The sequence below is a fragment of the Peromyscus eremicus genome, chromosome X, assembly GCF_949786415.1.
Source record: "Peromyscus eremicus chromosome X, PerEre_H2_v1, whole genome shotgun sequence".
Taxonomy (NCBI): domain Eukaryota; kingdom Metazoa; phylum Chordata; class Mammalia; order Rodentia; family Cricetidae; genus Peromyscus; species Peromyscus eremicus.
The window spans coordinates 24,175,378-24,463,735 of record NC_081439.1 but is presented as its reverse complement, the minus strand read 5'-3'; the positions used below and the strand labels follow the sequence as shown (position 1 = coordinate 24,463,735).

Sequence of the window (288,358 nt, the reverse complement as noted above, 5' to 3'; positions counted from 1 at the left end):
CTAAATAACACAGTATTAATTATTTATGGTGAAAACATTTAAAGTATACTCTTTGGCAGCTTCAAAATATGTTGTATGTTACCTGTTGTCACCATTTTATGCAACGGATCAGTTCATCTTATTCTTCCTGACAAGCTGAAACATTGGACCATTTGCTCATTGTCTTATTTTTCTCCTGACCCCTCTTCATCTCCCTCTTCTTGGTAACCACTATCCTCTCCGTTTCTGAGTCTGACTTATTTAGAGTTCATACAACCTCATCAGTGTGGCACTTGTCTTTCTTTGCTTGGCTTATTTCACTTATTTGTATCTTTTTCTGTTTCAGTGTGTTTTAAACGTCTTTTCATAGACATGACAAGCACAGAATGAGGCTTTAAGATCACTAATGAGAAAAGACTTTACATTCTGAGGAAAATGGAGGTCTCCCCACTTATTATATCTATTCATCTGGGTTCTCTAATGGCTTGTTCTCCAAAGACAGGAACAAAACTTGACTTTCCTCAAAGTCCTGATCTCTATTTTGCCTTTGACCCATTTTCTTCACTGGCACACTTTTGTGTGCTGATAGCTCACATCATTTGACTTACTGGACTCTGATTCAGTGGCCTATTAAATATGTTATTAGATTTTTGACAAATCCATCCAGTTAAAAGCCAGGAGAACTTGGCACTGTGGCTGTGGCAGCAAGGACAAAGCTGACACTACAGTGTCTTCTGGTTGAAATGAACTTCAAAATAGCAAAGGAGACCATTTAGAAATTTTGTTGCTGCTATTGTTTAGAGCATTTTAGTCCAACCTACCTTTTGCCTACTCATCAGTGACACAGAAAGCTTCCTTTTAGGTAGTTTTCTTCACCTTCTTTACCTGTCAGAACAAAAGAAAGACTAAGTAGAATATGCAATAGCACAAATAGGGGTTTAAAAATAGCATGTGCCTGCACTAGGTGGGGTCCTAGGGATGTAAGAAGTGGACACATGTCCCCATTCCTAATCCAGGAATTTCTAAGTGTGTAAATGAGTGGGTCTCTGTGTTTATGTTTCATGTGCCTTTTGTTGGGCTCTTTTCCTTTTGTTTGCTTTGTCCTATTTTGACACATTAAGTTTTGGTTTATCATATCATATCATATCATTTCATATCATATCATATCATTATCACTTAGAAGCCTGTTTGCTTTCTAGTGAGAGAAAGGGGGTGGATCTGGATAGGGGTGGAGGCAGGTTAAGAAGAAACTAGGAAAGAGTAGAGGGAGAGGAAACCATAATCAGGATATATTATGTGAGGGAAAAAAGCTATTTTCAGTAAAACAAAAAAATTGTTATTTCCTTTTCAGAAGTTTTTTTTCATTTGTCACATTCTATTCTTGGTCATAGATGGTAAGAAGAAGGGCCAGACCTCACCACCTTTAGGTAAGGATCCAAGATGTCATACACCAAAATGGAGATCAGGAAAAGGCTACACATCCAAAGTGCTGGAGCAAGGTACTTCTTCATGGTATTTCCATCATGTTAGTTGTAAATTCTGCTGTATGGGTCATGAAGGTTTCTCTTCCAGATTGAAACACCAGCCTCTCCATCAACTTTGTGCTAGCAGCTGGAAGCTCTTGGCAAGTTTTTATTTGTTTGTTTGTTTTCTTTTTGTTTTTGAAACTACTCTTGGCTGACACGGTATGTCACATCCCTATATCATTTACACTTATATCACTTAAGTTGTTGTATATGAAGACCTCAGCCCCTTTGGCTCAATATAAGACAACTTAGAGTGCAATGTGAGTTTCAGAGCTCTCTACCTCGGCTCAGCTGAAGCCATTGCTTTAAGACTGTTGCAGTGAACTTCTTATTGTTTCCAGACATGGATTCCTTACATATTTCTCTAAGAGTACTCCCACAACCAAGAGGTTGTATGCCAGGAGTGCTGTGGAGAAACATGTCCTAAAATGGGATAATCTACCACATCTGTAACTTTTCTCAAAGTTGTGACCAAATAATGGGCAAGTGATACCTCAAGGGAGGAAGGGTTAGTTCAGGGCATAGGAGGTGTGGTGGAAAGAACAGGTCTCTGCTGTAGAGGAAGCAGCAGAAGGCTTCTTGCCAAGATTTGGGCAGAATAGGAAGCAGAATTAGGACAAGAATTTGGGCTGGACTATAAACTTCAATACCAACTCATAGTGACCAAATTCCTCCAGTGAGACTCCACCTCCTAAAGTTTCCACAGTCTCCTAGAACAATATCACCAGATGGAGATCAAGTATTCAAACACATGATCTTGTGGAGGACATTTCACATACAAATAACCACACCCACCATCTTGTTGCCAATCAGGACCTCTTCACTAGGAAGGTAGAGGTCAAATAGTCTATGACATGATGTAGCCACAGGTTTATCCAAACTGTAATGGTGCACTGTTATCTCCTGTAGCAGACAAAGCCTGCCAGAGAAACAGTGGCTTTCCAAGGGAAAAGCAGGATATGTCTCAAAGAGAATCATGTCTCAAAGCTGCTGCCATATCTAGCCAAGAAATTCTGTCAGACTCTAGAAGAGATCTGTGCTTTTGGATTTAGGGTACTGGATAGACAAAGGTGGTAAAAACCAAAAGATCGCATCAAGAGGAATATATTGATTTAGGAGTATTGGTTTTATGATGAAAGCTTTAAACCCTTGGTAAAGATCCAAGAATAAAATGCCAATATAGCTGGGATGGTTTACAAAAGAAATTGATGACGTTCCCTATGTCTAGGAAAATGGCAGAATTTCTATAGCAGATGTTGTAAGTAGAGGTCAAAAATTTCAGAGAAAAGAGTAATCTATTCTTGATAGACTGTGTAAGGTCAGAAACCTCAACAGTTAATTATAATCTTAATCTCCGGGATCCGTGATTATGATGCTGACTTACATGGAAAAAGGGACTTTGATGATGTGATTAAATTAAGGATTGTGAGATTATCTTGGATTATTTTTTGGGACCCACAGTCATCACCAGGATCTTAATAAGGAGGTTGGAGAGTTGGAGATGTGAGTACAGAAAAACATGCTAGAGTGATATGAATGCTGATTTTAAGGATGGGGAAAGGGGCAAGAACTGAGGAAATCGGGGGGGGGGGAGGGCAGGGAAGCAAGGGAGTCTCTTGAAGCATCACAGTCCTGCCTCTGCCTCCATTCCAGTTCAGTGAAATCTATTGCAGCCTTCTGGCTTTCCGCAATGCTAGAGCATAGGGTCACATTGTTTTTATAGAGCCACAGGGTTTTTGTAACTTGTTGCAGTAACAGTGGAAAACTAATACTGATACAGACATGTTTGCCAGCTCAGCATGTTTGTGTCGCCTGCCATTATAGCTGTGGAATTCATGGTAATACCGACAAGTGTGACAGTGCTCTAGGATGTATTTTCCTATAGTTATGCTCAAACATTCCTAGAATACATGTTTTTTTTTGTAATTTTTTCTTATCTTCTTTTATATAGTAATCCTTTTGTGTTAGCTTGTTCACTCTTTCCCCAAAAGTATACACTTAGCATTTGCCCACATAATTTAATGAATTCTGATAGTTCTTCTTTTGTATGAGCCTTCAGTGCCCTAGTTTGATTTCTTATTCAGTCTTTTCCCATAGTAAACTAGGCTCTGATTATGGCAATTAGCCTAGTGGTAATAATTGGTAGGATATGAATCACTAACTTTGCTCTACACCAAGGCACAACAGGAAATAATTTCCTTAAAGCAAAGAAAGGACATCTACTTTGCAGTGCCACGGAATTCCATGGGAGGTGCTTTCAAACGGATCTGGAAACTTATAGGAACAGTAAGAATGCTTCAAATATTGTGATTGCACTCTGTCAGGGTCACCTGCCTTCCCTCATGTCAAACACCTGGAAAGTGCCATGAATTCAGCTGATAGTGTAATTCTGCAAGCAAATTCAGGTTTGATCAGACTCAAAGCCCGAATTAGAGTTTTGATACACCATTCATGTTGCTATAGGAGAGAAGCATTTTTTAAAAGGCATGATTACAGAAAAATCTTTGATTTTGATCTGTGCCTTGAGGTGAAACATTTAAGCATATGAGGTTTTTTTTTTTTTTTTCATCATACCTAAGTTTTTCATTGCCACCAGGAGCAGACATACACACAACACAGTGATTGGAGCTCTGCCCAGTTTCAACTACAGGGTGCTTATATACTAGACAGGGATCATGAAGTTTACTGCATTTTCCTTCCTTTCTTTCTTTCCTTCATACTTTAAGTATGACCCCCAATTAGCCGTATGGATAATCCCCAGGAGCTTGCTAGAAATGCAAATAAGGCTTCATTCTCACTGCTTCCTGCAGTGGCCTCTTAGTACTTCCTGTCTCCTTGAGGCCATTATGCCAGGACGCCCCAGCACACACTGTGTGGCCTCAGTGGCTTTCTTAAACCATGGAGGAAGAATCCATGACCCCTTGGCTCTTGTATCCTCCATGCCTCTAAAGCGAGGGCTACATGGAAGACACTGCCAGATTCACCTGCCAAATTGGGATGGATCCTGCCCCACCTTGAATCATAGGAACAGCAGCTTTTTTATTCAGTTGCTTTGTAGGGACAGATAACTCTTTAGGTTCCCTTTTCACAGGTTGGAAGTTAAGCTGTGTAGGGTCTTATATTGAGGGCACCCTTCCCCTGTTCCAGTGCAGAGCAGGAGGCCTCTCATTAACTAACCTTTTTAACATGTACAGCCTGTCTTGAAGCACAGACCTTGGCTGCAGCGTTAAATTTCCTAGTGCTCCTTTTTTCTCCAAACCATACATTTTAGGTTTCTCAGCTTCTTTTCAGTGTAAACTTGCATAAGCATTATCAATAATAACCTTACCACAGGGTCCATGTTATGCTGACTTGAAATTTCCTCCATAAAGAAGGTAGTGTATTACCTTTTCATTTAACCTCAGTCCAGTCCAGTTCTTGGGGCATGAATGAGAAGCAGCCTTTTTTTTTTTTTTTTTTTTTTGGTCAAAATATACCAAGAGTGGCCTATAACCCAGTTACTAGTATTGTTTCCCTCTGAGACTGCTACTTTCCACATTGCTGTCAGCGCTGTCACCTTCCAGACTCCTACTATAATAGCCCTTCATGCTCTGCTTACAGTGTTCAACTGTTTTTAATCCAAAGTTCCCAAGTCTTCCACATTCCTTCAAAATCAGCGTGGTCGGCTTCTTCACAGCCAATACCCCACTCCCTGGTATCAGTTTTGGTATTATTTACTTTTCTGTTGTGGTGATAAAACGTAATAGCCCAGGGAAATTAGAGAATCGAGTGCTTATTTGGGTTTAGGATTCCAGAAGGACATCTTGGTGAGGAGGCATAGCAGCAGCCATAGTGACCAGAGCAGGAAGCTGACTTCAACCTCAACCACAAACATGATACAAAGAGAAAGCAAGTTGGGAGTAGGCCAAGACTATACAATCTCAAAGCTTGCCCCCAGTGATGTCCTCCCTCCAGCAAGGTCACACCTCATAAGCTTCCCCAAACATTGCACCACCAACTGGGAACCAAGTGTTCAAATACGTGAGCCTATGGGGAACAGTCCTCATTCAAACCACCATACCACTGAACCAGTCCAGGGCCCAAAAATTTACTTATACTGACCATAGTTTAAGAGACTCCAGTGTCATTTCAAGGGCTAAAATCCAGTCAGAAATAGCCATTGGTTCAAGATTTCTCTTTGATGGAATGTCTCAAGAGTATATCTAAAGGTTTGATGAGTGCTGTTTTACTATAAAAGTTAATAAGCATGGGCAAAAAATTAGCAGTCATTCACTGTTCATTTCCTACTGCTTTGTTTGTGATATCTCCTATTGAGGAAGAGTTCTCTTTCTTCAGTAAGATCTCATTTGGTAATCTCACTTTAAAACCATACTCATTTATACTTAGTAACTTCTCAAGAGCATTCTGTATTGGTCCACTCAGACTGGTAGGTGCAAGTTTTGATTTTAGGGGTTTGTTTTTTGATTCATGACCAACATTTTCTTCCTGATATGTGGCCAGTTGGTTAAAGCCCCTTAGGATATTGGCTTTCTCCTGAATGTTTAGACTGTAAGCAACACAGTTTTCAAAATATGAATCCCCTCACATTTGTGAGTTTAGACTCCCAGGAAATAGAATATCATAAACTGAGGATTATTGTCAGCTATGCCATCCATTCTTTGTTCCCTGTAGTACATTGCCTTGGTCTGTCTGTGCTTGTTAAGGGCTCTTTTGTGGAAAGTCCCCAGGCTGACCAGCAGCATTCCATCTTGAGGTTTTGTACTTCTTCCTTAGCTAGTGTTCTATCGCTGTGAAGAGACACTAAGACCATGACAACTTATAAAAAGAAAGAATTTAATTTAATTAGGGCTTGCTTACAATTTCAGAAGTTTAGTCCATTATTGTCATGGTGAGGAGGTTGGCAGCACACAGGCAGACATGGTCCTGGAGAAACTGAGAGTTCTACATTAGGATGTAGAGGAAGAAGGTAGCAGGAAGAGAGAGACACTGGCCTGGTTTGGGCTTTTGAAACCCCAAAGGCTATCCCCAGTGACATATTTCCACTAACAAGGCCACACCTGGTAATCCATGTCGAGTAGTTCCACTCCTTAATGACCAAATATTGACATATATGAGCATATGGAGGTCATTCCTATTCAAACTGTGACAACTACGTTTCACTTTTATGCTTTAGTGTTTTCTCAATATATATGGAGTTTTAATTACTTATAGGTAGGTATGATAGCTATTCTTGGTTGTCAATTTGACTACATTTGGAATTAACTAAAACCCAAGCAGCTGAGTACATCTGTGAGCTGAGTACATCTGTGAGAGATTTTTCTTTTCTTTTTTTTTCCCCGAGACAGGGTTTCTCTGTGTAGTTTTGGTGCCTGTCCTAGATCTCGCTCTGTAGACCAGGCTGGCTGTGAACTCACAAAGATCTGCCTGGCTCTGCCTCCAAGGGATTTTTCTTGATGGAATAATTGGAAGTAAGAAGATCCACTCTAAGTCCAGATCTGTTTAAATGGGAAGATCCATCTTTAATCTGGGCCACACCTTCTGGTGGCAGCCTATATAAAGGACATGGAAGAAGGAAGGTCTTTGCTTTTCACCTGCTTTGCCTCACCATGGCTGGCAAGTTCATTTCTTCACTGGTATAACAGCCTACTTTTTCAGGATTCCACCATATATTGAAGACAAGCTGAAACATCCAGCCTTGTGGACTGAACAACTACTGGATTCTTGGACTTTACATTGGGATACAGCCATTGTTGGACTAGTCAGATTGTGATCTGTAAGCAACTCTAGGGACACCTGAAGGAAGGGGACTATACTTGATATGTAATGACACTAGCCTCTCATCCTTCAGAAGCACATCTCAGAGACCATGCTACTAGTTTCTCCTACTCAAGTAACGTACTAGTTAGTGTCTTTTCCCTGTACTCTCCCTTTTCCTCTTTCTCTTTCTCTTCTGTTATCTCTTCTCTATACACCATGCCTTCCTCTATCTCAGGCTTCTTTACTTTCTCCTCCTTCCTTGTTCCACTTCTCAAATAAATTATTTGCATCCATAAACTATGATTTAGCCCTTTTAGACACCAGATTCTCAAGTCATATGCTTCTTGCTATCTGTTTTGTATGCTATATGTGTGACATAAGAACTCTTTTTATTCTTGTAAACAATTTTAGAAATAAAAAATAATTAGTGTTGAGTAATAATCCGATGAAAACCAGACATTAGTGTCCATAAAGTTTGATTTGGACATAGCATACTCATTAGTTTATATACTATCTATGATTGCTTTTGTATAGAAAGTCAATACATTGATGAATAATTTCAATGATTCCTTTGGCCTGAAAAGTAAAATTATTATATAGCTCTTTAAAATAAAAATGTATTGACAGTTTAAAGTTGAATTACAATAGTATCCATTAAATATAGACCAAACCTTCTATGTTCTTTTTTAAGATAATTTCTTTTGGAACACTTTAAACAATTAAAAAAATCAACAGAATTTCTAATTGACTGTCATTAATAACTTGCTTTTTAGGGCTTAAACTATGATTTAACATTGTAGGAAACTCCTTTCTAATTACATATACATATATAATGGAGGCAAAAACCATAAAACTGTTTTGGTGTTTCTGATGATTACATTTTAGTATCACCTAGGAACAGAGTTTCAATTTGATACTGCTTAGATCAGGTTGTCCTGTGTGCATGTCTGTGGGAGATTGTTTTGATTATCTTAATTGTTGTGGGAAGAAACAGCCTATTGTGGGATGTACCATTCCTTAGGCAGGGGATCCTCGTTTAGTTGTGAAACTATAGACAGGATGCTGAGAACAAGGAGTTCTGCATCTGTTTATTCTCACTTTGTGCTCTGAATGTGACTAGCTCCTAATAACTTGACTTGTCCATAATGATGGACTGCAACCTCTAGTTGTGAGCTAAAATAAGCCCTTCTTTTTCTAAGTTGCTTTTGTCGGGGTATTTTACCAAAACAACTAGAGAAGAAACTTAGGACAATATTTAAGTTTACTATAAACTTTTAAACAATTTATTTAGTTGTCAGTACATGGTGTGGTGGTTTGAAAGAAAATGTCCCCCAAAGAGAGTGGCACTAATGGGAGGTGTAGCCTTGTTGGAGTAGATGTGGTTTTGTTGGAGGAAGCATGTCACTGTTGGAGAGGGCTTTGAGGTCTCCTTTGCTCAAGTTTGACTCAGTGTGAACACTCAGTTCACTTCCTACTGCCTGCAAGATGTAGGACTCTCAGGTACCTCTCCAGCACCATGTCTGCCTGCATGCCACCATGTTCCACCATGATGATAACGGACTAAAACCTCTGAACTGTAAGCCATCTCAATTAAATGTTTTCCTTGATAAGAGTTGCCAGGGTCATGATGTCTCTTCGCAGCAATAGAAATCCTAACTAAGATACATGCTAAGAAGTCATAGAAAATATTTAATAATAAAGCAAAAGATATTTTTTCTGAGATATTAAGTAGTTTTGTTTCATGCTTAAAAATTAGCTTGTTACAGAAACAAATTTTTTTTTTATAAAATAAGTGGCCCTAGCCACCAGGAAGCAAGAATCCTTTTTATGGTTGACTGTAATCTCAGTTCACAGTCATTTGATCTATTCTTGTATTTCTAAAGCACAAAAACTCTTTTGTATGCAGAAAGTAATCAACACCTAAGAATTTTTCATTTTCTTCTATTACACTGTGCTGTACTTGCAAGTCCCCCATTACTAAGTAATGGACTTGGAAAATGTCCAATAAATTATGTTTAATATCAGGTAAGGTTTATTAATGTAATGCAGCTGATTCAACTTCATGAAGAATGTTCTCCTTTACTGAAAAAATCATTAATAATTCTTATTGCTCATAGAATATATCAACACTCCTTAGTTAGGCTTACCCTGAGTACACCCTATTTCTCTGACCTTACTTGTCACTGTCATTGATGCCCCTCTTCCTTCTAAATCTTTCCAAGTCTTCCCAATCAATTGATTTAGTTTGTTTTGTGCTGGTGTAACAAAATACACAAGACTGAGACATATATAAATAACAGAAATTTATTTTCTCACAGGCCTGAAGGCTGGGAAGTTCATGATCAAGGTACTAGGATTTTGTTTCTAGTGGAGGTCTTCATAATTAACCCTCATATAGCAGAAAGTTGAAGGACAAGCTAGCTGATACTGTGTGGCACCATTATAAGACCCTCATTCCTACTAGCAAGAGAAAAGCCCCTAGCTCCACAGCTGGGCAGGCTAGTATGTTCTTGTAATCCCATTTCTCAAGAAGCTGAAGCAGGAGGATTTCAAGTACATGGAAAGACTGGAATAATAATAATAATAATAATAATAATAATAATAATAATAATAATATATATTTGCACAGAGAGATGCAGGGAGAGAGGATCAATGTGGAGGTTTGAATGAGAATGGTCCCCACAGGCTCATATGTTTGTATATGTTTTGTTCCTAGTTGGTGGAACTGTTTGCAAAGGATTAGGAGGTGTAGCTTTGTCAGAGGAGGTATGTCACTTGGAGTGTCATGCTAGTTGGCTTTCTTTCTGTCTCATGGTTGTTATCTGAACATGTAAGCTCTCAGCTACTGTTCCAGCACTATGCCTGCCTGCTTGCTACCATGCTCCTTGACATAATGGTCATGGACTCAGACCCTGAAACTGTAAGCAACCCCCCCCAAAACTCTTCTATAAGTTGCCTTGGTCATAATATCTCTTTATAGCAAAAATAAAGTAGCCAAGACACACACACACACACACAAGAGAGAGAGAGAGAGAGAGAGAGAGAGAGAGAGAGAGAGAGAGAGAGAGAGAGAGAGAGAGAGACTCGGGTTCCAACCATTATCTTAAAGGCCAACTTCTTAGTTCTATCACTTTGTTTACATCCTAATTTTGAAGATTTATTCATTCAATAGCTTCTTCCAAAGTCCAATTAAATGCCCTTTTCTTCTGTTAATCATCCTAACATCTTGGTTCCCAAATGTATTAATTACTTGTCTCATTTGTATGACTGAGGGAGACCGTCCCTCTCTTTTTCCACCCCAGCATCCTCTTGAGCAGGGAGAAATGAGGAATATGTAGATAGAAATATAGAGGAGAGAGACAGATAGAAAATACAGGATAGCCTCAGGAGGGACTGGGTCAAAACCCACCAGCCCCTTCTGTCTCTACTAAAGGGCTTTTAAAGGAATGCCAAGGGATGGAACAAAAGACCTCCCCCCAGCACAGCCAAGTACAGACTATCCCAGACACCTGGTGACCATGCACGTGGTTAAGCCATCCCCTAATGCAGTCCTTCTGTGTAAAGCAAGCTCCGATCTCACTAGAGAACCTTCATGGACTCCCACATATGACAAAATATCTGGCAAAATCAATTTCAGGAAGGAAGGGTTTGCTTTGGCTTACAGTTTCAGGTCACACACAGGGAAGGTATGATGTCATGGCCATAACGACACTGCTCGCATTGCATCCATACTCAGGAAGCAAAGAGTGATAAATGCTAGTACTTGGCTCACTTTCTCCTTTTTATTCAGTCTGACAATTAACCTAGTCTTTAAAAATGCCTCCCAGACATTCCCAGAGATTTGTTTCCAGGGTGATTTCTAGACCCTCTCAAACTGGCCATCAGTATAAACCACCAAACTAAGTCAAAGTTATCTATTGGATTGGAATGCCTCGAAGCTGACCCAGAAAGGATTTGTGTATATGTCATTTCTTAAGGAAATGCACTCAAGGGAAGATGGTGAGGGACTTGGGGAAGTAGGACAAGTCAGAGTGTCATTTCAAGTGATGCTTCAGAGAGTACTTCAAACTGACCCTAAAGGAGAACTGAGGAGTAAGTTATTTCTCAACTATTCTTGTGCCTTGAACAATAGACCTTCATCCTTTTAGAACCTGGAGTTGTTGGCTGATCATGTTTGAGAAGGATCCTGGGCATTATCTGCTTTCCTTCCATGAAGGCAAAGTGGTGTTAGGTGCCTTAGGGGCATCTTCTGAACAAAGACAATATACAAACTATTATATACAAAAGCACACTGAAAGCAGGTATGGTGGTTTATACTCATAAACTCAATACTTGGGAAGCTAAGGCAATAAGATTGTAAGGTAGAGGTTGAGTTTTCTATATAGAAAGTTCCAGGCCAGCCTGGCTTACATAATAAGACCCCAGTCTCAAACAAGCAAGCAAGCAAACAAACAAACAAATATTTTTTGCCAAGGGAGAAAACACAAAATTGGTAAGTAGAATCTTAATTCCAGGTTTGTCATTTCCTTTTGTGTGTGATGGCCATGAGTCATATACCACCTTATGTTTTTCAAATGTCATTGGATGGAAAGAGTTCTGGTAATAAACACCAGTTTGTTACTTACTCATCTGGAAAAACATGGTCATATGGCTATATTGGTCTCAGGTTGTGCTTCTTTAAACGAACAGAGTTCTAACAGATTATCGTTCTTCAAATTAAAGAGGTTTCCTGGGGAGTTAGTATATAACAGCTCTTCCATTAAGGTTAAATCTAAAGTTGCCCTACTTTACCAGCCTCTGCTAACCTTTTGCTCTTCTATCATGCTGTAGTTTTAGATTCAACTATGTAACACAAAGAAATGAATTATGGGCTTCTATATTTAGTGCGGCTAAATATCATTGACAAATGATGTATCAAACCTGAATTGGGTTAGGTGGGACTCCTTAACTTTAACACTAATGGCATTTTGGACTGGATTATTCTTTGTCATGGTGGCCATATGGTACACTGACTGTACCATGCTTAACAGCATCCTTAGCCTCTATGTATGTACTACATTTTTATAGCATTCCCAAGTTTTAAAAACAAAAAATAACTCCAAAGATTGGAAAATGTGTCCCTTAAGAGCAAAATTATTCCTGATTGAGAAAAATTGGATCCTAGAAATGCTCAGAACCTTGTCAGAGTTGATTGCAACCCTGGAAGCCATGTGGGTCTGTAAACAGAGATACTCTACTAATGCTGAAAATATAACTTTCTTTTCCTCTTTAAATAATATGGTTTTTCCTGCATTGGGGGAGTTTTTCCTTTTATTGTTTGAGAGGGGGTGGGGTTTTTTTTGGACATTGTAAAAAATGGATGGAGAACTTTACATATTTCACATGGAAGCATTTTAGGAAGAGCATACTGTGAGCAAGAGGTGGGTCTTGGAGACCTAGAGAATGCACATGTTTTTTCTCTGAATCTTGAAAGAAGCTGGAGTTTGAATTGGGATTGCATTATCCAATCTATCATCTTGGAAGCAGCTATTGAAACACTATTATATTGGATAATGATCAATTGTTTCTTACATAGCATTTTGTTGGAAATTAGAAGAATACAATGAATGTTATTGACTGAGACAAGATGTGCCAACCTCCTTTCTATAAGGAAAGATTGGCAGTACTTTGTGGCTGTGATTCTAATGAGGCATATTTGGGACTGAATATTTCCATCTAAAATGCTGTCCAATAATCTTACCTCTACATGACCTATCAGTTCCAATTTCAATTTGTTTCAGTCATCCTTGTCAAAGAGAAAGTCAAAGTAATTGAAATCATTAAATTACTATAATTGCAACTTAATACTAATCCAGTAATTATCCTCTGAATTCAGTTTTCAGCACCGAGTATTTATGTCTCTATTAGAAGCAGACAGAATTGAAAAATAATATTGAACAAAGCAAATGGTATCTCAGGAATCTGAACTGATAAACAGATGTTACTTTCTCATACTAGAAAAATATTTTGCCAATTTTCAAATTCTCCTCACATGATGATAGCTAACTCTAACTAGAGACAACATTCTACAGGGACCTTAGTGTGTGGACCCCTGTGAAAAATGAGTTTGTTATGTGACAAATAGACTTTCATTTAAGAGAGGCCTTTGACTCTTTGGGAGTTGTTTGCAAACTTTTAAGTATTTTAGCACTATAATGATTATAATGACGGATTTTATATTTGTAAATCTGCTTTCAGACCTAGGAATGAATGTTCAGGTTACAGAAACAAGACATTCTTCCATGGAGGGGAGGAAGCAGATGGGTTGGTGCTGTGCCAGTTATGTATCACATACTTGCCTTCAGCCTACCTCAGACATCTAGTAGTCTTCTTCCATTGATTCCTTTCACTACCTCCTCTGCCACCTCATCTCCCTAGCTTCACCTCCCTGTTGCCCACACAGCCCAAAATGACTTGGTTATGAGACAACTCTTTACTTCTTTCATGAGTACCCTTTTGTGTGGATTCTCACACAGTTCAGAGTGGAACAGCTAACAGATCATTACCCTTCTGTCTTGCTGACATGGTTCAGCCGGTACAGCTTAAGCATAATGTTCTCTTGTTAATTCCTACTTTAGTTTAGTTAAGTGATTGTACAACATTATGTAGCTGAAAGTTTTCCTGTGCCCACCCGGCTCCCACAGCCTTGTGGTCCTGCAGCTGCTCAGACCCAAATGAATACATAGAGGCTTATATTAATTATGAACTATATGACCTATTGGCTCGAGCTTCTTGCTAGATCTTACATCTTAAATTAACCAATTTCTATGAATCTATACTTTGCCACATGGCTCGTGGCTTACTGGTATCTTTACATCTTGCTTCTCATGGTAACAGCTGGCAGCATCTTCCCTGTTCTGCCTTTCTCCTTCCTCCTTTCTAGTTAGAATGTCCCAGCTAACCCTATTCTGCCTTACCGTTGGCCAAACAGCTTTATTTATCAACCAACCAGAGCAACATATTTTCACAGCATACAAAAAGACATTCCCCATCACTTCCCCTTTTCTTTCTAAACAAAAGGAAGGTTTTAACTTTAACCTAGTAAAATTACGTCTATCAAGCCAAGAATTATAGTTACAATATCTAGTCTATTTATATTTTGTAAAATTAAGAAAAATATTTCATCTATCCTATATTTGTGAGTCTAAAGTTTTATATCTAATTATCTTTTATCATAACCAATGAAAATTATAACTATCTAGTCTTCAACTACATTAAAGACACCAGAAGGATATAATATTACGTAAGTAAACAGGAAATGCATTGTAAGCAACTTCCAAAATTCTGGAAATGACAGAGACAGCTGCCTGCCTGGATAATCATCCAAAGTTCTTCTGTAATGTTGGGGCATCCATCTTCAGCCAGTAGGCCTAGAGTCTTTTAGATGCTTCTTCCTGTGTCCTGTAGAATATTTGGCAGTTTCCTCTGTGAAGCAAGAACCTGAAGGACCATCTCACCTTGCAAAGTTCAGTGGTCACCTTCCTATGGGTCCTGCATGTCCAGTTTATATAACATTTTGTCAAGCAGTCCAGGCAAGAACAGATTCTTGCCCAAATGGCTAACTTTTGCCATGAAGAAGATAAACTCCATATAGAGTGTCTTCGGTGCCCATTATCTTCCTTGAAGTATTTGATGTTGGATCATCTGGGCCATGGTGTCATCAGAGACCTTTCAGGGAGTCTTGGCTGGTCAAACCATATTAGCCTGAAGCAATCTACGGATTCTCATCTTCCATGGAAACAAAAGCAGAACCTCTTTTCCAAAGCAACACATTCTTAGATATAAATTTTGAAATCGAGATACCTTTAAAATATACATATTGATTTAACTCAGCAGCTTTTACAAGCAAATGTCTCTCTGTAGCTAAAAATCCCAAAAATAATATAATTCAGAATCTCTGTGTGATTTCTATCTTTAGATGGCTTATTTTTATACTGCTTTTACTGTCTCTTTACAGACTTTATTTTTTAAAACTTTCCATTTCTTTATATAATTGTCTATGTTCATTTTCTTCTTTCTTTCAAGCTTACATACATTTTTACATACACTATAAACCATTTAGAGTCTTATTCCATCTGAATCTGCCTTATTGTGAATCTATTGCTTTAAACTGCAGTGGCTAGTACTGAAGCAGCAGCTTTGGCTGCTGACACTCCATCCATCTCAGCTTTTCAATATGGTGGAGATAATTCACTGTCAGCTCTGGGAACCATGCTTTCCACTTACTCTGGGAGACAGTGGGTCTATACTTCTACCAAAGCATCTTGTAACCCAGAAACCTTTTTTTTTTTTTTTTTTTTTGGTCTGTACTAGCAAAGGCTAAACCCACCATTTAGTGTAATGTGATGCTTGGAGATGCCTCTGTATACTGCAGCAGAAACCTCCCATGCTGCAGGTCAAGCCCACATGCCATGAACCTGCCATAGAGTATCTCAAGCCTGCAGGCTGAGGCTGGCCTGAGAGAGACAACTAGGAAGCTGTTTTTTCACTTCATTTTAGAATCTTTTTTTTTTTAAAGCTTTCTCAGGTTTTAGATGTAAACTCTTGCCCCATGTTTTGGCACCAATTGTAGTTCAAGTTTTTCTGGTTATGTAGTTGGATGTTTTCCTGTGTCATGCCTGGGTCCACAGCCACTCAGACCCAAGTAAACACACACAGGCTTATATTAATTAAAAATGCTCACCCATTAGCTCACACTTTCTTCTGACTAGCTCTTACACTTAAACTCAACCCATTTCTGTTAATCTACATGTTGCCATGTGTTCTGTGGCTATACCTGTGTGCCATTACATGCTGTTCCCTGGCAGCTGGCAGTATCTCCTCAGCTCTCTTTTCTTCTCCTCTATCTCTCCAGTTAGAATGTCCCACCTAACCTTATTCTGCCTTACCGTTGGCCAAACAGCTTTATTTATCAACCAATCAGAGCAATACATATTCACAGCATACAGATTGACACCACTCACCAACATTATTTCGCTGCTAAAAATATCCTTCAAAGAAAACTAGTGAAGTAGCTCCCATAAATATAGAAGAGCAGACTTATTGCTGTGGAAGAGGTGGGAGGTGGTGTTCCAGGGCCATGAGACCCTTCTGGGCTCAGGTACTCCATAGGGTTGAATGTTCCATGTGATACTACAGGAATTCATCTTTATTTGAAGTTTCCTTTCTGGAATTTCAGTTATTTACTGCTAATCAGAGTCAAAAATAACTAAATGGAAAATCTCAGAAACAGATAGTTTATGTTTTAAATCCCATACCATTCTGAGTAATGTGAAGAAAGTCTAGCACTTTTCCATGAAAGACATGTGTCATTCCTTTGTGCAGCATATCCATACTCTACAATCTGCTTGCCCATTAGTCATGGCTATTACATCAACTGCCATGGAATATCAGTGTTCATGTTCAAGTAACATTTATTTTACTTAATTATATCCTAGAAGCACAAGTATAGTGATAATAGCAATCTTAAAATATCAAAGAGAAGTTATAAAGGTCTTCATTTAAATGAAAGGGTAAGAAAGTTTCAGATTTAATAAGGAAAGTAAAAAAACATGTTGATGTTGCTGAGATCTAGAGTATAATATATTTGAAGAGCCTGCCCCACACCACCCAGCTTGCTTCTCCTGAATCCATCAATCTGATAGGAAGCACTGCCAGTATGTCTGATAAACTGCCTTACAAAGTCAAAGAGACCATTCTGCTTGCCTGGGAGTGAAAGGTCCTGGACATTGCCAAGAATGTCATGCCAGATTAGATGTGCATAAGGGAGACATACTCAACCTCCAAGCCACTGCTGCACTATTAGCGACCTGCAAATGATTGTGGAAAGCGTTGTCATCACTGAGACACTGGTGGCCCTGATTTCTGAGTTGTGGTGGTCCAGATGCAACATCTTCTCTACTCAGGATCATGATAGCCAAGGCTGACATTCCAGTGTATGACTATAAAGGAGAAGCAGGTAAAGAGAACCTGTGGTACATTGAGCAGATACTACATTTTAAAGGACAGACTCTCCAACATGATTCTGGATGATGGTGGTGACCTTACCAACCTCAGTCACATCAAGTACCCACAGCTTCTGTTAGGCATCCAAGTCATCTCTGAGAAGACAAGAATCAGGGTTACAGCCTCTACAAGATGATGGCCAAAATTGTCTGCCATCAATGTCAATGATTTCATTACCAATAGCAAGTTTTCCAACCTCTGTGGATGCCTGGAGTCCCTCATAGATGGCATTAAGCAGGCCATAGATTTTTGATAAAAGGAAAGATAGTGGTGGTTTCAGGGTATGGCAATGTGGGCAAGGTCTGGGTACAGGTCTTGAAAGGCTTTGAGACTCAAGTCATCATTAATGAGATTGATCCTATCAATGTACTACAGGAGGGCTTCAACGGAAGACAATGATGTGACCACCACGAATGAAGCTTGCAAGGAGAAAAACATTTGTCCCCACCCTAGGCTGTCTTGATATCATACTAGGACAGGACTTTGTGTTTTTTGAGGCAGGACCTCACTCTGTAACCCCAGCTGTCCTGGAACTCACTGTGGACAGCGCTTTGGACAGATGAAGGATGATGTCATTGTGTGAAATACTGGACACTTGGATTTGGAAATTGATATGAAATGTCTCAACAAGGATACTGTTGAACATTTGTTGAATAATGTTGAAGGTGAACATCAAGCCAGAGATGGTCCACTGATGCCTAAAGAATAAACACTAGATCATCCACCTGACTGAGGGCTGGATGGTCAAACTGGTTTGTGCCATGGGCCACACTAAGTTATGGCACAGATTGAGAGCTGTGGAACCATTCATACAAATAACTTGTTGGGGTTCACTTCCTGCCTAGGAAGCTCAATGAGGCCGTGGCTAAAGCTTGCCTGGGTAGGATGAATGTGAAGCTAATCAAGTGGACTGAGAAGCAAGCCCAGTACTTCAGTATGTCTGTAATGGCCTCTTCAAGCCTGATCACTACTGCCTACTGAGATCCAGAACTAACCTTCACCTTCTAGCTTCCATTCTATACCAGGCTCTACCTTACTTCTCCAAGAGTAAATAGCACCAACTTTGCAATTGCTTTGTCAATATCTCTCCCTGAGAATGGTCACTCAGTTGCTGGCCTCTGTGATAGCCTGCATAATGTTCCAAGTGTGGCAAGAGGAACTGAAAGGCCCCAGTCAAGGTGGAGGTACAAGGGAGTCAGCCACAGTGACTATGAGCTCAGGGGCCTTGGAGATCTATAGAGTGGCAGTGGTTAATGATGTTCACAGGCCCCTGCACTAGTCTATTCAGACCATTAATTGGTCTTTAGACCAAAGAGTTGATTTACAGATTCACTGGTTTCTCATCTTATGACCTGAGAAAGAGCTCTGTCAAAGGGAAAAGAGCTATTGGAGTTTGAATGTTTCAGAGAGCTTGGTTACTTTGTGCTGAGTCTTCTCTTAATTTTCAGAATACTGGGATTGATACTTTTAGTCCCTATTACACAGAGGTTAAAATAACCAAAAAAGGGCAAGAGAAGTGACAGCCAGAGGTTGGAAGAGGTGAGCTAAACAGAAATAGGCAAAGATCTGCTACTATTTTGTAATCTGACAGTTCCTATCACCTCTATGTCACAAAGAGAATACTTTATTTGCTTGTTTATTTACTTAATTTACAGTGTTTAGAATGATAAATTGGTATAGGAAGGTACATAAATAAAATGTATGCTTCCAAAACCAGATATTGTTAAGAAATAGATCACATTCAAATAAATTTTATTAAGATTTATTGCTATACTTGTTCTATTTATTATTAATTTTGTTATTAACTTTTTACTATGTCTAATTTATATTTTACACTTTATCATACATACATATGTATAAGAAAAACCAGTGTAGGTAGGACTTTTGTATTACCTGCAGTTCTAAACACCCATTAGGAATTTTAGAAGGAAGAGAATAGTATTTGAAAATTACTGACTTAGTACATTTTCCTTGTTTCACAAATGAGGAAGAGAAGTTCAGACACAGCTTTCCAGTCTCATTGTTCATTTCTGATAATGCCAAGATTTCAGTTGGCCCAGTGCTTTTCCCCCACAGCCATCCTAACTACCTTGGTCAGGTTTTTAGCAGGCAGGTTTTTTACAACCTGAAGCAGGTAGGCATTTTCCCTGTGATCAGTGACCTAAATCAGTCCAAATTACTTGCTTTATAATTGCTGATGGACCAAAGAGTACTTTGAAAAAAAAATACTACATTCCAGTTGAAGTGTAGCTTCTTAGTTGAAGCCTCCGTATTTCTATCATTTCTCAAATTCCAGGACTCCCGTTCTCCTTAAAACCTCACATCAGTGATTTTGAAGAACTATCGAGGCATATATAATGTGCCAATAAACAAATCTTTTCTAGTATTTTCTTTCCTTTTTTGAGATTAGGTCTCACTGTATGGATTACAGTGGTCTGAAATTTACTATGTTGCCCGGGCAAGCCTTGAATACTAGGTCCTAAACCCCTTGCAAGTAACAGGGATTGTAGGCATATACTTCCACACCACACTCAAATATCCAGCTTCCTTCATGTTCTGATGCTCATTAGTTCTGCAGGGTTCAGGCTCTGACTTCTCTCAGTGATGTTGTGGGTGTTGAAGACATATTCACTACAATTCTTGTTCTTATTTGGAGACATGGTATAAAGTGGAGAATCTCTCTCTTGTCCTCTTCATAACATCTGATTATGCTCTAATGCCTTGTGGAGTTTCTATGATTATGACCAGGGAATTTTTTATAAGTTACGGGTCTTTATCTAGTAGTGGGTGCTGGACAGGACTGACACCATACAGTTGTCAAATTAATCCAACTTTCCAATTGTTTTAACTGGGGACTAGATCAAGCTTAGAGTACAGAATTTTGTTCTGTTTCATTTTATTATGCCTCAATAGATTATGTAATTGTGCAAACAAAATTGAGTTTTGGCTGGGCTGTTCACCAGAGCCCACAGACCTAAAGAGATAAGTTTTCCTCATTGGTGACCCAGTGTAAGCTCAAAGTGAGACTCTACTATGAAATGAAAAGTAATTTTCTGAGCTTGGGGTTTGGCTACAACTTAGAGCCTTGTAGTGATATATTGTGTCTTACAAAATATTGTGCACCCTAACAAAGCTTATCTGAGGATCAGAGGGAAAAGCCAGCCACTATATTAAACATAGAAGTCAGGCAATGGTAGCACATGCCTTTAATCCTATCACTCGGGAGGCAGAGATCCATTTGGATCTCTGTGAGTTCAAGGTCACACTGGGAACAGAGCCAGGCATAGTGGTACATGCCTTTAACCCCAGCATTAACCATAGAGGTCTTGAGGTTTGTACAGACAGACAGGAAGTGTTATAGCTGGGCAGAGAGAGGAAGTGAGTTGGCAGAACAGAAAGGCACATAGGCATTGGTATACAGGAAGTACGTCTCTTTGGAGACTGAGGTGTCTGTGAGGTAAGGTTGTCTGTGGCTTGTCCTATTCCTCTGATCTCTCAGTTTTAACTCCAATATCTGGCTCTGGGTTTTTATTAATAAGACCATTTAGTAATTTGTCTTACAGAGTTTTTTCTTTCCTATCAAGCAGTCTCCTTTCTATTTCCCTTCACAAATAATATAAAATATCTTGGGGTAACTATGACCAAGCAAGTGAAAGACCTCTATGATAAGAACTTCAAGTCCTTGAAGAAAGACATTGGAGAAGATATTGGAAGATGGAAAGATTGCCCATGCTCATGGATTGGTAGGATTAACATAGTAAAAATGGCCATCTTATCAAAAGCAATCTACAGAGTCAAGGTAATCCCCATCAAAATCCCAACACAATTCTTTACAGACATGGAAAGAACAATACTCAACTTCATATGAAAAAAAAGAAGTGCTTAAAAAATCCTGTACAATAAAGGAACTTCTGAAGTTCAAACTGTACTACATAGTTTTAGTAATAAGAACTGCATGGTGTTGGCATAAAAATAGACAGTTTGAATCAAATTGGGGACCCAGAGGTTAATCCACATACCTATAGACATTTGATTTTTGATAAAGAAGCCAGAAATATACAATGGAAAATGAGAGCATCTTCAACAAATGGTGCTGGCATAACTGGATATCAGCATGCAGAAGATTGCAAATAGATCCATATCTGTCACCATGCACAAACTCAAGTCCAAGTGGATCAAAGACCTCAACATACATCCAGTTACACTGAATCTTGTAGAAGAGAAAGTGGGAAGTAGCCTCAAACGCATTGGCATAGAAGAAAACTTCCTGAATAGAACACTAGTAGCACAGACACTGAGCTTGATAATTAATAAAAGGGACCTCATGAAACTGAAAAGGTTCTGTAAGGCAGAGGACACTGTCAATAAGACAAAATGGCAGACTACAGAATGGGAAAAGATCTTCACCAATCTCACATCTGACAGAAGGCTGATCTCCAAAATATATAAAGAAATCAAGAAACTAGACATCAAAATACTAAAGAATCCAATTAAAAAATGGAGTACAGAGCTAAACAGAGAATTCTCAACAGAAGAATCTCAAATGGCCAAAAGACATTTAAGAATTGTTCAACATCATTAGCCATCAGGGAAATGCAAATCAAAATAACTCTGAGATTCTTACACCTGTCATAATAGCTAAAATCAAAACACTAATGGCAACTTGTGCTGGAGATGACGTTGAGTAAGGGGAACACTCATCCATTGCTGGTGGGAGTGCAAACTTGTACAACCACTTGATAAAGCAATATGGCTTTTACAGAAAATTGGGAATCTATCTACCTCAAGACCCAGCTATGCCAATCTTAGGTATATACCTAAAGGATGCTCAATCACACCACAAGGACACTTGCTCAACTATGTTCATAGCAGCATTATTCGTAATAGCCAGAACCTGGAAACAACCTAGATGGCCCTCAACAGAAGAATGAATAAAGAAAATGTGGTATATATACACAATGGAGTACTACTTAGCAGTAAAAAACAATGACGTCATGAAATTTGCAGGCAAATGAATGAAACTAGAAAACATCATTCTGAGTGAGGTAACTCAGATTCAGAAAGACAAACACAATATGTACTCAATCATAAGTGGATATTAGCTGTAAAGTAAAAGATAACCATGCTATAATCTGCAGCCCCAGAGAGGTTAGGTAACAAGGAGGGCCCACAAAAGGAAGGAATTTTGGGCTTCTCTTTAGCATATCCAAGCTCTAAGCATCTGTACTGTGCTTTGGGGTCATTATCAAGTAAAAGAGTTAGTTGAACACAGCACTGTGACACTTTAATTGTTATTGTCAGAGCCAAGGCTCCTGAGGGAGTAATATGTGGATATGTTAGATAAGGGGATGTATAATGTGCATTCTGGAATGGAGTTAGACAGTGCTAGATGTCATCACACTACCCAGAATGACATGCAACTTAAACCTTATTAGTTGTTTATTTTTGGACTTTCTATTTAAATTATTTGACCCATGGTTGGTCCATGTTTAGCTGAAAGTGTGATAAGAGAAAGCATATAGCAGAGGGCACTGCCATATACAAAGGTAGAGAAACAGCTGAGAAGTAACATGATTGACTCTCCCAAAGTGAAAGAGAAAAAATGTTATCAAAACGAAGGGACTGGGTTAGGTGAATGAAATAAGAGAAAGGAAATAGAGAAAAGAGCCTAAAGCAGAATGTTCTTATTTACAAACAAAATGGAGAGATAATGAGAGATTTCTGAATATTACGTTTAAGAGTGTGAAAAATATGTTAGAACATTTGTACTTTTCTTTCCATAAATCATGGGAAAGTTGTTTCTCCTCCCAGAGAATAAAGACATTGTCTATATTTTCTCTCTAGATTTTTTTATTTTTCTATTTTCATATTTTGAGAGAAGGTCTTATACTGTAGTCCAGGCTGGCCTGGAACTCATGATAGTGGTCCAGGTTGGCCTCAAACTTGTGGAAGTTCTTTTGCTTCAGCCTCCCAAGTAATGATATTATAGGCCTGAGTCTCCATGCCTGGTTCTGTCTTCTATGACATATAAGAATTCAGAGTTTTAAATCACTGATCCATTTGGAGTTAATTTCAATGCACACTATGAAGTACAGAGCCAATTTCACTTTTTAACCTGGTTGTCCCTATTCTATTTAAAACAGGCTCAACCTCATCCAATAGGCTTCAGATGCTGGTTGGTGGTTCTGTCAAATGATAAATCACTATGCGTGCTTTTACACCATATCTTGGGACTGTTCAATTACATTTGTATTTCTGGTTATGGACCAGTTCTATATTTCTAAATTATTGTGCCATTATAAATATGTTTCAATAATAGTTGCACTTGTCATTCTTGGTTGCTTTTATTATTTTTCAGGCTTTGCTGAGTTATTCTTATCTATTTTCTAATTTAACTCTACAGTCAGCTTGCCTAGTTCCAGACAAAATATATTGGCATTTATTGCGATCTTATTAAATTTATAGAACATAATTTAAATTTTAATGGCTACTTATTATTATCACATACTGGTATTCCCTAAGATATCGAATATTACTCTATTTTTGGACAGTTAGTTTATAGACACATTACTTTTTATTCAAATTTTTATTTGCTGTCCCTTTTAAAAGTAGTTGCTCCTTTCTCACTCTATAATAGTATGAGTTAGGAGTTACCAGGGGGCCATGAAAAACAATCTTACAGTATCCTGGGAGTTGGTTCAACAGATGGCTCTTAATCGAGCCGGGCAGCTTCCTCACTTGGGATCTCTAAATTGGGAGCATCATATTGAGTATAAAGTTATGACATTGTGAGGTCAAAGTTATAAGAATGTTTTTACTTGCTGGGGAACACAGAAGAAAAAGAGAAAGCATATATCTACAGAGTACTCTAGAGATATGTTTTAAGGTACCTCTACTAGAATCTCACTCTTGCTGGTTATGGCAGTGAAGAAACCCAATTTGTCAAAATTGACTTTAATCAAAGGAATACTGAGCACTCATCCTTTTATTTCCCTCCTTCCCGGCCTTTGCCCAAATGTAAGAATCACATTGGGCAGTTCAAATGATCTAAAGTGTGATTGTGTCCTGTTTTTTCTTTTCATAATATTTTAGTGATTATTTGGGAATTTCACATCATGAATCCTGATTACACTCACTTCCCAGTCCTCCCAGGTCCATCCTCCACCCTTGTGGCCTACCTGGAAGAAGAGAAGGATGAGGATGAGGATGAGGATGAGGATGAGGAGGAGGAGGAAGAGGAGGAGGAGGAGGAGGAGGAGGAGGAGGAGGAGAAGGAGAAGAAGAAGAAGAAGAAGAAGAAGAAGAAGAAGAAGAAGAAGAAGAAGAAGAAGAAGAAGAAGAAGAAAACAAGTACAATTTGTGTTGCTCATATACTCACTGGAAGATGATCAAATTACTGGTGTCCAGCCCCTTAAAGAAAATTGAGTCTGGGACTGATCAGGGCTCTGAGGGGGAAGCATGATCCTACCCAGTGCCATAATGGACAGAGAGGGACAAGGAGACCCACGTGCAGGCCAGGGACAATCTGCCCCAGGCTCTGAGGAGAAAACATGGGCCTGCATGGGCCTGCTTGGCACCTCAATGGCAGTTGGGCACTATTATGGTGAGCAAATGTATGGTGTGGTATGGGAGAGAGAGCTATAATGGTTCATATCCTGTGGACAGGGGCATATCTGAAGAGGTGAAAGTGGTGAGGAGCAGGCTGAGGTGGGTGGCCTGACTGCCACCCAGGGCCATGGTGATGTTTCAGCCTGGGCTGCTGTTTGGGCCCATGTCTAGGTTCATGGCCCTGATGTAGCCAAGGTCTCTGTTGATGTCCATGGCTCCTGATACCACCAAAGACTGAGAGGATAGGGCTGTACAGAGTTAACCCCAACCCCTCACTGGCTACAACACTAGGGAGAACTGATCCTGTCCCTCATAGGCTGAAGTACTCAGGAGGATTCTATACCTCACCTGGGCAGCACAATAGAGCTGACCCTGTTCACAGGGGCATGGGAAAGCTGGCCCTGAGGGCATGAGAATGGGAAAGCAGGTATGCCCCTCTCATCTGCCATGTGGTAGTATGGATGAGGGAAGGAGGCCTTCCTCCCTTTGACCCTGACCAACTGCAGCAGGTGAGGACCTGGCCCAACCCCTCACCAGCTGTAGCACATAGGAGAATGGGCCGTGCCCTTCACCAGGGCAGCACAGTAGAGTTAACAATGTAGACAGGGGCACAGGTGAGCTAGCCCTGAGGACATGAGAAGGGCATAGATGGTACTGCCTCCCTCCTCTGTGGTGTGGTGGGGGTCAGGGAAAGATGCCCTCCCCCTACCCCCTCCTTTCTTCAGCTGGAGAGGGAGCTGAGCCTTCCCTTTACTAGCTGCAACACTCAGGAAGGAAAGCAGGCTTTCCACCTCATCTGAGCAACACAGCAGAAGTGATCCTGTTGATGGGGGCACAGGTGAATTGGCTCTGAGAATGTTAGTGTGAGAGATCTGGCCATCTCCACATTTGCCTATGGTGGCATGGGTGGGGGAGAGATGCCCCCATGGTGGCATAGGTGGGGGAGTGATGCCCCCACCCCTCTCTGCCTAAAGAGGGTGGGAGAGCTTGTTCTGAGGTCATAAGTGCAAGAGAGCTGCTCCTGTCCCTCACCAGGGGCAGCACTCATTAGAACAGGCCCTGCATCCTGCCTGGGTAGCACAGTAGAGCCAACCCTGTTGGCAGAGGTGTGGGTGAGCCAACCCTGAAGTTGTGAGCATGGGAGAGCTGTTCCCACTACTTGTCTGCCATGCCTCGATGTGGAAGGGAAAGAGATGCCTCCCCTTACCCCTTGCCACCTGTGACAGACAAGGGATCTAATCTTCCCCCTTACCAACTGAAGCATTCAGGAAACAGGTCCTGTTCCTTGCCTGGGCAGCACAGTAGAGCTGAACTTGTTGATGGAGGGTTGGGTGAACTGGCCCCGAGTGTGTGAGAGTGGGATAGCTTGCTGTAGCTCCCTGGTCTGCCATGTGGTGGTGAGAGTGAGGGAAAGATTCCCTCCCTCCCCTTGACTTGTCACCTGAGGTGGGCAAGGGTGCTGACCCTCCCCCTACTAGCTTCAGCACTCCAGAAAGTGGGCCCTGTACCTCGCCTGGGCATCACATTAGAGGGGAGCAGGTGAACTGCCCCAGAATTTGAACATGGGAGAAATAGCCACACCCCTCATTTGCCATATGATGGTGTGGATAGGGGAGAGATGCCCTTTCTCCCTGCCCCTCACCACCTGTGACAGATAGGAGAGCTGGTTTTGATGTCATAAGAGAAAGAGAGCTGTCCCTGCCTTTTATCAACTGCAGTACTCAAGAGAGTGGACCCTGAACCTTGCCTGGGCAACACAGTAGAGCTGGCCCTGATGGTGTAAGTGTGGGAGAGCCTACTCTGATGGTGTGAAAGTTGGAGAACTGGCTCTGCCCCTTGCACATTGCTGCAAGGGATAAACTAGCTAGGGCAATACTGTCTTTTAAAGAGACAGTAAAAGTAATATAAAAAATAAGCCATGTAAAGATGGAAATCACACTGAGAGTCTGGATTGTATTGTCTTTGGGATTTTTAACTGTAGAGAGACATTTGATTATAAGGGCTGCTAAGTTAAATCAATATATGTATTTTAAAGGTATCTTGACCTCAAAATTTGGATCTAAGGATATGTTGCTTTAGAAAGGAGGCTCTGCTTTTGTTTCCACAGGAAGCAAGAGGCTATAGATTTGTTCCAGGTTAAGATGGATCAGATTTGATCAAGCCAGACCTCCTGAACCTTAAAAGATATTACCTATCAACAAACATTATAGCTCATCTTCCCAGGATTTGACCAGTGTTCCCTAGCAGCAGGAAGTAGCCTAGAACACTACACCCACATTTCCAAAAAATGAATTATAAATGTTTGTCTTTGTTTAGGTTGTTGGTTACAAATTGTTATTGGTCATAGTCAATCGCTTTCTAAAAGAAGAAAGGGGGATATGATATAGAAATATAGGATATAGATATGATAGGATAAAAGGGTAGATTATTGAATCTTCTTTTAAAGAGCAACAACTTGTTTAAAATGCTTTACATTGCTATGGATTTTAGTTTATTGATACAAATTTAAAGTTAATTTTGTTATACTGTATGTATACTTCTACTCTTGTTTAAAGTATTTTGTTTGTGGAACTCATTTGAAATTGTAGTGTATAGTTGAGAAACACAGATTAATAATTAGTTATCTATAATCAAACTTATAGTCATATTAGTTAAGTTTTCTAGGTATATGTAGATATACTTCAATTAGGCAATCTTCAAACACTTAAAAAAACCTACAGAATATGGCATTTAAAATGTTTTAAAAACTTAGACTTTCTGGAACAATGAGACATGTCTGCTCCTGGCAGCACCGATTTACTTCAAAGGGGAAGATGGGCATCAAAGACACTCCATATGGAGTTTATCTTCTTCTTGGCAATAACAGCCATTTGGGCAAGAAACTGTTCTTGCCTGGACTGCTTGACAAAATGTTGTATAAACTGGACCCATAGGAAGGTGACCACTGAACTTTTCAAGGCGAGACGGTCCTTCAGGTTCCTCCTTCACAGAAGAAACTGCTAGATATTCTATAGGACACAGAGAGAAGCAACTGAGAGACACTAGGCCTATAGACTGAAGATGGGTGTCCCAATGTTGCAAAGGAACTTTGGATGACTGTCCAGGCTGGCAGCTGTCTCTGTCATTTCCAGAATTTTTGGAAGTTGCTTACAATTCACTTCCTGTTTAGTTAGGTAATATTATATCCTTCTGGGGTCTTTGATGTAGTTGAAGACTAAATAGTTATAATTATAAGTTTCCTTAGTTATGATAAAAGATTAAGTTACATATGAAACATTAGACTCACAAATATAGGATAAATATAATATTTTCTTTTAATTTGCCAAATATAGACTAGATATTGTAACTGTAATTCTTGCTTAATAACTGTTTTGTTATATGTAATTTTACTATATTAAAGTTAAAACCTTCCTTTTTGATTAGAAAGAAAAGGGGAAGTGCTGTGGAATGTCATTCTGTATGCTGTGAATGTGTGTTGCACTGATTGGTTGATAAATAAAATGCTGATTGGCCAGTAGCCAGGCAGGAAGTATAGACAGGATAAGCAGACAAGGAAAATTCTGGGAAGAGGAAAGCTGAGTCAGGAGTCACCAGCCAGACACGGAGGAAGCAAGATGTCAAGGCAGAACTGAGAAAAGGTACCAAGCCATGTGGCTAAACATAATTAAGAATTATGAGTTAATTTAAGTGTAAGAGCTAGTCAGTAATAAGCCTGACCTAATGGTTCTGAGCAGCTGTGGGACTAGGCAGGACACTGTAAAACTTCCAACTACATCTTTACACCCTGGTGTGAGGATGGAAGAAAGCTGGCAGGCTGACCAATCCTGCAACTACTCAGGCCCAGAACCAGGGTTATAAGTTGGCCCACTTCAATATCCACCCCATCTGTGATCTGCTAGTGCACATGAAGGGGCCAATCCTGCAGACCCAAAGTTGCAGGATCTCCAAAACACAGGGCAACATCAGGAGTCCCAGTGAAAGTCCAACATCCAGAGGCCTCAAACCAGACCAATGACTCTTTGCAATGAACACTTGCAAGTAAAGATAAACGGATAAACATATCTGTGTGACTCACTGTGTCACACTACAGCTTCCATGATGAGATTTTTTTCCTTTAATTTTCTTTTTTCTCTTAAATTTTATTTTGGGGGAGGTTGCAAGAGCAGAGGGTGAATATGAAGGAACAGGGAAATGAATGGGATCGAGATGCATGATGTATAAGACAGGAAGAATAAATAGAAAGTTAAAAATAAAGAAAACTGAGTCCTTCCCCATCCATGCCCCACAAGAAGCCATAAATTGTAGAGAACTACACTTCAGCATCCTTATCACGATTTTTAAGAGTTCTTTTCAATGGCTTTCTGTCTAGGCTGTTACTTTTTTGAGGGGTGGGGGTAGGGGTTGTCATATAGGCCTTCTATCTCCCCCTTTCTCAACTATGAGTCTGCAGTCATCAATACCATAGCAAAGGTAGCTTCCTTGTCCTTTATTGTTAGCAGGAGCATGGATCATGGTCTTCCACATAGTCTCTGGCATCAGAATGTGCCACGGACTTGTATGGCAGTACAAACCACAGATTTCAACATGGCTTCGGGTGGCAGCACAGAGCACAGACATCTACATGGTTTTCAGTGGTAACATTGATCACAGACATGAACACAAACCCCAGCTACAGCAGGATCACAAACCCAGATATCACTCTCAGAGGCAGCATGGACCACAGACATCAACATGGCCCCTGGTAGCAGCACAGCCCACAGTGTCTGTCCCTTTAATTTTCCTTCCTTTTAAAATTTTATGTCGCTTTTGTTATAAGGAGTGAACCCAGAGGCATGCACATGCTGAGCAAGTGGTCTATTGCTGATCTACACTCCACCGCCCCCAGTCATGGTTCTTTTCATCTGTCTCTGCTCACTCTCTTCTCTTCTCTCTCCATTTTCCTCTTCTAACATCCCACATACCAGCCAGACTGTTCTTTTATTACACCTTCCCTTTGCTTGCCTGTGACACCTCTCTTGAAATTGCCAGATATGTCCATTTTCTGATGGAAATCTGTTTCTTTTTTTGACAGAAACAGCATTGGAACTCCTACAAGGTATGTTCAGAACCCTCACAGACCCTTGCCATTACTTACTTGAAATGCTTCTTCAGTCTTTCTTCCAAGGTTCATTTTTTGTGAAAGGCATTCATGCCTCCTAAAAACAGTTCTGGACTCACCATTATAGTTTTATCTATCATTCTATCCGTGTTTTTCACAAACTTTTTTACTCTTTTCACAAATTACTATATGTTGTACTAGAAGAAAGATAAATGAAAGTAAATTAATGAAAACACATGTTCACATAGTTTTACACATTGTCTAGCCTACAGTGTTGTGCCAACTGTTATTCAAATGTTTGCTTTAAGAAAATTACCCATTGTTACAATTTTATCGAGCTTTACTTATTAAGTTTAAAAAGTTAATACGTTCATACTCTCATATCCAGGCTTGGCAAGACAATGCAGTAGGAGGAAAAGGGTCCCAAAAGCAGGCAAAGAGTCAGAGACAGCCATGGGTCTCTGTTATGAGTGAACAAGAACACCAAGCTACACAACCATAACATATATGTCAAAGACTTAGGTCAGACTCATATGAGGGTGTGTACCTAGTCTTATTGTAACTTCTTATGCCATGTTTGGTTGATATCCTTGGGAGGCTTACTCTTTTCTGAAGGGAAATAGAGGAGGAGTGGTTCTGGGGGAAAGGGGAGATGGGGACAGGGACTTGGAGGAGAGGAGAGAGGGAAAAGTGCAGTTCAGATGTAACACATAAGAGAAAAATACAGCACATATTTGACTCATTTCCCATATGAGTTGCAGGTGCATACTAATTTCTTTAATAGCAGAATAAATTTCTTATACATGTTAGTTTTTTCCCAAATACCTGTCACTTTGAAGAGCTCAAAATAATTTTATTGAATGAAAAAATAATTGTAGGGATATATAAATGAATATACTAGTGCAGACTGGATCAATGAACTAAATGTTCTCAGAGTAGAAATAGCCTGAATACCAGAGGATTGAAGTAAGATGATTTGCCAGTATAACAGATAGTCATTTATGCCTCTCTGGATCAGGGCGTCTCAACCTTGACTGTGATGACTCTTTTTAATGGGGGCTGTCATGTACATCAGAAGATATTTAGTAGTTGCCCCAGTGAGCATCCACTAGATTTCAAATAGCTACCATGCTCAGTTGTGACAACCGTATTTTTCTAGATTTTTCACAAATACCCTAAGTGGGAGTTGAACAGCCCTTGGTGGAGACTCACTACTTCTTAAGTTCTAGGGTTTCCCATTTCCTCTTTTTTTTCTAGGTATACTTTTAAGAATTTATAAACAGTTTTTTTAAATTTTTATTACATTTTATTTATTGGTGTATGCATTCTTGAATGTGCACACATGCAGTGGTGCATATGAAAGTCAGGGGACAGTTTGTGAGAGCCAATTCTCTCCTTCTACCACGTGGGTCCCTGGGATCAAACTCAGGTCATCAGGCTTGGGGGCAAAATGCTTTTAGCCCTCAGCTATCTTGCCACTTCATAAATCCTCTTAAACATCTCTTTATTCCTCCAGAAGAAGCATGGATACTACCGAATCTCTTAGTTTGGTAGTGTGTATTTGCCATTTCTGTGAGACCTTCTAATTATAATACACATCACTTGCCTGTCAGCAGCATTTTCAGACTAAACCAAGCTGTCAGTCCTTGTTATGTTGAAGCTGCTGTTGCTAACCTTAGTAAGCATGGACAACAAAGGAAAATGCCATGAGTTCTGTAGCCATAAATTTCTCAGGACCACCCAACCACCCCTACCCCTGCGGTCCCGACGAATCTCTCACTCATGGTCCTGCAACTGCTTGTACACAAGTAAACACACAGAGGCTTATATTATTTACAAACTGTATGGCCTGTGGCAGGATTCTTGCTAGCTAGCTCTTATAACTTAATCCATTTCTATTTATCTATAAGTTGCCATGTGGCCATGGCTTACCGGTACTTTCACATCTTGCTTCTCCTGGGCGTACTAGCATCTCTCTAGACTCTGCCTTTCTCCTTTCTTTCTCTCTCCTTGGATTTCCTGCCTGCCTCTAAGCTGCCTTGCCATAGACTAATGCAGCTTTATTTATTAACCAATCAGAGCAACAGATATTCACAGCATACAGAAAGATATCCCCCAGCAGAGTTCTTTAAAAAGGAGTCCTGTTTGACTTTAATTCCATCAAACAATTATGAAGGCATTTCATTAATAAATGACAATTTATTAATGGATTTTATTAATGGATTTATTTATGGATTTTTAAACAATAATGTTTTCTATTAATTCCTTGAGAATTTTATACAATGTATTTTGATCAAATTCACCCCTCCTCACAGATCCTCTCTAACCCACCCAACTTCATGTTTCTCCTTCTGTCTCTTTCACTCTTCCTAAAACTATCCAGTCCAGTTTGTTAGCCAACGAACACTTGGGCATTTGTCTGTGGCCTGCACTAGACTGTGTTTGACATAGCAGGTAACACACCCTCGAAGAAAGCTGACTTTTCTTCTCCTTGCAGCAATCAATTGCCAGTAGTCTGGAAGATGTCCAATAGCATTGGCAATGACCTGAAGTGTTTGCAAGATTCAGTGGGACCCATTGTCAACATTCCAAGTACTCAGGGTTTTGCTTGGTAATGTATGGTGTCTAGTTAGGGGTATTGTCCCCCAATTATATGGTAGCTCCATTTGAACTTTTTATATATGTATATGTTTTAGATGGCTTCTATAGTAATTTAACTGATTTTTATCACTTATTTTTTTCAAATTTTAGTATAATTGCACCATATCCCCATTCCCTTTCCTCCCTTCGAATGCTCCCATATAACCCTTCCTTGTTTTCTTTCAAATCCATTGCTACTTTATTCCTTTTTGTTGTTACATATACAGTAGTGGCACACATAACTAGGCAATTACCAACAGTTCTCTAGTTGAACTTAAGACCCATTCAACAATGGGGAAATCACACCTGCTACTGGAAATTTAGCCAGCTACCTAAGGCTAGTGAGATCATAGATCTTGAAAGAGCACCTACAGCTACCACTTTACTAAACAGTATAATCTGTAATGGCATCCTAAATATTTGTCCTTAACTGATGTTTTTGAGCTATCATCTCACTCCTCAACTAGAGAAGAGAATTTGCTTCTCAAATTTTAGAACCATCCTAGACTATTGCATTTCATAAAAGAAACAGGCAAGCCAGCCAAGATAATGGGTAGCAGTTACCTTTTGAGTTAATCCCTCTAACCACATAATGGATTACTGTACTCCTCAAATTTATTATCTTTAGGTGGCAAACATAAGTTGTCTGAATTTTCAGAGACAGACGTCTGGGAGCCACTGGCCCCAGGAAGTTATAGCTTAGGGTCTCACATAAAGTTACAGTTAATATGTCAGTTACAGTTGTAGTGAGATGATCAAACTGAGGAATCTGGTCACTTTTGTAGCTGGTGACACATAAGGTTACTATATTTAGGAGAAAAAAATGCAAAAACAAAATTTAAGATGGCAAGTTTCACTTGAATTTTAGATTAATAATAATTTAGCAGTGTATCTCATACTTACACTGAACAATTCTTCATTGTTTATCTGAAATCTGAACTGTACTAGCATCATGGATTTTATCTTGCAGTCTAATTGGCAGTAAATCTCAGAGTTCCTTGGCACATGAACCTAAAGGACTGTTTGAATGTCCTTATGGCATGGAAGCAGCTTCCCTGAGAATGAAAAACAGGTAAATGGGATCTGCATTGATTTTTTAAACATAATTTAGCCTCAGAAGTCACAACACCACTTCTGCCATATTCCATAGGTTACACACAAAAAAGCCCAATACAAAGTGTAATAGTATTATACACAAGTACTGGGTTCCACCTTAAAGACTAGCTCCTACATCTATGTCATGACACTGAAGTGTTTCTGGGAAAATTTACCTTGTCTCCAAATAGTTCTATTTTGTGGTAGACAGAATTCAAAGATAACTGCTAATATGTTATGTTTTTTTTAATATGTCTCAGTTCCCTTTTATATTGGAAGAGCCTGTGACTTGCTTCTATTCAGTAGACTATGACAAAGGTAATGAGACACATTTATAATGTATCTAAACATTTCAAAGTGTTGATTAGCTTATGTTGTAAGACAAAGGTAATAAGGTATCATTTCCTTAATTCCATTACTTTCTATGAGTTCCTCTTAGGTGACTATGGCAAAAGAGTCTTGCTTTCTGACTTTAAAGAAATTGCCATGTTGAAAGACCCATGAAGGAGCCTGCTTCCAGGAATGTGGGCAGACTCTAGGGACATAGAATAGCTGTCAGCTGACAGCAAGAATGCAGGAATTTCAGTCCAAGAGGGACAAAGAACTAAATTTGATTCATAGCCTCAACCATGTGAGATAGAGAGAGAGTTCTGGGAGTATAGCCCTAGTGCCACTGTGACTGTGTAAGATCCAGCTGATGCATGCTGACTTGGACTTTTGATGCACAAAGACTGGGGGAGAATAAATGAATGTTGTTTTAAATTAATAAGTTTAGAGTAATTTGTGATATCGTAATTGATAAGTAGTTTTGCCCTTTCTTTGGCACAGCAGGATATCAGGGTTGATATGGAATATTATTGTCTTCATTCACATGCTCTATGTTAAAGTTTATGTATGCACTGTCACATGTATCTTAAAAGTTCTTATTAATAAAAAAAACCTCGAGAGCCACGTATTGGGGTGAATTCTGAAAGATCAGAGAGACAGAACAAGCTATAGCCAACCTCACCTCCAGAACTTCTTAGCCAATCCTGTTTCCTCAAACTGGAAGTCTCTGAGTCCCCATCTGAATGCATCTCAGCTGAACTGCTGCTAAAGTCCTAAAAGCTTAAAAACCTCTACTTCCTGGTTTTCATACCTTATATACCTTTCTGCTTCCTATCATCACTTCCTGGGACTAAAGGTGTATGTCACCATGCCTGGTTGTTTCCAGTGTGGCCTTGAACTCACAGAGATCTGGATGGATCTCTGCCTCCAGAATGCTAGGATTAAAGGTAGTGCTACCATTGCCTAACCTCTATGTGTAATATAGTGGCTGTTCGGTTCTCTGACCCCCAGATAAGTTTATTGGGGTGTACAATATATCAACCACAATACACTTTCACAGCGAGCTTGAAAGGATATGTAGAGCCAGTCTGAAAAGCTTGATTTAAAAGTAGTTATATTTAAATGCAAAGAATTGTTAAGATAGGTGAACAACAGGGGACTTTGAGCACATAGAATGATGAACTAAAGTAGTCTAAGAACCCAGGAGCACACTTCTTGAACACATGATATTGAAAATTGGAATAATGATAATTAGCTTGGCAAAGGTGAGAGTATAAAGACAGAGAATTGAGAAAGTTTGAGCTGTTGTGGTATAACACCCAGGAAAGTGCACAAATCCTAAGTATTTAGCATGACAAATTTTCACAAAATAAACATCATATTTATATTCTCAGATCAAATCAGCCTAGAGGACCATCAATGAAGACTGTATGTATGTATAATGAAATGCATAATGAATATATAATGAAAATGTGGTATATAATATGCAAAATGGAATTTTATTCAGCTTTAAAGAAAAATTGAACTATGAAAATTTCAGGAAAATGGTGGATCTGGAAAATTTGTGAGTGGGATATCCTAGATCCAGAAAAGCATATACAACATGTTCTTTCTCTTATGTGTATCCTAGTTTCAGAATGTTATATTTGTATGCTTAATTTGGAATGTTTGTAGAAGTCAGGAAGCTAGAAAGGGCCTATGAAATCAGGCAGTAGAAGAGGCCTTAAGGAGGGTAAGGGAGAGCAGAATACATGTGATGAGAAGAGATGGAGGAATAATTGAGGTAGAAAAGGTTTAAATGGGGATGAGGATATGGGGTAGGGGAATGGAATGGGTGGAGGATAGAGTTAAACAAAACCAAGGATCTATAAAACAGTGTTGGGGCTGGAGAGATGGCTCAGTGGTTAAGAGCACTGACTGCTCTTGCAAAGGACCTGGGTTTGGTTCCCATTAAGCACATGGTGGCTTAAAACAGCCTGTAACTCCACTTCTAGGGAATCAAATGCCCTCTTCTGGCACATGCATCCACATGCGCCAGGAGTACTGTAGTGTATATACATATGTGTAAGCTAACAGAGAATAAAAATAAACAAATCTTTAGGGAAAATTAACGATTAAAAAGTCTCATAGAAACACCACTTTGTAAGCCAATTAAAATGCAATTAAAAACAGAGTTTGAATGGACCTTCATGGGTGGATAATGCTGGTCCCAGAAGTCATATATTAGTAAATGGAAATCCCAGTGCTGAGCATGAGGTATCTCCCTATGAGTTGTCGTAAGTGAAGCTCCAGAGGTCCCCAAGACAATACAGCCTATTGCTGTTACTCTTGGTTGCCCATCACAATTGTATGAATAAGTTTTATAATTCTGTAATAATTGTATGAATATATTTATATCCCTAAAGATACTACTCACCTCGCTTGAATGATATAGAGACATCAAGCTGGAACTGAGCTGGGAGCTGCCTTCCTATCCGCTAGCTTTCATAATCATGGAAGGTGCTGTGCAGGCTACTGGAGGAGAAAAGACATCAACAGTATAACCAGCTGTAACCTCCTAATACTACTTATTCAGATAAGATGTGCCCACTAGTACAATAGTAATATGACTGTAATTGGGCTTTTTGATTGGATTCAAGGCTCGCTCCATAGGAGAGAATTCATATGTAGTACTGTAAATCTGGTTAAAAAATCCATGACTGGAGAGGCCATGGGTATAAGTGAAGGAAATCTACTACCACTGTTTTGCTAAATGGATGTATTTCCAAAAATGCTTTCTAAATATTTATGTTTATATCCATAGATTAGTGCTGTTCTCCTTGGTCAGGGAAGCTTCTACAGTGGGCAATGGTTAATGTTCAAAGTACTGAGAATAAGTGGCTATTGAATGGTCAGCTTTAAAGAGTGTATGGACTTTCCCTTCCTTTCTCCTCCAGAATTTAATAGCGTTTTAGAAGAGGTGGTAGAAAGAATTTAAGTGCTGGAGGATGTGAAATACTGTCTTCTGAAGATGACAAGGCACGTTGTTAATAACAACAACTGAGGTCTCCTGCACAAAACTTGCAAAAGACTGAGCCTATTAAAATTCCAGAATGGATAAAAGAAAAGCTCAGAGGCTCCACTCCTGAGGAGCTACTGGGAGTTAACGGCTGTGGGATGATGGGGAGTTATTTTTCTTCACTGGCAAGTTGCCATGTGTTAGTAAATAACCCCACATTCGTGTTCATGCAAGCAACCCTAATTAATCTCAGTGGGTAATTTATAAAATAAAGATATGGAAATAGGAAAGAAACTTATTGAGAAGAAAGGGTCTAGAGAGAGTGAAAAGGGGATAAGTAAAGGGGAATGAATATGATCAAAACATATTATATACTTGTGTGATATTGTCAAGAACAAAAAAGAAAATTTAATCAAGAGGTACTGCATTTCCAATCAATAGAAAAGCAATACCAAAGCTCCCATAGTCAACAAACATGCTCTGCATAGGCTATGGTTACTTATATAATAAAAAATCTAAAAATTGAATATTTATGGAAGCAAAATAGCAGTTGACTCCTACAAACTCTCTGCATCACATTCCAGACAGAATATACCCTCAGTCTTTGCAAGAATAAGCCTGTCCTGATCTGAAAGATCACAGTTTCAGTGTTTTTATTAATTCTGTAAATTAGAGTGTACTCTTCTGTACTGATATTACCAGTGTTTGTTATATCCATTCATGTTGTTACATGAATAGTTATAGTTGTTTATCTTGTGCTTGTATAGTGCTACTTTTTAGAATATAATTTATTCATACTATTATGTATGATCTGGGTTGGGTTCCATTTGTGACTGTACCATACACACACACACACAAACACACACACACACACACACACACACATATACATACACACACACATATATATGTGTATATATATATATATATATATATATATATATATATATATATATATATATCAGCAGCAATGAACCAACCACCTTGTGTTGGAATTTTTGTGGCTGCAATATAAAGTAGATATCAAAGACTAGAATTGGATCATAGGATGAAGATACTGGTCTCTAAATCAGGGAGAGAACCCTCTGACACAGTTATAGAGAGCTCAACAATTTTCATTGTCCTACTTGTATAAGCTCAATTTAGATCACTCTCTGAAGTACAAATACACAGAGAAGATAGTGGTCTAAATACAGAAAGGTAGGCCGATGCTAGATTGCTCACTATACTGTATGCCATGCTGACATTCAGACTTTATGTTTTGGAACGATTAAAGATTTAACGTAAGTGAATGAAATGAAAGATCAAATTTCTTTTTCAATACATCTTTCCATCGAAAATTTACAGATTGAATTGAAAGGAAGAAAGCCTGACACATAGAAAGAAACTATTAAAATAATAGAAAATAGCACAAAGATTTGATTAGTTTTTAGTAGGGTCTCATTACGTAGCCCAGACTGGTCTTGAACTGGTGGTGTTCTGCCTCAGCCTCCCAAGTGTGAGATTATAGACAGGAATCACCACTCCTGGCCAACATTTGACTGAAGAGTTTATTTAGAGTGGTGTTGACATTGTTTTTTGAACTAAGGAGTCTTCATGGTTATATTATGTTATCCAGGAATAGTTAGGATTTACTTTTGAGTTTTCACAGAAGTGTGGCTGTTGGCCAACTTGCTGGTTTGCATTTGATGGCTGTCCTGAATACCTGTTGTAGTGTGTCATCTTCAGACACTGCTGTAAGGAAAATAGAAGAATGAAGACTGTTGTCTAAATGGCAGCCTTAGCTCACAGCAGCAGTATTATTAGCTGTGGAGATCTTGATCTCAGCACTTCAATTAAAATTGTAAATGGAGATTCAGTCTTTCATAAAACAAGCACTTTTGATTCTTTCTGGTTAGACATATAGTTAACATACCCTACCCCATACAATAAGGTAGTTCCATCCAGTAACCTATTCCCCATGTTCTAGTAAGGCTTTCCCCATGAGTCCCTGCTTCCAAACTGTCTCATCATGCCTTCTTTATTCATCTTTGTGTCAGTTTATCCATCATGTCTAGATAATGTATATATTCATAGCACTCTCTTCTTCATTCTTATTAGAGAAATCTAGATCTCTATAAAGTTAGTCAGATCTTAATATCCACAGAGAATTGATTCCAGTACCCCCTATAGATATAAAAATCTATAGATTCTCAAGTTTACAGTATAAAGTAGCACAGATTTGCATATAAACCATGCACATCTTCCTATATACTCTATATCATCTCTAGATTATGTATGATACCAAATACAACATAAGTGCTGTATGAACATTTGCCATATTGTAGTGTTTAATGAATGACAAGAGGAAAATGTCATTATGTGTTCAGTGCAGATACAATTTTTTTCAGGTTCTACTCTGTAGTTGTTTAAATCTGAAGATGTGGAATGCATAAATATGGAAGGCTGATTATATGTGCTTTTCTTCCCCAACAAATTCCATGAATTTATCACCTATCCTTAACTCTCCAATCATTTTTCCCAGCCTGGTTACCTTCTTACCCATTGATGGCAATCTACCAAATCCCAAATATTCTGAGAAACTCTCTCATGGCCAGCATTTCCTTTCCACAGTTTCAATTGACTTGCTACTCTGATACTTTAGGCTCTCTTCATTTCTTGAATTACCCCAAGTAAATGACCTTCATATGGTCTCAGTTTATCTCCCTGAATTAATATGTTGAAAGGCAAACACCAGTGTATTAAGAGTTGAGGACCTTAAAAAGGAAATTAAATAATGATGGAAGAGCCTTCATGGATGTTTTATGGCCCTTCTAAAAGAGACTAGGAGAATGGGTTCATCCCTTTCCACTTCTTCCTTCATGTGAAGACACGTTGTTAATCCCATTTTTCCCATTTTCATTCCATCTTCATTCAAGATTAAATCTCATTCTTAGAGCTTTGGAGACTTCTGTGTTCTTTTCTCTTAAATTCATGGCCTGATGATACCCATAGTCCCTTAGGATGAATATTTGGGTTCTCAAGATGTAAAAGCCACTGCTCCCCCAAAGTCATGATCCAAGACATTACTGCTTTACCAAGCATATTCCTGGTTTTAGAAAAAGAGGTGCATTGCTTCCCTTTACCTCAGGGCCACAGGGAAAGCCTCAGTTGATTTGCCCCCCCCCCAATCTACACTAAGTGCGCTTGCCTCTAGGATGGTGGAAAAAGGAGGAAGTCAGCTAAGCTTCACAGACATTCATTTCTCCTTGTTTCTCAACTGGACATGAAACAAGCTCAGCTTCTGCAACTGGAACTCTCTTACCATCGTGAATTGTACCTTTGACCTGTGAGGCAAAATAAACCCCTTCTTGTGTTGCTTTCATTGGGTATTTTATCACAGCATTAGTTACAAGACAAGTAACTAATATAGCATCCTATGATGACATGAAGAAATATCCCCTCGTCGCTTTAACATGGATTTCTCTAATAGTAAAGGATTCGGAGTATCTTTTCATGTGCATGCTGGTTAATCACATATGTATTTTTGGAGACACGTATTGTAAGTCCTTTAGTAATTCTTTAATTAGAACATTTTTCTTTTATGTTGTTGTGTTGTACAGTTTTCCTATATATTCTAAGTATGAGACATTTACCAGATAAATGACTTTTAAAACTTTGTCCATTCGCCTTTCTTGTAAGTTTTGCCTTTCACTTTTTATACTGTTTGGTGTACATTTTTATTTCGAAGAATTTCAATTTACAATTTTTTAGTTTTGCTATTTTTAAGTGATATATCTAAGAATCAATTATTACCTCTAACACCGGACCTATTTTTTTTAATTTTGGTACCCCACCATGAACCTTCATCTTGTGGTTTACTCAAAGGAACCATATAATGAATTTCCTTTATGTGATAAAACTTTTCCTTCCTGATGGCATTCCCACATTATCTTGATGTGTCTTTTCAGTACTCATAGAGTTTTGAATGTTGTGTTCCGGGCATAAAGTGGTGATTTTACCTGCATAAGACCTACACTAGATAGACTCCTCAACACTCTATTGTTCTGTTATGGGACTGGGAGGGGCTCCTGAAGCCGTACCCCCCTCTGAGAATTTATAGACAGTTAACAGTTGCTTAGGGTGGGGACTCAGAAGGCCCCATCTCTCCCTGACAATTTATATGAAGTTAATAGTTGCTGGCAGAGGGAGACATTATTTTTTAACTTTTATTGATTCTTTGTGGATATCACATCATGCCTTCCAATCCCACTCATCTCCCTGGCCCCTCACATTCTCCGTCTGCTCTTGTAACCTCCCCCAAAACAAAGCCAAATTGAAAAGAAAAACCAAAAACTGAACAAAACAAGAAACAAAACAAAAAAAAAACCCAAACCAAAAATAAACAACAACCAAAAGAGAAGAATCTCATCATGGAAGCTGTAGTGTGACCTGTTGAGTCACACACTTTACACTTTAGTCTGTTCATCTTTACTTGCAAGCATTCCTTGCCATACATCATTGGTCTGCCTTGAGGCCTCTAGTTTCGACTACATCACCAATAATGGGCTCTCACTGGGGTTTCTTTTGGATATTCTGTTGTTGGTATGTGTTGTGGAGATCCTGCTGTTTTGGATCTGTAGGTTTGTTCCCTTCACATGCTCCAGCAGTTCACAGATGGGGTGGATGTTGGGGTGGGCCAACTCATAGCCCTGGTTCTGGGCCTGGGTGGTAGCTGGGTTGGTCAGCCTGCCAGCTCTCCCTCATCTTCACTGCCTGGGAGAGCTCTCCAGCACTGCCTCAGCCAGCCCGCCATCGCAGCCTGCAGCAAGGAGCAGGGCCTGTTCTGCTGCTCTCAGGTCCTCAGATCACACCCACACTCACATTACCAAGGCCAGCTCTACTGTTTTGCCCAGGTGAGGTGCAGAACCTTCTCTCCCAATTACTGTAGGTGGCATACAAGGGGTGGAGTGAGGTCAGCTCTCCTGCTTTCACACCCTTAGGGCTGGGTCACCTGCACCCCAGACAAGTGTCAGCTCTAGTGTGAGGTGGGGTGCAGAGCCTGTTCTCCTGTATGATGTAGCTGGTGAGGGGCAGGGCTATTTCTCTCACTCTTGTGATCCCTGGACCAGCTCTCTTACCTGCCACAGGTAGCAAGGGGTGGAGGCAGGAGGGCATCTTTCCCTCACCCATGACACAACATGGCAGAAGAGGAGGGGATGGGGTTAGCTCTGTTGCTCTCACACCCTCAGGGCTGGATCACCTGCATCCTGACCACAGGGTCAGCTCTAGTGTGCTGCCCAGGTGAGTTGCATACCTGTGGTGAGGGGTGGGACCATCTTTCCCAAGTGCAGGATTGGAGGTAGGGTGAGTTGAGTGGGGGGAGCTCTCCTGAGGTTCAGGACCAGCTCTCCTGCTGCAGTATTCAGCAAGGGGCAGTGCCAGCCATCCCAGGGCCAGTGAAGGGCAGGGCTGGCTCAGCACAGCATGCTTCCGATAACCCCCTATGCTAACAGGGACCATGGACATAATCACAGACTCAAGATGCAGCAGGACCATGGACCCAGACATGGTTCTTGGCAGCAGCTTGGGCCGGGACAGGGAGGCGTTTTCTTTAGTGGTACAGTCAGTGATGAGTTGCCCGTGCTCTTGTATGTAAATGTAATTCAGTGTAAATGTAGCCAACGGTTTTATCAGACAGAAAACACAGAGCCGATTCAGAGAAGAAAGCCAAAAGGTCAGAGCCAAGAGGCTCACCCTTCCTGATTCAGGGATCCTCCTCAGCCAAGAGAGCTCTCTGAAAGAGGGGCCCTCCTTCCTGTGTGTCTGTCTCTATAGTCTCTCTAGTCTCTCTGTTCTGGCTTCTGATTGGTTGTCAACCCAATCATGTGACTGCCTCGTCACTGCCTGTATGTACCGCCCTCCAGGTCCTTAAAGGCGTACACCACCACTGCCACGCACTTGCTATGGCTCTAATAGCTCTGACCCCAGGCAACTTTATTTATTAACATACCACCACACTTGTATATAGTCTTTCACTCATGCTCCTTTAAGCAGTCCTAATTAAACTCATTTGGTCATCAAAAAGAAAAAAGGGCATGAAAGTGGAAAGAGGAGGAGTTGGGAAGAGGAAGGGGATCAGTGGGAGTGGGAGGACAACAAGAGAGGCTAATGATGGGGTGAATATTATCAAAACCACATTATGTACATGTATAGAAAGGTCATAATGAAACACATTATTATGTGTTTCATTATTACATGCTAATAAAAAGAAGAAAACAGGAAATTTTTGCTTACTCATATACCTCCTTCTGTCTGGACAAATCCTGTCTATAATAAATTGATAGGCACATTTATTTTGTGTATATTTCTCCTCTTAAGATTGCAATGATTTGAACACAAAGAAGAATTTTGTTTTCCTCTGAAACCCATTTCTTTACTAAATGCTCAGTGTGTTTGTAAAGTCAGTGTATGAATGAGCAATTATAAGAAACAACACATTCTCTTGTCAGATAGCTTAAAAGCCTTTCCTTGCATCCTATGGGTTTTGTGGGAAGAGGAGATAGCTTTCTCAATACAAGACTCAGATAAATGTAAAATCAATTGAAATGCATGCTACTGTCATTTGGCATTGAACACCAAGAACAGTTCTCATCTTTACCTACTCCCTGTGAATCATTTTTGGAGACTTTCCAGTTTTCTCAGGGCTGCCTACAACTCGTTTTACATATATGAGGAGAGAGAATTTCACAAAATGTCTAACATGCTATTCCCATTTCTAGAGAAATGTTCTCTATCTTATTTTATTTAAAGCTAAGAAGTTACTATTAATGTTGGAGGTTAGTCTTAGGAGTCAAGAGCTCTTTTATGGGGTTGTAGAGATGGTGCAGTGGTTCATAGCACTTATTGCTCTTGCAGAGGACCTAATTTTGCTTCCTAGCACACACATAGTGACTCAACCAATCTGTGGCTCCAGTTCTAGGGGATATGATGCCTGTGGTGCATAGACATACATGCAGGCAGAACACATAAACAAAATAAATAAATTTTAGAAATCTTTAAAATAACTCTTTTATAGGAGCATAGAAACAATGCATATTATCTAGCTTCCTGAATTTTAATCAGGTCTGTGATTACATATATAGTTATTTTAAGATACAAGATTCTACATACTTTCTTTTTTTCCTTTTCCTCTGTTGTTCTTTTCCAATATAGCACATTTTCTCTTAGTCTCCTCTTTTGCCTAAGGTCATTCATATACCTGAAGCTATTGAGGAAGTACCATTTTTTAAGCTTGTAGTTGTAGTTCAAGAAGGATGGAACATCACCTTTCAGAAGAGCAAGAATGACCAAGCTTCACATGAAACTTTCCTTAGGTTGAGATGAGAAATGACTGACTTTATGCTTGGGCATCAGTGACTTCATGGAAGAGCCACTTCCCACAGTTGTTAATGAGCTCAAAGTGCATTAAAAATAATGATTGCAGTGGCTCCCATCTGCAGTTTGTATTGCTCTGAAGAGACTCTCACATCTATTTATGTTTTTCTATATTCTTGAGAATGTCAGAGAGGTATACAATGAAAAATGATCATATTTGCCTCTGCTTTCTCCCTCAAACTTCCCCCATATCCCTCCCAACATGTCCCTCTTCCAAACTCATGTCTTTTTTTGATAGACTACTATTTAAAAAATAAAGATTTTTTCATATATAACATTCATATTTGTTGTATGTATTTTGTATTCATGCGTAAGTACATAGATGTGAATCTAGTGTTTATGTAATACATACATATAGGTATATATACATACTTATATGCTTGCATATACATGTCCATATACAAGCTAAATGTGTACATATTATATGCATGTTATGTATGTATATATGTATGCATTGCACATACACATAACATCCCGTAGATGTACCCTGTGATTCTGATGATTGGGCTCATATTTTATTTTTATCATTATTTTTATCTTTTATTGAAAACAGATTTTTTTCCTCATGTAATATATTCTGATTATAGTTCCCCTCCCTCTACCCCTCTCAGTTCCTCCTCACTCTCCCTCTCATCCTGATCCACTTGCTTTCTATCTCTCATTAGGAAACAAACAGACTTATAAGGGATAATAATAAAATAAAAATCAGATAGAACAAAAAGTAACACATAGGAATTGGACAAACAAGCAAATGGAAGGAAAAGAGCCCAAGAGAAGGCCCAAGAATCAGAGACCCACTCATTTGCATACTTGGGAATCACATAAAATCTAAACTAAATTAGAAGCGTGTGTGTGTGTGTGTGTGTGTGTGTGTGTGTGTGTGTGTGTGTGTATGTATGTATGTAGAGGACCTGGTAACCACGCAAACTCTGTACATGTTGCTTCAGTCTCTGTTAGTTCATATGAGCTTTGTTCATGTTGCTTTAGAGGGTTTTGTTTTCTTGGTGCCCTCCTTTTCCTCTGGCTCTTATACTCTTTGTACTTCCTCTTCTGTTGGGTTCCCGGAGCTTGGAGGGGAGAGATTTGATGGAAACATCCCATTTAGAGCTGTGTTTTTCAAGGTCTCTCACTCTCTGCATGATGTCTCACTGTGAGTCTCCGTATTTGCTCCCATCTGCTGTAGTAGGAAGCTTCTCTGATGATGGCTGAGCAAGGCACTGATCTAGGAGTATAGCAGAATGCCATTAGGAGTTATGTTATTGCTACTGGTTTTGTTTATTTCTTTAGAACAGTTATATTTGTGTTTTACCCTAGGTCACTGGGCTATCAACTCTCAGGTTCTTGATCATCTAAGGAGTGTCGGGTTATGGGTTCAATCTCATGGAGTGAGCCTTAAGTCAAATCAGATATTGGTTGATTAGTTTCATAAGCTTTGTGCCACCATTGCCTTAGCATATTTTTCCAGGCAGGACAGCATTATAGATCAAAGGGTTTGTGGCAGACACTGTATTTATGTTTTTCTTTTGATATCATGCAGAGTACCTACCTGAACCAAAGACACTAGAACATAGGGGGTGAAGGCTCCATTATGTGGGTATCAACTCAAATTCTCTATGTTAAATGAATTCTATAGGTGTTGTCTTCAGCAATGGGGCCTTGCTGTCACTTTGAGGAGAGCAATGTATAGTCTTAACAACAGCCTGGGATGTTAGGTAATTCCCATGGGACCTTTTTGGCCAGCAACTCAATTAAAACAGAAATACAAGTTTTTAATTTCTAAAATTGGGTGATGTTGGGCTGGAGAGTATAGCTTGGTAGTAGACTGTGTATATAATATATAAAAGACATATATAATATATAAAAGACACAATATAGCATTCTTATATTGTGTTATTTTCATAACCTCTTGAGTATCTGTATATGTCATTATTATGAATTCCAAATCTGTAAAATATATGATACACATAATGCTAAATTTAAAGGTGTACTTTAAATAATCACAAGTTAGGAAGATTTTGGTGTCTCAAACTGGATTGGACGGACATTTCAATTAATCAACTTTAAATGCCTTTTGTTCTTGTAACCTGTTTTTAATTTTAAATGAGACAAGTTGAGTTTTCAAATTCATGGTCATTAGGCTCAATTCAGCTTGTGAATGTTCTCTTCAAAATGCTTAGGTCAACATTTAGAAGTCTGCAAGTTTTACACTTAAGGTTAAGTTGCCATGTATTTTGATAAAATAGCATCCTGAATTCTCCATTGCTGTATCACAGCACTGACCAGTAATGAAAGAGTTGTTACTACTGTCTTTAAAGACAATGTAAGCTGTCTCCATTAACACTGTATCAAAATTTCCAATGTTTTCCCAACAGGGAGACAGATCTTCTAGTTCCCTCTAGAAACATCCTCTCCCTATTGTTTTTCTTATAATAGGAACTTGTTCAAAATTATCTATCATCTAGTTGCTTATGTTAATTATAAGTTAATCATAATTATATTTAGAAGGATTGTAGTATAGAGGATCATTAGAGTTTATTTGGTTCTTAAATTTAACCCCTTTACCAACAAAGAAATAGTAGATTGGAAAACCCTTCAGTAATTAGCTAATATGAAAGGACTATTTCCTCTCATTGGTGTGAAATCTTGAATTCTGGTTCTTCCAAGGCTATAGATTAAAGTTGTAATGACCTCATTTTGGGGGGAAGCTTTGCTCCTCATTCTTTCATTACTAGCATATTATTTGCCCCATGATAAACATTTTATCACAGGTCTTTAGATGCTATGGCAGAATATAAAATGTCTCCAAATAATTCAATTGTGGTCTATGTTTTACAGCATTGTTCTTTTGCAGATTCTAGGCCGGCCTTGTGATTTTCTTTGGTCAATCAGACATTAATATGATTTAAAGATATAAAAAGTGTTTGTGTATTTGGGATTATTCTTGCTGAGCATAGGAACTCTGTACATAACACTATTATTGAATTCAGGTTGGTCTAAGGCATGACAAGAGACAGAGAACACTCTTAGCATCACATCTGTTACTCAGGCGACTGCCAGGCATGGGAGTAAGTTCATCTGCCAATGGTGTCCAATATTCAAACACTATAATATGAAATCTTCATGTAAGAACATTTTAGAATGCATTCACATCTATCTTAGAATGTATGCAGTTTTCAGGCCACAGGTTGGACATTGCTGATAGATTATTCTACTTCAGCCAAGCTTGGCTAAATGAAACAGAACTATCAAACTGTCTAACTGAATAGTGAGAAATGGAAATATTTTTATTGTAATATTTTTATTGCTATTTTAAGTCACTCACTTTGGGGGTGATTTACTATGTATCAGAAGCCAACCAATACAACCTAAGTTTTAAAAGCTGTATTGTATCAAAATGCTTTGTTTTTCAGTAACATCAATGGTATGAACAAAAGAAAGACCAAAGAATTGTTTCATGTTGTAGGAGACTAAAGAAGGGTGAAAATCAAGTATAAATGTCATGCTGCATTGGATATTAGACTGAATGGGTGAAATTCTTCAAAGGACATTGTTCAAATAATTGACAAAATTATAATATGCATTTTAGTGTATGCGAAAGTATTATGGTAACATCAATTTCCTTGAATTTGAGAACTTGATTGTGAGAATTTATTATAAAGGAAAATATTCTGTTCCTAGAAAATACACATTGAGGGCTGGGGAGATGGCTCAGTAGTCAAAATGTTTGTTGTGTAATTGTGAAGACCAGAGTTTGGGTGGCCAGAACCTAACTGACGGTGTAGTGGTTTAACTCTAGTCTCAGTGCTTTGTTGGTAGAAGTAGAATTCCCAGGGCAAGTTGGTTATCTAAAGTAGTCATACTGAAGAGCTCTGGGTTCATGTGAGACATACTGCTTCAGTGAACATGGCAGAGGCAATAGAGGAAGATTCCTGATATCAACCTTGGTACTACACACACACACACACACACACACACACACACACACACACACGCACACGTACACACACGCTAATACACATTTGAACAAGCATACATGTATACATTCCACAAACATAAAAATAAATAAAATACACACTGAAATATCTCAAAGAACACTGGTGGTGTTAACGATAAATGCAATGTATTATTGAGAAAGCTTACTTATGAATGTGAGAGAAAAAGAAAGAGGTGGGGTAGGGGGAGAGAGCACAAGAACATACACAACTATGGCAAAATGTTAAAAGCATCATCAGTTTGGATAAAGTTGTATAGGAGTTCTTTTTACTGTTCTTTATCGTTCAAGTTTTAAATATTCAAAATAAAGTGAAAAGAAACCTTAGTAACCAAAGAAATATGAAACATATTGCTTAATGATATTGTTTCAACATATTTGTTTTAAGTAAAAACCAAATTATTTGCTCCTGTGGACATTAGAGCTGGAAGCTTTTGATTACAGTAGTAAGTGAACAATGTTGGAATTATGTTCATTTGATGCTAACTACATGTGGTAAGAAGTAAAAACCTTTCAAAAGTATGAGGCACTGGAAAAGATGCTAGAGAGGGGATCAGAAAAGCTTGCACTTTCATTTGCATTTGCTACAACTTTATTTAAACATAAAGCAAATTATTCAATTCTCTAGTGTAGTGGGTAACCATTCCAGCTTTGATCTGGAAGTTCCAACCCCCATTGAGACTTCGGCAACTGTCACGCCTACAAGGCGGGGCCAAGGAAGGCGCCTGGGGACCCGAGATCTGGATCGTTGGGTGCTCGCTCCGTTCTGGGACCCTGGATGGTGGAGGTGGACCAAGCAGAGCTCCAGAGAACACCGCTGGACTGTGATACACCTTCCCCAGACCCCGCGACCTACCTATCCCTTAATTTGTAAGTTACACCATTAAATAAATCTCCTGTTAACTACGTGGAGTGGCCTTAATAATTTCACCAATACTCTAGGCCTCAATTTTGTTCTAAATTTACTTGAGAAGGTAATTCCTTATAATTCCTATTGATGATAATATTTATAAAATCATTAAAAATAAATAAAATGTGATGATTAATAATTTTATAGTTTTAATTGTAGTGATAATTTGCTATTATGTAATAACTGCAAATGAGGTTTTATAGGTGTTTTGTTTAATAAGGAGAAACACAGTGGTTATAGGCTGGAGTTATGTTATCATTCTTGAAGAAGCTGGATTATCTGGGAATGATATTAGCAGAGAATGAATTTTACATTATAATTTTGGAACCCCCGTTCCTAATCAAAGCAAATGATGTAAAATTACAAGGATTTGGATAAGTAAGGATCATTTCTACCAGTGTGCATGCATGTACACACACACACACACACACACACACACACACACACACACACAACCCCAGCATACCAAAATGACCAAAGAAAGAATAATGACATTGACAGAAATGACAGGATGGCATTTAGAACAGAAGACACATTATAATCTGGAAGTCATACCCATAGCCATAGAGAAGATGTACATGTTAAGCAGTATTAAAACTTAGTCAAAATAAGAATGCCACTGTCATTGTAGAAAAAGTGTTCTGGACCCTTTTGTAACTATCAGGATTTTGAAGTGTCTAGCAGAGGCATAGTTTGGAAGAGTGGTAGCTATCTCAGGCCCTAGTATCCAATAACTTTCTCTATGTTCTTGCCATCGTTTCTCTTTTTATGGCTTACTTTTATGTTTCTTCCCTCTTTTCCTGACCCTTCTTTTTTCCCTTCTAAAATGTGGTATTATTTGGGAGATTAAGTACTTTAGAGGTCTTTTAGGGTTCACCATTTTAGAAAGATTTTATTGATGTAAATTTACAGTATAATGAATTCTTATAATCAGATTGCACCTGTAAGTAGCACCCCCATCTAAAAAGATACTATTTCCTGCACCCCACAAACTAGTCTAATATCTATTCCCATTCATCAGGTCCTTCCAAGGGTAATGATACTTCTGACTTCTAACAGCATCTATTCATTTTATGTGTTTGGGTCTTTAAATAAAGGGAACCACAAAATAGGTATTCCATTATATTTTTGCTTAGTATGTACTTGTAAGATTCACCTATGTTGTTAAACAAAGGTGTAATTTTCATTTTCACCTCTTTGTAGTAATATGCACAAAATAAACCACAAAGTACTTTTCCATTTTAGTGGGCATTAATATAGTTTCTGATTTTTAGCCGTTGTGGTGGCTTGAATAAGAATGTGCTCCATAGGCTTATGTATTTGAATGTTTAGTCATCAGGGAATGGCACTATTTTAGAGAGATTAGGTGTGGCCTTTTTGGAGTAGGTGTGGCCTTGCTGGGGGAAGTGTGTTACTGGGGGTGGCTTTGAGGTCTCAGATGCTCAAGCCAGGACAGTGTCTCTATCTTCCTGCTGCCTGTTGATCCAGATGTAGAACTCCCAGTTACTTCTCCAGCATCATGGATGACCGTGTGCCGCCATGCTTCCCACCGTGGCGATGATGAATTAAACCTCTGAAACTGTGAGCTAGCCCCAATTAAATGCTTTTTCTTTTTTAAAGAAGAGTTGCTGTGGTCATGGTATCTCTTTATAGCAATAGAACACTGACTATGACAGTCACTGTGCATAGTGCTATTCCAAACTTTCTGATACTTAAGTGTGGGCAATGATGTATACTTATTGTTTGTATATTTCAGAGAAGAGTTGCTGTGCCATAGGAGAAATATATTAAACTTCAGAAGATACCATGAGGACATTGTTTTACATGGTTCTTATTTGCCATTCATTTATTTGTTTCTTTCTTTGTTTGGAGATGGGGTGTTTCTATGTTGGCCAGGCTGGCACTGAATCCACAATCCTTTTGCTTTGACTAAGTGAAAGGATTATAGGCATTCACCAGTCAGTGTACCTGCATAATCCTTGAGTTTTTCATGCTTTCCAACTGGCTTCTAAACTCTCTTGCAGAACCATTTCCATATGATTTAAGGTGATGTCAGTGGCTTGTTAAGCAATCTTGCCTCTTTTATTGGTAATGTTTCCAGGTATAAATCCTCCTCTATGTGTATTGCTTAGAAATGCCAGCATAAGTAAAGTGTACAAAAGTATAGACACACGCTTGCTCTGTCTCCAGTGATACAGAAATGGCTGCCTGTCCTCCAAATATGTGGGCTCCTCTTTAAATATTGAGTTGTTGCCTGACAATCTGGAACCTTATTTCCCTTATATCATGAAGGACAATATAACATTGAAATTCTATATGTAAAAAACAAACTGTCATATGACCATATTATTACTTAAAACATTGTTTCCTTAACATCATATAAATACTTAAACAACATTGTTTTCTTTTTTTTTGTTTTTGTTTTTGTTTTTGTTTTTCGAGACAGGGTTTCTCTGTGTAGCTTTGCTCCTTTCCTGGAACTCGCTTTCGAGACCAGGCTGGCCTTGAACTCACAGAGATCCGCCTGCCTCTGCCTCCCGAGTGCTGGGATTAAAGGCGTGTGCCACCACCGCCTGGCAAAACATTGTTTTCTTAACGCCAAACAACACAGTTTTCAGTAAGTAGTAATATCTTTCTAAGTGCCAGCAACCTCCAGCACAGATCCTCTCTGACAATAAAATGTCTATGTGAACTGCTTATCTATCTAAATTACTTCACTCTAAATGCTAAGTGGATTTGGGATGCAACTTGAGAAGTTTCACACACACTCATTTGATTGTGTTGACTTCCAGGCATAAATGTATTTTTTTTAATATAACATCTAATCCACTGAAAAGTACTTGGTTGAAGTTTGGGTATTAAAAAGCAAGGAAAATTATACCATGAAATAATTAACCAAGAATGTCTGCATGGTGGATCTGTGTCCTTTTATCATAAAAAAGCATAAGTGTTGAAAATAAAATCCACATGTGCAGGCTAGTAGCCTCTAAAAATCTGTTCTCTAGAGTTAGCAAGGCCTTTCTGTTGAGTTGTAAATCATACTAGAGAATCTTAGCCTTTCTCTTTTCTCCATAGAAAACACCCCTATTGTGTGGATTATTATGCAAAACAAGGCATAGAATAACATTTTGGAGGATGTTTCCCAAAAGGGAGAAAAAAGGGTACAGAAAAAAATCTTGAAATTCCTTAGGTTCCTTCAGCCTTTCTGGAGAGGGTCTAGGAGAGACCAAAACAGATGCTCTGGGGAGCTCTTCACCAAATTGAGGCTTGACTCCAACCACAGATCCTACTGTAGAGATTCCAATGCTGGTACTGTGTGGAACTCACAGCAACATTGTAAATTTAGTGCTTCTGTCTTTGTTGCCATTGAAATGGGAGAATTGAGAATCTGAGGTGGTAAGCAACGTGTCAAAGGAATAGGAGCAAGACTGAAGAGAATGTGTCACATTTGTAACTGGAACCTAAGTCAACCTGGTGCCAGAGCCTGCACTCTTAACTACAATGCAATACTACTGCATTACCAATTCTCAGATGTAACTAAAAGGACAAGTTACCGAATTTCTAAGGAGAGGTGTGGTAAATCTTCCCAGATTTTTCAACTGCTGGGATGTTTTATCCAAGCTTCTAGAATGCATTTTATTTGTCTTTATCTAGACAAGACGTTCTCCTTTGTTCAAATGATTGATGTTAAGTAGTAGATGGATTTTGTCAAGCTTCAGAAGGAATATTTAATTTCAAACATTAGAGCTCACCCCTCTTTTATTCCACTCTGATAACCTCCATGCTGTATAGAGAGTTATATGCATAAATAAAAAACCAATCATATTTTTCCTGCATAGAATCTTATATAACAGTATCCTTTTATTTACTAAACAAACCCAAGATCCTTAAACAAGCACGTGACTTTCTATTTCCATCGCTGCTTTATCTTCATCTTTGTTTCTCATTCCCATTCTGGAGTAAGAAAATCCAACCATTTTAGATTATCTGTAGCTGTTATAGTGTCTCTAAAAAAAGGACACAAAATGCTAAATATTTTGACATACAGATTTAATATAAATCTTATATAAAATAACAGGTTCCCCCAAAGACTTTAAGCATAAAATCCAGCTATACCACTCAGGCGTGTGTGTGTGTGTGTGTGTGTGTGTGTGTGTGTGTGTGTGTGTGATATACATATATATATATATATATATATATATCCATATCCAAAGGACACTTCATCCTGCCACAGGGATGCTTGGTCAATGATGGTCATTGCTGATCTAGTCATAATAGTGAGAAATTGGAAACAACCAAGCCAGGTGGTGGTGGTGCATGCCTTTGGTCCCAGTACTTGGGAGGCAGAGGCAGGTAGATCTCTGTGTTAGAAGCTAGTCTGGTCTATAGAGCGAGTTCCAATACAGCTGGTGATACACAGAGAAACCTTGTCTTGAAATAACCAAAAAGAGAGAAAGAAAGAAATTAGAGACAATCTAGATGTCCCTCAACAGAAGAATGGATAAAGAAAATATGGTACATTTACACAATGGAGTACTACTTAGTCATTAACAAAAATGAAATCATGAAATTCACAGATAAATGAATGGAACTAAAGAATGAGTGAGGTAACTCATACACAGAAAGATAAATATGGTATGTATTTACTGAGGTGTGGATATTAACTGTTAAGTCTTTGATAACCAAGCTACAATCTGTAGAATCACAGAGGGTAGGCATAGAGTAAGAGACTAGGAAAGACAGATAGGTCTCCTTAGAAAAGGGAAGCAGAATTGTTATGGAAGGATGGGGGCCTATAATAGGAGGATCAAGTGGAAATGGGGAAGGAAGGGAGGGGACAAGGGAAGGAATATAGGGAGAGAGAGGTAAAATTAAAGGCCATTTGAGGGAGTAGCAAAGAAACCTTATACAGTAAAGCTTTCTAAAAATATACATATATGAAGGTGATCTAAATGTAATTGCCAAATAATGAGGGAGACAGAGCCCCAACTGGCCATCTCTTGTCCCCAAATGAAGCTTCCAGTTCTGGGATCGGGTTGCATCCAATTGAGCTGTTGGCTAAAGGGATCCCAAGAGAATCCCCAAACAGCCTAGGCTATTGCCAAGACTATAGGTTGCTCTTCGCAAACTGACAGTAAGGCCCCATTGCTGAAGACAACACCCACACAACTCACTGAAATGGATAAGTCAAGCTGATATATATATATATATATTATATAAATATATATTTTCACCCTATGTTCTAGCATCTGTGGCACAGGAAGATACTCTGTATGCTAGCAAAAAAGAAATGTAAACACAAACCCTTGAATTGACAGTGGTGTCCTGCTTGCAAGACATGCTGGTGCAATGGTGGCACAAAGCTTGTGGGAATAACCAATATCTGATTTGACATATACCCAACACTGCTTGTATGACCAAGAACCTGAGACTAGATAACCCAGGGACCTAGGGCAAAATCAAATGATACTAGTCTAAACAAACAAACAAACAAACAAAACCCGTAGCAATAAAATGACCCCCTAATGACATTTAGGTATAACCATAGATCAGTGCTTTGCTCAGTTATAATCAGAGAAGCATCCTACTACAGCAGATTGGAACAAATACAGAGACTCCAAGCCAGACACCATGGAGGGAATGAAAGACCTTGGAACACTCAGCCTTGAAGAAGAGGAGGCAGAAAGGTTGTAAGAGCTAAAGGGGATGGAGGACACCAGGAGAACAAGACCCTCTGAATCGACATGATCAAAGCTCATATGAACTCAAAGAGATTCAAGCAGCATGTGCAGGGCCTTTGCAGATTATGGCTTCCAGTTTAGTGTTTCGATGGAATTCCTGAGTGTGCAAACAAGTGTGTCTCTGATTTTTGTGCCTTCACTTGGGTGCTTTTCCTTCAGTTTGTTTGTTTTGTCCAATTCTGATGTGTTAGTTTTTGCTTTATCTTATATTTTCATACCACCCCTTAGAAACCTGTTAGTTTTCTAATGAGAGACAGAAAATGAGTGGATTGGGATGGAGGGGAGGTGGGGAGGAATTAGGAGAAGTAGAGGAAGAGGAATCTGTAATCAGGATATATTGTGTGAGGGAAAAAAATCTATTTTCAATAAAAGGAAAATAAAGACCAAAACAAAGCGTCAACTTGTTCTCTGCCACCTACCCCAAAGGGCTCCTAATACATTTAGGATGAGCCATGACTAAGGCATTTCCTTAACATCCAGCATCTCAAGTCATTAATCTCTCTCTTTCATTGGACTTGGAGGCCATCAGAAATCCTAAAGCACTGGACTGTGTATTTGCCCAGCCAAATGTGAAAGATAGTGGGTGGGAAATTCTCAGCTGATTGGAAGGGACAGAAACAAAAAAGTTACAGTTACCAAGTGAGAGGTCATTCGATTTTGATGGTTCCAACACCCTGGGCATACGCAAAAGGAAAGCAAACTCCTTTGCCTCCCCGCTTTCAGCAGAATCCAAATGACTTGTGGTTTCCTATGGCCTATTTGTGAGTACCTGTCCACTCAAAGAAACTTTATAACTTAAATGACCTCAGTTATCTTTTCACAGGAGGTACAATTTGAACTTGAAAAAAAGGTCACCTCCTCAGAAGGGCCGGAAGAAAGCTGTAAAATATTCTTTAAACTCATTTTCAATCCTGTTCTTTCATTCTCCCCACAGGATGGATGGAGATAGGACACAGGACCTTTAGGTTGATTTGCCACCTAAGGTTGCCTTGCCACTTAACAGCTTGTTAAATCAGTTCCTAAAGCCATTAGGAGAATTGCCTGATGAGAGGGAGTCATGCTGGCGTGCTATGGATGTTACCTTGAGAGATACCTTTGGGAACTGATTAACAGGGTGCTTTGGCCTGCCTTGATGTATGCAGTTCAGACACTTCACAGTCTGTGGATCCTGACATGTTAGCCCATTTTAATGATATCAGAGAGCAAAAAAATAAAGAAAAAAAATAGCTAGACCCACCCAAGGTTTTTCTGAGATCAATACCATAATTACATTTTAGACCCTCCAGGTATTAATCTTCTACTTTCTGAAAAGCAATTCCATTTTCCTAGCATGGTCTCTTAGAAATAATACTGCTTCTCCATGGCTTTTTTTTCCTTCTTTGCCCCAAGGGGGAAGGGAAGGAAAGCATTTTCCTTTTACCTTTCTTGCTCTTATAGCCCTTTCCTCTTTTAAATTGAATGTTCATTGATGCACAGAGAAAGAGCTGATGGGAAAATATTTTATAATATTAACAGCATGAATATTGGCTCCTTTTGGTGCTTTCTGGCACTGCTTGCTTTCATTAGTTTATTTAGCAAATTTGTATTTGTCATTTAAAAACAATGTTAATAATCTTTGTTGATTATTATTGTTATGAGCTAGTTACTGTTCTAAACACTTGACTTGAATGAACTAATTTAAATCTCGCTAGCACCCTGAGAAATTGGGATCATTTTAAGCATCAAGACTCTGAGGTATAAAGATTTGAGGACTATTGCCTAAAAGCTCACAGCTGTTGGAGGCAGAAGGACCATTTCATTCCAGGCAATCTTACTCCAGTGCCTGCATGTTTATCCACTAAAGCTATATATAGCTGAAGATGTATGTATCTTACATTGGGCTAGGTACCAGAAAGAAACAGTTGGTGTCTGTACTGGTACTAGGTTGAATAGATTCTTTACTGAAATTAATATCCACTCAGAACTTCAGAATGTATCCTGATTTGGAAAAGAGATTTTGCAAGCACAAGGATTAAGATGGCATCACACTAGATTAGGACAGGCACTTCAAAGTGTTCTTATCAGGAAAGAGAGGGCTGGGGAGAAGGCTCAGGCAGTCAAGTGTTTGCTATGCAAAGGTGAGGATCTGAGTTTGAGCCCCAGAGTCCATGTAAAAAAAAATGTTGGAGGAGGGATGGAGGGGGAGAGCAATGAAAGAGATATCTTGATAGAGGGGGCCATGACATGGGGTTCAGGAGAGGCCTGGTTCCAGGTAAACTCTCAGGAATCCACAAGAATGACCCTAGCTAAGACTTAGCAATAGTGGAGAGGGTACCTGAACCAGCTTTCTCCTGTAATCAAATTGGTGACTACCTTAATTGTCATCATAGAACCTTCATCCAGTGACTGATGGAAGCAGATGCAGAAATCCACAGTCAGGCACTGGACCAAGCTCCAGGAACAGGCACTGGACCAAGCTCCAGGAGTCCACCTGAGGAGAGGGAGGAGGGACTGTATCAGTAAGGGGGGGGGTCAAGGTCATGAAAGGGGAACCCACAGAGACAACTGGCCTGAGCTCGTGAGAGCTCACTGACTCTGGACTGACAACTGGGGAGCCTGCGTAGGACTGACCTAGGCCCTCTGCATGTAGGTGGCTTGAAACCTACTGCCTATGGTGGGATTGGTAGAATGATCCCACTCAGCCTTGGTGCAGGGGTGGGAGGACTTGGTCCTGCCTCAACTTGATGTGGCATGTTGTTGATAAGGAAAAGACCTTATCCTTTCTGAGGTGGGGAGAAGGGATGGGAGGGGAAATGGAGGGGAAGCTGTGGTTGGTATGTAAAATAAATTTAAAAAATGGCATTAAAAATGTTGGGTGTGGCCGGGCGGTGGTGGCACACGCCTTTAATCCCAGCATTCAGGAGGCAGAGCCAGGCAGATCTCTGTGAGTTTGAGGCCAGCCTGGGCTACCAAGTAAGTTCCAGGAAAGGCACAAAGCTACACAGAGAAACCCTGTCTCAAAAAAAAAAGTTGGGTGTGGTGGCATATGCTTACAATCCCAGAACCAGGGAAGTGGAGACAGGTAGATCCTTGGGTCTCACTGGTTGGCCAGTCTAGCTTATTTGGAGAGTTCTAGGCCATTTAAAAACTCTGCCTAAAAATAAATGGAAAGAAAAGAAAAGAAGAAGAAAGCAAAGAAAAGAGAAGAGAAAAGAAAAGAAAAAAGGTAAATGATACCTGAGGAATAACACCTAAGGTTATCCTTCTGGCCTCTACACACATGCACACACAGGCATGTACCATGCACATGTACCTGAAAACTCACATGTATACACACACACACACACACACACACACACACACACTCCAAATAATAAAAGGAACAGGAGATGTCACATAGTAAGTGAAAATGGCTATACAAGGACATACGCAAAAGTTGGAATGGTAGAATAACAGGGCAAAGAACTACCTAGCAGCAACCACTGGAGACAGGAAGAAGCAAAGAGGGAACCTTCCCAGAGATTTTAGAGGAGGTATGGCCACATTCACACCTTGATTTGGTATCCAAGATCCAAAATTATAATGTAATAAATTTCTGCTGTTTCATGCCATTCAGTTTGTACAGCAGCTTTTGAAATTTCATAGGATGATAGTAGAGAAATAAAGAAAACATATTTGAGATGATATTTTCACATGATTTTTCCTAAGAGACTTAAAGAAATGTCTATTTCCATGTACTATAAACAGGGAAGGTGCAAACAGACCAAAGAAAGGATTTGAAGTCCAGCCTCTGAACCAATGAGTTGATTGGGGTCCTTACTCAAAGACACTATTGTAAAGTTCCTTAAGCAACTTAGAGGTGAAACACTGTAAATGAAGGCTTTTCTCTGTCCTGCCCCAGCTGGCAGCCACTTCCAAATAATTACTGAGAGGCTTATATTAATTATAAATGCTTGGCCAATGGTTCAGGCTTATTATTAACTAGCTCTTTCATTTAAATTAACCTATTTTTATTAATCTATTTATTGCTGTATGGTCCGTGGCTTACAGGTCCTCCAGCACCCTGCTTCTTGGGTGGCTCATGGTGTCTCATTCCACCCTTCTCTTCCCTTCCTTAGTTTGGTTGTCCTTCCCATACTTCCTTCATGGCTACCAGCCAATCAGCTTTATTATTAACAATGAGAATAATACATATTCATAGTGTACAAAAAGGTTGTTCCACAGCAAACATCACTGAGAAGTCCCACCCTCATTATGGATGATGTAAGAAAAAGCTGCAGCACTGATGAGCCTCATTCACAGCAATTATTTACCTTTTATATTGCCACAGAGAAGGGAAAGACCTACTGTGGATATCCTAAAGGCCCACACACACTGTGAGCCTCTTAAACCACATGATCCTCATGAACCCTGGGATCCTCCACCACCCTCTATGAAGGATTGTTACTTAGCTTGATTTCTTCAGGGTGTCTTTCTGCAGAGAATTACAATTCCTTTGACTCAGACAGCAAAGGACATGTTATGACCAGAAGAAACAGTTACAATATACAAATGATAAGATCTATAAAAATATTCAAAATGTTACCCAGAAATCTTATAGAGAATGGTGGCATTTCTTCCAACATTTTAATGAAGAATCAATATCAAGTGGTAAGTAAGAATGTGAATTATGCAGAAATACTGTCTGGGTTTTATCCTGATTGTGACATTTGTGAGTGGTATGTCATTGACAAATTGCTTAACCTGTCTTTTCCTGAGTTTCCTTACCTATGGAGCAATTTTCAGAGACTTTTGACTTCATATTTTTAAAAAATTCTCACAGTTTTCTTGAAAGGTAGGGAGATGGAGCAGATATCATTGTTTATATTTTACAGACATTGTCAATAGTCATAATGGCTAGTACCTGATAATAGAATCTACATCCTGGACAGTGGACCATCTATTAGCCATGGTATGTTAAGGTTTTATGTATGAATGATGATGGTGCTGCTGATGCTGCTGATAATAATGATGGTGCTAAAATTATGATGGATATCCTGTACTGAAGACCTACTCCATACTAGGTCCTTTGATGCAAAACTGTTTTGCTTCTGTATTTTATAGGAGAATAAAGTGAGACACTGAAAGAAATTGGGCCGAAGCTGGTATCACTGTGCTCAGAGGATGATTTTGCAGAATTTATGTAAATACTATTTGTAAACTTTAATGATAATATATCATATATATGATATATATTATCCCTTCTGATAACTTCTCCCACTTGCCTAGTCATGCTGACTTAAGCAATTTTTAAAAAACAAAACAAAGTATTTTTTCCTTAACCCTGAATAAGATGCTATGTTTCTAGTGCCATGCATGATTTTTCCCTTGTTAAATGGTCCTTAAGTCTAGTTAGAGCGCTGTTGGTTACCATCAAGGTATATGCACCATTGCATCTTTACTGCAACCTTAGCATTGTCATGCCACACTATTTGAGGACTGCTGGTTGCTTCCTTCCTTTGGAAGTTTCCATTGTAGCTCTCAGAGAGGAGGCATTAAAAAAATAAAAATCAATACAAATACATTATATACAAACATGTGTTTTCTTTCTAAATTAGATGAAAGTAAAACATTTACCAAAGAAGTTTGTTCATACTTTTTCTATGCATGATATCTTTTCTTTCAGTTAGCCTTTCAAAAAGTATTGCTTTTATATTTTGATATTATAATTACAGTATTTCTTCCTTCCCCTTCCTCCCTCCAAATTCTCCTCACTCTCCTTCATGTCCATGTCTCTTATTTCATTAATTTTTAATGTATATGTGTATATATACACATACATACATATAAAACTGACTCAGTCTGTATAATGTTACTTGTATGTATATGTTTTCAGAGCTGACCATTTGGTATCATACTACCAATTGGTGTGCTTTTCCCATGGGAAGACCATTTTTTATCTCTCCCAGCATATTTTAGTTGTCTATAGTTATTTGTATAGAGTTGAAGACTTGTAAGCTTTCAAGTCTCACCAACATGATTGACGTAACACGAGCTAAACAAGGTCAAATAGCCTTTATGATGTTTAGATTATGATTGCGAATTGTGTTAGTTACAGCAAGAGCAGACTGTATTGAAAGGCAAGCATTTCTGTACTCTTGAATATATGGGAGTCAGGATAGGACAAGGATAGTTGGTCATTCGTGTTATCGCGGCACAAAAAGCCAAGTCATGGAATCAGACTAGGTGTTTAGGTATACACATTGGGGTTTTCTTTAGCTATAAAGAAGGATAAATTATGTTGTTTTCAGGAACTTATATGAAACTGGAAATAACTGTGTTAAGTGAAATAAGCCAGACATGGAAATATAAATATTACGTATTTTCTCTCATATGTGAAATCTATTCAAGTAGAAGAGGTGAGATGAGAATAAGAGAGGGTGATGGGGTATGAATACCTCAAAGTGCATGGTATACTTATATGAAAATGCTGTAATTAAGCCAGTTATTTTATACAATGAATATACGCTATTAAAATATGATAAAAGTGAACTCATAAAATAAAATATCATTAACTAAAGGTAAGCATGAAGTGAAATCAAAACTGCTTATTCTGTAGTCATTAAGTGGCAGGCACTTAACAAGCCAAGCCCATCTGCAATTGGATGAGGTACATATTGTTATATTTGGTGCTGTGTCAAGTGTTGGAACACAAAGGCTTTATATCAAAACACTGCAAATAAAAGACTGACTTTGAACTCAGATGTGATTCCACAAACTATGTCTTTATGGCCATGACAGCTGCCTTCCAGCAGCATGGACAAATAATCACGTGGAATTATAATAACTGAAAAGAACTACACCCCCCATAACTTTCTCTTCTGGAATATGAAGGGAAAGCAGGGTAGAAGTCAGGGGATTTTGATTCTAAGCCCAAATGTACATCCACATGTCACTTTAACTCTCTGGGCTTTGGTAGCATAAGACATGATACTGGTGCCACATAATAGTTAAGTATTACATTTGAGAATTTTGTGTTTCAAAGAAATTTATCCATCTGGAGAGACAGCTTAGTACTAGAGTGTACTTGCCTAGTATGAGTGAGGCCTTGGCTTCCCTCTCAGTACAGAAAAGCAAAGGAGTCCCAGGACCACAAGAACACTGAAAAGGAAACATTTGTCTTGAGTCCTGGAACTAGGTAGTAATGCTTCACAAATTCTGCTTCAGTGTTATGCCAAGCTTGATATTGCATCATCTGGGCATCATTGCATTCTGTGTCTAAGCTAGGAAAACTCCCCTAACATTCAGTCTAAATGCGAGCTTTTTCAAGTGTTCTTTGGGCTCATTTTAACATTTTGCTAGTTTTTTTAAATCAATTAACCAATTAAATGCAGTTTTGACATGCATTAATTTTGTGTTTTCCCGAGTCAACACTTTTTACCTTTTCATTACTACTACTGACTTTTTTAAAATTTCATATAAATACATGTATATAATTTTTAAATTTTCACATATCAATTATAATAGTGACTTCATTGAGCTGAAGCACTTGGGCTTCTTTAAGTGCCACGTAGTCAGCAGACAAAGAAGAGGGCCACTATACTGCCCTGGGTGAATGACGTTATTAGTAATGAGGAACTAAGTTGTTACTAACTGGGGAATGTAGTTGGACTTTCCTTTGGGCTTCCAGCTCAGAAATAATGCCATAGAGACTTATTATTAATTTTGGAATCTCAGCGTGGAATCTAGGCTTGTTCCTGAGTAGCTCTTATAACTTAAATTAGTCCATTTATATTAATCTATGTTTTATCATATGGCATTACCTCTCTTCCATCTTGCACCTCCTGTTTCTTCTCCATCTCTCTTGGCATCTCCTGCATGCATAGATTCCTCCTCCTCTTCCTTTCATTCTGCCCAGAAATCCCACCTATACCTCCTGCCTAGCTCTTGGTCATTCACCTTTTTATGACACCAATCACTGCAACACACCTCCACACAGTGTACAAATATCCCACAGCAAGGGAGCTAGAAGGAGAAATATGTTAAGAATGCAAGAGAACCCCCTGGGGTAACTTTCAGAACTCTCCCATCCTAGAATGTTCATGACTTCTGTTAAAAGTCTGTGGGAAACTATAAGAAGTCATTCCAGGTAGGATTGTAAACAAACCCCTGAGGAATTTTATAGTGAACTTTTGAAAATGTGTCTCTAGTACACATCTGTCTTTTTAAAAAATAGATTTAGAATCTGGTGATTTCTTTTACCTCCAATTTTTATCTAATGAGGCACTAAAAGGTTTCCTATTTCTTTCTCTAAACCTCCTGTGCAAACACTAAATTAGCTCCTTAGTAAAAGTGAACTATGATTCGCTGAACAAATTCTATATCAATTAGACAGCTATTAAGTGCCAGGCACAGATGTAGACCTTGAAAATATCACAAACACATTTTTTTGCTTTGTAATCTGGAGCTACTGTGTGTGTGTGTGTGTGTGTGTGTGTGTGTGTGTGTGTGTGTGTGTGTGTGTAGGGAGGAAAGGAAGAGGGAGAGGGAGAGATGGAGGGAGGGTCACTGGGTCACTGGTAACATGCTGCCTGCAGGCCAAATCTACTTGCTGCTTTCCCATTTGAGTAAAGTGTTAATGGAGCACAGTGATATGTATTTGTTTCTTCACTGTTTGTGACTATTCTTTGTTACAGTGGCAGAGAATACTTGCACAAAAGACTGAGACTTTCACACCTTATACCCTTTACTGTCAAGATCATACAGAAAAGGCTTGTCAACTTCTTCTCTAGGAAGAGTGTGCCATAGTGAAGGCAAATGCCCTGTGGAGAGCACTTTGTCTGTTCAAGATCCTGCAAGGTGCTTATGCTTGATGGGAAAGAAACAGGAGGACATGGTAGAAAAGCAGGCTCGATCACATCACAGTGAGGATGCTGGCTTGTTCTCAGAATAAGACAGAAAGTCGACAGAAGCCAAAGCAGAGTGGTGTGATTGGATTTTTGTCTTAAAGGGGATTTTAGTTTACTCTCCTTGCTTTATTTCTTCTTCCTTGTAATCCTTGCTCTTCCTTCTCAAGAAACATACACTAATGAATTTAACTGCGGGGTGTTTCTGATCCTTGCATATGAATGGCCCTTTGTTCCATGAATTTTGAGGACCTAGGGCCAGAGTGAAGCTGCAGTCTGCCCACAAGCTTATTAAAAGCTATCCATTACACACACAGTTCTGAGATCTACCATAAAAGGTCAGCATTCAGCATACTCCACAAAGGACAACCCAAAGCTTTGCTTCCCTGTGTAAGTGTACATTCACTCGTTACAGAATTGTGTGTGCCAGATGCTGGCTCATCAGTTTATAAGCACCAAATGCTCACAGCCTTTAGTTTGAGAGAAATGTATTACCGGCGATTTTTAAAATGCATTTGCAGCAGATTGGGAAGAATATGTCTTTTCTTGTGTGGGAACCTGTGTGACAAAGTCATGGCCATTTTCCCTCTATCAAAAAGGAAATATACACCTTTTAAATTGCATTCTCCTGGTCTTGATTTCAAGGTGAATATCTTTGGGCCATTCAGTCACACAAGACATTGTAGTCACTTTGAAGATGTTATTTGTGCTGCATACACAATTTTGAGCTGTTTCTCTTCGGCATTTCCATTGTGAATATTGTACTGTTTGCCTTCTTTTTCAGTCTGTCTTATCATCCTTGAGGGAGGGTCATTGACTATGCGTTTACTTCCAGGCCTTTCTTTTCTTAGGTAGTTTAGTGACTGTGACATTATGCAGGTCAAAGAATTAAGAGACAAATTGTGGCAGATAGTCAACGTCTAATATGAAAAATAATTTGACGAAAAACTCTTAATCCATTAAGCTTTTGTGGTTGTATTAATCAAAGGGTGTATATTTACTGTTTGTGAGCAGGCCAACTTGGATAGTGTAGGGAGGTTCAAATAAAATTACCCACATTAAATCATGTTGATATTTTTCAGAGCACTATAATGAATAAGTGCTTGTGGTGTTATCTGTTATTTTATTTTATGATTGATGAAAGCAAATGTTTGACTCATTCAAATCACACATCTAAAAAACAAATTGGTGACAATAAGAAAATGTTTGAGGCACAGGTTGAAATACTAAAAATAGTATCTGGCAGACATAAAATTTAGATTCATCTGGCAAATTGGCTTCATGCTTAAACTGGAGAATGAATAAATCCTTAAAAATATCATCCCAAATCTGTTAATATGGAATTTTGTGCTGTGTTTTGGTTAGAGTGTTTTTATTTGATATTAATGGAGTAAGTGAAATGTAAAATGATATTCATTTAATCTTTATTGGCAGTTTTGCTTTCTGAAGTTGGTGCTCCTGGTCAGTTGCAAAGATGAAGAGCTTAATGCTAACAGTGTTCGGGAAGGCTTTGGAAAATCTCCAGCTCATCTGGTTTGTAGCATCTATTCAGGGCTAAAGGTATTTAAATAGGTCATAAAAACTTCCAAGAGGAAGTCATCCTGATGAACTTTTAAAAGGTAAATAGTGGAAATCAAAACCACTTTTAAAAAGGCATTTCATTGTCTAAAAACTGCAGTAAGAGATGGGTACCCCATGAGATTTCTGTGTTGAGGAAAACTCACGTGACTATGCCAATTGGCAAAGCATTATTTTCTAGTATTATTACACATACCTACATTTAAGGTTTGGTGGGCATGTGGAAAACCCATGCAAACACAGTCTCTTCCTTCTAGCCAAATGAGCCTTTTTGTCCCCAAGTTGCTTGTGATTAGAAGGTTTTATCATAGCAAAAGAGAGGAAACTAGGGAAGTGTCCTTTCTATAACACTTCTGGAGTCAGGTACACGTGAGGAAGAATAGTACTCTCAATTTTATATTTTGCCAATGGAGGAAAAGAATGGAGAACAAAGACTTCACTCTACTTTCTTGTCAAGGAGTAAAAGAAGACATAAGTCATGCTTTGGTAACATTGCAAGAAATATGACAGTCAATTTGCCAGGGATAGGTCTTCTGAAGTGCAGAGGATAACCAATACTATACTATTCATAATAACATCTATTCTACTATTGGCTTTTGAGAAATTATGTGTTGAGCATGGTAATAATGGATTCAACTTCATTTTCCCTAGTCAGCTCTTTTGAAACTACAAGCTACTTGAAGTTAAATACTTAATCTAAGATCATAATATTGATAGACAGCTCAGCTAGTCTTTGCTTCAAAATTTGTAATTCTACCCACTTTGCAATATCCTTTTCTATAGAAACAATTCAGTATTTAAATAAGTTTCAAGGCTATAAACATTCACTTATGACTGAACATCTTCATGAGAATGTTCTAGTACATCTCTTTAGTTACGGAAAATTTACAAAGGTTACAATGAGTTAACTATTTCTCTTAGGTTCTCAGAATTTTACTTTCGTCTTAGATCCCCATTTCTGATAGAAATTGGGATGGGTAACAGGAATAGTTGATCTTTTAAGTTTTATTTCAGCGTCAGATTTTATTGTTCTTTGGTGGCTTAGAAATTTTCAGTGTCTCACACAATGCACCCAGTTTTAAATTTTGTTCATTTAGCTACTACTAATACTGTTCTGTCTGTCTGTCTGTCTGTCTGTCTGTCTCTCATTTTGTAGAGTTTTACCACATAGCTTTCCTGGAACTTGTCATGCGGTACATGTTGCCCTTGGACATGTGATAATCCTGTCTTTGCCTCTTCTTCCTGAGTGCTAGGATTGTAGGTGTGTCACCCTGCCTGACCCATTTCTATATTTCTACAATGAGAAAAGTATCTTGACTACTATAAGCATCAAAAATATAATAGCTCTCACTCTGTTGTGCTCAGCAGACAGCAGTTCACAGAATCCCTCCTCATCCTCCAATTCTTATATTCTTTCTGCTTCTTCTTCCATAATGGTCTTTGAGCCTTGGGGGTGGAATGCTAAAAAGACTGAGGAAGGAACTGGAGGGTGTATATGATCATGTTTCATTGTGTATGAAATTCTCCAGAATAAAGAATATTATATATAATAAAAAGAAAGATAATACAATAGCTATATAAATTATCCAAGTTCTTGAGGAAGATTGCATATGAACATCCAAGTTATTATTGCCACATAAATGATTAACATTTTAGTACAAAAACTGAAAGACACAGCATAACTTAGTGGCACACTTATCTTTATTGAAATTGAACAAATGCTTTTTTAAAATAATCCCTTTTACAGCACATGTAAAATGTAATTATTTCCATATATTTTTACAGGTTGTCTGTTGAGTAAGCAAAAATACATCTTTTTTTTTTCTTACTTAAAACATGTAGCCAGGATTCAAACCACGTAGCTCTGGTACCAAAAAGGCAACGGGTTATGAAAATCACAGTACAGTTTTAATTTTTTAAAGTTAATCAAGGATATTGAAAACGATATTCACTTGGATTGAAAGTAGAAATTACAGGGTAGTCAGCATTAGGACAATAGTTACAGCTACAATAAGAGCAGAAACGGGAAGGTCAAGCTAATCTGAGCTACACCAGTCAGAACACACCACCTCCATAGATACTGTGGCTGAACAGCTGCAATAGCTAAGTTACACTTGGGCACTTAAAGTCACACATAAATAGAGCCAACGTGAAAAAATATACATAGTAGGCCAACTCGATCTAAAATAAAATGAGCATTTTTTAAAGAGGATATACTGGTAAGTCAATTACACAATACACAATGAAACCCCCAATTTACATCTAGGAAAGAAAAATAATATCAAAGTGCACACCTACACAGACAGTAGAGTAGAAATCTGTTCTTTGTCATTTGTGTTTATTTTGTTGTCATTTTCTGGATAAGTAGAAAGAATTTTCAACCCACAAAAGGATTTCTTGGGTGGAACACTAATTACAGACATTGTAAAGATCATAGCTCAGGAGGCTTGTTTTAAAAACGAGGCAGCATTTTCCTGAAAAAGTTTGGTCCTCAATTTTCTATAGACTATTCACTATGGTCAGATGGTAAGCATTTTTCAGTGTGTGTGTGTGTGTGTGTGTGTGTGTGTGTGTGTGTGTGCATTAAACTAACTTTTCAGTACCAGAATTCATCAAAACCAAATCAAACCATAAACTAATCAGCCCTCGAGAACTTGACTTTGCACATCATGTCTGAGTGATCTGTCATCTAAAAGAACAATGCTAAAGACTATGAATGGGAGTTATGCTCATGTGATTCTGCAACACCTTAATTTTGTGCAGTTTTCTTCATTGCCCATAGAACTTGTCTTTTTTTCATGTAGGTGCCAGAAACCCCACCCTCATGATCTCCCTCCCCCCTCCCTCAATGTTCTTCTCTGTCAAAGTGATATAAAGACAATATTACTGTGTATTTACAAGCACAACACTTAGGCAAGAAGGTCCCAGGGTTAATAGGGAACATCTATTTCTTGTGGACATCTTCATGCCGAATGATCTTGTATGTGATCCAGTAAAAGATGTTGAAAATGAGGAAGGCCAGTGGGAAGGCAGCTCGAGATATGGTGTCAATCCTTTTTGCCCGATCCACAAACTTCTTCTTGATGGCATCTGCATCTTTTGGGGGTTGTGGAAGTGGGTTCGCAGGTGTAGCCTTGACAGCTGTGCCATCTTTCACTTGGAGGCAGTGACCCATCCCATAACCACTGAAGTTAAAACGACTTTCACGAGTAACATCTTCTTCCTGGGAGAAGAGAGACAGGAAGCACAGACTGTCAGTCAAATTTGATGGAAGCTTCTTAAAATTCTTTAGAATTAGAAGGATAAATCATAGTTAACTGTTGGTGTAGGAGGTTCTTAGAATAGGGAGTACTTTTTGAGTTTAATTCAATTATTCACAGTGCAGATATAATTCATTAACTTTTAAGGCAGAGAAATTAAATATAAAAATAATGAATTTGTGATCATTTTAATTAACAAATAGAAATACCTATGCTATATTCAGTATTGACTTTCTTAAATCTTATTTACTAATCCATACATTTTATCAGACTATTTTAAAACCAGTTTGCAAACATCCAGTTTTATACTATAAATATATGAAGAGTGACATTCATTCATTTCTTCTTTCTCCAAAAACACTTCTACCGAGGTCTTGTTAGGTGCTTTTAGAATGACCATTCATGGTTCTGTTCTTTCATTAACATTTGATTTAAGATGAATCCCTTAATTATACACTGTTTCCCCTCTGGCCCTCTAGTTCATTTCAGTCATATAGTAGAGATTAAATATTCATCATTTGGCATATATGTAGCACAGACATTATTTCCAGAATTGATTTTTAACATTGATTCTTTGGCCAGTAAGAATCTTTACCATATTCAAACATATCATTTTAGTCAATGCCAGTAATGTTTTATGCTGATTATTTCTCCACAAATTAGATGCAAAACAGAAAACAGTTTCTATTACTTGGCATGAAAGGCAAATCACCTAGAGACAAATGGGATCAGAGTATATAGTTGAGTCAAATGGGAGAGTCAAGTGGTAGAGCTTAAAAGATGGGATTAAAATCACTTGCTTGATACCAACGTATCTCTAAATAGCCACTGATCAAATTATCTTCTGTTTTAGCTAGCTTACTGCTTCTAATAATGATATGTAATCTTCTACTGCACTTTTTTAGCTTACCTGATAATGATAATGGTATGTTTCCCAAAATACAAGAAAACTTGGTATTAATATTACTTCATCATTGTTAACTCTATCCCTGTAGTACCTTCAGTCACATATAAAAAGTATGCCAAGTAGAGAGCTGTGAACATAATACAAATGTAAGCTCATCTGTATCTATCCCAAATGGAATGAGGAGGACAGATTGTACCTAGTGCATTCAAATGGAGTTTTAAAGTCATAGGAGGACCTGCATAGGTAAAGAAAGGCAAGAGTAGGTATTTTAGTCTCCTTCATTGAGTACATAATGAGGAGAGAGACAGCAGTGCATGGATTAAAGAGATATGCAAGCACTCCAGAATGGTTAGGGTAAATTATAGTTCATGTGTTCAGATGGGCCATGCAGAACTCAGGAAGGAGAACAGATTAACTCCCATGTGTCTTACTTTGCCAGATTAGTACCCACATGCTACTTTCCTCTATGAGAAATACATGCTGCTTGAAAATGAATAATGGATTTCAATAGGGTCCGTACAGCCTTAGTTTATCAACACTGCCCATTGTGATAAAGTGCCTTTGGTGATGACAGCCCTAAACATGGCTGAATATTGCATTGCAAGCTGGCATTGACGTAGAATTTGAGCTAGAGAGGTAGTAGTTGTGAATTAGACACTTCATGCCACCGTTTTCCATAGATATCTGGTCTCCAGGAAAATCAGACTAAGAAATGGAAGTCTCATTCATTAGAAACATTAGTTATTCATTGTTTGTTTGGTTGATACTTATGTTTATTTTATTACTGTTTCGGAATTTCATACATGAGTTCTATATTTTCACCTTATACTTCCTCATTCCAACTTTTCCCACAACCCCCCCTCAAATTCATGACCCCTTCTTCTTTGATGACAATTGTTATATATATATGTGTGTGTGTGTGTTTATGTAAACACAGCCTGCTGATTCTGTTTAGTGTTTCCCATATGTACGTTTTTAAGGCTGACCATTTGGGATAGGATAACTTATCAGGAGGCATCCACGGAGAAGATTGATTCACCCTTTCTTGGCAGCCATTAATTGTCTGCAACTCTTTATCTAGGGGGCGGAACCTTGGGAGATTTTCCCTTATTCATGTTGGCATGTCAACTAGTGCTGTCATTGTGCAGTTTTGTTTAGGTGGCCACAGTGTTAAGATTTTTATGGGTGCAGCTCCCTGTTATATATAGAAGATACTATCTCACAACAGATGTCCTGGTGATCCAGCTCATTTAATCTTTTTACCCCCTCTTGTGTGATGTTTCCTGAGGCTTAGGAGTGGGGTTGTGTTGCAGATGTATCAGTTGGGGTTAGGCACCCCACAGACATTTGTTCTCTGTATTTTGACCAGTTGTGTAATGGTCTCCATTTGCTGCAAAATGAAGTTTCTTTTATGAGGGGTGAAAGCTGCACTTATCTGTGGGGATAAGAATATATATGTAGAATGTGGATGGGAATTTTCCTGCCTTAGAGAAGTTATCTTCCAGCATCCATGACTTCACCAGCCATGGATAGTTGTCTATGTTTACAGTTAAGAATATTAATAATTATTCTTATTAATAAATGGCTCTAGTGCAATCAAAAGGACATTAATTATAACCTTTAATCAGCTCCTTTATAATCACAATGAATCAGACCAAGAGCTTGTATAAAGTAATTGTGAAACTGCTAATTTATAGAGCCATCCCTCCATACTCTGATTTATGTTAGATTGTCATATACAAGTTTGTTCAATGACCAATGTCCCATTGCTTACTAAAAGCTAATGAAGTTTTCATTTAGCAACTAACTGTTGAGTGTTGATTTTGTGTCAAGAATTGGGCTAGGTTTCATGAGACAGTTAATGTATTTGGGGGGAAAACTCTACTTGTATGGACTTTCAGAATCCAGTGGGAGAATTAATCTAAAGTTTTATCATATAAGGACTCTGGCAAAGAATATTCATGCTGATATCTGAGTGGTCCCATGTGAACAACTGCATGAACTCAGTACTAAATGGTTAAACTGGGTTAAGATTAAAATATTACATCATATTCCTTTTCCTTAAATTGTGAATGACTCAGACTTATTTTTATTCCTGTAACAGCCTGCTTGAAAGAGCCTTTCCTTCCATCCTACCTCCATTCCCTGGATGCTCTGACTCTTGATGAAGACCTAGCTTAGCTCCTCCCCTGTCAGCTTTCCCTTCTAACCCATCTCCATTCCTTCCTTAGTCACAGAACCTCAGCAATGCCTTTTTACAGGGATCCTCAGTAGCCACACTAGGCTGGGACTCAGGTAGGAGATTTTCACAATCCTCCCTGTCCTCTATTCTTGTCTCTCAAGACTTAGTCCTGTAGTAGCCTTTCTGCAGGAGGCCCTTCTCCCACCCCACCTTCATTCTCTGGGAACTCCACCTCTTGGTTCAGAACCAGAGTCCCCTTAACTCTTTCAGAGGCCCTTCTCAGCCTTTTATCCTGGCTTATCTCTATTCCTTTCTGTCAGTCCCTGAACCTCAGTAGCCCTCTCTACCAGGAACTTCACAGCCACTAAATTTGCCTATGATCCAAAGAGTGGAACACCCACTCAACAAAGACAAGACTAGATATCAACACCACAAAAGCACCTTACTCATCATTGCTATGGGATGTTCTGTATGGCAAATGTGTTGCTCTGATTGGTTAGTAAATAAAACACTGATTGGCCATTGGCTAGGCAGGAAGTGTAGGCGGGACAAGGAGGAGAATAAAGCTGGGAAGTGGAAGGCTGAGTCAGAGAGACACTGCCAGCCGCCATGATGACAAACAGCATGCGAAGATGCCAGTAAGCCATGATCCATGTGGCAATGTATAGATTAATGGAAATGGATTAATTTAAGCTGTAAGAACAGTTAGCAAGAAGCCTGCCACGGCCACACAGTTTGTAAGCAATATAAGTCTCTGTGTTTACTTGGTTGGGTCTGAGAGGCTGCGGGACTGGCGGGTGACAGAGATTTGTCCTGACTGTGGGCCAGGCAGGAAAACTCTAGCTACACATCATAACTCCAAATGCATAGACCCCAGTATGGTGTTTAAAAAAAAGAAAGAGAAAAAGAAAAAAGACCCTGGAAATGGCCAGGCATGGTGACACGCGCCTTTAATCCCAGGAAGTGATGGCAGGAAGCAGAAAGGTATATAAGGCATGAGGACCAGGAACTTTAGCTTTTTAAGCTTTTAGGCTTTTTAGCAGCAGCTCAGCTGAGATCCAGATGAAGACTCAGAGGCTTTCAGTCTGAGGAAACAAGATCAGCTGAGAAGTTGGCAAGGTAAGGTTGGGTGTGGCTTGTTCTGTTTCTCCGATCTTTCAGCATTCACCCCAATACCTGGCTCTGGGTTTGTTTTTATTAATAAGATCTTTTAAGATTCGTGTTACACCCCAATTCAAAAACAGAAACATCAACAGCAAAGGCTCTATCTGAAGTTTGTATCTCTATTGCAGGAAGTCCTGAGAAATTCAATCTAGCTAAAGTACAAAAAAGGACTTCAAAATAGCAATTATGAATATGTTCAAGGATGTTAAAGAGGATGTTATGAGTAAATCCCCTAATGAAGCCTATAAAAACACAGTGGAATGAAATAATGAAAACAGTTCAAGACATGGAAGCATAATTTTGCAAAGAAATAGGATCAGTAAAGAAAACCCAGACTAAAAGAAAGCTGAATATGAGAAATTTAAGATGTCAAACAGAAACTTCAGAGGAGAGGTAAGCCTCACCAACAGATTACAAGACATAGAAGAGAGTCTTAGGTGTTGAAAACAAGGTAGAAGAAATTGGTAGCTCATTCAAAGAAAATGTTAAATTGAAAAATATGTGAATGGTTCAATTGGTTCAAACTTTCAAATGAATGTTCTAAAACTACGGAATAAACATGTGTTAACCATCACAGTGCTATCATAACTGTCTGAAGACTTATTTCATGCAAGAAAGGGAGCACACAGTTTCTTAGGATGTGGGGACTTACTCCTCATAGTGGTTATAGACAACCTCAGATTTTCTATCTACTATTTTTTAAGGTAGGGAAAATAGAGACAGTTTGTTAAGACTGGGGAAGCACTCCCTAGAATGAGAGTAGGCTACTGAGCAGGGAAAAGGTATACACTCAAATGTTTCTAACTACCATTAACGAGCATGTGAGTGATGTAAAAATACTATAGAAACCCAGATTAGGGATTTGGATACTTTAGTCCTAGATTTAGCTTGGAGGCTTATAAATTGTGTTGATCTCAGTCAATGTAGTTATTATTTTATTTTTCAGATCACAGATGCCTCATACCCAAAAATGTAAAGGTTGCACTAGAGCTATGGATCTTTGCTATGGCTGCTGGAGAATTTTGCAAATATACTTGTGTCTGTTTCTCATCCCATTCCTTTCAAGACCAGTGGGATCAGACACTCTGGGAGTGTGAATTTAGGACCTGAAGGTTTTAACATCCAGTGATTCTAATGTAACATGTTTGAAAACACTGGCTTTGATGAGTTCTAATGTCTGTCTTTAAAATGTACAGCAAATTCTATAATATTAGTCTAAAAATAATTTTCAAATGGAAGTAACCCTTTACCGTATTGTGCTTTTCTTCTTTCCATGACTACAAAATCTCACAAATCCCTATTCTCCCTTTTAAGAACCATTTCGAAATTCATGATTAAGCATATACCATTGCATGAGTGAGATAATATTCATTTAAGTTCCCAAGTTGTGGAAAAAATAGAAGGGGTAGTTATCTAATAACCTGTTTTTAGCACATAAAACAAAAAAGCCTCAAATATGCACATCCATGTTCATTTCAGACTACCTCATTCATATAATTTCTTTAGCCGTTCCCCACACACTGTGAATAGACAGATAAAAAGAATAACTCATTCAATTAAGTACCAGAGGCAGAATAGAAGGATACCAGGTTTGAATATCAGTATTTTATACACTGTCATGCAAACTATGGCCATTTAATAGATGTTTGGTGAATAATAAGTGACATGGAATTTTAAGAGGGTTCCCATATGCTTGAAAACCATTTCCTCATTCATGCAAATATGCTTTAGGAGTACAGTTATAGTTAATTAAATCAGTTCTTTAATATTCTCTGCCACAAAAATTTAATCTATTGTAGTGAGGAAATATCCACTTAATTCTTAATATACAAGTGAGATGAATACTAGATTAAGGGTCTTCTTATTTACTTTTATGACTTATTCAGTGCTTTTTAAATTAAATATAGAAGCTTAAATTATTCATATCAAAGGATATAGTTTGATTTTGAAAAACATAACTGCAACCAATTTGGTTATTTTTGTTGTTGTTGTTGTTACTCTGAATGATTAATTTACTTTCTAGTAGGTTCAGGATAAAATGTTATGGTAGTATGGCAAGAATCCTATGTGGGGGCAAAATGGAGATGAGAATGAATCAAAAGTAAACTGAAGCTAAAATAAAGAACAATTTGTATACGTGGTCTATGACTATGCCAAATAAGTCAGATGCTCCCAGTTAGGAAAGAATTTTCGGCTTAGCTCCATTCTTCTTCTTTTTCTTCTTCTTCTTCTTTTTCTAATCAGCTGGGAACTGTTAACTATTGCTGCCAATCCACCATCTTTCTTCAATCACTGAACAGTATATACCTCTAGATACCCTATTTTGCTATGTTCTGATTTGTAAAATTTCTATAGAAAATGACTCATCTGGTTGAAGGTTCAATTTATTCAATTTCTACATACTCTTGATAATATCTCATATTTGGTCTTCCATAGAAAGTACTGCTGTGGCACTGAAAATCATTAGAGATTTATTGCTATGTTTTATTTATTTTGTGCATCTGTTTTACCTGCCATTAAATGTACCCATTCTTGCATTTGCAATAAATTGAATCTAAAGCTGTCCAGAACTGCAACATTGTGAATTTGTAAGAAAATGATTTCAATATAATTAAAGAACACAGTACTTAAGAAATAAAATACTGTCAGTGTCTTCGATTCAATTCAATTCCATTGCTAGGGAGCCTGCATGAGACCGACCTAAGCCCTCTGCATGTGGGTGATAGTTGTGTAGCTTGGTCTGTTTGAGGGTTTGAGGGGCCCATAGAAGTGGCACCAGCATCTGTCCCTGGCACATGAGCTGGCTTTTTGGAACCTGTTCCCTATAGTGGGGTACCTCACTTAGTCCCAATGCAGGGAGAAGGAGTTTGGTCCTGCCTCAACTTGATATGCCATGTATTGTTGACTCCCCATGGGAGGCCTTACCCTTTTGGAGGAGTGGATGGGGGTGGGTTGAAGAGGAGACAGGGAGGAGGGAGCAGGAGGAGGTTGGGAGAAAAACTGTGATTGGTATGTAAAATAAATTTGAAAATTTTAATTAAAAAAAGAGAAATAAAATACTTAGTGAACCCCATGTCTCAGACTTTTATGCCCTAGAAAAGAGGAAATAGAGGATTTCTAAATGCTGGGGGTAGGGGAAGTATCTTTCCATCACATTCCACACCCAGATTCTTTGATTGGATCTAATGCCCTTTCTGCTGTAACTGGAAATTGCTCAGTTGGAACTCAAGGCTAGTGTGCCTCAATCAGCACAAGGACATAATGGACTCTCTAATCCTCCTTAAGAAACAGTGTGAGTTCAAACACAATGAATTTTCAGTGACAAAATCCTCCAAAGAAATGATGGCTACATGATGCTTAATTATAAACCTGTCTACTTTTATTGCCTAAAGAGATTTTCCTCAATTTGGGGGGCTTCAATTCCTTTCTCCATACTATAAGTTCCTATTAATATATATGAATAATAAATAAGTATAATTTATTGATTATGACTACATTCTATGTGATTATATATGTAGTCAGTCTCATTGATATACCAACCTTGTAAATCACAAGAGAAACCGAGGCCAGGAGATGCTATATGGTTTTGTAATGGTATATTATTAATAAATGTTAAAATTGAAATTCAAGACTAAGTTGGTCTGAATACAAACTGTATGATTTGGAAAACACTAGAAGTCTTTGACTTTCGTGAACTTTTGTCTATATCAAATCACAAATGATTTCCTTTCGCAATTATGGATGGTGAGTCTGACTAAGATTTTCAGAATAAAGTTGAAATTAGTAAAAGTAACCATAGTCCCTTGTTAATTAATGACAGATGGTGAAATAAATCAATATTTTCAGCCTTTTGAGCAGATTATGAAAGATAATATTTTTACAGAAAATTCATACCAATAGGTCATTTATTTTTCAAGAGAGAATTTTGATATCATTGTTTTTAAAACAGTATCACTATATAATCTAGGCTAGTCTTTAACTTAAGAGTCTCCTGACTCAGTTCACCAAATCCTGAGATTATATACCTGCTATGACCACTTATCATTGATTTTTGAAGAACGAATTTCTGAGTTTCATTTATTAACTACCTGTCATTCATCTATTTATATTTCAACCAATATTTATTGAATTATTCTTATGTGCAAGGCAAATGGTAGGGAGATGGCATTGAGTAAGAAGACAAAAATCTGATTTTTTTAATGTTTGCATTCTATTGGAAAAAACATTAGTTAAACACAGTTATACACAGACAAATATTACACATACATATATATACACACAAACATGAACATTTTTAAAATTGATTTCAAATTGTCAAGGTCAACTTCCAATGTAAATTACTAGATGGATGATAGTGCCAGTCTATCAGAAAGAAGGCAGTAACAGGATCATTTTTGGCTGTGGAAAAGTATGATTGAGATGGAAATGCTTAAGGCCATCTCACCTGGAGGCATATATGATTACATGTTAACTCATGACTCGCCATCTTTCTACTTAAAACTCTTTTCAAGACAGAAATCCTAAAAATGGCTTATGGTAAAAGTCAACCTTTAACCAAGATATTTAAAGTTCAAATTTTAAATATTCCTTCAGTTTTTGTTATTATCTTTTCTTTTAGATAGAGTATCTTTTGCAAATGATTGTGGATTCAGAATAAATCCATGATGATTAACTGATGTTCTGCTGAATATTCCAAAGCTTTATAGAGTAGCTGTTCTTTGGATCTTTGGGTGGGATCCCATAAACTTATCCTGGAGTTTCCTTTCAACCTGGTCATGGGAGTCTATATCTCTTCTTGAATGGGCTTTTGACTTGCTTCTACTTGACAGACTATGATTAAACTGGCACTGATTAATTTTAGAAGCTTGGTCAGAATAAGCACTGATGTTTCATTCTGGCTTGCTAGAATGTACAATTAGACCTATGAGTCTCTATGTCAGTTGCTTGGCAGCTTTGAGACAATTAAAGTATAAAAAAAAAATAATGAGCCCATGTGGAGATATCAGATGAATAAGCTCTGAGAATAGGTGAGAAGAGAAAGATATCCATCCAGCTCTCAAGTGTTTCAGCTCTTTCTCCTGTCTAACTGCATCCAAGGTCAAACCCTAAGCTGAAATGGCTCAGCTGAGACCTTCCCCAATTCTTGCCACATTGGCAACTCTGAGAGATAAAGAACTGATTATTATTATTTTAGGTCACTAAGATTTGGGGTCATTAATCAGTAGTAACATATAGCTATAAATCTATAGCATCCCCAACACCTAAATGTAGCATTGTCTCTGGGACCACGCACCAGGAAAAAACTTGGAAGGGTCTCAAGGAGATGTTTGCAAGACTGAAAGCGGACAGAAGCATTTGTTGCAATCTAGGAGAAGATGGAAAGTTCATCCACTATCTTGATAATGTGAAGATAGAAAATATATATATGTTATAAATCTGATGATCTAGCTAAAGATATTTCCAGACAGAATAGTGTGGGTATTAAATGTACAACTAGATGTTAGAAGAAATATAAGGGATCTAGAGTCATTTTTTTGAGCTTTCAAAAAAGCCCTTAAATAAGAACAGGCCTCAAGAGAAAAACCACGTCCAGAGTGAGTTTGTAAGATTCCTTTGTTAAAACTTGAGAATTGTCTAAGTGAATGCCTTGAGAGCTCCTTTGAACTGAGAACAAGTCTTACTAGGATTGTAAGAGCATGCCTTGCAGTTCATCTCCTTCAAACAACAAACTGCTAAGAATACTGAGAGTTCGTGCCACAGAAGCCTTATAAGGAGCCTTGGGTCAAGAAAGTCAGCTTTCCAGTTTTGAGTTAGGGTCTCAGTGAGTAATCCGGACTCTCCCTAAACTCACAATCCTCTTGCCCAGGTCTCTGCTGTGCAGGCAATACAGACGGGCACCACCAAGCCTGGCTCAAAAAAGGCTTATCTTCAATTGACAAATAATGACTACAGATTTATGGAGAATAATCTAAGGTTTTGATAAATGTATTGTTTATAATGTTTACATCAAGTTAAACCATCCTGTAACATATTTATCATTTTTTGGGGGGTAAATAGCACCTACATGGTTCTCTTAGCAATTTTGAAAAATATAATACATTATTATTAACTTAAGCATGCTGTGCAGTAGATCTGTAAAATCTGTTCTTGTCAAATGGATACGTGGCTTATCCCAAAGAGATTTGTGGCTATGACTTCTGTCTAATGACATGAATTATATTTACCAACAGGTAAAGGAATTGTATCTGTTTAGCTTGAAAGCAACAATGCCAGTAGGAAATGAAAGGAGGGGTTTTTAGAGCTCTTAATCTTCTGTGGTGGGGAAAATAGTTTAAAGAGTTACTTAGTTACAAACAAATGTCATGTCTTAGGAAGAAACACTACACAAATAACAGAATAAGCACCCAGAAAACAGAAAAAAACCCAGACAGAACAACTCCCATGGAGGTATCCACAACTCAAGGATCTGTTAACCCAAGCTTTTCCACATTCTAGAATTCCCTTTAATCAGTGATTACTATGCTTTATTCATTTCCACTAATTTTGAAGAGAAATTTCTGTGGCAGTACCTAGAAATGTCTGTGGCAATGTCTGGGAATGTCTGTGGCAGTATCTAGAAATGTCTATGGCAGTACCTACAAATGTTTGTGGCAGTACATGTATCTCCATATTCCCTATTCGATATGCTGGGCAGATATTTCTAAGGTCACAAGGTTTCATACTACGCTCTGCTCACAGGGCTTGACCAGAGGTGTCTTGTCTGAAGTCAGTAGTGAGATCCTGAGTTTTGACATGTGTTTTAATTCAATAAGTATACATACTTTCATATGTTGAAGGATTTTTATAAGGTATTAATTTGTTTTCCTTATGTAGAAAAATAACAATAAAAAAGAAAGAAAAACAGCTTTCTAGTTTACTCTTCATGTATATGTGCATTTAGTTGGTTTCTGAGAGTAAATACAAGTATGACTTGGGTGCACGAGAGAAGTGGGTTTTGTAAAGTACAGTATTGGGGCAGAATATATTTAACAAAAATTGCCTCTATCACATCTCTCATCCACATGTTTTCTTTGATGAGACTTTGAAACTCCTCCTACTGAGAGCTAGGGATCTATATTCCCACATATTGATCTGGAAAGCCTGTAACTTGCTTGTACCTAAAAAAAATGCAGTAGAATGACAGTTTGTGAATTCCCATGATAGTGTACAAAAGGAGACAGAGATTCTGCCCTGTTTCATGGCTCATTTGTGCTTGGATTCAGATAAAAAGTCCTATAAAAAGCCTACTACCCTTCAGCTGCTATGTAAAAAGGAAGCTAAGCCACAGGAAAGGGTCATATATGGGCAATCTAATTAGCAGTCCCAGTCTCAGGAGCTCCCAACCCAGACACCTGACACGCCAGTGAACAAGTTTACAGATGCCTAACTCCCAGTTGACAACCTTTGAGTCTTCCAGCTGAGATTTTGGAAATCATGTAGCAGTGAAAAGTCATCCTTGCTCTGCTCTTTCCAAATTCCTGAGCACAACACTAGGTCAGTTGTTTGTGCCATTGCATTGAAGTGATTTATAACATCCAGTAACTGGAACAGGCTGTTTGAGTAATTGTTGCACCAAATTTTCCAGTTTTAATGGCTAGTACTTAAAACTAGAAGTCTTAGCATAAAATAAAATTAGAAATATTATGAAAATACAGGCTTGAATGTGTTCCTGAGTAAATGCTGTCTTTTAAGATTTGGTTTTGTAGGAGTCAGAGGGGGGGAGGACACTGGAGGACATGTCCCACAGAATCAGCTAAGCAGAGCTCACATGGACTCACAGAAATTGAAACACAATCACAGATCCTGTATGGGTCTGAGCTAGGTCCTCTGGATATACATTATGGCTGTAAAACTTGGTATTCCTGTGGGACTCCTAATAGTGGGAACAGACATGTCTCTGACTCTTTGGCTGCTCTTGAGGCTCTTCCTCCTGTTGGGTTGCCTTGTCCAGCCTCGATAAGAGGGCTTTTACCCTGTCTTATTGTACCTTGTTTTGTCATGTCTGGTTGTTGTCTCTTGGATGACAACCTTTGTGAAAGGAAATGGAGAGTGGGTGGACATGTAGGAGAGGGGCAGTGGGGGGCAACTGAGAGGTATGGAGGGTAAAGAAATTGAGATGTGTCATATGAGAGAAGAATCTATTTTTAATAAAGAAAAAAAGTTGATTGTCCCATGCCAAATGGTCAGTCCTGAAAACATACATGTACTTATTATGACACAGATTGAGAATCTTATATTAACGAGTATGTATATGCATATACATGTATATATGCAATAACAATTAGTGGAAAAAAGGAAGCCATGAATTTGAAGGAGAGTGGGGAGGAGTATATGGGAGGGTTTGGAAGGAGGAAAGGGAAGGGAGAAATGTTGTAATTATATTATAATCTCAAAAGTAAAATAAAATATAAAATCATCTAAAATAGACATAAAATAGCAATCTGGGGGGCTGGATAGATGGATAGCAAAGAGTGCTTACTGCTCTTGTATGATCCAGCATCAGATCCCAGCACCACTCATATCAGGTGGCTCATAACTGCTTATAACTCCAGTTCCAGGGAATCAGATATCCAGTAGCCTCTGTGGTCATCCACATGCATGTGGTGCACATAGGCACACAGATACATACACACACATGCACATACAACACACAAACGTAAAAAAATAAACAAATCTTTTTTGAAATGTAAATCTAAACATGGCATTGGTGGAAACTGTTGCATAAGCCGTGCCAGGTAATCTGGCCTTTCTGAAGTGAGCATCCTGTATCTTTCCTTAGCTATCTGAGATGCAGCAGCATTACCTAGGGCTCCAACATTCACTCTGTTAGAGGAATGACACTACTGAAGAAGTACCAGCATTGTAATGGTTTTTTTGATAGGGGATGTTAATTCCTGTTCAAAAAATAAAATTTCTTGCTTCACCTCAATAATGATGCCACAGAAGGATACCAATGTCATAACCTGGTGACATTCTCAAGGTAACAATTTCTAAGAATCACATTTACTTATCAGCCAATCTCTATTATAAAATGAAGCACAAGTGTATTTCTTTATGGAATACATATCTGAGATATACCAAAGAGATAAAGTGGTGTGTAATCTCTTTGATATTGGATTCAGAACTGGGTTTCTAATACATGCTTAATAAATCCTTGATAAGTCCTTGTTGATTGCCTGGTGGATTTTTTTCACTTTTTCAGAAAGACCTACCATTAGCTACTAAACCCTAGCTCACTTAATTCCAGATTTGACCCACATAAAGTGATTTATACTCAATCTTTTTTTATGATGTCTATGTTCCATATAGTCAAACATGATCACAATTTTAAAATTGTAGTATGAGATGGTTTAAAGTATTAAGGGAAAATATGTACAGATAAATATTATAGATAGGTAAAGATTATAAAAGAATATAAACAGAAAGTGACTGACTATGCTCTTTAAATGCTTTAGTTAGTCATTTCAATATAAAATTACCAGTGATAAGTGAAAACTTGTCATGACGATATCTATAAGAATTAAGACCAGGTAGTGGACTACTTTATATCCACTTTTTTGTTTACTTTGTTCAGTAAAGTAATTGATAAAGGGACAAAAAGAGAGAAATGGGAAACATCTCTTAGGTATGACTGACTGCTTCTTTTGCATTGATGCACTGAAACCTTCATTGTACCCAGGTCTTCCACTTGGAGTACACTGCAGCCATTCTATTCATCAATCAATAACAATTTTTTAAAGGAAAAATGTTCAGGAAACTTTATTCTAGGTATCCTTTAATATTTTCTTCCTACCATTAACTCTTTTTTCCCTTTTATTTGGGGGTAAGGATTGCAGGAGCCAGAGGGATCATGGACAGTCTGAGAACACAGCCCACAGAATCAACAGTAATGCTTGATAAAGCAATAATAGAATAAGCATTGGGAACACAATGATGAATAATCACCATTCTTAAATATTGCCTACCTTTTTAAATGTGAACATGCATGGATACCTGAATGGAGTATAAGAGATTAGTGATACACAAAAAAAGGAAAAAAAACCCAAAAAAACAAAAAACAAAACAAAACAACAACAACAACAAAAAAGAATCAGTTGAGAACACTTGTTAAAACCATCCCCTACACTGATTACCACATATTTGACAATTAATAAGTAAGGGCTCATCTTCTCAACAGAGAGAGCATTGATGAGGAAGGATTGACATGTTTCCAGTATTAAATTGGGGTGATGATATTTAGGTGATCCATAAAAAATCACTGATTTTCATTGATTAACTCTGTCTTCCACTCAACTGCCATTGCATTAGAGGTTTATATCAATCCCTAGATTTACTCCCTCAGCAGGAAAAATGTTCAGATATCTATTTGGTGAATATTTCCTAATATACTAGATTGGGGCATCTGCGAGACTCTTAAGCACTATGATATTGATGATACCAAATATCATCTAATAGAAGAAACCCTACCTTTATGCAGTTAGAATTGCATCCTTTTACATTGTCCATTGGCGGATTATCTACTTATTGAAGAAGCATCTCACAGAAGGCATGAGCCACCATATACACAGCATTGTATATGTCATAACTGCCATCACTAAAGGCAGTGTCAAAAGTTTGTACCATTAGCCATTCCAATGAGGCATTGGATGAGCAGTTCTTCAGTGTCTCACATTTAAATGTCCAGACTTCACAGTTAAAATTTATCCACTCCAGGCTTGCCTGGTATTCATCTGTGTAATTCTGACACAGTCTTGCAATTCCCTACTGGTAATTTAAACACTAGAGGCATATTTGGTAAAAGATTTGGGTTCCAGTTGACTTCATCAATAGAAAAAGCCAAGGCCAGAGCAAACTGGTAGTTTTCAGTGGGTGTTCTGTAAAAGGGCATGGTATTTATTATTGACAGATATCTATAGATGATCATATGTAGTCAATACTAGGACTATCCTTTACTGGACAGTATTCTCAATGTCCCCAAAACATTGAAGCAAATGGCCTGTGTTATGAAGTTTGAATGACAAGAAGCTGGAGGCTTGCGAGGGCATCAAAAGTTCATAAGAATGTATCTCCCATAAATGAGATGAGCCATTTGCATTTTCCACAGAGAATATTGGTCATTTATGGTTTTTTTAGTGCTCTCTCAGAAGGTAAACACAAGGCCACAGGCTTTGATCAAACAGTAAAACTCATCATGTTTTCATTTCAAATTTAATGAGCAATATGAAAAAAAAACACATAATGTGTGATCTGTTAAGTTTATGATATTTTCTTATGAAACAAACTGAATTGAATAAAGCAGTCAAAGAATGAAAAAAAAGAGATTACTGATGTACACATACACAGAGACAAAGATATGGGGGATTCAGGTTAGCATTAATTATCCAAAGTTTATGAGGGTATTTATGGTACTAGTACTATGATACAGCAGACCATGTGTAAATCATCAATGACACACCTTTGCCCCTAGTATAACTGTAGCTGCCTATTGGGGTTTAATACTTATTTCTATTTTTCTTTTTTATTATTTAAAATTTGTTTCTCATTCATATTAAAGGACAGGTGGTCAAGAGCTCTGGATTTTGATAGCTGATTTCTACTATTGTCTTCACTCAGCAGAGGGTGCTTTCTGGAATTGTATCCAAATCACTTCTGTAGCAGTATCCCCTAGTACATTTTCTGGACCCAAATAATTCAGTTATTTTGTTGAGAACGAGACTTTTGATTATGACTAAAGGCTCAGAAAAGCAGTGCTTTGTGGAGGAGGAGAGGGAGACAGTAATTTTCTTCTGCTCGACAGTTTTCTCCATCTAATAATGTCCTTCCTATATTGTCTAGGTTGATCTTTCTCTCAAAGAACTTCCATCCCTTCCCTCTTATGCTAGATCCAGTATCCTGGACATTATGAAAAGTAGAGGAAAACCCTGATCTGGAAGCCAAATTTCTTGGGTTAAATTGAAATCTTTTCTACTTCGTAATTTTAAGTTTGAGATAGTGCCTCAACATTTTGCTCTTTCATTTCTTCATCTTTAAAATGAAGAGATGAGTTACTTAGCCATCTTCTGCATCTGTGAGTATAAGCCTCCAATAATGGCTAGTGTATTGCCTTGAGACTAATCTCTAGGTGGTTCATATGTTTAAGACCTTTCACCCCAGTCATGAAACAGATAGAATGAAAATAAGGGTCTTCACAACTCCAGAGAAGTTCGATAACAAGGAGGACCCTAAGAGGGATGCATGGATCGCCCTGGGAAGGGGAAATAGATGAGATCTAATGGAGATGAGCAAAGTGAGAGGGGACAATGGAGGATAGGGGATGGGGGATGAGAACATAAAGGAATGGGATGGTCAAGATTGAACAGGGCAGTATGGGGGAGCAATGAAAGAGATACCATGATAGAGGGAGACATTATGGTGATAGGAAGAAACCTGGTGCTAGAAAAGTTCCCAGGAATCTACCAGGATAACCCCAGTTTAGACTACTAGCAATAGTGGAGAGGGTGCCTGAACTGGCTTACCCCAGTAATCATATTGGTGAATACCCTAACTGGCATCATAGAGACTTTCTCCAGTAACTGATGGAAGGAAGCACATGCAGAGATCCACAGCCAAGCTCCAGGAGTCCCGTTGAAGAGAGAGAGAAGAGGGATTCTATGAGCAAGGGGAATCAAGATCATGATGGGGAAACCTACAGAGACAACCAGACCAAACTAGTGGGAACTCATGAAATTTAGACCAACAGCTGTGGAGCCTCCATGGGACTGGACTAGACCCTCTGGAGAGCTTTATCTGCTTCAGTGCCCCCCCCCCCGGCAGTAGGATCAGGATCCATCCCAAGTGCATGAGCTGGCTTTTTGGAGCTCACTACCTGTGGTGGGACACCTTGCACAGCCTTGATGTAAGGGGAAGGGCTTGAACCTGCCTCTACTGAATGGACTAGGCTCTGCTGACTCCCCATGGGAGGCTTTACCTTGTTAGAGGATGGAATGGTGGGGAGGGGCTGAGGGGGAAAGGCAGGAGGGGGGAAGAGAGTGGGATCTGGGGTTGGTATGTAAAATGAATAAAAAATTCCATAATAAAAAAAAGAAAAGAAGGGTCTTAATGTTTTCTTCCTATTCTACACTGATAACTACTATCAGAGTTAGCATGGGCACGTACAATCCATAGACACATAAGATCCAATGTTTAGAAGAGACCTGTGCTTGGCCTAATGCATTGCTGTAGCTATCTTGAAATGTATAATTTGTGAACAAAACACCTACATTTTTATTTCTCACCATGCTCCACAAATCCTAAAGCCACTATTGACTTCTGCTGTACTAGAAGTGATGCCATTGGCCTGCTGTTTCTATTCCCAATGAAAAGTTGATATGTGTTAGATATATGTAAAAATTTAGCTAAACAGGTTACGCTTTATCCATTACTACCCACAGCAGAGACTAGGGGATATTTGTATAACATTAGAGTAATTGAGCTCATGTGCTGTGTATTTGAGTATAGCAAAGAAAGGGGAACCATTATGAATCTATGATTATTGCAAAACTTCTGTTTTAAGTCTAAAATTCTGGCCAACAGAACTTTATGTTTCAAAAATCTCTTAAAACCAATTAATACCTTCATGGTAAAGCTGTGTATCATTTAGATGTCATTATACAAAATGTCTTCCATTGCCTAGATCTTGCGTGTTATTTTTATGAGATTCTGTATGAAAAAAAAATCATCAGGGCCTCTCATTCATTCCCAATAACAAAGGCAAACGTGTGAACAAGGAAGGACAAAGAGAACTCAGTTGTAGTACAAGCAATATATTGATTACTGTTGAGTCACTCTGACCAAGTTGCCCGAGGACACTTTAATGGAGGAAGGATTTCCTTCGGCTTCTGGTTTCAGAGGATTCAATTCATCATGATGAAGAGGACATAGAGAAAGCTCACATTTATGGCATACAAGAAGTAGTGAGAGAAAAAGAGTGAATGCCAGCACTCTTCTGGATCTCTCTTTTTCTTCTTTTTATTCAGTCTGGGACCTCCCACCCAATGGGAAAGGACCCTCCACATTAGGAGTGGGTATTTCTTCTAGGTAATCTCCAGAGGTGTGCCTCACCATGTTCCAGGTGATTCTGTACCCATTCAAGTTCACAATGAAGAAGATTAACCACCATAATCAAGAATCTGTAGCGTTATTGCAGTGGTTCATGTTAATTGGCAACTTGACAGGATCCAGAATCATGGAATAGTTGCATTTCTAGGTACACCTTTTAGGTATTACTTAGCTTATGTATGTTCTGGCGAGGAATTTATGGTCAGTAGGTTCATTGGGAAAACCTGTACTGAAAGTGAGTGTCACATTACCTGGGCTATGGTCCTGAACAGTATAAGAAAGAGAAATTAAGCTGGGTACAAGCATTCATTGCTATTTGCTTTCTGACTGTGGATGAAATGTGACCAGCTGCCTCCTTCTCCTACTGCTGTGCCTTCCCTGCTATGATGGACCATATCTTTAAACTGTGAGTGCAAATAAGCCCTTTCTCCATTGTTGATTATAGGGGCATTTTATCACAGCAGCAAGAAAATAAACTAAGACATGTATGTTACTACAGCCTACTAATGGCAGAAGTAAAGACATATGGGATTCAACTGGTTAAGATTCCTACTTAGTCAACAAACCTACTCATTTTCACTTTTACTAGTGGATCATCATTTAGTTCAGTCACTTAACTACAGTTCTATTGAAATTTAAATCCACATACTTATTACTAGGAAAGGAGTTTTTCCTTTAATGATGTTTAGTAACATACCTGGACTCTACTCGCTAAACACCAGTAGCACCAATATTTCCTTACTTATGACAACCAAGAATGTCTACATTTTCCAGATATTTTTTAGAAGAGCAAAACAATCCCCAAAATGGTTTTAGTCACCTGTTCTCATATGTGCACAAAGAAAGAATATATTTTCTAGTCTCCTTTGCACCTGTGTAAGACTGTGAAATATATCAAGTATCAGGATTCAAATTAATGCAAGATTCAGGGTAGAATTCAATCTCATATTCCTCTAGTACTATATGCTGGTCTGAGTTACCCCATTATGCCTCATGTTCTGTGGAACAATACTTTTCTACACTATAAATATGTAATACTCTCATTGGTTAATAAAAAGCTGACAGGCCAGTAGGTAGCTGGGCAGAAAGTTAGGTGGGAAAGCCAAACTGAGAATGATGGGAAGCAGGGGGGCAGAGTCAGGAGAGATGTCAGCTAGCTCCTGAACAAGCAAGATGTTTAAAAAATGAGGTAGCAAGCCATGAGCCACGTGGCAAAGCATAAATAGAAATATGGGTTAATGTAAGTAAGAATCAGCTAGTAACAAGCCCAAGCTATTGGCCAAGCATTTATAATTCATATTCAGTCTCTGAGTTGGTTATTTGAGACCAGGTGATTGGGACAGGATATTTCCAATTACATATGACACCCAATGTGGGGCTGAAATTTCCACATAAAACCTGACAAAGCTTAAAAAAGGATTCTAGACACACAAGAATGGATTCAAGCATGGCTTCCTGGTAGCTGCCTTTTCTCCGGTAGGCTCTGTTTACTGGCAGTGAACAGAGGTATGGCTCCTTTAAGAGCTGACTTCCTGGCTTGATGCTAGCAGCAAAAACAGGTGGCTCTTTTAAGAGGCCCTGCTACCAAACACTTATACGTTGTTTATGAACAGCCAGCAGCATGCTACTTGGTGGTGGCATGTACTCAGAAACTTCCCAGAGTTGGAGTGATAAACATGGCTTTCAGAACTGGCAGGAAACATACCTCCACCATGAAACTAGATGTTCAGAGAACTTAGCGGAAGGAGCCAGCACCAGTATATCAAGATCTAAGTTATACAGCAGTTTTTTTTTTTGCTCATGCAGACAAAAATGGTTACAGATGCACAATAAAGACAGATTCAGACAAAAAGAGCCTCTAAATTGTCACAATGTGTTTAAAAATATATGTAGGCTTGGGAGAGAAAGTCTTAGATTTAAAAATATAGTTTAACATAATAAAATAATATTCTTAAAAGGGGGAGTGAAGTAATATAAAAGAAATAGGCCATATAAAGATGGAAAATACACAGAGAGTCTGGCTTATATATATTATTGTGCTGTCTTTAAAATTTTTGGCTGCTAAGAGACCTTGGATTATAGAAACTGCTAAATTAAAATAACATATCTTAAAATTATCTTGATTTTGAAATTTAAATCAAAAGATATGTCGCTTTGGGAGAGAGGTTATACTTTGGTTTCCACAAGAAATAAGAGGCTATGGATTCATTCTGGGTTAAAAAAAATCAGGTTTGATCAAGGAAGACCCCCTGAAAAATCTCCAATGGGAATGGATGGCCTAGATGATCCAATGTTTCAGAGCACCTTTGTTTGCAGTTTCCTCTGAGTTTTGTATCCAGAAAGGATTCAAAGCTGTTGGCTGAGATGATTCAGACTCATAGACTACTCCAACCACAATTTAACTGTTATCCTAAATTTTCTCAGGGTCCCTCAAAAGTTACCAGCACCACTGCAAATCAACAGGAAGTAGTCTAGAGAACTACACCCACATTCCCAAAATATTAGTTATAAATGTTTGTCATCATTTAGGGGGGTTGGTTACAAGTTGTTATTGGCAATGGTCAGGAGAAAAGCTAAAGAAAGGAGATTAAATTCAGGGATCTCATTCTAAAAAGAAAAAGGGAGGAATATGAAAATAGAATAAAAGGGTAGATTATTTGAATCTACTTTAATGCAAAAAACAACTGATAATCTCAAAATATTTTACATTGATATGAATTGGGGTTTATTGATACAAATTTAAAGTTAATTTTGTTATACTGTATGTATATTTCTACTCTTATTTATGGTATTATGTTTATGCAGCTCACTTAAAATTTAATATATAATTTAAGAAATGTAGATTAATAGTCACCTCTAATAGCAAACTTATAGTCATGTTAGTTAGGTTTTCAATGTCATACAGAGATGTATTTCAGATAGCTAGGTAATCTTCAAACACTTCAAAGACCTATAGAATATGATATTTAAAATGTTTGAAGAACTTAGACTTTTCTTGACAGTGAGACATGTCTGCTCCTGGCAGCACCAATTACTTTAAAGAGGATGACGGGCATCAAAGTAACCCCAAATGGGGTTTGTTTTCTTTATGGCAAAAGCTAGCCATATGGGCAAAGAAACTGCCTTTGCCTCAATTGCTAACAGTTACTGTCCAAACTGGACCAGCAGGACACAAGAAAGGAGACTGCCGAACTTGGCCAAGACAAGGTAGGACAATCCTTCAGAATTCCTTGCTTCACAGGAAAGTCTGTCAGATATTCTAGACCTGTAGGCCAGAGTTGGGTGCCCCAACATTACGGAGGAATTCTGAGTGACTGTCCAGGCATCCTGATGTTCCTGTCAGTAGGTAACATTTCACCCTTCTGGGGTCTTTGATGGAGCTGAAGACTAGGTAGTCACAATTATAGTTTTCCTTAGTTATAATAGAAGGTAAATTAGATACAAAACTTTGGACTTACCAAGATAAGACAGTTATAAGTATTTTCTCTAATTTTGCCAAATGCAAATTGATTGGATATTGTTATGGTAATTCTTACTTAATAACTGTTTCTGGGGTATATAGTTTTACTATATTAAGGTAAAACCTCCCTTTTTAATTAGGCAATAAGGGGGAATGCTGTGGAACAATCCTTTTCTATGCTATGAATATGTATTGCTCTCATTGGTTAATAAAAAGCAGACAGGCCGGCAGCTAAGTAGGAAATTAGATAAGAAAGCCAAACTGAGAATGATGGTGGAAAAGGAAGGCAGAATCAGGAGTGATGCCAGCCAGACCCTGAGCAAACAGGACATGTACAAAATGAGGTAACAAGCCATTAGCCACGTGGCCAAGCATAAATAGAAATATGGGTTAATTTAAGTATAAGAGTTAGCTAGCAACAAGCCTGAGCTATTGGCTGATCATTTATAATTCATATTCAGTTTCTGAGTTGGTTATTTGGGACTGGGTAGTCGGAAAAGTAAATGTCCGATTACATTTATGAAATTCATTCATACTATGATTATTATATTGTATAGTTATCTAACATGGTCTTGTGACTCCAAAACCCTTGCTTCCAGCAATAATGGCCATTCTCAATATTTCAACTAGAGAGAAATTGCTACAACGTTAGTCAAGTCAGGTCTTTTTTAGCTCAAAATTCTCCAATGACTTTCACTTTATTGATCTTGTAATTTTCCCTTAGCTTTCCATCCTCAACTGTTGCTGCTCTCATGCTAGCCCAAATATCAGCAAATACCTACTGTAAATGTTCAGATACATGGTAAATAGAGATCACATTTTTAGACTTCATGAGCCATGAAATCTCTGAAGACCACATACTTTGAGTATATATATTTTATACTGCTTCTGTATAATAAATATATTTCACTCTACTTTGAGGCACACATCACCTACAGCACCATATTTTTTAATGAACTTGGTATGATTGTTTAATCATTTGGCTTTCTGCTAAAAAATCTGTAAAGTAAAAACCGTTTTCTTTCCTCAGTTGAGATTTTAGAGTTAGGAAAGAAGTTAATGAAGCATCTTGGAAAGTACTGCCCCTGCTTTCCCATGTACAATCTACGGGAGGCAGAGGGCACATATTTTTTTAAAAAAATTTCTTGTCTAGAAATGTTGTTGCTTCGTTTCAAAATGTTATTTATTATGTCCCTGTTATGTCTTTGAACTTATCATAGATGACAATTATGGCAGTTGTTTTCCATGGTCTATTTTGAGTAACATTTCTTAGTGAATCTCCAGTAGTAGTTCAATGCTTATTCTCAAAGTGCATTCTTATATTGGCTTTATTGTTCTGGTACTAGTCGGTGGCCAGGTGGCTCAAAATGTGCCAAGTCTTCATGCCTAAGTCAAACACTTAGATGAGAATAGTTTAGTAGTGCTCACAAGTCCATAAGTGGCACAGGGCTGGCTTTTCTGATCACTTCTGCTGATCTCCATTTCGGACTCACTTATATGCTTTAAGATTTTCCTTTAATACTGAGTGATGTGTATACTGTTCCTAGATCAAATTCCCCAGTCTAGGGCTTTAAACCTCAAGTTACTAGATGTGAGTGTAATCTTTGTGCTCAAAGACTGAAAAAAATTATGTAAACACTATTTTTAAACTTTTGCCGATATCACTTCTGAGACCATTGGATAAAGAAAATCACTCACTAAAATGTTAGGTAGGATTGCACAGCAAATATATGGCTAAATAAATGTGGGGAAGCTGACCGCTGATAGCATGTGACCATTTTATGTATGGGTAATAGAGGAAACAAGTCAATAAAGAATGCATATCTGAAAAAAAAAAACCGTTTTCACTTAATGTTGTCTGTAGTCTTAGAAATAGAAAAATCAATAACATAACTGTGGTGTTTCAATTCCTCAAGAGAGTGGAAATTCCTTGCATATGGAAATTCTTTCCTAGTAGTTTTTGTCAGTTTTGCTCTAGGATATGCAAAAGACACACTAAATTCAAAGAAGCATGAAGGTGAATATCTTCCATCTGGTCTATGAGCTATTCAGTTATTAACATTACTTGCCACATTGTCCTGGGTACAATGTGAACACTGAGAATGCAGGGGACAGGTAATTAGTGAATGCTTCCACTACTCAAAATAGTAATAGCAATGGCACCAATTGCAAACCACACTAAGCACTTGTTGATGTCTAAGTTGGATGATCCTGTTGGTTAAATTCTCCAGTTTCTCTCTCTCTCTCTCTCTCTCTCTCTCTCTCTCTCTCTCTCTCTCTCTCTCTCTCTCTCTCTGATACACACACACACACACACACACACACACACACACACACACACACACACACTTAGAGCAGTTGGTGTCAAGGCTCTCATTGTTGACGATTAGGAATTGCTTAACTGGGAACACCACACCTGTAGAAGCTCCTATAGAAGATCTAAGAATTTGCCTCTGTATTGGTTTGGAGCTGAGATTTGCCAGAAGAGAATCTTTGGGGATTTGGAAGATGGCAGGTGAACAGAGGCTACTATTCTTGGGAGTCCTTGGGTATTATAGATGTGGTATTGCAGAATTTTGTGAACTCCTACTTTCTCATCCCACGTTGGTGGCTAAAAATGTTGGCTTCTAAAGAATTTCCTGTGACCATTTGGTTTACCGTCTAGAGCTGCAGGTGAATCCTCTCTCTTTCATTGTTGCTTCTCTTGGTCACTTTCACATTTATTTAAATCTTAATTAGTACGTGAAATTTCTTATTTTGGTAAAATTTTATTGTATTTTCCTGACGAAACAGAAATGGAGATAAATATTCTAGTACTCCAGTATTTTAACTATAAAACAATGATTTAATGAAAATTATTATAGCTTTCTTCAATTAATATTTATTGAACATGATAATATAGCAAGAGTTGGAGACAAACAAGGATGAAGGAGACAGAGCTATTTTCTTGAATACACAATAGGTATAAAGGAAAAGGTCTAGGACAGTAGTTTGTAGCTAGAGTCATTATTTCCCCTTAAGAAATATTTTGAAATGTCTAGAGAGAAATTTTTGGTTTGTAATGGTGAGATAAAAGGGTTCTATTGGCATCTAGTGGGTAGAGGCCCCAATATGGCTATTCATCCCACTGTGCATGGAAATACTCCCACAAGAAAACATGCATTATTGATGTTGTTAAACTCTGAAACACACATACACACACACACACACTGCACATAAGGTTGTTAAATTCTGAAATGCGCACACACACACACATTGCTACAATGTAATACAGCATCTCCTCTGCTCAAAGCATCCGACGGCTATCAAATGCAACAAAGGGAGGATTTGTTGCAAAACACAGAAATGCAGTCTTGCTAGTTCAAATAAATGGGAAGGTGTTTTTAAGGGATGGTGCCTTAGTTAGGGCTTCTACTGCTGTGAAGAGACACCATGACCACAGCAACTCTTATATGAAAAACATTAAATTGGGGTGGCTCACTTACAGTTCAGAGGTCCAGTCCATTATCATCATGGTGGAACAAGGTAGCATGCAGGCAGATGTGGTACTGGAGAGGCATCTGAGAGTCCTACATCTTGCAGGCAACACACAGTGGTCTGTGACACCTGGCGGTATCTTGAGCATATATAAGACCTCAAAGCGACACACTTCCTCCAACAAGACCACACCCACTCCAACAAAGCCACACCTTCTAATAGTGCCACTCCCTTCGGGGGTCATTTTCTTTCAAACCACCACAGATGGTTTTAGGAAAGTCACTGTGAGACAATGTTCCAAGTCTCTAGGGATAGGGAATTAATGATCTATATGATGAGAAGACTGGAGTATTTAAATCTTGCTTCTGCCACTAACCAACATGGGAGCTAGGTAAGTCACTCTATGTGGCTCAGTGTCCTGTGTGATAAAATGGAGAGAGTGACTCATTTTTTAAAAAACCCTTGTAAGGTTTTTGAGAGCATACACTGAGATAACTAACTTGAAGGGCCTACAATAGCTCTTTGTTTATAAGATATGCTTACTCGATGTCAGTATGGTGTTATTATTATTGAGACCATAAACAATTAACCAATTCAGTAACTACAATGAGCGAGTAATCAAATGAGACTAGCTATTATTCTTTATTATTTCTGCTTTTGTCTTATTTGATTTCTTTTTATGTGTGTACCAACTTGCCCACACCAGCTTCAACACTATCAGAACCTATTCGAGAGTCTTTCTATAATTTGGTGTATCAAGACCTTTTAGTTCAAATTCTCAAAAGACTCCCATTGATATGTCAGTTAATAGACTACTGTCTATAAGTCAGTAAATAGGAAAAAGGACAGGATCACAAGATAAAGGACACATTAAGAGTATGGCAAGGGATGAAGGCGATCTTTTCAGGGTGCTGAACATTCCTGAATGTGTACCCTATGAGGAACTGTAGAAGGGACAAGAAATGCTGGGCTTGAGACAAGATAAAATTGGATCATATGAGAGCTATTTTCTGAAGAGCAGAGAGCCTTTATGAATTTGGGTTTATATTTATACTAATGGTTTCAAGGGAACTAATCAAAACTAATTGGTTGACATTAGGAGGAACCAGAATTAAACTCAAAATGAGGATGAACCATTAAAACTCTACAATTGAATATGGAACTCACCATGTTGAAAGTTCATGAATTCCTGGATGTTAGAGACAGCCAAGTATTTAACATCTGCTGGAGATACTGGGTGGTTTATGGGATTATATAACCAGGTGTCTCCCATTCATGGAACACTGACTATATGTAAAAATTATTAAAGTAAGAAGTTTAAGAGAGCAAACCATACTGAAGGTGATGACTGAAGTTTATGAAGGACATATTCACTAAGCTATAAACAAGTGTTAACTATCAGAATTTTCTAATTATTCTGATTAATTTTTCAGAACCTGCTCCAATATTGTTGATCCCACAACAACAGTTCAGCTGTGCTATAATTTTTGTGACGTATCTAAATGTCAAATATATAAGATATAAGGCATACAAATTTAAAATCTCCTAAATAGTAGCATATAATCTTGCATTAAATAAAGAAAATTATGCATTGAACTGGATATACTCCAAGAGTCTAACAAACCAAATACGTGGAAACCTATAGCTTGGAAACAATATAGCCTTTCTAATAGCCACTTCTTTCCTTCTTCTACTGCTCATTTTCTGCTAGAAGTTGCTCAGAGGGAGAGAAGTCAATGCTGTTGGTAGTCAAAGTCTATTTGGTACATTGTTTCTGTAGGAAGTCAATAACTCAAGAACTGAGAACTTGACCAATAAGATCAAGTCTGTATTTTGTCTTGCCCTGTATGTCTTTCTACCAACTTGGAAGAGATATGGCTTGGGAAATACTTAGGTTTTGAGAGGTGAGCAGTGGGCACCTATGGCCTAGCATTGCTTTCCACACCTGCAGAATATACATGTGAAATCAGGTGCGAAAACAATATTCCACCAACTCTGGCTAATCTTGTGTACTTCTAAATTTGCATAATCCTCTTAAGACAGTTTTTCCCCCCAAATGAATAGGGGCTGGAAGTTCTGTTTTTAAATCAGCAGTTACTGATGCAGGTGAACACTGTAAACCATCAGGAGGTACTTTCCTGTGGTTTCTCCCAAGGACACACAAAGCAGCAGAATGAACTAGAAACAATCTACATTGGATAATTCTCACTTATTATTTAGTTTTGCAGATCATCTGTGTCCTAACTCTTTTACATCTTTCCTGTGACCTTTTTTTTAAATTAGTGCCTCAGCTCTAACTTTCTATAAGCACCTCCGTCATAAAAAGGGAAAATAGGAAATAATAGATAAACTTGTTTTAAAAGAAAGTATCTAGAGTGCATCTCCCTTTCTCTCTGGTTCATTACTATGGTTACCAGATTTAAGACTTCAGAAACATAACCTGTCTCTAGGCCTCTAGGGAAGATTGATTGCAGTAAACCATAGAAGACAGAGATTGATCACAAGGTGAAAATAACTCCAGTATCTGTTGATTTAATTGTTGGCAAACTGAGTTTCTGTACAAGCAAATGTGCATGAAGGCATGTAGCAAAGAATTTAGGCATTGCTTCTCTTCCTTTCCAAAACTGTTAGTGCAATAGATTTATGAGCAGCAGAAAGAATAGCTCCTGTGGGTCTGGGAAGACCTATTTTCACAGAAAATGGTCTGAACGACTAGGCTGAAGTTAATTCCTCCGTCCCCAGTTGTGTGCCTTGTAATAAAGCAAATGTGCCCAGCTGAATACAACACAGCTTCAACACCAAAAGCACAGGTCACCAAGTGGTGAGCTCACTGGGTTGTGGACATCAAAGTCCTCAGCTGGTGATACAGGATGAAGAGGTTTAGTGAGTGTTATAAGGTATAATAGTACAAGAAACAGGTTCTATCCCTGCCATTGTAGCAACAAAATCCTAGGGCCCTTGCTTCTGAATCTAGCCTGCTTCTTAAAGGTGTCTGAGGAGGTTTAAGAGAGAAACCCCAGTGGGTTTGCTTACCTGGCTTTCAAAACGTATTTGCTATGTGATATGTCATGATCATACTTTTGTGATGTCCAAAATAATCAAACTCATCAAAACAGAATAAAGTGGTAATTGCTAGGCCTGGGAGGAGGGAAAGTGCGGGATGCTGGTCAAAGTTTATGTTTCAATAATGCCAGACAAATAAATTTGTAGAGAGCTAATGAATTGTAATGTAAGTACAGGCTAAAACCGTGTACCGTACATATACTTCAGATTTGCTACAAGAGTAGAATTTAAGTATTCTTAAGAAAAAGAAAGAGAAAAGGAAAAAAAGTATCATGTGATACAATGGATATGCTAATTGGTGTGATTATGGTGCTTATTACATTAAATATGTACATATAAGAAGTTATAGTTCATAAATAACATGCAATTTTGTAAGTTATACCTGAATAAAGTTGAAAGAGTTATAAGGAAAACAATCCAATGTTGTATGGCAAACACACATGCACAAAAAACTTTTTTCCTGTGGACCAACACATACATGCTCTCTCATCCATTAATATATCTAACATAATAAACATTAAACTAAACAGTATTTACTTTTTCAAAATAGGATTCACTCCAAAATTTTCTAGTCTATGCCCTAATTTTAATTTTTTCAAAAACATTGCTGGTGAACCACTGAACTGACTTCAACCACTTCTCAGAGTTCAAAATATATTGCATTAAATAGTCCCAGTTTCTTTGCTGTTAGCATTCATTCATTAAATATTTTCTGAGCATCTACCATATAATATCAATGTACTCTTCGTAGGGAAATCTAAAAGAGCAGCTTCCAAATGCCTGTCAGAGTCCTGATATAGACTGAAAGGCCAATTATATTTTGCTTTAATTCATTGCAACTGTTACCCACCAAGCTCCACAAGGTATTGAGATTTTACAAGAGTCTGTGAGTTTCCTCACTATGTGCCATACTTTATATAGACCCTGACACTCACTGTTGTATCCTACATACTACTTGTATCTCACTTCTTATAGATTTTAGTGATGACATAGCATGAGATAATTCCATGTATTCAAGAACTTCTTGGAGAAGAATCTCTTTTATGACATCTAATATTCAAAGTTGCGGAATTCACTTCTCTGCTTAATTCATTGACTAGTTGCATGCCTCCATGATTAAAAAGTACAGATCACACAGGCACTGATGGAAATCAACTTTATGATCAGGCCTTATTGGATTATCCAAGCTTCATTTACAATTTCCACTGCATAGTCCATGTTTTTGCTATTGTCTGTTTCATTGATGGCTTCAACTTTCCTAGCTTTTCGAACAGTTCCATGTGTTTTTCTTTCTTTTCACTGAATCTTTTTGTCTTTTGTTGTCCATCTTCAGTCAAATTATAGTTCCCTCCAGGAGGTTTCCACCTCTGTTAAGCAGTAGCTGTAGGTACTGTTTTCTATTCTTTTCTAATGTTTGCATTTATTATATCGGATTTTTAATAATGTAGTTGTGAGTCTCTTATGCACTAAACAGCAATTATGTTCATCAAAATAACATGTAAGATAGTTTTAATTAAAGAGCCAGAGGACATTTTTGCATGAGCCTGAGAAAACAAGTTTATATAATGAACTCGATTCTACTATTTTAGGTAGCTGTCCATTTTCTCCCTACTGACTTGTGCTTTGACCTAAAATTCCAGTAGTGTGGACTCTTAAGTACACATAGCCATGCACATTTAAAATGTTCCATCTGAGAAATGACATGGCTGGATTTCTGCTTTCAGATCCCTGAGCTATGACGCATTGCATAGAATCTAGTAATTCATTAAACAGAAGCACTGAGTATGTACCAGACACTGTGACAGGCACTTCAGAGCAAAATGTGAAGAGGATTTGCTGTTCAAAACAACCCTAATGCCATTTTCCCAATGCCTTTCTGAAAACTAGAAGGAAAGAACGTGGAAATAGTTGATGAGTGTTGCAGGTGTGCTAAAAAAACAGCATTTGGATCCTGAGTTTGCCATCTGGTGTAAAGAAAAGACCCTTGCAGAGAGTGAAATCTCTCTCTTATAGATGTTCTAATTGAAAGGAATTTCTCAGTTGTAATTATTGTGACAGAAGTGATTTCTTTGTTTGCAAGCAGATTGCACTCACAGACTAAAACATTTCTCTCAGAAACCTCAGTCCTCTGTGTGTGCAGCCTATATGGTCCTTATATTACACATTTCTTTACCCTCCCATTCTTGTACATGGATAATTCTTTGCCCATGTACAACAAGATATTTTAGCAGGTTTCAGGACTTCTAGCCACTGAATTATTGCAGTGCATGGTTCCGATTACCAAAGTTATAAACTAAAATGATTCCAGATGATGCCAAATATCCCCTGAGCCAGGGAAAACATAGCCCCTGCCTGGTTTAGATCAAAGGAGGTGTCCATGATACTGACTCTCACTTTCATCTGAAGTTCAAGGTATGGGATACTCTGCAGGTTCCTGTGATGTAGATGTGAGTTGGAACAGCAATGTAGGATGGGGCCATTTTCTGGTGAACGGTGAATGCTACCTCTAAGAGTGTAGTCTTCACTATCCATTTAATTATTTAATCCTGGTTTACTTATTCACAGAACCAAGACAAACACATAATGGTTTACTATTAATATTATAACACAAAATAAACACAAACACTGCTTCTTTCTAGAGAATGAGTTTTCTTTAAGAGCCTGGAACACCCTATATTTCTAGGAATTCCCTCAGAAATAACTAGGCTGCATTAGAGTTTTCTCCAATTGTTTTTTTTTTTCTTCTTGTTGACTCCTAAAGCTGCGTGAATACAGGTTTCAGGCAGCTTTTCCACTATCTTTCCTTTTCTAATAAAGAACAACACAAAGGAAACATTCAAAACTAGCTGTTTAGCCAACAAATTTGAGGGTTGTCCATCAGCTTAAAGAGAGAGCTTAAGAGGGGGGGCATTTCCTAAAACTGTCTTACACAGAGCCAGAATCATTCATTTTTCTAAATGAGTATGATTGTGTCAGATGCTACTTCATCAAAGAGGTAGGAAATAACTCCTGAGTCACCTAAGCATTTTCTTATTCTCATATGAGTTTGTTGCCAATGAGAATAGCTTTGAGAGAAGACAAATGAGTGTTGTGCTTAGACAATTTAAGCTGTCTTCATTCACTTCGATCTTTTTATGCTAGTCTAGTTATGTTGAAATAACTGCACCAAGTATATTATATCAATTAGGAGCCAAGCAGTAAAGGAAGACTGAAGACATCCATCATAGTCTTTATACTATTAAAGAGCTAAGCCACAGGCTTGGTTTCAGGAATGGAAAGCAAAAGGATTATTTTGTGAAAGCTGCCAACTTGTTTGGGAAAGGCAGCACAGAACTCTACCTTAACAACATCAACTGTAAGATTCAGTAGGAAGAATTTGATTGTTTATTCTGCCCTCAGGGCTGGCACTCAGCACTGCTGATTCTCAGCCAAAGTGTGGACATAAGATGTACTCCAGGAGCTCTTTGGTATTCGGTAAGCAGAAAATAATGTTCAGTATGCTGTGATTCTCATCAGGCCCCTGGCCCAGGAGAGAGTGTATCTTAGTTTGCTTTGGTTTTCTACAATGTAATTTCAAGATAAGGAATTGCATTAAAGAGGTCTTTTTAGAAGACAACGTCAGAGGTGTGGTGAAAGAATGGGAAAGTGAGTGGTAGAATATCAATAAATGGTGTGTTGATGATCAATGGTTATCATGCTACATAAGCTGAGTTTAAACCTCAGAGACTTGTATTTGACCTAGCAAGCTTTGACAATGCTGGATATTTAGCCACCAACCAATAGCTGTTTTTAGTTGAGGACTCTTCCAGCATTTTTTTCATAGCACTTCTAGCTTGCACTGAGTATGCATGGGGTATATATTTTCAGAGTTGCAGAAAAATCTTTGATATTTGTAGAAGGTAGAATAATTTGAAACATGAATTTCTGACCTTAAAGAACAAAGGGATTTTGTAGATGTGATTGTTATAGAAGCTGAATTAGTATACAGATGACAGGCCCAATTTCATTGAATGGATTTTAAAATGGACTTTTTCTCAGATGTGGCCAGGAGTAGACATGGCCATGGGAGAAGTATCTGAAATGCAACGTTCTTGCTTTGAAACCAGAGAATGGAAGTCATGAGCCAAGCAATGTGAGTGGACTGTAGACTTTAAAAAAGGCAAAATTTCAAATTCTCCCCTAGATATATAAATGGACCAAAGATGGTATTACGGTTTAAATCTGAAATGTTCCCTATAAATTCATGCTTTGGATGCTTAGGGCTATTTTTAGAGATTTTGGTAATTTTTGGAAGTGGGGCCTAGCCAGAGGGGTTTGGGAGTCCCTGGAGACCAGTTCTTTAATGTGTCTCATCCTTGGCTATTTCCTGTCACCACCCTCTCTCTGCATCTTGGTCCACCAGGACCTGAACTATTCTACTGTGCCATTCCTTTCCTGTCATGATGGACTAGACCTTGACCCAAGATAAATACAGCTTTCTCTTAAGTTGTCCAGTCATGTATTTTGTTCACAGTGACACAAAAGTAGCACAGACAGTGTTGGTATATTGGCACCTTAAGTTATGTTTTCATCCTAGATTGATATATATTAGCTTAAAAACCTACCTACAATGAACTTCAGTCATTAAAAAAATACCTTAAACCTACCTGGACTGAGTCTACCAGGTTGATCTCAGTCCGCGGGGAAGGCTTTGCCCTGGAGGAGGTGGGAATGGGGGATGGGCTGGGGGGAAGGTGAGGGGGGCGGGAGGGGGGCGGGAGGGGGGAGAACAAGGGAATCCGTGGCTGATATGTAGAACTGAATTGTATTGCAAAATAAAAATAAAAAAAAATAAATAAAAAAAGAACTAAAAAAAAAAAAGAGCAAGTTCTGGGGACCTGCTGTGTACTACGGGTGCCGATGAATGTGTTAATCAATTTGGTACTACCCATTGCATAAATGAGGACATACAGCGCAATGTCATGTTATATACAGTTAATATACACAATTTTATTTTGCCAATTAAATATCCTCAAGTAAAAATTAAAAAAATACCTTAAACAGATTTTTGACCACATGGAGATAATTTCATCATATACCTATGAAACTCTACTTGACTATTAGTCAGAGGTTTGTGATTTTAAGTTCCCAAGTTACTGCTGCTCTTTGAAGGTCAAAGACTCCTCACTGTCACCTACATAATTGAGTTGCCCCTCCTCTGACCTCTCCTTTCCTTGCAAATTTCCTTGTCTTCCCTTATTCTGGGCAAGGACCCCTTTCTTTAAGATGGCTTCATGCTTTAATCTCCCAGGTAATGCTAGGCAAACATTATCAAATTAAATTACTGCGTGTGACTGCCTGCACAGTTCTCTCTGTTCCGCTGATGAGCCACATCTGTCAATCCCCTTCACAGACTTCCAGAAGCAGCATGGCCCTCCCAACACGTTGTTGGAAAGCCCAATGAGATATGGGTTAGATGTCTGACTTCCGGAGTTATAGATACTGTTTATCTTGTTCTCAGCCACTAAGTTTCTTGTGAATTGTTATGACAAGGCTGGGTAATACTTGTTACTCTAATAATTCAAGCCACAAATTCATTTTCATATTTATACCTGCTTAAGACAATCTTTGCTAAGCTTGTAGTACATGCCCCAGATTTGGAAAGCTAGTTCCAGCAACATTACAAAAAGGCAAACTAATGTGAATATGTAACGATCTGTACTTTTACAGAGGGGCTCAACAGGTATGTCCAAATTAACTGTGCAATTAAGAGTGTGTTGAAATAAAAATACTGCAGCATTTTCCTGATATTGTGCCTCATTCCAGTCTGACCCTTCCCATATAGAAGGATGGTTCTATAATTCTAATCTATAGATCACATCAAATCATCTCTAAAGCCTTTCAGAAGATTCTACTTCATGAGCAACTAAAGTCTTCCAGCCCCTCAGGTGTTATGTTCTCAACACTTTTCTAGACCCAGGTTTTTGTGATATAGTGAAAGCACCACATTGTATGTGTTTGTCTTGTAGGCTCCTTTCCCTCTGTCTGTTTCTAATATGCTGCTGCTCACAGAGCACTGCCCTCCAGCATCTCTCCCTTTCCTTTCCTTCCTGATCCTTCCCTGTTATTTCTTTTCCTAGTCCTTCATTTTCTTGTCCCTCTTTCTTCTTTCCTGTCTCTTCCCTCCTCATTTTGCAAATACATCTTCAGTTCTCATCCATGTCTATAGCTTTTGTCCATCTGAATTCTGCTCATTTTCTAGCATGTCCATCCAGCCCTGTCCTCTCTTCTTCATGAAGGACTATTACTTCATGAACCATTCTATTGTGGTGTCTCAAATTTTGGCTTATTATAAACAAAACTCATACCTGAATCCTTTAGTCTTTACCTTGCAACACCCAAATCCCAGTCTTGTTAAAGTCATACTCCTCAAAGTTGAAGTAAACTTTTTTTTGACATTTTGTATGTTCAGTGATATATTAATTTTACTTTCTTAGCTTTTTTTCATTTTTACTTAAATTTTGCCACTTTTCATTTTAGTTTTGATTTTAGAAAGGACCTTCTAATGTTCTCATGTATCCAATCCTTTTCTGCTTGAAGAATTCTTCCAAGTTTTCAGCTGAAATATTTTTTTCTATAATGCAGATCTTACCATGCTGTTCCCTTGTTTAAAATACCCTTCATGTCTCTCCATCACCTTCAGGAGGAAACTAAATCTTTTTGGCATGACACAGAACCTTTCCTTGCATGATTAATGCTCACTTCTCTAGCCTTCTCTTTTGTTACTCATATTTGAGGGAGCTCAAGCACTAGCTTGGTACTTGTTTTAGTTAGTTTTATCTAGTGGACCTGAAATAAGGATGTGAATGCAAGTTGTCTGAGAGGTGATCTCAGGAAACTAGTAGAGGGGTGATGGAAGACCCACCTCTCCACTTGGGAAAGACAAGGCACCAACTCATGGTGCACTGGTAAGCAGGCTTATTATGAGTATTTAAAATTCAGTCTCATAGGAGTCACTGGAAGCCAGTATGGAACTTGCCTAAAAGGGACAAATAAGCTAGAATATTTATCTTTAGTTCCTAATGGTTATTAGTGGAAGTTCATTCAAGTGTAAGTGTTCTGCATTTTCAGCCTGCCTTGCAAAATGTGAGCATGCTGCTAGGATGTGAGTAAGGCACTCTCTCTTTTTAAATCAAATAAAGGTATAGGATGTAGTAAGAAGCCACCAGAGTATATGTAAAGGAGCATCACAGTGGTTAATGAGTGTCATATCAACAATTTCTACCATGTGGACTCCCCAGTGTATTTCCATAGTACTTCCATATCCTCTATCATGAATATGTCATATCTGCATGGGAAGTGTTTGTGCTTATTAATCTCACCTTTCATGGACTGTGAGTATCCCAAAGATAAAGTTGTTAGACATTATATGATAAATTTATAACGAGTATATGAATAAATTTAAAAAATTAAAGGTAAGGGAAAGAGAGAATTTTGAAGAATAGAAAACTAGACAAAAAATAAATTCTGTTTAAGTATGAAGGTATGTAGTAAAGAAAATAGTGAATCACAACCTGAGATGCAAGAAATAAGTGGAAGGATACATTAAAAAGACAGGAATTTTTTCTGCCAGCCCAATTCTGCAAATCACTTGTATTGTGTATAAAGGAGTTCCTCATTATAAGCCGTACAATATCATAAGTCTGTCATAATACCTAACAAAACAGAGAAAGCTCAGAAGAAAATGCCTTTCAGTGTAAAAGGTTACCATGTTCCTGACAAGTACGAGCTCTGTACCCTAATAATACGGAGAATTACATAGTATCATGACAGTTATTCTGGATGTCTTCTGCAATTAAGTCTAAATTTCTAATACATGCAGGTCTGTTGAAGCTTCATCTAAACTCTTCAGTTTTTCAGGTAAGAAACAAATAGGCCTTCTGCTCTGGGGAACATTTACAAGCTTTCAACATCACACTTGTTAAAGAAGTAGTTGTTAACTTAATTAAGAATCTATGAAATCACCTTTAAACACCTTTAAGAACATGTGGGAGAATGTGAAAAATGACAATGATAAAGGGGAACACACACTATTTCACTATATCTTCCTGAAAGGAAAGAGAATTAAGAATTACAGTTGAGTTTCCTTTCCAAAGACAAGGTAAAGGAGATCTACAGAAATTTCAAATCTAAATGTGTCTTACATATTTCCTATTTGTTAATTTTTCAGTGATTTGTTTCCCAACATGGGACCAGTTCCTAGGCTTTAATGGCTTTGACATGGCCATGTAAATAGCCAAGTCAGGAGTTAATCGGAGTACTGCTGTTACTGAAAGGGATGTTGTGACGCTATGCACTGTCACTACTGACTGGACACTTGTTAGAAAGTATAATTATGGGTTCTATCCTGGTCCACTAAATTAAAATTCTGTAGACTGAAGGACAGGGATGTGTCCTTTCCCTTGGCCTCTGGGTGATCCTCATGCACATGCAAGTTTGAGAAGCATGGCCTAGAGCAAGTTGATCAAGACCTGCTCTGCATGTCAGCAGTAATCTATGAACTCTTTGCTTTGGCCAGCAAATAGACAACTATGCTTATGATGGGTTATTTCTAATCCTTATGCTTATTGCTATGATAAGCATGAATGTTTCATAAAACAATTTTAAAATTTTAAAATGGATTTGTAGAATAGATGAAACAGCAATAGACTAATAACAATCCATTGCATTCATTTTCTCTCTTTTATTAAACATCACTCTATCTATTGATCTATACACATTCTTCAGATGTTCATCCTAATCTCAACATACAATGTTTAGATGCATGAAAACTTAAAAAAAGAATGGACTAATTTAAAAGGTGTGCTTTCATTGTGAGGCATTAGACTGCTGAACTTTTCATAAACATGTGATGAAGAATTTGTTATTTTGCTTCCCACCATATAAACATGTCTATCCCATGAAGTTTGGGTATTTATTCTAAGTCTGATCCAATGCTTTCCAAGGGTGGGTGCTACCTGACTTTATGCATAAAGATGTGTATAGCAACATAAGTCTGTTTTCTTAGTATGTGTAACATTTAGATACACATGATTGATATCTTTTCTTAGTAAGTGAAGCCAATCAGAGAGAGCTTTCTTTCACACTCAGTTGAGTGTGTGTTTAGATAAATCAATTTTCAAATATAGGTTGTTGGACACAGCTTGTCTTTTGCTGATGTGAGGAAAAAAGCAGCTAGCCATTGCTCAAGGAATACTTCCATATGTGTAAATTTTTCAGAAATTCATTTTCAGTTTAACAGTACTGAAAATGCTCCCTTGATAGGCAGATGATTTATTCTGTTTGGAGGAAAACTGAAAACAACATAGCCTGTTGCATATAGAGAAATATATCCCCCAAATGCTGTAACCTAGGTTTTTCCACTGCAAGCACCTGCAACATTTAAGGCTGGGCAATCCTTTGCTGTGGGAAGCTGTCCTGTACATTGTGAGAAGATTAACAGCATCCTTGATCATGACATCCTAGATGATGCAACTACTTGTTTCCTATGAGTGACCATCAAACAAGCCTCCAGACATTGCCCAATGTCTGCTGAGGAACAAAGCCACCCCAGGTTGAGAAATATTGCTCTGACTAAGCCTTTGGAGAAAAATAGAACAAGGTGAGAGAATTTTAGCAGGGATCTCCAAGATGATCATATTCTGATTATGGTTTAATGAGTTCTTCATTTCTGAGGTTTGGTTGCAGATTAGGATTAGTGGTAGTGACATTTGCATTCCAGTAGCCTTCTTTCAAAGCCAGTCAGCATTCCAATTGGGATTGAAGGGTTTGAATGTGGGGAAAGTTCCCTCTACTTAAGACCTAGTTTAGCGACAGTAGGTATCAATGGAACATAAAGCCAGAGTTTCCTCTTGATTCTTTCTACTGCCCCCATTTAGATACAAAATACAAACTCACAATTTCATTCTTATGATGTATGCAGACCACACTTTTCTGTGTAGTCCGTTTTTATGGAATAAACACAAAAGGAATAAAAATAGGGGAGTGGTATATCGGCAGGCAATGGCAGCTATGCTATTTAATATGGGTTAGTGGCACAAGTTTTGTCATCCAGAGTCTGCTACTTACTTCTATGGGAGAGAGAGTATAGTGCTTTCTACATATTAGGGGCTGTTCATGAATCATTTCTATCATTTGTGTGTATGTGTGTTTATGTGTGTATATGCATGTGAGTACAAGCACATTCATGCCACAGCATGCTTATGGGAGTCAGAAGGCAACCTCGACTGCCAGTCATCGCTTTCCACCTTGTTTGAAACCAGTTACTTGCTGTTCACTATTGTCTACACCAGACTGGCTAACCAGGAGCTTCGGGAATTCTCTTCTCTCTATCCCTCGTCTCCTGGGGAGTGCTGGGGTAACACACCTTGCATTACTGTGTCTGACTATACATGGTTTCTGGGGATCTGAACTCGGGTCTCCATGCTTGTATATCAAGCCCTTTACCCACTGAGCCACCTCCTCTGACACTGTTTCATGAATTTTACTCAAGGAAACTCATTTAATATTCATTACAATCCTGTGGTGCGAATAATTTGAATCCCATGTTAAAGGTGAGGAAAAGAGGCATAAGATTTTAGGTATTTGAGGGTTTATTTTTAAGTATCCTGCTAACCATAGCCAATGTGGACAACTTTGGTCATTTGCTTTAGGAGAAGCAAAGCTACAATTCCAAAACATCAAGCCATCTCACAAAGCACCAACCTCACACGACGTTAGTCTGAGAGCATGCATGGTAAAGTGAGCTCAAACAAGGCCCCTTCAAGTTTTTTCTAAACACAGATAAAATACTAAGCATCCCTCAGTATTTGTTGAAATAGCGATCACTCCTTCTTTACCAATTAGAGCATAATCTTCATAGTTAGTCATCTTATAGATAAGATTAATTAAGATGCCTTCAGAGAATCGCCCCTGTTTTCTCTTGACTCCATAAGAGTAAACCCCAATTTCCTTAGATATAATGCCCCTCAAATGACTTCTGGAAATCATCTCAGTTCTTTCCACACCTTGATCTTCATGTTATTGTTAGATAATAGTAAGACCATATACTCATTAGACCATATACTTGTTCTTGGTCATTTTGGTCTAAAATAAATTGATGTTTATGTACCTATAAAGAGGTACAAAGCAATGTGTAGTTGCTAATTTTCCAGATGATTGAATTCATGTCAAAAAATTAATACAGCTAAGGATAATGTTCAGTGGTAGAGTTCTTGCCTAGTATTCATGAGGACCTGGGTTCTTTCAACACCACCGGAGAGAGAGAGGGGGTAGGGAACTGGGCCAAATTTAATGAGATGAAAATTTATAGGAATAGATATAAAAATCCTTTTTGGTATACAAGATATTATTCATATAGTCAAGAGATAATTTGATAGCTGTTAATAAATAGAGAGATACCTGGGAATTTAATAAGAATTTACAATGTTGAAATGAACCAATCATAGAATATGTATACTTAAAGTACTACAATCTGTTGTTCTAGCTAAAAGAAGCAAAATTCCAGGTAAAGAAATGGCATGCTACAATTGATTTGTGTCCCATATTGATCACACCTACACTATCTTTCTGTGACTCATTCTTCAAGATGTTCATTAGTAAATGGAAGGAAAGATGGCCAGCCTAGTGAGTGGCTGTTGCCATATCACAGCAGGGACTAGGTCAAATTAGCACAGAGGATTTCAGAAGACTTGCTAGCTTACCATCCTTAAGTGTTCAAATCAGTGGTTCTCAACCTTCTTCATGCTGTGACCCTTTACTACAGTTCCTCATGTTGTGGTGACCTCCAACCATAAAATTGTTTTGTTGCTACTTCATAAGTGTAATTTTGCTACTGTTATGAATCTTAATGTAAATATCCGATGTGGAGGATGATCTTAGGCAATCCCTGTGAAATGAGTCTAATGAGTATATATAGTCTTGCTGTTGTCTAACAATAACATGAAGAGTCATTGCATCAAGACCCACAGGTTGAGAAACATTGGTTTAAAGGGTTATTTCTGTAAGAAAAGATGGAAACAATATTTATGTCTAAAGAGGAGTCTAACCTATCTTTAAAGATTCTGAGACAATGAGTCATACCTTCCGGAGTGAATTCCATCAATTTAAGAAGCCACTTTTAGGTGACTATGGATGCTGGGACTTTCTGTTCTGGCCTTTATCAGCAAGGCCTGGTGTCCTAGTGGAATTGGAAGACTGAAGATACTTGGAACAGTAGTTAAGAAACCAGTACTATAGGGCTTCTTGGTTTATGCATTTGAAGGGCAAAGGACTTAAACTGTTCACTGGCCTAGAGCACTAAAGGATTTAAGGCTAAAGCCTCATAAAAAATGTAGTCCATTGTGATTGTATATTTAGTTCTCTCTAGTTGATTAATTAGAAGATGTTTGGTTGAGAGAATAATTAAGGTATTGTTAGGAAAAATGTCCAAAAGACTATGCCTTGGTATCATTTTATATTCCTGTATAAAATATGTACAAATGAGTCAAAAGTGACAGTTGTTATTAAAAAGGAACAAATCAGCTGTTTAAAAGAGTGACATTATTTCACTCCTATAGAATCAGGAAACGATCTTTTGAGGAGTTAGCAGTGTAGCTAATACTAAAAGATAGGTATATAATAGGAGAAAGATCTCAAAAACCTTGAGTACTGAAATCTCCCTTTTCTGAATTACTATCATTTGAGACATTCTGATTAGGGCCCAACATTCTTAATTTGTTCTATTCAAATTTTGAGGCTTTATATTTTCTTTTCAGTTTTGTAATTATCTGTTTATCATTATCATCATCACCATCATCATCGTGTGTGTGTGTGTGTGTGTGTGTGTGTGTGTGTGTGTATGTGTGTGTACAGGTGTATGTGCCATAGTGTATAAATGGAATATTCAGGACTTTGGGTGGGGGCAGTGGGTCAGGCTCTTCTTCTACTGTGGGTTTTGGGAATTGAGCTCAAGTTTGTCAGCATCTTACCAGCACATATTTTCATGGGGGCTGGGTGTGGAGAGTAAACAGTCTAAATAGTCAGCTTGTCATTACATGCTCTTAAAGCCATAATAATATTTTTAAGCAGCCATTATTTCTGCTTGGTCACAGAGATGAAAGGAATCAGGACAATCTGAGAATGGAGATATCTGACATCAGGGACAAAAGCAGGTAAACACAGGTGAAGCTTTACAGTTCCTGTAGTGAAGTTGTTATAACTCACGTATTCTGTGAATACTTCTTATTGACAAAGATCAGATAACATAAAAATGGGGTTGTCATATACATCTACAGTGTCAACTTCTAATAGACCAAGTTATGCCAGTTCTGTTAGTGAAAATCTGGATGTGTTGGATTCTGAGATACTCTACTTTGATAAAAGTGACAGTAGGTGCTTTGCAAAACATGGAAAAGATAATTATAGCAAATATCCCTAGCTGTAAACTGTCTTCTTCAGAATGATCCCATTTCATAACCTGACTCTGAGTCAACATCAGGCAACTCTTCCCACACATGCCAATGTAATCTCAGAGACTGTGTCCATTGATGAGGAATGCATCTTAATGCCTTTGTATCTTTGTGGTGATGCTCTTGGTTTTTTTCTAAGACCTTCAAAGTCAACCAGTATTATTTTCAGAGGGCAGTTTCTCTTTGAGAAATTAAAGAGATGACTTTATGTGTGGAATGTGGAACACTTTGGAATGGTGAATATTTATTTGTTTGTTCTCTTTAACTTGGTTATAGTCTATCAGGGCCAGAGGAAATTAGTTTGGTAGCACTAGAGTAGCTTAGTTGAGGGGATGAGGGGGCTGAACAGAACTCTGGGATATAAGATAAGTGGGATTTTCATGTAACATTTGAAGTCATTATTGGTGAAAAAAGTAAAATTTAAAATAAAAACCAGGATGTGATTCTGCAGTTTTGTGTTTCACTTTACTTACCCTATTGTAGTCTTGACTCTACCTTTTACAAGCATAGAAAATCATATAGTACATTAAAAATATTTAAGTGTGTGAGCGTGTGTGTGTGTGTGTGTGTGTGTGTGTGTGTGTGTGTGTGTGTGTGTTACATTAGATCATAAACTAGGATGTTTAAACTCTCAACAATAGACTAGAAATGTCAGGGACTGCATTGTGACTTTGGGGATACTATTTAAACTATCTTGCTTTGGGCTTCTTATCTGTAGAACAGAATAAAGCACTGGCTTCATTACTGTTAGGATGAACAGTTTATTCAAATTAGGGCACTCTTGATAGTGGAAAGTGGCACTAATAGACATTACAGTACTATTATTTTGAATGTTGCAGTTCAAAAAATTACTATTAAATGGGATAGTTAAAGGTTTATAACACACAAAAATGATGAAATTACTCAATCCTAAGCATTTGGAATTGCAAGAACAGGCCTGATTATGTTTGTTTTCTGTTCATGGAACCTTTGATTTTATCTTGTTTACCACTTCTGCTGCCAAGTGTTGGCACAGTGGCTTCACAAATCTTGCACGCTTGTACTGTAAGTGGCCAGTAGGGGCAGCAGTGTCTTATTCCTTCCAGAGACCAAGAGATTGGGCTGTTGCCAGCCTCTCCTAGCTGAGTGCACTTCATTTGACGAGGGAGCTCCACGCAAACTATCCTAAGAGGGGAGTGTTAGTTATGACACAGCAACTGAGCACTGTCCTAGAAGAGGTCTGGGATAGTGTTTTTTCCTTTTTGTTGTTTTAGCTTCCACTATGTGTTAAAGTTATAATTTGTTTAAATTACATGTGCAGAATAAAGGTTAGAAACCATTTCCATTTAATTCAGATATTAATAAAGTACTTTATTTAAAATTATTAATTTAGGACTTAAAGTTCTTGTCATACAGGTCTTTCACTCATTTGATTTGAGTTACCCCCAAGGTTTTTTGTATTATTTGTGGCTATTATAAAGGGTGGTATTTGAGTTACCCCAAGGTTTTTTTGTATTATTTGTGGCTATTGTAAAGGGTGTGTTTCTCTGATTTATTTCTCAGCCCATTTATCATTTGTATATAGGAGGGCTATTGATTGTTTTGAGTTAATCTTGTATCCTGCCACATTACTGAAGGTGTTTATCAGCTGAAGGAGTTCCCTGGTAGAATTTTTGGGGTCACTTATGTATACTATCATATCATCTGCAAATAGTGAAAGTTTGACTTCTTCCTTTCCAATTTGTATCTCCTTGGTCTCCTTTTGTTGTCTTATTGCTGTAGCTAGAACTTCGAGTACTATATTGAATAGATAATGGGGATAGTGGACACCCTTGTCTTGTTCCTGATTTTAGTGGAATCGCTTTGAGTTTCTCTCCATTTAATTTGATGTTGGCTGTTGGCTTGCTGTAAATTGCCTTTATTATGTTTAGGTATTTTCCTTGTATTCCTAATCTCTCCAAGACCTTTATTATTAAGGGGTGTTTGATTTTGTCAAAGGCTTTTTCAGCATCTAATGAGATGATCATGTGTTTTTTTTCTTTCATTTTGTTTATATGATGGATTACATTAACAGATTTTCATATGTTGAACCATCCCTGCATCTCTGGGATGAAGCCTACTTGATCATGGTGGATGATTTTTTTTTATGTGTTCTTGGATTTGGTTTGCCATTATTTTAGTGAGTATTTTTGCATCAATGTTCTTGAAGGAGATTGGTCTGTAATTCTCTTCCTTGGTTACGTCTTTGTGTGGCTTGGGTATCAGGGCGACTGTAGCCTCATAGAAAGAGTTTGGCAATGTTCCTTCCATTCTCTTCTGTTTCTATTGTATGGAACAATTTGAGGAGTATTGGTATTAGCTCTTCTTTGAAATTCTGGTAGAATTCTGTACTGAAACCATCTGGCCCTGGCCTTGTTTTGGTTGGGAGACTTTTAATGACTACTTCTATTCCCATAGAAGTTATATGCCTATTTAAATTGTTTATCTGGTCTTGATTTATTTTGAGTTATGTGGTACCTATCAAGAAAATTGTCCATTTCTTTCAGATTTTCCAATTTTGTGGAGTACAGGTTTTTGAAGTATGACCTGGTGATTCTCTGGATTTCCTCATTGTCAGTTGTTATGTCTCCCTTTTCATTTCTGATTTTGTTAATTTGGGTATTATCTCTCTGCCTTTTGGTTAGTTTGGATAAGGGCTTGTCTATCTTGTTGATTTTCTCAAGGAACCAAATCTTTGTTTCATTGATTCTTTGTATTGTTCTCTTTGTTTCTATTTTATTGATTTCAGCCCTGAGTTTGATTATTTCCTGCCATCTATTCCTCCTGGGTGAGTTTGCTTCTTTTTTTTTTTCTAGAGCTTTCAAGTGTGCTGTTAAGTCACTAGGGTGAGCTTTCTCCAACTTATTTATGTAGGCATTTAGAGCTATGAACTTTCCTCTTAGTACTGCTTTCATAGTATCCCATAAGTTTGGGTATATTGTGGATTCATTTTCATTGAATTCTAGGAAGTCTTTAATTTCTTTCTTTATTTCTTCCTTGACCCAGTGGTGATTCAGTTGAGCATTATTCAGTTTCAATGAGTTTTTAGGCTTCTGTAATTTGTGTTGTTGTTGAATTCTAACTTTAAGCCATGTTGGTATGATAAAATACAGGAAGTTATTCCATTTTTTCTATCTGTTGAGATTTGCTTTGTGACCGAATATGTGATCAACTTTAGAGAAGGTTCCATAGGGTGCTTAGAAGAAGGTATATTCTTTTTTGTTTGGGTGGAATGTTCTGTAGATGTCTGTTAAGTCCATTTGAGTCATAATGTCTGTTAGTTCCCTTATTTCTCTGTTAAGTTTCTGTCTGGCAGACCTGTCCATTGATGAGAATGTGGTGTTGAAGTCTCCCAGTATTAGTGTGTGGGGTTTGATGTGCAATTTAAGATTTAGTAATGTTTCTTTTACAAATGTTGGTGCCCTTGTATTTGGGACAAAAGTATTCAGAATTGAAACTTCATCTGGAAGGATTTTCCCTGTGATGAATATATAATGTCTTTCTCCATCTTTTTAAATTAATTTTAGCTTGAATACTATTTTGCTAGATATTAGGTTATCTACCCCATCTTGCTTCTTAATTCCATTTGATTGGAAAGACTTTCTCCAGTCCTTTACTCTGAGGTAGTGTCTGTCTTTGAAGTTGAGGTGTGTTTCTTGTATTCAACAGAAGGATGGATCCTGTTTTCGTATCCATTCTGTTAGCTTGTGTCTTTTTATAAGCAAATTGAGTCCATTGATATTAAAGAATACCAATGACCAGTAATTGTTAATTCCTGTTATTTTGGTGGTAATGTTGTGTGTTTCCCTTCTTTGGGATTTGTTGGCATGGGATTATCTATTGCCTATGTTTTCATGGGTGCATCTAACTTCTTTAGGTTGGATTTTTCCTTCTAGAGCTTTCTGGAGGGCTGGGTTTGTGGATAGGTATTGTTTAAATCTGGTTTTATCATGGAATATCTTGTTTACTCCATCAAAAAAATCAGTAGCTCTTCTATACACAAATCATAAATAGGCCAAGAAAGAAATAAGAAAAACATCACCCTTTACAATAACCACGAATAATATAAATTACTTTGAGGTAACTCTAACCAAACAAGTGAAAGACCTGTATGATAAGAACTTTAAGTCCTTGAAGAAAGAAATTGAAGAAGATATCAGAAAATGGAAAGATTTGTCATGCTCATTGATAGGTAGAACCAACAGAAAAAGGCAATCTTACCAAAAGCAATCTACAGATTCAATGCAGTTTCCATCAAAATCCCAACATAATTCTTCATAGACTTCAAAAGAACAATACTCAACTTCATATGGAAAAACAAAAACCTAAGACAGCTAAAACAATTCTTTACAATAAAGCAACTTCTGGTGGCATCACCATCCCTGTCTTAAGTTCTACTATAGAGCTATAGTAATATAAACAGCTTGTTATTGGCATAAAAACTGACATGTGGACCAATGTAATTGAATTGAAGATCCCGACATTAATCCATACACCTATGAACACCTGATTTTTGACAAAGAAGCCAAAAGTGTACAATGGAAAATAGAAAGCATCTTCAACAAATGTTGCTGGCATAACTGGATGTCAGCATGTAGAAGATTGCAAATAGATCCACATCTATCACCATGCACAAAACTCAAATTCAAGTGGATCAAAGACCTTAACATAAATCCAGCTATACTGAATCTGATAGAAGAGAAAGTAGGAAGTATCCTAGAAAGCATCAGCATAGGAGACTACTTTCTAAATATAACACCAGTAGCACAGACACTGAGGGTGGCAATTAATAAATGGGACCTCCTATAAATAAGAAGCTTTTGTAAGGTAAAGGACACAGTAAAAGACAAAAAATGGCAGCCTACAGAATGGGAAAAGATCTTCACCAACCCCACATCTTACAAAGAGCTGATCTCCAAAATATGTAAAGAAATCAAGAAACTAGACAGCGAAATACCAGACAATCCAACTAAAAATTGAGCTACAAATCTAAACAGAGAATTCTCAACAGAAGAATCCCAAATGGCCAAAAGACATTTAAGCAACTGCTCAACATCCTTAGTCATCAGGGAAATGCAAATCAAAATGACTCTGAGATACCATCTTACACCTGTCAGAATGGCTAAGATCAAAAACACTCATGAAAGCTTATGTTGGAGAGGATGTGGGACAAGGGGAACACTCCTTCACTGTTGGTGGGATTGCAAACTTGTACAGTCACTTTGGAAATCAGTATGACAGTTTCTCAGAAAATTGTGAATCAATCTACCTCAAGACCCAATTGTACCACTCTTGGACATATACCAAAGGGATGCTCAAGCATACCAAAAGGACACTTGCTCAACTACATTCATAGAAGCATTATTTTTAATAGCCAGAACCTGGAAGCAACCTACATGCCCCAAACCAAAGAATGGATAAAGAAAATGTGGTTCATATACACAATGGAGTATTACTTAGCTGTAAAAAACAATGACATCATGAAATTTGCAGGCAAATGGACATAACTAGAAAATGTCATCCTGAGTGAGGTAACCCAGACTCAGAAAGACAAACATGACATGGTATGTACTCACTCATAAGTGGATACTAGATATAAAATAAAGGATAATCAGAATACAACCCAAAGTTCCAGAGAAGCTAGGGAAAAAAAGGAGGACCCTAAGAGGGACTCATGGATCACCTTAGGAAGAGGAAACAGAGGGGATCTTCATGAATAAACTAGGGATGTGGGAGGGGCAATAGAGGGTAGGGGATGGGGATGAGAACATGAGGGAACAGGATGGTTGGGCTGGGGGAGGGATAGAATGGGAGAGCAATGAAAGAGATAACTTGATAGAGAGAGACATTATGGGGTAAGGGGGAAACCTTTTGCTTGGAAAATTCACAGGAACCCACAAGGAAGACCCCAGATTAGATGACTTACAGTAGTGGAGAGGGTGTCTGAACTGGCCTACTCTGGCAATCAAGTTGGTGAATACCCTAACTGTCATCATAGAGCCTTAATTCAGTAACTGATGGAAACAGATGCAAAGATCTACAACCAAGCACCAGGCCAGCCCCAGGAGGCCAGTTGAAGAGAGGGAAGAGGGATTCTATGAGCAAGGGGAGTCAAGATCATGATGGAGAAATCTTCAGAGACAACTGAACCAAGGTCGTAGGAAGTCAGGAACTTTAGACCAACAACTATGGAACCTGCATGGGACCAGACTAGACCCTCTGCATACGGGAGATAGTTGTGTAGCTGAGTCTGTTTGAGGGGCCCCTGGCAGTGGGATCAGGATCTGTCCCTGGCGCATAAGCTGGCTTTTTGGAGCCTATTACCTATGATCAGACACCTTGCTCACCCTTGATGCAGCAGGGAGGGGCTTGGTCTTGCCTCAACTGAATGTACCAGGTTTTGCTGTCCTCCCATGGGAGGACTTACCCTTTTGGAGAAGCAGATGGGAGGTAGGCCTGAGGGGAAGGTGGAGGGGGAGTGTGAGGAGGTATAAGAGGGGGATCTGTGATTGGTATGTAAAATGAATAAAAAAATTAAATAAAAAAGAAAAATAAATAAATAAAATTATTAATTTAGGAGAAATGCTAACTCACACAAGGCATTGGGATAATAGGCTTAAATTTGGACTTTTCCAAATAAGTTGGACTATATGATTACACTATTTCACAGTTATAGCGGGGATTGAATGAATTATTATCCCTAAAAGAGTTAAGAATAATACCTGACATTGAACAAGCCCTCAGTGACTGTCAGCACCTGATAATACCCTTTTTTCTTATCAGATTAAAACATACTGAAAATGCCAGTACTTTGCCTATTTATTTGATTTTTTTTTTTGTATTTCTATTTTGTGGGGTATTATTTTCTTGATTTTGATTTTTTCTTGTTTTTGTTTGTTTCTTGAAAGAGAAGGGGGAATGTAAAGTTGGATGGGCAAGGGGGTAGAGGAAGAAATGAGAAGAACAAAATAAAAAAAAAACTAAAATAGAACTGAGCAAAATTTTGTTAAATATCTGCCTTTCCTAAGGGACAAATAATGTTGTCTTTTTCTTCATTGTCTGTTCTCACTCAAGCCATTAAATTTGGTCCTTTCAATACCAATTTTGAGATACATAGACTTCAGAATATCTTCATGGAAATCATGAAGCTTCCATTTCGAAAAAAGTAGTACATTTTGTAAAGCAGCAATTGTAACTCTCACCTGACATATTTCACACTCTTTTCCCTTAAAGATCAGGAACCCTCAGAGAAGAGGGGGTAGAAAGACTGTAAAGGCCAGAGGCCAGAGATGACAGGCTGACAGAGTAGCTTCTGCTTACGTTAGAACTGCTGCACCCAGGGACTCACAGGAGCAGTGATCGTCAGCACAAGACCTGCAGTCAACATTCTAGCATAAATGGGGAAGAAGATGGCCAACCTTGACCCCTAGCTCAGGGCCAATTGACAGTTTATGGCTTCTGGGAAAGGGAGAGTATCATTTTTTAAAGTTGTAGCCTCTGGTAGGTTGACCATGCTCCAGTGGATAGCCCCACAACCACGAGTATGTGGGGAACACAAATTGGACTAGGTAGGTTATATAACATCCAGCACATGAAGTTGGGAAGGGGTAGGGTGTGGGGAATGGATCTGGGAGGTGTTGGGCAGAGGAGTGTGGAATGAATATGATTAAAATACATTGTATGCCTGTAAGGAATTCTCAAAGAAGTAATAAAAGGTTTTAAAAATGTTTAATTCATGACTCTCTTTAAACTTGTGTATTCTTCTTGCTTCCCAGTATGTGATCTACATAAATCTTTCCTTAACCCAGCTACTTCATGTAAATAGCTAGTGTCTCCTTCATTTTCTCTCTTCATTATCTACTCTCTCACAAGTACTCTAAGCTCCCCATTATTCCTCCTTATCTTTCTTCTTTCCTTTCACTCTTCCTCCAACTCCCTTGTTATACTTTCCTAATCTTCTACCTACTGGTACTCACCTAGAACTATAATTGTACATATACTCAAGCATCTGTCTTCTCGGTGGCTGTACCTGAGCTTGGAAGCTTCCTGGATGAAAACATACACCTGCTTATTGATTATTACAAATCTTCTTGATTATTACACATTATTACATAAACACAGATCTTATATGGGTACATACTGTCTCTGCCTCAGTATTCTAGTTTCATCTCTTTCCTTCGAATACTGGCCTTCCCATTCTCCCAAACTGTTACTGAACACTTCTTCCTTCTTTCTCAATGTGTCTGCATTTTTTCTTTCCACCACACTTTGAGCCAGTAAGAAACCTCAGAATTCACAGGCAGAATTAGGAACTTTCATCTTACCACCAATGAACCTACCAACTGAGTCACAATCATACTTATTGTCCCATTTCCTCTGTATAAAGGTGAGACACAGGGATTCAGGAGACCGCATTTTAACTGAGATCCTACTGGGTCATTTCCTGGGGCATAAACATGGAGAAATTAACTTCTCTGTGCTTTAATATCTCCTTCAGTGAGTTGGTGGTGAATGAAATAATGGATAAAATGAAATATATACTTCTATATAAAGCTAACCCCTTTGTTCTGGATTCTATGGCTCTTTTTTAAAGAAAAATCTTCTTAAGACACATGTTCTTGAATTTATGCTTTCTGTTCACTGTGGTGTTAACATCTTCCTTTTCATTTGAGTATTACCTTTGCCAAATATATTCTCTTATCTTCTATTTTAGGGGAAAATCCTTTCAGGAACACATTTTTCTTCCATTCTAGCTTCTATGCTTCCTTGCATCACAAAGGCAATTGCAAGTGTTAGCTAAAATCTGCCACCATTTCCTTTATTCATTTTCCAGTTCAACCTAGTCCAGACATGCTTTCTAAGAGATGGAGTGCTCCATTTTTCAGAGCATTTTCATTTTCATTCCCTTGGAGGGTGATTTCACCCATTTTTGCTGAGTTCAGACAACATCTGTTTCCTGGTCATTCCCAAGATACATGTGTTTTATCCCTCTCATGAACATATGTATCTATCTAATTACTTGCCAACTCTACTGAGCTGTTTCATAGGCATCTAAACCTGATCGTATCGAATGGGACTCTGTAATTCAACTCCACTGCAACCCCACATTCCCTGGCTTATCATAATAGGTGCTCAACAAACTGATGAAAGAATACATGGCAGGTGAGTAGTCTGATCATGTTAAGGAGTGAAAGTGTACAAAAATTTGTTTTACTCCATCTTTTCCTTTGAATGCTAAATTATTAAGTAATCTACTCTTGGTTTCTGAACATTCTCACCCACTAGCTAATCTTTAATCTACTACAGTCTAGTATCTCTCTAAGTACTAAACTGAAAATACTCATCTAGGTAGTAGACAATAGAGCATTCTTCTAGTTAATTAAATTTTGTCCTCTACAGACTTTTTATTTTACTTCTCATTTGTTATTCCATATTCTTAAGATAGTTGTTCAGATAGTTGATTTTCAAATCTGCTTTTATAAAGTAGTCTTTTGAAGTATGCATTTTCCAAAATAAGCTGGCTTTGTTTCAGTTATTGTATTTTGATATATATAATTTATCTTTAAATTAAAATATTTTATAATGCCCCCTGTGAATTATTTTAAGGCTTAGATGATCCTAAAGGTATGTTTTAATTTTTAAACTTAAGAAAATTTTTGTAGTCATCATTTTATTATTGATATTTAGCCCAAATTCACTTGATTAGATCACATATTCAGTACTTAATTTATAACCGATTTCAGTCCTTTGATGTACTAGGTAGTAGCTGTTACCAACTTGACAAAACTTAGACTCACCTGGCAAGGGAGATACTCTATTGAAGAACTGCACCCATAGGATTGCCTTTGGACATGTCTTGACTGATGATAGGCATTTTTGGGGTGGGGTGTGAGGGCATCCCACTGTGGACGGCACCATGTATAGGCAGGCCATGTTGAATATGAGCTGGCTATCATTTCTCTTAAGTTCTGCTTTGAGTTCTTGCTTAGATTCCTATCCTGACTCCCCTCAGTGTTGAATTATGACCTGGAAGTGTCAGCCAAATAAACCCTTTCTTCCACAAAGTTGCCTTTGGTCAATGTGCTCATTATAGTAACAGAAAAACAAATTAGAACACTGGAGATTTGTTGTGACATGCTTTATAGTACAGCTCATGGTAAACTTAACAAAATGTTCCTTCTGAACTTGAAAAGTATATATTTTCTTCAATTGTGGGTACAATGAGTTTATTAATCCTATTGCTAAATTTACATCGTTAAGGATCTTTCACTTGTTTTTTCTATCAATTATTGAAAGATGTATGTTAAAATTGTTCATTATGATTGTGGCTTTATCTGCTTCTATTTGCTAATTTAGTCATTGTATACCCCAAGACAATGTTGTCAGTTTACTACAAGTAATAATTTTGTGTATTTGTTCTCACACACAAGTTATCACTGGCCTAGAACTCCCTATGCAGCCCAATCTGGCCTTTATAGCTTACAAAAAACTCCACTTTGCCTCCTGAGTGTTGGAATTACAGTTGTGAGTCCACATGCCTGGATTTAGTAGCAGATTTTGAAAGTCTACTTTCTCAAATATTAAAGGCACTGAACTGGCTTTATTTGATTAGCATTTTCATGCTATCTGTCATCTATCTATCTATCTATCTATCTATCTATCTATCTATCTATCTATGTATCTATCTATCTATCTATGTATCTATCTATGTATCTATGTATCTGTCTGCCTGTCTGTCTGTCTATGTATCTATCTATCTTTCTTTCTATCTACTATTAATTTTAGGCTTCTGTATTGCCCTTATAACTATATGTATTATAGGCAAGAAGGAATTGGATTTTATTTGGGTTTTCATTTCTTCTAACAATCTTTGTCTTTTAATTAAAACACTTGTCTATTTCCTTTTGTACCATTTGATGACATATTTGGGGTTGATTGATCAGGTTGCCATTTGATTTTCTGTACCCTTCTTGCTCTCCATTCCTCATTTCTTTCATCTCTACTTTCCTTTTACTCTGTGGTTTCCCTTCTTCTCTTCATTTCTTACTTAAATATTTAAAAATGTGCTAGTCTTTAATGGCTATTATTCTATTATGCCAGTATTGTCAAGAAATCCCAGAATTCATTCCCATAGAGCTCAGATACAGCTTAAGAATCTTCTACACTGCCTTCCAAAAATATCTTGCCAGTTATTCAGATTTTGGAAGGAAACTAAAAATCATTTTCCATCTGTGGTCATAAGGAGTGAGCCAATAGTGTTTTTTTGTTTGTTTGTTTTTTTTTTTTTTTTAACATTCTCATTACCAGAATCACCTGCGGCGTTCCACTCCAAAACTTAAGAATCAATGTCTTCAGTGGAGTTCACTGAGAATCAGCATTTCCCTTAAAAATCCTAGACAAATCCCATTATGATAAGGTAAAATTTGGGGGAGCCTTGGCAGTATTAGGTCCTAAAAGAGGTTGCTGAGTGACTTAAGCCACCCACAGACAATTACATCATCATAACATTTGTGGTGCAAACTGCACTGTTTATGAGCTGAAATAGCATCACAATTCAATAATATTTCATGGGCAGAACAAATGATTCTCTGAAGAAATAACTAGCTTCCACGGGGATAAAATCTATATAAGCTTAATGTAAAAAGGCAATGTATGAGAAAAGGTGTGTGTGTGTGTGTGTGTGTGTGTGTGTGTGTGTGTGTGTGTGTGTGTGTATACTTGTGTGCATGAGTGTCTCCATCCCCCCCTCTCTCTCGTGTGTGTGTGTGTGTGTGTGTGTGTGTGTGTGTGTGTGTGTGTGTGTTCCTAGGCTGAACAGATAAAATGTTTCTGAAATGGAGCTAGGTGTAAGAGAGAGGTCAACCAGCAGTATGTTTTTGGAGTGCTTTTAAAAACCTTTGGTAAATGCAGCCAGGACTCAGGGAGCTCATACGCATACAAACTCCTCAAAGTAATCTAATAATGCCTCAGCATCTAATAATGCTCCAGCTTTATATCTAGGTATTTGTAAGCAGTAAGATTGACACATTGTTTTTTTAGCTCCAGCATAATAGCATATAAGTCAGTGTTTGCTTTACCTTCACCAGCAGGTTTACGGAGTCTTAGGGGGGCAGATATTGAAAAATAGCTTATGCAGTCTACATTAAATTTTGACTTGTTTTTTAGTGGTATTGTTATAGAAGGTAACACTCTTTATATCAACAGACATGTTTCTCTTCCAGTCAGAAGTGAAAACCAGGCACAATGCTTCTGGAATTCTTCATGGGACTGGGATAGAAACCAGGGCTTGCTTTCCAAACACACCCACACACTCAATTGCTTGGGAGCTGAGGAAGAACTGAGTGCCATCTTGAAAAAGGATTTTAATTGGTAGTAGAAAGCAGCCAAGGTTTGGGATTTTTGAAGATTGTCTAGGTGATTCTAATGTTCAGGCAAGTTTGGGACCTACTCAATTGGAGATATTAAACTATAAAGTTGACATATAAACCTCTAAGTAAGGTAAAACTTGAGTTATCTGTACTAATGTCAAGATAAGGAGATCAGCCTAAATAAATCCACCAACGTCCAGAGTGCACACGTAGGACATAGAATACATAAAGCAATGATTCTTAAGCTGTGGGTCAAGACCCCTTTGGTGATTGAATGATCTTTTCACAGGGATCATATATCAGATGTACTGCATACCAAATATTTATATTATGAGTAGAACAGTAGAAAAATTACAGTTATGAAATAACAATGAAAAAAAATTATGATTGGAGATCACCACAACAGGAAGAACTGTATTAAAAGATCACAGTATATGAAGGCAGATCCACTGATGAAAAGCATCAAATCAGTTAAGTACACACAGTCACATACATGCAAATTATCAATATTTAATCAGGATTTAAAATAACTGTTAGTTTGAATCTATATGCCCAATTAGAGTTGTTGGATAAAAATCAGAGAGCTCAAGCCAATTTGAATTTCAGATAAACAACAAATAATTTCAGTATAATTACATACCATGTACTATTTGGGTGATATTTATATTAAAATATATTTACCTGGAAATCAAGTTTAGCTGTGTGACTTGTAATTATATCGACTAAATATGATAACCTTATCCACAATAGTAAAGGACTAGTTTGAGCAGTAATTTATTAGGACAAAAATCAAGTTAATTTTCTTATTCATTATGAGTTCTTTTTTTTTTTTAGTTACATTGCTTGGTTAACCACCTCAAGCTCTGTATGATTCTGTACTGAGAGACAACCCTACCTTATTTTGCCTTTTCTGTCGTCTCCGCAGACGAAGGAACTCCTTATGTTGCCTGGAGACGAAGTTCACTGCTGCATATTCCAGTAAGGCAGCAAACACAAACAGAAGGCACACCGCCATCCAGATGTCAATTGCCTTCACATAGGAGACCTGAGGAGCAGGATGGGGTGAGAGAAAAAGAAGGAAGCAATGAAGGCTTTCCAGAAAACCTAATTCTACATTATTCGAATGGCACAAGTCATGGTCAAGTCTTTTCTAGTCTTTAGAAAGCTAATGTGACTAGTGCTGCAACAAATGTCTACCAATAGAAGACTGGGCAAAGGAACTGTGGGGTGTGTGTGTGTGTGTGTGTGTGTGTGTGTGTGTGTGTGTGATCTAATGAAACACACACACAGATGAAATTGGAGGACACTAACTTAAATGAAACAATTATCTCATTTATATGGAATCTGAAAATCTTTATCTCATATAAGTTAAGAGTAGATTAGCAACTGCCAGAGATTGGAAGAAGTGGGTAAATGGATATAATGCTATAATTGGAGGAACAAATTCTAATTTTATATTTCAGAGAATGATGAACATAGTTAACAATAATTCATCATATATCTCAAAATAGTTAGAAAAGAAAATTTTGGATCAACTGGCTGGAAAAAATAGTAAAAATTCAAGATATAGGGTATGCTGATTTCCCTGAGTTGACCCTCCTTAATATGCACATGAATTACAATATTACATCAGGGTCTAGTGTATAGGTCAGTAGTAGCAGTCATATTCAGCACATGTGAGACTTTGTGTTCAAGTTTCAGAGTTAAGAAAAAAATAATTACCAAATACCCCAGTATACCTCATAAATATGTAGCAATAAAAAAGTGCTTTAATGGTAAAAAAAATAAAAGGTACAAAAGTCATGTTAGTACCACTTAGAAGATTAAATATGAGACATACGAGACAATGGCCATGGGGAAGAGGGAACTTGTTACTCTCACTGCTCTGCAAGGATCAACATCTCACTCTATACACATTTTCACAGTACAGGAAGAAAAAAAATACAGAGTTGCTGTAACATTGCAGATCCCAGACTGCCAAAATACTTGGCAACCTGCCAGCTGGGTGTATACTATTCAGTTCTAAATTTTTATGGGTCTTACCTACTATGTTTTTCTTTTTCTTTTCTAAGTACTTGCCAAGCATTCTTCTAGGTATTATATATGTATACATCTGTTAAGCCCAATAACAATTGTGTTATCCCGTTTTCTGAGAAGTAAAGAAGGGTTAAATTACTACCTAAAGGCACAAAACTAAAACATGAAAGCCAAGATTCAATTGAAACAGAGTGTTGACTAGTGTATTTCTTTTCTGACCACACATAATAAACACAGTTCCTAAAGTCACATGGCTTATAGCCTCCATTTCCTTTGACGTTTATGGTATTTCTCATGCATTTTAACTTACTTCTAAATCATCATTTCCAATGAATGCACATATTATGAGACATTTAGGTTATTTTCAATTTCACTCCTCCAACTACAAATTTTGCTTCTGTGAACATCTTTCTCCCCAAATATCTGTTTGTCTCTGTGCTTATTTGTTAGACCCATTTTTGGAAGCATTATGGCAGGGAATGATAACAAAATGGTCTCTGTATTTAGAAAGTTAACAGCAGCACAGAGGGCAAAAGAGTAAAAAGTCAAGGGTGAGGAAGAAGTCCATCGCTATGGAATACGGCTAACATCTCTAAGTGGCTTCACCGTGGTGACTCCACTCCTCAGCTGTCAAATATGAACAGTCACAGTACCAATCGCACAGAGGAGGTTGTGAAGAAAATCACTTACTACATGCAGAGTTTAAAATAATGTCAACTCTAGAATAAGTCCTATAGAAAGGCTTGTAAGTATTTGACCACATATAGGTGTGCTTTTTGTTAAAGGAAGAGAGAGAAATTAACAAAGAAGTGAGAATACCTACAATCTTAATAGAATGCACTTATTATTACTATTTCTATTTTGGAGGAATTTCATACATGTATACTTGTATTTATATAATTTCCACCCCTTTCCTTTCCCTTCAACTCCTCCCAAGGCCCCTTTTAATTTCATGGCCTCTTCTTTTTTAATCTGTATTGTTATACACACACACACACACACACACACACACACACACACACACTTATTCATTTACCCCTACTTAATCTATTTAGTGTTGCTCATGTACATGAGTATAAGGCTGAGAACATGGGATTGAATAACCTATCAGGGGTGTGGGTCCGTGGAGAAGACTGATTCTCCTTCTCTTAGTAGTCATTAATTCCCTGTAGCTCTTCATCTAAGGGTAGGGCCTTGTGAAATTTCCCCTTGTCACATTGGTAAGACAATTGGTGCTGACATTATGAAGGTATTCTTAGGCCAACCATACTGTTGCAATTTTGGAAGTGCAGCTTCCCTATCGTGTCTAGAAAATACTGTTTACAGCAGTTGTCCTGGTAGTGCACTTATTCTCTTTAAGATTGCTGTCTGCTTTACACTATTTGTCTTGGACAATTGGAACATACTTGCCAGTCCCACTTATATTTTCTAAGTTGGCCCAGTGCTTTAGTATCCTTTTCCTTAGGAATGTACCACTATTTCTACCTGGGATGAGTATTCATATTTTGTCTGACGGAGGCATTTCAGAATCACTTAAAACCTGTCAGAAATGCCAACTCTCCTAGGAAGCATCCTTAAATCTTCCTCCTTTCTTCCATCTGGATTAGGGGGCATTTTCTTTGTCCTCTTACTGAAGTCTACTGAATTTATTCTTTCTTTCTTAGTCACCTGCTCCTCTAGCCCTATCAATAGACTGTAAGCTTGTTTTGTAAGTGTGTGCCTGGGTAAGTTGGTTGTTTTTAGAGGAATGACCCTGGGCAGAATTACTCTTTGTATAACCAACACAGAACCTGGCAAGTCATGAGTATATATATATGTGTATATATATATATATATATATATATATATATATATATATATGTATATATATATAAATTAAGCAACAATTAGTGGAAAAAGATTCAATGAATTTGAAGGAGAATGGGGAGGGGTATGTGAGAGTTTGGAGGGAGGAAAAGGAAGAGAGAAATGTGATTATATTAAAATCTCAAAAATAAAAATGATTAAGAAAGAATAAATAATGTAGTGTGGATATTTAGATGGATAAACGAATGAATGAACAAGTGGATGAAACAAAGGAATAATATAGGCATTTTGCATTAAATCAGATAGTCCTAAACTATGACGTATCATCCACACATATCTGCATATATCCTTTATATATTAGATGCTTATAAAAAGTGTAATATAACGTTTTTAAATTCTCTTAGCATACCTAGAATTTTAGAATGTTTTTCCTTAGTAAGCAATAATTGGTCTTGCACTTGCTCATGTAAAACAACCCTATTTTATGATAATATAATGTTACTAATCACAATATTCCCTGTTATATATTATTCAGATTGCCTGTAAATATTTGAAGATCTCATAATGAAGAGAATTTGTCACTGCCTGAAACATACTCATACACAGAGCAAAGCCCAATAGAGCTGACTATATTTCTCCTATTCCTGGTGTTTACAGCATTCAGGAATTTCTAAACCATTTTTCTACCTCCTTCTGACCATCTGCAGGCTCAGCACATATTTGACTTCTTTTATAGTTGGTCATAAGTGAATTCTTTCACTATCTTAATCATTTTTGTTGGTCTCTCAGTTTCCTTCAAATGAAGAACCTCTTTCCAGCATTAAAGTGCTGACACTGAATGCATTATTCACATGGAGTTAGAGGGTATTGGGAAATGTCTATTACATACGATGTGATGTCCCTTGGTGTTGCTCTCTCAGGACTGAAATTCCTTTTTGTTGCTTTTAACCAGCTCAAATGTCAGATTCTCTCCATTTGGCTGCTAATCCTTAGAAGTTTTTAGCTTACATCTTTTCCTGTCACATTCTTTTTATGATTCTTGGGCTTACATGATCCCTTCCTGAACTACTTACTACAAACTTGCAAAATAATTTTTCAATGGTAACTAAGCTCTGAATATGAGGCTATGATTCACTGACTTGGGTTCTTTAGAGAGATTTTTATTTTTACATTTAATTTTAGTTTTAGGTTTTCGAGATAAGGTCTTGCTATATAGGCCAGGCTTGCCTGTAACTCACCATCCTCTCACCTCAGTCTTCACAACACTGTGATTATAGGAATATATGCCATCATGGGAAGTCTCCTTTTAAGAGTACTTAATTATGCCAACAAGATGCCTCAGCAGGTATAGCTATCTACTGATCAAGCCCCATGGCTTCATTTGGTACTACTTCAACCCCACAGTAGGAGGAGGGAACCAACTCCCAAAATTGTTCTCTGACCTCCACCTCTACAGTGTATTTTAGTACACATACACTCAACACTCAAATACACACACACACACACACACACACACACACACACACACACACACACAAATAATAATGATAACAATAATAGTTTTGAAGAAAGCAGTTTCAAAAACAATATTAAGAAATGCAAAACATAATAGACATTCATAGCCTAGTGATATGTGAAAGCATTGTAGTGGGTTTTGTGAAAGGTAAATCAGAAGATGCCAGATGACTAAGATGCTTATTGATTCTTCCCAGAAGTTCTCTCATTACAGTTCTGGGGACTTTCTTCACAGTAGACCAGGAGCAGTAAATCATAGCCCAAGGGTCAGCTCTGACTCACTGAATATCTGCCAAATATTTATTGAAACACAGTTATACTTGCTTAGTTACATATTGCTTATGGCTACATTTATATTAAAATGGCACAGTTGAGTAGCTGTGACTAAAATCAAATGGCCTGCAGAGCCTGAAACACTAAGTGTTTGTTTATTGAAAGTGTTCGCCAGCCCTTAGCCTTCAGGAGTTTAATGGATAGAAGAAGCTATAAAGGCAAAGCCCCGAACATAGAAGATGGCGGGGAATCCAGCGATTTGTATATGTTGTGCATTTTAGGGATGAGGACATCATGATGCATACATAGGTGTACATTCCAAGCAGAGAAGGCACTGAAGGCAAGCAGACAGAGTCAAGGTTTCTATATCATCATAAAAAATATTCTAATGATCATTTTTCAAATGAGGTATAAGCATACGTCTTATAATACCCATACAGTTCTTTGTGTGCAAAAGCAAAGATCTTATCAAAAGCCAACATTCTTCTTCCTCTTGGGGCTATCTCTCCTCTTGACATTTTCAGCTTCTACTCAGGCCTGGTTCCCTCTCAGACTCTTTGACCATATATGCGATTCCTCTATGGGACATCTTCTTCTCTGTCTTGTGTCTCTTTAACTATTTCTGCTTTAATTTCCACTTTATATTCACACTCTTAATAAACCCACCCACTTCCATAGATTTATTATTTCTGTGTATTTGAGGGTGGTAGAAGTGTTGTTGGTGTATATCCTACAGCAAAGACTTCGTGTGAATCTCATTTCCTGCACCGGTAAAACTAGATTTTCTAGTCCAGTTGAATACACAATGGAATGTGGAAGAAACTATGAATGCTATTTGAGGGCCTCTAAATTTCTCTAAGGACTTAACCCTTCTACATCTACCTTGGATGTCTTTCATTCAAGACAGTAATACAAACAAACAAACAAACAAACAAACAGAAAAAGCAGCAGTACCATACGCTGAAGAAGCCGGGATCTCTAAAAAAAACCCCAAAAACCTAGGGCTCCCTCCTCCAGAGTAGAGTGTAATATGAAAGAGAAAGATTCTTTCCTTGCATTCATCCACAGAATTCGGGTTTTGTGTTTCCAAAGCCATCCCTCAGCCATGACATCTCCTGTGCACTTGTGCTAGTTCTAAAATGTCTATAGTTATTATTTGCAGAGTCTTAATTAAATGTCCCCTCATCCATTCATTTCATTAGAGTCCTTTCACTAGCAACTCTGCTTTCACCATTGATTATTTCCTTTCCTTCACTCTAATATTTAGTCTATTGTATAGACTTCACATTTCTATCTGCAAAGCATCGGTGTTTACTCTTTACTTTTCATTCCAAAGATGTCATTACAGGCTCAGCCATAAACCGGTAGATCTGGCTATCGTAACAGTAGGTCCCTTTGCAGTCAATATCTTCTAGTGACACTTTGTCCTTTTGCTTCTATGGGATGAATTTCAAAAAAAGTTCAATTGGAAACATATATGCTTAAGCATTGCTATGGCTGCCTTTTGCATGCTCTAGTATTCAAGATACTGTACAGTATGTGTCTGTCCTAGTTATTTAACTTTACCCTACTCTTTCCTAACACAAACTTTGCACTTTGTTTAAGCAACTCTACTTACCTCTGGGGAAGCCAACTCCATTCCTGTTATGACTCATTGTTTACACCAGTGGTTCCCAAATTGAGGGAATGATTTTGCACCTCAGGGGAAACCTGGTCATGTTTGCAGATACTTTTACTTGTAACAACCACTGGGAGGTGCTACTAGTATGGGTCAGGAATGCTGCTAGACATCCTATAATGCCCAGGATTTCCTCAGCCAACAAGTTCTTCAGTCCAAATGCTAATAATTTTGCATTGAAAAATCCCAATGTTAGGAAAGAAAATAAATGCTCCCAACCCCCTAATACCTATGTCTAGTCTAGCGAATCTCAATTAGGGACACTTAGGAATATCTGAAGCTGAAATCAGGAGTACAGGATAAGGAATTATCTAGTTATTAGATTCAGAAATCCTGCTTAAAATTTTTCCACTGTGTAAATTCTCACATTTCTCCATTTCCAGATAATTATTTAAGGAGTAGTTCAAATTCTATCTTTGGTATGATCCTTTCTCTGCCCACAGTGGTCCCACTCATATTTAGGTTTTATAACGTATTTATAGTTAGTTGACCCATTTTAGTGTTCGTGCATATGTGTTTTATCTACACAACTGAAGTATAGAATATTTTCAGGATAAAAATTCAATACCTTTCTATCTATGCCACTGAGGACAAGGATTTCTGCTGTTAGTAAGTGCTCCATAAATTGCATTTGATCGACACAATTTCCAAGAAGTACAGAAATTCAAATTTTGTTCACAATCATTATTTTATATGGAGAGTCAACTACAGAAAAAGATAACTAAATGGAAGACAAATTTAAGTCATTCTAAAATTATTAATTTATTATTATTTTAGAAACATGGCACCTCTAGTTACTCAGGAGGCAAGGCAGGAAGATCACTTGAGTTCAGGAGTTCTGGGCTGTGGTGTGCTGGGCCCAAGTATCAGCACTAGGCTGTAGTGTGCTGTGCCCACCAAGTATCAGCTACCTAGAGCAAGGAACCACAAGATAAGTTCAGGATGGGTGAGTCAGCCCAGGATGGAAATGGAGCAGATCAAACCTCTTGAGCTGCTCAATAGGTCCTGTATTTTAGAGATGCTAGCTAATGGTGTTCATGTTACTCTGGACCTGTTTTCACTAAGGAAAAGAAAATGTATTGTTTTTTATAGCTTTACAGCTCATATAGTTTACAAACCGATCTGGTGGGAAAGTAGAGGCGACTGAGTAGTTTAGGTTTTCTTAGCTCTAGGTAAGCACCTATCTGTTGTACTTCCTGTCGTTTTGGCATTGTGTTAACATTCTTTGGAGGCAATTCTCACTGATGGTTTCTCAATGCTCTTGATGTTTTTGAAAACTTGAGAAAGATTTCTAGAGCCAGTGTCTCATTGATTGCACACTCAACCCAATTTCAAAGGAGAAAAGCAAGTCATGAGCATATTTGCTTGCACCCTACAATTTGTTTTTCTAGTTTCAGATGTGACAGCATTTCCCAAGACAAGAGACCATTTGTTTATGAGTTAGGACATTTTCTATCCCACACTGATCTCCAGGACAGAATTATGGGTAATCATTTTACAGGGACTATTCTCTTTGTTCCTCAGGCAAGAATTTCCATAGGACAGTGTGCCAACTAATGTGCCAATTAATGTGCATTCCTAGCCACTAGGCTGACCCCAGAGAGCTGTGACATTCGTCCCAAAATCAATAAAGGGGATTGTTTATGAAAATGTATAGTGAGAAGTTTCCTGTAGTGGAGAGGATTCACAGTGACTACGATCAACCAAGCATTAGTTTTAATATAAAAAGAAACAAAATGGGATTCATAGGACAATTTCATTATTACCAGCTAGTTTTCTTTTATGTGGGGAGACAGAGGGTGTATCTGTACATGTGCAGCAGAGATACACATATCTGGAGGCGAGAAAAGCAAGTCAGGGGTCTAATGAGGGGCACTGAGTTAAGGAGCCAGGGAAGAGTTATTAAGGAATGAGAATTATAAGATACACTCATGACACAGAACAAGGTAGATGTTGCTGCTGATCCAGCTGTCATTGTCCTGATGTTCTGCCCAAGGGCGATGAGAACCAAACTACAAGCCATGCTTCCCTGCAGCTTGCTCCTGCTCCGACCACCCAAGAGAGGACGTGACCCACAGTTTTTAAGGTTTCACTTATCCTCAGAGCAGACCACGCCCATAAGGTCAGAAAACACTCCATCCAATTGGTCATTGGGCCAAATGGAGGAATTCCCACAACTTTTCCCCTTTTATGTCTAAAACAGGAAGGTTCTAATCCTAACCTACCTAAAACTATAACAATAAGAACTATTAGCAAGTGTTACATTCAATTGGTCATTGGGCCGAATGGCGGAATTCCCACAACAGGTGTCTTCCTCTATCACTCTCCACCTTATTCTCCCGAGAAGGAGTCTTTCACTGAACCTGATGCTCGCCATTTCACTGAACCAGGCTGGCCAGCAAGATCTTAGTATCTAAGTGTCTGTCTTCCAACATTGGGATTGCAGACATGCATGGCCAAACCTGTCTTTTATATGGGCATTAGTGATTTAGACTATGGAGCTCTTGTCGTCATAGCAAGTAAACTCATCCCCTGAACCATCTTCCCAGCACTATTTTTCTTTCTGATCCACTATCCTTCATAACCTTCTGCTTGGGTCAATTTTTAATTGTTCTAAAACTATGAAACAAGCTAGTGCCAAAGCGGAAAAGAAGATTTTCTGATCTGTACAGAACTATGTTATCTACCTTTGATGAGAAAATTTTGAAATAAACTTTGATTAATGCTTGTTCAAATAAAGGCTACTTGTTGGCCAGAGTAGCTTGAGATATGCTCCCATTGTATGGAATAGGAGATTTGATATCTCTAATCAATTCATGTTTTGTTTGATGTTATGAAGTATACCAGCCCTATCTCCACCAGTTTCATGAATGGTAATGGAGTTTATTAATGCATAGTAAAATAATATATCACCAGAAATCAACAAACATGGAAAGAAGATTTCTGACTTTGCTTTTTGCTTTTGTCTCTTATCTATACACATCCATTTTAATCATCAAAAATAGTTGAATTAACTATGGTGCCAAAAGATTCATGATGTTGTACAATTTTGTCTTTATAGTTTCAGGGCCAGGTTGTGATTTTTATTGCCTAATTAAAACAGCTTACACCTGCTGTTTAATGCAGGAAAATCAGATTTCCTTGGCAAAGACATATAGTGGCAGAGCTGACTATCTGGTTTATGCCAGCATCCCAACCCTCATGCATTTTCTATTCATAGCTGATATTCTTGTTGGAGTCTGGGCAAAGTAATTTAAACAATAATGCTCTTTATGAAAATGTGGTTTGCATAAATAACCATTGGGTGGCAATACCTTCAAACCTGGCATCTGAATAAACCAACCAGCTATAGATGGTCCTGGAAACCTTTTGGGATCAATTTGTTTGGTTGGCATTAGATGCTATACAGGTCTAATTAGCTGATATTATTTATGATTATGTTTCTGTCCATTATAGAAGTCAGGAGACTATTCAAAGTGACTTAACAAAGCCATATATCCATGTGAGCTTTGAAAAGGGAAGGGGTACTAGAAGAGTACAACTGCTCACCCCCAAAATATACAAGCAATACCAAGCAATATTTGTTGTACCATAGTATCACCCTGCAGAAATGCTCCTTCAAGTTTTCTGCAAATAAGGCATCTGGGGAAGTCAAAGCAAGGAGAGTATTTGCATCCAGAGAAAGGGGAAGAAGCAGGACTCAAGAAAATCTTCCCTTTGCTTGTGTCTGCCACATTCCATCCATTCTCAGTTAATGAGAATACCACCACTGCTTACTTCCTATGACTGCACCTTCAGATGCAAAATGTGTGACTGCACCTTCAGATTCAAAATGTGATGTATGTTCCTTCTCCAATAGGACAGGAATGAGCAGCAAGTGGGAGATTGGTAGCTAATTAGCACTATTAGAAAACCAAGGAGAAAACTGAAGAAAAGGGCTAGTTATATTGTATCAATATTAGAAAGATGACACTGAGGAATGACAAGATGATGCCCTCTTAAATAGATATCCATTAAGTCAGAGAGTGTGTGTGTGTGTGAGGGGGGTAAATCTATGAAGGTTTGGCTGACTAATATTTTAATCCTGGCCAAATGGTCAATGAACTTGGGAAAATGGCTTCTTTTGGAAACTCGGCTTCTTCATATTGAGGTAGGGGTCCATGGATTTCAGTCCAATGGGGACAGTGAAGGATTGAGTAAGATGCTTTTTGTAAATCTTAACACTCATTTGGCACTTTGTAGATGCTCATTGGTTTGCAAGGGATGACCTTCTGACAACAATGCATAATTTAAAACTTGCATAATTCAAGGCAATGTTCCCCAAGGGAATAAATGTAAAGTAGAATCTGTTGCATTTCATGTTCTATGCATCCATTAAGACTTTATTAGTATTATTCTTTTGTCCTATTTAAAATTCACATAATAAAAGTATACGTAGAGGGGAATCTCATTGTAGAAAACATCCTCTTTATCATAAAATCTGATATACTGATACAAAGAAATAGGAAAATCATCATCATCATAAAGAACTTTCACCACACAGCTCTGATTTATTTGTCTTTTACTATAATGATGAGTTTACTCTTTAACTTGACCAAAATCATGCAGGCAATGTTGAGCTTCAATTCACAATTAACCTGGATTGTACTCAAACTATGCTTTTGAGGGAAATCATAGTTCCCTCAAAACCATGTGGAACCTCTGTTCCTCTGAGGATGAGTCTGAAATTGCTCACAGACTGTGGCTTCACTCAGTGACACCATCTACAGTGAGCAAAAGGTGAGAAAGTGCATGCAATGGCATGTACATGTAAGAAGCAGGAGAACTGTTTTGTTATTTCCATTTATTTATTTATTTACAAACTCCACCCTAACCTAGGTTCTGATTTTACACTTACAAACAAGGGAGGAGAAAAGAGAGCATTAAAAAAATCCTCTTTGGGGGCTGTTGATATAGGTCAGTTGGTAGGATGCTTGCCTACTATACACAAGGCCCCAGGTACAATCCTAAATCCTGGCCTCATCTCCAAAGCCAGGTGTGGTAGCCTGTCCTTGTAATTCTCCAATTCAGGTGGTAGATACAAGAGGACCAGGAGTTCAAGGGGTTTTTCTCTCTCTCTCAAAAATCTACTCCTGTTCTTTATATTATACTAAATGAAATATTTTAGAGTGGTGCATTAGATTTATACTGATAACAAATGTTTTCCATCTTATAGCCCCTAGACCTGGATCTTGGCAGGAGGAAAAGTATCAAAGAGTTGAGAGGTATCTATTTCCTAAAATGTGCTTACTGATTCAGGATTTATAAGCCAGTTATGCACTCCTAGAATGAGATGAAGAGACCATATCAGGAAGGCAACACTGCTACACTTCTCGTTCTTGATTATTTCTGAAACTCAGAACCTTATCAGAGTGGGTTAGATGGGCAAGTGCTAAGTGAACATATACAGGCTCTCCATCATCCTACAGTGAGAGTGTGCTCCCAGTGTTTGGTGGTCTGAATGAGAGTGAGCCCCTTAGGCTCATATATTTATTTAGTCGTCAGTTGATGGAGCCATTTAGGAAGAATTTAGGAGGTGTGTCACTGGGGGCAGGCTTTGAGGTTTCAAAAGATTAGACCATTTCTAGTGGGCTTCTCTCTGCTTCCTACTTTCAGATCCAGATGTGCACTCTTAGCTCTGCCTGAAGTCACACTTTTGCCCCACCATTGTGGACTCTAATCCTCTGAAACCATAAGCTCAATTAAATGCATTCTTTGTTAAGTTGCCCTGGGCATGGTATTTTGTCACATCTATAGAAGAGTAGTTAAGACACAATGCAAGCTGATTTTTGAGATGACTAATGGGTAAGCTATAGAGAATGTAGAGAATGGGGGATTGTGGACTGTAATCCATGGCTATCTTAGAAGCCCAGTTTAACCTACAGTGATTAAAATAAAAGGCCATTTCCTGAAGAATGTCTTGAATCTTGTATTAACTCTAGGAGACAATAAGCTGTCTCTTGGTAATAAGGTTCCCAACAATGCACCTGAATCCTTTCACCATTGGGATATGGCAGCCTGGAGATAGGGACAGAGTCTGTTATAGTTGAGTGTTAAAGCATATTTCACATATGAGACCATGGTACAAAATATTATTTCAGTTGGATGGCAGAGTTAGTGGTAGCCAAGAAGCTTTCCTATCTGGGGTCTTTCCTGTGGCCTAGTTTGCCATCAGCACTGTGTTTTAATGTGAACTCATGGTGGAGGCTTGAGGTCTGCAAGGAGATCTCCATGGGAGCCAACTTGACAGAAATATTGCCTTCTTGGCTTTGGAATCTGGGCACTCAAGCCTAGTGTCTTCTAACCTAAAGCTCTTGAAGCTAATCAGCTACTTGCTGTTTCATGCCTTCTAAGGTGAAACTGAAATGGAACTATTCCAGAGCCCCACCATGCTCCAAGTTCCATGTGGAGAGAAAAAAGATCAAGAGAAAAGAGCTACAGGTCAATCAGAGATTGGGAATTAATGTGCAACAAGAGCCTCTGGCTGTGCTGGTGATCTTACTTTTTGTTAGCATAAATCACCTAAGCTCATGTTTCAGCTGGTTCCATTTCCTGCAGCTAGGCAGCATTTTGATGCAACTCAGGTCCATACTTCTCTGCTGACTACAAAAACAACAACAAAAGATCAACTCACCACCACCAACAACAACAACAATAAAAAACCAAAAACCAAACCAGAAGCACAAATCATTCACTTATAATTAGATGCATATTTGGAATAGACACTAGCCTGGGGGAGTCTGTCTCAGTAATTAAAAACAAATCTGACAACTTCTTGAATAAAATGACATGAATAATGTGCAAGTTTTTTGAAGAAATGAAAAAGGCCATGCCATCAGGTGGCATGATCATTATTTTTCAGTATGGAAGTATACCACATAGTTGAAAGATAAATTGGTAGTGTGAAAAGATTTATGTTTGGCTCATTGAGCATACCAGTTTCTAATATATCACTTACATATATCTGCTTCAGAGAGTTCAGATCAATTGAGTCTCTTGATTGAATCAGTCATGGTGGATTATGGAAACTAAGGGGAGGCAGCAGAGTTATGAGTGAGGCAGTAGTGCAATGATACTAAGAATCTGGGTCTTGGATCAGTCACTGATGTAGTTTGCAAACTTGGCCACAGTATTTCTCCTCCTTGACCCCACTTTCCTCTTTCTGGGATTCTTCTTTGTAAGATCTTGGGACTCAAAGGAAAGAAAAAGTGAGGGGAGCGGGAACCAAGTCAATAGTAGGGTAGAGTTCCAATGTCAAGATGATAGGAACTGACAGTCCTAGAAATAGCTTCCAGGCCCTCCTCTATGCCTTCTTAACACTTTCAGTGTCCTCTGATAATAGACATCCATTGAATATCTCTACATAGCATGGTAGAACTTGCTTAAAATGGAAGATTACTTCCTTACAAGCAAATGGTATTGATTAAAAAAAAAACCATGCAACACCATAATAAATCTTTATATGATGAGGAGGTAGGGGATAAAATGGATTCTAAGTGTTTGACTTTGGGTGTCTGCTGTGGAATAATCCTCTTGTATACTGTAATGATTTGTCACTTGAATTGATTTAATAAAACACTGATTGACCAGTAGCCAGGCAGGAAGTATAGGCAGGACAAGCAAACTAAGAATGCTGAGAAGAGGAAAGGCAGAGTTAGGAGTTTCCAGCCAGATTCAAAGGAAGCAAGATGAGAAGGTCATACTTAGAAAAGGTACCAAGCCATGTAGCTAAACATATATAAGAATTATGGGTTAATTTAAGTGTAAGAGCGAGTTAATAATAAGCCTGAGCTACTGGCCAGGCATTTATAAGTAATATTAAACCTCTAAGTCAGTTATTTGGGAAGCGGCTGTTTGGGCGTTGCTAGCAGGACATAAAATTCCACCTACAGGTGTCTTAGTCTTTGCTCCTTCCTAGCTGGATAACTTAACAAGACACTTAATGACTCTGTGCTTCAGACTTATCAAATGAAAAATAAGAATAATAAATGGAACCCACCTAATAGATTTGCTGTAAGGATTCAAGTACACATGAAAAAACAAGTAGGCAGAACGTAGAACTGGGCCTAGTATCTTCTAAGTGCTCAAGCATGTTAATTCTCATCATCATGGTAAAATTAGCCACTTACGTTTCTATAATATCATTAGAGTCAATGCCTTGAGCACTGCAAATTAGTAAGATTAATTAATAGTTTCATCCAATTTAAGATCTTCATTAAAGTTAAATGTGAGAGTCAGTCTCTTGTGACTTCTTCCTGGATAGAAGTGCTTAGGAGATTTAGGAGCAACTGTTCTGTCTTGAATTCAATGCTGTCAGTGTTGGGAGCAGGTGGGTAATTTTCCTTCAAAGACTCTTACTTTAAAATTACCCTTTGACCCAAAACAGCTGGATTTTACCTTTAAATATCAAACTATTAATCTTCAAAACAGCTAAATGAATGACATTATGCCTCTGAAATTTTAAGTAAAACTGGTATAAATTCCAATTTATATTCTTTTAAGCATCATTAGAAGTAGATAAATGTTTTTATAAATCATAATTGATTTTGATCTTTGCTAAAAACTCTATATGTATAAGTAATGTGGATGAAATGGAAGGTATGCAACTAATAATGAATAGCACAGAAATATTGCTTATATAATATTAAACAATATACTCTAACATTAGGAAGCACATTGACACCATGAATAATTGTTATTATATATGTTGCATAGGGGATACTGATTTTTCAAATTTTTTAATATATCAGTAATTTAACTTGTACATAAGATTGTGCAAATACTGAAACCAGAGATATTGAATGATTTCCCCAGCATCAAAGAAGCTAATAAAAGCAAAGCTGATGTGGAACTGGAGTCAGCCTTGTTCCTACTGTGAGAGCATGTGGCCCACCCCTAGTCCTGTAAATTGGAATCATTCCCATTTCTCTCATCACCTTGCAACCTGAGGATTTACTATGAGTTTGATGTCTACTTTGCTCATTCTCACTAATTCCCCTATGGTAATTTGGGTTATTTAAAGCTAGCTAATAGAAAAGCAATCATACAACTCCAGAGCAGAGGCACATCTAAGTCAGCTAATGGAATTCTCTCATTTCTTCAGATGAAAGAAGGAAAAGGAAAGCTCATGACTGAGTTTGGATGCCTGCTATAAACTGATTGCATATATTCCCAGAGCAAAACTAGGCACAGAAGTGGAGGAGGTACTTGGAAGATTTATTTAGACAAATAGACTCCCTTTGGGGCATATGTTCTGAAAAAGTTAAATTGATAGTGACAGCTCATTGATAATTACTTTTACAAAACCAATATTCAATTGTGATCCACCTAATCACAATTAGCAATTGGAAGACAAAGGCAATATTCATCTAGTCATTTAGCAAATGATTCTGATGTCCTTCTATGAGCTAGAAGCTGGCATGTTCTGAGGATATAACAGTATTTATAAATAATATATATATATATAATATATATAAATAAATGAACTTGCATGTGATCCAGTTGTACACTTGTGAGTACATATCTGAAAGAATCAAAATCAGTTTGCTGTAGAGAGTCAAATATCTGTGAATGTTCCAGCAGTATCCACAATAACAAGTTATGGAATCAGCTTAGGTGTCAATCAACAGATGGATGGATAAAGGAATTATGAAGTTTTAATTCAATCATTAAGAATGACATTATGTCATGGACAGGAAAATGGATGGAACTAGGTAAAACTGTAAAGGATGGAAGCAAGATAAAAGAATAACAGAAAGGGTGGATACAGTCAAAGTATATTATATTATATTTATACATAGAAATATCATAATGAAACTCATTCCTTTGTATAATTAATACACACTAATATACAAATCTCAGTAGGATAAACATAAAAATGAATAATTGGATAAAAGCCCAAGATAATTTCTTAGAAGAAACAATGACATTTCTTCAAAGGATATTTTTTTCAGAATATAATTGTGTGGTTATTTCCTTAGATAAACTAATATTAAGTATTGTAATAATATATTTTCATATAAAATTATACTAGCACTATTAAGTTCCACTTATTCGCAATTTATTTTGTTTGCTATATAATATTTTTGTTAATAAATACATAATATTTCCAAACATAAGCATCTCAAGTTTAATTACCATTTTGTCAGATAGCATTTGTAATTTACTTACAAAACAGATAATTGATGCTTCCTATGGTCTTCCTTGAGTAGATAGCTGTGAAGCTGGTATTGATCTTTTAAATAGTACAGGTCCATAATTTTCTATTCAAATCCCTTATGACCAGATGCACTTCGGTATTCTGAATTTTCTGGATTATATATAAGGTAGTGTGATGCCTAAGCTATAGATTTTATAAGATGGGTACTGGCCAGAGCTGGGGCAGTAGCCAGTTATTAAAACACCATAATCCTAAGAAAAATCTGGTGACATAATTTTAAATAGCTCTATTTCTGTTCATCTCAAGATTTCCTGCTAAATGAGGACTGTTCTTGAATTTTCTTGTTTCTGAACAGTTTGAATTTTGAAGTTGTAGGTGAGGAATGTTTGGCCTAAGAACTTCTACACTGTGCATGGAGTAACACTGGCCTTGGGTTATGTTGGAGATTCTATGCGTAGTCCCCAAGCAGGCTCTTCCATTGTTCGTTCAATTGAGTGTTAGTGTTCGGTGAAGTACACATTTTCTGAAGGTTTTCTGTATGCCAGGCACTATTCTAGATGTTGTGAGAGATTTAAAGGAGAACAAATAGGTCTCTATATTAGCCAGATTGTGATACCATATTTAAAACACCCTAGTTAAGTGACTTAAACAACAGACATTTATTTACTTGTAGTTTTTAGAGGTTTGAAGTATAAGAGCAAGATGATGGCAGGGTTCATTTTTTATGAAAGTCTTTCTTCTTGGCACTGCTTTCTGTTCACTTTGACTTCATGTGACCTGTTTGTGCATGTACAGAGGAAGTGACCTTTGGTGTCCCCTACTCCTCCTATAAGTCTGTTAGACCTTTTGACATCAATAAATGTTAATTACACCCATAAAGTCTCTAGCTCTAAAGAAAGCTGCATTTGGGGAGCTAGAGCTTGAACACAAAAAATCTGAGAAGACAACTTCATCCCTAGGAAGCTCTTTCCCTCATACGGCTCACAGTCTAGTTGTACATTAATATATAAGGACTGAATACAGAGATTTCAGAGATTTCAGTCCATAGTCCTTGGCTCTGTTGCTTCTGGGTCCTGTAGTGAGGAAGATTATCAGGGTAGTAGGAGCATGTGGAAGAAGAGACTGGAGACCAAGAATAGCCTTCAAAAGCATGTTACCAGTGACCTGTTTTCTCCAACTGGGCCTCATATCTTAAAATTCTTTACCTCCCAATAGCCAACTAGGCTATAGGACCCAAGAGCACTGACAACTGGGACCAAGTGCTCAACACAGGGGCCTGTGGGTAACATTTTATATTCAACCACAACCTTCTACCCTTGTCCTCCCTCAAGCTCCTGGCTATCTTATAATGCAAAACCCATTTAGTCCATCTTTAAGAGTCCCCAAAGTCTCAACAATTCCAATACCATTCATAGGTTCAAGTCTTCTCCTAGTTATGGGTCCCATTTTGTCTCCCTAGCCATGGGTTATAATATTTCTCAGCCTGGGATGAGGCAGAAAATCATGGTTTGCTACATAGTGTCTCTGTGCCCATTTTCTTAAGTGAGACTTGTGTACAATTATATTTTGTGTATGTGTAATCTTTGGGGAGAATTTTGATGTGCTTTTTATGTTTGCTTTGTGATGAAGATTTTCTTGATTCCCTAGGTTCTTGAACAAACAAATTAAAATGATCTGTTTTTTCAAGATACAAGTCAGCTATGAATTCATTTTGGTCTGCAATCTAATAAAAAAAGCATTACATGATAATATCTTAATACGCTAAATTCTTACTCATCCAATTTAACCCACATTCTTGATAAAAAGTTCAACAATATTAATTTGATTTAAATTTATGATGTTTACAGAAATTGGACTTTTGTTTAATGGAGAAGGTCTCATGCAATTACAACTAATATCAGGAATAAGATTGGAATGCTTATGTTGTAACTGAGGTAGACTTTCAGCCAATTAGACAAACCAACTTTATACTAGGGCATAGAAAGCAAATGATAATACTACAATCATTGTGGTAATCAATTCAGAAAAATCAAGAGAACTAAATGAAAGATCTACTAAAAGTATTAAGACAATTCAGCAAAGTACCAAATTAATATACAGGAATCAATAACTTTTATTTATACAAAATATAACTAATGATAAATTAGTAATAATAGCAACTTAAAAGTAGTAAAAATTGAGTGAACTGGAAATGTACAAGCACATTAAAGTTGGTTTTATTGGCCAGGTGGTGGTGGCACATGCCTTTAGTCCTAGCACTTGGGAGGCAGAGCCAAGTGGATCTCTGTGAGTTCAAGGCCATCCTGGTCTACAGAGCAAGATCCAGGACAGGCACCAAAATTACACAGAGAAACCCTGTCTCAAAAAACAAAACAATAAATAAATAAATAAAATAAAGTTGGTCTTATCAAATCAAAAGATAATCCATGTTTGGATGTGAGAAAGTCTAACATCAGAAGTATTAATCATTTGCAGGTTAACATTGCTCTACTGTGTTTGTAGTCAATATATAAAATGTTTACTTGTTGAGAATGATACAATTAGGAATACTCCTTCTAAAAGATGTAGTTGGGTAAGGTAAAAAATACGTTACATGTATATTTATATTATTGTATTGCCCATATAAAAGTAAATAAATATTTCTGTAAATTGTGTGCACCTAAAGTTCTAAAATCTGAACATTCATATTTGTGGGAGCAGGGGCTGAAATTCTTACCAGGGTAACTTTGTTTTCTGTTACTATTCACATCTGATGAGGGGCAGCATTAAAAATGAATTAGCTTAAGTGAATAGTGTTGCTCATCTTTCTGTGCAATAATATACAATCTGAAGTGAAGGAAAAAATAGTAACTAAGCTTTCTGGATTCTGAAAGCAAAGGACTTCCTCCTTTAAATACCTCATTGGTGGTGCATTTTCATTAGTAGATCTTTCCTGTATGTGTGTCTACATGAGTGTATGTGTTTTGTTCTACTTAATGAATTCAAGAAAGAGAAATCTTGGAATGTATAATTCATTTGTATTTATCATAAATCAACAGAAGAAATTATAGTGACAAACTGGGGAATAGTCAGGTGTTCTTACAGTTTAATTTTATTTGCCTAATTATTCCACTGACTTAAATATGTTCTGAAAATTAAAAGTGATAAAATATTTATATTGGTATTACCTTTATTTGGATAGAACAGCTAGTTTTAATGAACCATAATCTTAGGACAATAATCTTGGAAAGTTTTAGTAATCTCTGAAAAGATAGAGAATTCTTAGATTGTAGATGATATTAACATATCTTTCTCACCTTTCAATTAAGTTTTAATGAAGTTATCTAGTGTTTAGACTTTATTAATTGATATTAGCTCTGCCTGACAACTGTAGACTTCTTCCCAGGTGGAAGAACACCCTTGTCTATTTTCTTTTGAATACAGTTTATCTGATTATCCAGCTTACTTAGAAATGGCAATCAATATGAGTCATTCTCTTTTTCATAATTTAATTTAATTTTACATATCAGCCATGGATTCCCTTGTTCTTCCCCCTCCCGTCCCCCCTTCCCCCCAGCCCACCCCCCATTCCCACCTCCCCTGAGGATTGAGTTCAACCTGGTAGATTCAGTCCAGGCAGGTCCAGTCCCCTCCTCCCAGGCTGAGCCAAGTGTCCCTGTATAAGCCCCAGGTTTCAAACAGCCAACTCATGCACTGAGTACAGGACCTGGTCCCACTGCCTGAATGCCTCCCAAACAGATCAAGCTAATCAGCTGTCTCACTTATCCAGAGGGCCTGATCCAGTTGGAGGCTCCTCAGCTATTGGTTCATAGTTCACGTGTTTCCATTCATTTGGCTATTTGTCCCTGTGCTTTATCCAACCTTTGTCTCAACAATTCTCACTCATACAAACCCTCCTCTTTCTCGCCAATTGGACTCCTAGAGCTCTACCTGGGGCCTGGCTGTGGATCTCTACATCCGGTTCCCTCAGTCATTGGATGGGGTTTCTAGCAGGACAATTAGGGTGTTTGGCCATCCTATCACCAGAGTAGGTCAGTTCAGAATGGCTAAGATCAAAAACACTGAAGACACCTTATGCTGGAGAGAATGTGGAGCTAGGGAACTCTCCTCCACTGCTGGTGGGAATGCAAGCTTGTACAACCACTTTGGAAATCAATATGGCGCTTTCTTAGAAAATTGGGAATCCATCTCCCCGAAGATCCAGCTATACCACTCTTGGGCATATACCCAAGGAATGCTCAATCATACCACAAGAGCACTTGCTCAGCTATGTTCATAGCAGCATTGTTTGTAATAGCCAGAACGTAGAAACAACCTAGATGCCCCTCAACTGAAAAATGGATAAATAAAATGTGGTACATATACACAATGGAATACTACTCAGCAGAGAAAAACAATGACATCATGAGGTTTGCAGGCAAATGGATGGATCTAGAAAAAATCATCCTGAGTGAGGTAACCCAGACTCAGAAAGACAAACATGGTATGTACTCACTCATAGGAGGATACTAGATGTGGAACAAGGATGACTGGACTGCTACTCACATCACCAGGCAGGCTACCTGGAAAACAGGACCCCAAGAAAGACACGGGGATCACCCAATGATGGAGAAATGGATGAGATCTACATGAACAACCTGGACATGAGTGGGAGTAATGAAAGGTGGGGGTCGAGGGAATGAGAGCTTGAGGGAGGGGGAGATCCCAGCTGGATCAACAACAGAGAGGGAGAACAAGGAATAGGAGACCATGGTAAATGAAGACCACATGAGAATAGGAAGAAGCAAAGTGCTAGAGAGGCCCACAGAAATCCACAAAGATACCTCCACAATAGACTGCTGGAAATGGTCGAGAGACAGCCCAAACTGACCTACTCTGGTGATGGGATGGCCAAACACCCTAATTGTCGTGCTAGAAATCTCATCCAATGACTGAGGGAACCGGATGCAGAGATCCATGACTAGGCCCCAGGTGGATGTTATGGCAAAAAGGAAAATAAAGAAATGGTATCTGTATAATGAAAATGTAATGATAGTGATGTTAATAAAAAGCAACATGCAGATTATATTTTCCACTTCAAGTCTATGTGAAATAGCTTGCTATAGGAATTCCTTCCTGGGTAGAAAGTAGCTGGGCTTCACTCACTATATTTCAGATCACCAGCTTCATTAGGGAAGATGCTGAAAAGACTAGTTGTAAACTCCCTCTAATGAGACAGAAACCTTCCTGAAGGTGAAAGGCACGAAGAACATTCTGATGTAGTCCCCCGTTATGCCATATGAACTTGATTAACTTGTTGTCAAAGAACAAAGGAACAGCAGGAAGCGAGGGAACTGGGTTTTTATTATTTTTTTCTGAATACAGCTTAATTTTCACACCATGGCGGAAAGCTGCCCCTTTTCTTATGTTTGCTCCTCTGTTGAGAGTGTCCTATGTAGAAAATCAATTACCTTGTCTCATGTTGGGTTGCCTGTTTAATTAACATAGCAGCTTAATGGAGACAAAGGTGATTACAGCAGTCTGAGGAAGCTTTCGAAATTATCGTTTAGTATGTACAATAAAATTTTATCAAAGATTTCTCCATAGTAGTTATGATGTGGGTAGATTTTGTTCCCTTACTCCAATGTTTTGTTAGTCCTTGAAGGTGATTAACACAGTGGTCCTGTAAAAAATAGAAACTTAAGCCCTCTTGTTATGTTTAAATACATGCAACATAATATCACCTGGACTGGAAATATTATATTTGATATGAATTTATAAGTTGTTGTATTGCTTTGGGTTAATCCTTGCATTTCAAAATCATTACATATTTGTCAATGGAGCAAATTAAAGTAATAATGGATTTTAAAGATCAGCTTTCAGGAATTTACGTTTTATATCTGCTCAACATTTTTAATCGCATTTTTAGAGGACTCATTAGAAAGTCATATGTCCTTGATTAGAAAAGGGGAAGAAGATTTTACCAAGACTATATTTGTTATTAAATTAGGCAGATATGAAATAAAATTAAAAATTAAGAACAGTAATCTCTATACCCAGCCAAGGTTGGCCCTGGTGAGTCCACCTGATTTTCTCCCTACCCCCTGCACCTTCCTCAACCTCCTCAAATCTAGGCCAGATCCCACATCCAGTGAGTAGCCTAGTCTGACCACCTGTGCTTGCACAGCTCCCAAAATTCAGGCTCTGGCCAGGATACATCTGCCTACTCCCATATTTCATATTTCTCTACCCAGCTGGATCTTACTTATCCTTTGTCATGGTATATCTGGATGAATTAGACTGATTCTACCTCTCCATACACACTCCCTAACATCAAAATCTACTGTTGAACTCCAGGTTTGGATCAGGATGTACATCCTTCATGCCAGCCCAGCCCCCTTTTTTCACCTGACTTCCTTCTACCTAAGCCATATATACAACCTTTAGGCCCAAACCAATGTACACATTCTGTGTTGTGCCACAATTTACTGTATCTATATCAGACATAGAAATAACAAAAGAAGTCCACAAGCACATTTCTCATCACAAAATATAAACAATGTAAAACATCATTATAGTATTTCCCCCCAAAAAAAATCTACCAATCCCTTAGAAATGTTTACCTATGAGAACTATGTAGATGAACCCTGGATCACAGAATTTATAAGAAAAACATAAACTTAATCAACAACTTCAAGGACTTTAAAGAAGACACAAAGAAATAGTTCAATTACTTAAAAATAGATTTAAAGACAATAAACATTTGAATGATGCTCAAGAAAACACAAACATGACAGGTAGGGTGTTTGGCCATCAAATCACCAGAGCAGGTCTGCTCAGGCACTCTCTCGACCATTGCCAGCCGTCTACAGTGGAGGTATCTTTGTGGATTTCTGGGGACCTCTCTAGCACTCTGCTTCTTCCTATTCCCCTGGGGTCTTCATTCATCATGGTATCTCCCTCCCTGTTTTCCCACTCTGCTCCTGATCCAGCTGGTTCTGGCTATTACGAATAATGCTGCTATGAACATAGTTGAGTATGTGTCCTTGTGGTATGACTAAGCATTCCTTGGGTATATGCCCAAGAGTGGTATAGCTGGGTCTTGAGGAAGATTGATTCCCATTTTTCTGAGAAACCGCCATACTGATTTCCAAAGTGGCTGTACAAGTTTGCATTGCCACCAACAGTGGAGGAGTGTTCTGCTTGCTCCACATCCTCTCCAACATAAGCTGTCTTCAGTGATTTTGATCTTAGCCATTCTGACAGGTGTAAGATGGTATCTCAGAGTCATTTTGATTTGCATTTCCCTGATGACTAAGGATGTTGAGCAGTTCCTTAAATGGCTGAACACCCTGGCTGTCATGATAGAACTCTCATCCAGTGTCTGATGAAAGCAGATGCAGAGATCCACGGCTGAGCCCCAGGTGGAGCTCCAGGAGTCCAGTGGGTGAGAGAATGGAGGGATTGTATGAGTGAGAGATATTGAGACCATGATTGGAAAAAGCACAGGGACAAATAGCCAAACTAGTGGAAACGCATGAACTGTGAACCAATGGCTGAGGAACCCCCTTGGAACTGGACCAGGCCCTCTGGATAAGTGGGACAGTTGATTAGCTTGAACTGTTTGGGAGGCCCCCAGGCAGTGGAGACGGGCCTGTCCTTGGTGCATGGGCTGGCTTTTTGGAGCCTGGGGCTTATGCTGGGACACTTTGCTCAGTCTTAGTGTAGGGAAGAGGGGACTGGACCTGCCTCAGCTGAGTCTACCAGGATGGGCTGACTCCCCAGGGGAGACCTTGCCTTGGAGGAGGTGGGAATGGAGGGTGGGTTGGGGGGAGGGCTGTGGGTGGGAGGAGGAAGGACAGGGGAATTTGTGGCTGATATGTGAAATTAAGTTAATTATAAAATAAAAATAAAAATAAAAAAATACAACCCATCTCTGTGTTGTCTACAAGAAAAAACTTAGCTTTAAACACAGGCAAAAGGACAGCCAAAAGTACTCCAATCAGATAGGAACAGGAAGCAAGTGGGTATTGTTATGCAAATATCAGTCAAAATAGACCAAATTGAATCTAATGAGAAGAGACAAAGAGAGATATTTCATTCTAGTCAAGAGACCAATTAACCAAGAAGACTTTACTATCCTAAGCATATATGGATCAAACTCTGGGACACCCAATTTCATAAAATTTCTACTACTGGAATTAAAAACACAGATTAAAATCAAACCATTAAAAGCAGTTGATTTCAATACCCCACTTTCTCCATACCAAAAAAAAATTAAGAGAGAAATATCAGATTTAATTGACATCATATATGAAATGTATTTAATGGATATCTATAGAATATTCTATACAAATGGCAAAGAATACACATTGTACTCAGTAGCACATGGAAGCTTTTCTAAAGTAGACCACATCCTGGGACACAAAACAAATCTTTACAGATTAAAAATGACTGGAGTTGAATCATTCCTTGTGTCCTGTATGATCACAATGCAATAAAACTTAAAACTGACATCATACAAATCTCTAGTCAATACACAGACTGATGGAGATTAAACAAGTCATTATTGAATGATGAATATGTCAAGAAGAAACCAAGAAATAAATAAAATTTCTGGAACTAACTAAATAAGAATAAAAACATATCACAAAGACCTCTGGGAGACATTACAAAGAGACTGTGAGATAAACTTATAGCTGTAAATGCCTACATTAAAAACTAGAAAGAAGAGAAATAAATGAATTAGTGACACAACTCAAAAACTTATGGAAAACAAGAACAAACCAAACCAAAAACCACTAGATTCAAGAAAAAACTCAGCAGAAATTAAAGAAAAAGAAATAAAGAAAACAATACAATGAATGAATACATATAAGAGATGTTTCTTTGAGAAGATAAATATGATCAACAGGCTATTGTACCAATTGGCCAAAAGAAAGAAAGAGAAGGCTCAAGTAACAGAATGAGAAAAATTCAGGGAAATATTACAACACAGACCTGATAATTGAATATATTATAAAAGAATAATGTGGGCTGGAGAGATGGCTCTGTGGTTAAGAGTACTGGCTACTCTTCCACAGGACCCAGGTTCAATTCCCAGCACCCACATGGCAGATTACAACTGTCTATAACTGCAGTTCTAGAGAATCCAACACCCTCACAGATAAATGTGCACATAAAATAAATAAAGTGTATATTTTTTAAAAAAAAGAATAATGTAAAAACCTGTATTCCATTAAGTGGGAAAATCTAAAAGAAATGAGCATATTTTTAGATTCAGCTAAAACACCAAAAATAACCAAAATGTCAACAATCTATGCAGACAAATGAGGATATTGAAATAGTAATAAAAACCATTTTAACTAAAAAAAAAGAAGTCTGGACCCAGATGAATCCACAGCAGAATTTTTACCAGACTTTCAAAGAAGATCTAAAACAAATCCTTCCTAATCTATTAAAAAAATAGAAACAGATGAGGTTTCTAGCACGACAATTAGGGTGTTTGGCCATCCCATCACCAGAGTAGGTCAGTTCGGATTGTCGCTCGACCATTGCCAGCAGTCTGTTGTGGGGGTATCTTTGTGGATTTCTGTGGGCCTCTCTAGCACTTTGTTTCTTCCTATTCTCATGTGGTCTTCATTTACCATGGTCTCCTATTCCTTGTTCTCCCTCTCTGTTTTTGATCCAGCTGGGATCTCCCACTCACCCAAGCTCTCTTTCCCTCGACCCTCGCCCTTCACTACCCCCACTCCTGTCCAGGCTGTTCATGTAGATCTCATTCCATTTCTCTGTCGTTGGGCGATCCCTGTGTCTTTCTTGGGGTCCTGTTTTCCAGGTAGCCTGCCTGGTGATGTGAGTAGCAGTCCAGTCATCCTTGTTCCACATCTAGTATCCTGTTATGAGTGAGTACATACCATGTTTGTCTTTCTGAGTCTGGGATACCTCACTCAGGATGATTTTTTCTAGATCCATCCATTTGTCTGCAAACCTCATGATGTCATTATTTTTCTCTGTTGAGTAGTATTCCATTGTGTATATGTACCACATTTTGTTTATCCATTCTTCAGTTGAAGGGCATCTAGGTTGTTTCCATGTTCTGGCTATTACAAACAACGCTGAGGCAGAGATCCATGACTAGGCCCCAGGTGGATCTCTGGGAGTCCAATTAGCGAGAATGAGGAGGGTTTATATGAGAGAGAATTGTTGAGACCAAGGTCGGATAAAGCACAGAGACAAATAGCCAAACAAACGGAAACACATGAAATATGAACCAATGGCTGAGGGGTCACCAACTGGATCAGGCCCTCTGAGTGGGTGAGACAGTTGATTGGCCTGATCTGTTTGGGAGGCATCCAGGCAGTGGGACCGGGTCCTGTGCTCATTGCATGAGTTGGCTGTTTGAAACCTGGGGCCTATGCAGGGTCCCTTGGCTCAGCATGGGAGGAGGGGACTGGACCTACCTGGACTGAGTCCACCAGGTTGATCTCAGTCTGTGGGGAAGGCTTTGCCCTGGAGGAGATTGGAATGGGGGACGGGCTTGGGGGAAGGTGAGGGGGGCGGGAGGGGGGAGAACAAGGGAATCTGTGGCTGATATGTAGAACTGAATTGTATTGCAAAATAAAAAAAAAAAAAAAAAATAGAAACAGAAGGAGCACCCCAAACTCCTTCTTTGAGGTCACTATCAGTATAATACCAAAACCAGGTAAAGAAATAGCAAAAACAGAAAACTACAGGTGAACATCACTGATGAGCATACACTCAAAATCTCTCAATAAAATACTTACAAACAGAATACAGACATACATCACCATGACCATGTTGTTTCTGTACTGGAGATGCAGGCGTGGTTCAACATACAGAAGTCAATAAATGTAAAAAATAAAATAAAATAAAACACAACACCCACATGAATGCACTTAAAGAGAAAAATCACATGATGATCTCTATAGAAGCAGAAAAAGTCTTTGATGAAACCCATCATGTCTTCATGATGAAAACCATAAAGAAAGTAGTAGTAAATGGGACATAATAAAAGCTGTATACGAGAAACCACAGCCAACTTTATCCTAAATGGAGAAAACCTTGAAGCAATCACACTGAAATCAGGAATGAGACTGTGCTATCCAGTATCCCCACTTCTTTTCAATATTGTTGTTGAAGCACTAGCTGGAACAAAAAGTCAAGAGAGTGAAATCAAAGGGTTACAAGTAGGAAAAGGTTAACTCAAACTATCCCTATTTTCAGGTGAGATGCTAGTGTACATAAGAGATTCTAAAAATTTTACCCCCAAATACCTAGAAACAATCAACAATTTCAGCATCATAGCAGAGCAAAGAATTGGCTTGCATAAATCAATAGCTTTTCTATCCACCATCAACAAACATACAGAGAAAGAGATCATGGACACACTCCTATTCACAATAGCCTCAAAGAAAATAAAACATTTAGGAATAAATCTAACCAAGGTAGTGAAGGCCATCTACAATAAAAACTTTAAACCTCTGAAAAAAGAGATACAAAAGACACTAGAAAATGGAAAGGTATCTCATGATCATGGATTCATAGTTTTAACATTTTGTGAAAATGACCATTCTACTATAAGCTATTTATAGATTCAATTCCATCACAAAATCAAAATCCCCATCTCATTCTTCACCAAAATAGAAAGAACTATCACAAAATCTATATGGAACCCCAAAGACTCAGGCTAGTCAAAACAATTCTGATCAAAGATATCAATTTTGGATGGATTACAATTCTAGATCTTAAGATATACCAGAGTTATCACAATAAAAACAATATAATACTAACATAAAAATACACATGTAGATCTATGGAACAAAATTGTTGACCAAAACATGACTACCTACAACCACAATAATCTAATATATGACAAGGACTCCCAAAACATAAGCTGTAGAAAACAAAGCATCTTCAACAAATGATACTAGAAAAACTGAATGTCCACATGAAGAAAAATAGTGAAATTAGACCTGTATACAACCCCCATACAAAAAACCTAACTCCAAATGGATCAGAGACCTAAATGTGAAACATTGAAACCGCTAGAAGGAAACAAGCAGTGGTATAGGTGTAGGAAAAGTCTTTATGAGTAGGGCCCCATTTACCTAGGAATTGAGGCAAACAATTAGCAAGTGGGACCTCAGCAAACTAAAACATTTCTACACAGCTAAAGAACCAATCTAGCAGGCAAAGAGGAAGCCCACCAAATGGGACAGAATCTTTGTCACCTATCCATCGGACAGAGAATAAGTTATAGAAAATTACATGTATAAAAAACTCAAAGAACAAAGAGACAAGAAAACAAAAATCAAACAAACATAAAAAAAACTATCCATTTAAAAATGGGCCTGGGATCTGATACGGGAGTTCTCAAAAGATGAAAAAAATCACTAAGAACTATCTCAAAAAAATGTTCATCATCCTTAGCAGTTAGGGTAACACAAATTAAAGCAAATTTGAGATTTTATTTAACCTCAGTTAGAATGGCCCAAAACAACTGACAACAAATGCTGGAGAAGATGTGGTGAAAAAAAGAACTCTCACTCACTGTTGGTGTAATAGCAAACTGGTTTAGCCACTCTGGAAATCAGTGTGGAGAACTCTCAAAAAACTAAAAATAAATGTACCATATGACCTAGCTATACCACTTGTTGGCATATGCTCAAAGTACTCAACATCCTCTCCTTAGATGTGTGCTCAGCCATGTTCATTGCTGCTATTTTAACAATAGCTTGGAAATAGAAACAACCTAAATACCCTTCAATTGATGAAAGGATAATGAAAATGTGGTCCATATATACTATGGAATTCTGCTCAGCTGTACAAAAAACTGAAATCATGAACTTTGAAGGTAAATGGGTGGAACTAGCAAAGATCATATTGCATTGCAGTTCTTTCTCAGATTAGGTTCCTAGCTACACATCTTTAGATGTGATCATATAACTTAGAGTAACCACAGAAACTAGCAAATTCAAAAGGAATCATGAGACATGGAAGGGCAATAGAGAGAGAAAATTGGGGTGCAAGTAATTCAAATCACAGATTGAAATGGAAAAAAAGGTAAGATGGGACTTTAAATTAGGCAAGAAGGATGAAGCTAAATACAGAAGAAAGTGGGAGGGTAAAAACAGTAAGGATGTTTGAAAAAGTCGTTAGGAATCATTATGTACTTAGCTAAAGTTACATGTAATACATATAAATCTTTGTATACATGAACATATAGAGTTTAAATGGAAATTTTCCATCTGGGCTGATAGTGCTCTCTTAAGAGCTACTGTCTAACAAAAACCTCAACATCATGCTTGAGATTCTCCCTTTGGGTTATTGGCTGAGGGTGTATTTAAGAAATACCTAAACTCTTCTAGGCTATTGCTGTTGCCCTTGGTTGCCTCCCAGAAACTGAAGGTAAGTCCCTTTTGTTGTATGTTCTTAAGACACTGGACCCAGAGGATAGAGGATTTGAGCTGGATCTGACCTGAAAGTCTCCTTCCTGAGGACTAGTTTTCATGGTACCAAGGTTGCCATGCTAGCTTCCAACAAAAGCAAGCAATAGTCCTACCCAGTTAAGACATCTATGAACTATCACAATAACCATCATGGCGCAATAACCCTAATGGTGAGTTACTGGCACATTTGTCTTGACAACAGCTCTCTAGTTGTGCTTACATAGTGCTCAACAAGAGAGAAATCTTGCCTGAAACTGGAAATCTAGCCAGGGCTTGTGAAGTTATGGAAGAGAACCTACAATCACTATACTGAACCAACCTAATCCCTAGCTACATTCTAATATTTATCCTTATACCCATAAATAAGTATAGGTGTCACCCCTTGCCAAAGAAACTTCTCTTTGCAACAGATAGAAACTATTACAGAAAATCACAACCAAGAAAAATGCAGAGAACTAACAGCACCATTTTTCTTGCTCTCAGAATTTCCTAGTTTGTACTGGAAAGCCAATTGAGAGTTTCTTCCAGGAACTCCATATTTCACCGTTAGACAGCAACAAATTTTAATTGGCATACATTAACTGTATGAAAATTGCTTTCATTATCACACTTCCATATATGTAAACAATATATTTAAATCATAGTCACCCTACCTTGTCACTCTCTCTTGTCTACCTCCCATTTCCAACCGACTGATTACCTTGTCCTTCTACATTCATTACTATTTTCTTTCTTCTTTTTTTTAGTACCCAGTGAGCTTCTCCAGGGATTTTTACAGGAGGATGGATGATAATCTGCTTATAGGAGCATACACACATTATCAGTGGCTACACCACTGAAGAAAATGTCTTTCCTTCCTCACCAACCATCAACTGTCTATGAATCTTTCCACAACGGGGTAAGATATCAACAGTCTTTTGAAGTTTAGTCATTCTAGTTGGTCTATAAAAATCATCTGCTGATGAATGTTGCACATTTTCTTATGTATATTGACCACCTATATATCCTCTTTTGTAGTGTCTGTTAAAAATATTTGACCAATTATTTTATAGGGTATTTTTTGTTGCTATTTAATTATAATAGCTTGTTTTTGTTACTATTTAATTATAATAGTTGTGTTTATTTTGCTTCAGTTATGTGTCTTATAATTATGTTCTCCAAGTATTTTTTCTTAAATAGAAATTTAGTTTTAATAATCACTACTTTCCCCATTTTTTAATTTTCAGAGTTGTAATTTTTATGATCAGTCAAGAAACTTTGTCTAACCCAATGTTTTTTTCTTTGATCAGTTTTTTGTGTATATGCATATATGATGTGTGTGTGCTTTTCTAGAGATTGTATACAGGAACTCATGCATGCTGAGAACATGCTACCACTCTTATACCACTGGAGCTATGACCACAACCTATCTAATAGTTTCTTTTTTTAAAAAGATTAGTAATTATAACCCCTCTATGTAAATCTTACTGCTTTAATAGTCTGTTCAAGTATAATTTCTCCTGTGATTCTTCTAGAAAGAATTAATTCAGGCCTCCCTGTGTCCTTTCATAACACCGTATGTACATTCACCATAGAATATTTGATTATAGTTGTTTTAATGGTCACTTCCACACTAAGAGGTGAGCTTTAATTCATAGTAAAAAACACTGTTTTTATGAATGCCAAGTGTCAACACTGTATCTAATATATAGGAGGCTTTCATTAAAGTTTTGTTGAGTGAATAAAAAATTGAAAACAATTCCTTAAATATTTTATGAAGCATTTCTACACTAGTATTTCATTAATAGCTTACAAGGAACCCTTGAAATAAACATTGTAATACTTCTGTGTTTACAAACTGTCATTGGTCCTTTAAAGCCTAAAGAATTAAGATTCAACCACTTAGTTTGCCATCAAAAGGTGTCTCTGATGTTATATGCTGCACTTACTAGCTTTATTTCATATTACCTTTCATGTATCTAATGTAAGAGTTGATCTGAAATTTTCATTATTTTTCATCTGTGCCCTTAATTTTTCCTGTTCATATTTAAGTTCTTTCTTCTGTCTTTGAATTCTCCCACTTCATTTCTTTGCAAGCATATGCTATCCATCTGAAAATCACTACTTTTATGTGCATTCCCATTCTTATCCATGCAGATCATTGAAGGTAGGGAGGTGGAACCGGTGCTTGCATGGAGCCTTCACCCCTGTATTCTAGTCTCTTTGGTGCAAGAAGGTACTTTGCAGGCTATGGAAAGAGAAATATGGACACCAACCCAGCCACAAAACCCTTGATCTACATTTGTCCTGCATGCAAGATGTTCTGAGACAATGGTTCCACAGAACTTGTGGGAACTAACAACCAGTGTTTGGTTTAATTTAGGGCCTATTCCATGAAACATGACTTACCAAAGTAAATAAACAAGCAAACAAACAAATAAATAAATAAATAAATAAATAAATAAATAAATAAAGAGATTCCTAATGATATTTTTCTATATTCATAGATTGGTGCTTTGTCTAGTCATCACCAGAGAGGCTTCCCCTAGGAAAGGATTCAGAGACCCATAGCTAGACATAATACAGAGAGAGAGAGTCTAAATTGGAGATCTCCATTAGGTTTCTCCCCTCAGAGCTCAAGAAAACCCGAGGAAGAGGGAGAGGGAAGGTTCCAGGAGTCAGAGTGTATGGAGGACACCATGAGAACATAGCCCACTGAATCACAGAAGCAGGCTTCATATGGGCTCACTGAATCAGCAAACACTGAGCCTGCGTGGGTCTGTGCCAGGTCCTCTGCGTATATGTTATGGTTGTTAGCTTGTTTGTTTGTTTTTTTTGGTGTGTGTGTGGGGGGGATTCCTAACAGTGGGAGGGGGTTTATTTCTCTGACTCTTGCCTGCTCTTGGGACTCTTTTCGTCCTATTGGGTTGCCTTGTCCCACACCAGTGTGAGGGCTTTTGCCTTGTCTTATTGTATCTTGTTTTGTTGTGTTTGGTTGTTGTCTCTTGGAGACCTGCTCCTTTGTGAAGGGACATAGAGAGGGTGGATATGTGGGGGACAACTGGGAGGTATGGAGGGAAACTGTGGTTTGGATGTGTGTATAAGATGAGAATCTATTTTCATTTTTCAAAAGGATGAATGACTTTATAAATGTGAGTACTCCTTTACACAGAAATCCACAGATTTCCATCCATTTACCATAAATGAAATAATGATGTCTGTTCTTAGATTCCCATCATTTTTCTTTTCATTCCTATTTCCTAACTTATGGCATGTTCTTTATTAGCAAATTCACATTGCTGATTTCCTTTCCTTTCAAATTACCCTGTTCAGCATCCTCAGGATGAGAGTTTTTTGTTTGTTTGTTTGTTTGTTTGGTTGGTTGGTTGGTTGGTTTTTTGGGTTTTTGAGACAGGGTTTGTATGTGTAGCTTTGTGCCTTTCCTGGAACTCACTCTGTAGCCCAGGCTGGCCTCGAACTCACAGAGGTCCGCCTACCTCTGCCTCCCGAGTCCTGGGATTACAGGCATGTGCCACTATTGCCTGGCAGGATGAGAGTCTTGAGAGATTTCAGCTGTGGGTCTTCCAAGTGCCACAAGTACTACTTGGGCCCTTCATTGCTTCCTTTGAAAAGGAGACCTAACCTTGCCTGCCTTTGAAAGTTCTATAAATTTCATAATACAATAGATAATAAAGTCATTAGCAAATTTAACATGCTGTACAAATATAAAATTGTGATCAACTTTACATGCAACCCATCCATATACAAGCCACAGACGAAGACAAATGTGTTTGAACAGCACTTTCTGGGGCAGGTGTATTTTTGACATTCTATAAAATGATCTTTGACTCCCAAGTCTGCCTGTACCCAAAGCAATTCCTAAAGTAGTTCCCTTCTCTCCCTCCTCCCCTTTCTCCTCCTCCTCCTCCTCCTCCTTTTTGTCTTTTTCTTAGGGTTTAATTAGATGCTTATGAATCCCTTTGTACGGTGTCCAACATCTGTTCATGCTTCACCGTGTCAGGTTCTGTTCAGCTAATGCAAAAGTGAACAATGACCTATTTTGCTTGATTTACTCAGTTTTTGGCACGTGCAAACCCCTGACCTATAGGTGTTTGTTATGGCTTTACAAAGTCCTGGGACACAGGTGGGAGGAAGGGAAAGTAGAAGCTGAGAGTAAACAGTTACTTAATATCTTCAACATTATTAGGGGCTCATGCCCATCTAGACATAGCTGTGTAGTTATGACAACTAGGATGCCCACTCTCCCCTGCTAAGGAACCCTCTCCATCTTTATCAAACCTCCTTTCTGTGTTATATCATCCTTACTTTTTCTGCCACAAAACTTTTTTACACATTCCAGTTACCATCTCTTAAACCTTTTATACTCACCTAAGACTAACTCTGGCCCTCTATATAAAATTAACTTTCTCTACTTCTTCTCAATGCAAAGGTTTAAAGCAAGCTATTTGGAGATACAAGGAGAGGCTGTAGCTAAAAGTCAGGTCACTGGAGCAACATTTTCTGAATTCAAATTGCATTCTTGCATTACTCCCTTCTAAAGATTCTGCACGTCACAGAAATTCTCTTAGCTCAGTTTATAAAACTATACAATGGGCTAATGGGATAAGCCAGAATCTCTACTTCATCCACTGGTGAAATGAGATAATTAAATCAAAAAATTAAATTAATTGCCTAGGGAATTCAGAAAACATGCCTGAGGAATAAGTATGCTAGTCAATATAAAACTTTGTGTCAATTAAAGGAATTAATGGGACCTAGAAATGACCATAAGTGCATAGGTTTGGACTCTGAAAAGTCTAAATTCTCATTTGGTCTTTGTCATTTAATGGCCATCCATGTAAACACAATCTAGATAATAAATATGTATAGGTTTAAATTCCATCATCTGTAAATAGTATCTTTAATATAGATCACTGTATTAAATATTAAATATCATGATATGTAAATATCTAAATATGATATCTATACATATATTTAGATTATTTTATATATTTATTTTGAATATATACCCATATATCTATATATTAATATACATACATATATTCATATTAAATATGTGAATATCAAATATACTATATATTAATATAATTTATAAATAAATATATATAAATATAATATATAAATATATAATATATATTTAATGTGATATATATATATATATATCACATTGAAGAAGGCTTTGATAAATATTCAGTACACCAGAAAACTGGCTAGTTTTCTGTAGGCGGTTGTAATTCATCTCCCTAATGATTTTATCCTGATCTTCCATAATGCTGTCAACTATATTCACTTATTTGAGATGAAGAATTTCAATAGTGCAACAGAAAAGTCAGGTTGAATGGCAGAACTACTTTTGCATACACTAGATTTGTGGTACTTCTCAGTTAACAAAGGATCAATGATGATATTGTGCAAACAAGACAGCAAAGTTTGAGTAATACACAAAAAATTGATAGTTTAAATTAACTCAACAGATAAAAGTCCTTTAATTATTTTCAAAGTATACCCATCTCACTCTGTGGGAAAACCAGCAACCTAATAATGCATCAAGTCTAGGAAGCCCAAGCAGACTGTTCCAAAGGCTCTGCATTCTTGTTCTAGTTTTCCTTGGATTAATTACAAAGATGCAAAATAATATATTGAGGGATATGTTTTTTATTGGTATCTGTCTTCAAAGTACTTTGTTTCAGAAAATGGCTTTTCCATGTACATGCATATTTGTGTACAGTATAGTTGTGAGATCAAAGAGGAAAAGACCAAAAAGAGGGTTTACTGTAATTATTTATTTTTTTCTCAGAGAAACAGAATGAGAAATATATTACAATAAGAATATGAAGCATAAATAGCAATTAGGGTGAGAAGCAGGGACAATGAAAGCATCAGGCAAATGTTCACCTTTACCAAATACGGAGGGAATACTTATTAGGTACCTTGACATTTAAGGAGAGTCTGAGGCTCCAATTAAGATATATTATCTATTACACAGTTATCTGTTTTTTTTCTAATCAAGTATATTAATCAAATCATAGGCATAGCAAATAGAATAGATGAACGGTTTTACTACTCATCATTACCCATGAGTGCCATTCATGAGGTTCATAAAGTCACATCAGTGGTTTAGAATGAATATTTCTCATTAATTTTCATATATCTGTGCTAGCTACAATTTTACTTGTGCCATCATCAAAATTGTTCTTTACATGTAAATGAAGGCTTAATTACACTTACAGAAATTAACATTCAGTGCTATTTATGGCATTCCTTTAAGTATTGTTATTGGTACTACACTTTAACATTAGACAGGTAGAAAGTAAAAATAAATTGCTTATTTCAAAACATAAATCCACAAGCCAATAATGAGCTGAATTATCTTCTGCTTATTCCTTTCCTTCAAAGCATTATAATTTGACTAGCAAAAATGTTTAAGGCTAGAGTAATACTTTAGACTATTTAGAATCACTCAAGTAGGAAATAAAATGTACTGCTAGGTAGGACAAGCATTCTAATTTTTAAAGGTATGCTAATTAAAAAGATAAATAAAACTCATCATCTGAAATCTTAGCAGAAGAAATACTGTGAGTAAGGATAATAAAATGAATTACCCTGTTTTGCGGCTCTGGGCATTTTCCTTTCAGGTTTTGACTGGAGAGAATGGCACAATTCTTTACAATGCTTTATGGACCAGGTTATGACAAGTATGCTTTTCCCTCATGAAAAATTGTATATTATTCAAATGGGACTTCATCAAATGAAAAGCTTTGCACAGCAAAGGAAACAATCAAGCACAGAGACAGCCCATAGTGGGGAAAATCATTACTAACTACATATCGGGCAGAGGTTTAATATGTAGAATACACAGAAAACTAAAATTAAGAAATCAAACAACCCATTCAATAGAGTGAGAACATCATCAAGAAATGAACTACAAATGGTTCATAAAGATATGAAAAATGCTCACCTTCATTAGCTGTTAGAGAAATACAGATTAAAACTACACCAAAGGTTTGGGAATTTATAGATCAGTGGTAGATCATTTGCTTAGCAAGTGTCTTAGTTACTTTGCTATTGCTATGATAAAAAAACAAGCCTGACAGCAACTTATAGAAGAAGTAGTTCATTGGAGGCTTACAGTTTCAGAGGGGGAATACACCACTACCATTACAGGGAGCATGGCAGCAGGAAGTCATGGTACTAGAGCAGTAGTTGAAAGCTTACATCTTGATCAGAGAGAGAGAGAGAGAGAGTGAGAGTGAGAGAGAGAGAGAGAGAGAGAGAGAGAGAGAGAGAGAGAGAGAGAGAGAGCACTAGTGACATGCCTCCTCCAGTAAGGCCACACTTCCTAATCCTTGCCCCAAAGTTCCAACAATTGGGTGCCAAGTAGTCAAATATATGACCTACAGGGGCCATTTTCATCTAAACCACCTCAACAAGCAAGCACAAGACTCTGGGTTCTGTCTCCAGCACCAACCCCCCAAACCAAACCAAACCAAACCAAACCAAACCAAATCAAACCAAACCAAACCAATCCAAACCAAACCAAACCAAACCAAACCAAACCAAACCAAACCAAACCAAACCAAACCAAAAACACTACATTGTAATTCCATCTCACCCCAGCCAGAATGGTTGTTATTAAGAAAACTAACCACAACAAAAGCTGGTGAAGTCACGGAGAAAAGAAAGCCCTTATGCAATGTTGATAAGATTGCCAACTAGTGTAACTACTATGGTACTGTCAAAATAAGTATGAAGATTCTCCCAAAACCTAACGAGAGATCTACCATGTGACCTAGTTATACTGCTTTTGGGTATTTATCTGGAGGACTATAAGTAAACATAGCACAGAGATGCCTGTATGGTAATATTGGCTCTACCTTTATTCAAAGCAAATAAGTTGTAGAGTCAGCCTAAGTGTCCATGAATAGAGGAATGCCTGAAGAATATGTGGCATATACACACAATGGAAAAAAAAAATGTTCAGCCATAAACAATGCTGCAGGAAAGTGAGTAACACTGGAGATAATCATATTAAGCAAATTAAGGTAGTCTTAGACAGACAAATGTATGTTTTCTCTCACTTGCACACTATGTATTTTATAGAGAGACACAAAACCATGAATATATGGAGTTAGAAACAGGAATCAAGAAATGAACTACAAATGAAAAATATTTCTATATTTATGGCATGAAAATACATGCAAAACTATATGGGGAAAAGGGGGCTAGTGAGGCTGGAAGGGAAGAGAAAGAGGAGGATAAGAGGTGATGGTCTCTCAATATGCTCAAAGTAGATTAATATAAAGATTTCCTATGAATCTCAGGGCCATGTATTACGAATATTTGCCAATTAAAATATTAAAATATTGTCTATCATTTAAAAGCATTAGAAAAGTCTTTGAAATAACTACTATCTAAATATCTACTTCATATCATTAGTCCATGAAAATATATGACCCCCAATTTCCTCATACATAAAAATTACTTAATAGTTTTATTTCTTTATTTAGTTGTCTTACTAGTCTTCATAATTTCCCATCAAACAAAGAAAGAAAAGCAAGTATGGGTAAGGAGAAGATTATGGAAAACTGAAACTAGAGTACTATCACAAGAAATTCTCTTTGAAAAAGATTTTGTCTTAAGAACTAGAAGGGCTTTACTATTAACTACAGAAGAAGGGGGAAAAGAAAGTGAAGAGTATTGAGAAAGATTGCTGACACATTTAGGGAAGTAGAGTCCAATAGATATCGTCCACATGATGGAAAATGACTCGTAGAGCTGTTCCCAAGATATACAGGAGGTGGAGAAGTATATTCCTCTGTCTCAACAACTTTATGTATCTGTTTATCTTATATATTGATGAATTATAGCTGTACATATTTATTGTATACAAAGTAATATCTGAATTTTTAATTTTTATTATTTTTAAATTTTTCATTATATATTTATTGTACATGTTATTGTGTTATATAAAGACATTTCATACAAATACATATTGTACTTTGGGCATATTCCTCCTCATAGTCCCTCTTTTCCCTGCCCTCATTAATGTTTCTGTTGTTGTAGCCCTGGACAGTTTTGCTTCTACTTTCATGTCAGACATACATACATACATACATACATACATACATATATATATGCATACATGCATACATCATTTATGTATCTATGTACAATATATGAATGGCAAATGAAAAAAATACATACAGCCACATTTTCAGACTGGATTCATTTACTTAATATAATTATCTCCAGTTGCATCTATTTTTCTGCTGTTGACATAACCACTCTTCATCACTGAAAACAGTTCTTTTCATTGCATAATTTTTTGAAAGACGTGGAATGACCAAAAATGTGGAGTGACTATAAATGAATTCTCATTATGCCAGTTCTGTTGTTTCATTGTTTTAAAGAATACTTGAGATAAATCAACTTAAAAAGAAGAAAAAGGTCTGGAGCATCAGCTCAGTTGGTAATATGCTTGCCCAAACAATCTCAATTTTCACAGGAAGAGGTAAGAGAGCTATTTTAGCCTATGGTCTCAGAGATTTTAGCCAATGGTCACTTGACCATGTTTGCTTGGGGACTGTGTTGGCAAATTACACCATGGTGGGATCATGTGGTAGAGGTGGCCTCTTTGGTAAGTTAAGATAGAGAGAAGAGGCAAAGATCCCCAAATATCCTTCAAAAGTATGACCCCAATGACTTAACTAGGCCACACCATCTCTTTAATGCCACAGGCTAAAGCCCAAACCTTTAGCAGATGGGCATTTGGGAAACATTTAACACCCAAACTATACTACCAACAATAAGGACTCAGAACCCATCTTATTTCTCTTAAGACATTTCCTCTATCCCCTTACTTTATTTCCCTGGATTTCTGGAAATGGCTTAACTGTTTATCTCCACTTTCTACCTTCTAGTTTTGTAACAGCCTGCCTACGCTGCATACGTTTTGACAGTGCATTTTGTGGCAAAGATGTAGGACACCAGCTTCTTTCCATTCCACAGACAGAGCTACTATGGCCTGCCTAGACCTTAGTCATATTGTTACAGAATTGGTGAAGAGCTCCATAAGCTAAGAAGAAAACAGGAAGCAAAAACATTTTGCTAGAATTCACATTTAAGTGGAAATGATTGGTAAACATGGCATCTAGTGAACTGTTAGCCTCTCACTGACATACTCAGTATTCATTGTTCCCTGCCCTAACTATATTATGACAATTGCTATCAAGATAAGTGCAGTCTCTTTCTAGTGAGATGACCTTGAATAACCTGAGCTAATCTTTGAGTACTTATTAACCATTTTTGTTTCTCTACCCAGTCCTCATTCATTGCCATTTAAGCGAACATGGTGAGTAAAATCTCGGTATATTAGTTTTCTGTTGCTATGTAACATATGTGCAATGTGCCACAAGTTTGGTGGCTTAAACAATGCACATTTATCAGCTCATTTCTGTGCATTGAAAGCCTGACATAGCATGTTTTACTATTGTGTTTAGAGTCTCACAATGTTGAAATCAATGACTCAACAAGCTGTGTTCACATTTGGATCTTGAGTCCTCTCACCTCTTCCCAATTATTGGCAGAACACAATTTCTTGTAGGAGAGAGGTACCTGTTTTGTTAGTCTCTGTGAGCTGAGAGCCTCTCTCAGTTCCTTATGATTAAAGATATCCATATGTCTCTCATAGCTTCCTCCATCTATAAGCACAGCGCTTGTGCTTTGAAATTCTCTGAGGTCTTTTTTTTTTTTTTTGTAGGCTTTCATTTAGCTCAGGGTAAGTTAACTCTGTAGTGAAAGATGACCTTGAACTCCTGATCCTCCTGTCTCCATCTCTGGAGTGTACCACCATCCATAGATTTTTATAAGGTTCTGGAATCCAACACAGGGCCTTATACATGTTAGGCAAACAATACCAACTGAGCTCTAGCTCTGGTCCCTGTACCTTTCTGATTGTTTCCCATTCCAGTTAGATATCTCTATTTGTTGTTAGGGGCTCAGGTGATTAGATTTGGCCTACCTAAGTAATCTCCTTCTTCTAGAGTCAATTGTACCATGTACAGTGACACATATTATCTCGTCTAGGAGAAAATATCACAGAGATGTAAGCAGGATTTTTTTAATTTTCTACACTGCCCAAATAAGGATATATAAAGCAAAGCCCCAAGTTTGCCTTTCTTTAAAGCCAAATGATTCCCAATGATGACTTTCTTAAAAAACATGTAGTAGGACGTTATTTTTTAAAGAAACCTAAGCAAAGTTTAAAAAAATATAGTTGCTATATGGCTATTTAATAGCAAGAAATCCACATATCCATAACAGGATTTATTGTGAAAAAATGCAAACCACACATTCTTACATGAACATTTATGGGGAGCCAATATCTTAATGATATTTTTTTGATAGAGGGTATATGTGAATGCTTTCTAAATCTAGCAAGTCAGCAGAAGAAAGACAGGCAGTTGGGACTTTTCTCTGTCCTCATTGCATCCACTGCACAAGGAGCTGGAACACTGACTGATCCTTCCTGGCTGTGACTAAAAGTGACTGTTTCTGGAAAAATTGTTTCTGACATGCAACTGGCACATGCAAAAGGGTAGAGATGAAGACTTATTTCTTTCGGTATTAGGAAGAGCAGATTCTCATTAGCAGAAGAACTGCCAGGCACCTGGCCCAGGCAGATGGACCTAACGAGAGAAAAAGCTTATGGTTTCCTGTAAGTTACTGGCAGAGAGAATTCTTTTAGGTGGTTTCTTTCCCTACCACTTTGGACTTGCTTTTTCTAGCCATTAAGATGTCCTTGAAACTGTAACTTTTATGGAATATTCTGTAGGTTTCACAAAAATGTTTTTCATAGAACCTAAGTTCCTACAATATTAAAAGATTCCTGTGTTCAAGACTTTTTGGAAAAGAAACTATTCTTTTTTCTCCTAAATGTTTTAGTTCCTACTCAGAACCAGAATGAAAATTTGCTAGTCATGAATATGTATAATGTGTCTGAGCCCTCCTAACTCATATACTAATGGGACCATAAGGTGTATTCTGGATCATCAAAACCAAATGTACCTGAAAGAACATTTAAAACAGACTTCAGCAATCATTCCAGTGTTCATTTCACACAGCCAGGCCTAGAGATTTAGACTTTAAGTCACAGTTACTGTCCAGTCAATAGGCTAATAAGTACATCAATAGGTCATTTATTTCCAAATTTGTTGGGTAATGTTCTAAACTGGATCAAACAGACACAGTAAGAACCTGATCTGATACCTACAGCATAGTATCAATAGCCAATACTCATTGGTGGTGGTTTGCTCTAAATGGGGCATCACTCAAAGAACTTTCTATAGTTCCAGTGATCAGTACAAAATAATAAAGCAAGTCTTGTTACTATCCCCTCTTTAGAGATGAGGCATCAGAATCCTCAAGCTCAGGTAAATTAGCATACAAAATATTGGTTTCATTATGACATTTTCATTCATGTGCATTATTTGATTCACTAAACTGTGGGGTTTGTTCTCACCCATGATAAAGTGTGCAGGAAAGAAAGCTCATGACATAGAATTCTAACTGTGAAGGAAATGGTCCTTTTTAAATCACTGCTCTAAAGTTACCACAAAGAACTTCTAAAAAGGCAAAAATCATTACCAATGACAAAGCTCATTTGACTGGTTTAGGTAAATCATGAGGAACACAACAGAGTGCTTGGATATAAGAGCACAAATTAAATTATGCTTTCATAATAAAATAATGGACACAAACACAGAACAAGCACCTCACACATGATAACCAGGTGAGTACTACATACAAAAAGGATGTTTTCTCAGCATCATTAGTTATTAGAGAAATGCTAGGTAAAACCATGATGAGCTACCAGAAAAACATCTGAGTAGCTGAACAAAAATGTTCCTGACACTAATGAGTGTTGGCATAGATGTTCATAGTATTAGGAATTCTAGTATATTGCTGAGAGAGCAAATTGTTTGAACTACTTGGGAAAACTTTCAACAAACACTGGAATTAAGCATATTCATAGTCTGTTATTCAACAATTTGGTTTATAGCTATAATCTCAAGATGAATACGTGCATATTCCCATTAAAATTACAGACCAACTTCCGATAGAGGATACAAGACAGAATAGCCTACAATCGGAAGTGATGTGGGTCAACAAGAAAATGGACAAGGGAAGGAAAAACAGAAGTGCACAAATAGCATGACTACATCTCAGAGGATGAGGTTTCCTGAAAGCAGCCAGTTATGAGAGAACACATCCAACTTAAACTAATTCAAGAGGAGAAAAATAAACCAAATGTTAAATAAGAAGTGTGAGTACCTCTGAGAGGAGGTACTGATCTGAATGGGAAATAGAACTTTCACGGGGTACTGGAAATGCATTGTATCTTGATCTACAATGCGTACATATGGATTGTATGCAACATTTAAGGTATTTGTGCATTTTAATTTATACCTGTATATGTTTCTGCAGTAAAAAGATAAAGAATGGAATTCTCTGGAAAATGTATTCTAGTATAAGAACATGTTGGCTCTTTTCATTGTGACATATTCCTTCCACACGGCGCAAACAATGAATTTCCCCAGTATTATCACATAATGTTAGGTACCTTCGAGACAAATATGGGGGGTGTCAACAGAAACTATATGTGAAAACATCATAAGGAAAGTTGCTACTTTGTAAGCTAATATGTTTCTTCTTCCTGTGGGCTGGTTGTTACTATCTCATGAAGATGCAAAGAGGAAGTTGTGCCTTGATGCAGAAGCAGTTACAAAGTAGTAATGCTATTAAGGAGACTGATCAGATGGCTAAATATGTAAAGCTCCCCTCTAAAATGTGTTCTGGACAAGTCATCATTTGACAACTGTTACTATTATGAATATTTTCACACATTTTATAGGATTTATTCATTTTTGAAACAGTTCTGTCAAGTAATATAACTTAAAGCTAATCCAAAGCATTCACATTAAAGGTAAAAAGAACAAATAAAGCCAATTAATAGGAATTCACTTAAATAATATTGAGCTTCCATTGTGTTTACATAAAACAGTCCTTGTAGTTGGATTTCCCAAGCATTTAAGAGTTTGGAATCTTACAAAGCAACAGAAGACTTGGAATTACTAAGAGTGGATAGTGTTTGAGGCATAGAAGGCACAGAGACACACGGGGCCAGAACTGAAGAGTTAACTTGTACTAGGTCTCCCACACTAAAACCTAAAATAGCAAAACATTGTCACTGGATACAGAAGAACACAAGCAACTGCATTACATGAGAAAATAAGTTATAAGATACACAGGGCTTAATTGAAATACTCAAGTGTTGAAGATTCCTTTGCCTCTGATGTGGGATTTCCCTCAATGGGAAAGTATCTATTTCCTTCTAGTTTCTCTTGTTTTCATTTGATAAATACACATTGAGCATCTGTTTAATGTCAAGTTCTGTGCTACACTAAGAACACAATGACTCCCTGCTTCCATAGGATTTTTGGTTTATAGTTTCATGTTTCTCAGTATCAGGGTCATGGTTACCCTTAAATCCCCCTGGGAAAGAAAATTTGGGTGATTCCTCAGGGAAGATTGGCAGAAGTTTAAGTCTAAGAAAGGAATTACCTTTACAATACTACATGATATAGAAAACTTCATGTAAAAATATGTCATTCTAGACTCCACACTAACATTACAGATCGTTATTATAACAACCGGCTTGGCCATGGCCACATATGGTCAGTAGGAGACTCAGATCCAAGGAGAGATTTAATCTTGGACTTTCTAGAAATTGAAAAAGATTGCCTCACTGAAATTTTTAGGATCTATTTATTCACTCTGCAAATGCTTAATGAGTACCTATGTTGCAAGGGGTATTATCCTAATTGTTACAATTAGAAAGTAAAAAAACGAAATAAAATTCCTTATCAGTTAATGCCTACATATTTATTTGAATGACCTCTAACACTTTGAAATTTGGTTTCCATATACATAGTAAGAGAATATCTGTTTAATGGAAGATGTAAATTGCAAAGGCAAAGAAAGTCATGAAAGTATCTTCAAACTTTGAAGATCTGGCTAAAAGTACACTATAGTTGCATTGGACACTTTCCTGACTCTATTTCCTGTTCTTACCACCACACTCACAGGGATTTCTAACAGACTCTCTTTCATACAGTCCCCCAAACATCAAAGAAAACACAGATGAAATAGCTTTGTTATATTTTTACTTTGAAAATGCCAATTGAATAAACCTATCATCAGAGGTACTGTGTGCACAGGTCAAGTGAACCACTGGACTAGTGGATAGCAGCTCTGGTAGTGAGACTCTATTCTTTGTCTAGTGAACTTTCTCTAGTTATTCCCATTTTTTGTAAAAAATAAAGTATAACAGTGCTTACCCTGTTTGTTGCCAAGATTTATGTTAATGATTATAATAATAGAGAATGTAATGGAAATTTGAAGAGTGTAGACATTATATAAAAATAAAGTATTATTAATGAGGTTAGTCTATATTACTCCCAGAGCAGAGACATTATGTATTTTTCTTCCAATGTTTCAAGGTTTATTTTTTTGTTTCTCCTGTTTTTTATTTTTGTAGCTCTTGTTTTCAGTGCTATATAGAAATAGACATTTATGTACTTCAATACATTTACTATTACAAACTTATCCCTTATGAATCTCATGAGAGCAATTATGCATTGCAATTCAGAGTTTTTCAAATTTTATTAAGGTAATACTGTAGCATATAAAACGTATTACACATTACTTACTCATAGTGGGGATTGGGGAAGACCCTGTAATCAAACACATTAATATTTCTTCAGAAAACGGTATGAATATTCACACTAAATGCAATATGTAAAGGCTATAATTAGTCTCCCATCAGTTTCCAGTAGGCTTTTCTGCCAAATGAGCTACAGGAAATGCTTTGGTTTTCAGAGTTTGGGAGATTTAAGAAGTTTAGATAAGGGATTTGGGATTTGCACATTCTCAAAAGTACTAATTATTTGTGTGTCAAATTAAGTCTGTATCTTACCTCAATTTTAGATACTTTATGATAATATTGCTATACCTCTAATGGGTAGACACTGATCTATCCTGCTCATTATTCTTTATTCTGGAGATAGCTTTTCCTTTTCCTTGGTCTACAGCCCTATTAAGTACATGGTAGACCTCTGGGTAGCCAAGTGTATTTCATGTGTGTGGTATTAATGTGTGATTGTGTGTGTGTGTGTGTGTGTGTGTGTGTGTGTGTGTGTGTGTGTGTGTGTGACTCTGCTCCCTTGAGAGCAATTTCTGAGGTGAACATAGGACCTAAGATTAGCTTATGATTTAGTTAATCATGGGTTCTGTCTAGGATACTACACGATGTTTTGTCTTATCTATTTTTAGTCTGCCTTTATTTATGAGTTTCTTAGACTTTACTTTTCTCCTCTAAATATTCCTGTTTGCTGACTGTTTTAAAAGTATTGCTCAGAAATTTTTTAGAATCTCTCTCAATTTAGAGTTATAGAATTTTTTTCTCATGTCTAAACCAAGATTATGGACTTATGGGAAGACTACAGAGGTAAGTTACATTCTCATCACACCATGTTACATCATATCACATCTTATTGACATGGCTTATTACTTGTGGAGACAGTACTTATCAGGTACTTTTGTCCCTTATATACTTGTGCTTTATGATAAAATTATGTTTTTGAGACAGAATATGGTGATATTTTATTTGTGCTGAAATGTGATTTTATTTGTATGTTAATAAATAAAGTTGCCTGGGGGTCAGAGCTAATAGCAAGCCCTAGTAGCAGCTGAGCTGAGCGGTGGTGGTGCACACCTTTAATCCTGATCACATGACAGGCAGATCTCTGTGTGTTCAAGGATACAGCCAGTATGGAGACACACACTTTGATCTCAATACCAACCATAGAGACCTGGAGGTCTGTATAGACAGGCAGTGACGAGGAGGTCATGTGGTTGGGTTTACAACCAATAAGAAGGTAGAACAGAAAGTCAATAAAAAGACAGACACACAGGAAGTAGGCCTCTTTCTCAGGGGAAGGACGGCAGCGGCAGTGAAGTGTAAGAAGGTGGTTTTAAGTCTCAGCTCTTAGCTACTGCTCTGACCTCTTGGACTTTTAACTCTGCATTTGGCTCTGTGTTTCTTATTTAATAAGACTGTTACATCTACATTTGGCACCCAATGTGGGGAGAATTCATTAAAAACCACCTGGCTTCTGCTACTAATAAGACCATTACATCTATAACAGAATCTCACTAGGTAGCAGAAATTGGCCTGGAACTCACTATGTAGACCAGGTTGGCTGCCACATTGCAGAGCTAGGACTGCCTCTGCCTCCTGAGTTCTGGAATTAAAGCTGTATATCACTGTTCCTGGCTGGAATGAAATTGTCATAGGAAGCTCTAATTCAATCAGGGGATATGATTTACTCCTTTGGAACATAGTATCTATACGGATTATTTGACATTTGTCTGCCTGAGATACTTGTTTCTAGTCTCTCAGTCATTTTCTATGTAACATATAAGATATAGTATGCAATAATTAATATGTAATATATGACCAGCATAGGTCTATGGATATATAGTTTTCTATATAGCTTGCAATCCAATACTATTTTATTTTTTCTTGAATATTTCCATCTTTGGCCAATGGGAATTCATTCAGTTGAGTCCTATGACCCTTTGGCATACATACCACTATAGCACCTTGTTTTTGCTGTTTGCTTTAGTTTAAGTCAATCTCAGATGGGCCAAAATAAAGCAGGAACAGTATTTATATTGTCTATGTGTGGCTGGGACTTCTTTTTATTCTCAATTCAGACTTCAGTGTTTGATTCCCACTGTTTGGGAGTAGGAAACAGACTGCCTAAAACAATTTCTTAGGAGATGTTTCCAATAGACATAACAGGAGAGACATGTGTCATATGATCTAACTAATTCACATAAATAACAAAACACTTTTTAAAAGTCTTTTTAATATTTTGAAGTCTACATTATATCATTATTATATAGCATATTTGATTTTGAACAGTGATACACTCTTTGACTCTCATATTTTCTTTAACTTATTTGCTGACATTTATCAACAAAAGAACAATGCTGCTCCTAAGCTACCACATATGCAATGTCACAGAAACACAGGGGTTATGTAAACAGACCCTGCAGATGGATGGTGTCACTTTTTGGCCTTCTAGAAGCCCACCATTTAAGGACTTTGGTCATATCAGCCATATTTACATAGTCAGAATTCATGTTTGGGTGTTCTTTGACTGTCTTTATTCATTTTGTCAATAGATGTGAGAGGAGGATTTTAGAATCTTTCTCAGCATTCCTGTCTTCTCAGACTACATTTGCTACATAATTAATAGAACACAAGCATTTAACTTACTTCCTAAACTTTAATATTCATTTAATATCACACTGATTTGATTTGAACTCATTTAAATTATTTATTCCAAATTTCATGCAAAATATATTCAAACACAAAGATTAATTCACTTCATTAACCTTTTGATTAAAAATAAGACCCCAGTACTTACCTATATGGATTTTTTTCCCTGAGATAGACTGTGGAGAATTGGAACTTAGAAGCTGTAATTCAAGTGGCTAGTAATTATGGTCAAATCTAAATGAGAGAATTAAAGGAATTAACCTATGCATAATTGCAAGATCTTTTACCAAAGCCTTGCTGAAAAACAAAGTTGTTAATCTTGTAAGTAGTAAACATTTCTACTCCTTGTCAGTAGGCTGGTCTTTAAACCATTTTTAAGTGTTTATCTGGAAAATCCCAATGGTTTGGGAAGAGTGTATGGTTTTGTTTATTAATCCTATAGGCATTTTTCCTCTGCTACTAGGTTCCTTCTCTGTGGTAGAAAGAGTGAGTAACCAAATTTAACTATTATGTAATTATTGTTTAAAATGTTAAGACCTGTCTAATATGGGGGTCACTTATTTATTTCAGGTTTTCTCCCCTCATTCCTGATTACTGAAATCCTATTATAAATATATCTATTCAAATACTGCTGCCTACATTAACTTATTCATTGTATTTACAAACCAAGTATTGACATGCAAATATCTTTTCTATAATATCCCATAACATTTCTTCTCACTTTTGTAACACTTCTATTATTCTGTTTATATTTTTCTTATTAGATCACTCTTGCTGGACTACATCATTTGCTTACCTCTTGTCTATAACTGCTTTTAAGCAACAACTACAGAGATAAGTAGCTGCAGCAGGTATCTTATAGCTTAAACCTAAACTGTTTGCTTTCTAGCCCTTTGCAGTTGATGTTTGCTGACTGATGTACTTGGTCATATATCTAACCTGGTGAAAAATATATCTCATTTTCTTTTGTACAATACTCTGTCTTAGTTAGAGTTTCTGTTGCTATAAAGAGATACCATGACCATAGTAACTCTTACTATTGGGGCTTACAGTTCAGAGCTTTAGTTCATTATCATCATGGTGGGACATGGCAGCATGCAGACAGACATGGTGCTAGAGAAGGAGCTGAGAGTTCTCTATCTTGATCAGATTGCAACAAGAAGTGAACTGGGACACTGGGCATGACTTGAACATATATGAGACCTCAAGCACACTCCACACTTCCTTCAACATACCTATTTCAACAAAGCCACACCTCCTAATAGTGCCATTCCCTATGAGCTCATAGGGGCAATTACATTCACACTACCACATTTGCCTAACATGGTAGATGTACCTTGACTATTTACTGAAGTATAACTACGAATGTCTGACAACATCCACAGGAGCAGGTGTGATATTTTGACATGTGAAGTGGAGCTGCTGAACAGGAGACATAGGTTCTTTCCTCAAAGCAGTCAACATGAAGTTTAAAAAAAGGAATCTAAAGCAATGATAAGTCTAAACACATTAGAATATGTTACTTTGAAACAGATCATTTGATGAAATATTTTTTAGAGTAAACTTGACTTCTCCTTCAGGATATAAATATTAATGTCTGTGCATGCCAATTATTAATTCCTTCATAAAAATTTGTCCTCAGACTTTGAGTTCAAAGACCATGTATTTAATAAATTCAGTCTCCATTGATTAAAACAACCATATTTTTAACATTTACAAGTTAATGCCATTTCCAATAATTATTTCAATTATCAAATTGTCGTATTCCATTTACTTACATCCTATTACTGCATCAAATTTTCTAACTAAAGCAAAAATTCTAAACTATGGTAGTGACTTCTAGTTCTTGTCAAGATAGAATAGCAGGGGTCAGATTTACCCTTTATCCTGGAAGGTAGTTAATCTCACCACTATATTACCAGTTCAAATATTACCCTTTATCCTGAATCAAAACAGGTCTTGAGTATATTAAAAATTAATTTGAAAATATTAGATATCAGAAAATCGACAATGATTTTGAAAAATGGAAAATACTGAGACTAGTCCTACTGATGCTCCAGCATTACTGTCTTCAGAGACTTTTCAGGCCATGATATCCAGGGAGAGTATTTAAACAAAGTCCAATCTCAGAACTGAAGGAATGACTTAGGAGCTGACAGAAACTATAGTTATGTGTCAGGGTATTAGAATGGAAATTTTGCAGGAGGGGAGATACTCCAGAAATATACAGAGGGTTTCTATAGAGCATTCCGCTAACAAAGAGCATGAAGGTAAGAAAAAATAACTAAGGTGAGGAGAAAAACTAGCAAAAAAGAATTAGGATAGTATAGTTAAGTCGTAGGGTGTTAAATAGAGTATATCAGAAGAGTATTACTTATCAAATATTAACAATAAGACAAGAGAACCAAATGTCAAATTGTATTGTATCTTCATAATGAAAAAGGCTTTTGTTGGCTTCTTCTGTGTTTGTCCTCTATCTACACTTAAGCTACATTTTCTTACTTTATAATTTCCTAAGTTCACTAGTTCAATCAAAATTCAAATTCTTCATCTGGAAGCTTCATTTCCACTGGTTAGTATTCATAATTATGAAGGTGCTATACAAATTACTAGAAGGAAAAAAAGCAACCATCAATCACTCTATGAATCCTGAGACCTACTTTAATGATGGGCCTGGAAAAACATACCTATTGGTATAATAGTGGCACAAACATCATTGGAGTAACCAACCACTTTCTAATTGGATTTAAATCCCACTTCATGAGAAAACCCGTAGCTGTCACCATTACTGGGCCAAGAGCGTATGGCTAGACATATCATAGGCTTTAAGTGAAAACCTACTTACTATTATTTTGCCAAATGGAGAGTATTATTATTTATGACTTAAAATTATACTTATAAATAAATACCATTTCTCAACCCTCATCTGAGTAGCTGCCATTTTCCATAGGTGGTGTTTAACCCAGAGACCCACAACTGATCAAGGTGCAAGGAATAAGAGACTGCAGAATGTTAGGCACTAAATGGAACATATATACCACATACCCAGCTTCCAAGGCTCATTGTAGAAAAGGAGGAAAGGGTGTAAGAGCCAGAGTCAAAATGGCAGGGCAGCTGTACATATGAACTCACAGTGGTTGTGACAGCATGAACAAACCTGTGCAATCCAAAGGCTGACCAAATCTGAGCATTAGATCAGAGTTAGACACAAAATCCCACCCCTAGCCATGAAGCTATTGATAATTGCTAGCTGATAGAATCAGGCAAAAGAGTTTTCTCTAATGGATCAGCCCCTGACAAGTCAATCATGATCCAGTGGAAGACCACACATCCAAGACTATTTGGGCATCACAAATTGATTGTGATGGGCTTAAATTTGAAGGTGTAAGTGAGTATATTGGGGGAGGTATTTTAATTATGCAGGGTAAGGGAAGTCAATACAGAAGGAGAGGAAGAAAAAAGGGTAAGAATAACACTAAGAATATCTGAAAAAGGCATAAGGAAAATTATACTACAGTTTATTTACTTAAAATTACATATAAGTCTATGTGTATCTACATAAACATATAGGTTAAATGAAGTTATATTACTTGGGATGACAATGCTCCCCCAAACAGCCATAGTCTAGTTAACAAAAACCCAATACCAGGCATGAGAAATCCCTATTCAAGGTGTTTATCAGAGAAATCCAATGGACTCTCGAAACAATATAGATTATTACTATTACTCTTGGTTGTCTCTCAGAGACACAATGCACTTCAGACACAAGACCCAGAGGTCACAAGATGTTATTTGAATGTATCCTTTCTGAGGACTAGATTTCATAGTACCAGAAGGTGTTTTGCAAGTTTCAAGCTAGAGAAGCAACTTCAAAAGAATTGCAAATGGTAATAAATTTACCCAAAGTGTTAAATATCTGTGTCTACTGGGGAAATTCCAGTTAAGATTCCCTTGTCCCAGTGTGAATGGCCATGACCAAGAAAACATAAAAGAAAAAATGTTGGATAGGATATTTATGGAAAAGGAATTCTCATGCATTGTTAGTGGGAATATAAATTTTCCTAGACACTATGAAACAGTATAATTATGACTTGAGCAGTATAGATTAATTTTTATGCCTCAAAATGCTTAAGAGCTCAAAGTCACATAATGATATCCTTTCATTCTTGGTAATTTTAATATTAGTTATGAGAGATTCATTCTTGTTATTTGTGAGTGCATTTCATCCCATCTTGCATTTCATTGTATGGATAGACCACAGTCTATTTAACCATTTTTTTTTGTTGATGATTTACCAGTTTCCTTTCTTTCAACATTTTAGTGACCACTAAATGATAGATAGTATCTTATACCTGGTTGGGGGTAACAGAATCACACATGATGTGAATTGATGAAAATGCTGGTTTAGAGGGCTTTAAGTGGAGGAAATAAGTAGTAACAGGGCTTAGTGAGGAACTATGCTGAGGATGAATATGATTGTCAACAGGTAAGAAATGTAATGGAAATCTCATGAACCTTGTAAAGTATTCTTAATATGAAAAAGAAATGGCAACCCAGTTAACATTGTCTCTTCATCGAATTATTAATAAACATGTCAACTGCATACACCGTACAATGAATATAATGAGCACAGCCCAAAGGTTTATGGACATTGGAACCTAGCAAAGAACTTAGTTTGCAGCCAAGAACTTTCATTCATAGGTAGCATGGTGTGTACACTGGGATTGAACTGAAAATTCTAGGTCTTCCTATTTTTTACAGTATTTAGTACTGACAAGGGGTTTCAATCTTGGTTTTTCAAGCTTGACAGTGGTGGTGCACTCCTTTAATCTTAGCAATTGGGAGGCAGAGGCAGGCGGATCTCTGTGAGTTTGAGACCAGCCTGGGCTACAGAGTGAGTTTCAGGAAAGGTGAAAAGCTACACAGAGAAACTCTATCTCAAACAACAACAACAAAATCTTGGTTTTTCACTTGCTAGAAACATGACCATGGCAAGCTGCTTACTTTCTTTATGTTTTTGGTATTTTTACCTATAGATTGGAGTTGTGTATGTATCTAGAGAGAGAGAGAGAGAGAGAAAGAGAGAGAGAGAGAGAGAGAGAGAGAGAGAGAGAGAGAGAGAGAGAGAGAGAGAGAGAGAGGAGAACTACTAATAATTTTTACAATAAAATTTGGCTAACAGGGAGCTAACTATCCAGGATTTGAGTTCCTTTGAAAGAGTGCGCATCTGTACTTTGGAGCACAGCTACTGCAGAAAGTCCAGATAAGGAGGTTCCTGGACACCTTATCAGAAGGTAAAATATAAGCTTGTATCCAAACAAACTGGGCAAGTGAGAAACGATAATGGGTGCTTGAGTCAGCACACCAAGAAACCTCCAAATTGTTTGTGACAGTGCTGAAGAAGCAAAGCTGAGGTAAAAATAGTCTGTCTGGATGCTCTCTTATCTACACCATTATTTAATTCTCTTCTGGGTTAGAAAACTGTATAAGGACTATCTACCAAAGAAAACTGGATATAAAACTTCTTCTCACTATCATAAAAGTAAAACCTTATAAAAGTATTATTATATGAGAATAATCTACACAGGCATGATTGTCTGTGATAAAGAACAGCCAGTTAAATAAAGATGATGTCCTGGTCATGTGGGTTCTCTTTGATTTGTTCTGTGTCCGGGAAAAGCTTAACTGGATGGTGCTCAATGACTAAACTGTAAAGAAGTGTATGCCTGCTTGTGCGTTTAACCATCACTTCCTGAACATATACTATGAGCTAAGTTCTGCTATAGGGAGTGAGCCAGATAAAATCCTTTTCACAGAGTTTATAGTCATTTTAAGGGAACTAGAATGTGTAGAATAAATATAATCCAAGATGCGGTTTGATATGAATTCCATTATTTCTATCAGGAGATCTGTGTGGTGGAGAACAAATGTACCCTGTGAAGTTGAGCTATATCAGGGTGGTGATGAAGACCTGCAAAGTGAGGGTAATAGACAGAAGAGTCTTCACTGAAGAGGAAGGTTTGAATGAAGGTTTGGAAAAGGCAGAAAAAGGGTAGTGATGTGAAGGCCTGGGGGTACATTATTAAAGAAACACGTGGTTATTGTAATGTCTTGAAGATGGCAAAAAGTACCATTGCCAAGAAACAGCAAGTAGGCTAGTGTGGCTAGAGCAATGAACAAGGGTATAGGTTAATATTAGGTCAGATCAAGAGACAATAAACGAAGCATTACAGGTGCCCTTGATCACCATCACAAGGTTTTTCTCGGAGTGAGCTGAGAATCTACAGAAGTACATTCAACAAAGAAATGTTAATTGCAATTTTTCTGGTTTGAGTTTTAGCCTTGTAAAAACATGAGCAGACAGCCCAGTCATGCAATGCCAAACATCCAACCTACAGAACTATGAACTTCTCAATTATGTTACACAGGAATAGAAAATTAATGTATCAGTTGATGGCTTGCTAATATTTCCTACTATTTTGTATATTGCTGAGATTTCTTTTAGTTTATAATTATAATTGACCTTTAGATAAATGAATACATGACACTGCTTATATACCAGCACATGATTCTCTCTAAGAAAGATGTATACTTATTACAAAGAGATGTACTAAAAAGGAAAGCCTACCCAGTCACTAGTGAGGGCTCAAATAGCTATGCTTATTAGTAACATCCTCCTGCTTTTTGGATAGTGACAGACATTTCATAAGTAGAGGTAGGCCCTCAAGAATTGCCTAATTGGATCTTCTTTTGGAAAACTATGAAGAAATTTTTCCAAAGTTCTTTACTGAGTTATCAGAAAGAGGCAGAAATTTAAGAGTGGCTTGAAAATTAGAAAGAAAGACTATGTGTAAAGTATTTCAAACTTGCTCTATAAACACTGAAACAAGTATTGGTTATTTCCTTGAAAACAGAATGGTGGTAGGGAATGTGTTTACAAAGAAAAATCTTCATTGATGTTCAAGGAAATTTAGTTCAAATTTTTTTTTCGTGCCCCTTCTTTTAAGAAGTCACAAACTAGGTAAAGGATCCTTCTTTAGGAAGCTGTAGCCCTCTGCATTCAACTTCATCAATGGCTGTAAGAGTTAACTTTGTCTCTGCAACAAGCTCCGCAAAGATTTAGAGGCTTTAGACAACAGTTATCTGTCTATTTGCATATATGGATGAATTATTTGGTCCAGAGTCATCTAGGCTGGATGAATTCTATTTCACAGAGTTGTAGGTTGATGCATTTATTTATCTGTAGTCTATTGACAAGTGATAGTATCAGCTCTCTGGGGAGTATTTCATCTTTCAAGTGGATAGCCTGGATTTCTTCATCAAGCAATGACCACAAGAACCCTAAAATGACCAGGAGATAGCCAGCCCCAATGTGTAACTCTATTTCAAGTCTTCACTGAGCACTGTCCTTTTTCCAAGAGAAGTCATATGACCAAGGCTCCAATCAAATAAGAGGAGGCTATCATCCAAGGATTTTTATATAAGATGGAAATTATTACAACCAATGGTTTTCTTTTGTTTTATTTCGAAAAGTGTCTCTATATGTACCCCTGAATGTTCTGGAATGCACTATTTGGCCAGTCTAGCCTCACACTCACAAAAATCCAGCTGCCTTCAGTTCCCAAGTGCTGAAATTAAAGGTGTGTGCCCCAATGCCATTTTTGTAAAATGTCTGCCTCACTGTCTTTCATACCATTGTTAAAGACAGAATCCTTGTTCCTCCTTTTCTATACCTTGAACATTCAAGAGAGGGCCTCACAGTATCTTGTATACACCACAATAGTTCATTATTCTATGTGCTCTAAGGAAGAACCAAAGACATTTGTAGTTTCTGAACCAGAGTTACTCATTTTAGCAAAATATAATGAGAAAGATTTCAAAAGAATCTCGAGCCTCAGTATATCCCTCTCCCCAAAGAAAACAAATCATAGAGTCTTAGCAGAAGTTGATAAGAAGCACCGCCTGGGTAACTGCACCCACTGTCAGAGTCCCTGCAAAGGCTGTCAGCAACATTCTTACTAAAGTGCCAATGGCACTCCAACTCTGTCCCCAGAGAATTCACACACGTCATCTCCTTGAATATTTTTATCACAGATTCCCTACATCAATGATTCTTCAGTTTGCTGTGGCTTGGGAAATGGCAGAATGGAAAGTTTATGAACTCTTCCATACATGCAGACATCTGGCTAAATCAAGCAAGGCCCACAGATCACTTTGTCAAAGCTTAGCTTTCTCCCTGTTTACTATTTTAACCAAGAACGTCAAAAGTACTGATTACTTAGGAAACAAACTGATTCTAATCCCTCTTTAATATACTAGTATGACCTAACACAGATTATTCCAAATAGCTTAGGGTATTCCTTATTCTAATACATGTATGCAGCCAAATCTTATTTAAAATTGTAGTATCTCTCTTCCTGCCTTCAGTTGTTCTAACTGCAGTCTCTAGTTAGAAGCATTATGATAGGAAGTAAAGCAAAATCAAGCATGGCAAGACTATGGTCTCTTTTGTTTTAAATTCTAAACTTGTCCTGAGTTTGGCAGCTGCTCGAAATGGTCCATCTGGCCTTAGTTGGCCCAGATGGCTGAAAACTAAGGGAGAAATGTATTTGTGCAGAAAATGGAGCACCCTAGTTAATAAAGGCTAAAGACAATGCCTTTGCATCCTATCTCCAAAGAGATAGTTATGGACCTGTCAGAGGCACCTGGTCACCTGGGTCAACACACCTGTTCCCTGCTGATGCGTGTTTTAATCTCTGTAGTCTCTGGACTATAGCCACAAATGACAATTCAAGAATCTGTTGGTCATAGCTTCAAATTGTCCCACTATAATCACAAACACACAAAAAAAAGGAAAGTAATGATTTAAACCTGAACTTGATATCAAGTCTTCCTGATATCTCACAGACTTCCATTCAATTCACCCTGCTATTTTCTTGTGGGTTGGAAAGGAAATAATCCACCCAGCCTGCAGAGCTTTCATGCTTGAAATGGCTAGAGCATTGTCAGTGGAACTCTTTCTTAGATGTTGGCAGAGTTGTATATTTCAAAGAGAGCTGGATAACTTCAAATGAGAAGGTACCTATGTTATTTGATTTTTCTTGTATTTAGGGGAGGGACTGAACTTACTGGAAAACTAAAACAAACAAACAAACAAACAAACAAAACTAAAATAACCTTTCTGTTGGCAAGAAGGCAAGAAACTAACTTGAAATCAATAAACACAAGTTTCTTAATCAAAACAAGTTTGAAATTTATGAAGCATGCTGGAAACTTGTCCAGACTGTCTCTCTTACCCCCTCAAAACACCCTATTTTATGTGTTGCTGGAATATTATGAGTAAAAGGTCCTCATTGCCTGGAATGACATTTACCTCCTCCTCCCTTACCTACTTTATGTGCTTTGTAGACTCAGCTCAGGCTCCTCCTCTGCCTTCAGGCCATTTGCCCAATACTGGCCTTACTCCCTTTCTCTGCCCTCCTTTTCTTCTCTGTCCATCACTGCCAGTTACTAGCTTAGATGTCCTCTTTGATATGTTATTGTATTCCACACTGTTTAATCACCAGCATTCTGAATGACTATTTCTGCCCTACCAGATTATAAGCCTCTGAGGTTCAGATTGTGTTTTGCTTCCTTTGATACCTAGCACAATGCATGGCCAAAAGAAAATACTCAATTAGCATTAATCAAGTAAGAGAACTGATGAATGAATCACCATTTAAATGATGCCAAGAATACAACTTGGCTATTTTTAATACTGTTCATTAATTTACTAACTGATTCTTTACTAATTGCCTACTACAATTCAAACGTGCTGCCAAGTCGTAGCTACATGACCATGGGTGGAATCAATAAAGTTCTTGCCCTCCTAGAGACAAAATCTAAAATTAAGAATGCTTACTTCTAGGTATAATTACATAGCAACAGAAACTTCTCTTGCCTCGGAATTTCTAAGGTGTTATATTACAGGATCACTGTTCCTATCTGGGAAGGGGCAGGGTTTTTCTAAGAAGTGAAACATTGTCTAAGGATGATTATGCCTACTACTCTATACCAAGGAAACAAGAGACATGCCAAAGTAGGTGGGGAGAAGCCAAAGAGGCCTCAACATTAAACAAAGAACTATGGACCGTTGATAGCAGGAAAAATAGTCTTCTCTAGGGAAGAACACACCAATTGGTTATCTAATACCAAATGGTCAGCCCTGAAAACATACATACAAGCAACATCATACAGACTGAGCAGGTTATATTTACGAGTATATATGCACAATTCATGAAAAAAAAGAGGCTGTGGATTTGAAAGAGAGGAAGGAAGACCATATAGGAAAGTTTAGAGGGAGGGAAAGTAAGGGAGAAATGACGTAATTATACTATAATCTCAAAAATAAAAGAAAAATATTTAAGAAAGTAGAAAAGAATTAATTGAAGTAATGAAGTTTGAGGGTGATGCAAGTGCTGTGGTGTTCTTCATAATCTAAAGATGGGAGATGGTCTTTCACCTTGGCTCTTGTGATAGAAGACACTGATACCTTTTCTAAATGCTATGTATTTACTGAGCTGCTGAAATTACAATAAGTTTCCAAGGTTCAAAAGGAAGAAATCTTCTGAGGATCTCTCATGTGTCCTCAGTAGTTTGGAATTTATATGAAGAGAGTAGGATAGCTAGAATAGGTGAAAGCAGAGACATTAATAGTTGGTTAACTTGTATTTATCAAGGCAAGAATACCTTAGTTCTTAATGGGCCAAGTACATGGTGGAGAAGATAGCCAAATATGAGTCAACTTGGCAGTATATCAGATGGTAAGGATGTCTTCTTAAATATGAGAATCCCAGGAATAAGACACTGCATGGGATATACTGCTGGAGGTGTTGACAAAGAGAAGATGGGAAGACACTTCAGAAGAGTTCATTATTCACCTGGAATGATGTGGAATGTGGCTCCACTTAGAATCTTTGAGGAACTGGAGTTCAAGTCAAGCATACTAATGCTTGCGAATTAGCTATTAAAAGCACCTGTAGCTAAAATACACCATTCAGTCATATGAAACCCTCCACCCTCCCCTAGACCTCCAGCCTTCAATGATGGTCAAATCAGCCACAGGAGTTGGGGAATTCAAAACACAACTTGATGAACTGTGAAAACAACCAAGGTGCTTTATATTGCTGTACACATTTAAGACAAAGGAGAGAACTGTGCTAGAAGAAAGGAAAAGAAAAGAGTGTGGAACTGGCTGTGAGACAGCTTTTGGAACAGAGCGATCATTTTTTTTAGTTTTATACTGGAATATTTCAATGTATATGTCACCTCTGCTTTAGCTGTCTGTTCAATTATAAAGTGTTAGTGTTTGTGTGGGTGCTTTTTTGGGTCACATGGCATGACATGTTATTACAATCTATGGAATCCTCAGGTGTCCTCTAAGGGCAGGGAACACAGAGCTAACTGAGTCTGTTCAATGGCAGTGATTGTGTAACAACTAGGTCATTGTTTATTCAGATTCTGTGGATGTTAAATCATTCATAAGATTACCGAAAACATGGGCATGTGCTTTCTACATAATACATATGATAAACCTTGGTTTGTCTTGTTGGCAACATGACTGGATCTAATTAATGGGTCATTTAAAACTATGGTACGTTCTGATCATAAGACTCTTTGTGAATCTTCTAATATAATTTGCCATCTCAGTGAGCAATCATTTCTACTACAGTATGAACAGGGGGAAAAAGTAACAACAACAATAACTAGAGAGAGTTCTGTGCCTACCATGTATAAACTGGGATAAACAATTTATACAGGTAGTGCTTCATCTTGTCCTCATTTAATATTTGAAAAGGGGTAACTAAAGATGTTCTTATTTTAGAAATAAGTAAACAGGCTTAGAAAGGTGGGGAGGGAGGAAAGCCCCAAGACAGAAATTCAGGCCTACAGTTCACACTATATCATTATACATATGTTCCAAACTTTCTAGAGTCTGCTGGAAAATTTTGGAAACAGGAAATCTATGATATTAGACAAATTACATTTCTTTATGGTACATGCCATATTATTATAACATTTCCCCTATATTAAAACTCTAGTCATTCCATGAATGAACTCACTGCTGCTCATGTTCCATGAAATCCTCCCCAGTCTATGCTCATGCAAGTAACCCTAATTAAACTCAGTGGGTCACACATAAATAAAGACATCAAGTAGGAGTCAGGCTTGTTGGAAAAAAAAAAACACTAGTATCAGGAGAAGAGGGGGATGCTGAAAGAGGATACCTGGGAGGTGACAATGACCAAACTTTATTATGTGGATGCATGAAATTGTCACTAAATAAGTAAATAAATAAAGCAAAAAAGTCCTCTAATATTTTCTTTAAAATTCAATGCTTGGATTCCACTCCAGATCTGCTTTATATTAAACATGCTCTCATGTGGCAGGGTCATGACTGCTCATTAATTTATTAATCAACAGTGAGGACTCGTTAATCATCTAATTCCAGCCCCATGTATTTTAGGTGCTGAGCTTAATACAGTGAAGTTGACCAAGTGCCTGCATACATGGTATGTACATGCCATTGGTTACCTTCTCATATATCTTCTCCCATTCACTCTACTCAAAACCTCCAACATTGTCACTTGAAAATGTATTTATAATGTCATATTTATAAAAGAAGAAGTCCTTTAATAGATAAGATGGTAAAATAAATGATTGAAGCAATCAGGTTGACTATTACTAAATTATTAGAGATTGCTCATGGAATGAGGATCTAAATCAGTATTCAAGTGCTGGCCTAATGTGTGTGTAAGACTATATTCAGTCTGCACCACTGCAAAGAAGCATAGAATGACATAGCGCAGAACGACATAAAACTTGGATCTCAATTCTCCATGTATACTAATAAAGGGGTTTGTCCATAGATGTAAACAGAAATGAAAGTGGAAAAGCATACATTAATTTCTTAACAACAGTTATGTAATGGACAGTGAACATAAATGATGTTTCTTTCTTTCCATAAATATGTAAGATGTACATGTATTCTGTACAGGGTGTCACAGTAGACTCTGGGGCAGCTGGACTGGTAGCACAATGGACCATCTGTTCAGGAACTGTAGTGTTTATAAATTAATGAATATTTATGCATATGTATATGTATAAGTAAGTTTATGGTCAGGCTTTTTCATTTTCCATGACTCATGTGTTAATCCCATTTTCTCTCCGTCATACATATGAGTCACATCTCTTCATGGTCAGCTGAGAGTTGAGTATGTTTAATAATAGCCTAAAAACACATGTAGGAAGAGAAATCTGTTGGTGGCAGAAGGTTAACCACTATGTGTTCAAAGCCAAGTATAAAATTATTTTAAATTACACCCTCTTCATTTATCTATGTGAGTTCCTGAATGTCTCTACAGAAAAAAAAATCACTGATCAGTGACAATTTACTTAGCAATAGTTTTGCCTGTTGATGCAGAATCATAATAGCTCCATAGAATGAATAACACATTTACAAAACTGAAAATCTCATTTTGCAAATAAGTAATGACTCTTTTCATTGCAATGGGCAGTTGGAAGTTAAATGTCTTCTGTTTTGACATTATCTGCTCACAATTTGTCACCAATACTTTAGCTGTCTATTAAATTGTAAAATATGTGTTTGTGCATCCTGCAGTTTAATGGCATGCAGTGATGATGGTAGGTAATAGCTAGAGAGAAATAAGCAAATGAACCTGTTTGGCATGAGGGCATTCATTGAGAAGATTAGAATTTCTGTTAACTAAAATGGATCCGCAATTAAGTCGTTGAAAAAAGCCATGGGTATTTCTGACATCTGTATTTCAGTAGGTATGTGACACGAGTACATTATTCTTTGTTATTCCACAAAATGTTTTAAAATGTGTCAGAGATGGGTTACCTGCTTCCATATGAATATAGAAACCTCATATTTATCCTTTGGAAGTATGAGACTAAATTAAGTTGTAAAATTATTTCCTTGGTATTTATTCCACCTTTGTCATAGCCACAAGTCTTATTTTGCAAACACCAGAAATAACACGGTTCATGCTCCAACACTTTTCATCACATTAAATGTAACACAACTGAACATAAGCTCAAGCCAAAAATGATAAGGGATTACATCTCAATTCTTTTCTGGAACTGGATATTGGAGAGACCATCCAACCAGCATGAGACTAAGTAGGCTGAATACTAAATCAGACCCACACTCTCAGAAAACCAAAGCCAACAGCTCAACGTACTCTTCAAAATGAGAAATGACATCTGTGTACAGTTCTAGGGAGCTGGGGGATTTTGTAAGAAGGACACTTTTCATTATTTAACCAGTATTTGTTACAGTATAAGACCTGCCTTACATACATATAGAAATCATTTTGAGGGTCTCCCATATTATCAGAATCTTGATACTCTCAAACTCAGCATTTTTTCTTAATGCACTTGCCTGCCCAACAGTGTAGGGGAATAGCAAAATTTCTGTCTTCACAGAATTTTCTGGTCCATAAGACCTTTGGAGAGCCTCTCAGGGCACTTATTGCCAAGTGAGGGTATGTCTTACCTTTGGCAGAGATGCCCTGGAACCTGAACTCTGGGTAGTCATTGTCAGGACGGTTGTGATGCCAAGGGCAACCCTGGCAGGGGCTGCATCCATGTTTATCCAAAAGGAGACCCAGGACAAAATGACTATCAACAGGCTGGGGATGTACATCTGGATCAAATAATAGCCCATCTGGCGTTCCAGGTGAAACTTGACTTCAATGCAGGTAAACTTGCCTAGAAGCAGAAAAGGATCATCTGTAGTCTTAGTTGAACTCCTTTCCCCCATTCTGCTCTCCTATTTGATTTTGAAAAATAAAAAAAAAACATTGGAAGCAGATTGGAGAAGTTTCAGATGGAAGGTTGAAGACAAATGCTCACCTTACACAATCAATTCAACTTTTCCAATTCTTCTAGTAATGGAAATAATAGTGTAAGCATATGGGAGCTAAAGAGCCTTCAGACTGAAATCATATTATCTGGATCTGTTGCAGATTCTTTTAGACAAGACTTTGGCATTTTCAAGACTGACAAAAATTTTCAAAACTGTTTGTGTTATATGTAATATATAGTATATAATGTGTAACCATTAACATACACTATATACAGTGTAATATATAACCTATATAATATGAAATAATTGAAACCAATCTTGTGGTGCGTGTGTGTGTGTGTGTGTGTGTGTGTGTGTGTGTGTGTGTGTGTGTGGTGTGTGTGTGTGTGTGTGTGTGTGTGTGTTTGTGCTGAGGTTCACGTGTGTGTTTATGCTTGTGGAACCAGAGATCAACCTCAGGTGTCATTCTTCAGGTGCCTTTCACCTTGACTTTTGACCTAATCTTTTATTAGAACCTGGCGCTCTCAAATTAGAGTAGGCTGGCTACCTGTGTCCACCTCCCCAGTGCTGGAGTTACAATCATGTCCCACCATTCTCTGGGTGCTGGGGATTGATCTCACGTTCACATGCTTGCATGGCTAGCACTTTACTGACTGAACTAAGTCCCCAGCCCCTCAACACCTCCTAAGGGGTAAGAAGAACATTCTGAGTGTTTGAATAATTGTATGTCTTTGTATTCTCAATGGTAAAACCAAAAGGTACATTTATAGAGTATGTGTACACTCTGTTCATTGTGAAAGCTTTCTACTCTTTTGGGAATTGCTTGAAGACCCTTAGAGTATTCAATTCCTAGAAACTGTAGTGTTGCTTCATCTATAAAAATGAGTGCACAGGAAGATACTATAACTTTTAACATTACTATTAAGAGGTAGATGTTCTTGCCTCTTTCCACATTTTTCTCTCCTTTATTGGCTTTGAGTTAGACCTGAAAGGTTATTTGTATTATTTCCCATGAAGAATAAAGATTGGGAAGAATACCTTGGAATCAGGGTTTAGCTACTTCATGAGAGGCTGCTGTTGGCTGCTCTGGGCTGTTCTACTCACAAGAGACCCAAAGCAGTTACTGATGACTACCTCTGTACTATCAGACTTAATGTTATCAACAGATCAGAGCATATGAAATAAAAGATCAGCTTTCCTGGGCAGGTATAATCTTCCAGGCAACAACAGATGCCCACTTGTTGCCACTACTTCAACCTTACCCACCACATATGTCTTTCAGTGCTAAAAATAGCACCTCACTTTAGAGTCAGCTGAATTTTCTCCAGACCGTGCTCATCTGTACTCATAATGCTCTCCAGGATTGCAAAGAACATCACTATTTCTGGGTTTCCACAGACCTATGTCATTATCACTTTCTTCCACTAAGGCTAGGAGTGCAAATTGACCTGAGAGTGCAATGTGAACAGTGGATGCAAGAAACAGCCAAGATTTATGTTTTCTGTCCAACTAATGAGGTCTTCTACACCTTTCCTCACACTCATTCAACAGCAAACCCTCAGTAAGAGAAGAGGAAAAGATTTCTTATTCTCTCTTCTGCGTTTGGGGGAGATGAGCTGCTGCACTCACAAGCCTATTCAACAGGATCAAGAACCCTAAATGTTGAGGATTCTCTTAACCACCCTTTGCTTCATGAATGGGCAACTATTAAAATACTAGGATAGTTGATTTGATATGCAAATTGGGGCATTTGGGGTTAGCAAGTGAAAGAAAAGCTTACCAGTGTTGTAGTGTTTTGTGCAGTAGCCAAGCTCCTTCTCTTCTTTCAAAATAAACTGGGGCAGAGTGAGTCCTTCAGCAACTTGTACTGGACCATCACTTAACCACTCAAATATCAGATCATTCATGGTGTAACCAACTGGAAGAAAGAAGTAGTAACAAACAATGTATCTTTCCTAGGAAACTGTGAATTCTATCTACAGAAGTGGATAAGCAGGAGAATCATTTCATGCGCAGTCTTAATAAGAGCTACAGCCTTCATAACAACTACATGTCATCAGACGCAGAGAAATTGAACACATCAAGGTATTTCTGATTAAGTGTGTGTGTGTGTGTGTGTGTGTGTGTGTGTGTGTGTGTGTGTGTAACGAGATAAAGGAATCTACAGAATCTTTTATCTCCTGCCTCTTTATTCACTAACTTTCTCTGAAGAACAAACACATAAACAAACACCAAAACCCTTTGAAGATTTTTCTTCTCTTAAAAGAGCTGTGTCTGTGGCAGTTCAATAAGACAATCCAATTCATGGTGCCAGTCTTAGTATTTCAAATGAAACCATTCCTTTTGAAATGTTTAATGAGAATGAATTCATTATAGGCCTGCCTGTGAGTATTACAAGTGCACATTTGGCCCCTTCTGGAGTGTTAGCTTTACTTGTAGGAAACTTATGTTAATTACTGAGAATAAATTCTCAGTCATTTTAGCAAGTGTGAAAGGCTATATGCAAGTCATTTAAGGGGACCTTGTACACCAAGAACAGTGATACAGGAGCTAGGTGTGTAGCCCTGTTGATACAGTTCTTGCCTAACACGGACAAGGTCCTAGGTTCAATTCCCAGCACCATATAAAACAGCAAGTGGTGGCATGTGCCTGTAGACCCAAAACTTGAGAGGGGAAAGCAGAAATATCAGAAGTTCAAGGTCATCCTTGACTACATGTCTAGTCCAAGGCTACATGAGATCCTATTTCAAAACAAAAACAAATCCCACAAGAACAATTATATATGCATTGCTAAATCTCCCCACTCATTATTCTCATGAAGTAAAACAGGTTCCCTATTTTGTAAGGTCCAATTGTTATGACTAGAATCATAGAAATAATAGAAAGTATGATAGTTAATTGGGTCATTATTTGTCAATGTGTCTGAATATTTCTCCATCCTGGAAATGACAGCTAGTAATTTTTCACTCATTATTTCTTTGCTTTCCTTGTTTTTTTCCTTGTTATTTGAACTGTGGAAAGCAGACTAGTGAGAACAAAGAATATTTGATGAAGATGAAGATGGCTAATAACTGTGCCATATTTATTTAGTTTATAAATTCTTATTCTTGCTTACTACAGGATAGTGACTTACCAACCCTACCTAGAAATCAATGGCAAATTTATTTGATGTCTACATTCTTTTGAGCATCTTAAAGGCAAAAAATAAAATTATAGAAAGCAGAAAACTAGAGTATGGATCCTGTTCAAATATCGATGGTCCAAAAAAACCAATGGCTAACCTATATTTCCCATTGCCAATCTGCATGAATATATCCTAGCTCTTCATAGGACAAAGCAAATCTACTAATCGAAGCTTTTTTAAGTCTTAGATGATCCTCATTGGAGAGATCTGGGTCCTGCTCTACAGAGAAAAATGAAATGATTGAGTCGAGGCTGGGGAGATTTAGGGTAGTAAAAGAGACACTCATTATGAATAAAACTGTTTTTCTCAACTCTCTTCTCAAGAGAAGGGACAGTGTGGAATAAATAAATATATATAATGCATTATAAGTAAAAATTCTCATTTTATCTCTGACAACATCTAAAAAAAGTATTTTTGTTATTTTGTTTATTTCTATAAGGAGTTTCAAGGCAATCTGTAGTGACTTTAAATCATAGAAAGAAGCCCATCACCATTTCTTTTTAAGCGATAGTCTATGTGTCTTTTTATACTTACTATTTTTATAAAGCAAGAAGTTAAAAGTATTTCCTTGCCCCTGCCTCATTAAATCTCCTAAAATCCCTGTAAGTCAATAGCACTTATTATGTTTTTGGACTCTGTAAACAGAGAAACTGACAAGAGCAAGCCAGAGGAAATTTCATGTATGTTAACTGAAAATCCCACTGCCTTGGAGGCGTGAGCAATTTATGGCACATGTCAATGATTTCAGTGGTAGCAAAGTCAGAGCATAAAGGAGACAAAGTAGATGGTATTTCCCTATTTACTTTCTCATGTCTTAGCATATCCATTGCTTCTCTAAGGAAGATGCCAACTCTTAGTCCATGTCAACTTACGCCCTTTAACATTTTATTGATTTATTTATATTATTTTGTATTGATGAGGATAAAACCCAGGGCCTTGAGCATTTTAGGCTAGCATATCCCTCCTGAACTTTAGTCCTCATGCCTCTCCGTTTTGAATCCTCCTATGGTTAAGGGCTTCAAAGCAAGAGTCCCTTATTTCTAGTATCCTTTTGGATACTTTGATCTATATGAGTGTAAAACCAAAAGACATATAATTTTCTAATTAGACAGTGATTCTTTATAAAAGCAAGATAGCTAATAATCATAATTATCAAAGGAAAAATTTTCATTTCATAGAAAATATTGCTAAATCAGACTTGGGTGAGTTTATTTCTAGGAAAGGAAATTTATTTAGTATTTTGAACTTAAAGTTTGTCTTGCTGTACTGATAATGAGCTTCTCCTATTAAACACCCATCCTCCATTAAGACCATGGGTGTTGGGAAATTTGTAGTGAATGAGCCTTACAAATATTTATTCCTTATTGATCCACTAAAAGAGGCACACCAGTGGTTACAACAAGCAAGCAGTGATTTAATAATAATGACTTACAACTCTCCAGCTGCATTGTACAGGTCTGAACATCCATTGGAAAGTTCTTGAGGTCCATGGGACAAGATAAAGTCAAGGTGAGCCTTAGTAAAGAAAAAAAGTAGAATCTACTTTAAAATCTGTGAAGCATAATCCTTGAGAGACAAAAAACCATCTATCATTAACAAAATATGGTTCAAATACTGAAATCTAAGCTCACAGGGCAATACTTTGTTTTAATGAAGAATAGCTGTTGATAACTTTACAAAATATTTTAACACGTCATTATAAGCCCTTACTCTACTTTTCAACCTCCAGATTCTGAGTATTCCTCACTTCCAGATTCTGATTCTCTATAACAATGATGCTCATCTCAAGATAAAATGTTATAATATGAACAATAGGCTCTCTCCCACAATGATAAACAAAGACATAAAGTTTATTATGTTTAAGAATTATATCCCAGATATATGTGCCATGATGTGAACAGATAAGGAAGGGTTCTCCTTCCATCATATGGGCAAATACTTGGCTTCACAAACTTTTCATTTACTAATCCACATGGATAAATTAGCAACATAATGTGGCATTCATTCTGGATTTCCACAGGTATAGAGCAAGGAATCCTTGAGTGAGCAAAGCATACTGAAAATAGTGGTTTATACAATCTTCATTGCCTTGCACCCAGTGGAGGTGACTGATCTCTTTCTTTCCTCGTTGAACTGTTCTGAGCTCCAGCCTTCTTCACATTGGGCCTTAAATCAAGATATTTATTGAGCTATCATCTCTTTTCCACCATTTTACTTTTTATTTCTCATGGGATTGATGCTCACCTCTTGCTCTGAAATTCTTTGTACTTTTAAGAATCAAAGAAACCAATTAGAACTGATAATCAACAGAGCTATGTTCCCTTCCCAACACTGCCTAAAACTACATTGTACCCAAAGCAAGATATTAAACCTTGAATAAACAGTTGTTCCTCACTAATCAAATTAGGAAGAAGGATATATAATTTCATTCCAATTTGATGCTAATACTTCATGGCTCCAAGTTTTACTTGTTGTATCTCAATCATTTTTCATATCCAAAGATTCATGTGACTGTCACACTTTTACCCAAAATCTCCCTTGCCATTATGCTCATTCTCAACTTACTTCCCGATTTGCTTCTCTTTGTTTTCTATGGTTCATTTTGTATTCTTTTCAAGCACAAGCAAATTATAGCACACATTTTTTAGAAAAAGAAAATCCTTGAGATTTGAAGTGAGAATAAGGAGTCCATGTTGACGGTTGTCAAAGACATTAAAACACAGCAGTGATGGGGACAAGCATGACACAAAGCAACGACTACAGAAAAAATGTATTCAGTCTTGGAAACAAATGCATCCCTATGTTAAAAGTAGATACTTCTAGTTGTTGGAAATATTCATGGTTATTTTTTATTTGTTTTTATTCTTTATTTATTCTGGAGTATCTGTGTTGACAAGTATAAGCTGTTTAAAAATGTTCATAAAATCCATTATCAGCTTTCTTATCTTCAAGAAATGAAAAGTTTCTTTTCAAAATAATAGCTGAAAGGAAAAACTAGAAAATTCTATTTTACTCTGCATTTTTCTATTATAATATTATTATCAGATCCTATTGAGAGCCACTGGTGGCGAAAGTCCATGAGAGTATATAGCAGTGACAACTAGAGTTCAGAAGGTCAACCTATCAGAACTAAGGGTTCTGTTAGAGGAAATCATCACGCAAGGCATCATGGAATTACTGCCTTTTGAATGAATTGGCTGTCTCTTGTTGTAAACTTCTTGTGTAATAACAGCTATGATTCTCCCCATTTACCATGTATCTCCACGTTAGTGTATATGTAATCTCACGATTGCATCTCAATCTTGGGCACAACTTTCCCTATACATTTGGGGTAATTGAACAACTGTCCACAGCTGTGTTTATTTTTCATTAACATACATCTGTCCAGGGCCGTTCTCCAGACAAAAAATATTTCAGCAAAGATACCTCTTTCCAAGGACAAAACTGCACATAGATAAACATTAGCTCATCTCACACACAAATAGAAAAAAAAACCACTAACAATTAAATCCTCAACCCCTTACCTTCACCCGGGTTATTTACACAAGACCCTAACTTAAGAGATTTACTGCTCACATTCCTGGGATGAGATTTTAGCCATTTGCTAGATACTGAGTTAAGGCAGTTACTTCCCACTGACCCAAGGAGATTGCCTACAAGGCCAGACAGGCAATAGGTGCCAAGCTTCTTTCTTGTGCAAATTCAGTTTTTATTCCTCCTCAGCCAGGTGCTATTCCTAGATTTTCTCCTCAGCAATTACTCTGAGTGAAAGTGCTTTTACTAACCAAATACTGCAAGCTCTGACAGAGGTTGCTTATCCACCTAGCATATGTCCCCCTCCCTATCAGAAAGCAGCTACAGCCAGGATGAGCGGGAAAAGTGGCGCCAAAGACAGTTTACTTTCTTGTGACTTACTGACCCCTAACATTCTACCTAGCCATTTCTAGATTATAGTTTTAGCACACAAATTCCCTAATTGGTCTTAGCCTTTAGTTGACCCTACCAGAGAACTCCCCTTTTGTCACTCCCCTTTTGGGTTGTAATTGGAAGCTGACAATTAATTGCTTTATGTGTGGGTCCTTATCACCTCTCTCTGAGACCCTGAAAACTTCAAGCTTTACATTGCTTTACCAAAGAATTACTGTGTGGGTATAGATATTGGTTCTCTGAGAGCACTGGGAGAATAGGATTGATGGAGAAGAACAAAGATGAGGATGGACATAGAAAGAACTAGGTAGAATGATGAGAAAAAAAAACAGAAGGGACTGAGAGCAGGAGGGACTGAGAACAGGAGGAACCAAGAGGAGTTAAATAAGAGAGCAGAAAAGAAATTGTGTATATAGAATTGACTTAGAGAAATAAAGCGAATGGACTAAAGAACTCAGTGTGCTTAGATTCATTGAATATCCCTCAGATTAGAATCCTCAGCTGGTTGGTTGACTCTTCCGAGGACCCTGGGCCAGCCTATTTTGTTTGCGTTAAGATCCAGTGTTGCACCTCATTACTAAATGAGTAAGCTGTCCTTTTGAGGGCATCCTGAGAATCCAAACTCCATGTGAGCAAGAAATAGGTGGTTTTGAGTTTTAAAGATCTGGCTTAAAATATCATTTTTAGACATAAAAAATAATATTTATCAATGTTGGAGTTCATTTGTAGAAGTAAATGGATGGATAACTACAGATTTCCCGTGTGAAGACTTGTTTTGGAAAATGCAGGGTTTTTTGCTATTAATATCATAAACCCTTCAAAATAAGGACAATGAACAAAAGCAAGAACAAAATCTCTAGCTAATAAATGAATAAATAAATAAATAGCTGGTTTTTACAAAATGGAGTGGTGGTAACTAAAAAAGATCCATGGGCTTTCAATGAATTTGTTTTTCTTTTTCATTTTCAGAGGAGTAGTATTTCCATCATACAATAGTATGTTCTTCTCTGACTTTTTTCCTGTAAATATTTTATAAACAAGTACAAAGCCTTAATTAGGAAGAAGGGACTGGTCTTCTGTGAGATTTATTGCACAATATTTTGAATTTAATGAATAATGTGTTATACACCTCAAAACTGCTGGGAGTAAATTTCAAATGTTCTCACCACAAAAAAATATGCATTTGAGGGTGAGGAATAAATTAACTAGCTTCATTTAATTACTCCATATTGTATTCATAAACTTTAATGTCACTTTTGCCCCACAAATATATACATAGTTATAGCTTTTCGATTTAAAAACGGAAAAGGTACAATGTTTGGCATATAACAATATGCAAATGGTGTGGATAATTAAAGTGGATCAACGGCAGAAAATCTGGGAAATTAATTATAATTTTGAAAGCTTTACCTTTGAGAAATTAGAAAATAATAATAGTGGAAGTGGGTGTCATTTAAAGACTATGCAGTTGCTATTGTGACAGCTCAACTCTGCTACTCATCACCATAGGCTCACTGCCCTGGATTCTTCTGCAAAGTGAACTGTCCACATTTGTTGAGGGAGCTGAGAAACTCTCACGTAATTACTCCTGTCTTTCTGTCAGATCTAGCAATCCCACAGGGACACAGAATTTTATTAACAGCACAGATGACTGAATACACTGAGAAAAATTCCCCCACAAACATGAAACAATCTCTGAATCTTGTTTTAGATGAGAGCTCACTGGGTGATTTCCCTATGTTTCTTTTAAGACAAGTTTTACATTTAGAACACAATGAGCACCAATAATCAAACAGAGGGCTAGCACCTGTATACTTTGTTAAATCATGTCATTGGACGAGCAAATAGGAAGGGACTGTAAAATCTAATTGGTCTTGCATGAATTGCAGAGTTTCAAACATATGATGTCTGGTTTAACATATATCTGGAAGTCTAACATAGGTTTCTTTTCCCCCCTCCTTTCCTTTGACATATACACTAAACAGAGTAAAATGACAGAAACCTAAAATTGCAGTTTGATGACTTTTTAGATTTACATCTATCCTAGTAATAAACATTCTGGTCCAGACTTACAACAATCTCATCACCACCAGAACATTCTTTTGTGCTTTCTTCCCAGACCAGAACCTCCCAAAATAACTACCACCTCATTGTTATGAAAAAGACTGTACGTGATTTAAATTAAAAACAAACAAACAACAAACTCTATATTATTTTGTACCAAGATGTAGAAATTGTACTAAAAAGGTTTGATGTGAAAAACTAAATAACAAAACATGATATATTTTGATGAATCTCACAGTGCTACGTATTTTATTTAAAATTCAATTATTCTTCAATTTTTTTTCTGAAACTCAGACTTCACGTTACTAGGCACTGCCTATAACATGCCAAATTTGTTCTTTTCTCCACAGCCTGAAATATTAAGACCAGTGCATCTAAAGCCAACGATCTGAGGACTGCCTGCTTCCTTCTGAGTTAAAGAACTCATTTCCTAAAGCAGTATCATTCATTTTCCCTGCAGTCAGTGCATACATACACATATACATACATATTCAGAGAAACCCCCATTCCTTTATGCACAAAAAAGGAAGAAAATTCCCAGAGGCCATAGATCTTTCCTGAGAGTAAGAAGGCTGAGCAAGCATTTAGATTTTAAAGGTAAAAACTAAAGCAAAGTACAGAAAATTTGTTCCCCACCTTCCACATGCTTTCCTTTCCTTTCCCCCTTCTTCAGTTCACCTTGCTCATCAAGCCAACTCCTGGGGTTATATCTTGCTTAAAGCTTAAGTTATTGGTAGATGCTGATATTATAAATAGTTTATTATCTTTATTCTGTTTTAAATAAAATAATTTATATCTTTAAATTTTTTGTGACCTTTCTCATTTACTACAATGCAGGTACATAAAGGCTGGCATTTTCTTACACAGTCTAAAAACCATTCCTTGCACAAAGTAGACATTCAACAAATATTCATTGAACCAATGAATGCATCAGCATCCTGGAATGGTGTGGGAAATTTTCAGACTTTCATTCTATGGGACTAGGAAATGACAATGGTTTTGGAAGGAAGGATGCTGGTTATCAGAGCCCACAGAGCATAACTAAATTACAGGACTATCAAGGGAATCCAGGAAAGCTTTCCAGAGCCTTTTTGTTAGGTGCTAGCAAATTTTTCATTAGAAATAAACTGAATAAACTCAAAGCAAAGTGCCAAAATGCACTGTCTGTGCTTGAGTCACAGTTAGGCAGCTAGCTCCATAACCAAGGCTGGGCCTGCACTATGAGAACAATGGAAATCAGTAATTTAAAACAACATCATGATGGCAAACAGCAGGTTTCTTGAGTCTTAAAGCAATTAAGATTCATAGGAAGTTAAGTGTTAAAATTGGAGATCTATTCCAGTGAATCTCCTAACTTCCTTGCTTGCCCACCTACCTATGCTGCTTGACAGTTCTGTGATCCTGAGCTGTGATTAAGGGTAACCAGAAATAAGGCTTTCCTTTTGTAGGTGACTTTACCCTCTTGAAGCTGATGCAAACCTAAAGAGCAAGTAGTGGCATGTTTTTAAATTAGGGACTTCCTGGCAAATGGGACCTACAGGTTATATTGCTATTGCACCCCCACTGGGCTATGTGCTGGCTAGTTTTTATGCCAATGTGACCCAAGTTAGGTCATTTGGGAAGAAGGATTCTAAATAGGGAAAACGCCTTCATAGGATTTCCCTGGAGGCAAGTATATAGGACATTTTCTTGATTGATGATTGATGTAGGAAGGCTCAGATTACTACAGTGGTAACAATCATGGCTGGTGATCCTGAGTTCTATAAGAAAGCAGGCTAAGCAAGCCATAAGAAGCAAGTTAGAAAAAAGCATTTCTTTATGGCCTCTGCATAAGTTCCCACATCGAGGTTTCTGCCTTGAGTTCCTGTCCTTACTGGATGATGGGCTGTAAGGTGTAAGCCAAATTGTTTTCCTCCTCAAGTTACTTTTGGTGTTTTATCACAGCAATAGAAACCCTAATGAAGATAGCTTTATTGTCTGACATTGTAGAATATAATCCATTCTTTCCTTGAGAACATAGAGACGGCCTTACTGTAATGTTAAGATCTGTTAAATTTTTCATCAGAGGATCTTAAAATTTCTGAAACATGTGACAGTCTAGTATTGGAAAGATTTGACCGGATACAATGAGAATTAGAGAAGACTGTCATCGTAACCCATCTAGACTTCAAAAGTAGAAGTATCCCAGGAGCAAGTTAGAAGTCAAGTTAAAACTGCATCATTAGGATCTGGGGAGAGTAATTCGCCTTCCAAAGGACCAGCATTTGATTTCCAACACCCACATGGCAGCTTACAACTCAAAATACATGCAGGCAAAACATTCACAAACATAAAATAAAATAAAATAAATGAATCTTTTTTAAAGTACATCATTAATAAAATTCACACATTGAGAAAGGGAATAAAATAATTGATAGGGGATTGATGGATTAAAATGTTCTGCTAGGCTGGCTGTACTTAACATTCTGAGTTTCAATCTTGGGTCGATATGAACAGCATCTGAGGGGTTTTTGTGAGAATTTACATTCTCAGGTACCTTTAATGAGAAGACCATGTAGAGCTGATGGTATCCCAGGGGTTATTTTGAATTTTTGGAAATATCCCTTTCATTTTTACATCAGGGTAGGACACATAGCTCCAGGTAGGCTACTATGTGATTGTACTAGGGCAATGAGACAACAGAGAGATAATCAAGGTCATCCTAGAGAGCGTGTTGGTAGAGTCAAGGCAATGAAGCCAAGATTAGTTTCCTGGCAACCAACACTATAGTGAATGCAGCAAGAAGACCAGGAGATCTGTTAGGAAGAGGACATGATGTTAGGCAAGACTCCACCTAGGCTACAATTGTATAGAGCAATATTTTGGTAATATTTGGGGGCATCTTATGTCAAACAGCTGAAAGAAGAATTTCTTCAAGAAGAAAGTTGCACTTCGAAGAGGTAATATTTAATAGTTAAGAGTTTATTTTTCAACTTCTTTTGAGGCAGGGTATCATTGTGTAGTCCTGTCTTGCCTAGAGCTCACAATGCTGACCAGACTATTCTCAAACTCACAGAGCTCTGCCTGCCTCTGCCTCCAAGTGCTGGAATTAAAGGCATTCACACCACACCCACTATTCCTCAACATTTAAGGTTTTTTTTTCCCAATTCTCCATTTAGAGTCTTGTTTTTCCAAACCTAAACAGTCTTTTTTCTTTTTTTGGATAATGTAAATCATACATATAAACAGAATGGGCCTACCTCTGGGACCTAGATAAGAACCCACACTGAATAACATCCTAAATACAGAGAAAGGTATCTTGAACAAATCAGTTGATGCTTCATAACTGAAAAAAAGGTACACACACACAAGGAGCTTTAGAATGCCACAAAATAATTATTAGCCCAATGGCCAGATAGGAAAGAATAAAACATGTAAAATCATTCTTATAGAAACAGTGTAGTGAAGTTACTGCTTTGAGTTCACTTACCATATACATTATGGAGAACGAGCTGTTCACTCCATGCCCCATTTGTTTTCCTAATCCTCTGACCCATGGATAAGCACAGGTATGACTAGATCTGATAAGCTTCTTCACATACACATGGTGTAAATTGTTAGGAGTTGACATCTAGAATAATCTTAATCTGCCCTTGCTCAAATCCTACCAATTCCTTGCTGTTCATTGTAATCAACTAATAAATATTTAACCACAGGTTCTTATGACTACTAAAATGCAAAGCTAGGAAGACGATTCAAGTACTAATAGGCATGTCTGTCTTTATGTAAACCAGCTGCTAAATTCCTGGGTCTGTCACCCACATTTCCAAGAGCAGACTCCAATACTGAAAGTCTTATAAGGAGGTGTGAAACTAGATACAATTAAAGCGACAACAACCCAGGCTTTAGAGTAGTGTACCTGGGCAGCAGAGGCACATCATGTTTTCACTACTGTCTTAGACTGGCCCAAATCTGCAGGTTGGTCCAGAGCTGAGAGATTACAATTTTCTCTCAGTTGATTCCAAATAAGCAACCCCACTGCTTTGTTTCTTCCTTCTGAACTTGAGATGTGGAGGACACTGAAGGCAACATTGTCTGGATCCTCAGCTGTTCTAGTTCTCTTCTCTGCCTCAAATTTCAATGACTGAGTAGAAAGGTCCGTGTTTACCAAACATTAAAAAGGCATCATAGGAAATACCCATATGCATTGAGCAATACCAGTTAGGAGGGACAAAAATATAATAACTCTTCCCATCTGTGTGTGGTCCTTTCAGAAAATGTGCACACATATGGTTGGCTTATGTTAATTAAGTCCAAATCTGGATTGGATTCCACTTGGAGAGCAATGGATAAATCTGCAGCTAAAACTTCCAAACGCTTTCATATTTCCTGAATAAAAATGTTTTGAAGGTGTCGAGTAAGGAGAAGGCTAAACTGAACACCAGAAAAAAGAGCTCCAACCAGCAGATTTAAATAAACTTTAAAGTCATTTCATGGCTAGTGTTTAATTACACATCCAAGCAGTTTTGAAGGTAAACTGCTACTAGCCAGTACATTAAAATAATAAGAAATGACTTGATCCTTGTCACTCTGTATCCAATGTTACAGCTTTTAATAGCAGTGAGGTGGAGAGAGATAAAAAGACCTAGATAGCAATGACCTTAACATTTTGTTTGGGACCATCTCACTTTTAACACAAGGGAGGGTGTCCAGAACAAGTGGCAGCATTCTGTGAAAATGCAGATATGGTTTTGAGCAAACCAAAGTAACTTTCTACCTACTGACAGATGGGAACATAATTGTATGTGTTAATCCACTAGTATGTAACAGCACAAACATTTCTAGTGCGGTAACTACAGGAGGATTGTTAACTGCTCTTATAGTGGCAAAAAGTGGTGAGAAAGTAAGATGATTCCTCTTTTTTTTTTTTTTTTTTTGAGTCAGGGTTTTACTATGTAGCCCTGGCTGGCCTGGAGCTTACTATGTAGACCAGGTTGGCCTTGAACTCACAGTGATCTACCTATCACTGCCTCCTAAGTGTCAGGATTAAAGGTGTGCACCACCACACCCAGGAAAGATGATTTATCTTTGATAGGTGATGTATATCTTCATTAAGTTGAAGCACTCAGTCCTCCAGGGAGAAGTGAGGGCCTTGCGCCTCAAGAAGCTGATGGAAGTTGGCCCCCTTTAAGGTTATATAAAAAAATAAAAAATTTCTGGGGGAGAGGAGACTCTGGTGGAGTGACCCACAAGTTGAGCAGGAAACTTCAGTAATGCAGCCTTCGTAAATCACTACCCAAGTTTCAAATGTGACTTTCCAGTGATACAACTATTTCTGAGAAACTATGTTCCTATAAGTTGCTCATTTACCCATGTGCCTATAAGCAACCCTGATGAATTCATTGATTCACTCAGCTACAGTTGAGTAGAATCCTTTCTTTGTTCTGGGGTGTGTTGTCAGTGACGGAAGGTGAATAGATAAATAAACACATGTTCATCTCTCCCCAGAAAAAGTTCCACATAAAATCAAGTACAGTCACTAAGTTTACTCTTAACAAATAGCTAAAATGGGAGATCTAGAACCAGCCTAATTATTATCTGAAAAGATATGCAATTGTTACTCCTGTTATTATGCATTTGCCTCCCCAGAGGAGGAAACACAAGGTCAGGAGAGTATCTACTTTGTACTAAGTATGGAAAGTGAGTAGAATTTGGATGGCCTAGGTGCTAAATAGGAAATGTGTAAATCTATAAGTTAGGGTGGGTGGTAGGGAGAACTGCCTCTCCACTTTCTTTTCTTTTATCCTCTAAGAGATTCATTGAAGATGTAGTATGAATGAGGCACTGAAAAATACTACAGTTCTGAGAAATGTGGACTGACTTCTTATAGTCACTTAGTAACATTGGATCTGAATCTAAGTCTTCCTGACTCTCAGAATTGACATCTACTTCTACAGCATTTTATCGTTAATGGCCTAGCCCACCTTCTGCTTTATATCTTCCATCTGACTGCTCAATAACCCTACTGAAATGAGATGTCTTTTTGTTGTTGTTTCATTGTTCTTTGAAGGAACTCAGTTATCAATGGCTTTGCTCCAGGAGTATAAAAACTTCATAATTATCTATGTATCTAATTATCTGTCTTTTAATTACTGCCCAGTGATCACCAGCACACCTTCTATAGTACAGATGTTTATTTGTCATTTTTACATGATTCGAACATGGTGAAACTTGTAGAGAGACTGCCAAGCTTTGCAAACTTGTAAAACTTCCCTTCTCAAATGGAGTGTCTTTCCTCTAGAGCAGTGGTTCTCAACCTTGTGGGTTGCAACCCCCTTAACAAACCTCTATCTCCAAAAATATTTACATGACAATTCATAACAGTAGCAAAATTACAGTTATGGAGTAACAACAAAATAATCTTATGGTTGGGGTCACCACAACAGGAGGAACTGTATTAAAGGGTCATGGCATTAAGAATGCTGAAAACCACGGCTCTAGAATGTAATCTAGGAAAATGTACCCGAATAGTTTATATGTCTTGAAAGAGCCACAGTCACATTATGCTTATGCAGGGATTCTTTCAAAGGCAACGGTATGGACCAAGAAAAAGCGCTTGTCAGCATAAGTCAGCTTTACCAGAAGCTTTCTAAAATAAGATGACTTAGGTAATGAGTAACAACAGGCTGGCCTTTAAACTCTGTTGGCTTAAACCTACATTGTGATCAAATTCACCTACATATCTAGCCAATTATTGAACCAGTCAATCATCTCTGTATAATTATCTAAAAGTATATAAGTCTTAACATTCTGAAAATGCCCACAGAAACAAAGGCCAAAATGGTTGGGATTGGGCTTGTGAAATTTGCTCCACAATTGTCATAGTTGAGACTATTGTTGATGGTTTTAAAGGCACCTCTTAAATCACAGGTATTTCAAACTTCCCTATACTGATTCAAAATCAGTTTTCCCCCTACTGTGGTTGGATATTTACTTTGGGAGGAAAGGGTTCTGAGATCTAAAAGCGATTTGAAGCAGTCACCATGAAATGAAGGATTTCTTCTTGTTCTCAAGCTATAAACGACATGAGGAAACATTGTAATTCATCAGGAAGGAGCTTTGCAGCTTGGGAAGAAGAGAAAAGTTGATACAGAGCTAGAAGGACTGCTGGATTTTGTCTGCTTTCCTGGTTAAGTCCCATTTTGGAGAGGAAACTGAGTCAGAATGGTGATCTGGTGAGGCTGGAGAGACCTGTTTTGCAATTTTGGAGGACAGATTAAATGAGGGAAGGAAATGTAGCTTTCTTGTTGCCCCAAGATGCCTTCTTGTCATTCTGTCTCTACATCATTACCTGGAGAGAAAACTGATTAATGTTAATGCAGTGGAAAGTGACTTCCAAATGGAGGGAAATCTTTCTATTGCTAGTCCAGGCAGATGAAGTCAAACACAAGTAGTATGGTGGTTTGAACAGGTATGGCCTTCATAGACACACATGTTTGAATGCTTGGCCCATAGAGAGTGGCACTATTAGGAGGTGTGGCCTTGTTGAAGGAAGTGTGTCACTGTGGGGATGGACTTTGACGTCTCATATATGTTCAAGCTGTGAGTTCAATCAGGAACTCAACAGAGCTTTCCAGAAATTATAAGAATTTGTTATGTACACAACACACTTTCAATGCCTTCATAATTTTACCCCCATTGGTCCATTTTTAAAGGCCCCAAATCTGCGCTACATAAAACCACTTAGTTTAGCTCCTGCCTAATCCACCAGTGTAATGCATGAGAGGTCTTCCCACTCACAAAACCTTGTCTCTAAGAAGAATGGAATCATGTGGTTTTCATGGCATTTCCCAGCACCTCCATGATTTACTGCTTAATTCTGGTGTGGGTGCTTATGTTATAGTCATTAATTACTGCATTAAGTTAAGTCACAAAACTAATGACTATTTGAACAGAGGATTACAAAATGGGTATATAGCTTTCTTGGATTATAATATATAAAGATAAACACAGTCTAGAAGTGACCACAGATTTTCATAACTAACAAATGTATGTTTCTGGGGCTCATCAAAACCATGAGTAAAATAACCAGAGCATCATCATAACATTTAGGTAAGTCTCAGTTCAGTGTACATTTTATTTTCAGTTCTAGCATCTAAATAAAGAATATTCTTTTGTCTTGTTCTATTAAAAATCATTCTGTAACTAGAGTCAGAATCCTTTGAAGCTCTTGAATCAGGCCCCAATATGAGTCAAGAATGGGAAGCAATGTGGAAAAAATTTGCCTTTTATGTGAAGATAGAATTGGTCATCAGACAGGATAGTTTAGGGGCCACAGTTGGGTGTCTGTCTAGTAACCTATACTCTACCCACTCTCAGTGATATCTGCAATGTATCAGTAGAGGGACAAGGAATATCAGTCCCCAGGGGTTTTATATTACAACTCAAGCAGTATGAGGAAGGTGGAAGACTGAATCATCAACACCTATAATTGGGAACTGAATCAAAAAGGATTTACAGACATGTTATCTCCAGTGCTATAAAGAGAGGTTTAAACTGATGCAAAGGTTGATTATGACGCAAGCAGAAGCTTTGGTGATATGGGATGTTTTGTGCAGAAGCAATTCTATAATTATTGGTGGTTTGAGAGAGTGTGACAGTTGGTTTTAAATGTCAACTTGCCACAAATTAAAGTAATCTGAGCAGGGAGCCTCAATGGAGGAATTGTCTTAATTGCCTTAATTGACATGGGAATACCCACTGAAAATGTGGGTGGCCCCTTCTGGTAATAACCCAGATTAAAAAAGGGGAGCTCATAAGTGAAGGAAGATTATATAATCTTTGCTCACTTGACCTTTCCTCTTGCCATTGAGTTAATTTACCCTATTGTTCCTGCTGCTGCTGCTGCTGCTACTACTGCTGCTGCAGCTGCTGCTGCTGTTGCCACTGAGTCCTTCACTTATATTAGAAAAAGCTTTTCTGGGCTTCTGAAATAGACAGGGTATCAATGGTTCTCCAGGAACCCTCTAAGCCTTTGGCACTAGATTGAGACTGCTACGCCACCCAGCCTCCTAGATAGAACAACTACTGATTTCTAGGTATCTCTGGTGTTAGCCATTGCTGGATGATTCTGATGGCTTAGGTACCTAGACGCAAGGACTGAACAATAACCCAGTTCTCAGCCTTTCAGGAAGTAAAGTCATAGAGCTAGCCAGAAAGCAGCATTCCTCCGTGATTCATACCTTGAGTTCCTGCCCTGACTTTCCTTAGTGATAGACTTCGATATGAAATCATACTCTAAACAAACTCTTTCCTATTCAAGTTGCTTTATGTCACAGTTTCTTATCACAGAAATAGAATGAAACTAGGATGGGGGACTCTCAGAAGTGATGTAATTTAAAGGAAGAAAACCATTACCAATAATGAGACACTAGACATGTGAGACAAACTTCTCTTCTTCTAAACTGTTCACCATCTACCTTTTCCTTTTATTTGACCTAACATGTCCTATGATATCCTGACTCTTACTACCATTTGTTATACTAAACTCAATGAAATGTTTTGGAATTATAACATATGTTACACAAAAGGCTCACCTGATTCCTATGGAGTTGTGCATTTTTAAGAAATACAAACTTAGAATCTGACTTTCTCTAAAGAAGATGAACAAAGCAAGATGTATATCCTTCACACTTTGGTCATGGATGATTAATTTGGCAAGTCAGCAAAATACTTTAAAATATTGTAGTATGATAAAACATATTAGGGAAGTTGTGGTTGGTTGCTAACTTTGATAGGTACCTTGACACAAGCTAGAACCAGCTGGGAAGAATCTCAGTGGCAAATTGTGTATGTTGAGTTAGCCTGTGGACATGTCTGTGGGTAACTGCTTTACTTTATGATATGGAGAGACCCAGCCCAGTGTGGGCATCTACATTCCATAGGAAGGGATCCTGAACTGTGTAAGAGTAGAGAAACCTTAGCACAAGCAAGCAAACAAGTAAACATGTGTGCATTCCTTTCTCTGTGCTCTTGACTGTGGAAGTGATGTTACTAGCTGTCTGAATCTCCTGCCTTAACTTCCCTCCAATGATGAGCTGTAACCTGGAATTAGAAGTTTAAATAAACCCTTTGATTCCCTAAGCTGCTTTTTGTCAAGGTATTTACCACAGTCGAAGAAATGAAACTAGACCAGAAATCAATATTAAACAAAGAATCTGAACAGAATTGGACAAAAATTGTTTTGACATGTTTTCATCAACAAGAGCTGTGTCTTGCATTGATGGTTAGAAACTTGCTAAGACGTTTGATTCCCATTGAAAATACTTATGTGACTTTCCCTCATGTGTCTTAAACATTGGAATCAGAGGTTACCAAGTGCTAGTCTATTTATGGAATTCTAATCCACTACTACTTCATTTAAGCTCTTGCCATTTGGAAAGCATATATACAAAGTGTTGGGAATTGTGGTCTTGTTTGTAATGAAAACAATAGATTGGACATTTCTCTTTGTGTTTTATTTTTCGGCACCTTTTAGAAATCAACAACTATAGCCTGTTTCACTTCCAACTTAAATCAAGTCTTCTGCTGGGAATATATTAACACTAATAACTCCTTGGCCACTAAATAATTGAGTCTAATGCCTCAAAAAATGTAGACACTGACACCCAAATTCTAGAAGTATTTTGAAAACACAGTTTGTAAAGTTATGACTAATTTTCTTTTCCTTGCTTCTATTTATTATTATTTTTTAGTTGATTATGTGTCCACATGTCTTATTAAAATGGAGCTGTTTTAAGGCAAGGACCACATTTTACTGAGCTCTGTATCTTTTATGCCCAATATATTATCTGGCTCATTAAAAACCCTTTTAGGAAAATAATTAGACTTCTGCAGTTCAAATTTGCCAATAGCTTGTGTTTCTTGAATGTGGCATCTGTATTCTCCTTCACCAAAGATTTTCCTCCTCAGATTTCAGAGACTATCCACAACCTGACAATGGACAAACTCCTCAGAATCTAAGCAATGAGTAATGTGTCACATTTCAGAACCAGAGATACAACAATTGCCTCTGGATCTATATTGGTATAACATATATCCTTCACTGATATAGAACAGAGAAATCTTCACAGTATGAAAAGAAATAACAACAGACTGATTTTATTTCAGCAGTGCACAATGCTAGGTATTTACTAGCACAAACACCACCCAAGGCCCAAAGGATTAGCTGAAGCAGCTGATACACTGTGTTACTTTTTATAACTCTCCTTTCCAGCATCATGCTCTACATATGTCCCATTCTATCAGGTCACATCAACTTAGGTCATGCCCAACGCTGCATCTTACACCAGACAAATGGATTATCATGCAGAATATTGTTTCCTTAACAATGCAATGGGCATCGGGGGAATTTATCTGATTCTTTCTGAAAGCAGCAGTACTGCCACATTTCCCAAATGAGCAGCCTACTACATTTCATAAGATACTAGACAGTAAACCAAAAGCAAGCTCTGGAATTACGAGGTATAAGAATGGAATATGTAGTAAAGAGCCAAATTATATAGTAGGTTCTTAAATGGTGGTAAGACTGCAAACTTGTGAAAATATTTACAAGAATACTAATTGCTCACTCTTGGGAGATGGTAAATAAAATAAGAGAGTAATGGGGTACTTTATAAGGGATGTTTGAAATGTCAATAGTTATTTGGTATACTAAGTCTCTCTTGTACAGTACACTGTCCTAATCCTTCAGAAGAGGTAAAATATTACCGAAAAAAAGCTTATTATTCAAAAAGAACATTCTTTTTAGGATTCAGGCTTTAATTATCAAATATGACTCCGTGGCAAATAGTTTTATATTGTCTTTGTCAAGGTCTGGCCAACCACAGCTAAAGAATGAGGTCTTGTGTATCAGCATTTTCCTGCATAATTGAATTATTGTTTGCATTCCTTCTATAGTTGATTTTGAAATAAATGACACACAAAGTTGTCATTTAGCCTACACAATTGAAACGACTGCAATCTGGCCCTTTTAATGAAATGTTTTCTGGTGTCTACATCTTTAATTTTCATGTGAATATATCCACAGATGGATATGTTGATCCATGTCCTACAATGAAAGTAATTGGATTTTATAGATCCTGGAACTTGGTAAGTGTCAAAGATTGAGTTTGACTCTAAATCTCTATAATTAAAAAAAAATCCTATGATTCAAAAAAAATCCATGTTCTCTTGCATCACTCATGTATTGTAGTAACTAAAATACAAGACAGAAAAAAAATAAGAACTTTACTCTTCCCAGAGTGTCTTTACAACTCAAGCTTTTTTTTTTCAAGTTGAGACTGTCCAACTTTGCTAAATAGCTGTAATATGTCCTGTTACTCAGTAACATGCACCCAAGAGTCCCTGCTCTGCACTGAAGGTTATATATCTGATAATGTTTATTCCTTGGAGAGGATCCGTTCTTAACACTGGGAAGCTAAGATGTTTCTTTGGGGGTTTGCTGTCATTGTTTTTCATTTAAAATCATGAAACAAATAAAACATTTTAAGATATTTTAAGTCCAGTGATGACTGGACTAAGAGGTGAGTCTTTGTCCTCATAGCCAAATACCCTAGCCTTAAGGCTTTGGGTCCAGGGGCACAACCCTGTGCCTCCCACACCACCACCCACTGCAGTTACAGTTTCAGGCCAGTAGGCAAGTCTTCCACAGACAGGTTGGACTACCACCATCTTCCACCAGATCCTGTAACCCTCAAGCACCACCTCCCCCAAACCCCACCTTTCCTTGGAGAATGCAACTGCTACCTGAAACAGAGCCTGCCAACACCCATTGGACTAAGAGTTGCTCCCTGAATCACAGAGTCCATCAGCACAGATTGCCCCAAGAGCCCTAATTAGACCAAGAGTTACCATTGGACCAAGAGTTTCAATTGAACCAAGAGAGGCTCCCTCAGATACAGACACCACTTGCATCGAGTAGAGGAAGAGATGGGTAGATGCTAATGAAAAATTACAGTCAACAACATACAGACGAATATGGCTCTATTAGAACCTAGTAGTTCTACATCAGCAAGACCTGAACATACCAACACAGAAGAAATAGGAGAAATTGACCTTAAAAATGACTTTAAGAAGATGATAGAGGCCTTTAAAGAGGAAATGAAAAATTCCCTTAAAGAATCAAAGAAAAGACAAACAAAAAATTGGAAGAAATCGATAAATCCCTTAAAGAAAGCCAATAAAAAGCAATTAAACAGGTGAAGGAAACAGTCCAAGATTTGAAAACTGAAATAGAGGCAATAAAGAAGACACAAACAGAGGGAATGCTGGAAATGAAAAATCTGAGTAAACAAACAGGAACTATAGATGCAAGCATAACCAACAGAATGCAAGGGATGGAAGAGAGAATCTCTAGCATTGAAGATACAATAGAGGATATAGATTCATCAGTCAAAGAAAACACTAAAACCAAAAATGTTGTAACACAGAATGTCCAGGAAATTTGGGACACCATGAAAAGACCAAACCTAAGAATAATAGGGATAGAAGAAGAAGAATGCCAACTGAAAGGCACAGAAAATATATTCAACAAAATCATAGAAGAAAACTTTCTCAACATAAGAAGAAAATGCCTATGAAGATACAAGAAACTTACAGAACACCAAATAGACTGGATCCAAAAAAAAGACCCCTTACCACATAATGATCAATCCACTAAACATATAGAATAAAGAAAAAATATTAAGAGCTGCAAAGGAAAAAGGCCAAGTAACATATAAAGGCAGACCCATTAGAATAACACCTGACTTGGAGACTCTGGAAGCCAGAAGGTCCTGGGCAGATGTTATGCAGACACCAAGAGACCATGGATGCCAAACCAGACTATTATGTCCAGCAAAACTCTCAATCACCATAGATGGAGTAAGCAAAATATTCCATGATAAAACCAGATTTAAACAGTACCTATCCACAAATCTAACCCTACAGAAAGCACTAGAAGGAAAAATCCAACCTAAGGAAGTTGGATACACCCATGAAAACATAGGCAATAGATAATCCCATGCCAAGTACCAAAGAAGAGAAACATACAACACTACTATAAGTAAATTGGTTGCAACTCTGTGGATTTGGTCCCGGGTTTGGGCACCAAAAATGTAAGTGAATTTGTTGCAACAACTCCTGGGAAAAAATGCCCTGACTACATGGGGAGTCAGGCAACACCTTGAGCTGCTTAGGACAGCTCTGATGGCTGAAGCTGCAAAGAGACAGTTCAGCCCTGGAGGGTGAGGTATCCTGGACATCTAGAGCTGTTCAGAACAACAGCTCCACCCTGAAGGTGTCCCAGACACCTGGAGTTATTTAGCACAGCTCTGACTGCTGGAACTGCAAAGCAGCAGCCCAAACCTGGAAGGAAAATTTTTATGACTTCTCGGGAAAGTCAGGCCTGGAACTGATGGGGGAATGGTCTCTCTGCAGGATATAGCAATCCTGCTCCTCTCCTGGAGAGCCACTACAGCTGAGCTTTGCACAGCCCCCTCTTAAGGGGGCTTCCTAGCAGAGCTCTGCTTCTCTTGCTTAAGATGTTGCTTCTTTTGCTTCACTCTGCAAAAGGGGAAACCACTGCAGAAATGTAGCAATCTCCTCCAGCTCTAGAGAAAAGTTATCTTTTCAGCTACCTCTTGTTTTGTCCACTGAGGGACGTCTCAGCAAGGATCTTCTCTATGCCAGTGAATGAAGATCTTGACACCCAAAACTCTTTTGAGAAAGAGATTTATATGGGAAGGAGGAGTCCAGGAGAGTAGCTGCTTCTACCAGGGTGGAGAGAACAACCATTTTTCTAACTGACCAGTCAGGGCAGTTTACACATGAAGTCTTGGGAGTGGAGTCAACCAGGAGTTGACTTGGGTCCCAATTTCTACTGTCCTGCTCTGTGGTTGGTTGGTTTCACAAGTCAGTTGGCCAGGGGCAGAGATGGCTCTGATTTGGATTTGACTGAGCCAAAATGTGTTTCTTTCTGTCCTGATCTGAGCCATCTTTCCCTACTTCTGGATCCAGGGTCAGGGTAGGTTTCTTTAGCCAGCCCTTTTCCCTACAACTACCACTGGTCATTAATATCCCTTAATATCAATGGTCTCAATTTGCCTATAAAAAGACACAGGCTAACAGAATGGATATGAAAACAGGATCCATCCTTCTGCTGCACACAAGAAATACACCTCAACTTCAAAGACAGATACTCCCTCAGAGTAAAAGGCTGGGAAAAGACTTTCCAATCAAATGGACTTAAGAAACAAGCTGGTGTAGCAATCTTAATATATAATAGAATAGACTTCAAACTAAAATCAACTGAAAGAGATCGGGAAGGACATTGCATATTTATCACAGGGAAAATCCACCAAGATGAAGTCTCAATTCTGATCATTCATGCCCCAAATACAAGGGCACCCACATTTGTAAAAGAAACATTACTAAAGCTTAAATCACACATCAAACCCCATGCACTGCTAGTGGGAGATTTCAACACCCCACTCTCACCACTGGATAGATCTGCCAGACTGAAACTTAACAGAGAAATAAGGGACATAACAGAAGTAATGACTCAAATGGACTTAATAGTTATCTATAGAACATTCCACCCTAACACAAAAGAATATACCTTCTTCTCAGCACCCCATTGGACCTTCTATAAAACTGACCACATGCCCAGTTACAAAGAAAATTTCAATAGATACAAAATTTGGAATAACCTCCCATATTTTATTGGACCACCATGGCTTATAGTTAGATTTCAACAACAACAAAAACTATAGAAAGCCTATAATCTCATGGAAACTGCGTAATGCCCAAATGAATTACCAATGGGTCAAGGAAGAAATAAAGAAAGAAATTAAAGATTTCCTAGAAGTCAATGAAAATGAAAGTACAACATACTCAAACTTATTGGACACTATGAAAGCAGTGCTAAGAGGAAAATTCATAGCACTAAATGCCCACATAAAGAAGATGGAGAACTCTCACATCAGTGACTTAACAGCACACCTGAAAACTCTAGAACTAAAAGAAGCACACCCAAGAGGAATAGATGACAGGAAATAATCAAATTGAGGGCTGAAATCAATGAAATAGAAACAAAGAGAACAATATAAAAAAATCAATGAAACAAAGAGTTAGTTCTTTGAAAAAATCACCAAGATAGACAAGCCCTTATCTAAATTAATCAAAAGGGAGAGAGAGAGAGAGAGAGAGAGAGAGAGAGAGAGAGAGAGAGAGAGAGAGAGAGAATCCAAATTAATAAAATCAGAAATGAAAAGGGAGACATAAGCATAAGAACAGACAATGAGGAAATCATGAGAGTCATCAGGTCATATTTAAAAAAAAAAAAACTGTACTCCACAAAATTGGAAAGTCTGAAAGAAATGGACAATTTTCTGGATAGGTACCACATACCAAAGTTAAATCAAGACCAGACAAACTATTTAAATAGGCCAATAACCCCTAAGGAAATAGAAGCAGTCGTTAAAAGTCTTCCAACCAAAAAAGACCTAGGACCAGATGATTTCAGCGCAGAATTCCACCAGATTTTCTAAGAAGAGCTAACTCCAATACTCTTTAAATTGTTCCACCCAATAGAAACAGAACGAACATTACCAAACTCTTTTTATGAGACTACAGTTACCCTGATACCCAAACAACAAAAAGATGCAGCAAATAAAGAGAATTACAGACCAATCACCCTCATGAACATTGATGCAAAATACTCAATAAAATATTGGCAAACCGAATCCAAGAACACATCAAAAAAATTATCCATCATGACCAAGTCGGTTTCATCCCAGGCATGCAAGGATGGTTCAACATATGAAAATCTGTCAATGTAATATACCATATAAACAAACTAAAAGAAAAAAAAAAACACGATCATCTCATTAGATGCTGAAAAAAGCCTTTGACAAAATTCAACACCCCTTCACGATAAAGGTCTTGGAGAGAACAGATATACAAGGATCATACCTAAACATAATAAAGGCAACTTACAGCAAACCAACAACCAACATCAAATTAAATGGAGAGAAACTCAAAGTGATTCCACTAAAGTCAGGAACAAGACAAGGCTGTCACTCTCCCTATATTTATTCAATATAGTACTTGAAGTTCTAGCTACAGGAATAAGACAACAAAAGGAGATCAAAGAGACAGAAATTGGAAAGGAAGAAGTGAAACTTTTCACTATTTGCAGTTTACCTTCATATGGAAAAACAAAAAACCCAGGAATGCAAAAAGAATCCTATACAATAAAGCAACCTCTGGAGGCATCACCATCCCTGACTTCAAGCTCTACTATAGAGCTACAGTAATAAAAACAGCTTGGTATTAGCATAAAAACTGACATGTGGACCAATAGAATCAAATTGAAGACTCTGACATTAATCCACACACTTATGAACACCTGATTTTTGACAAAGAAGCCAAAAGTGTACAATGGGAAAAAGAAAACATCTTCAACAATGATGCTGGCATAACTGGATGTCTACATGTAGAAGATTGCAAATAGATCCATATCTGTCACCATGCACAAAACTCAAATCCAAGTGGATCAAAGACCTCAACATAAATTCAGTTACACTGAACTTGATAGAAGAAAAAGTAGGAAGTAGTCTTGAATGTATTGGAACAGGAGACCACTTCCTAAATATAACACCAGTAGCACAGACACTAAGAGCAAGAGTTAATAAATGGGACCTCTTGAAACTGAGAAGCTTTTGTAGGGCAAAGGACACAGTCAATAAGACCAAACGACAGCTTTCAGAATAGGAAAAGATCTTCACCAACCCCACATCTGACAGAGGGATGATCTGCAAAATATGTAAAGAACTCAAGAAACTAGACATCAAAATACCTAACAATCCAATTAGAAAATGGGCTATAGAGCTAAACAGAGAATTCTCAATGGAAGAACCTCAGGTGGCCAAGAGACATTTAAGGAATTGCTCAACATCCTTAGACATCAGTGAAATGCAAATCAAAACAACTATAAGATACCATCTTACACCTGTCAGAATGGCTAAGATAAAAAACACTGAGGACAGCTTATGTTGGAGAGGATGCGGAGCAAGTGGAACACTCCTCCACTGCTGGTGTGAGTGCAAACTTGTACAGTCACTTTGGAAATCAGTATGTTGGTTTTTCAGAAAATTTGGGATCAATCTTCCTCAAGACCCAGCTATACCACTCTTGGGCATATACCCAAGGAATGTTCAACCACACCACAAGGACACATGCTCAACTATGTTCATAGCAGCAATATTCATAATAGCCAGGGCCTGGAAACAACCTAGATGTCCCTCAACTGAAGAATGGACTAAGAAAATGTGGTATGTATTCACAATGGAGTACTACTCAGCAGAGAAATACAATCACATCATGAAATTTACAGGCAAATGGATGGAACTAGAAAATATCATCCCGAATGAGACAACCCAGACTCAGAAGAACAAACATGATATGTACTCATTCATAAGTGGATACTAGATGTAAAGCAAAGGACAACCAGACTGCAACCCACAACTCCAGGGAGGCTAGCTAGCAGGGAGGACCCTAGAAAGGATGCATGGATTGCCCAGTGAAGAAAAATAGATGAGATCTACATGAGCAAGCTGAGCATGCAGGAAGGGTAATAGAGTGAAAGGGATGGCGGATGAGAATAAAGGGGGAATGGGAGGTTTGAGCTGGAAAAGGGACAGAATGGGAAAGCAAAGAAATAGATAACATGATAAATGAAGACATCATGGCATTGGGAGAAACAGGGTGCTAGAGAAGTTCCCAGGAATCCACAAGGATGACCCCACTTTAGACTACTGGCAATAGTTGAGAGGGTGCCTGAACTGGCCTACTCCGGTGATCAGATGGCTGAATACCCTAACTGTCATCATAGAGCCCTTATCCAATGACTGATGGAAGCAGATGCAGAGATACACAGCCAGGTGTCAGGCCGAGCTCCAGGAGTACAATAGATGAGAGAGATGAGGAATTTTATGAGCAAGGGACATTGAGATCATGATGGGAAAATGTACAGAGATGGCCAGCCAAACTAGTGGAAATGCTTGAACTGTGGACCAATAGCTGAGGATCCCCCATGGTACTGGACTAGGCCCCCTGGATAGGCAAGAAAGTTCTTTAGCTTGAACTGTTTAGGGGGCCCCCAGGCAGTGGGATCAGGACCTGACCCTGGTACATGAGCCAGCTTTTTGGAGCCTAGTGCCTATGTTGGTACACTGTGCAGCCTTGGTGCAGGGCAGAGGGGCTTGAACCTGCCTCACCTGAGTGTACCAGTCTCTGCTGACTCCCCATGGGAGACCATGCCTTGGAGGAGGTGGGAATGGGTGAGGTTGTGGCGGAAGGCTGGGGGGGGGAGGAGGGAGGTGAGGGGAATCTGTGGTTGGTATGTAAAATGAATAGAAAATCTCTTAGTATTAAGAAACACACACACACACACACACACACACAAAAGAACCAACAAAAAAGATATTTAAAAAAAAGAATAATAGGAAAATTTTCTGAGTCTGGAAGATAAAGATTCTGGAGAACATATTTGAATGAAATATTTGGAAATGGGGGCCTAGATATGTAGTTCAGTTGGTAGAGTATTTGTTTAGCATGGTTGAGACCTTGGCTTCATTCTCCAGTCCCCCACACACTGAGATTTGTAGCTCATGCCTATAACCTCAGTACCCAGGGATTAGAAGTGGGAGGCTCAGAAGTTCAGCATCATTTTCTACTACATATTGAGTTGTAGACCAACCTGGGTCAGGCATCCTGTTTCAGAACAAAAGGAATCTCAGAAAAATTCTGTACCAAATTAAAACCCAATAAAAATTAAGAGATCAAGGCCTCAAGGTCTTAGGTTTATTGAGAAGCACAAATGAGGTTAGGATAAAGTCTCTACATAATCAACCCAGATTCAACTGTTGATGACCAAGTTGATCCATTAAATATTTTGTGTATGATTAATGAAAGAACTATTGAAACTGGAATTCACATACTATGGTTCAAGGTAATTAGACTGAATATTGTGTAATTTCTTTATTAAATATATATGCTTAGATATTTACAGAATACCATCAACTGTCCATAAACCTACTAGACACATTTTGTTGTGAAGAATCACACTTATATGACCATGAAAATTTCTGAAATGTTCCACATACTTTAAATTTCAAATAATAAACAAGAGCCCACAAAGTCATACATTCACACATATCCTGTCCTGAAGAATCAGGCATCTCTAGGCCCAAAGAACTGAAGAGCTGTAACCAGCAAAGGCTTACCTGATACTGTAGAGCACTTTGCCATTTTTGGAAATCCGCAGCAACTTGTTGTCAGTGGTGACATCATGGAAATTGGCACCTTTCTCATTGGCAAAGAACAAATCTGGTTTCCAAATGGAATCCAACATAGATGGATCCAAATCCAGGGAATCATCAGGGTACTCACTGTATGCCAGCCGTGAATCATTCCACTGTTGTCTCAGAAAAATATTCACTCGATAGTCCTATAGAAATGCCATATACAAGAGCTACTTATTGTCCAGCCTGGCTAAAGAAACCTATTTAATTTCCCTCTCACCTTCTTTCTGATTTTATAGTGTTTTTGTCTCATCAAACAAGTCTCTGTACACGTTGGTCAAAATAAAGCACTCAGTTCTATGAGGATTTGAGGTGGAGGGGAATAAGAAAGAAGATTCAACCAAATCAGAACACCAGTTATACAGGTTGTCTTTTTTTATTTTTTTATGCTTCATTTATTAATTCTAGGTTGAAATAATATTAATTTGAGATGATCTTTCTGTAGAAAAAGGCAATGATGAGTACAGAAATCAGACTGTCATGGCAGATTATTAAATAAACCTGATTCATTTTCTAAATCAGATATGACATGATTTCTTATCTCTTTTTGCTTACATGCTCTGTAGAAAACCCACTCTGCAATTTGGGAAGGAAAATCTTATAAAACCATGTTATGATTGACCAATATTTTTAAAATCTTAACATTAAGTGCTTCATGTTGACAAAATGATTCCTTCACAACTACTTACTTTCAAAATTTTTGAGTATTTTATTGAATTCTCTCAGTGTGTTATGTCTGCAGTAGAAAGCTTGATGCTTCATTCAAATAGAAAATTTTCAAGATTTTTTTTTTCAATATGAAATGAATACTATCTGACCAAAATTTTCTCCCTAGTGGGAGCCTCAGGTACAGTCCCGCTAATCTCACATGATCTGGGCATTTCCTTCTGTGCTAATGAATCAGCTTGTGTCTGTGACTACTCTCCTGAGTGCTTGTGTTCAAAGGCTTTTAGGCTCAAGGAAGCGTTGGTTAATTTCATGATCTAGACTCTGACTGAGGCATCAGCAGTAGTCCCTAGTCCTTCAGGACTGGTTTCAGAGCTTCAGAGCTTCTTGTCACTTGTGGCTGTTAAAGGTGATAGACATCTCCATTTGTTTTTTTTTTCCCCCCCCTCACCTTTCCTTTAAGCCCCATTGGCTTCATCTCCACATCTTTGGCATCTAGATGTGCTTTGGATCATTGTTTTTCTTAAATGGTGATTAGGTTGTCTTGGTTTCTTTGAAACTTTCTAGTTGAGGTCCCTAAAGTCTCAGAATACCCTCCTTAATTCCTAAGCAAACAGATGTGATCGTTTACTGACAGGCACCATGGAATCCACTAAGAGATATCATATTTTGATTAATCCCCTCATGGTCAAAAGAAAAAAAATAGAGATAATGATATATTAACCTATTAAAATTTCTATGGCATTTTTTAAAATGCAGACTAGTTGTGACCAATCTCATAGAACATTTTGTATGTCATAGTTCTTGGGAAAGGTGCCTAGAGTAGGCTGGGAAATCCTAAAATAATCAAATAGTTCCTAACTATTACAAATCAGTGATCAAACCCCGGATCTTCTGGGAAGCCTGCATTATTAACACAAATTACCTGAGGTTTTCTATGAGGTGTATGACATGAACATTCTAACTTGAAAAAGCTTAGCAGGTGACATTTATTTAGAAAATTTTACAGCAAATTCTCAAATCAGAGTGGATGCAGTTTGTGGGCTTAGCTCAACATCTACCCCAACTGACTGTCCCTGTGAATGATGAAGAGAATGGCAGGATCTCAACATTCTCAGAGTTGTTCAAAGAGACCAGAAGCCTATGGTCAGAAAGAGATTATTAGCAATGCCATATCTCTTGGGGGAACCATTAGAGATTTGTGTAAATAGTAAATAAGAAAATTTGATTTGTGAAAATTAAGAAGGGACAATTAAAAATGTAACAACCCAGTGCTCAGATATGGGTTGGTGTACATGACATGCCTTCAAGATTTCCCAGGTAAGGGAAATGAGGCCTTTCTACCTTATTGTGCCCACTTCCTTCTATGTTTCTAGAGCAAGAATCTACTCTTAAGAGAATTCTTGTGGGTGAAAGTTGTGTGGCTTGATGGGTTTGTGGGTCCTCTGGCAATGGGACCAGGACTTATCCTGGGTACACAAACTGGTTTTTTAGAGCCCATTCCTTATGGTGTGATGCCTTACTCAGCCTTGATCCAGGGGAGAGAGGCTAGGTCCAGCCCCAACTTGGTATGCCAGCCTGTGTTGACTACCCAAGGGAGGCCTTACCCTCTATGATGAAGGGATGGGGGTAGGTGGGGGGAGTGGGAGAAGAGGAGGGAGGGGGAACAGGGGTTGGTATGCAAAAGGAAAGAAAAAAATTTTAAATAAAAATTATAAGATTAATTAATTAATTTTTAAAAAGAGAATTTTTGGGGATGGGGGGATCTCTATGCTTGTTTTAATTGGAAATAGGAAAGAAGAGGCTCTCATCTTCAAGCCAAATCTAGAGATACTCTATGTCCAGGAAGTGGGAACAGCTGGACATAACAAACGTGAAAGGGTCAAATATCAGAGTATTCAGAGAATAGCAGCCTGTTCACCAGGAAGTATTTTGGGGTGCAAAAGGTCATGAGAAGCCAGCTAGAAATCGGTCGACAACAAATTCACAAACATAATTCCTTTGGTATCCTCCTGTGCCCCTGAGAATGATTTAAACTTGCCTGTTGACCCACCCTAGAGAATATTAAATTAGTGACAAGAAATATTAAAGTGATGATGGCCTTGAAGAAAAACGTCTTGACATAGATTTTCATAGCAAATTCCCATGGGTGTTCTCCAGTGTTTCCTGGTTTTCTATTTTGAATTTTATAGCAAGAAATTTGTGAAATAAACTTTCTTGTAATGTTACAATTTTTAAAAGAGCAGTGAGACAAATATATCTCACTTCAACCATTAAATGTCTAAAGATCATTTAAAATAGATTATTTTCACTACTTATAAACAAAGATAAGTAGAACAGAAATATTTGTATCCAGCAATTATATACCAGAGTTTTGGTTTACAAGTATCTATTTCTTTGAGTGTGTAGTCATTACTATTTATCCATGATTTTGTTTGTGATGAGATACACCATTTTAGAATAAATAACAGGCCTTACAAGTATTTTGGAACAGACAGGGACCCCCCACACACACACAATATAGAGAAAGTAGATAGCCAAAGAAAATACTTTGCAGCCATGCCTGTGTAATTCTTTCAGTACACTATAATTTTCAATGTATGCTAAACATTTGGACTATGTAAATTATCAATGCATCATGTCCGTTTCTTAACTATTTTGTTGTTGTTGTTTTTTCGAGACAGGGTTTCTCTGTGTAGTTTTGTGCCTTTCCTGGAACTCACTTAGTAGACCAGGCTGGCCTCGAACTCACAGAGATCCACCTGGCTCTGCCTCCCGAGTGCTGGGATTAAAGGCGTGCGCCACCACCGCCCGGCTCATGTCTGTTTCTTTACAAATAAATGTATTATCTGGTAATAACTGGAATAATAAGAGAGTAGTTATGTGGTTCTGTAGTCTTTCTTTGACTTTGCTGCTGCTTCCAGGCTCAATCAAATATTAAAGGGAAAGTAAATACTGAGAAATATGGTAAAATGTGACTGTATTCTCTTTTACATTGCTTGCACTCTCTGAGGACAGATTCTACTTCAAATAAACGACATATTTCTTTGTACTAAAATTTGTTTCCATATTATTGACTCTCTGAGCATTGGATAAGGTAATAGAAACACTTATTTTATATATGTGTATATATTTCATTTTAAAAACAAAATCCATGTATAAATTGCATAATCTTTATTATCTTAACACTGGTAATATGAGTACATACATTCCGTAATAGTCTTTTATGTCAAATTTAGAATTTTTCAAGTTTCTTTTTCTGATACCTTCTAAAGCTATGCCTACTTCATAAACATTGCTTCCTTAAGCTGAATTATTTTGCACTATTATACATAGCTCTGTATTTGTACATAAAGATGATCACTTTATCTCATAACTACTCATATAAAACCTTATCATTACCTCTTACTGCTTGGTATGTGTGCACTTTTCACTGTAATTATAAATATATTAAAGACATATTTATATATCCATAATGCTTATGTCACACTTTGGTTTTTAAACTTATCAACACTCCAAAAACACTTTCCATAATCTCAAAACTGTATTAGGAGAACTTGCATTTTAATTTATGATGGTAGGTAATTGCTTTATGATGAATGAGGGCTTTATTATTTCAGTATTAATTTAGGGAGTAAGTTCATCTTCTGTATCAGCTTAACAGAATATAACGTTTATGGATATGTATTGATTATTATTTAAGATGTCAGAAATAATTGACATAATAAAATGCTGTCTGCTGTCAGTTAGCATCTTCTTATGATGTGCTCATTCAACTACTAAAGGAAAGGAAACTTTTAGGCTCTTTCTGTGGTTATAATTCAAGTAACCATGTCAGCTTCTGTCTACCTTCTTCTCAGAAAGTTCCTCGGGAATGTAATTTCAGATCAGTGACAAACTCTGATGTACATTTAGCTATCCCTCACACCGACTAAAGGCACCAAGATTTAGAAACTACTGCTGAGGCATGGGTAGCATATCAGCACCTCCAAGGCCCAAATCAAACAGAATCCACTCCCATCTCTCCAAGCAGCCGTTTGAAGCTGAGGAGAAAGCTTCTCATCTCCATTTTCTGATGCTCCAGCCTTTGGGAGAGTGTCATAGGGCAGGTATGAAATACCCTTGGGTGTTAGTTATGTTGCCAATATTTTCTATTTCTGCCTTGACATTAATAAATAGAGAGTGATAAATATACTCTTATCCTGTAAATTCAGTTGCTATCAGTAACTAAAGAAAAGGAGAAAGAGAGAAGGAAAGGATAAACTGACATTTTAAAAACAGAGTACAATCTGTCTCAGTATATATCTTTAAAACCATACAAAATTTTATCTGCTGAATAATCATAATACAAGGGTCAAATACCAACAAGTCCATGTCCCTCTTAATGAAAAAATACACAAATTATTGAATTTAATAACATATCATCATGATGATCCATAAAACTGTTGCTTGAAGAAACAATAATATGTTGTCCCATGAGCACATATCTCCAACACTTATATCAAAGAAGGGAACATTTATACTGTATCTGTAAGTAAGCCAATACTTTGTTAATAGGCAGCATTAAAACAATAAATTAGTGTGATTTCAGTAACCATGGGTGGACTAATTGTATAGTATCAAAAGAAATTTGAGTTCTTGAAACAGATGATCATCACCTCTTCTTCAGAAACAATCAACCAAAACTAACTATAATTCTACTTCAGTCACTGTAAGAGAATGAGGTGTAAAGCAAGGGACTACAATAAATATGATCAAAAACTCAGTTTAGAAGCATTCTTGGAAAAAGACATAGTTCCAGAAATTGCAGAGAAATCAAAACTATTATCCCCAGAAAACAATACTAATTGATGGCCTCTATTACTTTATTGATATGCATAGAAGTTAAATTTTCTGATTTCAACTATAATTAGTTGATGTTCCATTTAATGTTTAACCAAATTTTGTGAGTCAGTTTTTGAGGAAGTATCAGATTGTAGAATCCTAGATAAAGGAGGGTTGAGTTGTAACAACATGCAAGTATGTTCTAGGCTAAATATTTATAACCTCTCAAGTCTTGCTTTTAAAGTTCTAACTCCCAACATGATAGTATTGGGAGACAACACATTTAAGATGTTATTCTATTATTAGGGCAGAGATAGAAGTCTTTCTAGAATGAGAAGATACAAGAAGTCAGGCGTCTGTAACCTTACTAGATCCGTCATCAATACCTGAGTGTGATGCCACCTTACTCTTGGGCTTCCAGCCTCCAAGACTGGAGAAATAATTTCTTCTGTTTGTACACCATCCAGTTTGTGCTACTTTGTAGCCGGACCCAATTAAGACAGGTTGCACCAGGTAGACACCCAGGCAAAGCTTCAGTCATCTTGGAAGCCAGAACTTTTTTTTTACACTATTATGAACATTGAAATATCATCAATTTAAATATTATTTTGACCCAGTCTATTTTTGCAAGTAAGGTTTGATTGGAGTGTGCTCACATCCATTTGGTCACTATTAGTATTAGTATCTGCCCTCTACCAAAGGGCAAATTTGAGTAGGCGTGAGAGAGATCATCTGGCTCCAAGGTCTTAGGTATTTGCTGTCTGTTCCTTTACAGGAAGCATTTGCTAATTCCTACCCTAGGTGACATGAGAATTTCTTCTTGGACATAAACATGATCAACTTTTTGTAAAATGTTCTTTTTTTCAGTTTCCCACCAAAGCCATGAGAAAACAATATATATATATTTATTTTCAAAACCAAAAAAAGCTTATCATGACATTAAAATCTATCAAGTGAAATAAAGAAGCACACTATGCAACACTCTTCTTACATGCAATTTGATCTATCTTTCACAGCAGATAGACAGGCTGCTGACATTACCTTTGAGCAACAGTTTCCTTTTTTCATAGGAAACATGACAAAGGACACTTACTAAATGGCCAGGAAGCACCTAAGCAGCCAATTTACTAAACAGCTCTGGGAGTCTTAAAGAATGAGGAAAATTGGGTATCCATAACTTCCATTTTCATCCCCTTAAATGTTTAGCTCCTTGTATTAACGAACGCTGAAAAGGTGCATATTTACATTTTTGATTGAGAGTAAAATGCAGTGGGGAGATTTAATCAAGGCAACTTAGGAGTCTAATTAATGCAATCAGCATTAGGTCGTGCAAATACGGTCATTGAATGCCATCGTGTAAAGCTGGTGACAGTGGGCTGTTGGAAACGTTGTCCCTCTTTTAAAGGTAAAAGCAATAGAAGAAGAGACAGAAACTGAGTGTCAAATCCAGAGTTGAGTTATTCTTTTCAAGCTTAGTGTTTCTTATGAGTCATTTATAGCCCTATCAAAACTATCTTACTTATGTACAATTCTTAATGTACCACATGTCCTGCTAAAATCTTATTTCTGGAGAATGCTGTTTCAGAGTAATGTTCAAATGGGTACTAGATACACATTATGTTTGAAGTTTTACCAATAAAACTGACTAGTAAAGGTAAATTATTTCTTCCTAGTATCAAAAACACCACCAAGTACAGTAATTCATTAAACATGATATTAGAAGCCTAAAAGAGAAAGTCCGCAACATTTTTTCACTTTCCAATGGCATCATGTGCTCATTTTTCACCTCTTGAGCTTTGTAAGATTCAGCTACTATTATACTTGGTCAGATTCAGCTACTATTTCATTTTGGTCTCATCCAATAAAATGGATGTATGATTTAATAGCCATGTAAATTAAAAACAAGCAACTAAGAACTTTAAATAAACCATGTGGACACCAAGGAAGTACTTTACTCCATATGTAATCAAGAGCTATGTGGGGTTTAGTTAATGATCTAATGATATGGGTCACTGGCAATATGCCGTAGTAACACATAGTATATTACTTGAATCTATTTCTAATATGTAAAAGATGTTAGCACCACATGTCTTTAATGAGTAGTTTTAATATGTTTATGTTTTTCAAAGGTGTTCATATTTTTGTAATTGTTGTAATCTTAATATTACTTTCTGTTGTCAACAAAATCATGTGTGCATATGTGAACATGGGAATGTATATGTATTCTCTTATGAATTACCTTTTGTGATAGCTTGATGATATCCCAAGTTTTATGATAAGTAAAAAAAAAAAAGCGTGTGCCTAACTTTGAAATTCATACTCATGAAACATTGGAAATGCACATATTTTAATACTCCTAAATACACACCATGTTTATTGCTATACATTCTGCCAAACCTAACAAAAATCATGTGTTTACAAAGTTGCTCTGGGGTGATGGGTAAAAGATCGCTGAGTTTTAGGTTGTAACTCCTCGACAAATGACTCTGAAATGAAGGTGTGAATGTCTGTTTTTAGATGATGATGCTGTTAGAAATTGGCACTCAGTAAATGTCACATAAATATGCATCAGTACTGTGATCCCATATCCCATTCCTTCACACGATGGCTTCAATGCTCAGTCCCACTCACCATTGTAGTTTCTGCTATTGACCCAAAGCTGTTGATAAATATGTTGCAGGTAACATTTACAGGAGGCCCTGTAAGTTGAACAATAGAAAATTTGACAGGTTGTGTTCATGGCATAATTGAGTCACGTTTTTCTCTTGCCAGTGGCACTGTAGCACTTACCATGGTGGTTTCTGTGACTGATCCAAAACTGTTGATAAAAATATTGCAAGTAACGTTTACTGGAGGACCTGCAGAATGCAATAAAAATATTGCAATAGACATTGAAGCAATATTACAGCTCCATCAACATCTGTGGCTAGAGATGTAAATAAAATGAAAATGATGATGTGACTGCAAAGAAAAAATTACTCAGAAGTGCATGATAACTTCCCACTAATATTTTGAACAATGACAATTAAGCGATGGTAACTTACCTCCAAAGAGTTTTGAATTTGGAAAATATAAGGTAAAATCATTTAACTGAATTCATCAGCATATTTAGTTCATCAATGTTATAAACATTACCAAAGGTGACCTGGATCATGGAATCAACACAGGGTTGAATTTAGGGGTCCAGGTGGATTTGGATCATCTCTCTTTAAATCTATGTGTTACTTTGATTCTTATAACGCCTCTGAATTTACCCCTTTTCTTCTATATATCCTCTGACTCTTAATAAAGAAAAACAGTGTACAAAAATAAAAAACAAACTAAATGAACTTGCATTAAGACATAAACACAGGCAAAAATACCACTTAATATATGTACTGTTGCCAGAGTAGATTTGGTGTTAAGCAAGGATTGCCACATTGTCTACTCTTCTCTCCGGAGATGTGGGACTAGGCTTCCACTAGCCTTTCCTTCTTGCCTTTTGTCAACAAGTATGCCACTATCTGATGCTTCCCTGCCTTATGTTTTTCTGGGCAATATGTTTATTGCCTCTGTGGGCATTTCCCCCAATACTTTATGAGATAAGAAAAGTCTGTTTCAAGCCATCTATCATTGTTTTCCTCTGCATAAATGCATTCCTCTTTACGTGACAAATTCTCATCAGTTGAGTACAAGCGACACCCTAGTTGGCTCTGTTCCTAACCAGCCAGTAAGCTCTGAATGAAGAAGAGTTTGGCATGAGGCCTTCCTAAAATGCTGGTAGGAAAAAAGCAAGTCTTTCTTGGCCATACAATTCTGTCACATATCTATTTTCTGCTAGTAAGAAATAAATTAGACAACAAGGGACAAATCATGAGAATTTGTATGTGTTTGCTTCTTTCCCTCCTCTCACCACAAAGAAATATTTCCTTTTATATCAGCTTATTGGATACATTTTATGAAACTTTATAAAGCAAAATAGAAAACAAATGATGAGAGAACAGGAATGTTTAAAAAAAAGTGTAAATCCATTCCAAAACGCTCATTAAACTCACTTTACACTATTATAACATTTTAAAAAGGAACTTGGAATTTTAAACCTTGGTTGTCAAAGTGTTATAAATTATCTATTTGTCTGGTCTATCCAATTGATTTGGAAACATTCAGAAGTTTGAGCTATATTATCATTTGTTTTGTTCTTCCTGCTAACTGACAGTGTGGGTGTGTTTCTGGAACCTAAAATACTTTTTAAACTATCATATCCTAAGCACATCAAGTTCAGAGGGTTGGAGAGATAGCTTAATAGGTAAGTTGCTTTCCTGTGTGTCCAAGGACTCAAGTTCAATCTACAGAAACTATGTTTTTAAAAAGCCAGGTATATTGGCAAATGCTTGTAATCCTGGCACAAAGGAAACAGAGACAGGTGAACCCTTGGGAATCCCTGGCCAACTAGCTTTGACCTACTTTGTGAGTTGAATGACAGTGAGAGACCCTGTCTCAACAAAAGTGGACTTGAACAACAGCACCCAACATTGTCCTCTGTCCACAAGATTCATACAAACACATGCATGTATACCTATCTATATTGCCTTAATCTTCATAAGAGGCTTCCTTTCCTGCTCTCCTGAATACTTTACATTTCTTGATCCTTAGTATCTGGCCTTTTCAGTCCTGGGCATTTCATTTGAAGGTGCATTCATATTTACACATAAAAACTTGGAAAGAAAAACCCAGGAAAAGTGAGCTATTGTAAAAGTATGGTATTAACACATGAGTGTATTAAGAACTGACACATTGAAACCTCACTGTGTGCCAGTGAGTACTGTATGTCATCCCTCAGTGGGAAGGTAATATTCTCTTTGCACTTTACAGATGAGAAAACTGAGACATAAAAGTAGTTAGCTGTGCTGGTGAATGTCAACTGTCCACTTGACACAGCCTGGAATCACTGGGAATAGAGCCACAGTGAAGAACTGTCTCCATTGGGTGGACCTTTGAGCATGACTGTGATGGATTTTCTTGACTGCCTTAACTGATGTGGGAAGACCAAACCTATGTGTGGGTGATACCATCTTATAACAATCCTGAAAAAAAGGATATAGAAGAAGGAATGCTTTCTGCTCAATTGGCCTTCATTATTGTTTACTAATTATCTATATTATCTCTGCTTCTGCTGGTTCCTTCCCCAGCAGCTTCCTCAGGCTTCCAAGGCTAACTGAAGACCAGTGGCTCTCCAGAAATCCTCTAGATTGTCACTGCCAGAGGGACTGTTGAAGCATCCAGCCTCATGAACTAAACAACTACTCAACTTCTCTGGTGTGAGAAAGGCATTGTTGGATTACTCCAACTGTACAGTACAGCCAATCTAATACATTCTCTCTTACTGTATATGTATTTTATCATTTCTGTTCCTCTACAGAACCCTGACATAAAATGATTTTCTCAAAGCCATATCATTTATAACTAGCAGAAACTGTCTGACTTTAAGGATTCTTTTCTTTACTACAAGGGCAAAATTCCTGAAGCCAGTGGACATTTGTACTAATTGGTTTCTATCCTAACGATAGAGGGTACCCAAATACTAACATTTAATCCACAATTTCTTTTGGTTGAAGGATTTCTTAAGAATTTGCTTTTAAGGGTTATCCTACTATGTGCCAACACATTTGTATTTTAGTCCAATAATCTGATTAGACGTTTTGACTGTAAAGAACATGCTCTTAGATGCGGTCACCAATGAATTGACTATGCTCTGTAACATGTAGAATGAAACATTAACCTCTCTGATGGATTTATCAGCACAGTGAGTTAGATGAGAATCAGACAAAAAAAGAATATAGCTATCGAACCTTTCTAATCACTCTCTTCCCCTAATTCTCCCCTTTCTTGTTCCCATTCTCTCTTTTTACATTTTTGCTTGTGAGCCTAACCTTTAATGGCTGAGTCATCTCTCCAGTCCACATTCTCTGTTCTTAACTTCCTCCTTTTTGTCCTTTTACTCACATTCCTCCTTTACTCTTTTCTATTATTTCTATGAGATTCAGCAATCTAACCCCACTTGAAATGCATTGCCTTGACTCTGTAGATCACACTGGGCATTATTAATTTGTTGAAATATTAAATTTGCCTACTGATGTACATGAGATGCCATTCCATTTATTTATGCATTTGTTAATTTATACCAGTAGTATTTTGTATTCTCCAGTGTACAAACCTCCATACTCTTGATTTAATGTCTACATAACAATTTTATTTTCTTAAATTTTAGTGAAAATGAACTTTTGTGGGTAGGGTGTAAGTGTGTACAGGTGCAAGCATACAAGTGTGTATGTCAGAGAACAGGCTTGGATGCCATTCCTTACACACTTTTCTCGCATTATTGGATTCAGGTTCTCCCCTTGGCCTGAACTTTACCAGGTGAGGCTAGACTAACTGGCCAAAAAACTACCAGGAATTCACCCATCTCTGCCTCCCATCTCAGTATTGCTGGAATTACAAGTTCGTGAATGCCTGGGATTATAAGTGTATGTATGCCACTGCACATGACTTTAACCTAGCTCTGGGAATTGGAACTCAAGTCCTCATACTAACAAGACAAGCGTGTTACCAACTGAGTGAGTTACTGCTTTTGGCTTACTTTCCTTTTCAAATATTTCTTTTGAATTCTATAGAACATAGAGCTATTTTTTTGTGGTGATCTTCATGTTGAAATTTTCTTGAATGCACTAGCTCTAATAGCATTCATTCAGGTGCTTGGAAGGTTTTCTTTACATCTACTGCTATCCTTTGGGAATGGAGATAATTTTACTTCTTCATTTTGAACTTGAATACCATATTTTCATTTTTGTTGTTAAGTTGCTATTGATAAAACCTCCAACACCATGTTGACTAGCAGTTATAGAACAGCAAATTGTGTTTTTCTCGATCATGGCAGAAAATCTTTCAGTTTTTTCCTCAGGGAAAGCTTACGTTTAGATCATGTTGCTAACTGTAGATTTTTATAAATGCCCTTCATCAAGTTGAAGACTGATTTTTAACCCATAAATGATTTTGAATTATACAAATGCATCAACTGAAATTTTCTGTATCAAGTGAAATAATCATGAAACTCTTTTCTTCATTCTATTAATATATATTACTTTGAGTTTTATGTTGGGTCATTCATTTCCTATTTTTTGGAAGAATTTGAAATGAATTGGTGTCAACTCTTTAAATATTTGATAGAATTCAAAAGACAAGCCATCTGGTCCTGAAGTTTCCTTTGTTGAGAAAGTTTTGATTAGCATTTCAATCTTTTTATTTGTTGTATGTTTGTTGAGACTTTCTAGTCAATCCTGAATCCATTAGGTAATAAGTATGTTCTAGGTATTTTTAAGTTTCACCTAACTATATAACTTGTTTTCAATCTTTAAAATATCTTCTCTTTCTGAAAGACCAACAGTGACTCCACTTAATTCTAATTTTCATTATTTGAATCATCTTCAATTTTTCCTTTGTCAGCCTCGCTAAATGTTTGTTACTTTGTTACTTCTGTTGAACCTTGAAAGACTCAATTTTTGATTTTGGTATCCTTCCACTGTTTTTCTATTCTGTTTTTTTCTTTTTTTGTACTCCACTTTAATATTAAATTCCTATTCAGGGTTTGCATATAGTTCTTCCATTTTTTCTAATTGTTGAAGTATAAATATGGGTTATTAATTTGAGACTTTTTTCTTTTTAATGTGGATATTTACATTATAATTTGTTCTCTAAGCACTGCCTTCCTTGCACCCTGTAATTATTTATCTCTTTTTTTTAAATTTAAATTCATGAGTTGTTTAAGAATGTCTTCATTTCCAAAACCTGGTGAAATTTGCCATTTTCTGTGTATTACTAATCCCTAGTATTCCTACCCACGCTGGTTGGAAAAGACATTTTTAATGTTTTCAAACATCAAAAATTTATTGAAACTTACTTTAGTTTTTTTAGGTTTAATTGAGGAAAGTATAATCTGCTGCTGTTGGTATCGTGTTTTGTGTATGTCCATTATGTCGAGTTGGTTTAAAATTTTGTTCATGTTCTCTATTTCCTTACTTATCTCTCTGGGTTTTTTGGGGGGGCGGGAGTATAGTTTTGATTCCAGTCCTGTATCTTGCTCTGTAGTCCAGGCTGGCCTCGAACTCACAGAGAACTGTCTGGCTCTGCCTCCTGAGTGCTGGAATTAAAGGCGTGTGCCACCGCCGCCCAGCATACACTGTTTTCTATATTGAAAATGGTGCATTGAAATGTTTTTGTTATAGAAATGTTCGTTTCTTCCATCAAGTCTATTGATGTATGTTTCATCTACTTTGGAATTCTTCTGCATGTTATTAAAAAGTTCAACAGGCCTGTGTGCTTTTAGACATAAATTAATGCTAACAATAGAGGTAATGAGCCAGTCAATATATAAACCATGAACTAAAGACCTGTGTTTAATCATTCTGTTTTGTTTACTTTTGGGGTAATGATAGGGTTGAGATTAGTGTTGTTTCAATGAGAGCATTGAATAGAATCAGTTCAGTGGTGGTAAATGCTATGATTAACAATACTTGTAGAGGGGCTAGAGAGAAAACTAATCAGTTAAGAGCACTTGAAGACCTGGGTTCAGGTCCCAGCACCCACATCAGGAAGCACACAGCTACCTGTAACTCAAGCTCCAGGTGATACAACACCCTCTTCTATCCTCTGTGATCACTGCATTCACATGCATATCACACAATACACATACATAAATAAAAGTCAATAGAACATTAAATAATATCTGTTGAAAAATTAATATTCAGATATATAATTGCATACATTTGGAATTATTCTATCTTCTTGGTAAAATGACCCTATTTTGAACATATGTGATGTTCTCTTCAAATATTCCTGTTTGTGCATAGTTACTTTCAAATAATTTTCTTTATATAAATTTTTATGTATAATATAATGTATATCTGTATTCACCAGAACTTTCTAAGCTAACAAGAAACATTATATAATTTTAAAATATCTATGCTATATTTTATTTAAAAGTAAGCATCAAGAAAAGACTTTGTATGACACCAAGACAATTAGTCATTAATGCTTAGTTTTGTCCCAGATATTTTCCAACATCAATTTTGGGAGAAAGATTACTTGCAAGAAAAGAACAGTCTTTGAATTCCAAGATGAAAATGTCATGTTTTTCTCTCTTGTCACAAATAGACAAGTATGGCATTTTCATTTTTCATTTTATTTCTTGTAAATAATTTAACATGTCTTCAAGTATCACAATTGCTTTGGTACAAGTCCCTTGTATGGAAATGGAAAATTAAATGCTCCATATAGAAGTTAAATTCCCTGTGGAATAAGATTTTTCCATGGATTTTTTTTTTATTTTGCAATACAATTCAGTTCTATGGGTGGGCTGGGGGGAAGGTGAGGGAGGCGGGAGGGGGGAGAACAAGGGAATCCGTGGCTGATGTGTAGAACTGATTTTTTTTTGGTCTAACAGACTAATCATTGCTGTTGGCTTAAGAGATAAAGATTAACTAAATCACAGATGAATTAAAAAGATGTAGATATAAGGGTTAGAACTCTGATATCTGGACACAAGTAAGTACTATTTCTTAAAATTTTTTTATGTTACATGGTGTGCTGATGGTCATGAAAAAAAGGTCTTGGAAGATAGTAGGATTGCAAGGGGGAATGTCTTGTCATAGTGGTGATCATCTGGTGATGAGAGATGTAAAGCGTATAATTTGGAAGAAAGTAAAATTGCAAAAGTCATCATACTTTAGAAATAATCTAAGCAATTATAATAACTTAATTGAAAATTCACCATGAATTAACTATATACTATTGGTTATTCTATATATACTTTCATGAAGGACAAATTATTCAGAGGTAAAGGATAGCCTGATTAGTTCATAAACCACTAGTTTAGGACCAGCTGCATTGATAGATATGAGAAAATTTCCATTCAGTGTAATGAATTAACTCATTTGAAATGATGGCACATGTATGGTCTTCCCACTGATGGCTACCAGTTATCAATTGATTTTATACAAAGTTATAGTACGTGGACAGATAAGCACACGACTTTCTTTGATGGATCTCAGAAAATTTGAAAATGTTGGCAAATTGCTCCCATTGTATGCTGTAGATTTCTCCATGGTTTAAAGAAGAATAGGATGGGGTACACCATTTCATGTTGGGTGACCACTTTTGTTTTGAGTCATAGTCCATGTGGTCTTGATATACTGCCAAAGGTGGCCCCAAAAGAAAACAACCTTCTCTCTGTGCCTTTCAATTACAAGCATGAACCACCATGCCTGACTTTAGGGTGAATACTTTAAAGGAAAAAAAGTGCTATCAAAAATACACAAGAGCATCAAATATGAACTAATTCTGTCATGAAAAAAATGTAGACTTTGGATCATATTAATCAAAAGTGATTTGAAGAATGATGGCTACAAGTTTGTCTTGTCTTCAGTGCTAGTTTTGATTATTAATTACCAGATGTTGACTGAACAGATCACAGAAACTTTCTTAATTTGTTAACCTTTCTTTATCATAGAATTAGTGATAATAATTGTGAGATTTAGTATTATGTGTATTGAGTATGTTTGTTCAATGAATAGTTGTTTCTCTTAATAATAGTAATGCTCATTATATTACTATCATTGTTACAACTTCCTCAAACTGTCAAACTATATTTATTCAAGAAGTACCCAAATCACCCAAATCATTTATTTTATTTTTATGTATATGAGTATTTTTCTTGTATGTATGTCTGTGCACCACATGCATGTCTGGTGCCCCAAGAGGATAGGGCATTGGATCCCTTGGAACTGCAGTATGGATGGTCCTGAGCCACCTTGTAGGTGCTCAGAATTGAACTTGGCCCATTGCAAAAACAATAAGTTTTCTTAATGGCTGGGCTAACTCTCTAGTCCTTCCTCTCCACCCATAAATCATTTTAGTATAGAGTAAACTGAAATCTTAATACTATAATGTAACAGCCTCTAATGCTAATATTTACTGAAATGTTGCTAATCTTATCATTTTTTTCTCTCTTTTCTCTGTAAACTCAGATTTTTTCAGCATTACAGACCTTTTTGGCAAGAATTTACCACTCTCTACAGCTTTTTCGCTCCTAGAATTCTTTATCAATGTTCTGTCTGGAGAACCCATGTAACCATCTTGGTTTTGAAATGATTTTGCTTATGTAGATCTCATTCATTTCTCTGTCATTGGGGGATCCCTGTGTCTTTCTTAGGGTCCTCTTTACTAGGTAGCCTCCATGGAGTTGTGAGTAGCAGTCTAGTCATCCTTTGTTTTACATCTAGTATCCACCTATGAGTGAGTACATACCATGATTATGGTTAACTTATATTTTTAATAATATGTGTCAACTTTGGTGCTATTGGCATGTGGGTGTAGAACATTCTTAGTTGTGGGGAGTTTTCCTGATCATTATAGAATGTTTAGCAGCATCCCTAGTCTCTATCAACTAGATACCAGAAGCACCTTATTCCTGGAAGAAATATGCCTTGGTAGTTACATATGCTCCTCCAGGACAAACTCTCCCCCAGTTGAGAACCACTAAATTATAAAAATGAAGGTAAATATAGCAACTCATTGTGTGCTATGTGCTAATGAAATGAGAGAATATTCTTTTGCTTTACTAAATAAATGCTAGTGTTATAATTAAAGTATTTCTCAGCCATATGACTTTCTCATGACAATGTTTCTCTTTAAACAAAACTTATGAATTAGGAAGTATCTATACACACTTTGGGTATAAAGTTAGTAAATCCCTCTTCAGGGCTCGGGAGGCTATGAGGAAAAAGGGGCAGAAAAATTGTAAATATTAGAGAGAATGGATGACACCAAGAACACAGTGACTTCCAGACACAGCAAGACTAACACACTTACGAGCTCACCGAGACTGTGGAAGCATGCAAAGGGCCTGCACAGGTTCAAGCTAGACAGGGTCCCAGTGCTGAGAGGGACAAGTGGACATAAGCCCACATCCATAGCCAAGAAGCTATCTCCAATTGACATCTGCTTTACAAGGGAAAATTAGTTTTCTCTGATGGAGTCTCATTGGATATATAAACCACACTTAAAGCTAGGCCCCATGTCCAGCATAGATGGCCAACACAAAATGAACTCAATGTATTCGCAGGTATTTGTCAAATTTTGTTTTGTTTAGGCAATTTTTGTCTTAATGGTCTTTTGCTTCTATATTATGGTTTCTGATTTTGTGTTTCTATGGGGTGTGTGTGTGTGTGTGTGTGTGTGTGTGTGTGTGTGTGTACCTGTATTTGTGTCTGTGATTCTTGTGCTTTTTAAAAATATTTGTTAATTTGTTCGCTAAAGAGAAACAAAATGGGAATTGGGTGGATGGGGAAACCAGTAGGATCTGTGAGGAGTTGAGGGGTGATGATAAGAATATATTGCATAAGAAAAAATATTTGCAATAAAAAGAACTGTTAAAAACAAGGCAGTGGCATAAATCTCACACTTTGTGTTTGTTCATTATGAAATTATATTCTAAATTAAATTGGCAGACATTTGTTGATATTGATGTATCTTATTCTTAGATACCTCCAGTCCCTCATAACATCAAGTATTTATTGAGTGCCCATTATATGTCATTACATTTGATCTTCTAGTTCTCATTTATAATTAGTTGGTGAATTGAGGAGCTAAATATGAGAAATCCAAGCATTAATGATGAGTCAAAAGCAATTTGCAAAAAAATCTCTTGAATCATTCTGTGAGAAATGTCAGCTGAATCAAGAAAAAAAAAGCATGCTCCAAATGAAGCATCTCCAAGGGATATTTCTCATACATGTAAAGTGTTGCCTTTTTGTTTATTGCAAGATCATAGTGACCATAAAGTGACTATTAATGTTTGGGTAGATTCAGAGTACTTTGTTTGTTGTACAAGGTTCATTTCTTGTTTTTAAGATCTTAGAATCAAAATGGAACCTTTAGGCTTAATTGGTAGGTGTAATCTACATGTATTTATACTTATGTCATAATAAAATGTCATCTGCCAGAGAAGCGCTGAAAAACATAAGGTTCCTTCTGTCTTGGGATTGTTTCAGATAAGAAGTGAAGATCCATTTGCCCTGAGAAGAATACAATTTTAAATGCCATTTTATTTATTTTTGTTTTTTTGGGGGGGTGGCGGGGGAGGGTTTTCGAGACAGGGTTTCTCTGTGTAGCTTTGTGCCTTTCCTGGAACTCACTTGGTAGTCCAGGCTGGCCTCGAACTCACAGAGATCCGCCTGGCTCTGCCTCCCGAGTGCTGGGATTAAAGGCGTGCGCCACCACCGCCTGGCTTAAATGCCATTTTAAATCAATGTAGAAATAAGGGGACCTGAGAATTTCTCATGAACCCAAATGACATTTCCCTTCATTTTAGGAAGTTACACAAATAGAATTAAACATCACTCTCTTTTGTTAATTGAATTCTCTACTACTTTGCAAAGTGAATAGCAAGTTCATCAACTTGTCAAGTCTTACAAATTGAAAATAGATTTTTGGTATTCATAATTTGTACAGAAGAAAGTGCTCTGTCCTTTGCATGATAATAATCATTCATGGATATGATCCATGCACATACACACATTTGCTTCCATATTTGCTGCTCTCATTCTTTTAAATCTAATGATACTTTATTAATTAATTTTTATTATTTGATATAACTATCATATTTCTTGGTACTTCCCAAATCCTGGATGCTTTTCTATGTTGTGCTATTCTCTATTTTATTTTCTATTTCTCTAAGTTTTTGTAGTATGCTCTCTACAGGTCATAGCTTGTATTTGACTCATTGGTATGCTCCCCTAAGTACTCAATATAGTTTTGATCACATAGTAGGCACTAAATAATGTATGTTATTGACCGAAAGTATGAGCCTTTGTGTGAGAAAACAAAAGCTGTATTTATCTCTTCCCCTTCAAAGGATAATTCACTGGAAAGGTAATCCTCATAGCTTAGTGGTGCAGCAAGTGCTTAGCGTATGTGCAGTTTCCTAAGTTCAATTTCTATCCCTCCTCCCCACAAGTAATTCATTTAAATCAATGGAGTTATCTAAGCCTGTGAGATCACAGGAGAACTCTATGTTGTCTCTGCAAAGCCCTCAACAGAACAAAGGAATTATGACAAAGCATGAGAATCACCAATGGAAAACATGAAAATGTGCTCCTTTGAAGCCTCTATTGAGCTTCTCTGAGGTGGTGTGGTGATATTTTATTTGTGCTGAAATATGGTGATATTTTATTTGTGCTTTGATAAATAAAGCTTTCCTGGAGAATCAGAGGAAAAAGAAAGCCATTATAAGTAAACAAAGAAGTAAGGCAGTAGTAGCACACGCCCTTAACCCAGTCACTTAGCAGGCAGGATCTCTGTATGTTCAAGGCCACACTAGGGAACAGAGCCAATCGTCGTGACACACACCTTTAATCCCAGTACCAACCTGGAGGTCTGTACAAAGAGACAGAAAGTGACAGAGCTGTGTAGGAAGAGGAAGTGAGGTAGCTGGGCTAAGAGAGCCAATGAGAAGGCAGAAAAACAAGGCATATAAACCCTGGGTAGACAGGAAGTTGCGCCATTTGGAAGCTGCAGAGTTGGTGAGGTAAGGTTGGCTGGTGGCTTTCCCTATTTCCCTGATCTCTAAGGCTTTCACCCCTATATTTGGCTCCATGTTTTTTATTTGATAAGACCATTTAGAAATTAGTCTACAAGGTGGGGATTAGAAAACTTCATGACTGTTGCCCTCTCCACCATGGAATATCATTAAAAAGTCATTCAAGCCATGAAAGCTGGGTTTAATACCATGGCTCTACTATACACTATTTGTGTAACTGCTTAATTTGGAAGCTAATTACTCTGGGCTCCAGTTTCCTGTGTTTTGAAAGATAAAATATCTTCTCTTTACCAAATTCTCAGTTTTGCTGGGAGAAGAGAACAAGATCCTGTGCATGAAATGTCAGCTATTTCTCTTCTTGTCCCATCTCCTACCACAGAAGGACCTTCTTCAGAAACGTTGAGATTTTCTCTTGCTGCAGTAATATAACCCTGAATGTGCCCTATCTAGGCTGAGATTTTCCCTTTATTTGACAATAAGTTGTTTTCTCTGCTCTGCATTTTTATTTCCCTCACTTCTCCTCACGGTGTTAAGGGAATGACCTGGAATTTTAAAGAGTATATACTGTAGAAAAAACATCTGATCACTCCTAGTGGGTTTTATATTATTAAATCTAATAGTCATTAATATTGAGAAAAATTCCCTTTAATGAACAACTACACATTTTCTGTATCGAACATCCTTTTACCCTTTACTGTACTTCTATGTAAATATAACTAGCAGAAATGCAAACTATCTCTTGGATATGCAAATCTTGTTCTGTAAATTCTTTAGTAACTTCTTTCTCCCACTGTGGGAGGGGGAAGTCTTACCTTCTTTTTCACATTGATTTCATTATTCTTGTTCTGCTCCCTTTCTTTGGAATTTCTTTTGAGCTGGCTGTGCCAACTCTCTGGTTTCATATTTGACTGATAAATCAACTACTTTTTATTATGTTTTGATTTTATATCTGTAATAGAGTCAGGGTTTTACATGATTTTGTAAATTTGCCTTTGAATGTAAAATTTTCCAAACAGAGACCATCACTCTTTGGGAGGCTGAGGCTCAGAGCCAGGCTTTGGAAGTTTGAAGACCTAAATTCTGTTTGAGACCATTGCACTGCTAGGCAACACACTACCCTCTATTTAGCTGTCAAATGAAATCATACAGCACCATGTCTGCCAATGAACAGGATCTAAGCTCTATTTCCCTCTTCTGTTCCTCTGTGGCTTCCACAAATGGAGACCTGTTTTCTCCTTCGGCATCATGCACCATTTCTCTGAGTGTGATAAGATCACCACTGTACTGTTGAGAAACAGGTTTTCTGTGTCAGCAGATCTAAAAATAGAAGTCAGAGTTCCTGATATGTACTCTTCTCTTTTAACAACTAGGACTGCTGCTTTGGAATCACAGTGCCTGTCATGTTTACAAGTGCTCACATTTGACTAATGGGTCCCTAGCACTTAGGGAGCATAGCATTTACAGGTCTTAGCTCACATTACACTCTGCTTCTCTCTAATTTGGTCTAATTAAAGGGCATTTACTGGATTCTTGTGTAAAGAATGATTATTTTTCCTTAAGTCAAGGACTGAAGTGAGAGTAGTTTATTATGAACGTAAATAATAGTCTGAATAGGAAATGAATAAGTGAGACTGAGTAGAAAAGGCAGGCAGACAAGGAAAGATGAGTTAATATGTTCATTTTTCTCTGATAGCAAATGAAGCCATTATAGACGTACTCCTGAACTATTATCTCCAAGGAAGAAGTAGTTTGGGTACTTTACATCAGTTCCCATTGCTCACAGAATGAAAGGTCTCTTCAAAGTCTTTAATTTATCTTCACTTGTCCAACAAAAGGATGTGGCTTAGGTCAGAGAAGGCCCTAGAGCAGTGGTTCTCAACCTGTGGATTGCATACCCTTTGGCAAACCTCTATCTCCAAAAAATTTACATTACGATTCATAACAGTAGCAAAATTACATTTATGAAGTAACAATAAAAATAACTTTATGGTTGGGGTCACCACAACATGAGGGACTGTACTAAAGGGTCACAGCATTAGGAAGGTTGAGAACCACTGCCCTACAGCAAACAATGCAGTTCCTACCCTTCGGAAGTCAAGTTGCACACTAATGTAGTAAGGGATTAGAGACATGAATGAAACACTAAAACTGTAACCTATAAGGCTCTGAGAACACCAAAATAGATAGAACACCTGCATTCAGTTAACTCATAATTTGTGATATGATGGCATGAATCAGACTAGAATGTAATATGATAATTAGAATGTTGTTTGAAAGGAAAATATCAATGGAATCAGTGAATATGTGATGGAAAAGGGAAAGGAGATTAGCATAACTTTTTCTATGTAGGGGAGAGGGAAATATATATATATATATATATATATATATATATATATATATATATGAATGAAACCAAATGTAACCAGTAATTGAAGTCTGGATACGCATTATTTGTCTTTATTTTATACTCTCTGTCAAATTTGGAGCATCTCAATTTTGTATAATTAGAGATACTTACAGTGATAAAAAAAAATCTAAATCCTGATATGATATACTTGTATCTTCCACACAATATGATGTGATCCTCAGTACTGAGCCAAAAACAGCTTTCTCATCAATATAAAGAAGCCAAGTAACCTCTCACTCACCAGATAATATTTACACTTGAAGTAGAGGAAGTCATTCTCTCACTAGATGTTTTCCTATTGTGGGCTCATGATAATAACCAGAAAAATCATCTTTGAACTCAAGAAGTCTATAATTAGAAAGTATGAAAGCTTTGATATTTTGCCAAATGAACAATATGGAGTTTGTACCTGTGCTTCGTTCATACTAGAGACCAGATTTGTTGAGACTTTAAAAGACTTTATTTTGCATACTGTACCAGACACAATAAAGCATCACTATAGAAAAGTGAATGTCCTTTGATTAAAAAAAAGATCAATTTCCTAACCTCTCAGGTGATGGGGGTGAGAAGTCTGCTATGCCAAAATGAAATAAATGAAATAAATGTCCTAGTAACATCTCTTTGGAGATCAAACAGTCATCTTTGGTCATGTGTGCCATGTACTTGCAAACACTAGTAGTAGCTTGTATGGGGCTTTCATATAAGACTGCCTGGGGTTGACTAGTTCATCTATTGTGCCAGTCCTAACAATTCTTAATATTAGTTTCTGGATCTAGAAAGCAGGGATTGATTAGTAACTGAACTTACTGAATTTACAGAGAATAAATGCAAGCAGTCATGGAACACAGCTGAATTTGTCAACCTCAATTATTAAATTGATGAGATCTAGAACTACCTGTGAGGTAGACCTCTGGGCATGGCTGTGGGGCATTATCTTGATTTGGTTACTGATGTGGGAAGACTCATCTAGTGTGGGTAGAGCCATTCCCTAGACAGGGATCCTGGGCTGACTCAAAAGGAGAAAGCAAGCTGAACATGGGCTTCTTGCAATGTGACTAACTCTCTCAAGCTGCCACTCCTGTCACTTCCCTGCCGTGATGGACTGCAATCTTGAACTATGGGGCAAAGCCCTTCCTTCCTCAAGTTGGTTTAGTTTGAAGAATTTTATCCCAGCAATAGAAAAGTAACTAAGACAAAAGCTGTCATGTTGCCTAGCATCTGTAACCCTACTCATAGCCCAAATCCTCATTTTCTACCTCTTATTTATAATTTACCTATTGCATTTCCACTTACTTGGAATGCCAAATATCAGTGGTATATTTCCATATGTAGTTGTAGTTGTATGACTCTATAGATAAGGACTTATATTGCTCAATGTTTTATGTCTGTTCCTATGTTTGCTCAGGAAGGTTATGCATTTCTATAAGGACCCAGAGTATCTGTCATAGCTTCTAGAAATTTTCACTAATTTAAATGGCTCTCTCAAATATTTTGTAGTCAATGTGCACCTTGTTATAAGATGTATTTAACTTTGTATACAAGCAGCAAGTGATTCCTCTGCTTAATGGAAGATCAAGTAAATTTCCAAGCACAATCTTGTTAGTCCTGATAGACTAGGACTCTAGCAAGATCTCTGAGCTGCTTCTTGCCTGTTCAAGGAAGCCTGGAATCTATGCCTATGTATAAAGTAATACAAAAACAATAAAGTTATGAACTTCAGACATCACTTGGAACTTCCTCTCACTATGTTCTAATGATTAAAGCTATGAGACCAAAATATTCCCAGGGCCCATACAGTCAATTCTACTGTAGGATAAACCATTTGAGTAGATCCAAATGCCAGATTGGAAAGCATGCTTCATGTTGTCAGAATTTTCCTGGGATGTTTAAGCATACTTTGCTCTGAAAGATGTAATAAATTATTACAAATGCCGCTCTTGGAATTTTGACTGCATATATGAAGCAGTAAAATGTACTTGTGTATAGAATTTATATATAATCCATGAAGGCAGCAGCATCTGTGTTCCTTCTCCTTTCCTTGACCATGCACTGCTCCCTGCCATCACTACCTCTGAACATACAAACTAGTCCCGAAACTTCCCAAGTAGAAAGCTGTTGGGTATTTGGAGATAAATCAGCTTTGCTTGTTCACTTAATTATTCATCAAATATTTACAAAGGATTAATAATATGCTCAAATCTCACGATGTAATGTTGAATAATAAACAGATCCTAAGGCAAAACACTCCAAAGTCCTCTACAGGCCTGCAGACTCACAAGCCCCTAATACGGCTGTGTAATTAAGTAATAGATACAAGACTCACCCATGAAGTCAACACCAAAATCCACTAATGGTAACAAGGGAGATAGATGGCCTGGAATCAAAAGCCATTTCTGTACTCTTATTTGCTGTGTGTCAATGAGTCTGGTGGTTAATTTCTTTTGCCAGCTTACTAGGTTTAGAATCACCTACCTAGGATACCAAACTCTGTGTGTGCTTGTGAATGATTGTCTGGACCAGGTTAAGTGAGGTGGGAGAACTTAGTAGGCAACACCATGGCATGAGCTGGGGTACGGGACTGATTAAAGATTTAGAAAATAAGCTGCAAACCAGTATTCATCTCTCTCTGCTCTTTCACCAAATATGGAATATAACCAGTCACCCCTCTCCAGCTTCCTTGCCTTTCCCACTGTCTTATCTATTGCTGTGAGGAGACACCATGACCAAGACAACTTACAGAAGAGTTTATTGTGGACTGCTTTTAGTTTCAGAGAATGAGTCCACAACCATCATGGCAAGGAGCATGACAGCAGGCAGGCAGGAATGATCCTGGAGCAGGAGCTGAAAGCTTATATGTTGAGACAACTATCACAACATAGTGACCCAAATAGAATGACATGGGCTTTTTATACCCCCAAATAATTCTCATTAAAACCTCAGAGCTGCCATAATGGACCATATTGCCTCTCCCACCCCATGAGCCAAATTAAACAGTTTCTTCCTTAAGTTGCTTTTGTTAGGTATGTTGTCACAGCAATTGGAAAAATTATTAATATAATGAGTCACCACTTAAGTTGTACATTCTCTTTCCTGATCTGTATAGATAATTGTAACATATAGGCACTTTACTATTGTTGTTGGGAGAACAAATTTAATTAATATGAAATACCGTAAAAGCTTAACACATAGTAACAACTCAATTACTATAAGCTAAAGATGTTTCTATTAAATACTTCAGGCTCTTCAATGAAAATGATGTGAAATATATGGATGAGTGCAATGATGAAGGTCAAAGAATCCAGTTAATGGACACCTTGAATACTTGAGGCAGGTAAAGCTGAAAGCACTGGGCTATGCCTTAAAAACAAAACAAAACAAAACAAACAAACAAACAAAAAGCAGAGCTCTGACATGTGCAGGAGTATCCTGACCCAGAGGAGCCTGAAACTGAACCCCCAAGATGACAACTGTCAAAGTAAGACCCAGAGCCAACCGGAAAACACCATGGCAGCTGGAAGCAGAGCCCGCAAAAAAGTACACACATAAATACCTCAGTCCTTTGTTTAATAAACGCGATTGCTTACACCCTCCCAGAGCCTATGCCGTTTTCTGCGTCTATTCACCCCCTGCCCCTGGGGTCAGAGACAGTGGGATCCCAGATGCAGAGCCAGCAACAAATACTGAGTCCCTTCATGTCCCTTCCTCTTTTGTCTGAGAATCGTGAATAATATTTTAGGATTCATCTTCTTGTTCTTCATACTTAACATATAAAATACGCAAACTACCTTCCTGATCCATAAGACAACCCCGGAGTAACTTCAGTACTAAAAGCTATTTATAGTGTATCTAAACTTTTAAGCACTTCTTGAAAATAGGCAGACAAGTATCAACACATTAACCACCTCGTGTTCTTTGTTGACTACAATGACTGCATCAAGAAGACACTTATGCTGTTAGAAGTGATGTCTTTGTGGCAAATGGCAGGGTACCGCTTCACCAAAGATATAGAAGCCGTGGACATGAACGTCTACTGAATACTTTCCCCTCCACTCCCAACCATTATCACAGTAAGGAAAATCCTCTTTCCCCTCCAGAACAAGAAGGACTCTATCTACTCTAAGAGATTGAGTCTTCCTGTTCCTTTAAGACTCCTTTTCCATCAGTTATCCTCTCTCTTGTGCTGTTATCTCCCCTTTCTGTATTCAACCTTATAAGCTCACTGGCTGCAAGGAGGTAAGAGCAGTCACCAATAGGTAGACTCACTTTAGCAGAACTTCCTGGCAATACAGGCATACTAAATATTAATAGTGACTACTAATCAGGTCCCATTGACTTTATTTACTAAATACATGGGATGCTTAGGAAAGGAGTTGCCAGAGTGAGTAAATTATACTTGGTTAACTAAGATACAATATCCATGCAGTACATGCTTCTTGAGCAATGCATATGGGAAATGAAACCTGCTGGCCCCCCAAATGTGTTAAATTTTAAAACAGTGGAAATAATAAGGTTTCAGGCTATAATGTCAAATGTGTGGCATATATTTAATAATTGTCCACACATGCAAGAATACACTCAGTCAACATAACCATTTCTTTAGTTCCTCAAAAGATACAGAAACGTGGACCTTCAAAAACAAATTAGATGAAACTTTTAATAAAAAGGTGAACAGCTGCTTTAAAATACATTCAATAAAGTACTGTAGATAGAGACTAAGTGCCCCTGTCATCGTTTTTAATGACACACATTCCTCTCCAACCTAAGCTTTAAAAATCTGGAAAGATAGTGTCAGTTTATGTCCCATAAAAAATAACTTCTTCCTCCTTCTAAACAAGAATTCAACCAAATTCTGGCTGTTTTCTATTCAAGGATATGTGGTAAAGAGGCAGATGAGATAACACATAGGCGTGGACTTCATGAATTTTAAATGAAACACATATTGGTGGATTGACTATTTTAGTTGAGTCGCACATATCCACGCTTGATCAGTCCAGAATTTGAGATTAAAGATTAGCGTTATCTACCTATTTATTTACTTAGTAAATATTTATTGGATGCTCACTGACTGCCAGTGTTAGAGGTAGCAAAGAGAATGAAATACATCTAATTCCACCCCTCCTACCCTCGTAGAGCTAGTTTATGTAAGAGAGATGGAGGTGGGGGAAGAGAGAAGAGAAACAAACATGCTGAGGCAGGAAGACATTAGGGGATTCTAGAACTCATTTGGACCACATGAGAAGAAAAAGGATCATGTGATACATTCCATTTATGCATGTATGTACAACTTGAGAATAGACTTTAATCAATAACTAACACAGAAGGAAATGTAAATGTTCAGTTTTTGTTTCCAACCAGGAAAGCTACGGAGTGTATCTCGCGCTCTAGATTTCTTTTAAAGGGTCTAGCAGCGGCCATAGATTTCTCTTTTTGTTGTTGTTGATTTTGGTTCTTCGAGACAGGGTTTCTCTGTGTAGCTTTGCGCCTTTCCTGGAACTCACTCTGTAGCCCAGGCTGGCCTCAAACTCACGGAGATCCGCCTGGCTCTGCCTCCCGAGTGCTGGGATTAAAGGCATGTGCCACCACCACCTCGCTCATAGATTTCTCTTAAAGGGTCTAGTAGAGGCTATTGTCTACTGGACCTTGTCTGAGATGCTGCATTTTCTTAGTTTTCATTCTTGTCCAGTTTTTCCACTCTGTTATCCATTGCTACTGGTTGTTAATCCATAATAAATCATTAACATACAGTCTCTACTCTGGGAAAAGTCAGCTTCAGGCAGATAGAATCATGAACCTAACTATGAAGACCATTGCAAACCAATGTGGAGGTGTATGGAATTGATTTGGAGGTGGGCAGAAGTCCTAGAAGAATTTCAAGAGTCATGAGAAGCTAAGAACATGGATTTTGAAGCTCTGCACACCCCTGGCTGACAGTTCTGTTTCCTTTCTCTGTGCATTCAGATAAAGATACAACCAATCAGGCTCTCCAGAGCAGCTGCACTATGGATTTTCTAAAAAGAGTGCAGGAGCTATTTCTGATCTTAGCTTTCCTGTAGGAGCTATTTATTATCCATTCTATATTTCTATGTCGTCTTGCACCTGCCACATTACCCCTCAGGAGTCAATAATTATTTGCAAAGGTGTCATTCTACAATTTATATGGCATATTGCATAATGTCACTGATGGACACTTTTAGTTAATACCCTCAAGTGCTTTGCCTTATCACTGAAGCAGATAATTTACTCTGGCATTTATATGAAAAGTTGTACACTGACGGCATACCTGCTCACTTGAGACTTTATGTATGCACTGTTTATTTTGGCACATATTGTTAGCACATGGCTCCAAATTCTTAAATAATTACTATATTTTTGAACCTTTGGGAAAAGAAGTAATGCCCCCTCAGTGAGGAGACAATTCAGTCAATGGAAGCCTCAACATACCTCTACTTCCATCAAACTCCACAAAGGTTTCTTAACCCAAGCCACAGTGCTTTTAACTATACGTGGGCATTTCTTAAATGAATCCAATGATAGGATGGGGGTAGTGTGTAATGTGCTTTGCCTGGAAGGTTTTTGTAAGCCCAGTTTCAAAGGACACAGGAAACAAATCATATGTGTATTTGTGCTACTTACAAAACACAGATGACAGAAGTTTAGAATTTCCTCTGTTGAGCAAATGTATTCTCCTGTTTAAGACATTCGTATTTAATAGGCTTTGGGGTATTTTACCCAAATGTCAGATTCATAGTTTTCTGGAAGCCCTGTATGTTATAAACTCAGTTGTCGTTCAGGAAAACTATAGAACAGGAAGCCACTTGCTGCATTTTAAATGGGAATATTTATTGAGAAAACCGAATGAAGTTGTGAATAAATGGGGCAGATGTGCATGAGAAATAAACCTGAATCTTGGAAATGTAGATGCTGGGGGAAGGAAAAGGAATAGCTATCCCAGACTGTAAAGAATTCTTCCTATCTTTGGAGAGTTGTAGAGGATATGTCTGCTTCTAGAGTAGGATTAGTTTGCTAAGAATCTAATCAAGTATGTCAGTGTGACTGATGACGGAGTGGCCACTGGTTTCAAGGAAAAAATGAGGATATTTCTGAGAGAAGCGTACTGAATAGCGTAGTAACCTCGGCAACAGTAAGCTGTGACCTCAACCTTTAGAGCAGCATTTTACTGAAACTCCCCTGAAAAGGAGGAAAACTGTGGTTCCAGCACTGCTCAGTCACTAGGCATAGCACTGCGCACGCGCAGCATTTTCTTTCGGAGGTATCTCTAAAACTGTTATACTTTAAGAAGACTTTGTTTCCTTCAGTTGGAAAGAAAAATATATCAGATTTCTGAACAAAATGTTACCCTCTTCCTCGTATTCCATGACAGCTATAACTACAGATTTAGCCAAACTCCCTGCAGCTCTCCCGGTATCTGACATCCCCTTTGGAAACGAAGATGCAGCTGTGGAATTGGAGGGAAGTGATAACAAGGAATCTGAGTCAGGTTCTCGGACTACACAAAACAAAAGCTGAAGACAAGATAAACAAATGGTGTGCAAGCCAAATGAATTGCTTCTGGTTAATCCTCATTTACTTCTATCCCTCAATCACCAAAAATATCTTAATGTCATTCATTATCTGTTAGTTGTACAGCGTGATAGCAGCAATGTTAATGGTGTCACTGTGGACATCTTGAGGCAATACTTTAAATAAAGGGTTAGTTTCCTTCAAAATGTGCAGAGGCTTCATCACCAATGTGTTTTTATCTGCTGGATGAAATAAATAGCACATATCCAGAGCCATTGATTAAATCTAGGTAGCTACACTGTCTTCTCACTCTATATTTTTTGGAAGAGGCCGAGGAAAAAAAAATAAAAAAGAAAAATCATGCTTCCTTATTTAGCAGATCATTCCAGAAAAGGCATAAGAAGCCAATAATAAATAAGTAAAATTATATTCTAGTATACCTTGCTCAGCCTTGATACACGGGGGAAGGGACTTGGTCCTGCCTCAACTTGATATGCCAGACTTTGTTGACTTCCCATGGGAGGCCTTACCCTCTCTGAGGAGTTGATAGGGGGTGGGGTGGGGGGAAAGGTTGGGTGTGAGCCTGAGGAGGGGAGGGAGGGGGAACCGTGGTTGGTATGTAAAATGGAATAAAAAGCCTTTTAAATAAATAAAAAAGAAAAAGAAAATATGTAAATCGTCTTAATATATGTTATATATGCATATGTGTGTGTGTGTGTATGTGTGTGTGTGTATGTGTGTGAGATGTTCCTTTCCCAAGACATTTAGAGACATTTCCAAGGCATTTCTCCTTCTGTATCCATCCAAATGAAGGCAATCTTCCATAATTTTTATAAATATATGTAAGTGTATGAAACATTTTACATATGTATAGTATGTATAGAGGGGAGATAAGTGTTCATATCAGTGTACATACATGTGTGGGTATGTAGACACATGTACATGCATGTGTGTAGAAGCCTTTGGTGCCATTCCACATGTGATGTCAACCTTTTTTTTGACACATGGTTTCTTTTTGGTCTGGTCATTCAAACTCTGCTGGGTTGTCTGGCAGCAAGCCTGGGGATCCACATATCTCCTCCTCCCCAGTGCTAAGATAACAAGCACATACCACCATGTCTGACCTTTTTTAACATGGCTTCTGAGATTGAACTTGGGTCCTCATGCTTACATGACAAGCACTTTATTGACTAAGTTATCTCCCTAAATCGAACCATAATCCTTTTAAAGTAAACCAACTTAGAATATATTTTATTTATATTCACATTATCTTAATTATTAACTTATGTGGGAGGACACAGCCTATTATAAGTGCTGCCATCCCTGGTCAGGTAGCCCTGGGGCCATATAAGAAAGCAGGCTGAGCAAGCCATAAGAAGCAAGCCAGTAAGTAGCATTCCTCCATGGCCTCTACACCAGTCCCTCCCTACAGGTTCCTGCCTTGAGCTCCTGCTCTGACTTCCCTGGATGATGGACTACAAGCAATAAGCTCAAAATAAACCCTTTCATTCTCAAATTGATTTTGGTCATGGTGCTTATCACAACAATGGAAGCCCTACAACAAGAGAATTCCATATGGATTTTATATTCCTTTCCTTTGGGTTAGTCGTCCATTTTGCCTCCTGATTTCTAAATGGGACACCACCATCACCAAGGCTCAAGGAACATTGCAGAAGAGGAGGCAGAAAGAATGTTAAAGCTGAAGGATGGAAAGAGTGCTCTGAAATGCTGTCTTCTGTAAATGGTATGACTAATAGAATCATGAACTCACTTCAACTATGGTTAGCTACACAAGATCAAATCAGCCAAAATGCCAGAATAGGAGTCTGACCTCCAGGTCTTCCCATTACTGAGAAGCATTTTGGCAGCAGAGAGTTGTTAGGGTAAGGAGAATTATTCTTCTTAAGGATATGACCATTAGTAGGTGTTGAGTAGAAATGAGGAGAGTTGGGGTAGGAAAATAAGGATAGAGATGATCATATTTCATTATATACATTATGACATTTTCAAAATCAAGAAAAATGTAAATATGGACTAACTGCTTTTCCAGAAACAGCCTTGCACATGAATTTATTACTCCTAATCCAATACCAAGGCAAGAATTGTAACTGGGGGAAAATAACCATCTTACCAATATTGAAAACTGAAATAAAAATAAAATACGGACTACTGAGAAATTTCTGGGAAGAATTAATTATTTCGCAGAGAAGAGACCAATTCTCTGGGAAGATTGGATGTACCTAAGATCTTCTGTGGGTGAATCAATAATTTACAAAAGAACACACTGACATCTATTAATTTAGACTATCACAAATGCTGGAAGAGAACTAAAGAGATATCTTTTTTTCTTTTTTTTTTTTTTTATTATGGATGATACCTGTGAATCAGAGGACACGTTTCAGGCCACAACTGTTAGAGTTGTTGTTAAAAGAGTGACATATGAGATTCCATTTAAGATTTTTTTCCCTCTGTGGTGTTTCAACTCTTGGTTTGGTAAAGGCATTATGGTCACACAGTGTCATAGGGGAAATACGATAAAGAAAGTATCATCCTTTAAATATTCTAGCCCTATAGTTGTTAAACTTTGGAAACTAGAGGATTTATTGAATATTTTAGATACCTCCATCCAGAAATTCAGTAGAGGCAAATATAAGAAGTGTAGAGCACAGAATATGTATTTCAAACTTTAATTTACACATTAAAGTTGTACACATTTGCAAAATTTTATGTGGTATTTCAGTAGGTGGATATACTGTGTAATGTTCAAATCAGGATAAACATACGTATTTCCTTGATCAATTTTTTGTGTTAAAAACATATGTTTTGTTGCTAATTTGTTTTAATATTTTAAATTTTAAATCCTTTGATCCAGTATATTTCATACAAAGCCCATGGGTAAAATCAGTCAATTAAAAGAAAAATGTTGGAAACAAGAAACCAATTGTGAATATTATGTGGTATAGCTGTAAGTCATACTGGATCATATAATCTAACTTGAGTGGCCACAATGAGGTTTACCAAATACTTGAGGCACTTACTGTACAGAGACTTTGAGGTTCCAAGCTAAATAAATTAGTTCCTGTTTCTCAATACCTTTGTGGGTAGTGAAGACAAAAATATGTTTTCTAAGAGAATATCTGATAAAAAGAAATCTTGACTCCCTTGTTGGACATGAAGCGGTTCCTAGGAATCAACACTGAGATATTTAAATAGAAACAAATTAGAAGACCAGAGATTATATTAAATTCCACATACACTTGGGTTTTTAAAATGGAAGAAAATGTCTGTGCTAAAGTGGCTGAGGTTTTCTAGAGAATCAGAATTGCAACAATAAATAGCTTCAGATCAGAGAATGGTAAACAAGCAACACTTTCCAGCTCTCACATTTCCTGGAAATGCACTGTTTGCTCGATGCTCTTTCAATCCCACACCCAACCATTCTCTTTCTTTAATGATCTATCAGATATATGTAGAACTAAGGAGCACAAACAGAAGAATATATCTCAGAAAAATTGTCCTGAGTACATCTGGCATCACATTTTGTACCCAAATGTAAGTTCACAGTGCATCTCATGGAATTGCCACAGGGCAGTCACATTAATGTTGGCAAGCCTACCAAATTCAACAGAAAGGAAACTACTCTATTACCAGTAAGAACACCTTTCACTTTCAATCCCCCACATCAATTCTGTCTCTCCATGTTTCAGTCTTATCTTTCACACATATAACACACACATGTGTTGGACACATAAATATCACACTTCATTGTGTTAATTTATGCTTCCTGAAGTATTTTATCTATCATGACCACAGATATGAGTAGTATCCCATCTTTATTTCTCTTTTTTCTCCAAACTGATAAAGGAAGGCTCACTAGACTTAGCATACATTTTAGAGGTATTCACTTGACTATCTGAGTGGTGGCATGGAGGTAAGTTTGCTTATAAATTGACATTTGGGTCAGTTACCTTACATTGTTTACCCCCTTTACCATCTATCTCTCTTAGCTATCTATTCTTTGTATCCTGGGAAGCTAGTCTCCAGGGTTTACATCAGTGAACTCTCTTAACCTCTGAATCTGGCTGAAAAAGCTCCCATTGGGGATGGAAAACAGAAGACTGAGTTCAAGATATATATCCCCTGGCTTTCTCTGGTAAGGTAACATGGATTGCCCATGTTGCTTCCCCATTACCAATGGTTGCTTCTGGCTTCTTTGGATGGGGACCTTATGCTATAGTAACTACTACCTCTTACTCTGTCAAATCTCACCATTGATAGTCCCCAAATAATACACTTTCCCTTTAGAAGTTAGTTTTCCTAAAACCACTTATACTCAACTAGAGTGTGCCATACCATTTCTATACTGGACTGTTCACCATCCAGCTTACAAATTGTATCCTAATCTTTATAGAAGTGATATAATAGAAGTGAAAACTGATGTTATTGATATACAAATAATATATGTTTAGACTCAAACATAAAGATAAAAAATCTTTACAAGTACATTTTGTGTATACAAATATGATCCCTTATAACAAATTTATTCTATGCTTTGACAGTACACAGATGAATTAGACTTTTTACTCCCAAGAAAATATGTCTCCCTCTCCACATAAAAGAAGATATAGAAAATAAAAGCTGTCTTGTCTCATATATTACAAGTGCTTTTGAATTTCCCACATTTATTCTCAATCCAAGATTTGTTTTAGCCTCTTGCAAGGATGTGTGCATGAAAACAGAGCCACTATTTGATGTATTTCTGTTCATAATGGAAAGTTGGGTGTACACCTCAGGACAAGACTGCAAGAGAGCTCAGCTTTCCACTAGTATTTGCCTAATGATTGTCCTGGTTGGTGACTCCAGCCATGTAAACTATTGACTTTGTTCTTAAATGTCTCCACACTTCTGAATACCATTCAGATACCTAATTCTCTTGTTCCTATAGATCCTTGGGTGGCTTTTACATGTTAATAGCAGGAGAAGGGGTGGGAGGGGAAACTGAGATTGGCATGTACAATGGAAAAAAACTTTTTACATAAATAAATAGGAATGAAAGAAAAAACACACATTCTAAAAATAAGCATGTATAATCAGTCACAAATATCCAGAACAGTCCTCTCCGAAGAGAAGTCAATGAACAAATGCTATATGCCATAGTGTCTATGATCACAATATATTGTATGAGAAAATATTTTCAATGAAAAAAATATGAAATAAATGATACTTCCAAAAGTCATGTTAAGAAGCTTGATAGATATGTTTCACCTAACCACTCTAACTAGAATTATTATACTGTCCAATGACTAGCTACTAAGACACCTTGATATTCATGTCATTATCTTTTAATTTTCATTTCTTAAAATCAAACTATAGATTTATCAGCAAAATAGAACAACTTGTCCTTCAGAATAGGAAAGGAGAGAAAAGCTCTTCTGAACCCAGCATAAGATGTTTATGCTTTTTCAGTGAAGAAAATAAATGTATGGAGTTTTCTTATCATCAACTAAGAATTTATGCAATACTTTCTCAAAGACTACATGATGGGCCTCTATTTCTTTTGCTCATAATCTCCTATATTGTAGAGCTCAAACGCTCTCTTTAAAACACTTATTGTAAAACTGGAAATCAATTACATGTGTTTGTATAATGAACCTTGCAAAGACAGCAGCCGGGCAAAAGCCATAGTAGCTTTGGTTAAATTCAGAATCTCCATTTCAAGGACTGGGTGGAATTTAGTCTGCAGTTTTTATTTGTTTTATTCTTCTAGACTATCCGGAATAATAATCCTGGGTGGTATTTTAAAAGGTAAAGATAATGCCTTCATACAAATGGCTCCCTCTTGGCTTCACATTTAGGCATTTTAAATAACCCATTCACAGTAAAAATGCTCCCACTGAACTAATAAAAGGAAAACTAGGTGAGATACATAGAACCTACTTTGGAATCACTATTAGTAGAATCTAATATGCTGGAATGTTTCTAATTGGTTTCTTCCAATTAAAAGAAATCTGACATCTATGAGGATGTAGTCACAAGCTCTGACAGTCACAGTAACTGTTGGATTAAAGAATGCAAGAATGGTAATAATAACTCACATTATAAATAATAGTCTTTTAAAAACAAGTTCAACTTGTGATTTATTACTCTTTTATTAAAATATATTAATTATATATTATAATGAGTTGTATTAGGACATTTTCTTACATGCATTTTGAGCATATGCACCACTCTATACCCTCTCATGCCTGATGCTTCCCTTTCTTTTCACAACTAATCTGCCTTCTAATTTCATGTTTATTTGTTGTTGTTATTGTTGACTAATAAGTTCCATTAAGATTGCATGAATGAGAGGTCAGTTATAGGAGCAGAGGTACCTTAACAGTGGGTATACCACTGAAGAAAATGTTTATTCCTGATCCACCAACCATTAACTACCAATAGATCCCCAGGCAGTGGTGAGGCCTCATGGCCTCAAAAACCCCTCATCACTCCATAACTGAATTTATTTTTGTACTATTTGTGTATGTGTGTGTGCATGTACACACACACATACACACATACACACTTATTAATACAACATGAATTTCTGAGCATACACATGGCACAATGTTATCTATGGAAATCTAAGGATAACTTTTGGAAGTATGTTATTTCCTTCTACCATAGCTTCTGGAGCTCTTTCTGACCCTGTGATGGAACATTGAAAGGCTCAATGTTGTGAAGGTCTTATGCAAGTAATCAGAACTACTTATTTGCAAACAATTAAAATCATGACCCTATTTGGCTCAATTGACTCTCAGAAAATCCCAAATGAGGCAGCTAAAGACATAAGAACATACAAGACACGAACAAATGTGAAGACACCTTTTCTCAAAAGTGGCTGAAACACAACACGAATGCTAATCTTCAAGACCTAAGTCCAGGACTCTGTCCACAATGCTAACCTGTATACTGCTAAATCTTTTGGCATGTGCTTTGTCAGAAATCATTAGGATGTTCTGGGTGCTTTCTTTTTTGATACCACCTAAAATCCCTGACAACTATCCTGTGGGCCTAAGGCAAGGGTTGGGGGATAGTGTATATATAGATATGCTGATCGATGTTCATACAGCACACAAAAAGTAAAGTTAATTGTGCTGCAATCAGTGGGCTTCAGATGTTCAAGTCTTTGTTAACATCATTCTTGAACAAAACAGCTACATATAAATTTTCTATTGTTACCCACATATTTACCTCCAATTGTCTTTTTTTTTCTTTTTGGTTCTTTGAGACAGGGTTTCTCTGTGTGCCGAGGCTGTCCTGGACCTTGCTATGTAAAACAGAGTGGCTGTAAAATCACAGAGATCCACTTGCCTCTGCCTCCCGAGAGCTGGAATTAAAGGCCTGTGCCAACACCGCTCAGACTATTGTCTTGTTCTTAAAAACTCAGTGAGTCACAAAACAAAATAAAACAAAACAGACATAAATGTGGGAAATGGATGTATAGGGAGGAGTGAGAGGTTGACAGTGTGGGAAATAAGAGTAATTAGAATGATTTTTATATATGTATAAAAACATCAAAGAAAGATTGAATTAATTAAAACAAACTCCAAAACCTAGGGTCTACATTTTACTTCCTAATTCCAAACTAGAAACAATACTCTCAAATAAGTTTTGGAGAAAGTAACTGATAAGCTTTATTGTTAGTTCCATCATGTGTTTTAATACGTGATGAAAAATTAATGCCAAAACAGAAGCAACAGTACTGTAATTTGAGGCGTGATAGTAGCAAGCTAATTTAAGAAGTACATTAGTCAGGGAATTTCAGGCAGGAGGTTTGAATATTTTTGAAATCAGGCCACATTCATGTTACTGTACCTAAAGTGACAATTGCTTTAATCTGTAACCAAAGTCTGAACAGTTGAAGAGAGACATTCCTTGAATTATACCTTTCAGTATGTACTTACCAATTAATTCTCCTTTTGAAATGGAAGTGTGTATAATGACCAAAATTCAGGAGACATGCTGAGAAAAGTAAAATTTCTTTCTATCCTAGATTCTCTGGTAACCATTCCCACTTCTGAGAGATAATCAATGTTCTCCTACATATCTTTCAGATCCTTTAATGCATGATATATATATATGTATATATATATATGTATATATGTATATATATAGGCATATATCTCCACACTATATGTGCATTGGAAAGAGGTATATAAACATATTGAAAATAATTTGAAAAGTGGTTTTATAATTTGTCCTAAAATTATAATATTCTTATTTTCAGTCATCTAATTTCCTTTCTTTCTTTTCTTTTGCTTAGTTGTCTTCCAGTTTCCTCATATTTCTAATTTCTTCTATTTTCAGTATGTAGCAAAGGACAAACAATTTTCCCTAATAGAAATGACAATCATCTTGTAATTTGGCTTAGTTCTAGTCCACTTGAATGACTGCTGCTTCTGTAATTTAAAAATGGTGTCTCAAAAATATCATATGCTGCATTTATATACTTTATATTTTCACACTGTAATTTATAGATATATGAAAATCAAGCATTTTATATATTGCTAACAATTACTGTAATATGTTTCAACATTGGCATTATTTCATTGGGCTTTTTTCCCATCCAAAGGAGTTAAAACGGATTTACTTCAAGCCTATTGATTAATTCTGGGAAATCTCAAAGTAAAGTAGAATAGTAATTCTGTGAAAAAAGTAATTGTGCAATGGATAACTCATATGATTCCATATGTCCTACCAAGGTAACTGAGCCATTGTCTTCTGCAATTCCTACTAAAACAAGGATCTCAAAATAACCAAGGTTTTGGTATCCTTTAGAGTGCCTGAGGGCTTTTGCTACTTTCTGCAGACTCATGCTTCATACTTAGAAGCATTGTGTCCCTCCTTTTTAGAATTCACAGTAATGTCTAATGTCTATGTTACCAAAAACATGATCATGGTTGGCTACATTATCCCTAACTGAGAAAGATACTTCCAACTGTCCAGCTGGACAGGCATCGAAATTCATATTTGAACTTCAACTGCATTGAGCTACAGAGTCTCCAAGAAACAAAGCTTGAAAACCTTTGACTTTACAGAAGAGGATCAATCCAGCTCTAACTATATATGGAACATTTCTTTAGCTACTAACTCACTGGAAATTGCAGAAAGCTATGCTGAATGCAAATGTAGGTGTTAATGTCACACATCACACTTTTAAACATAGATCTCTAGACATGAGAAAAATTAGTTTGCATGCCAAGCACCAAGATGAGGAATGAATATTACCCCCTAATATTATCTACACCAAATCCTATTCCCCAAATTGCTATAGTGAAATGTATTTGTTCACACTGGGATGAGATTAAGGATTTAACTTGAAGTTAATTTTATTTTCAAAGAAAATTGTATTAAAATAGATAAAGGCTTTGTTTCAAAATGAGAGAAACAGAACTAATGCATTTTATCCACGTTTGAGCATTTCATTAAAAGCTTAATGTTGAACGTGACATTTTCCAGGTACAATAATAGTGACAGAGGCAAATGTGGTAAGGTGATGAGAGCACCATGATAAATCAACTAAAACGAGACAAGTCACCCCAGTGGAGGAAAGAGGTGTCTCTGTTGATACAGAATCACCATTTGCCACAGTTTTAGGACAAGGGAATTGTGAATGGGCATACTTGTGTTTTCATCTGCATAGGGAAATTTGAAAATTTTAGTTTTGACAAGATCTGATTCGCATCTCTATGGATCCTATGGATAGAATTCAATTGGCAACTCTGACTCATGATTTTGTTTATACACTTGTGCCTCAGAACAGCAGAAAAGCTATTTCTTTTCCTGTAGTTTCTAAGAATGTCTCTCAATTACAGGGCCTAAGACTGAATCATTTCTGGTTTCTTTTCCTATCTTGCATCTATCTTTCTTTGTATATGTAGGCCCATTATGACATCTTTCAGAGTCCATCAGGGACATGGAATAGACATGCAATATTTTACTGACTTGAAAGTACACTTGGGGGAAAAAAAGCTTTCCAATAGGAAAAAATTATGCATTTGCATTTGGTTTTCCTCTTTCCAATGTAGAGCAGCAAGGAAGACAGAGAAATCTCCTAAGATTTCCTAAGGCTCATAGAGTAGCCTTTCTCCTTACCTTAATAGCCCATATTTGGCTTCAGTGTTTGTTCTTCTGTGGTAAAAATTTGTCTTTATCTCTTCTTCTTAATCACTGTTATTGTCAATATCAACATTGTCATCATGTTTATTATTATCACAAGCAATTTACTTTACAAGGAGACTCTCACTATTCTAAATGCAATTATATCTCTTAATTGATCCTCATTTCTACACACTATATAAAATTTCTCACTCATACATTACCAAGCAAATATAAGTGCTGTAGTTTTCTTCCTAGGTTCTTGATGCTCCAAGTTCCCCACTATATCTCAATTTTAATTTCTTTCTCTCTGCTAAGTCAAGATCTTTTTTATTTTTCACTGTGTCTATTGCTGTCCAAAGCCCCACCCTCAAGATCTACTAAGTTAATTAGAAGCATTAATTTTCACAATTTAATCTGCATTTCCTTCTCTCATTCTTTATTTCCTTATTCTACTAAAAGAGGATGATTTTCGCCTTATATTGCCAAAAAGTCATGCGTGTACATGTAAAATAAGATATCACCCTGCCCTCTTAAGTACAGTGTAGGGTTAATTAACAATCCATAAGTATGCATACTCATCTTATTCGACATATAATGTTTCATTAGAGTGTGACTGATAAGAAATTGTCTTATTTTGAAATATTAGAGAATTGTTTACATTGAAATACCAAGCTCTCTAGAATAAAGAGCACCTTGGGAGACGTCAAATAATTGACCTGGTCTGATACAAATGGTCTATCTAAATATGGTTGTGAAGGAATAATGGTGTTTATTGTAGTGGAGTATTAAAGGGAAAACACAAAGCTCGGTGACATTCATTCACTTTAGAACCAAAAGTGATATTCTCTTCATTTGCCTTTTAAGCCTTTAAAATTCTTAATTTTTCCTTTACATATTTGCTAAATCACAAAGGAATGATTTTGCACTGCTAGCTTCAACTTCCTCATTCATTTATCTTTTAGAACCATAAATATCATTTACAAAGAGTGACATTCACAGCAGAAACAAAATTGTGAAAACGATAATTAATTCTATGTGCATATTAAAATAGTAAGTGGTCACATGAATGTTTGCTTTACTACTATTTGATGGTGATAAGCAATCACTATTATCAGGCAAAGATACTTATGAATTTGAACAGTTTTCCTTATCTGGATGAAATGAGGCTTTATAGAAATAGCTTAGTAGGAAGTTTTCTCTCCACTTTGAGGGATCCTTTTGTATTTTATCCATACTACCCAATGACACTTAATTTATTTCAAATACTGTAATTATTCATGTAACATCTTCTTTTCCCAGTGAATATTTTTGTACATACACTCATTTCATTTCTCAGCTTTCCAAAGTACCCAGCATTCAGTATTGTGCCTATGGTTTAGACTCTAAATATGTGAGTGACCAATCCTATTGAAAGCTGACTCTTGGCTTGTTACTCATATAACTTCATTTCAAATATTGAGTTCCTGAGCAGTGACCACATAACTGTAGAAAATTGAATAAACTTAAAGGTTTTCTTCAGGAAAACTGAACTTAGCTGTCTTTTTAAGCAACATTTTCAATTAAAAAGATACTTGTTTTACCAAAAATATGATATACGATTTTATAGAATAAGCTCAAAACTGGGTATATTCAGAGGCATTACATTTAAGTGAGAAGTAAATTTAGAATTTAGTTTTCATGATCATATTTGCCAATAAATAGGAATCAAAACTCAAGGAGAGTAATGCGATTAAATTATTAATGAGAAAAACCAAACTGATGCATGAATTACTACATAACAGATGAAAAGTCTCCCCCTTTATAAAATATCATGAACACTTCACAGTGCATTATGTTACACTTATTATTTCAGAAAGGACATTTGTCAGTTAAAATATGTATTAAAACAAAAGCATTAGAACAATTCAGTTCTAGCAACAATTGTTTTTCCTTAATATAGCTTTTTTTCCTGATTCAAAGTAAAACAAAACCAAATGGATATGTCTATCACTTCTACAGACTATTACTGTATTTTGTAATGTTAAACCAACAAAAACAATATTAATCTTCTGTTTTCTCTCAATTGAACAAAGAAAGTATCTATCATCTCTAACAGGTGTACGTTAGATGCCTATACTCTTTCTTTTTGTTAACTTCAGATAAATAATTTCAAATCAGCAATTGGAATGTTTAAGTAACTTAGAATTGAAAATATATGCTATATTAAATTAAAGCCTCTTCTCAACAGAATCTATAAGTTAAAGAGGTCTGATAGTATGTAAAATAGCATGTATTATATTGTAATGTCAACTTGACTTTGATATCGATATTTGAAACAACTTAATGTTTTGGTGTAACTATTGAACTTGTGGTGTTTCCTCATAGATGTTCATGCAGGCAAACTTTTGCACTCACTTTCAGGCACAGTCCTACTTAAGACAGAATAGGGATTGTGACAATAATCTCTGCCACTAGGGTCACTTGTAGAATAAAGTAAAAACAGGTTTTTGAACATCTGAAATGCTAAATAAAATTTAAGATGTTTTAATTTAGAGATATTTTTTTAATGCCAAAATAAAACAAGAGAAATACTTGGCAATTCTCTTTTACAATATGTATTCCTCAGTGTAAAACATTCTGACACCTGAAACGTTTCACAAAGCTGTAGCATAAGTTTTCACTGAAACCTACCTTTAAAATTTGGCCTGATTCTTGCATCATATCCTGATGTCCTTCCCATTAATTTGTCCAAGAAGTCTGATGGAGACAGGGTCTGTGAGGGATGTTTCCCAGACCTGGAGTCATGGTCTTTGCAGAATGCTTCCCTAAACATATTATTAACTCTTTTAGCAGGAATTTCACTTTCATCCTCTGAGAACTAATTCAGAACATTTGAACTACGTTTTGGCAAAGACATTTAATATACTAACAAGAAGAAAAAGTTGAAGTCTTTGATCAACTTCTGAACTGTACATTCTCTAAAGTTAACTTCAACTGATGAAAAGGATAAATACTGGGTAATGTCACCCAAGTATCTAAACTTTAATTCTGTTTTGCTTAAGGTGAGAAAATGTATACATACTCAAGTCCCAGATTTCATGGATATACAAAGGATTTTTGCTTTTAAAATTATCAGAGAACTAAAGACAGTTTGTGAAATTTGTGTGATAAATGTAAAATCATTTCCTTATGACCATGAAAATTGTTGCATTTCATCTTTAAATGTATCTTCTATCCTTCATGAGAAATGTGTAATAATAAAATAGACTGAATAATAACATTAATTAATGCATGCATATTTTCTCAGTTGTTACTATTCTATTGCAGCTATCATGCATTGGTCTTTTCCAATATGTTGTCCATAAAAGAACCTACACTTGGAATTTCACCATTTTAAAATAGATCAATAGTGAGTATGTTAGTTCAATTATTTTATCAGTTCTTATTCATATATGAACATATGAATTGTTGAGTCTCCAATAAAGCGTTAATGAGACATCATTTCTATACCAGTCTACCTTTCACATTATCAAAATCAGTAAAGGTGATTGGACAATTTCTCACATATTCATATCCATATTAGAAGTTATAATGAGCATGTAAAAATGGCATATTTGGTTTGTAACAAAGTGAATTCTTTCACAATACATTGGTAGTTGACTGAATGTCATTAAAGTGTTTGTGTGTACATATATATATGAGTGTGTTTTAAATAATTTCATAATTCTGCCTTTAAGATAATACAACACTCATGCCAACAAATCAGAGGTATTAATTATAAGTGCAAAGATGATGTGAACATTTGGTAGGAGTTAAAATTGGTACGGTCATCCAGAAATACTCACATTCCCATATGCAGCTTCATCTGATTAATCAAGTATTATTTTATTATTATGGTGGTTGGAGTGAGGCCAATGTTGATGATGGTAATGATGGTGATGACTCTAATAAAAAACCAAGCCTACAATTTTTCTTAATGATAGTAAGAGGTGTAAACCTGAAAGGAACATAGTGGATTTTCCCAGTACTCATAGAATTATTTCTATGTGTTTAATTTCTCTTGGTTCTGTGAAAAAATACCATAAAATCTTGTAAAACTTTCAATGTCCCATATATTTTTTAATGATTTTTTTATGTCTAGGCTGTCTTAGACTATATACCATTAAATGGCTATTTCACTCACTGGCAATAAAATTGATATTTTGAAGTATGAATTGATTTCACAATTAGTAAATTATTTGAAAATGCAAGCATGCAAATAATGACTTCTCACTCGTTTTAATTATACACACCCCATTTCTCATACAGGCATAAATACAAAGACGTCATTTTAATTAAATTTTGGTATGCAATCAATTCTCAAATAGACTGAACAGTAAGATGGAGTTGTATAAAGATATTTAATACTTGAAAAAATTTCCTAAATCATAGATTTCATAGCATGCTCCTAGTTGGTGAAATGTAACAGAAGTCCCAAGTTGGCTGAGAATCAGGGTTCTTATTCATTTTACATAAAATGAGCATGCTCTTGGGAAATTAATCCAACCACTTCCACCATATGAAAAAAAGAACATTGCACCCAATAAACCCTTTAAATGACTTCCAGAAGAATTTGAAAGCAAAAGATATCAACCTTATATAGAAATGTAAAGAGCACACAACTCACTAGTCTAATCTTAATATCACATTAACTGTGAAAATGTGTGTTGAAATGCACAGAGTACAGCTATGCAACATGAAACTTGCTTTTGTGAACATTTGCCTCCCTCCCACCATAATTAAGCTTTTTAAATGAACAAAAGAAACCAAACTCTCCTCTACAACATTAAAATAGTATGATGCAGGGAAAAACAAACAGAGCATTGCATACTTTCTCTTTCAAACAGTTTTCATGAGGAAAATATCAGCATGCAAAATCATTTCACCTACCTGAAGTGGTTTGTCCCTAAGAAAAATGCAAACAGGGCTGTCAAAATGTTCACTAGCTGCCGGTTCATTCCTGTTTCTGTGATGCTTGTGGAAAATATCCCGAAATGATTCCAGAAAGAAGACTAGGACAAAGTGTCTATTTATTGTCCAGATTCAAAATCTGGCAGGAATCTAGTTTCCTTGAAAATCAAAAAGAGATTTGGGGTTGTACAGTTTGTTGAGAAAAAACAAGAAGTGCCAGTCCTGGGCATCATGGTCAGGTCAAACCAAGGCTCAGGACCATCAGTTAGCTCAGGAGAGACAAAGCCTCAGAACTGATGAATCCCCTAGCTGCTTTTCCTGAATAATAAAAATGCTGCTACCTTAATCGCATCACCATGCAAAGGGGGCTGGTGACAATGCCATGCTGGAAGTCGGGCTGCTGTAGCTTTTGTTTTATATCTTTTCTATTCAGCAAAGCCCCTTTCTTTAGGAAATGTTCTCTTTTTAAAAGAAGTTGTAAATGAGGGAGAATAAAGGACTCTGTGTGTAGGAGTGTTTGGGGGAAAGAGGGAAATATTACTGAGATCCTGTGCTGGAATGAGGGCTACAGAAAAAGACGGAGACGTGATCTTACCCAGCCTATAAATTTCAGCACTCGGACAGCTCCTAGCTCTGAAGTGCGCATGTTTCCTTTTTCAGTAGCTTGGGGCGGGGGTCGGAGAGAGGCATTCAAGAGGAGTTGCGCCTGCTGTTGAAATGCAAAGAGTGACTGCTCCTCTGATGAGGGGGCTACTGAAAGGAGTGTGAAGACGACAAGGGTCCTGGTAGAGGGAAAAGGTGAGAAAGGCTAGGGTCTGAGGTCCTAGAAATGCTAGTCTGCCTTTGGGTAGGCGGGATAGGAGTTTGAAGCAGAAGAGACCGGAACGAGGCTTAGGCGTCGGAAAAGTAAACTAGGAAAACAAAGAACAACATCCAGAGTACTGAAATTATAATGGGTGCGGGAAGTCAACATCTGGTCAGTAGAAGCCAGAGGAAAAGAGAAGTCCTGTGCTGACATGGAGGGTGCATTTCCTCGGCACAGATGAGCTTTCTTGTAAGAAAAAAAAAAAAAAAAAAAAAAGAGAGAGAGAGAGAGATTCACGGGGATCAGCAATTGAATTTAGAATATCTTTATGCCTTTCTTGGCTCTTGCGTGTTCTGTTTTGATTTTAGCCTCTTGTTCCCAAAGGGTCTATATCCCTAGTTGTGAAAGTTCGTTCTACTGTTTAGTGGCTCAAAATCTTTGGGCATCCTTAAGTCACAGATGAAATTCGGAAAGGGGGGGGGGAGAGAATGAGCCAGCAGGGGGCAGTAGCAATCTTTTCCTGCTCTGATTAAGGTTTGAACAGTGTTACATGATAGAAATGGAGCAAAGAAAACGGAGATGGGGATTTAGTTTCACCTTCCCATCACAGGTGTTAATTGCCTGGAAGGGTCGAGTAATTAAATGTTGCTCTTCTTCTCCCGTATTGGCTAAAGAGACTGAACATAATGAAACTTTCTAAGTCCGGTATAAAACCGTATCAGGTAACCTGCTATCTCCAATCGAATTTACCCAGACTATTGATAACAAGTGGAAAGGGAAATAGTTGAACCGTATAGTAACTGGTAGCACTTGAAAATGTGTGTCCTATCACGAACTGGGTGAGGAACTTGCTTTTTTTCCGTGAAATATAGCACTTAAGCACTTTAGTACTCCACCACAGGGGTTCATTTGAGAATACACTGTTGTTAAATTTATTCCAGAAATGACATGTTTCTCCTTGGATTGTCTTATGTATAAGAGCAAAGTAACAAAGAACCCTATACTTTTTCAAAGGTAGATTGTGATTTTTAAAAATCCAAGTTCTTTTTACTTTTTAATGTAAAACACAGGAAGATCCCATTGAAATGCAAATTCTGACACTGTAGGCCTGCTTCAGGATCTGAGATTCCGCATTTCTAACAAGTTCTTATTAGCTAAGGGTGATGCTTCTGGCCCACAGTCACACACTGAGTAGCAAGGCTCCAAATGACCTTTCACCAGATTTTTACGCCGCTCAGATGGTGAGACTTTCTGAGCTTCTTCTGAGATAAAATGCATCAGTGTCCATGCATTCTGCTGACATTTAAAATCAATTCCATGCATTTGTTTTCATAATTCTTAAACCTAGAAAAAAGTGGCTCACTTTAAACAAAAAACTATATGGTGCTGTGATGAGACATCCCTGTACTCCAGCTTCAAATTTGTCTATTTCCAAGTTCATCAACACAGAAACTCTAGACCTGACTGTATCCCTGCAGGCCTGATACTTCAGCCAAAATAAAATCAATCCCCAGAAATGTATCTCTTCACTTAATTCTATATGGAAAAATCATATATGAGGCTTATGTGTATGCTGCAGAACATTTCCAAAATAGAGATAAAAGTGGAAGAAAATGATTTGTCTCAAATATAAGATTGTAATGATGCCTAGAGTAAAACATGTTTTTAATCCCTTCTTTCAAAACACAGAGCCATGCTATGTACCAGGAGGAGGTAAATATAGTGAGTTGTAACATAGAGACACTCAGGTACTAGCATAAAATTGTGGCACTATATTATTTTAGATCTGGAAGATAATTTAGAAAGGACCAAGTTCTACTTAACTTTCCTCAATTTGGATTTCACACCCCTTTCAAGTCACAGAAAGAACTCTCATCATCTTTGTCAATGAATTCCTTACATCTGAGCTCAAAGGATATTTATCTACCTTTATTTTACTTTACATTTCCATGGTATATAATATCATTGTTCTTTTCTTGTTTTGCAAAGTTTTTCCCTTTGTGACACAATGAACTCGGAGATTAACATCTATTCCATCTTCTTGTCAGGCATACCCTTTTATACATGGCCTACAGAAGTATGATTTCCTAAAGGCTATATTCTAGGACCTCACTTCTTCTCATATTAGGCAATATTTTGATACTATAACTTCCATTGTCTTTCTCTATAAATTATATACAAATACACACACACACACACACACACACACACAAAATTTATTCATCCATCTGCTTGTTTGATAATTTCTGTTCCATATCTCTAAATGGCTTCAAACTCCTCTCATGCTAAAATGAAGTGTTGCAAAGTGCCCCTGGTCCTTTTCTCCAGTATCTACTCCACTGTAACCAACCAACGGACAAAGCACACTCTCTGTGATGTGCTTTCCATCAGTCTCCAAATGAAGGTTTCACAAAACCCCACTGATTTGTCAACTATTTCTCAAGTCTAGCCATTTTTCTCCATCTTAATTTCTCTGACTCCAGTTGAGAGATCCTGATGCTGCTGTGTTAGTGACCACACTAGTCCACTAGAAGTGACAACTCTTGCAATATGCTGCCACCAGAATGAAGGATCAAATTAGAATCTGACCACACTTGGCCTCTAATTAATGATATGGTTCTCCACTGATATTTGAAGAAAATTATTTAATGTGGTCTAAAGATCCCTCATTCCCTCATAATCTGGCTAAACTTATATTGTCCCTCATCTTGTCACCTTTTCAGCCTGTCCCTTCAAACTGGTTTAGTTTCTTATGCTTGCTATAGTGCTCAATCCCATGGGATGCTCAACTACATTCCAAGACTCTTTCCTCAAGAAGGCCTTCCTTAACCTGCAAAACTCTATTAGCTCTCCCTACTGTAACGAATCTTAATACTCCCAAAGTTTGATTTATAAGCATGCTACCACTTCATGAATACTCAGGCATGATTGCATAGTGTTATGCATTGGATGTGGAATGTCAATCAGATTTTAAAAATGATGGGAATATCGTTCTCAATGCAATGTTCAGAGATAGTTTGGGAAACTCTGTCATGAAGATCATGTGATCTTAAATTGGAACTTAAACCATGAAGGTTTAATTTCATCAATAGATGAACCTAGTAATGGGCTCATAATTGAATGTCTTATTGAAAGGTGATAGAAACTGTAAGAAGTGGGTCCTAGTTGGAGGAAATAAGTCATCAGGAGTGTGTCCTTGAAGAATATGCCATGCATCCTGTTCCTTGTTTGCTCTTATTGTTGCTGCCATCCTGTAAGAAGATTCATTGTATCACGTACTCTACACCATGATGTTCTACCTCAACATGACCCCAGAGTTAAAGCCAAGGAGCCATTGGCTGAAATTTCTGAAACAATGAACCAAGAAGAAACCCTTTTCTTTCTTGAGTTTACACTCCCAAGCATGTTTTCACAGTGAACAATACACTTATATAAGATTTATGATGGAACAAAAAGATTTATGATGAATAGAAATAGCAGATTCAGTTTATTATTGCACAACCGTATATTCAGTGCTGATGACAATAGAGATAATAATAATATTGATGGTAACTAAGATACAATTTTAAATATACACACAGAAATGCTAATTAAATGAAACTATAAATAATTACATATGGACAACAAATAGTTATACAAAATTACTTATTACAAATAAAAGATTTAAGATTATGATCATTTGAAAGGAAATCAAGTTCAGTGGGTCAGAAGTCTGTAACATGAAATGAAAATTAAAGTAAAGGACTACGAATCTAACCTGCTTGCACCAAGTTCTATTTTTAAAAGTCAATTGATTGTGTCATTGTAGACAAGTCATATAGTTCCTCTGAGCCTCATTCTCATATTGTGTAACGTGCAGATAATATTATCACATAAATATTTCTATATAGAATACTCTCGAAAGTCACAGGTAACCATAGTTAAGCAAGTGTTTTTAGGCTCTTATCCTCAGTTCCTGGCATCTACTTGCTGTTCAAATTTAAGTTTTTACTTTGTTCCTTGGACAATTCCACTTTCAAAGACACTAAGACTCTAGAGCTTTGAAAAGGTCTTATTTGCAAAGCAATGAACATCCTGAAGTCTAGTCCTCCTACGCTTCTAATTCACCAAATCACAACTGGTCACAGCATGTGGCACCCTCATTCTGTACTTTCACTGTCAAAAAAGTAAAAATATTTGATCCACCATATAGTGCCATAAAGATAAACACACAATGATAAATCCTTATCATTCTATATCTAAATACATTTTAAATAGATATATGAAAGAAACATTTTTAGATTAATGTCAGTTTTCTCTACTAATATCCAAATCTAAAAATGTCTGATAGGTAAATAATACTTTCAGGTTTTTAAAACTACTCACACTGTGGGGCAGAACAACAGTGGATACCCATGTTTTTCCAAAGAGAAGTGTAACATTCATGTAATTTCATGAATTTTTCTACCATTAATGATTAAGTGACAAAGACATACATTCTGTAGTTATTAGCAAAGTGAACAGAACTATTTCTCATCATGTGTGATGGATGCTATTTTTAAGTCACCAGAAGCACATGTACACCTATAAACTATTTTTAAAAGCCGTATCCTGATGTTTCTATAGCTTAATCACCATTATATTAACATATGCACACAAATATTGTTAATGTAAAATCAAGATTAGAAGTCTCAGTGACAATTTCTTAAATGAAAGTCCAGGGTGATGTGTAATACATAAATAGCCTTTATCTGTACACTAAGCCAACTCTTCTTATGTAGTCATCATCAGAAAAGAGCTTGTTCTTTCCATTTTAAAGGAGAAAGTTGGGGTTATAAAAGAATGTTATTAGTTTACAATTGATACACAATGAGTATTTGAGGAAAATTTGAGTTAATAAATCACCAAGTTGTTTCATAAAATCTTTAATTGATGGACGTTGCTTCTTCACAAAGAATAATAGAGTTAACTTCAGTTTAATAAAATGATATTCTTGAATTATAGGAATGATTCACATGTCTTAACATGGTCTCATCATATAGCTCTAAATTAGAATAGATTTTAAGATGAAAAATTCTTCTGATATAGGATTAAGGGATTGTTATGATATTTATTAAATCATACAGTTCATAATATAAGCATGAGGGATTGCCATTGCTTAACTATGTATAATTTTGTATGGAAATAGCTAGATAGGTGATTTATTAGTCAAATCAATTATTATGATGGTAGGGGCTTAAAGACTTATAACAGGTGACAGGTCATCTAAAGTTGGAGATCCTGAGATACCAATATTATGAGTTTGTTAGAGCCAGAAAGCTGCAGAACTAGGAAACTCAATGGTTTAACATTTATATCAAGACCAAAGGTTTGAAAATTCAGAGGACCACTCACTAAGTGCTGGAGTCTAAGACTTGAGACTCTGGAGTTCTGATATCCCAAAGTGCGACAATACCCAGCCAAGTGGATGTTGTTCCCCTATATCCATGGAAAATGTCCCCACTCAGTCCACCGACTAACACACCAATCTCCTCCAGAAATACCCTTACAGCACATCAGAAATAATTGATCAGTTTCATGGAATATCTTGCCAGTCCAGTTGACACAAAAAATTAGCCATCACAAATGTATTATTGATCAAGTAGAGAGTCTGTCTCTCAGACTGAGCTATGCAGTGTTCTTGACAGCTCTTGTATTATGTGGTGACTCGCATACACATATGTCTTGTATTTCCTGACATAGTTATATTGGAAATGAAAGGCATTCTGGAGGCTCCATTATTTCATTTGTTGAGAAGACAAGAATGAGAACAGGAAGGTGAAGACAACAGTATAGTCTTTGCATGCTCATTTGTACAGGATACTGCAAACATTAGTATTAAAAAACTGAAGGTGATCTTCAATGGCCAGCATGTTTACTGGGGCAAGAATGCCTTGTACAGGATGCTGCAAACATTAGTATTAAAAAACTGAGGTGATCTTCAGTGGCCAGTATGTCCAGTGGGCAAGAATGCCAAAGATTGATGTCACTCTGCACTCATGCTCTCTTGCTTTCAGAAATATTGTTTTCTTCACTCCCCTGTGTTTGTTGGACTACACAAAGATAGCCAGCATACAGAACCACACGTTTCAAGGCTAGGGAGCCTAAATGTGAAATTACAGCTCTCCCAGGCTCCAAGCAGACAACTGAATGTCTGTCCAGAGTATTTCTGGATTAAATTACTTGGAAGTCATTTTAGAACTGGAACTCATCAACTTATTAGTGTTCAGTGTTCACAGGCCACAAATCTGCCCAACTTGAAATAATTTCTATTTCCAGCCATGTTTCATGGCAAGTGATTGCAATTCTATTGGCTGAAATGAGAAATGAAGATGATAAGAAGGCAAAGAATAAAGTAGAGGAGAAATTCAGTGCAATGACAACTAACCACGTTAGGAAGTTTCCTCCCTGGCTATGTGGTAAAGATGAAAATAATGGATAAGAAGAAAATATACTGCTCCAAGATCATGTGCCTTATACTCTCCTAGGTCTGATTTGAAACTACCTTTCATGTTACCATCTTCTTTATAATGCCCTACTAAAATTTTCTTTCAGAGTGTTCTTGGGGTTTGCGTTTTTTGTTACATATGTCACTAATACCTAGTTTCACTCCATGAAATGTCTATTCTGAACTTGTCTTGTACTCACAAACTTCTAAAAAAAGTGATTGTAGACAAAGTAAATGCTTCAAACTGAAGCAAGAGTTTTGTATTGGAAATTATTGGTAACTGGAGAGGTGTTAGAATCAGTGATGACATTTGTATAACTAGTTAACATATTTGTAGCCGGACAACAAATACAGATGAACAAGTGAAGTGCTGTATATGTTTTAAAGGTAATGAGGTAAAGTGTTGCTTGTGGTGTTTACTGACATGTATGCAAAGGTGAAAATAGTGTGATTGAAATAGAATTTTACAATATCACATGGAGAGATTAACTTACTGATAGACAAAAAGTTTTACAAATGGACTTTTTAATGTATTCTTCAGTCTAAATTCTGGTTCTTACTTTGATAAAAGTTCACAAACATAATCTTGTAAGTCCCCCAAATAGTTTACTAATTAGGGATAAGACATAGTAACTCTGTAATACCAAAGAGTAGTAGGACATATAATCTGGAATGAAAATACAGCAAGTAACCCAGGGCATAAGCTTCCTGGTTGTATACTGAAGTGTTTCATGACAAACACTGCATTAGAATAATGGGCTATGACTTTATGATTAAAATGTGAAAACACTGAGTAATCACAAATCAAAAGAACTGATGGAGTCATCCTGTCCCTAGCTTCATAATAATGAATATTAAAGTCATTTGTGCACATGACTCATTCATGGCACGAGAGTTTGCTTTATCTCTCAGATTTCTTTTTTTGTGTTCTATTTGTTGTAAACTCTATTACTAACTGGTATACTCACTGCATTTTGAAAATGGTACTTTATGGACTAGTATACACTTCTAAAATATCTATTTAGAGTATAAGTAACCTGTATATTAGAATAACATAACAAATATTTGTGTAACCACAGATAGCATAGAACAAAGACAATCAGGGCTGACAAGACGGCTCAGGCACTGAAAGTATTTGCAAACAAGTCTGACTTCTTGAGCTTCATCCTTGGAACTCATGGTGCAAGGAGAAAACCACTTCCTCCAAAGTCATCTTCTGACCTCCACATATGCACTGTGGCACATGCGTACACACACACACACAAAAATAAATAAATAAATAAATAAATAAATAAATAAATAAATAAATAAATAAATAAATAAATAAAAACGAAAATCTAAAAGACAAAGAAAACTACCAATACCTCTTTAAACCCCTGAATGCTAATCCACTGTTCTCTCTCTCATGTTAATCCATATATGAAATATTTTCCTATTATTCATTCTCTACTTTGTTATTTTAGCACATACAGCAATCTTGTAGAGTTACTCATATTGTAAAGTGTTCATACCTTGTGTTCTTCTGTGTTTTTCTTTACTTATTCAATATAATATTATTATACTTAACAAGAATTCATTCCTTTTCATGCTCTGCTGCTCCATTCAATGAGAACTGCACAATTTATTTATCTGTTCCACTGCTGGTGGGATTTGGAGTTACTTCTAGTTTGAATTTTTTGCTACAATAAATAATGCTGCATAATGTTCTTGAGCATTTCTTCTGCTGCACATGTGCAAAGTTTCTCTAGGGTGCATATTTGGAAGGATTGTTAAGTCTCAGCATATGCATAGCTCCAGTTTCATTAGATGCTACCAAGTTGTGTCCTAATAAGTAATAATAATTTACAGTCTTCCCATAGTGCAGAAAAGGTCTAATTACTTTTTATCCTTACGAATACTTGGCATTTTCAGATTTCTGAATTCTTGCCAATCTGGAGACTGTTAAATATCATCACATACTGATTTTAGTTTGCATTTATCTGATTACTAATCAGGTTGAATGCCAATGCGATATATTTACCTACAGGACTTTGCCTTCCAAATACCTATTTATTGATTTAAAAAAAACCCTTTCAATTCACTTGTTTCTTTTCCCTGACTCATATGTAAAAATTATTTTATAGTGACCATTTGCCAATTATCTTATATATCTTTTCACAGCTGGTGGGTTTTTTATTTGTTTGTTGTTTTTGTTGTTGTTGTTTTACTTTATGACACTATTTTTAATTTTTTATTTTAATAAAATAATTTTTATGTATAAAATGTTATTTGTAAATTTAATGAATCTTTTCTAAGTTTAACTGTTTTAAATTTTGTAATAGATGTAAATCAACAACCAAGTGTTTCTCTTTTGTCACATCATGGTAACAAAGATACTTGGTTCAGATGTTATGTGTCCCTATGCTTCTTGTCATGTGTCCCTGTATTTTCCGTCAATGATCTTAGAATGAACATCTAGAGTATTTGTTTTTATTATCTAAGCAACTGCCATACACACATAGTGGCTGACAGATGTGTATATGTCATATATGAATAAAAAATTTAAGTTATTCTCTTCTGAGAGTTGGGAAATCAAGGTGACCTATAATAGTAGGACATCATATTACAATACATATTGGCAAATTAATTAAAAGACATAAAATGTCTACCCGTGTTCTAGTAACACATTGTTATGTAGTAAGCTGTCTTTCAACATACTAGTTTAAGACAATATTTTCCTTTTGTTTATTTGAGAATTTCATACATCAGTATACTGTATTTGCAAAATTTACGCCCCTCCAAATCTCCCGGTGTCTCTCAACCACCTGCTTGCTGTTGCTTCCACTGTGATAAGGCATAGAATACATTTGGATCATATCCCCCAATTTTTCTTCCTTGTTCTTCTCTCCTTTCCCTAACATTCCTCCTCTTCTTTTACAGTTTCCGTTTTATTTTCATGTTATCTCTCTCTCCCCTCTCTTTCCTCTTTCTGTTTTATTAACATTCCACATATGAAACAAAACATATGATATTTGTCTTTAAGAATAGGTGGATTATTTCATTTAACATGATGCTCCTTGATTTGATTCATTGTATGCAAATAATGTGATTTCTTTCTTCTTTATGGTTGATTCTAGTCTCCTATGTATATGGCACATTTTCTTTATCCATTACACCTGCTAATAGGTATTTAAACTGATTGCATAATTTAGCTGGTATGAATAGTGCTGAGATGATACATAAGAGGATGCAGGTATTTCTATTGTATTCTAATTTGATTCCTTTCAATATATACTCAGGAGTGGTAGAGCAGAATCATATCTATACTTTTTTTACATTTCTCATGTAGTAGTGTTACAGATGCTTTTAAATGTTAACTTGCCACAATTTAGATTTACCAGAAGGAGGAGCATCAATTGAGGAATTGTTTTGATTGCCTTAATTGTTGTGGAAAGACCCATCCCAAATGTGGGCAGTACCTTCTGGTAGCAGGCCAAGTAAAAAGAACACAAAAGATGGAAGATTGTTCACCTTTTGTGGGCTTTGTCTTCCTTGTCACAACCAAATTATTCTACCCTGTTGCTGCTGTTCATAGTACTTTCACTGATATTAAGAGCAGCTAAGGCTTTAATCATCTGTAGGTTCAGCTGGGCTAGACTTCCAAGATGGCTTGATTACATGATTAGAATGTTATACTGGCTGAAGAGTACTGAGTACAAGTTCAGGTAGAACATGCATGGGCATGCATGTTTTTTCCCCTGAAACTTAGAATTCTTACACCATGATGACTGAGTTATGAGAAAATGGCTCCCCAGAGTGAACACTGCAAAGTGATTCTAGAGATATGGTAATATAAGATTTCTTGTAATCTAGCCCTGGGAGTCACACAGCCTCATTTTTTCTGCATTCTACTAGTTCTGTATCTCACCAAGTTTCAGTATATAAAGGAGCATCACTAAAATGGAAGAAAGCATGGTTCAATGGGCAGCAGTCTTTTGATGAGTGTGTCAGATTTTTTTGTTGAGTAATAAAGATTAGATGGATTGTAAAGATTCTCACTATAAAAGCCCTCAAATTTATGGATGAAATGTGTGGCTTTTTTAAAAGAAAAGATAAAATGGCCATGAACTAAGGGAAATTCTCAGAACCCTAAAACACAAAAGTATGAGCTCATAGTAACATCCAAATGCTTTTAGCACAGTGCCTTGGAGTATCTTTTGATTTCAGAGACCTGTGACTGAAGTTTTAATGGCACCTTGGGGAGATGGGAGAATGAAAGACATATCCTAGGACCCAAGAAAAGTGAGGATCTATTTAAGGGATGAGACACATAGCATAGTACAAAAATACAGATTGGTAGAAAACACACTTACCTGAAACTTGACATTAAATATAAGATAAAATTGTACAATTTGTACTAGTAGGAAAACATCATGAATGTTTATGATCCTAATTAATACTAAGTCCATAATCAAAACAATTCATGCAAAAGTTCATCTAAAATTGCTCAGAGTTGGCTATGTCAAGTATCTCTTTATAAAGAATGATAATTCACTTAGGGGAAACAAACACATGTTTCAAGGTTGTCCTTCAACTAAAGCTATTGTGGAGATAATCTGCCAATGCAAATCCCAGAACACATATTAGAGAACTCATGATTATGGGACAGGAGAAGCAATGAATACGGTAAGATACATCAGATTAGAATTGTCAGAGCTCAAATAAATGTATTAAACCTGCTCAACAATTATAAAAAGAGGTGAAGAGGAAGAAATAACTGATCCAAACACAGCCAAAAAAACTATCTATAAATAAAAAGTGTAAAAATTGACTTTTAAAAGCTAGCGAACCATCTGAATTTCATATTAACTATGAAAAAAGAGACAATTACTAAACTGTAATAGACAAAAATCTCACCAAGAACACAAGAAACAGAGACAAAGTATTCAAAAATATGAAAGAGGTATGGAGATACATCAAAGATAAAGGGGGACTGGCTATCTCACACATGTTAAATACGAGTTAAAAAGAAATAGAATTCAGAGGAAGTGGCTCCTAAAGATGTAATGACTAAAATTGTTCAGAACTGATGAAAAGTTTGAATCATTAGGGATTTTAGTGAGATCAGGAAGAATGAAATATTGTCACATTTGAAGACACTGAGATCAGTTGGGAACTGACTTTTCAAACAATACTACGCAACAACAACTGGAAAGATGAATTATTAGCAATACCACCAAAACAAAAATAGTAAAAACAAAATACTTATTCAACATACTGAAGGAGCATAGCTTCTGACCTAGGATTATGAATATGCCAAGTTCTTTTATATTATGTAAAAAAGAATGAAACAAACTTTCAGACAAATAAAACTAAAAATATCTACTAACAATAGTACTTCAAGAAAGAAAAACTTAAAGGACCATTTCATGAAAAAAGAAAAGTCACTCAGAAGAAAAAGTAGTGAAGAAAAGTGAAATACTAACTTCAGACAGCAATAGGTTTCAAAGCAAAGAAAGAAAGAAAGAAAGAAAGAAAGAAAGAAAGAAAGAAAGAAAGAAAGAAAGAAAGAAAGAAATTTTCCCAGGAAGGGCCAGGAATTGCACTCAAATCAACGCCATTACAGCTTCTCTATGATGCTACATTAAAATAAAAGCAGAGACTGAGCCAAAGAAGACACGAAGGAACAAAAATAGAGGAAGTAAAGGTTAGAAGGGCATCCTGTAGAGTTTTGAAATGCCAAAGAAAGGCTGAATAGGATTACCATCTTCAAGTGGAAATCAAGAGTCTTCACCTCAGCCCTCCCTGGTATTGATCTCACTCAGGTGCTCTCTGTGTCTGTAAAAGGATATAGGCCAATAGAGGGGAGAGCAGATTCTTGGTGAGAAGGTGCTGTTACAAGGTATGGTTTTGAGTGCACACTTTTCTCTGCTTTGTTAGGGCTTCACACCGTGTCTTAAACTCACATATAGCCATTAACTTAGGTTTAAGGCATCTTTTCCTAAATATGACAGAGAAACCTTCCTTGACATTTCTTATAGCTCCTATGCCAAGAAGAGAGGCAGTAAATGCTGGATTTGAAATTGTAATGTACATCTTTTCTTTCCTTGATGTTCATTTCTTTCTATCATTGCCTCCATCCCCATTTTTCTGCTAGTCTCAATTCCTACAACCCATCAGGTTCCAAGACCCCCCTTTATAAAACCACTAAATTAGATTATTAATGATGAATCAAAGTAGTCCAAGCTTATTGCTCTGAAAGCTCTTTGCTTCCTCAATATAACAAAGTCCGAATGCTCCCCATCCACCCACTGCTTGCAAGGTACAGCACAGAGATCATGTAATTATCTATCTATCTGTCTGTCTGTCTGTCTGTCTGTCTATCTATCTATCTATCTAATTTATCTCTATCATCTATCTATCTATCTATCATCTATCTATTTACTGGCTGGTCACAAAAAGGAGGTCAATTTATTTGGAAACAATATCATGTTTACTTAAACTAAACACTGTTGTTAGTTCTATTACTGTATTAAAAATATGCAACTGAAGGCCACTTATGGGTGATATAGTACACAAGACTGTGAGAAACAACAAGGTAAAGGTAATATGAAATGGGTTTTTTAGAGTCATATTTCACTTTTGATTTAAACTACAGTCTTTTGAGCTCCAATGAGTCAATTTGAGTTCTTGAAGACAAGGCCAGAATACATCCAATATATGAAATAAAGAAAATGAAGATATCTTTGCTCATAGGAAAAGGATCTAGCTTTATTGTCCTAGTAAGAGTGCAAAAGGCACAGTTATGTATCCCTCTTTAGGAAGAAGAGAGAAGAGTGATTGGTAACAGCCCCAGTGAGGCCTGAGGGATAGGTACCCAAATCAGACATCGTGAGGCCATTCCAATTGGGAAGATCATGGCGTTTATTTCTCATGTCAATTTTGCAACAGACTATAATAAGCATGAACTCTAGAACTGAAAAGCTTTGCATTTAAATAATGGTTCTGCCCTTTGCTAGGACCAGGTATCCTGAACTGAACTAGTGATACCATCAGGTTTTCAGAAGTATTTTAAATTTGCTGACCTTGAAGGTCATTTATTCACTCAGCAGATATTTTACTGAATGTCCAATACATTCCAGGGCCTATTCAATGAATGAAGGGTATTAAAAATAGAAGCATTAGGAAGTTCCTAACCTCATAGGACTTAGCATGAATCTGTAGGCTGGCATCCTCTCTAGCCATCTACTGACCCTAAAATGGCCAAATGGCACATTGCTCTTCCTGTGTCCATAGGCAATCATGCAAAATGCACTAATTAAATGTCTCCATAGTGACTATGTGCTTCAGGAATGGCCTAGTGCCAATGCCTTGAAAAGTCAGCTCCAAATGCCACTCTTGTCCAGCAGCTAATGGATAAAGTGACCACAGCATACGCTTGGAATTGATTGTTTGCTTTAGATTTAATCAAGCACTTCTCTCCTCTTCCTTGGAAAATGGTAATGCTCTCTTTTTACTACAGCCAGTATACCTTAACAAAAAAGAATTAAATTTTCCCTTCTGACTTTTAATTATCCTTGGGCAGCTTTGAGAAATGGCATGAGTAACACAAATCAGAAATGCCAGTTGGTTTTGGAATGCATCCCATTTGCCTTGGAAACAGATTTTTCGAGCTCTTTTTTTTTTTCCAACAACTGTTACACTGATTTATGTTTCCTTAACAGATACCAATGGATGACAATAGCATGAAGATAATGGGTAAGTAAATAAAGAATATTGAATATTTCTTAAAGGGTCTGTAGGTATACATGCTGTATTATATGTCAGACATTTCTTTAACTGAGCTACCATCTCTATCACTACTTGTCAAAATATCTGTGGATATTAGCTACTTTTCAAAAAATGTCAAATCTAAAGGTTTCTAATTGTTAGCTCTCAATTCTGTGACACATCAATCCCCATTAAAGAGCAAAACAAATAAGCATGGCATACATTGTTATGAAACTCATGGTGAGCAGACCCAGTCTACATAAAAAAAATCACATTTTAAGTAACATATAGCATAATAAACATTTGGTGAATACTATAATTGACTATCCACAATGATCGTAAGAGAGCAAAACATTTTTTGTTTTATATATGAAAACAAGACGTTTAGAGAGTTAAGGTAATTTGCTGAGTGTCACCCAATTAGGTAGGTAGTGATAGGCCATTGCATCTGGACTCATATCTTTTCACCATCATGTCTTAAGGTTCAGCAAACAGCAAGCTTGGATAGAGTTTAAAATATATAGGTTTTTGACAAAAGAATGGCACTGGACAGAATCTCATAGAACAAAGTCACAAACTAATGCTAGAAGCAAAATACCAGAAGAACTTAATTTTATATGGATCAAGTACTAAGCAGTTGAAGATAACAGTGGTTGAAACTGGTTCAGCTACTGCCCATGAAGAATGTCTCATGAGCAATTACCACAATAAGAATGTTGCTTTCTTCTCAAGACAACCGAATATATCAAGAGCAGTCACCTGATTCTTACTTCAGTTTCCAATGTACCTTGATGATTCTGATCTGTCTGTAGTCACCAATACCTATCAACTGTACTAAGAAAACAGAAAGATACATTTTTGGCATAATTTGAGCTTCACTTGGAGGGCTATTATTCTGGAGAGGTAAAATTATGTACTCTCCAAGGTTACCTAATTAAAGTACTTAATTGCACTTTATCATCAGAGCATCATCTGTTGCAAAGACAATAGAATCTACTAACCTCAAATGTAGTTGATGAGGCCCAAGCATGCCCAAATCCAAGGTTAGATCAAATATATTATGTAGTCAAATGTATAAAATACAGAAACATATACCAACATACACACATACACAGAACAACAAAAGATAACATCAAACTCTCTTTACCACATAGAAAAAAATCTCTTTGGACCACTGTTTATAAGTAGCATCTCTAAATTATTCTTGATATTTCATTCATCCTAAGAAGACCTTTGTGGATAAACTTAAAGTACAGGATTTCATTTTACTCAGCCGTAGGTCCTGTAGGGAGAGCCTGGTCGCCTTTACTCTGGCCATCTGCCTACTCAAATCTATTTTAGGCTTACCTCTTAGATTCTGGTCTGAACTCTTTTTTTCAAAGATCCAGACATGTTCCTTTTTTCAAAAACAAAAGCAAACAATAAAAAACAAAATCCTGTTTGGCTCAAATCCATGTCTTTTCTGCTCTCTCTAGCCATAGACCAAAGCACTCAAGGGATGTGATTAGAGACAATGGCACTGAAATTCATGTCATGAAGTATTCAAGTTCAACTATAATATGAAAGATTATACTGCTTTTTCTCTTATTCAGTAAACAGTGAGTTTCTTTTTTTTGTTTTGTTTTGATTTGGTTTTTGTTTGTTTGGTTTTTTGCCCCTTGTTTTTGTTTCTTTAGAGGGAAAAACATCGTTTTATTTCTTCCAAACTTGTGAATACTTAGACATCATTGATACTGTGGCAAAGAAATTGTTTTAGTTAGCATAATTCTTTTATGGACAAGGAAAAACTTTACTCATGATACAGAGGGTATGCTTGAAAGAGGGAGCACACAGAAACAGGAAATGCACTTGGTTTGTATTCTAACTCAGATGGTGACTGTGTCTTTTTGCCATTGGCTGGCTTCAACATTACAGACTTATTTAAATGGCTAATCTGAAAAGAACTGGTGTATAGAAAATGAAAGAGGAAAAGGGGGAAAAGGGTCACTGGTGTAGTCCATTAAATTCCTGGAATGTATCTAGGAACCTTTGTGTAAATAAAGATTTTATTGGGCATGGAGGGGGATTAAAACATTTGCATAAAAGTTTTACAAAGTGAGGAAGATAAAAATATTTGAATTCCTTCCTCTAAACATATTTTATAATTTGTGATACAAAATATTAAAATTTAGTATTTCTTACAAATCCCTCCTCCTATCAAAGGGCATGGCAGAAGGTTGTGGGTTCATCACTCTAGACATCAACCTTAGAGACCAAAGTAAATCAAAGAGGCCAATAAATGAAGTTTCTTGTGAGTTCATTCAGAGATTCCAGTGAACTTTGACTTGAACATTTTCAAATCTCTTTCAAGACACCAATCCTCCCAACCCCTGACAATTGGGGGCTTTTAGAGGCAGATTGTAGCAATGAGGGCCCTTTAGAAAAAAATTCTCCTGATCAAGAGAACAGAATTTCTGGCCTGAGTGCAGACCTAACATTCCAGTGGGATCAGACAATCTTTTGGCCAGCTGAGGAAGATGGGGTCATCTTGAACCATGCTAATGAAATAGATGGGATCATTGATTGTCCTATGGGCTTAACTCAGGCTTCTTGAGTCAACTATTACTAAACAGATACTCCCTCTTTATTGTGTTTCTTACTCCAAGATAGGAGAGACAAACAATGAGAGCCTACATCTTTTTGGGTCTGATTGGCATATTTATTAGAGAATCAATATTGATAGAAGAAAGGTTCAAAGAGAGATGGTGCTGCTAGTTTTAGACTAAGTTTAGGATTGTAGTTTATAACCTCTTGTCTTGGGACACATCAGACACCAACATCCTTTTCTATATGTGATGAAATTGAAAAGCAAAGAATTTAAAGTGGTGGTTCTTCACTCAGGAAACATTAGAAAATGAAGGTGCTTAGAACCCACCACCAGAGCCTGTCATATTGTGCTGGAATGCAGACTGACTTTGGTGGTTGTTTACAGCCTATCTAGTGGTTCTCAAGTACATCTGGAATTCAGAATCATTGTTTGTGTTGTTGTTTGTTCTTTTATATTTTTTTGTGAACTTATAAAAGTTATAATACAATGCAGTAGATTTTGTTATGGTATTTTCATATACATCATCATACTTTGTTCTCATTTGTTTTCACATCCCACTTCTGTCTCTTGTGTCCCTACCTCTTTTATATTACACTCTTGCTTCACTTTGTGTCTCTTCTTCTCCTCTCACTCTTCTTTCTACATTCATGTCTACACACACACACACACACACACACACACACACACACACACATATACACACACCCTTCTAGAGTCTACACATGAGAAAAAACATGTGACAACTGCATTTAAAAATTTATTTATTTATTTATATATTTATTTTGGAAGGGAATGATATGTATATATGACAGTAGCCAGCTGTCTTTTCCACTGGGATTGAACTCAGGTTAGCAGGCAAGTACCTTTCCCTATTGACTCATCTCTCCAGTCCCTAACAATCTCCTTTTTGAGTTTGAATTATTTCTCTTAATACAGTGATTTCTAGTTCTATCTATTTTCTTCAAATCTCATTACCCATTCTTCTTTTTTTTTATCCATCTATCTGTTGATGAACATCAAGGCTAGTTTTATATCTTGGCTAATGTAAATAGTGAATTAATTATAGATATATGTAGCTGAATGTTTTCCTGTGTCCCACTCAGTCTGCAGCTGCTCAGACCCAAGTAAACACACAGAGGCTTATATTAATTAAAACTGCTCAGTCATTAGCTCAGGCTTTCTACTGACTAGCTCTTACACTTAAACTCAGCCCATTTCTGTTAATCTATATGTTGCCACATATTCCATGGCTTTACCTGTGTGCCATTACGTGCTGCTCCCTGGATTGACATCTCCCCCACCCAGCCCCTGCCTTCTTCCTCTCTCTCCCTTTCTATTTCCTGCCTGCCTCTAAGCTGCCTTGCCATAGGCCAAATGGCTTTATTTATCAACCAATCAGAGGAACACATATCCACAGAATACAGAAAGACATTCCCCCATCACTAGCTCAGTAGGTAGTGCATGAGACTCTTAATCTCAGGGTCATGGGTTTGTGCCCCACATTGGGCACCAAATGTAGATGAATTTCTAAATGGTCTTATTAAATAAAAAACAGGGAGCCAAATATAAGGGTGAATGCCTTAGAGATCAGGGAAATAGTGAGAGCCACCAACCACCTTACCTCACCAGCTCTGTAGCTTCAAAAATGTGAGCTACTTCCTGTCTAACCTGCACCTTTATTGCCTTGCTTTTCTGCTCTCATTGGCTCTTAGCCCAGCTACCTCACTTCCTTGTCACTGCCTGTCTGTACAGACCTCCAGGTCTCTATGGTTGGTACTGGGATTAAAGGCATATGTCACCACGCTTGGCTCTATTCCCTTCCCTAGTATGACATTGAATACACAGAGACCCTGCCTGCCAAGTGATCAGATTAAGGGCATGTGCTACCATTGCCTGACTTTTGTGTTAATGGCTTGCTATTTCCTCTAATCTCCAGGCAAACTTTATTTATTAACATGCAAATAAACTATTACCACATTTCAGCACAAATAAAATATCACCACATTTCTGCACAAATAAAATGTCACCACAGATATACAAATATTTTGGTGGTATGTTGACAATAAGTACCCCAAACTAGTATATCTAATGGTATATCTAGGTCATATGGTAGTTTTAGTTTTAATTTTTTGAGAAACCTCTACACCAATTTCCATAGTAGCTCCATGAGTTAATATTACTAACAAATTGTATAAGTGTTCCTCTCTCTCCACATTCTCATCATCAAAGAATACATGTTTTAAACTTTAGTGGCAGGATAGGGGATAAAAGAAGATCATATGGGATAGAAAGGGGTACATCTTGAAGAACTCTGGTCATTGTCATTAAAGAGAGGACTGAAAGGTGAGTTAGCACCACATTGAAAAGGGGAAATAATATCTACAGAGCCCACTTGAGTTAAGGGAAAATGTTAGTTCTATCTCAGTCATGTGAAAGTACTTCCTATAAGCTAGAGAACACATGAGAGCATGCTGACCAACTTCAATATTCAGCTTGGACATAATTAGTTTTTTCCCTGATGGTGATAATACCTACCCCAGGTCTGAAAGGGAAACTAATGATGCAGTAAGTGGAGAGACAGATCCTGAGGATATTGTGATGCTTAGAATCCTCTTCCCTCCCAGAGAATGTATAGAATTAGAATATCCCTGCCAACCCTTTAAGTCACTAGGTCACTCATTAAACCTTTTTTCATCCTGTCATCTTCTAGACAGCAGGCATCACTTAAGATACTCACCTTTTTTTTCAATGTGCCCTAAATTTTTAATATAGTGCTCAGCATACTGTCAATCTTCAATATCCAAGGATTCCGTATTTGTGAATTCTCCTACCTACTGAAATTTACATGGAACTTTAAAATCAGTACTCAGAGCACTTTCACAGTCCATCATGGACATGTGCAGAACAACAAAAAAGTAGTCTTCAAATATGCATGTATCTTAACAACTGAGGTTGAACAAAGTGCCATTCTGCCTTCTTGTATTAATTCTCAAACCAAAATAAAATATCCTGCTGAAGACAAATTGATGGCTAATTTTCTTTTTGCATTTTTGTGTTCTTTGTTGGTAAACCCACTGTCTCAAATATGTTTTAGGGGCTGAAGGTGTGGTTCAATATCAGAACCCTTGCCTAGCATGTAAAAATAAAATGAAATAAAAATGTTTGTCAAGTGTACTGCTAAAATATTATCTAGTATTTTTAAGTGCAAGAAGGCTGAGGTATGCAAAAAGATGTACTTTATGGAAAAAATTATAAATCAGATAAACACCCTTTAGTCATATTGATGGTCAGAACTTCAATGTCAATAAATCAATGTTATATATTAAATAAAGTGTCTTTAAATGTGAACGCACATAAAATAATGTTACGTATTGATAAAATGATAAAAATGTTGTGGCTGGAGGCTTTCAGGAGCATAAGTCTGTATTTCCTTTAGGAGCAATGATTCGCTATTCTATAATTCAGTATTCAGGGTAGCTTTATATAAAGTAATCATCAAAAATAATGAAAGGTGATTTGCATAGTCAGTACTCAATTAGTACTTATAAAGTGAATGAGTATCTTATAATTTTTAAATGTATATATAGGCATTCTTTTTTGAGACATTTCACTGCTTTTTCTCTTATTATTAATGCTTTTGCTTAGCATAAAGGTATAGGATTTAGGGTGAGGTTTTCTTTTTTTATTAAGGAACTGTTTTATTCATTTTACATACCAATCACAGGTCCCCCTGTCATCCTTCCTCCAACTCCTTCCACCTTCCCTTTCCCAACCCACCCCCCCCATTCCCTCCTCCAACAAGGCAAGGTCTCCTATGGGGAGTCAGCAGAGCCTGGTACATTCAGTAGAGGCAGGTCCAAGCCCCTCCCCCTGCATCAAGGCTGTGCAAGTTGTCCCACCATAGGTAGTGGGCTTCAAAAAGCCAGCTCATGCACCAGGGATGGGATCCTGATCCTACTGCCAGGGGGCCCCTTGAGTAGATCAAGCTACACAACTGTCTCACTTATGCAGAGGGCCTAGTCCAGTCCCATGCAGGCTCCACAGCTATTGGTCCACAGTTCATGATTCCCACTAGTTTGATTTGGTTGTCTCTGTAGGTTTCCCCATCATGATCTTGATGTCCCTTGCATGTAGAATCCCTCTTTCCTGTATTCAAATAGACTCCTGGAGCTCAGCCTCGTGTTTGGCTGTTTGATCTTTGCATCTGCTTCCATCATACTTTTATTGATTCTGTGGTTGTTTTGAGATCTCAAAGATACTAATAATAGTTTATTGAGTAACAACCACAGTTCTGGCACTTTGATATCTATTGTTTTTTTCCTCTTCACAATATTTCCATCAGACAAAAATTTATCTTCTTCATTTTGCAAATAAGATAAGTAAGGCCTAAAGAAAATAAATTGCTTCAAGTTCCTTAGCTGGTGGAAATGTGACCTGGATGTAGGCGGCTGAGCTAGTACTACAGGCTAAACTGGGTTTTTCCCTCACCTGGTCAAATTCCTATGTTGGAGTTGTATCCCTTAGTATCTCAGAATGTGACTGTATTTGGACATTAGAATTTTAAGGAAGTAATTATGGTAAAATGAGGTCAGTGGGTGAGCCTTAGTCAAATGTTACCAATGTCCTTATCAAAAAAATTAAGACACAGACACACTCCAAAGGAAGACTGTAAAGGAACAGATTGAAGATGGCCATCTGAAAGTCACAGAAAGAGAGAGAGACAGCTAAAAGAAATCAACTCCATTGACAGCTCGATCTCAGATGTCTTTCCTGCAGAACCTTGAAGAAAAACATTTCTGTAGTTTAAGCCCAGACTGTCATCCTTTTGCCACAGCTGCCTGAGCAAACGAATGAAACTTATGATTGAGATGCTTGGCTGATAAATCAGACAGGCTCCCAGCCTTCAAATCTTTCTGAGTCTCGCCACTTGTCATAATCCACTAGAGACCATTTTTTTTTCTCTAGGGAGGGAGCAATATAATTACGAATGAGGCTATGACTAGATCTGGAATTTTGGACACCAGCAAGGATGGAGCAAGTGAGAAAAATTGCTAGATCTTGAGTCAAAGCCAAGTGGAGCATAAAGGTGGCCAAGCCAGAAGAAAATACTGGGAGCAGTGCCAGATCACAGACTTCCAAGCCAAGCAGGGAACCGAATTAAAAACAAGGCAAAGTGTGCAGAGCAGAAAAAGGACTGGGTCACAATGGGAAATGTTTAAAAAGTGAGAGGCAGCAGCACAGAGCAGCAGGAAAGTGATCCCAGGAATGCTTTCAAGACCCACAGCTCATCTAGGGCCCAACTGACTAGAACCTGTAGCTGTAGGAAACTCAAGCTCACTTCCCCTTACCTGTTTCTTTATATGACTCAGAAGCACAGAGCCAACTGAAATTCTGACATCCCTACCGAAATATGAGTCAGTACTGAACTGATCATAATATCTGTGTCATATTGAGTTCCTCAGAACAGATGCTGAGAGGAAACTTCCAGAATACACCAAACTTTGATATTAATAGTTGAGAGAACAAGCCTTTATTTTCTACTTTTGCTAAAGCATTCTTGGTAATTTTTGCATACTTTGGTTTCTCACATATATTGTTTGTTTTCTGTTTTGTAAATTCACCCACACATCTATTAGAGGATGTTGATGGGTCCAGACTTCTTATATGCAGTTAAAAATAATTTTGTCTAGTTAAATCCCACTGGATTTTTGAATAACAAAATTGCACTAAATATATGTATATTGTTATTTGGAAGAGAGTAACATTACTATTATATTCAGACTTTCTGTCAGTGAGCATGGGCTGTCTCTGCCTGTCTTATTTGATGTGTCTCAATAAAATTTATAGCTCTCCAAATAAATCTTATACATCAGTTATCACATTTTTTTTTACTGTTTATTGTATCATTTGGTCTCAATTGTTAATGGAGTGTATATGAACATGTTCTGTTTCCATCTCTGTCTGGTTTCATTATAAATCAGCTTATTTTTAAAATTATACTTATTTCTAATGCCTATTAAAAGCCATTTTCTCCCTAAATTATTTATTTTATTTATTATTTATAATTTATTTATTTATTTATTTATTTGTTTTTTTGGGGGGTGGGGGGGCAGGGTTTCTCTGTGTAACAATCCTGGCTGTCCTGGAACTCACTTTGTAGACCAGGCTGGCTTTGAACTCACAGAGATCTAACTAACTCTTCCTCCCAAGTGCTGGGATTAAATGTATGTTTTATCATCACCTGGCAAAAATTTTTATTTTACTCTTTAAAATATTTTATTTTTTTAGGTTACAATATAATTATGTGATTTCTCTCTTCCCTTTTCTTCCTCCAAGTCCTCCTATATATTCCTCCTTGCTATCTCCCTAATTCATGGCCTCTTTTCTCATTAATTGTTATTTACACACACACACACACACACACACACACACACACACACACACACACACCCTGTCTAGTCTGTACATTGTTACCTGAATGTATGTTTTTAGGGCTGACTATTTTGTATTGGGTAACCAGTTGGTGTACTCTGCCTTGGGGAAGACTGTTTCTCCACCTCTCAACCTTCCTTAGTTGCCTGTAGTTCTTTGTATAGGTTTAGGTCTCTTGGGATTTCTCTATCCACTCTAACATGTCTACTATTACTGTCCTTGTTCAGCACATGTTTATGTAGTAATGGTGGTGAGACTTTATGGATATAGCTTTTGACTGGGAGACACGGGTCACAACAAAGTCCCTCATCATCTGGCTCTTAAGAATCTTTCTGTCCTCTGTTCTGCAATGATCCCTAAGTCTTAGGTATAGGAGCTGTGTTGTAGATGCATAATTTGGGACTGGGCTCTGGATTCTGCAACTGCATTTTGATTGGTTATGGCTGTCTGTAGCGGTCTCTGTTGCAAAGAGAAATTTTCTTGATGAGGGATGAGGACTACACTTAATGATGGATATTAGGACAAATGTTTAGAATATAGTTGTATGTGAGTACATATGTATACACACATATATACATACATACATATATATATATATATTTCAGAATATATTTTAGAATATAGGATTCTGCTGGCTTAGTAAAGTGGCAATTATAGGTTCTCTTCCAAGATCCATGACTTCACTAGTACTGGGTAGTTGGATAGGTTTCCAGGATCAGGCATGATTGACCTTTAATTGAGTTGGTCATTGTTGTGGTTCATAGGCATCATAGAGAGCTAAGGAGAACTGCTGGTTGTTTCTCTCCTTTGAAAGTCTGCATGGTGCTTTCTGGTGCCATGAAAGCTATTCCTCAGGGAGGAGGCTTTCAAATCAGTTATAGCTCAAGGACTTCTGAGACCTGTGTCTGAAGTACATGTTGTCTTCAGCAATAGGAAGTTGTCTTCCACTTCTGGAGGCTTTGGGAAAGTCAACCAAGAGCAATTTCAATTTCTTTCAGTGTCCTGCAAGTCTGTTGGACAACTCTGACCAACAATTCAAAAGAAGGCTTGTCATGCCTGGTGATTGAATTATTGCTGGAAAGTCATTGGCTCTTGATGGGAGCATTGTCAGCCTAGATGAAAACATTTAATTTAAATTATATAAGTATATTTGTGAGCCCCATGTGGTTGCTGGGAATTGAACTCAGGACCTTTGGAGGAACAGCCAGTGCTCTTAACCTCTGAGCCATCTCTCCAGCTCACATAAGTATATTTGAACACACACTTAAATGTTTTAAAGGATTTTCCTAGATAGAGACTTAATAATATGCTTTTTGATGACTTTTTCATATATACTTACTCTAATTTTACTCTCCTTTCTCCTTCTTCATTTTTCTCCCTTCCCCTCTAATTAGAGCCCACCCCATTTTTCCCAATCAAATCACTTGTATCTTACTATTACACTCTTATTTGCTCCCCCAAATCCCCTATAATGGTCCCTTTTTACTTTACTGGTTTCTGCAGTTACTCTGGGATATGTACTCTCATCTGAAGATTTGGAGCAATGCACATCCTATAATAGAGAACATGTGACAATTGTCTTTTGGGTCTGCATTACCTCACTCAGTATGCTTCTTTTCTGGTTCCATCCATTTACCTGCAAAGTTCATGATTTAGGTTTTCTTTACAGATAAATAGTATTGCATTATGTATATGGACTACATTTTCATTATCCATTATCAGTTGAAGGGCATTAAGGTTGTTTCCATTTCCCACTATTGTGAATAGTAGCAACAACCATGACTGAGCAAGTGTCTGTGGAGTAGGATGTCAAGTCCTTTGGGTGTTTGCCAGAGTGGTATAGCTGGATCCTATGGTAGATTTAATTTCAGCTTTTTGAGAATTCTCCACACACTAATTTCCATAATGACAGCATCAGTTTGAAATCCTACCAACAGGGAATGAGGATTCCCTTTTCCCCAATCCTTCTCCAGCATTTTTGGTCAGGTGTTTTGTTGATCTTTGCCATTCTGACTGGAGTAAGATGAAATCTCAAAATTGTTTTGATTTGTATTTCACTAATTGATAGAGAATGGAATATATATGTTTGCATTCTGTTTCCATACCTATCTGATTTTGTAAAAATTCAGTGGGTTAAAAAGTATAGTTTCTTGCTAAACAATATCTTACTATGGTTTTGCTTTCAAAACAATAGTTTATATTTAATTAGCCTTTGGTTTGTATGAAATTATTTGCATGCTAGGACAATATGACTTACCAAGTTTATTTAAATTCTTTAGAGATTCTCTCATAAACTAGAACTCTAAAG

General features: G+C 37.2%; 1 protein-coding gene and 1 pseudogene across 4 annotated transcripts; one reads left to right on the top strand and one right to left on the bottom strand.

Moving 5' to 3' along the window:
• The first annotated feature begins 16,959 nt into the window (after positions 1–16,959).
• Positions 16,960–18,361, top strand: LOC131899734 (adenosylhomocysteinase-like; annotated as a pseudogene).
• A 50,155-nt stretch (positions 18,362–68,516) lies between these two features.
• On the bottom strand, positions 68,517–262,058 carry Glra2 (glycine receptor alpha 2). 4 transcript variants are annotated; one of them, XM_059250738.1, is made up of 9 exons: positions 261,991–262,058; positions 259,753–259,886; positions 225,173–225,240; positions 216,815–217,038; positions 191,950–192,032; positions 189,114–189,251; positions 187,022–187,236; positions 123,990–124,139; positions 68,517–68,795 (listed from the first exon to the last, which is right to left on the bottom strand). In XM_059250738.1, the coding sequence occupies exons 1-9, from the start codon at positions 262,056–262,058 to the stop codon at positions 68,517–68,519; spliced, it is 1,359 nt and encodes a 452-aa protein (XP_059106721.1). The 4 variants fall into 4 exon arrangements, with proteins under 4 accessions (XP_059106721.1, XP_059106719.1, XP_059106722.1 ...); XM_059250736.1 differs by lacking the exon at positions 225,173–225,240 and adding an exon at positions 225,014–225,081; XM_059250739.1 differs by lacking the exons at positions 225,173–225,240; positions 261,991–262,058 and adding exons at positions 95,798–95,837; positions 225,014–225,081 and having other exon boundaries at positions 68,517–68,791; positions 259,753–259,825.
• Between the last annotated feature and the right edge of the window lie 26,300 nt (positions 262,059–288,358).

Bases quoted from the DNA above. Each gene is read 5' to 3' on its own strand.
- Glra2 (XM_059250738.1), bottom strand. From the start codon at position 262,058: ATGAACCGGCAGCTAGTGAACATTTTGACAGCCCTGTTTGCATTTTTC. The intron at 189,252-191,949 runs GTAAGTCATTAT...TCTTTCTTCCAG, and splicing joins TACAATGCAGCTGGAGAGTT to TTGGTTACACCATGAATGAT. The intron at 68,796-123,989 runs GTAGGGTTGTCT...CTCTTCTCCCAG, and splicing joins GACAGAAAAGGCAAAATAAG to GAAGAAGATGTTACTCGTGA.